At 40.2% G+C, this 288,358-nt stretch overlaps 3 protein-coding genes across 8 annotated transcripts; 2 read left to right on the forward strand and 1 right to left on the reverse strand.

Moving 5' to 3' along the window:
• The first annotated feature begins 12,024 nt into the window (after nt 1-12,024).
• Nucleotides 12,025-40,983, forward strand: LOC104264353 (glutamate carboxypeptidase 2). 3 transcript variants are annotated; one of them, XM_059826345.1, is made up of 18 exons: nt 12,025-12,095; nt 15,262-15,448; nt 16,234-16,335; nt 21,042-21,167; nt 23,098-23,284; nt 24,735-24,828; nt 27,796-27,894; nt 28,983-29,068; nt 30,066-30,185; nt 31,585-31,667; nt 31,936-31,999; nt 32,569-32,636; nt 34,591-34,682; nt 35,499-35,589; nt 36,394-36,658; nt 37,884-37,965; nt 39,660-39,752; nt 40,624-40,983. In XM_059826345.1, the coding sequence occupies exons 1-18, from the start codon at nt 12,040-12,042 to the stop codon at nt 40,811-40,813; spliced, it is 2,085 nt and encodes a 694-aa protein (XP_059682328.1). In that variant the 5' UTR covers nt 12,025-12,039; the 3' UTR covers nt 40,814-40,983. The 3 variants fall into 3 exon arrangements, with proteins under 3 accessions (XP_059682328.1, XP_059682337.1, XP_059682346.1); XM_059826354.1 differs by lacking the exon at nt 39,660-39,752; XM_059826363.1 differs by lacking the exon at nt 27,796-27,894.
• Nucleotides 40,984-53,076: 12,093 nt separating this feature from the next.
• Nucleotides 53,077-87,283, forward strand: LOC104264363 (N-acetylated-alpha-linked acidic dipeptidase 2). 3 transcript variants are annotated; one of them, XM_009821401.2, is made up of 19 exons: nt 53,077-53,158; nt 54,684-54,795; nt 57,783-57,969; nt 59,345-59,446; nt 60,266-60,391; nt 61,045-61,231; nt 62,355-62,448; nt 62,727-62,825; nt 65,019-65,104; nt 65,703-65,822; nt 66,257-66,339; nt 69,127-69,190; nt 72,133-72,200; nt 77,996-78,087; nt 79,531-79,621; nt 80,284-80,548; nt 83,821-83,902; nt 84,829-84,921; nt 86,691-87,283. In XM_009821401.2, the coding sequence occupies exons 1-19, from the start codon at nt 53,077-53,079 to the stop codon at nt 86,878-86,880; spliced, it is 2,223 nt and encodes a 740-aa protein (XP_009819703.2). In that variant the 3' UTR covers nt 86,881-87,283. The 3 variants fall into 3 exon arrangements, with proteins under 3 accessions (XP_009819703.2, XP_059681977.1, XP_059681984.1); XM_059825994.1 differs by lacking the exon at nt 53,077-53,158 and having other exon boundaries at nt 54,726-54,795; nt 79,531-79,625; nt 80,288-80,548; XM_059826001.1 differs by lacking the exons at nt 53,077-53,158; nt 84,829-84,921 and having other exon boundaries at nt 54,726-54,795; nt 79,531-79,625; nt 80,288-80,548.
• Nucleotides 87,284-99,448: 12,165 nt separating this feature from the next.
• On the reverse strand, nt 99,449-115,851 carry CHORDC1 (cysteine and histidine rich domain containing 1). 2 transcript variants are annotated; one of them, XM_059835614.1, is made up of 11 exons: nt 115,749-115,851; nt 110,117-110,166; nt 108,015-108,071; nt 107,377-107,537; nt 106,667-106,767; nt 105,640-105,698; nt 104,524-104,594; nt 104,191-104,296; nt 102,341-102,460; nt 101,623-101,685; nt 99,449-101,077 (listed from the first exon to the last, which is right to left on the reverse strand). In XM_059835614.1, exons 1-11 carry the CDS (start codon nt 115,810-115,812, stop codon nt 100,934-100,936), a joined length of 996 nt encoding a protein of 331 aa, XP_059691597.1. In that variant the 5' UTR covers nt 115,813-115,851; the 3' UTR covers nt 99,449-100,933. The 2 variants fall into 2 exon arrangements, with proteins under 2 accessions (XP_059691597.1, XP_059691604.1); XM_059835621.1 differs by lacking the exon at nt 108,015-108,071.
• Between the last annotated feature and the right edge of the window lie 172,507 nt (nt 115,852-288,358).

Raw genomic sequence — 288,358 nt, forward strand, 5'->3', positions numbered from 1 at the left:
ATTTCTTCTGGAAATAAACAAATGTCATTTAGTCACTAGGCCTCATTTTGTTTCATGCACATCTCTGTTATTTATGGCCCCTCCCAGGCTGCCTACCCAAATTATCCACTGGAGCAGCAAGGGTATTAAAATGCTGGGTTTTTCTATGTTCCCCAAATCCTGCCAGCTCAGAAAAACTCACAGCACACAGGCAAAATAAAAGCCAAACACAAAGCACACATCTGGCAGCTCACAGGAAAACTCAGCTTCTTGTGTTGCTATTCTTGTGTCCTCCTTGGACAGTAATTTCTAAATTACGTAGCCACTACACCAAAATTAAAACCAGTTCTAAGAGTTCAGGAAAACAAAAGGCTTAAGTGATATTTTTTGTTCAGTGAATGCTACAGGGCTAGCAACCTGGAATACCTGGGATCTCTCTTGGTTCTTTCTTAATAAACTCTGTGATCTTGGACGTGTCCCTACTCATCCTGGTGATAACTTCCCCACACTATTTAGACTGTAAGTCCTCTTCTGAGAAGGTCCCATCCCATGACAAATTTGCACAGGGTCCAGTCCAGTAGAACTCCATCTCCGCAAAAAGCTGACAATCATCTCTGTGATTGAAGAATTTAAGAATCTGCTTTCAAGGTACATAAGTCAGACTTCACCTTTCATGCTACTGATGATGTCAGAGTGGAAGAACAGAGGTTTTTTTTAAACATTAGTGTACAAGACTGGACGGCTGGGCTGAAACAAGAATATGGGATCTTAGGAGGCTCCCCAGAGAAGGCAAACTCCAAGTAAGTTATAGTACTGCTGTTATCTCCCACTCAGCAGGCGTGATGGACAATGAAAGAAGGCATGAAAAGGAAGGGAAGAATGAATGGGGGTAAAGAAAGTTGAACAGTTTCTCACATTGAATGTATGAGACTTAACAAGTGTCAGTGTGGTTGGTAGGCTGCATGACACCAGATGCTGTAGAATTTTTAAAACTAGGACTATTGTTTTCAGTAGCTTAAGCGAATATAACTTGATTGAATGTGTATCACAAGATGAGGACCTGACCTGACCTTACCTAACGGGACCAGAAAAAGAGCTATGAGAATAATGTAACTCTCAAAGAATGAATTTACTGTACAGATTTAAATGCATGACACAGGCACATCTTTGCACACACACAAATTCAGTGGGCCTGATTCCTCACCTTCCTAAATCGTAAATGCTGTAGCTGCATTTATATAAGGCAAGTATAAGTGGAAATCAGAAGAACCAAACACGTGATGTTCATTTTACGGTTGTATTTCTTTTTGCTGACTTCCTTGAAAGTAAAGCTGCTCTGTCGGACTTCATAGTTGGAGTCTATTACGTGGGTCATAGAAGTTAAACAAATAGCAGGCGAATAGATTCAGCTTGGTGGGCAGTCTGTGGTTGCCATCTGGTGGCTAAATGCAAATAGTACAGGAAAATAAGGAAATACTCCCATCTCTCCATCATGCTTTCTTAACAGCATTTTTAAAGAACGTGTGTGTATTATGGCTATTTTCTTTTGTTTCAGGGTTAGTAACATGCATAAGATATTCCAAGATTCATTACATATATATGCAAGTTCTCAGAAATATAATTCTTCTCTTTTACCTTTTGCTTCCAGAAATCTTCAATTATTGAGTTCTCCTTCACTCTCACTCATGTAACTTACTCTCTGCAGACTAGGTTTAAAAAGACTTAAAAGCAGTTGCATGTAGAAGAGCAAGAAATTCTGATGTGGTTCTCATCCTTTGTCCAGTAGAACATCAACCCTACAGACGTTGCCACCCACACCACACCTGTACCAGAAGAGGGACTGATGATACGGACATTGTGAGGAAGGCTAGTCACAGAGGTGTGATGATAGTCAGGCTGCAATTCTATAGAAATTATGTAGGAGAGATTGTTCACTTTCATTTTCTTATCAAAACCCTTGTAATTTAAGACTGTTTCATTTATATTTTCAAAATACCAATATACAAGCTTTCTATTAATTCTCCCAGGTTCCCTATTTCTATGCTGTCTTTTCAAATAACTTTGGCTTGTTCCACCAGAACAAGTTTCTATGGACAACATTTCTTTTTTTAAACCTCCTCTGAAGGACTGTCTAAGGGATTCACCCTGTGGGTTCACAATGTAGAACACAATTTCTCCAAGGACTAAATGAAATGCTATAGCGAATCAGACTGCCTTTATTTAAGCTCTTCAGGTGAGGAAGAAATGATTACACCTTTTGGTATAATACTCATATAAAAACTTCAGTCAGGTATGTACGGTTAAAGTGCCATATTTCACAGGCATCCTTACATATGCATAGCACCAGTCCCCTCTGAGGCTGTAAGTGCTCCTATAACACAAGTTAATAATACAGCATATGAAATGTCACATACATTCTACAGAAAACTAATGTAATTTTATTCAGATGATCACATTTACAGGTTTGGATGCAGAATACAGCCAACCTTTGCAGCTCCTTCTTAGCATCCATGAAAGATCCTGTAAGTTCTCATCAAAAGGTTTGTTTTAGTAGTCTTTTAGCAACAAAACCTAAAGTCTACATCAATTTCACTGACCATCAGCAGCTGCTGAAGGCCAAAAACCTACGAGTTAAATGCTGTAACACTTAAAATACTTTGACAGAGCTGAATTCTGTGTCACCAGTAAGATTCAGGCAGGACATACTCAACTGATCCCCATATGTACCTACTGCCATGCATCCTTTCACTTCAGTCTTCCACTATGGAGGTGCAGGAAATGTGTTTGGTTTGCACTTTTTGCATAGCACTTGAAGCACGTGTGAGGAGATCTTTTTTTGTGATAATGATATTCAGCAATGAAAATAGACTAAGACATGAACGGGACCTGCCCTCTCGTGCCTGCCATTCACATACAAAGAGAAAAAAAGTAGGCATGGCAGGTCTCCTCAGAGTCACTAATTTCATTGACCTCATACTTGAAGGCTGAGAGGCAGATGGTAATTTTAACTGAACCACAGCAGTGTTGGAATTATCTCTTAACAAGAGAAGAAGGAAAGGTATTTACAACTGAAGTAATTAATCTCGTAGTGACTGAGGGAAGAAATGAACCCCACAGATGCAATTTCATTCACCCTATAATCTACCAGACTCTGATTTCAATCAATTTAGTTTAGTGCTTGTTTCAAGCTCCACTAGAATGATACATTTTCAACATAAACAGGCTCAGCAGAAGAGGGCTTTCTTTACACTGCTGGGTAGAACAGCCAATGTGATTGAATTCTTGAAGTGAATTTCTTTCTTCCAACAATGTCAAATTCACTGACTGAACATGGGGAAACAGATGTTAGCACTTCCTTTTCACATAGAGAACTGATGACTTCTCTTTAGAGGTCAGGGCAAGAGAATGCATTTTTCCCCTTACACTGCAGGACTTTCACAAGAGTTATTTTAAAGAGTTGTTTATTTCTTGCTTTGCCTTTCTTCAGCTTCTGCCTTTAATCTGAACTCTGTACTTTGCTCATATTTTTTTCTACAGCTGCATATCCTTTTATTGCTCTCTCAATTACATTTTTTATCAGGAGGTTGAGTGTACTTCAATTTGTCCTTCGCATGGTGATCACACAAAGTTCAGGAGTCTGATTTACTTGTGTATCATTCCAATTTCACACCAGTGCAGTTTCTTTTTAAAAAGACTAGAGAGTAAGACTGCTGTGATTCAGGCCAACACTACAGATTTGTATGCAGGACTGAAACTCAGTGAAGTATTTAGGTGTTTGGGCAACAGTTCACTTGAGCCACTGCGATATTTTTCAAGGAAAGACAATGCTTGAAATATGCAGACAAATGGGTAGGAAAAAAAACCTCCACACTTTTTACTGACAGAAATGCTGATACAGTAAGTGGAACTTTCCCTGGTAGCATTTTTTTCTACATGCACATAGTGCATAACTCCCTTTGTCAAAACAACTTGCCTTTGCAGTAACAGCAGCTGCAAAGACCAAGAACTAGTTAGCTCATCATTTGAAAGTCAAGTGTAGACTTCAGGAATACTACAGGCTTTGGATTCAGGGAAGTTATTGTAATCTTGTGGTCAGGTCGCAAGGCGGAGAAATCGGAGACCTTCCTGTCTACTACAGTGACCTCAGACAAGTCAGAAAGATTCTGTACTTCAGACTCAGTAAGGATTAAAAGAAGTACCCTGCTTAAAGTGCTTCAAACTACCCAGGAGAAATGGTACTACCCAAAGACAAGTATTCTAATTTCTCCGTATAATAAAAGAAATAAAAAGAAATAAAAGAGTATGAAATATCCAACCACAGAATTATCTTGAATAGGACAAAAATTGCAACAGACATTGTAAACTTCTGAAGCAAATATCTGCTTCTTACATCTGACCACAAAAAAAAATCCCACTGAGAATTATTAGCCTCTCATTTCTGAGAAAATGAAATTCACAACAGGAAACTATTAAAAAAATAAGCTTCATACTTTGCATTACGATGCAATCACACAACAAACACAAGTGTCCATAACAGTGGTGCCTATTTTTAACTTGTTTTTAAAATTTAAAGCCGCTATGTCTTGTTCACCAACAGAATTGAAATGGATCCCTGCTTCTGACTACACATACTAAACCTCTTCCAGCTGCAGTAGAAGATCTTAAAGAATTAACAGCTAGGAGCAGACAAAATTGCCAAAAAACATATAAAGGGATAACCACAGCAACACCACTATTCTGTAAAATTCAAAGAATACATATTGGCTGAGACTCACCATTAGTAAAAAGGGGTATGTAACAGGCAATACAATTTAAATCTGTGTAGGTAAGCAAAACCCTCTTATCATTTGCTCCTGTAGCACGCAAAAACTAGGATATTAGCAGGCTTCAGAGCACTCCAGTGCAGCTATGAGGAGAGCAAAAATAGTCAGGATGCTCATCTTAAGGCAGTTGTAACGACTAAATTGCAGTTTATTGATTCCTCAGAGCAGAAGGGCATATATTTTGAGATCAGCTATGCCCTAACACCTGAGAGGATTTCCATGTGTACATCATTAACTCTGCTCCGTTCTCATTGTTTTCCAAATTGGCATCACAGTCTTTGCTACAAGAACCACGTGAAGAATTGTGCTTGCTATGTGTGGAAGATCAGTGCCCTGGGAAGGAAAAAGCTGAAAACAGCCACAGAAGAAATTGCTTTTCTGTAAAAACTTGTTATCAATCCATAGAAAGATTCAAGGCAGTTCAGCCATGGTGGAGTTAATTCTGCAGTAATAACAAGCCATTTATGTTCTCATGGTAGCTTGAGCTGATTTAACATTCCACTGCCACAAAAGGGGCAGATACTCCCTGGATCCCCTTTTGCCATGTCTGCAGCTTGTCTGACTCCTTCACAGGCCAATTCAACACGATAATCCAGCAGCAAACTGAAGTTGAGAGAAGTAAATACTCTTCTGTGCCATACTGATGAAACCTAATGAATCAGTTCATGAGCAGTCAGTCCAGTGAGCATCACAATTGGGAGAGAACTGACTTGTGAAGCCAACAGTAGGAGTAAGCAGCAAAAGCTCCCTCATTCAGTGTGGCAAGCTGTTAAATCAGTGCAGGCATCTTTACTTAGCTTTATCCATCTGCATATTGCAACATTGGGGCTGAGATAATCTGTGTTACAACACAGAATTACCTCAGGTATTTCCATGTGTAGCACAGATACTTAGAGGCCTTTATACTAGTTCACAGTACCTTCTTCCTCCTTCTTTTACAATGGACCACCCCAAAATGCTGTACTATTTGAATAACCAGACTCCCTTCTGCAAATAGATAGATATTCACCTCTATGAATTCTGTAGAAGTTAGTGTTCCAACATTTCATTAGCAAGCCCCAGAAGGCAGGAGCATAATTATTTCTGACAGAGTAACTAATGTCACCCTTCAAGACAGAAGGGAGTTAACAGAATAGCACACCTGAGCAGGTAGTTACAACAGCCAATTCATTCCATTTTCAACAGGGCATAAGAATGGATTCCCTTGCAGAATTTTAAGAGCTGGGAAAGGAGAAAAGAAGGCAAAAGGAACTTGGAAGAGAGAAAGAGACAAAATGAGTGAGCCGTTACAGTAGGAAAGCAGCCCTGCCACTGCTGCATTTTTTGATAGTCACCAGAGTCTCAGCAGAAGGAATATTATCACAGCAATGTAAATACTCCACAGATCTCTAAGTGCACAGCATAGGGACAAGGCACAAATCCAACACGGAAAGCTAATAAACTTGAGTACCAAAAATTAAAATGGGGGAGGTAATGTTTACACTTACTTTTATCATTGCTCAGTGCTTCATGTAGGCACAGAGGCAGCATTCTGAATTCTTTATACAGAGACCTATAGGGAGAAAGATATTAAGAAAGCTCAAGTTTTGTTTCCAGTACATAGACATATGTGGCACCTTGCAGAATGGGATGTTTCAGAAGCACTGCAGTGACCTGAAAATCAAAAGCAGCATGATTTCTAGGCCCCTGAGAAAGTTTTATCTATGCAATTTCTATTGCAAATACAATGAGAAGAGTATATAGAACGGGAAAGGAAAACACGAGTTATAAACCTACTTATTGTTTGTCTGCCTTACATTATATGAGTAAAAAGCGTGAAGTTGGTATTTTGAATAGTTTGAACATATGAAGCTAGAATGAAGTGTAAGAAAAGTTTTCTAGGTGAAAAGTCTTGTAGGTTTCATTTCCTGCTCTTCTATTGACTCTTGACAACAATGCAGCTAATTTAATTCACTCATGAAGCATGTATCAATAACTTCTATCAGAAACACTTCAAATTTAATTAGTGAGTGGTTCTATAGCAAAATAGAGACTTGGAACTCATGAATTTCTTTACTTTTTTCCAAAATAAATGATTTAATCCTACAGAACCCTTGGGAGCTAGGCGAGTCTTTTCATTTCACTATCTGTATTGCAAATTTGTAACAGAGAAACACAAAGCAGACCGCATATTAATCCACAAGTAGCTCTCCATTAAAATCATAGAATCATAGACAAATGTTAGAAGGGACCCCAGGATGTCAATTCAGACCATCTCCTGCTCAAAACAGAGCTAACATCCAAGTTAGACCATGCTGCACAGGGCTTTGTTCAGGTGTTTTGAAAAGCTGCAAGAATTTATATGCCACATCTTTGGGCAGCCTGTTCTAGTGCTTACCCTCTCCCATGCTGAAGGACCTGTAATCATGAGAATTCTAGTTGTTTAAAGAAGACTTCAACCATTTTCTCATCTTGAGAGAGCAGTCAGTAGCAGATGAACCACATGATGTCCCCTTGTTGGCCTCCCCTCAAACCCTGGCACATGAGCTCTCAGCCAGCCTGTCGCCAATTCCACAGCAGAACTCCGTGCATTTGAGCATCCACTCTTTCACAGTTAAAACTGCCAACAAAGACTGGCAGTTATAAGCAAACACACCTTTATTTGACAAGCTAGAAAAGCTGTCCTCAGATGCTGCAGTAGTGTTACCTCCACACTAAACTGGCTGTTCCTCCAGTGGGTTTTAAGTGACATAACTGGTTTCACCTTCTTCACCTTAAGCTCTAACTGAAAGTTTGGAAGCTCCTATCCCAATCACCCATCAAACTAGCTTTGTGACTCAGAGGAATGAAAGGCTACTGCAAAAACTGCCACTGAGACAACTTTTCCCCACCCTTCCCCAAATCCCAAACCTGAGTAAACTGACAGCATTCATTTAATAGGTACATCAAGAACCCTCCCCACAAATATTTGTAAGCCTTATTTGCAGTAAATTAATGTGACAACATTTTCACATGCTGAAGGGCTAGCAAAGAATAAAGTAGTAATCCTGCAGGTATATCAAAAGAAAGTAGCAAAGAAGTTGATATTATTGTATCGTGTTTGAACAGCACCTTAACATACAACTAGGTTCCTTAACACCTTGCAAGTACAGATCCTACCTGGCTTCAGTTGGACCTAAGGAAAACTGTGTCATGCTAAATGATATGTAAAAGGATAATCCTAACCAAAACATCGCCTAAGATTTGCATCTCAAAAAACAGTGAGTTTGTTTCTTCAGGTGGGTGAATTGAAAAAAAAAATAATCATACATTCCTCACAGCTCAGAGATAAGAAAAATAACTTGTAGCACTTTGATTAGTAGAAGATTTTCCACTAAAGTATAGAGAGAGGAGAAGCATTCATTTTTCCTAATTTTGGTTTATTGAACATTTTTGGTTTAGTGACCTATACGATTCTGTATAGGAACAAGCATAACATTTTATGCATTTATCATAACTGCACTTTGTTCTTGAATAAAGCTTTCTATGCCCCTTGGCTGTTGCTATTGTGTATTTAAGGGTCATAATGTCCTGTCCAAGCTGCAGGCACACTGGAAGACTACATATAAAATGTCTCAAAGCAGTAATTCAGAGCTTCTAAGTGGTGTGGGCAGGTCAATTAGTTTCAGAGTACTGAACAGCACCAAACTTTTGACAATATTCCCATCTCAGTTTCCCCACTGTTCCTTTCCATCTTACTTTACTCGAATAAGTGTGGCCATAAGCCACTGGGATTGATTAAATCCCTCTGGAATATTAATTGGGAGGTAAGATATGCTTTTGCTCAGTGCCTAGTCCCATGGTGCTTCATTAACTTAATTTCCAAGCGCTTCAAACAGAAATTAGCTGATCCAGGAGCTCTTCCAAGTTCCTATGCCCAAAGGTGCCCTGGCCATATTAATCTTTTTAGGAATACCAAAAGACATGACATTTCTTTCAGCCCACCACATTGATTTCAGTTTCCATCAATGAGTAGCAGTGGAGTAGCGAACATGGGCACATTATGCCCCTCCAGGTACAGAATGGGGAAAAAAAGCAGACGGCTGGGTACGGGTACAACCTTCCACTGTGCTCATTACCAAACTTAGGTTCCCTATACATTATAGGGGAGAGCTGGGCATTCCAGAATAGTATCTACAACAGCCAGCACGCTGAGGGCAACTTGGCAGGCATCTGGGTTTGACTTGACAACGTGGCAGAGTACCCTGCTCAGAGTATCATTAAAAGCAGGGCTTTTGCACAAAAGGGCCAGACTACGTAGGATAGTATAAAGCAGGAGACAGGACTAATATCACAAATACTGGCATTTTTTTTAGTATCTATCTGGTCATTTGGAGGTTTTTTATATCTTACTAAATTTCAAAGCATGCTATTGCTGTAGCATTTGTGTATTGCTCTTTGCAACCAACACTTATGCTTTCCACAGGGCCCATCTAGTGGTCTTGTCCTAAGATTTCCTAGTCCAATGGACTCTGCAGATGAGGTCAGTCAACATCCAGTGTTTGGAATTCATCCTAGAGTTAGGTTTTGCCTGCATCAGCAAGTAGTGTGGTGCAACAGGAGCAGTCCTGTAGAGTGCTTGCACTTGCTCTTGAGTACATGCTACCCATGCTATATGTGGACATGGACACAACATAACTACAGACTTTATGTCTTAAACATCAGCTGTTTCCCTAGCTGACACCTAAGCAAGGGTTCTGAGAACGAAAATCCATGCAGAGCCTAGGAGGTCACCTCTGCATGCAAAGTTCCTCTCTGTTTATGGACCTAAAGGTACAGCCTCATCCCAAATGTGATGACCGAACTGAATGGAGAGGTTTTTCCAAAACCATATGGTAGAGTTTTTAAGAGGTGGACAAAAGACTCCAGTAAAGTCAAGTGTGTACAAAGTTTCAGGCTTGTCCTCAAACCAGCAGCTGGGGTTAACCCGCACTCTTTGGGGTTGTACCTCCATAAACCGGAAAGAAACACAGAGCAGAGACGTCTGGCAGTCAACCCACCGCCGCAGGGGCACGTGTTTCTCTGAAGAGTCTTCACAGCTTTTCAGAAAGTGCTGGGTATTGGGGTACAATATTTCTTAAAATAAATCTCTTAAAATAACGGCTTTTACCCCTTTTTCCCCCTCACGTTTGCCCTGCTGGTGTGGCCCACTCCGGCGTGTGCCCTGGGGAGGACGGCATGGCGCAGCTCTGTGTGAAACAGCCATGGCGGACCAGGTCTGGAAATCATCACTTCACCTCCCCACCGCACTTTGTAGCACGTTAAAAGAAATATGGCGTAGCAGGATATCTAGGACATGCAGCGAAAGAGAGGGAAGGCAGAGGGGAGGTGGGCACGTCTGGACCGACTGACAGACCTGAGCGGGAAAGTGGCAAGCGCCCGGGGAAGCGGCTCCGGCACCCGGGCGGGCTCCGACATCTCCAGCCTCGCGCGGGCGTGACGGCGGGAAGGTCTTATCCCCGGGCGGTGAGGGAGCGCGGAGCCCTCACGGGCGGCCTCGGCGGTGCGTGTCAGGCGGCCGGGCTGAGGCGGGATCCGCTGAAAGGGCCGCGACCAACGGCCGGCGCCCGCCCCCTGCCGCCTCCGGGGCGGGCCGGGCCGCGGCGGGACTTGGGCCGGCGAGGCGGGTGCTGCCGGGAGCAGCGCGGAGCGGCTGGGAGCGGCCGGCAGCCATGTGGAGGTCGCTTGGCGCCGTCACGGAGCCGCGCGGCCCCAGGGCAGCCAGCGGCCGCTTCTGGGCTGTCGTCCTGGGAGCAGCGGCGGGGCTCTTCCTCCTCGGTTTCCTCATCGGTACAGTGCAGACTAACCCCTCTTCGGATCGGGGGGCCCTTCCAGCCGGGGGGAGGTGGCTCGGACCCGGGTCGAGGAAGGGCCGGCTGAGGGGAATGGGCGGGCGGGTTTCCCGCGCCCGGGGCTTTGTGCCGGGGGTGCCTGAGGTGAGTCCATGCTCGGCCCGGCCGACACCTCCCTCCCTTCCTACCCCTCAGGCCAGGCCAGTGCAGTCACTGACCCCTCTGGGATTACTAGCTCCTCCGCAGGAGAAAAGGTCTCTTGCTGAGAGAGTCTTTTTGACTTGTTTTTCCTTTTCCTGTTAAAGTAGTTATGCTATGGGCAAGAGAAGAGGCACTGGGTTTGTGAGGAGGAAGACAGGCCTCTCGACCCTGCTGTGCTGAAACTGCACCAGCCCAAACCAGAAAGATGCAAAGATAAATTCAGGGCTGGAGGAGTGCTGACAGGAAGGGTGAAGTAGTCTGTAATTTAATGTCCCAACTCCCCCTCGTCCCAAGGCAGGCCTGTGGGTTGCTGCCCCAAGAGATTTCCCCTCCCTACCTCCCCTTTGGTTCACAGATGGATCAGGATCAGTTTGGGGGAGGAAGGAAAGCAAAAGAGCCACTTGTATTTTGAAATGCCTGTTCGTATGTACTTGGGGTTTGTGCCATTGGGAAGCCTTGACTGAATTACTCTCTCATGTGGAAAGAGCCTTTCACTGTGCCAGGGTCCAGTGCCTCGCCAGTGCCAGCATCTTACCCGCTCTCTGCTCCCCACCAGTTCTGTGATTTGCACAACCCATGTAACTGCTGCGGCATTTGCACTGAACATGTCCAGTCTCTGGCTTAAAAATAAAAACAGATGTCAGAAACACTTTCTTTCTAGCCAGGTGTTCCTCTCATCACTTACTCTGGTAATGCCTGCAGAGTAAGGGAAGGCTTCCAGAATAAGAGCCAGACAGACCAGAGAGTGAAAAAGGAGTTACAAGACATCTGTTCCTTACAAAGGGTGTCTGTATTTCTGTGCATTTTTGTAAAGCTGCTGCCTTATTACTGAGGTGACTGATATGACTGACATGATTGACAGCGTGACGTTCTGGTGCTAAAGGAGGATAGATAAGTCTTCTTAGCATCTACAGTAAAATAACTGTAATGAATAAATATGATACAGTATTTTGTTCCCCTCAATATCTACCTAGGTAAATAAGTTCTCTGTGGGGGACTGCCAGTGCCATCGCTGTGCAGCATTCATTAAGTTGTGGCTGCTTGTCTGTGCTGAGATAAAAACAGTTGTAAAAAACACAGTGAAAATCTTGTGGTGATACCAAAGAGAAATGGTGTGTGTCATGGGAATATTGCTCTGGTGCTTTTACTATTGTATTTTGCTGTGTTGTACAGGCTGGTTTGCAAAACCTACAGAAAAGAAGACATCTGTGAGTCCTCATGAGGACATGAAGATGGCATTTATGGCTGAAATGAAAGCTGAAAACATCAAGCAGTTTCTTTAGTAAGCAATGTTAATAAGCAATTTCTGACTAATCAGTCAGGGAAAAAAAAAAAAAAAAAGTCAAGCAGGAACCAGCCCAAGGATGCCACCATATAGAGGATGGTGTGCAGGTTCTCGGCCATAGGCTTTATCAAATGTGTCCCAGTGAGCTGTGATTGTTGCAACAGTCCATCTCGGCTCCTCTCATTTGTGTTTGTGTTGGAAACAGTTGACGAGTTGTCAGTAATCTCAGTTCTTAAAGTAATTAAAAATTGGCCAAAGTCTTGCTCAGCCTTTGGTGAATTCCTGTAAAATGATGTAGAGGTTCAGCCTTTCTCTTACGTGTCCTTTTTCAGTCTACAACAATGTTTATCTTACATTGGTTTTTATGGAAAAATCATTCACTTCAAATTAGACTCTATGAATGATCTTAAATCATGACCGATTAAATGGAAAATAGTGGAGTACATCAGTGTAAAAGAGAAGAAAATCACACCGGTGTTCAAGCCTTTAGTTCTTCCTAAAGCTATTCTCCCTTCACGCTTTGTCATGCTATAACCAAATTTACGTGTCAATCTGTCACCATTCTGACCTCGTATTCACTTTCATGAAGAAATACATGTTTCCAAGCTCTCTTTCTCTGCACAGTGAATAACTGGAATAGACATAGTAGACACCAGCTGGTCAGCTGATGGTACATTACACTGCTCATAAATCTAATAGTCTTAAAGCTTTAGAGTCTTTTTTAAGACCATGTTTTTTTCCCAATAATTTTTTCATCTCGTCTACCCTTTAGTACTTAAGTTGATTTTAAATGTACTCTTAATTCTTTCATTAAATCCTAAAAGCAAAGCTGCTAACATTTGTTCCTGAAAATTCAAACAATGAAAGATGACAATATAGACTTTTTTTTAATCTATTACAGTTCAATTACTGTAATTAATTTATTAATTTCTGTAATTTAGACTTTTTAACTACAAGGAAGCTGATGCACTATTATTTGTTTATTTTAGGGATCTTTTAAACAGATTGTTTTTCTCTTAGGAGAGTGTAGTATTTGTTAAAACCTGTATTTATTCCAGTCAGTAATAGACCAGAAGTCATAGTTTATTGGTAGAAATTTACTTTCTGTGTAAAGAAAGTGTTAGAATATGTTATTTTAGGAGTGATCAACAAATTCAGGTTGGCCTTAAATTCCCAGCCTGATTAAATAGCACGAAGTTGTATCTTGCTACACAACTAAATTACTAAAAAAACATTTTCAGTTTTTAAGATGTGGCAATCCCACTCATTTAATTTTAAGTGCACTTGCCACAAACTATTGCAAATAAATCAGCTGGAAATTATGTTCTCTTTAGTACATAACAGCCATGTCCTGGACTATGTAAACATTGAAAACTGAAGACTTCTTAAGATTTTTTTACAGTCTTAGCCTGTGTTTTGGTGCCTACAAAGTCAACTGTTGTTAAACAGCTCTGTAAAAGGACTGCTTTCTGCCCTCTAAACTCCCTGTTTCTATGCCAACAGGAAACATTGTACCTCATTTACTGTCATGCAGCCAGTTCTGTGGTGAAATATGGCAGATATTTAGTCACTACTCAGAACTACCAGTACAGGCCTTCAGCAGATTAGAAGAAGAAATGAAGGAAAACACAATACTCAGTTAAATGGGAATGTAATACAGGAGAATGTTGTTGCATAAGTTTTAATGGAAACATGAGACTTAAACATTCCTAACTCTTATAGAAAATAGCCGTTGGCTCTAACAATAACATGTAACTGTGCTCTTGGTTCAGTATGTCATACAGAGAATGGAACTGTCACTGTAACAGGGACTTTTAGTACAGCGTCGGTACTAGACGTTGACATTGTCAGAGGAACATGGTTTCATCTAGCACATTCGGCTGCTAAGGGTTTGTCTAGTTTGGAGAAAAGGAGGCTGAGGGGCGACCTCATTGCTCTCTACAGCTTCATGAGGATGGGAAGTGGGGACGGAGGTGCTGAGCTCTTCTCCCTGGTATCCAGTGATGGGATGCGTGGGAATGGTTCAAAACTGCGCCGGGGTGGATTAGACTGGACATTAGGAAGCATTTCTTTACCGAGAGGGTAGTCAAACACTGGAACAGGCTTCCTAGAGAGGTGGTCGATGCCCCAAGCTTGTCAGTGTTTAAAAGGCATTTGGAAAATAACATGCTTTAACTTGGTCACCCCTAAATTGGTCAGGCAGTTGGACTAGACGATCATTGTAGGTCCCTTCCAACTGGAATTATTCTATTCCATTCTATTCTATTGTGTATAGTTCTTTCAAAGTGCTTTGTTTGTTGGCTTTGTTGTCACTCGAACTCAAGAATTAGACTTTTTCCCAATTTTATACCCCTTCCTTATCAAAGATCCAATTTCCTTCATTAACACCAGCTGGTGCAACACATGCTTCTGTGGCATGGTCATATGACAGGATGAGGACATCATGATGACAGCCTCATTCAGCTGGGAGTTTCTTCAGCTCTCTTTACCACTGGGCTTTCTCAATTGTCTGGATTTTTTTTTTTTTTCCAGACAATGGATTTCTCACTATTTACGGTGTCTTTCACTGTTTGTTATTCACACTGCATGACTTCTAAGTTACAAGCTGTTGAGTTTTTCTGCTCCTTGCTTGTAAGTCACTGTGAACTCACTCTGTCTTATTTGCCAACAAGACACACTCAGAGTGAACTTTCAGATAAATCAGTATTTGTACCAAAATCAATTAAAATAGTGGGATCCAAGGAGAATATCCAGTTCCTTAAAAGTAGGGATCAGAGTAATTATGCACATTTCTAAATCAAATACACAAAGATAATTATACTAAATTCTTTTATCACTTCACAAGGAAGGTCAGTCTTATTATGCAGAGGAGCGATTGGCCTAAGGTCACCCAGAAGACAAGGAGTAAAGCAAGGACAAGACCCCACCGCTGATGTCATCATGCCATTCTTGCTAAGCCACACTGCAAGGAAGATACAAACACCTGTGATAGCTCAGGACAAACTGAAACCCTTTACCTCAACTTATGCATAAGACAGGCAAAAACATAGGCGCAGAGGGTACATCTGGTCACCTCTAGGGAGTTTATTTCCAGCTAGGCTAAGAGGAGTTCTGATTATGAGCTGCAATGCCTGATCCTGACTCATTGCTTCTTTTTCTCTAGCAATTTTACACAGCTTCCTCACCTGGCAGGAACAAAGGAGAATCTGCATCTGGCACAGCAAGTCCAAGCTGAGTGGAAGGAGTTTGGTTTGGATTCTGTTCAGTTGGTTCATTATGATGTCTTGCTCTCTTACCCAGATGAAACTAAGCCCAACTACATCTCAATAATTGATGAGCATGGAAATGAGGTACAGAAAACACCAGTTTTTGCAGCCAGGGAACAAAATCACCTTCATACGCCTGGGAAGAGCAGGAGGGAAAGCTATCCTCTGTGCTGTTAATGGTGTTGGGCCTGATCCAAAGCTCACAGAAATGAGGGATTCCAGTTTGCTTTTATATTTTATATCTTTGTTTATTAATGTATGTGTTACGAATACTAATAATTACCCTGATTCATATAGCATACTGACATATATGGATTAAAGGACAATTACATAAGAGAATTACTTTATGTAATTCAATTGTTTTAAAACTGTTCTGTTATTCAGAAAGAGGAAAGCAACCATGGCCAGCATCATTATTTGCATTGATTCATTATACAGTATTAGTAATTGTGCTAAATTCTGTTTCTTGAAGATTAGAGTTTAGGCCTCAAGATGTACTATCACAAGTAACATCTGTTCATTATGGAGCAGCTCTAGTGCTTGTAGAAGCTCCAGGGATGAGCAGAATGCAAGCATTTTTTACTATTATGATCTAACCTGCTCTTACCTGCTGTACTGAGACCACCTTAAGGGACCCTGTGTTCATTTAAGCAGGATTCTGTGAGTGGAGGTGGGATTTGCAAGATCACACGTTGAACATGCATACTGAAAAGGATGCCCAGTGCTTGCTAAAGTTTTGGCCACTTCTCATTTAGAGTTCTAAAACTAGAGTCCTTTAAACTGCAAATGCATGTGAAATGTGCCTGAATAGACTACTTCTTTTCCATATTGCCTGGTTTACTGTTTTTTCTTTTCTTCTTTCCCACTAGATTTTCAACACATCATTATCTGAGCCTCCTCCTCCAGGATATGAGGCTGTTAGAGATGTGGTGCCACCCTACAGTGCGTTTTCAGCCCAAGGAATGCCTGAGGTAACATAGTAGAAGAGTAAAAGATGTAGAAATGGGAAGAGAAGTAGAAGTACTTGATGATCTTACAGGTCTTTTCCAACCTTAGTGATTCTGTGATTCTGTGAAGTAGGAACAGAAATAGAGACAGGAATAGAAATAATAGAAAAGATGAAATACCATAGTGTAGTGTAGCGTAGCATAGCACAAAATAGCATAGAGCGATATAGAATAATGTGAAATTTCTGGATCTTAGGCTTTAGTTCAAAACCTGACATGTCACCAGTAGGAAAGATGTCCTAGCTCTGATGTTCTTGGGAGTTTTGTGATGGAGCAATGTTCAACTTGAGCAATCATACATATATGTTTAATTTTTTTCTCTAGTTTGAGTCAGAACTGAATTTTATTTTTAACTTTTCCTTAAAAAATATGGTAATAAATCTTTAATGTTTTCGGCTGCTATAAGCTTCTCCAGATATTTCTGTGACTATGCACCGTTGTTTCCCATCTTGGTGAGCAAATAAGACTGTTATATTTACATAGCCAAATGAACAACCTAATTTTCAAAATGCTGCTTGCCCAAGGCTCACACTGACAGGTGTAACTGCACAGTGTACCGTATGCTTGAAAATGGCTTTTGCTAGCATTTCTAGCTGGCGATAAAAATGTTACTGTGATCTCAGCTTAACACTAATCCTTTCTATCTTGTTGTACAGATGGCATCACCTGATGGGCTTTCTTTTATAAAGCTGACCTGTGTAACAGGAGTTTTCTATCCTATGATCGTTAGTGGTTTCAATTAATATTTTGTAAGATGAGAAACTTTTTTTGTTGTTCTCAGTATCTTTCCTGTCTATACATAGAATACTGTAGTTTGGCAGGGCCCCTCTGGAGGTCATCTGGTCCCATCTCTGCTTTAGAGTTGGATCTGACTTTGATACCTGCTAAGAATGCTTTTACTCACACAGCCTGGTATTAGAGTCATGTCCTTTCTGAATTTTGTTAATAAGCTGTGCAATTCCAGAAAACGAAAGGTATCCCGTATTCATTTGCCTCCCACACTCAAAGAAAGCTGGAGAACCAGGAAGATAGTCTGTACCATAGGATATGACAGCTTTGAGTGTTTCAAGAATTGCAGTGGGAATTTTGGAACATAATGTAAAGTAAAACTCATGAATTCTGACTTTGTATCATAACATAATATCCCCAAAGAAAGACAGAATAACTTTGCTGCTTTATTTGGTTTCTGGAGAACTACAGTAAGTGATGGGATGTGGGAAATAATAAAAACAAGTTTTAAAAGCTGCAGCTTCCTTCTTTAGAAATTTTTTTTACTTTAATTAAATATAAGAACATTGTTTCTGAAAAAAACAATAAATAAAAACCAGATTGTCTTTTCAAAATATGATGCTTATGTTCATCTTATTACATAATACTTTGACAAAAGCTCCAGGTGCCTAGCTACAGCTGTTAGCAATAATGTTCCTCAGTGAGCAGTTGTCTGCACCTGTACTGTAAACAGGGAGCATGTGTATAGCTCTGCATTGGGAATACTCAGTGGGTTCAAGGTTCTTCTGAGTTCTCCCAGGCCTGTTTATGTATCTAGTATTAAAAGCCATTCTATTCAAAACTAGAACTAAGCTGTGGAGAGAGATATTTGGAACTTGCCAAATGCAGTCATCAGTCGTAGGTTGTCTTTCTGCTCATTAATTTTACGAATGATTCTTGCATAAAGCTCCAAGTTCCATGAAGGGAGAAGGCTGTAACATACCTGCATCCCAGGCTAACTGTAGTCTCACGGTTAGGCCACCTTCCTGGAAAGTGGGAGGAATGGATCAAAGTTCTTCATACAGAGAGAGGCCAAGAACACAGTTCTCATGTTTTCTGGGTGAGTGCTCTAATCAGGGAGTTGTGGAAATACATTTCAGTGCTGTTAGCACTGTTACTTTTTCCTGCAGCTGCTTTTTAAAAATAAGTGGCAGTGACTGTGTTCTGAAGGTTAAATAGAATCATAGAATCATAGAATGGTTTAGGTTGGAAGGGACCTTAAAGATTATCTAGTTCCAACCCCCCTACCATGGGCAGGGACCCTTCCACTAGACCAAGTTGCTCAAAGCCCCGTCCAACCTGGCCTTGAACATTTCCAGGGTTGGCGTGTCCACAACTTCTCTGGGCAACCTGTTCTAGTGCCTCACCACCTTCATGGTGAAGAATTTCTTCCTTATACCTAATCTAAATCTACCCTCTTTCCGTATAAAGCCATTACCCTTTGTCCTATCGCTACATGCCTTTGTAAAAAGTCCCTCTCCAGCTTTCAGAGTGGGAAAGTAGCTACTCGCTTGCTAGAGTGAGACCCTGCAGAGATTTAGAAGTAGTTCCCACTCATTTCTGGTTCTCAGTAGATGGAAGATGGCATATATTCTGGTCTCTCATACGGATTGTTAGAAAATGTATGTTTCTTCTGTGTCGTGTATTTTAACTAAATCCGAATAAAGAGTCAGATGAAAAATGTTAAGTTTTGAGCAGAAACTTCTTTTAACAGGAATATTTAGCAGAAAGCAGACAAAGTAGCAAAGTCACATTCTGTCAGACAGTAGTAGTAATTTGGAACATTAGCATCATAAATAATGGTAAAATTTTGCTCTTCCCTTCCTTTTTAACTGACTGCAAAAGTACTCCCGTCTATTTAATGATGGTCAAAAGTAAGAGGTGTGCTGAGATCTCTAACTACACTAAAAGAACCCAGACAAGAAATTTTATGAGTCCACACTACATTCTCAAAGCTTGTATTTTGTAACAGTTCTATAAACATGAGGGATTTCATCATATCACTAGAAAATCATGTACAAAACTGTCACAATGCTCTGATGAGAAATTTATTGCATCGATGTAGTTCTTAGTTCTATTAATAAAAGTTAAAGATGAACAATTTTCAGAGATGCTAAAAGACTTTAATTAAGGAAGCCCAATTTACTATGCAATGTATCGAATATTGCCAGAATCTTCAAATAAGTACCTTTTAATGTAGCTTCAGGAATCTAGATACTGAATAAATATGAATTATTCTGCAACACCAGGAAAAATGCTATGAATACTGATTATATACTTTATATCAGATGAGAGCTTATTCTGAAGATAGAACTGTTCTTGTCTTTATATGATGGCATCTGCTTAATCAAAGACATTATTTAAAAAAACCCTGTAAAGTGTGAACAGGTTTTCACCATAAAATGTTACTTGTTTTTGTTTTGGACAACATTGTAGAACAAGGGCCCTGAATGTGAGAACCCAGCAGGTTGCTATTAATTGTTATAATTATGGCTCTGCAATTACGTAAGCCAAACTATTGAAATCAACATTTTTATATTTGTCATAAAAAGTACAATAGGCTACAAATGTAGGTATTCTGTACAAGATATTCTAAAGAAATTATGTTAAAATGGAGGACCAAATTCCCCTTTTGCTTAATCTAAATAGACTGGAAGAACTGTCCTGACTTCAGCAGCATTACGTTTGATTTTACTGAGAGGGAAAACTACTCCATAAATTCAGAAAAACCTCCCCAAGGATAATCCTTATGTTTATGAATTATTCTCTGAACAGAGGACTAGAATCTTATGAGGTATGGAACTGCCTTATTTAAATACAGTCCCCTTTATTTCATTAACTTATCCTAACTGAGTTCATTTTTCTTAATTTAAGAAGAAATTGCAACTTGAGCAGATTACTGATGAAATCAGTACATTCAAAATGACTGTACCACAGTCTCACCAGGACATGCTGTATGCTGTTATATGAGACCACCTGAATGTCTAGTCAGCGATTTTTGTCAGTGTGAGACATTTAAGCTTATACCTTTTTGAAATTACATTGAAGATCTCTCTGAGGGTGTCTGGTAATATGGAGAAGTGCACTAAGGAAGAGTTGCCTGTCGCCTAATTTTAATTGTCTGAAATTTTAGGCATCTTCCCTAAACCAGTCTTTGAGGCTTTTTGTAGGTATTTACTCTAAAACAGTCTTTGAGGGCAATTTATTCCTTCCTAAAATAGGTGTTTAAAACAGGTTGGGGTGAATTCTCCTGGAAATGGTCAGTTCTCAGAGAACTTCCCAGGTCTTCACTGGCTATGAGTGCGCTACAGGTCCTTCTTAGACAATGCACGCAACTTTTAGGTAGCTGACATTAAGGAAGATGAATCACGCACCAAGTATTGAATAACATGGTTGAAACACAATCATGAAGAATACTTTGTTCATGTGCAAGGTGTATTTATTCTGACAGTCAACCACCTGTAGCTTCTGCTGTATTGAATAAGAATCAAGTCCTGAGAATTGCATAGGATAATGGCATCATTCAGTCTACTGCATAAAATACAATTAATATTTACTGTGGTGTCTGGGTCGAAAATACCTCCAGCTGTCCAAGACTGACTACAGCTTAAACAGACTACGAAGAGAAGTAAATGCCATACTCTGAGCACTTACTCTAAGTTTCTGATTCACAAGTCATATCTTAACATTCTCCATTGAGGACAAAATCTGGCAGCTTTGGATGGTAGGAGGCTAAATTCATTAGAAGTCACTTGCCTACCTAATTGTCTCATGATCAAAGAAGAATTCATACCAGAGCCAGTCCCGGAGTTCATTGTTCCCAGCTTATTCTCTTGCTAGGTTGCATCCTCCTTTTGACATGCTCCTTTGACATTGTTTCAAATTCTCCCTCTTTCTATCAGGGTGAGTTAGTGTATGTGAATTATGGCCGCACTGAAGACTTCTTTAAGCTAGAACGTGAAATGGGAATTAACTGTACAGGAAAGATTGTTATTGCCAGATATGGGAAGATCTTCAGAGGAAATAAGGTAATGCCTCTATATAAGAATGTTACTTGTGCTGTCCTTCAGTTGATTTCAAGAGTCTGAAACACTTACCTGAAGTGTTTTGGAGATACTAGCATAACTGAGTTTTTCATAGAGCTGTGTTCAAAGGTGATTCTTTAGTAGAAGATATAAAATGTATATTTAATATATATAAAATACATCTATAGGATAAAAGTAAATAAGTTGGAAAACATTACATATTTTTATATTCATTTGCATGCTATAAATTGTTCCAAAATATTACTAGCATTCTTGGGTAATACACTCTAACTCTGAACTAGACTGTTCTTTCCTATTGGTTCAGCTGTGCTTTAAGACAACTATATTGTTTCCTTATAATGGTTTCTGTACACCAGGCAGAGACTATAATTATATACAGGTTCTTTTAAATTCTGTATTTGTTTATTCAATGTCCCTATCATATAAATATTTTTAAACTAGAGATTTCTGCAGATTTCCGTGGCCTGACAGGAAAGTACATAATCATGTGCATACTTCAGGCATATACTCAAGTTATTTCCTCAACGGGGATATAAGAACACAGTCTATAAAATAGTGTGTTTGGCTCTTGTACAAAAATTAGTTTGACCTTAATTTGGACAGGACTATAATTTGTATTTTTCAGTTACCTAAGGGTATCAAACACTGAATCTCCTCACTGGAATGCCAACTTTAATATGCAATTAACTAATCTTCTGTGAGCTTTTAAGTGGGTAGCTCACTGGTTTACATACATACCATTTTCACCAGTGAAAAGTGACATGTAATTCATATTCTGGGTCAGATAATATTTTAACTGAATTGTTTACCACTCTTAAAGGTACCATCTGAACGGAAAAGACTTAAAAATTTAAGAAGGTATTGCTGTCTATGAATCTTTTATTAAAATTAAATACAAATACCTCAGAGTTACTAATATCCAGAGAGGCAGTTGTCCTGTGGTTTGGAAATTACATGCCCTCATTGACACAAAGAGATAATATGTTCATTCTTACAGTAGTATTTCTAATGACTGTTTATATACTGAAGAATTCGGTAGCCTGTATAAAATCTGGAGAACTGTACTGTGATTTTCCAGCTTCCTAATGGTGTGAAAGAATAGGATAGAGGATGAAGGCAAGTACTGTATTTCCTAAAAAAAGCTATGGTATTTCTGAATTAAAATACCCAAATTTAAAACTGTTGAGGATAGTTGTCACTCAGTCACTATACATCACCATCTTATCTAGTGGCAAAACAGATCGGGATGTCAGAATGACATATATTTTCTCTCTCACACTCTCCACCAAACACGATTATACAATAATAAAGTCACATGAGAACACTTTTTAAAATCAAAACAGCATGCAGGTCAGTCCTTCTGCCGTAATAAGCCTAAGATACACACTCTTTGCAGTTAGTCTTGTTCACAGCCAAAGACAGTTTCAAGCCCTCTAATAATAATCTTTCTGTGTAGTCTGAACCCTGACATACATTGGCAGATCATTTAGGTAAGTAAAGTAAATACATGGCTAACTGAAAGATAAGGCTGCATCAATGTGATACAGTTTTTTCCATCCATGATGTGTACTTTTCAATAGTCAGTGGACTGTATTGATCTGGATGACAGAATACAAACTCAGGTTATGTAGTAATACCGTGAAGGATGTTTTTCATGTTACTTCGGTTATCTCCTAACTAAAATTCAAAGCAACAGCAAACGTCTTACTTTCATATGAAACCTCATATATGCATATATATTTTCAGAAAATTTTATGTTATGAGACAGTTATGGGCCCTTTACTTAGCCCAAGCACTGTAAAAGGCCCTGAGGAATAATAACTGTAATTTATAATACTTGCTTTTTTTTGCCCCTTGAACTCTGGTGTCAGGCTATAAAGGACTGGGTAGGGACTGGAGATGTGCTTTGCAGGTGAAGAATGCTGAATTGGCAGGTGCCAAAGGAGTTATTCTGTATTCTGACCCTGCTGACTACTGTGCCCCAGGAGTAGATGCTTATCCAAATGGCTGGAACCTTCCAGGTGGAGGAGCCCAGCGTGGAAATGTATTAAACCTGAATGGGGCAGGAGATCCTCTGACACCAGGTTATCCTGCAAAAGGTAGGTGACACTAGAGAAGTCATGCTCTGAGGGTCTGGTTGCAGGAGGCAGGGGGAAGGTCATGGGGATGTTCTTTTCCTTGGAACAAACCACATTTTTTCTTGGTCTTTCTGTTGCTCAAAAGAGGCAGCTTTGGGCTTCATGACAGTAGGCCAGTTCTGCAAATGCTGCATGAGAGAAAGTGAGGGGATGTTAAGGGAGCCACACAGTGCAATGTTGGGCTGCTTGACTTCACAGGCATACCCAAGTTAGCCCAGAGATCATGACACAAGTATTCAACAGCTGAAGTCCTAGTCTTTGCTTTCTGCTTCTCATCACTAAGTCCGCAAGGAGCCAGTCTGCACAGCTCACAGGTTTCTTTGCAGGATCTTGGGCTGCTTTCTCTCCAGAAGAGCCCCTACTGGCAATGCTGAGATCTTTCATGCAGGGACTTATGTCACCTGTCTGCAGCTGAGGCTCCTGAGAAAATGACCATTCCCCACTGGTTCCTCACCTTCACTTCATGCTTCCTCAGCTGCTTATTTGAGCTCTGCCTAAGCTGTTTCATTTAGCACCTAACCCAGATAATTTTCACTGAAATGCATTAAGAACCATTCATGCCAGCACTTCAGCCAGCATATCTGAGGGAGGCAGTCACCTCGAGAAGAGTATTCCCTAAGCGATGGGGAAAGTTGCCTCTAGCCAGCACAGCTTGAGCTGGAAGAGGATACACATTCACAGCAGCAGCATGGCAGGAGCAGACCATGAGGAAGGTTCCTGGTTCCTCGTGCTAGAGTCAGTGATCTCATAGATGCATCCCTGTCTGCTTCCCTCAACAAGGGTCCCTGTGAATGTTGTATTAAAAAGGAAACGATTCTTTTCCATACCTGGTGGCTTACAAACATCAAATTTTATCCATATTGTGAAAATTAGGATTCTCATTTGTTAAAAAACCATGATTTGTATTTGAGCTTTGTCAGAACAAAACCTACACTTCATTTTGTTCACAAAAACAGCAAACCAGAATATTCAGTAGCCCAGTGTATAAGATTTTATCTGCATCTCTTATCAACTGGCAAAATTTTTTTGGTTCCCAGTTGCATGTTCCAAGCATCAGACTACGGGCTCCCTCTTTGCTCTTGTTCTTTATCTGTGGCTTAGTCTGAAATTCTTTCCTATGGAGAGAAATATTTCTACCTAAAAGCATTTCAACACAAAAATTAAGAAAGAATTTTAAAATTTCCAGCCAGCTCTAAGTGCATGACTGCAGACACTGTGGGAGAACCTTTGTTAGTGTCTCTCTGAAAACATTTTGATAAGGCATAAAGAATGAAATCACTGAAGAAATGTCAGCCCGACTTCAAGGAAAGTGAAATGATTATCCCTGACTCCAGTGCTAGGACTGTGCTATGAACGGTACAGATTCCTTCTGAGAGTTGTAAATATGAAAGTATCTGTCTTTTGCTTTCAGAATACACCTACCGATTAGACAAATCCAGTGGTGTAGGTCTCCCAAAAATTCCAGTTCATCCCATTGGCTATCATGATGCTGAGTCATTGCTGCGGTAAGTGTATGGGAGACATGAGGACTTTTAAGCAGACTGTTTTTTGAAAGTTATGAGAGTATTTGAAAAGAAAGGGAAAAGACTTTCGCACTGTGCTTCTACTTTAGCTGTGTTTGTCATTAGGTTCTCTGTAGGAGGTAAACATGTTATCTGTTATTACATATCAGATATGTGCAGAGTGATCTGGAAAGGATCATTTGTCATATCATGATCAGTCAAGTATACTGAAGTTATAAAGTGCCTCTAAGTTTGAATAAAGGCAAAAAATTTTTGAGGATGGCATGATACCTGTCTTGTGAAAAAGACCACAAATGAAGTCATCCGTTTGTCCCAGAAAATACTTTGCATGCGTGTTTGATGGGACAGTATCTGTATTGTCCTCTGTTAAATGAAGGCATGTGCATTCTCTCATCAGGTGTATTATGTTGCATAAATATGAAGTGATGCTAGCAAACTAATATAAGAACACTGGGGAAACTCTGGAGTATTACAGGGGATTTAATAGACATCTGTGTGTAAGTAAGTGTGCTCACTAAACATGCAAGTGACATGAAGACAGGCTGCCAGCTTGCCAAAGGGCAGCATTAAAATTCATAATTATCTTAACAAACCAAATAAGTTCTCTGAAAAAATTAAGATGTGATTGAGTTGGCAAGTGTATCATTCCCCTAAAAATGTAGCAGTAATCATCTGTATCAACTGTAGAGATACGGAGCAGGAAATACCAGGACTGGCAACAGTACCATGGATAAGTGTTTAGGGCAATAAGTGAACATAATCTTGGGTGTGTATTTGTATAGGAATTTTACATCTAAATCACATGAGCAATCATTCTGCTGTGTCTGATGCCTCTGTTTGAACATTGAGTAAAAAAAAAAAAAACTATCTTCATTCTGTATGTTCCTCTGTATGTTCATTATGTATGTTCTCTGAAGTATTGAAGCTATTTAGTTTTATATGAGGCAGAATTTTGTTACCTTTGGTGTCTTTGCATACCTGATCTTCATTAACACTGTTCTAGTGTTTTTCCTATTGCAAATAATTCTAGAACTTGGTTTTAATAATTATGAATGAAATCTAAATCCTCTAAAAATAGTGTCCTTGTTTTCACTTTTGTCTTGAGAAGTCATAACTTCTAGTTATTCCTGCTATCATATTTTTATATAAAAAATATACCGAGGACTTGAAGACATGCTAAACTGCTGAAGTGCTCTGAAGAATAAAGCTTGACTGGAGTATGCATTTACAGTAAAGGACATGCTTCATTTACAATAAATATATTTTGCCTAATAAGTACAAGAACATCCAGGATACTTTTTAATGTTTCTCACAAGTTCATGTCAAAAATATAATTCCTTTAGAATAGGTGAATAAGTATGGATGATTGCGATCCACTGAATTACTGCATTTCCAGTTGTGTTAACTGAGAAAAAGCATCTTGCCTTTGACAATGGAACAAGAAAAGGTGACCTGCACTGATCATGTTTCTCCAATTTTAGACATCTTTGAAACAGAATCACAGAATCATTAAGATTGGAAAAGACCTATAAGATCATCAAGTCCAACCATCAACCCAACACCACCATGCCCATTAAACCATGTCGCAAAGTCCCACCTCGCACATTCCTTGAACACTTCCAGTGATGGTGACTCCACCACCTCCCTGGGCAGCCTGTTCCAATGCTTCACCACTCTCTCAATAAAGATATTTTTCCTAATATCCAGTCTAAACCTCCCCTGGCGCAACTTCAGGCCATTTCCTCTTGTCCTATTACTTGTCACCTGTGAGAAGAGACCAACACCCACCTCACCACAACCTCCTTTCAGGTAGTTGTAGAGAGCGATAAGGTCTCCTCTCAGCCTCCTCTTCTCCAACCCCAGTTGCCTCAGCCGCTCCTCATAAGACTTGTGCTCCAGACCCCTCACCAGCTTTGCCGCCCTTCTCTGGACACGCTCCAGCACCTCAATGTCTTTCTTGTAGTGAGGGGCCCAAAACTGAACACAGTATTTGAGGTGCAGCCTCACCAGTGCTGAGTACAGGGGGACAATCACCTTCCTGGTCCTGCTGGCCACACTGTTTCTGATACAGGCCAGGATGCTGTTGGCCTTCTTAGCCACCTGGGCACACTGCTGGCTGTCAACCAGCACCCCCAGGTCCTTTTCTGCGGAGCAGCTTTCCAGCCACTCATCCCCAAGCCTGTAGCGTTGCATGGGGTTGTTGTGACCCAAGTGCAGGACCCGGCACTTGGCCTTGTTGAACCTCATCCAATTGGCCTCAGCCCATCGATCCAGCCTGTCCAGATCCCTCTGCAGAGCCTTCCTACTGTCCAGCAGATGAACACTCCTGCCCAACTTGGTGTCGTCTGTAAACTTGCTGAGGGAGCACTCAGCAAGTGTCCAGATCATCGATAAAGACCAGCCCCAAAACTGAGCCCTGGGGAACACCACTTGTGACTGGCTGCCAATTGGATTTAACTCCATTCACCACAACTCTGGTTGTAACATATCAACTCTGTCTATGCTACCAGATTAAACAGTGTCCAGTGACAGGCACTGGTAGACAATTGCCTATGCTGTTAAACTGTTAGAGTGGTCCAAGTTACTCTCTGCTAATTCAAATGCAAATGCAATTCAAGGCAGTAGAAAGTTCCAGGGACCATTTACAAGAGGCAGTTTGTATGCAAAACCTTTGGAGACCAAAACTGTTTTCCAGGATAGCTGTAGACCATTCCACGCTGATCTCAATGCCCAGAAACATTCTTCTATGTTAATTTGCTAGTATTAATGTAGCTAAAAAGATTATTTTCCTGTGGAAGCTTGTAGTATTAATTATCTGTGACAAAGACCATCACCGTGGTCTGTGTGTGCATGGGACCTAACAAAGTGTGGTTCCTGGTTCCTCATTTGTGTTTGGTGCTATTGTAAGTTGTCTGTAACTAATAATGATAATTTTTTCTTTCATAATAGTAATATGGGAGGATATGCACCACCGCATAGTAGCTGGAAAGGAAATTTGAATGTATCTTACAACGTTGGTCCTGGTTTCACAACAAATTACTCTACAAGGTCAGTTTTGTTTCATAAGGAAAGCGTGCTTGGGTTCAGAGAAGAACGGGTAGAACAATAGAATTTGACCAGAAGTCGAGTAATTGGGTTATTTGCATCATTCCCTTGATTACGACCATTTCCTGGGCTGAAATGCGCTCAGTGCAAAGTTTCAGTAGATTTACATCTTGATTGGATGGATATGACTGAATTGCTTTAGTTTCCAGCTAGTCTTGAACCAGTTTCATTTGAAAAGCATCTAGCCTTTGACAAACTATTTGATGAGACTCATTATTTTTTTTAGTTTGAATTTGTTTGTTGTCTTTTTTAAATTCACGTGGGTCCAGCTTCTGGTCTTACCTATTGCCTTATATAAAACATTATTAACCTATGAGTCAAGTTTTCCAGAAAAAAAGCTTTGACTACAATGTCATTTTTATTGCTTCAGACTGTTTTTAAACTGATTTAGTAATTGCAGTTTACGACTAAAGTCTAGGTGTTTCAATATTGGCTGAGCTATTATACTGACTTCATATGAACCCTTTGACCTTTTCCCTATGTCTTAGTCAGGCCACATGAAAAATTCTTCCTGAAAAATATACAGACAACCCTTGAGGATGAGTTGTTGCACCTCCACCTGTGCTGTAGATAAACAAAGTTTCTTGATTCAGCTCAGGTTGTCTGATTTTCTGCTGCCTGAGGTGCCACATCACTATTGACTGTGCTGGAGTCAGTTCTGTTTTGCACTAACCTCTAGATGATTAGAACTATTTACCTTTTTAACATTAGATGCCTTTCATTTTTCTTTCGCTCTTCCAAATTTAAAAACTAGCTGCTAGCAAAAAATCTTTGAATTTGGAGTTCTGAGCCTGTTAACCGTATAAATCTTACTGACATTAATAACTGTACATAGCTTTCAAGGGCTAAATGCTGTTCCAGTTGCACAAGCATAAATCCAGAAAAAATTACATTGAAATCTTTTTTGGCATATACAAATTTGGCCAAAATGCTTTTCTTACAATTTATATTGTACGCTTTTGAAAGGTGTCAAGAGTTTTGTTATCTAATCTAGTGCATTTTCTCTTTGGGTTTTCTTCTCAATACACTAGACAGGTGAAAATGCACATTCATAGTCACAATGAAGTAACAAGGATTTACAATGTGATTGGCACCATCACAGGCACAGTGGAACCAGGTAAAGTCATTTGTCTGCAGTGTAATGTGAGCATGGAGTGACCTCTACATGCTCTTCATAGTTACAAGGGAGAAATGAGGAATATAGTTTTCTCTGAAATACTGCACTACATGATCATTGGTGTTGAGATATTTATTGCACCAGCTTTCATATGGTTCAGGGTGTGTCAGCACTTTCACTGTAAATGCTGTTTTTGAAGGGGGAGTCATAACCAAGACAGAAATATTTGTCTTCGGGCAAGTAACTTTGCAATTGAAAGAATATTCTTAAGTGGATATTCTTCCCTACTAACGCAGGAATGGATTTTGCATTCCATCTGAAGACATCATATCCACCACTATTGACTATTTGTTTGTCTTAAAGTCTCTTGTAACCAGTGTGATTTTACACTCTAAAAACCCAAATATATAGACATCCCTAGGATGTCATTTAACTTGTAACTGCAGCACTTCCCTGTTGCCTGAAACAGAACTGTTAACCATAATATAGTAGCACAGAGATCTAGTCTGACTTCGATCTTGTTAATCACATCTCTGTCATGATTTGGACAACCCTTTTTATGATTGAATATATGTATTTTCAGAGAAATACTGCATTCAGCACACCTTAATGTTGTGAGTTGGCGTGCTGTACAAATACAATTAGTGGATCAGCTTTACCATGAAACACACTATTGTAAAATACGGAAAGATGCTTCTGTCTTCAGAGGAAAATTGCAGTATTTCTAATAATAGAAATAACATTATGGAATTTCACAAGTTTTAAGTCTTATGGGATCAAGTTATTGTGGTTGACAAATTCTTTAGCACTGGCTGAAAATGCAGAAAAATGTCTTGGAAGATTTAAAAAGTCTTTTGCCTTTCTATTATGTGTATTATAAACTACTAAGCTTTGTTGCCTGAACACCTAAATGGAAAATTAGATGTTACTTCCAATTAACAGCTCTGTGGCAGGAAAAAAGTTTTTCTAAGTAAACCTCCGTAATTAATTTCTCTAGACAGATATGTCATCCTGGGAGGCCACCGCGACTCTTGGGTATTTGGTGGCATTGATCCTCAGAGTGGGGCAGCTGTGGTTCACGAGATTGTGAGGAGCTTTGGAAAACTGAAAAGGAAAGGTAATGTAATGAAAGAATAAAGCACACCAAAATCACTGCTCTCAGCAGTGCCCCGTGATTTTTCTGGCATTTAAGCATACGCTTAAAATTAAACGTGTGTCTCACTGATCTCTCGGATAAGCATGCTGCTTTGCAGCTGTTAATTAGTTCCAGTCACAACCTTGGTATATGTGAGGTACTTCTACTCAAGAGAAAGTACACCTAAAGGAAAACAAAACACAAAATGGAGTTACTGGAATAAATATGATGTTTAAGTACAAATGATCACTGTGTATTAGAGGCTGGTCAGACTGGGTGTTTCAGTGGTCCTATAAAATTGATACAGTGGTGGACTGATCAAGGCTTCATCAGAGCAACATTGGGAGCCTTCTCAGCACTTGATGTAGTTTGGAGACAGACCCAAGAATAAAAAAAACATATCTGTGTAATGCAGAGAGAATGCAGAGCGGTGCAAACATAGTAGGAGGTAATGGTTAAAAATACCTCATGCCTGGTTACATTAGAATAGGAAATGCCAACTGTACCAAATTTCTTCTGCTGTCAGAGCAAATGCTACCTCCCTATCTGACATCCTATGGAAAGAAGCTCTGACATAACTCAAATACCGTGCTTAGACGAGCCTTCTTTGCCTACCTATTACACTTCAAACCTATTGACATTTAGTTTTCTTTTCATTCCCTCCCAGTTATTGGATATCAGGGGAAACTGTCTTTGGAATGCAAGCTGGGAAAAAAAAAAAAAAAGGTAAAAAAGAAAGGGAGCAAAAGAAGAAAAGGTTTCCGTAGGTTCAAAGAAAACTTTGGGCAGAGATACAGAGGCAGAGCAACAGACCCTGTTCCGTTTGGCCTGGGTTTAAAATGAATGCAGAACTTCAAGTGAAAGATCTTTGGTTTGAAGATAATCTGTCAAAGTTAGAGGAAATTCCTTAGGTTTTGAAAGCCGACATTTGGGAGACAGGTCAAAGAAATTCAGTAATACATATGAAAACATGCCAAACACCTTTCTGTCAAAGTAGACACTGGTATACAATGTGTACTGAATTGAACAGAGCAAAGAGTAGAAAAGCTTTCTTTCAAGAATTTGTGCACAAGCACATTATTTTTCCTTGTTCAGACTTTTAAATTTCAGAAAATTTTCTTGCAGTTAAAGCTGAGAGAAAAAAAATAATGCATTATTTGGCACAATATTGAAGCAGAAGTGAGATTGCTACAAAATTTGCCAACCATTATTAGATTAGGTCAGTGAAGAAGCTGGTGTTAAAGTTCCTTAAACACACCTGTCCCCACAGATCAGGATAACAGATGAGCCCAAAAAAACCTGATGTTTGTTTTCACATGAGTTACCATGTAACAAGCAGTCTTTATTTATATAAAACAATTTTCCTGGTCTTTTATGGCAGGATGGAGGCCAAGGAGAACAGTGATATTCGCAAGCTGGGATGCAGAGGAATTTGGCTTGTTAGGATCGACAGAGTGGGCTGAGGTAAACCGATAGTGTTCAAAGAGAAACTTTCACATTGGCAGATGTTTCAGCAATCTGTACCAGAAAGCAACACTTCTTCCCTCCCTCCCTCTCTCTTCCTTACACACACACACACTCTCTTAAGTTCCCTTTTGAACTACCAAGAATATATGGCTCCTTGCAGTATATGATGTCTTTCCCTGAAACAGCTGTTACTTTTGTGGATGGGAAAATAGTTCTGAGGAAAAAAAAGTTCATCAGCATTTTCTTCTTCTTTTCCTTCTCATAGGAAAATGCCAAAGTACTGCAAGCACGAGGAGTGGCTTATATCAATGCAGATTCCTCCGTTGAAGGTACATAGTTCTGGCTTGTGTTTTACAGGAATAGTGATGGTATATACAGATGACTGGGAGGCATTTTGGCTTGGAGAGCCATGAAAGCTTCAGTGTCGTAATGTTTTTGCAGTAGTTCGTGAGTAGATACGGGGGAAAGCCATGACCTAAAATCATTAAGTATCCTTCAGATATTCCTGTTGCTTCCCCGCTTCCTGCGGGGAAGAAGCCCGCTATGGTAGCTACACTATTTGGGGAGTCATGGGAAGGGACAAGAAGTGTTGTGCCCCTGTCAGCAGTTCTATGGCAACTCTTTAGAGTCAGCTTCTCCTCTTATAATGTGCGTAATAAACACAGGGACATAAGAAAAGCTCTTAAGGGTTGCTTCAAAAGCTGGGCTGTAATTCATCCTAACCAATACAAATGCACTGACATGATCACAGGAGGAGAACTCTTCTACAGGGAGAATCAGCTTGTTCCTTGTAGAGAATGTAGCTCTCTAGTCCCTTTCTTGTTAACAAATAATGGCACAAGATTTCAGCTGAGTAGGAACTTGGTTCTTCAAATAAATCGGTTTTCCTGTTTTTCAGGAAACTACACGCTACGAGTGGATTGCACACCACTGATGTACAGACTGGTGTACAGTCTGACTAAAGAGGTAATATCGCTTGAAATTTTTAGCCAGCATGTTCCGTGCTCACTTACTGGATGGGGCTCTGTGTATAAAATATGGTGTCAGATGTTTGTTTCTTTTCTAACTGCAGTACCTCTTTTAAGTCAATAGCTAAGTAACTGGAACTTTTTCCCAGGACTGGCAAAGGGATTTCAACCTTATACCTTTAAATTATTAGCTATTCAGGACCAGGGGATTTTTCCACTCCTCCTGTGAAAGTATTCCTTCTAAGAACAAAAGAATAAAAAAATGCCATGAGCCAGAGGACAGAAACAAGCGCAAACTTGTCTGCCCAGGCTGACTACTAGGGTGCCCATGGTAGTGGGACACTCAGACTCACTTTAGGCAGGGGAATAAATTTGGCTTGCTACAGTGTTTTTTTTAGCATGATGTGACAGGTGTGGTCAATGTGCTCAGCTTCAGTGTGTCCCATTAGATATTCATTGGCACTGACAATGATGCTCTCACACATACTTGTGTGGCACACAAAATTAAAAGGTAGGGACCTTTCTCAGGAAGTAGCCCCCCCATCTTAGATGTAAGATGTTCCTTGCTTTGAGAGTGTGTCTTAGAGGCTGGCCCTAAGGGCTTTTTATTGCTGTGTTTTTTTCTGTTCATTTGTATTAAAGCATGAACATTTAATTAGTCTTCTGTGTGTGCGTTTTATATACATATATATAATGTACATTCATCTACTGTACATATTCTATGAATCTACTATATCTGTTTTATCTGCTGTATATTTTCAGTCGTCTGTCTTTTCCAGGGTTGATCATTTGTTATCTCTTGGAAGCTGGCATTAGATTGGTACAAAAGTAAAGGAAATGTAGTAATTCAGTATAATAATTTTCTGGGAATCGAAAGACAACAAATAAAGTTTAACTCTATTAAAATTAGGTGCCCAGATAATGATATTTCTGTCCTGAACTGCAGAAGAGATGATCACCTGCAGTTCCCGTGGTAACCTGTGCTAAGTGCAGCTGTTCAGAACAGTCAGAAAATCAGGTCAGCAGAGTCTCAGCTTGGACACCAAGAGCCATCGTTAAAATGTTGACCTAAATACCAGTAAACATGGTTGTGTAACCCCTTCTTGAGCTGGGAAGCAGCAACAGAGGCTGATGAATGCATGTAACCACAGCTCGTTGGTAGCTGATGTTTGAAGAGAATGCTGATCTGCAATAGGTCCCGTGTGACCCCATCCAAAGTTAATCTGTGGCAAAAAGTGTTAACACTGTTCTATGAACAATTAGCTTCATGACCAAAAAAGCAAATTTATTAGTTTTATTTTGATCACTATGGTAGAGTAATTCTTAGATAGCATGTATATATAAAAAGATGAAAAAATACCCACAGTGTTTAACCTGCTCAGTAATCTGGAAGGTAGTCTGAAAAGAGTGATAGAAATGAACTTTAGAATGGTCATGATTTGCATACCTCTGTAGCAGCTATGATGACATAAACACCAAGTACTGTACACTTTGCCCTTCTAAGGTTACTGCTGCATCCATGAAAATAATTTTTGTGAACTAAAACAAGGTAGAAACGGTTTTGAATTAAACTGAGACAAAGCTGAAGTTTCCTGCCAAAGTGAAACAAAAAGTTTTGGTTTTGTGAGGGATTTTTGAGTTGAATATTTAAATTAAATGGCTGAAAATCTCATAAAGAAATATCAGAAGGTAAATACTGACTTGAAAAGTTTTGCTTTCCCTGTGTTTTCTTCCACCTAAAATTACCTACTTTTAGCAAATAAACTATTCCTCTGGAAAATGCTGTGTTTGAAATGTTAAAATGGAAATGCAGAAAGGTTGAGGGACTTAAGACTGTGACTTATTCATTGCCCTAAGCCATAGGCTTTATGTGATGACAGGTTGTAGATTTGTTGCTTGGTAACATTTAAAACTTTACCCTTTTTCTTTTTTTACAATATACGTTTTTCTAGATACCAAGTCCTGATGAGGGGTTTGAAGGAAAATCTCTTTATGAGAGCTGGTATAAAAAAAATCCATCAAGAGAATATAAAGAGGTCCCCAGGTCAGTGACAAAAGGAAATAAACGCTATACCAAAAGTTATTATAACTCATAGAGTGTGGGTTTTAAAGAAATATCCACTTGAAAAATTGAGTGCCTAAAAGGAATGGTGTGATTCTCAGCTGGTATAAATTTCAGAGTTTTATTGATTGCAGCTGATACACTATTGTACAACAGTTTTGTGAACTTGCTTTTGTAGCATGAACAGGAGGCTTTATATATGAAAAGTAACGCATCTGTGTAGTTTGTAGAGATTTAGACAAAGGGTAGTATGCACAAGCCAGCGGCAGGCACACAAGATGCTAACACAGCAGCTTTCCCTTGCACTTGCTTCCAGTCTCCTGGAAGGCCTCTGAGTTTAGGTGGCTGGAGAGCACACCAGACAGAATTTTACAACACTGTCCTTCAAATTTACCAGGGTTTCTCTATAGAATCTCAAAGACTGATTCTATCCCATGGAACCATGCTGGTACTGTTGTGATTCCTCTGAGTTCAGAGCTTGGGATAGTGGAAGTTCAGCAGGAGGAAGGTCATTGGGTCTTCTCAGTGATTAAAGACAGTGAATTAAATTCTCCTCTTGAGAGTTTGATTTCTCTGCCTCTGAGAATGACTCTGCTCCTCTAAGAATGCAATTGATGAGGTGCATATAATGTAGGGGTCACAGGCAATTCATGGTATATTGACAGAAAGAGCATACTAGGGAAGGAATGTGTAGTGACTGCGACTGCAGAATAAATATTTGCCACAGTACTTGGAAGCAAACTCAAATTATACTTTAAGTACTGTCACTCAAGGCATTTTCCTCTTTCTTGTTAAAAGAATAAATAAACTGGGTTCTGGCAATGACTTTGAAGTCTTTTTTCAACGTCTTGGCATCGCTTCAGGCAGAGCACGTTACAGTAAAAATTGGGTAAGTTTGTGTCTTTGTAATTTTGTCTCCCCTGTAACTGCCTGAATAATATCACCTGTAAGTGAGCCATTTAGACTGACAGCTTTTTGCAGTAGTTCAGTTTAGTGTGTCACAGTGGAGTCCCAGTTCATTGCTAGAACTCTGTGTGCTACTACAACACAAATATTTTATAAATAGGAATGGTCAACTTGGTGTCAGTCAGACAAAAGGACCTTTGCTCAGGGTAAATGGATGTGCTCGAAATTACCTATGGTTGATGAAGGCTTATGAGGGGCTTATGATAACTTTTGAATGATTTGTAATAACTTATGAAGCTTTGCATGCAGAACAGTTCATGTTTTATGGAAAACATGGGTTTGACTCTGGAGCATACTGTGAGATGAGACTAACTGAGAAATGTTGAAGGAGCAATCTATTCAATGTGGTCTTTTCCTCTGAAAAGGGATATCCAAAGACACAAACAGAAATGACTGTTGAGATCCAAGCAAAGAGAGGAAGGGCAGTTTCACCTTAATTTAGCCACCTAAAAGTTATGTGTCTGTTCTTAACTACCTTATTTAGGCTGTGTACAGGGTCAGTGGAGAGAGACATCTCCAAATGACCGTTCATCTCATCATAGGTTGATGTCTAAGAGAGCCAGCACTGAGCAGTTCTTCTCATTTGACTGTCTGTAGTGGCTACATAGGAGTAGTGTGACCTGAACACTTAACTTTACAGTGCCTTGAATCCCACAGCAAAGGTTTTCAAGCAAAGCTGAAGTATCCACAGCTGAATAATGGTTTTGTTTGGGTTTATTTGTTTCAGAATGTAGAAAAATTTAGCAGCTATCCAGTTTACCACAGTGTCTATGAAACCTATGAAATTGTGGAGAGGTTTTATGATCCCACTTTCAAGAATCATCTGACAGTAGCTCAGGTACGGGGAGGGCTGGTGTTTGAATTGGCCAACTCCGTTGTGCTTCCTTTCGACTGTAGAGATTATGCATCAGCTGTGAGCAACTATGCTCACATCATCTACAATTTGTCAAGGAATCATGAAGAGGAACTGGCAACATACAATGTATCCTTTGGTACGTACAGTCTTTCATTGCACTCCTTCTTTGTTAATGCTAGCAGTGCCTTATCTTAATGTATGTTTTAGTCATGACCTGGTATTTACCTTGTGCTGTATGAACAGTAAATAAAACACATCCTCTAATAATTTGAAATTTGAATATTTTGTCACTGGCATGCCTGTGTAGAGACTATGCCACTGCCAAGTTGAGCTAACACTTACAGTTGGATGTTCTTTGACCTGTGCATGGTTCACCAATGTTGGCTACAAGAGACCTTTGTCTTGTTCCCTAAAAAAAAAAAATCACACTGCTTTGCAGCTTATGGTGTTGGATAATTCTCTGTCCAACACTGCTTATAGGGTCATAGGATAATTCAGGTTAGAAGGAACCTCAGGAAGTCTCTAGATCAACCTGCCTTGGGCAGGGTCAGCTCTGAGATCAGACCAGGTTGCTCAGAGCCTTAACCCATCTGGTCTTGAAAACCTTCAAGGACAGAGACTACAGAACCTCTCTGGACCATGGTGCTTGACTGTCCTCGGGGTAAAAAGATTCTCCATATATCCAGTCAGAACTTCTCTTTTTTCAGTTTATGGGCACATGATGGCAAGTGCAAGCACCATGAGAATTTTGCCTCAGGGCTTGGTCAGGCAGGAATGGTTCATCCCTATGCCACAAGAGGGATCTTGTGCTCGCATGTGAAATTTTATTTCATGTTATAGGGATTCACAATATGTCTCCTGCCTGAGAAGCCTTTATTTTACTGGAAACATTATATTGTATTCAGTATAGGACTTGGCTGCCAATGACCAATATTGAGTATGTGTGCGCGCACACACACACACACACACACACATATACTCTTAGTCTTTCTCAAAAGCCTGTATGTGTGGAGGGACATGCCAGTAAAAGACAGGTTGTTGGGATTTATAAAATCCAGACCTACCTGAACAGTCCGGTTCTGGCAATCCATGCTCTAGTTTTTGGTATTTCTGTACATTCTTCAAGTAGAAAATAATAAACAATATTCACAAAAATACTGGTTTCTATTGTCTCCAAGGCAAGTTTTGACAAAGAATTACATAGTTTTTAATGTAGGAATATGGGGTCATCTGATTTTCATTCAGTGCGAATTGACAGATCATGATCACAGTGAAAGATACAGCTTTAATTGGAAGAATTTGCTTTGTTAAATGATGCCTTCAGAATGTGAAGTTAAAAACTTCCTTCCTGCTCCCTACAGATGCTCTCTTTTCAGCTGCGAAGAATTTTACAGAAGTTGCTGCTAGCTTTCATGAAAGACTGCAACAAATAGATATCAATAAGTAAGTTTAACTCTTTTTTTCTTCCAGTCAAGTACTCCATGTAGTCCTCTGGGTTCAGGGGGCGTAGTCTTCACTTGCATTTAGTCCCCTGAATAACCTTGGTGACAAATGACTGTCAGGCATTTGTTTCATTATAAGTCCTTATGGACTCTTGTCTTTAAGGGTCTGGTTACTCTAGGAAACAAAGTATAGAAATGTTGAATTAGTGGACATTAGAGACACTGCGGAGCCTGGGAATCTAGCCATGTTAGCTTCGAAAAGTGTCCAGGCTAATTAGTGTCAATTCTTGACAGGTTTTAGTTGATGAGCAGTGCCAGGATGATACATGGATGTGACTAGAATGCTGGTTAGCATGAGCAGAGCCAGCTCAGGTGTGTAACTCCCTCTAAGTACAGACACGTCCTGAGATTTTGTTACTGGATTATCATTAAAGAACAAATGTTCACTTGTGGTCTTTGTTTGCCAGCACTCTAGTTTTCAAGATACTGGTACCGCTTAATGAAAGAAAGTAAATATCTGTACCATGATTGTAGTTGTGGCAAGCTTTTTGATGAGCTTTCAAAAAATTCTATGCACCACCTATGCCAAAAGGTCTAATTTGCACTTGACTTAATTCTTAATTTATTCTTTGTAGGCAATGCCCAGAATGAGAAACGAAACTTCCTTTTATATATTCATATGTGTATGTTACATTTCTTGGGAAGAATCTTATTTAGCCATATGCTTACCCTTATGGAAGACTTAAGTGAGAATAAAAGCCATCTTTTTAATGGCAGCAACTTTCAAGATAAATGATTTAACAATAATTTTTTATGTAAAATATGACATTTATGACATATGACATGTATGTGACATTTTCAAAATGGTTTCATTGATGGATGGCCTAAATTTAAGCATTAATTCAACCAAACAGTTTTCATTTCCATTTACACCAATATAAACTTGAAACAATTTCATTGATGGTAGTAGTGTTACTCCAGGCTTACTGTAATATAAATTTTACCATTTTTTTTATTGGTGAATGCCTATGAAGCTCTACAGTAAGTTACTTTGGATTTAAACTACCAAACCCACATATATTCAGTAAAATCTTCACAATTCTTTTATTTGTTAAGCATCAGTAGTATGCTCAGAGTTATTCAAAGCACACAGACACAGATGGTCTCTGCTCTAGGGAATTTACAATCTGCTGTCAGAAAAACACAATTCTTGGATGATTCAAAAGATGATTCTAACATCACAAGGTTCCTGTTTCTCAGATGTTGTGGTTTTACATAAAAATAAATGTGATTTTATTGAATTAATTTGCAGCTGCCTGCCTTTGTGGAAAATAGGGTCTTTAGAAAACTGTCGTACAAAAGAAGAGAATGGTGTGCCTAAGCGTCCTAATGAAAAGGTGATAAAGGAATAAGATGCAACATGAGAGAAAATAACTGAAAGTCTGTCTTCTTTGACACTATTCCTTGGCCTTTAAAAATATCTTTGAGAGACTTTGAGGTTATTAATGAGCTGTCTCACAGTACAGATCAGCATAATTCTGTTGTGCTGGTTAGCTGACATGGGTTGTCTTGTGGGCTACACTTTAACATCTTGCATCTGCTGTCCTTCATAAATCCAGAGCTGTGTACTTGGGGCACGGGGTGAGAATGGGCAAAACACTCCGTAGCTAACATATTCCTCTGTTTTCTTTTTAGCCTACTTGCTGTCAGATCACTAAATGATCAGCTCATTTTTCTAGAAAGGGCTTTCATCGATCCTCTTGGATTACCTGGCAGGCCATTCTATAGGTAAGAAAGGCTTATTTTTCACTTTCTGCCTGGAGTACCCTATGAGAATTCCTCTAAGATTTACAGGTCTCTAAATGGAATTGGAATGATGTTATTAAGCATGGTAAAAATTAAACAGGACAAATAAGATTGAAAACAGAAAACAACATGAGGGAAAACTTCAGTGAGATACACTATATAGAATGAGGAAGAGATTATTCAGGTCAGTAAACTCATTTCCATTGATTTCAGTGGGCTTCTAAATAGATTTAAAAGTTTGGCCCTGGACTCTGTTCAAGTCATTTCAGTGGTAAAAGATCTTTAGGAAGTTATTATTATTTGAAAGTGAAATAGGGTGTAGCTTTTTGGTCCTTCTACCAGTCTGCATAGTTCAGAACAGTAGTCTTTCCACTAAAAAGTTCCACTAAAAAGTAGCTGTAGAAAGAGAACTTAAGATCTACAGTTCTTGTACCCCTCATAGCTTCTGATTAAAAAAATGTTGAGAATAGTCTCTTGTTAAAGCATCAGCTTTCCTACCTCGAAGAATGTCTGTATCTGTTGGAGATTGTGTATATCTGTGAGAAAAGAAGCTGGCTTTTTTTTATCTTTCCATTTCATCTAAAATGAGGGAAGGGAAATTCTTTAGTCAACTTTTTATCTCAAGTCTTCTTAGCTATAAAGTTCTGGAATTCACGTGGAATAATTTAGCTTATATTATTTTCTTGCTTCATAGACTATAGGTACTGTTGTTGCAATAATCTTATTTCTTTACATCTGCAGTGTCAAGAATTTAACAGATGATATAGAAACAGATTAGTTTTATTCAGAAAATAATGTGTTTTATTTTCCTAATGCAGAATATTGTTATTTTTTTCTCTCAACTTCCCTACAGACATGTTATCTTTGCTCCAAGCAGCCATAACAAGTATGCAGGAGAATCATTCCCAGGGATCTATGATGCCATGTTTGACATTAAAAACAAAGCTGATCAACACGAAGCCTGGGAAGAAGTTAAGAGGCAGATTTCCATTGCAGCCTTCACTGTACAGGCAGCAGCAGAAACACTGAAAGAAGTAGCATAAATATCAACAACATAATCGTCAATGAAGACTACATATGAGAGTTTGCAGAAGCCTTAAAAATGGAGCATTTAAAAATGCTAGGAGGATTATGACAAAGAACACAAAATCCAAAAAATCTCTTTTTTTGCAAATAATATACCCAAGTGGAATGCATTTAGCAATGTTAACAAGGTAATGTACTCCATTTGGAGAGCTCAGGCTTTAGATAACTTCTGAAGTGAAAGTGAAAAAGTTTCATGTTTTCCCTCAGCTTCATATGTTAAGAATTGCTAACTACTGGATTTATTTTCAGAGCTTTGAATTTTGCTAGCTTGATTATTATAGCACTACTCATAGTGCATTAGGAGACCAGAAGTCATTTCATGTTTCTATCCGTTTCTAATTTTGTTGTTGACTTTTTATTATTTACCTTGGAGTTGCATAATTATACTCCAAGACAGCCCTTTCAGCTCTTCTTTTACACAAAGAATCACATATGAAGATGGGAAAACTGTCACATACTGTGTGAGGGATATATAATGATCATAACAAGTTTTGGGCAGCCAGCCCAGAATACTCATCCATGACGTTCTTCTCTTCACATGCTGAGTCTTGCAGCTGTTTGCAAATAAAATTAAGCAAGAAGCCTTCTAGTTACCAGAGTGAAAACAGGTCAATATATCTTGCCAGACATATAATCATCTCACAAAATATGTCTTTCAAGATGAAGACCTACTTTTATTCTTTTATCCAAAACCTTTTCTAATCTCTGGCCTAACCATAGCATTGTTTCATTTAAGTTTAATTAGGGCCCTTTTTGGCAATAGCTGGCAGATACTATACAATGTCAGGGCTATACAATATACAAAATACAGAGACAGTTACACTCTTAAACTACAGCAACATTAATTTAAAAAAAAATCTGTGGGCTGTCTGCTAACCACTTCAGTGAATAGGATAGAGGGACTGAAGTTCTCTCTCTCCTATTGAGTCTGTTCCCATGCACATGAAAAATTCAAGGCTAAGTGGTCCAGAGACAAGAAGCATCCATAAGGCTGGTTGTAACACAATGGTTTACATGATGTTTTCGTAAGATGAGATTCAAACTGTCCAGTGACTTCTCCCAGATTTGGGTCTGCTTTTGGACCCATCTTTGTTCAGTGCAAACCACAACCTGTAGCAGTTGAATTTTAAAAGCAAATGGAGTTTTGCTTAATTTTTTGAGAGAAGATCCTCAGATGGACTCAGTCCAGCTCTTTACCCAAGCCATAACCCAGTCATATATCAAAGGGATTTGAGTCAAAGACATTATGCTTCATGCTGTCTGTGGGGGCTTTTCCCCACTTACTTGTCAGCGTGAAGCTTTTCTGGTCTCCATCCTGAGAAGCCTAATACTTGGTGCTGACTTCTCTTGAGACAGCCACTGTGGTTCTAATCCTTAGCTTATCCAGCATCATCTTGGATCTTACTGGCCCCACTTCAGAAAACCACCACAATTTACAAAATTGTTATGACAAACCAGCACTTGTTCTGTTTTTCCTCAATATACTGGGCTGCAACTTGTGCCTGTTCAACAGATTCTTCAAGAGCTGCAAAGACATCTTTTTGTCTTTATCTGGTACTTGCTGAGAGAGGGAAAGACAGACAGCAGGTGGCAATAATGACAGCACGATAGGTATTCCATGGTAAGCTGTCCGCACTTGTACGTGTATACCTCAAACTCCTTCATTTCTGTGAGGAAGGAAGCACAGCTGTCTAGTTCTGCAAGCCCTAAGTTAGACATGGCGGCATCTAATATTTAGACACGTTATGGTCCATTCTGAAGTTATTGATCAGTTTTTAAATTTTAAATAAAGATGCTTTTTAATCTTCAAGAACTTCAATGAAAATTCTGATAAGAACATTCTTCTCCCTAATTCGTTTCTTATTGTCAGTCTTCTATGGAGTCTAGATATAGGTACTGCAGCCTTCAGTTCCTCAAAGACTATTCCAGGCAGAAGTGGCTGGTGTCATTACTGGACAACAAAAGACAAAGCTATGTAGCTAATTACTGAAGCTACATGATTTGTAGTCAGCTGTCCAAGCCATAAGTCAAAATATATGCATGGATGCATATGCAACTGTCCATTTTTTATATGTGTCACTAGGATTATGAATTCTAAACAAAAAGCAAAAAATGAAAGAATAGTTGTGTATGCACTGAAAAATGTCATTTCACATGACTCATTTACTAGGATGATACCAAGGAGCAAGTCTCACATTTCACATTTGTGAACAAAATCAGGCCAACTGACATGTGCTGGCAAATGAAGACATCTAGTTCCTACTAGACAAGTGAGGAACAATGGTTAAATGTAACATACATTAAAAGCACTGTCTGTTAATAATGTTCTTGCAAACTTTATAGCTGCACTGAGAAACATTTCCAGTCCATTGATTCTTAGAGCTCAAAAAACTGTCTGAACCAGCCACATGAGCAGGGAGGTGTATGCTATGAAGCAGTCTACTAAGGAAAGGCAGACAATGAGAAGCCAGGTACAGGTATAACTACTTTTTAAGCATCTGTGTTTTTTGTTAGTTCTGCCAGGGTATCTCAGGGATGTAGCTATTAGCTAGCTCAAGCCCTGAGTGTGAAATCCTTTCTATACAAGAAGTCAAGATAAGGTTTGTGTGCTAATTCTCCTTCAGCGAAGCAGAACTTTAAACAACATAAAGTCTTTTTTTTTCCCCTAGACTTCTACAGGGAGTTTAAATTCACTCTTAACACTGCCAAGTGCTGTTGACTAGATTAGGCTGTTTTGGCTCTCAAGCTTTGATATTATCCTATAGGAATTGGCCAACAAAGACTGTTGAATTAAGTAAAAAAAATAAAATTCAGTTGTTAACAGGAACAAAACCCCAAATCAACTAAGTATGTTGAATTTAGTTTATTGATCATCTAACATGAGACAGTTGTTCATGTAACTGCAGATGTTTTCATCTAGAGATGGCCATTAGCAGAGTTGTTTGCTATAATCAACTTTCAGTTCTTTTATTTTCTAAATATGCTGTAATTAATACTTGGAAGAACTAAGATCCTAATTCCAGACAGCTCCTTGCAAACACTCATTTGGCTTTTACAGTTACTACAGACAAATTCACCATTTATGTACAGCAGCAGATGACTTAATTACAAGACAAGACCTTTAGAAGTATTTAGTAAGCAAAGGGAGGAACCTAGCTGGCACAGTGGCATTGTTGAGAGCATCCTTTCCAACTTGAGCAATTACATTAAAGAATCTGGAGGTGAAATGAAAAAGGAAGAGTATTTTTTGAAGAAAGTACTTCCTATCATAAGATCACAAATTGGATGCTGTCAAAATTTTCCAAAGAACTCCATACAATGACCATCCTATGCACTAAGAGTCTAAATCAAATTAAATGAAGGCATACCCTTGTATTAAAATGAATCCTTACTATCATGAAACCAGCAATGTCAATGTTACTTTGGCTGGAGAGTCTGTTGACCTGACAGCGTAATTTCTAAATTAAGATGCTGTCAACACAGATCTAGTTTAGCTGAGACAGAGCAATCACTGGTAGTCAAGATCTTTGAGATGGGACCTGTGCTAATCTCTGCTTGTATGAGCAGTTTGAAATGTGCAGTGGCCTAAACCACTCATTCGCGACAACAATAACTGTGGTGGAGCAGAGCAGCCAACTCTCACAGCTGGAGTCAGAGTAAATTGTATTCTTTCACTTGATGGACAGCAGCTCCCCAGGGCAGGGGATTGTAATGAATGGAAGAATATCACACAATCATAGGATCATAGGGTTGGAGGAGAACTCGGGAGAACTCTAGTCCAACTCCTACTCAAAGCAGGGTGAGCTCCAAGGTCAGAGCAGGTTGCGCAGAGTTTTATTGAGTTCAGTCTTGAAAGTCTCCAAGGATAGAGACCGCATAACTTCTCTGTGCAACATATTCCAGTGCTTCACTGCCTTCATGATGGAAAAGCTTTTCCTTATATCCAGACAGAACCTTCTGTTGTTTCAGTTTATGACTGTTGTTTCTCATCCTCCTGTCCTGCACCACTGAAGAGACTGGCTCTGTCTTCTTGAGAAACTTCTTGTACATGCTGGAAGATATAATTTGGTTTATGTTCAGTGCACAGACCTTTACTCTCTCAGCCTCACTGGGTACATTCCTCTTGTAGAAGAAAGGGTCAAAGTTTGCAAGCTGAACTTGTCAGCTGCCAGCAATGTAAACTTTATTTTAGCTGGAATCTGATAATGGACTCCTGAAGTTCAAGATAACAGAGACTCCGACTCAAAGCATCAAAATCTACTACCCTTTTAATCTGGTAGTCAGATAGACTGCAGAGGCCATGGGAGAGTTCTGGGGGACTGTGCAACTGGCAGAGTCAGAAGGAAACTACTGATTTGAAATTGCAGTTGAGCATTCCCCTGTTGCCATTTTTCCTGTAAGAGATGCCTTTCCCACAAACCAGGGCCCTTTGATCTCTCAAGCCACAAGTTCAATCTTTAATCAAACAATGGGTCAAGAAGCACAACAGTAGCATATCCTTCTTGCTGCAGATACTAACCTTTGGGCCCAGTTGCTGAGCAGCTACAACCAACAATTTACAAGCCCCGGCATTCATTCTGTATATTATGTATTTTTGTGTACTGTTGCTGGTTTTGCTAATAGGCTACATAGCATAATTATGCATTCAACAAACAAATGCATGCTAGTTTTGCAGTTGGCATGTGTATCTTTGCCATTTGTGGAGCTTTTCTAGTTTACCAGGGATTTTTTTGTTTTCAACTGAGTAGAATATATGTAGCTAACTGCAAGTTCTGCTAGCTTCAGCTAGCACTCTTGTTTTCACTCTCAACACGTGCAATTCTCGCCAGTCCTGAGCTCAATATGAGGCCTATGCAGTAACTGATAGTTTTCTTGCTATTTTTAAAAGTGATACTAGTTTAAAGAAGTACTGCGTGTTCAGGAGTTTGTCTATGTTTGGACCTTTTTTCAGTTTTGTCACCTGGTCTGAGAAAAGAAATCTCTTTTCCTAGTAATCTTTCCACATTGCTTGTCTTGCATAATTTTTGTGACTACTTAGGACTGGTTTTATCTCCCATCAGCCTCAAGTCTTAACTTTGATTAAACTTAGCTAAGGTTGGTATTTTCAGCATTGAAGAAAATACCCAATTATTATCAGAGAAGCAGTCTTAGCAGTATCTCGCACTGATAATACCTTAGTTCTAGCAGGAAAAGCCCCATGTAAAAGAATAGGGTGGCTGATAGATGTGGTTTCGATTTGGTCAGGAAGTGACTCAAGGAGAGATGAGTCTTATGGGATACTGATCATCTTAACAGCTCTCTCCTTGGCTGTTAAGTGAGATGATCCGTAACAGCTAAGAGTGAGATGAGGTTTGGTTTGGAGCAGCTTCTTCCACCTCCTCACAGATTTGACTTTGCCTTCCAGGCATGCTGTACTTCAGATCTCACCACATCAGGCTCGTTTTTCTCTGGCTCCAGTTATTCTGAGGAGCATTTGTAAGACATCATACTACAACTTTGGCTTTGTGATTTATAAGTGTGTATAGTGGGTTTTTTAGACCATGTCCCAAGACTGAGGAAACAGTGAACATACAGGATAGATACTGCATTCCTTATGCTGCATATCTTGGAACCAGTAGTACCAGCAAAGGGGAGAAAGTAAAGGAGGTACAGAAACAAAAAGAGGGGGACAAGAAAGGAGCAGCAAAACAATGCTAAAGAGAACCCCCACTTCCAGCCCGGGTACTGAGGAAAATGGAAGCTGGTATAGGAGGAGGTAGCTTTTATAGGTGTGATCCAAGAGGGACAACAAAAATTCTTGTGTGGCAATGTCACTCCTTACACTGGCCTCCACAGCATAACAAGCTGAAGAATAGAACAGAATAGAACAGAATAGAACAGAATAGAACAGAATAGAACAGAATAGAACAGAATAGAACAGAATAGAACAGAATAGAACAGAATAGAACAGAATAGAACAGAATAGAACAGAATAGAACAGAATAGAACAGAATAGAACAGAATAGAACAGAATAGAACAGAATAGAACAGAATAGAACAGAATAGAACAGAACAGTTTGGGTTGGAAGGGACCTCCAAAGATTATCAGGTCCAATTCTCCTGCAGTGAGCAGGGACATCTTCAACTAGATCAGGTTGCTTAGAGTCCTGTTCAACCTGACCTTGAAAGTTTCCAGGAACAGGGCATCTACCACCTCTCTGGGCAACCCATGCCAGTGTTTCACCACTGCCATCATAAAAAATTTCTTCCTTATGTCTAGTCTGAATCTACCATCTTTTCATTTAAAACCATTACCGCTTGTCCTGTTGCTACAGGCCCTATTAAAAAGTCTGTCCCCATCTTTCTTATAAGTCCCCTTAAGTACTGAAAGGCCACAATAAGATCTCCCTGGAGCCTTCCCTTCTCCAGGCTGAACAACCCCAAATCTCGCAGCTTTTCGTCATAGGAGAGCTGTACCATCCCTATGATCATCTTTGTGGCCCTCCTCTGGACCTGCTCCAACAGGTCCATGCAAGAAGCAGTAAATAATCCCTTATTCAGCTGGGAGAGAAGAATAAATGTTTCAAGAATTTAGGGCTGGAAAGAACCCCAAATTTCCAATTTACAAAAATACGAGGTTTCAGAATGTGGCTTTATTCAACACTGGATTAGGACTAGCATAATTTGTGAGAAAGAGACCAACTTGCTTTAAAACAGTTGATTGCACAGTTGTTTAGTAATCTGTTCAAGCAATACATACATGAAGTTCATAACTTTTCTATGCCTGATGAAGAGCATGGATTTAAACATGACTGGATAAGTATGCAGGACTGGTTTATGAAGACTATCACTTTCTTTTGTAAGGAATATTTCACTCCCTTACATGACCTGAAGTAGTTTAGGAGAGAAAAGATCAGCCCAGATAAGCCAATAACTAGAGCATCTCAACCTAGTCAGAATGAGGATTTTTTACAGGGGACTTCACTTTCTGAGGGAAATGTTGTAACTCAAGGGCTCTTGTGAGCAACAAACTTCCCTGCCATTTATATCAGACTCCTACTCTTGCCCTGGTATGTCTGAGCCATCAGACAGCCAAGGAAACACAAAGAAACTTCTAAAACATTTCCATCAATGCATGGATCAGTCGAGGGCACTCAAATTCTCTGTTCTTTTCCACCCACTCAACATTACCGACTCCAAACTTTAAAAAAATGGTAGTCACTGTCATCAGCATAAGGCAGGATTCAAAAGCACAAAATTAAGAATAGGTCTGCAAGACAGATAGTAGGATTTCTGCCTGCTCCTTTTAATCCCTGCTTAGCCACTTTATTTTACAGATTCTTACTCTATTGAGCACACCCTGCAAGCTGCTTTTCCCTCCTGTACTGCAATTTTGCCTGGTCACAGGAGGATGGCATCTCCAGTTCTTTTATTCAGGCCACAACATAACAATAAAATGATTCCTCAGTCAGCCCATGCTCAGGATCCCTTTATGGACTTACCTGACCCCACAGCAACTTGTTTTTCCCACCTCACAGCACATCCTTTTCCTCTTGCCAGTCCTACAGCTTTTTAGCTTTTTTTATCTGGTCCAAGAAGAGGTACAAGTTATAGCAGAGTTTGCTTCTGGATACTGTCTCTCCTCCTTCTTGGGCTCCCAGGGTAGAGAAGGGCATAGAAGACCACGGAGCAAAGCAGCAATGTTAATCAGAGAGGAGATGAGAAAGAAACTTGCAGCTGGCATGATATTGCCCTGAAGAGGCCTGAGAGGCCTTATGAGGAGCAGCTGAGGGAACTGGGGTTGTTTAGCCTGGAGAAGAGGAGGCTGAGGGGAGACCTTATTGCTCTCTACAACTACCTGAAAGAGGGTTGCAGAGAGGTGTGTGTTGGTCCCTTCTCCCAAGTGACAAGTGACAGGACAAGAGGAAATGGCCACAAGTTGCATCAGGGGAAGTTTAGACTGGATATTAGGAAAAACTTCACTGAAAGGGTTGTCAGACATTGGAACAGGCTGCCCAGGGAGGTGGTGGAGTCACCATCTCTGGAGGTTTTAAAAAGACCTGTGGATGAGGTGCTTAGGGACAAGGTTTAGTGGTGGACTTAGCAGGGTTAGGTTTACGGGTGGACTTGATGATCTTAAAGGTCTTCTCCAACCTAAATGATTCTGTGATTCTATGATTCTCTGATACTATGATTCTATGAATTGCAGCCTGTGGACAGCCCACACAGGAGCAGGGGAACAGTGCGTGGAGGAAGGAGCAGCAGAGAGGGGCAGTTAGGTACTGACCATAACCCCCATTCCTGATCCCCCTGTGCCACGGTGGGGTGGGGGTGTTGGAGGCATCAGAAGAGAAAGAATGAAGTTCAGCCTGGGAAAAAAGGGTGGGGAAGCTGTTGTTTTAATTTTTATCTTTGTTTCCTACTACCCAAATCTATTTTAATTGGCAATACCTTAAATTAATTTTCCCCAGGTCAAGTCTGTTTTCCCCATGACAGTAACTGGTTGGCAATCTCCCTGTCTTTCTCTTGACCCATGAGCGTTTTCATCCTCTGTTGTCCCCCATCCCATTTAGGAGGGTGAGGAGTGAGTGAGCAGCGGGGTGGGACTGTGGCCCTTAGCTAAGTTTAACCCACCACAACTGTGAATATAGCTTATTTTTTCTAACCCTTGTTCATGAGTATCATAGAAATCTTGTACAGCAGCACAACATTTTTTATCTGCATTGCTTTTTGAAAACTGTGTACGCAGAGAGATCATGGCAAATTCTGAGCAGCCGCTTCTTTTAATGGAGTTAAGCGTTTTGCATTGGTCAGCCGCATTCATGAAGATCAGCTCTAGTTCAGCATGAAACAAAGTGTTACTCTGAATTATAATAGAAACATGGATAGAATAAGTTAAGCACTTAAGACTCAAACAATTAAGACTTTAAGTTAAGACTTAAACATCTGCAATGTAGGGCCCCTTATATTGCTCATAGTCTGCTAGAATGAGGTTCATTTCGTTGAACTTCACCCTTCAATGCTTATATCCAAGTTATGTCTAAGACTCACTAAAAAAAGCAGAGGAAAAGAAAAAAACACTTCTAAGGTATAACTTGCTTCATTCTAAATCAATTTCTGAAGCAAGTCAAATGATTTGTGCCTAAAAAGCGCCTGTTTCTCATCACTGATTTCTGAAATAGGGAGCCTGCTTCAGAAGGTCAGAAATGGGCATTGTACATCTCTAAATGAGATGAGACGAGTCTCACCTCTGATTCCTGCTTGGCCCATCTGTGCTGGTTTACCAATACTTTTAACAGACAACTAATGCAACACATTCAGGTTCTCTAGCACAACCCACAAAAACGTAGTACTCTAGGTCATAAATGATGTGGTCCATGGAAATACACAAAAAACAGTCTTTAGAGTTTATCATTTGAATGACACTCAATGCCTTGTGAAGAAGCCCTGCACATCTACTGAGGTATTTAGTACAGGTAGGATATGAAAATATTGATCAGCAATAGGGGAAAATAGGTTGACAAGTCATACGAGGACTTCAAAACCCCAGCTTGGTACCAGAGAAATATGACACATCAGCTTCACAGACCATGCTGGAATTGAAACAGAATGCCTCATTAGGCATTCTTAGTTTGATTAAGTGACCTGATGTCATGTTTTTTATATAGTAATCAGGTCAAAATATTGTACTCATTTTGCATCATAAGTCAGAAAATAAGGCCAGAGAAGGGCAACGAAGCTGGTGAGGGGTCTGGAGCACAAGTCTTATGAGGAGCAGCTGAGGGAACTGGGGTTGATCAGTCTGGAGAAGAGGAGGCTGAGGGGAGACCTTATCGCTCTTTACAACTACCTGAAAGGGAGTTGCAGAGAGGTGGGTGCTGGTCTCTTCTCTCGAGTGACAAGTAATAGGACAAGAGGAAATGGCCTGAAGTTGTGCCAGGGGAGGTTTAGACTGGATATTGGGAAGAATTTCTTTACTGAGAGAGTGGTGAAGCATTGGAACAGGCTGCCCAGGGAGGTGGTGGAGTCACCATCCCTGGAGGTTTTTAAAAAACGTGTAGACGTGGCATTGTGGGACATGGTTTAGTGGGCATGGTGGTGTTGGGTTGATGGTTGGACTTGATGATCTTACAGGTCTTTTCCAACCTTAATGATTCTGTGATTCTGTGATTAGGTGCCTAGCGCACTTTAGATATACTAGGGTACCTGGACTGATCCTAAGAGGCCTCCTGTGTCGTCTATGGCAGCTCTATGGCATAGAGGAGTCGGGAGTGGAGAAGTAAAGCTAAACTGGAAAAACTGGGTGAGGTGTGGGAGAAGATGTTGTTTTAATTTTTGTCTTTGTTTCTCACTACCCAAGTCTATACTAATTTGCAATAAATTAAATTATTTTTCCCTAAGTCGAGTCTGTTTTGCTTATGATGGTAATTGGCAAGTGTTATCCCTGTCTTCATCTCAGCCCATGAGCTTTTTCATCTTATTTCCTGCCCCTGACCTGTTGTGGAGGGCATGTGATCCAAGGGATCAATTTAGACTGTATGTTATACTTGCATTTAAATGGAACAAAATATATTCCACCAGTGGCCAATCCATGGAATATAAGAACATATCACAACTAATAACTAAGAGTACTAGGACTATGTTGTAAGTGGTAGAAGACACTTGGTTGCTGCTATTGTTCAACCTCAGCATTGCTGATGCCCTTATCACTTTAAACAGATGTGGGCATAGAATTATATACATTTCATTCTGTCTCACTGTTGCTATTCTTTCCTTCTTCCTCCTCCACTGATGTTATCATCATGTGAGGTCTAATTTAGATAGTAATCTCCAAAGCCCTTGTCACTTTACTGTCTATTATGTGCCAGTTCTACATCTGTGGTGCTGTATAAATGCTAATAATACATCAATATGCTCATTCTTTATAAGTTCTGTAGGTGGAATTCCATCTGGTTTGTATATGTCAAGTGAGATGTTGGTGTGAAAAGTCCTTGCTGTTCAGAATTTGTGATGGCTTATGAGCAGTTGGCAAATGACAGGAAAAAAGATGACAAAACTGGACGTGCTTATCATTTGAACAAAGACATCCAGACGTATGCTTAAGACAGTGGCTGAGACTGGTGCAGAATACCCAAGTGGTGTAATTCTTCTCTAATCTCTGAAAAGCCTTAGTGAAGTAAGTAGGACATTAACCAGTCTTTTCAGCTGTTTCTGAATATTTTCAGTTCAACCTAGTCTATTTAAGGAAGTTTTGATACTTGGAGCACTGCCATTTCTTTCACAAGATGTATCTACTTCGGACTCTTTTGGGAGTGAGTGGTAAGAACTCAGAGCATGTCCAGGCTCCCAGAAAAGCTTTCCTTCCTTCAGCCAGATAACTGGTCTCAGATGGGCAGGTCCTCAGTTCCAGAAATATCAGTCTTGGCTTCCATGTAGCCATGCAGGAACTCACCAGCAGGTAATGATGTGCAGGGCCAGGGTATGTTTGTACAAAATATGATAATTCTATGATTCTATGAAAGTATCTTGACTATTCCCCAGGCTGAAGTTGTTTCCTTTCCCGTGAGATTCTGGTGGATTTGGCTGAATTAGACTAGGAAAATATGATCCTAAGAACCTTGTAATACAAAATGTAAAAAGCTAGAGAATATAGGAGATAATTCTGCAACTTTTCCCAGTTGCAAATTGGATGACGTCTGGAAGTGGCCCCATTGGCTAACCTAAAAAGTATTCATCACTTGCCAAGGATTAATGTAACCACGCATTACAAAGGGGAGCAATTCAGTGCTTCCTTGGTAAAGAGAAAAAAAGTTTTTCCTTCCTCCATTTCATCTCTTGGCCACTGGAACAAATACTGATTGTGATTAAGCGTAAAACAGGAACTTTCAAAACCAGAAAGTCCTGATAATTAATAGAAATTAGCTTTTAAAATAGTACTCATGCATTGCTTGGTGCACAGTCTAGATGCATGTTTGTTACATAGATACACATAGAGCTACACACAAGCGGTCTTCTGAGGTGAGACTAAGAAATGGGAAGTATTTTATTGCACTCAGAAAATCATATCATCATCCAGGGATTAAGGCTGGTTAGGTAGGAGGAGGGCTGAGAATCACAGAAGCTGGGGCAGCCCTGGGGCCGAGGGCGGGAGGAGGAGGAGGAGGAGAGGGAGGAGGAGGAGGAAGGCAGCTGTTTGCCTGCCCTCCTCGAAGCCTGCAGAGCTGCCTGCCTCGGTGCCTGCATGGCCAGGAGCAAGGCCACCCTCTGCACATGGCTAGGCTGCCCTGGCCTGCTGGGCTGTTTCTTGCTGGGCTTTCTTGCAGGTGAGTACAGGGCCGCCGGGGCTCAGCCTGCAGCCTTTGCCCTCTACAGATACTTATGTGCGACTCCTGTTGTGATTAACTCCCCGTCAGGGAGCTTTTACTGCTTTTTAGAGACGTTATAAAATACTCATCCCACTGTTTTTCTAAGAGGTTGTTCTCTTCAGCAGTTTTGCTCTTTAGGGAGTGAGGAATAGAACAGCTGCATGCTTCAGCCCAGGATGAGCCCTGGTGAATTGACAGCTTCCCGTAACGGGCAGTCAGATGTTCAAAGAGGAGAGATTAATAGACGTCTGTGATTGCAAAACCTCCAGGATTTTTTTTTTATTTGTATTTCTTGATTTTTACTGAAGATCTATTTAAATGCTCCTATTCAGTTGCTGTTTTAGAAATTAAGGGCAGAATGTAGAGGAGGAGGAGTTTTGATTGACAGCCAAGAGTGGAGTTGCTGAATTTTCCATCATGTACAATGAACTTTACTAGAACAATAGATTCTTTTCTGCAGTCACTTGCAGCATTTGATTTTAAGTCTAAAATCGCGTGTCTGCATCTGTCCTTTTTAAACTTGTGTTGTAGCACACACCTAAGGCTAAAGCATGAAAGAAAAATCCATGAGGGCTATTAAACATAAAAAACATTAATTTGATTTAGGAGATCCCTGAGCTGCAAATTTCTGGTGCTTGTGCTATTCTTATACATTTCCCTGAATATCACCTTTTGACCAAAGCAGGATACTGGGAAAGATGGACCTTTGGTCTGATCCAGTATCAGTGTTGTGTTCAGAGTGTTACTACAATTACATTTAAGTCTAACAGGTCATATGTATTGTGCATGTGACAGCACATATGCTTGGCTTTATTGTTACAATTTTCCCAGTCTGGGATTTTCTAGCTATAATAGTAAAATGATTTGGTTTTTTTAAAGACAAATTCGTATAGTTGATATACCCTCTCCTTTCAGATTTATGGCAACTGAAAAATTTTTAACTTTTTAAAACTGACTAGGGTCACAATTAACTTTATTCTTTTAATTATTAAATAGAATAACCCCACCCTTCTCCAAATCTGTAACCATTATAAAGCTGGCAGGGTGGCTGTTGAGTCCTAGACCTTCACTTTAAATATGCTTTTGCACATCTTTTTAAATATATGTATAAATTAAATAAGGGAAGTTCATCATGAGTATGAGGAGTTCAATCCTCCCACCTCAAACAGTTAATTGAGAATATAAACTGTATTTTAAAATTAATGAAAGATTAATCTGCCTTAAAAAGGGGGCTGTATTTACCAGAGATTTAGGTGTGCTTTTCTCATTATGTCACTTTTTTGGCAATTCAGTCAATTAAGTATATTTTACTTTTCTGTTTCACTTCGATGTTTGAGCTAGCGAACACTGACAGAGGGTGCTCTAAGCCCTGTTCATCCTCACGGTTTTAATCAGACTGTTCAGTACTTTAGGTTGCACATGGGCTCAAATATGTGGGGACTGGGGTTCTTGCTAAGTAGGAAGCTTTTTGAATGTGTTTCAGGATGGTTTACAAAACCGACCGAAAAAAACCCCAACTCTTCAGATATCTACCAAAATGCGAGACAGAAACTTGTGGCTGAAATGAAAGCAGAAAACATCAAGCAATTCCTTCGGTAAGCCCTGTGCATCTTGGTTTTTGAGTATTTTTATCAGTCACAAAAGTCAGAAAGCGATAACATCAGCTCCAAGGAAGAGTCTCTGAAAGCAGAGCTGTTAAGATGCTTTGGAATTATTTGGTTTGTACAGAATGTCTGGAGGAAGGAACCCTACTGTTCCCCTGTCCGCATTTTTGAAGTTACTTTTTTGGAGTGGTGGTACTGTTAAGTGTACTTTCCTCAAGCTGCGTTACTTCCAGTGCTTATCATGCTTTTTTGTTACGGTTTGCCATAGTCTTGATTTAATGCAGTATAAGTGTCTGCTTTTTCCTCACGAGTGTCTGAAGCTCTAACATCAGATAACTTTGCTTTGTCTCAGACTGAGATGATTTTACTGTATTTGGGATACACTGCTATTAATTACATTTGATTGATAATCTGTCCAGTGTCTCCTTAAACTTTCAGTTTGAGCATCTAGTCTAAGTAGAAAATGAATATATTAAAAATGTAGCATTTAAAATGATACAAAGTTTGCATGGCACTGGCTTGCATGTATAGATATAACTGGTACTGGATACTGTGCTGTTAATTGAGTGCTTGAAATCCCGTTACACCCTGTCTTCTGTTTCAGAAGGTGAAGGGTCCTGTCCAAGCACAGTGTGTATGTGTGGTTGGTTGTCTTGCATGGTGTAATTGTTATTAAATATACTTTTTTGCATCCTAGTGCATCCATGCAGTTCTTTCAAAACATCTAAAATGCTAGGGATAGAGAAACACCCTCTTGTTTTGCTGTGTATTTCACTGGAAATGAAAATAAATCATTCTTGTTCATATTCGTATCTTCCACAGAAGAACAAATATATTCACACAAAAAGTAAACAAATATAACCTCTGGTTAGTAACATGTTGGTATTCAGCATGTAAGTCAGCAGCTGCATCATAAACATCAAAGGATTGCTGACAAATTTGATTTCTGTACATTTATTCTTAAACCAAAAAGTTTCATTTCTAACATCAATTAGCTTTTTAAGTCTATAGGCCTTATCTTGTTTTGTATTTGTTGCTCTCAGTAGATTGGAGAGTTCCTGAAGATTATGTCTAAGTGAGAGTCCAGGCAACATTGAGATTGATGACAGCATGAAATAGCTCTGCAATTATGCTAAAGTTTCTTGGCCATAGGGTATTAATGGTGTCTGGTTTGCCTGCTTGCTTTGATAATGGGCCAAATGCTTCATACTCGTTTTTTTTCCTATATTCAGATAAAAAGCAGGAACTGCAGAAAAAGTATGTTAATACCCTATTCAAAAAGTTTGTTAAACACATAAAAAAATGTGAACTTGAGAATTTTCATCCATCTTCTTAGTTTTTTAAACTACTAAATCTGCTTTTATCAAGTGGGGAAAACAAACTGTGAGTCTCAGAAAATGCAGACACCTTGACCTTAGCATTGAATCATAGCTCTGGAAAGGATGAAACTGTTTGGAAGTGTAAAATTGAAAAAAGGCATCATGTGTTGTTCAGTATATTTTTCCTGATGGCATACGTAGTATTTAAACTAGACTACTTAAGGAATCAAAGGGTACTTAAAATACTTAGAGTATTAAAGTGCAAGAAGAAAACGGGCAACAAGCTTTGGCAAAGGTTGCTTCTGGACCTCAGTGCATACGCGCACCGTTTAAAGAGAGGGAAAGGCAACAGCAAAGAGCAGAAGGTTGTGGTCTACATAGAGAATCTAGATGCATTCAAATCCAGGGGGCCAGGTGGGATTCACATGAGACACCTGGATGTTATGATTGCAAGGCTGCTGTCTGTGAGAAGTTCTGGTGATGGAAGGAGGTCCCTGGTGGCTGAAAAAAGCTGATGTTGTGCCCGTCTTTAAGAAAAGTAAGAAGGACAACTTGGGGGGACTGTGGGCTGGTCAGCTTCACTTCAGTCCCTGGGAAGGTGACCAAACATCCTTCTGGAACCTGTTTCCAAACACAGGAAGAGAGTTAGGAACAGTCAGCATTTTTTATACTATTTGTAAGTAAAAAAAAAAAAAATCACTACTGATCGGGGTGATTGTCTTCTCTAAGGAAATGACTGGCTATGTGTGTCAGTGGAGATGTCCTTGACTTTAACAAGGCTTTGGACATCGTATCCCTCAGCATTCTCATTTGGAAGCTGAGGAAGCGCATACTGAAGAACAAGCTGTTACACAGATTGAAAATAGGCTGAACTGACAGGTTGAAGTGGTGCTAATCATGCTATTTTGTACCACTAATTAATGGTAATTAATGGTATCTGACATCCGTGGGGCAGCCATTAACAAGTAGCCTGTTGGGAATCCAAAGCTGGTGCTTAGTACCTGGCTGACTCATCAGTGTTCACCTTACCTCATTTGTTCAGTGGGCCAAACAAATTCTAGCTAGATTTGTGTAGGGTAGCCCAGAGGGGTTTGATATTGTTTGTGACTATTTATTACCATTATGTTATATCTGATCTGGATGTAACTGTTGTTAAGAAGGCTTTTAATATTCAGGCTTTTGATTAAGAAAAAAAGAATAAATCTGTGCAGATAATTTGACATAATGATTTTCAAGTTAAACTTCTTAGTACACCTTAAGCCAACAATATACAAACCCACTATCGGATACCAGAATTATTTGGAGGGCTCCTTTCTGAATGTGTAGCTTTTCTGGATCTATTTCTGCTCCTTGCATACTGTTCATATGCTTTTGCAGAATGTCTTTGACACTGATTTTCACTGCTTGAGTGTAGATGTGGCTATTTCTGTTATGCAAAGAGAAAGGTTCAGCTGACTTATCTTAAGGCCTCAGGAAAGATTCTCTGTTCTGACTACATTTTGTGCTTATGCTGCTGCAGACTGATAAACAATCACGTTATGCAGCTCAGACTTTAACCATGCATGTGTCTTGAAGATATGCTTTATACACATTGATCCGAGTTCACTGTTGTGCTTCTCTACATTTGCTGCTTACTACCGATTTTCTGTTTTATTCTAGGTCGTTTACCAAGTTGCCTCACCTTGCAGGAACTGAACAGAATCTTCTTCTCGCCAAACAAATTCAAGGCCAGTGGAAGGAATCTGGACTGGATTCAGCAGAATGCGTTCATTACGATGTGCTGCTTTCGTACCCAAATGAAAAGCAGCCAAACTACATCTCATTAATTGATGACCAAGGGAATGAGGTGATCTTTTTAATGATTAAACTATATTTATGTAAGACTTCTTTAAAGAAACAGTGTCTTCCTCTGTTTTCCCACCCACTCATCCCAGCATGTGCTTTACAGTATGATAAAAAATCCAGTGCAAAGGGAACTCATATTTAGAAATGGTTTTCCAGGCTGTGCAGCAGAACAGAGCAAAGTGGCTGAAATCTCAGAGCCTCATACAGTAGAGAGAGGATGTGTGGAGAGGCTGCGATTAACACCAATAAACGATAAGGTATAAGAATGGCCATACTGGTTCAAATTAAGGATACATCTAGGCCAAGATCCTGTTTCCATAAACAGCCTGAAGTGGATGCACAGGGAAGTTTAAGACCAAAGAAATGTATTTAAGGCATGCAATTCTTCCAGTGTCTAGCTTCAGCTCAGGGGTTCTCTGAGCGTGATGCAATTAGTCTCTTTAAGAATCCTCATTAGACCTCTTTTCCAAGTATTTATCCAGTTAGTAACCCTTGTTAGAGCTCTCTTCCAAGTACCTATCCAAACTCTGCTTGAACATCTGTACAATTTTTGCTTTCACAACATGCTGAGGTAAGGAATCCCACACAGATTACTATCCGTTGTATGAAGTACTGCCTTGTTTCATTTCCTCTGAACCTGAGCCTGCTGGCTTCCTATGGTGTCTCCTAAGTTAGTGTTGGAAGTAATAATGAACTGTCGGTCTATAGTCACCTTCTGCATTTTGTACACCCAGGGGAATTAAAGAACTAGATGTACAAACTGACAAGGAGCCTGAGCCAGGAGAGGAGATGGGACTGCTAGAGAAGCATCATAGCACATAGGCAGGGGTGAAAAGCCCGGGTAGAAACTGAAGAATATGTGCTTAGAGGTGAAAGAATGGAGAAATTCTTCCAGAAACTCTCTAACACAGTCTCTCAGCTATCTCACAAGGTGACAAAAGAGTGGACGTGAACCTTGAGGCAACATGAGTCTTACAACAGCATAACTAGCTAAAAGGTGAAGAGAGAAGTAATAATACAGGTGGGAGTAATGACAAAAAATACCTGTGATGGCATGGATGAACTAGATGTCTTTTTATTGTCACCAACTCTTGGCAATTTTCAGCTACTTCTTTGCTTAGGTTCAGGCAGTGACTGATGAGCATCTTCTGACAAGTGATCTACCTCTCTGTATTCATATCTGCAATCTGTTATAAAAATTCAGCTATGTACCCCCAGCTGTTTTTTTGTTTGAACTTATACATGGTAGTTAGAATTGTATTTTTTGCTAACAGTTTATGGAAACAAGCATATCATTTGCAATAACCAAGCTTAGTGTACAAACTTGTGCCTGGAGGTAGAGTGTTTGACCAAAGACTTCTGTTATTTATTGATAGATTTTCAATACATCATTGTTTGAACCACGTCCACAGGGGTATGAAAATGTTACTGATATAATACCACCATATAATGCTTTTTCAGCACAAGGAATGCCAGAGGTAAGAAAAAAAAGACTAAGAGTATTATTAGCTGAAGTCATATTTTGCAAAACACTTGATGGGATAGATTGCTCCAACTTCTCAAAATATTTCTTATAGTAGTTTTAATTAACCATTAGTGTAAGAGAACACATAAGGACAGCTAGACCACATGTTGTGCAAAGGTTAAAAGTCTCCTATTAGAAAAAAAGCTTTCTCAAATTGCTAGAAACCTGAATCACATAGTAAGTGAAAAGCTTTTATCTTTATGGAAAATGTTGAATATGTCTCAGATTACTCCACATTACTCGATCATAGTGAGAGGACTTGTTTACGTCTTAAGTAGAAATACCAACTTATAAATCAATTTGGAAGACATTTTGGATTAAGTGAATGTCTTCAAAAGCTACAAAAGTCCCTCACTTAATCTGATAATTCATCACGGGGGAACAAGTCAGGGACAACAGTGCATTGCATACATGAATGAAATTACATAATAGTGAGTGTTTGTGTATGCAAGGAATATCACTATGTTTTCATGGTCATAGAAGTTTGTCAGTTTAGCAAAGTACATTGGTTTAGTTTCCAACCTCAGTTTATAGGCCTGCTAAGTGCAGGATAATACAGAAAGGTCAGCAGTTTGAGCCAAGGCTTCCTATAGAATAGTATGGAAATCTTTTGCTGTTGTTTTTATGGGCACTGGATCTTATTTGTAGAAATGAAAAAAAAAAAAAAAAAGCTGTATCATACATTGTGAATTAAAACTGTGTATTTCTGAAAACAGGTATTTTGTTTGTGGAGTGACCAGTTGCCATGAAACTGCTTTTCTTTTCTGCACAGGCAGATCTCGTCTATGTGAATTATGGCCGCACCGAAGATTATTTTAAGCTGGAGCGTGAAATGGGAATTAACTGTACAGGAAAGATTGTCATTGCCAGATATGGGAAGATCTTCAGAGGAAATAAAGTAAGGGTTGTATTTTATTTTTTCCTCTGTGGGTCAGACACTGTTCATGGTAGAGCTGGCGGGAGTTAATGAGGGCTGTAAGTTGGAACATATGAGGAGAAGGAAGCCTGCAATGTATCCATTGTGACTGTGTTCTAAGAATAACTTCCAAAACAATAAAAACAGATGATTGTATTAATCTTCTGAGATGACTGCAAATTCCATTAGCAGTTCTTGCAAGAGATTAGTTTAGGGAACTGAGCAGTCTGTAGAGTCAAGGGTTTTAATACTTTTCATCCATAGAAACACAGTATTTGAAGAAGTATTTGACAAGGAGTCTGATGCACAGATTGAATAACTAACTCTTCTGACTTCAGACAACAACCCTGACAGAATTGGTGATAGTGGGACAGTGGGGATAGTGGTCAGTTTTTGTGCCTCAATTTTATGTCCTTTGCTTTATTTCATAGCCTTGAGCTATGACTAAAGGTGTGACACAAATAATGAACATACTGTGTGTCACTGTGGTTTGTTCTTCTGCTGAGTCTGTGGTCATTTTCACTCTTCCAAATATACAACTTCTAAAGCTATGTCCCCATGGAAGTAAATTGCAACATTCAGATTTATTACTGCATTAAAAAAAAGGCATTTCTTAAAAGCAAATAATTTCACAGGTTAAAAATGCCATATTAGCAGGAGCCCAAGGGATCATACTTTATTCGGACCCTGCTGACTACTGTGCCCCTGGAGTAGATGCTTATCCAGATGGCTGGAACCTTCCAGGCGGAGGAGCCCAGCGTGGGAATGTGTTAAACCTGAATGGAGCCGGGGACCCTTTGACACCAGGTTATCCTGCAAAAGGTGAGTGAAAGATCTGTACCCTGGGCCATCAAGTACTTTATAAACTGGTGCAGAAAGTTATTATGGCACTAGAAAGTAATCTATTTTCAGCACAGATGCAAAGAAAAAAGCTGCTTAAAATTATTTTAGCAGTAGTTAATTTTCCTATTGCAGACTAAGTTCTACCTGTATGTAATTTCAAGTAGTTGCTTTTGAGTTAGGCAGGGAAAGTAAGTCTTTAGGAAAATCTCTTTGCATGATCCCAGCCTTGTAACTCTTAGAAAAGCAGGACATGTAGGTTTACAGACTGTGAAGCAGTAGAAAATGGCTGAGAATTTACACCCATTTTTAAATATCTGTGTTTCTCAAGAGGCCCAGTTTAAACTAGATCATAGTCTACCATCAAAGAGGAGTAATAGCTTTGCTTGGAGGTATGTTTCCTTGCTGATCCTAAATTCCAAGCAGAAAAACAGTTTAAAATCCTCTTTACAGGGAGTAAAATTTCTGTATTAAAAATAACAGTAGCCTGGACTCTTCTGAAACTTGGCACCATGTACTTGTCTTGTCCTTGTAGGTGTGCTGAACTCAGTTTGAACTAAGTTTTCTACCAGTCCTGTCTGCCAATGGGATGGGAACACAGGGGTGCTTCTGGAAAACTCACTGGTTTGTGTCACCATTGCTGGGGGCATAAGACAACACCATACTGAAAAAACAGGATAGATTGTGTGTGCCTGGCCCACCAGATTCAGAGAGACATTGACTGTCTTCAACATAAGTAAATGCATCTGTGGATGTCTTCTGCAGTTTGTCAACAGGCTGCACAGGGGCCATCTTCACCTCACACACCAGCTTGCTTATCCCACAGTCAGCTTTGAGGAGACGTAGTAACATGGATGGACAGCAAATCTAACCTTGCCTCAAATGTGGGGATTTCTTTTACACAGTTGTGCAGATGCACTATTGGGTTTGTGGTTCTGCCATTACGTTTTGGTTTCCTAGAAGCAACATCTATGAAATGATACAAGAATTAAAAAATTGTTGCATGCTTGTGGCTACTGTGGGGCTGCACTGTTCAAAAGTATTTCCAGTTTGGTGAAAGTTGCTAAGAACACTATAAACTTGACATTTTGTTCTGGTTTCTCAGAGTACACTTTCAGGTATAAAGTTAATGAAGGTGTAGGGATTCCCAAAATCCCAGTTCATCCCATTGGATATCATGATGCAGAAGTATTATTACGGTGAGTATACATCAGTTCTCACCAGAAGTCAGTATTCATAAATGTGCAGCAAAATTTTTTATACTAAGATGGTAAAATCTATGCTGTTACTTGTATTTCTTGCTCTTTTGTAGTAGTGTATACTTCAGAAAAAGTGGAAAATTCAAAGCAATCTGTTTCTGGCATAATTTTTTAAAGAATTTTGTAAACCCACCTTGTTTTAGGTGCAGTAATCATTAAGCATATTTAAGGTTTTAGCCTACTGGTCAACTACATTTTTCTTGGTTTTCCCTTAACAGTGCAATGGGAGGACCCGCAGCTCCAGACAGCAGCTGGAAGGGAAGTCTCAATGTGTCTTATAACATAGGGCCAGGATTTGCAGCCAACTCTTCTACAAGGTCTGTTTTAACACTTGCCTATTTATAAAATATTGCAAAAAAAATACCTCAACAAGAAAAAGACTGTGAAGAAATACATCTAGAGATATTCTGGAGAAATTTACTTCCTTCTGACTGGGAACACTTGGTAATAATTATTAGAATTTGAAAATAAATCATCAAAACTATGGTGTTGCTCAGTGTCCCCAGTGTCAATGCACAGACAGATTCAGAGGGCATAGGTCCAGCCCTGTCATTCCAACTTTAATCCCGACTTTTATCCCTTTCAGACATTGTTTCACTGGTCCTTTTAAAAATGGCTATATAGCAGTAAGTAGGCATTCTTTAACACTGTTGAATTAACCCTAAACTTCCTCCTCACTTCAAGTTTGGTCTTTCTTTTCTGTTTCTGATGACCAAGGGGACGATAGGACAGCCAGCTTGTACCAGTCCAATGGGGAAAGACTGACAATTCAGTAGTTCTCTTCTATGTATGCTTCCCTATTCCACTGGAAGCCTCCCAGGGTTTCTGTGAACTTAGAGGTGTGAAGTGTGGCAATGATTTGAGAGTCCGTCATCTGTTCCCCAAACCTGGTAGGCCCCATGGTTGAAAGCCTTGAACAATAATAACAGGACAGAAGAGCCTAAAGCCCATATAGTTTACTAATTTGTTTGGGAGGAACTGGCCTTTGACCAGTTGGATTAGCAATACTATGTTTGCAGTTTACATTTTTTCAGCTCGTACAGAGAAATACAACTGTCCAGGCCTCCAGCACTAACAGAGTTGCTCTCTAGCAGATGAAGCCACATAACAATTGCATTTGATGATGCAGGAACTGTCATAGCATTCTTCCTTGTTTATAACTGATAAGCTGCAATAGATAAAGCTAAAGATCACTTTTCTGTCACTTTTTCACGTAAAAATACTTTTGGTTTACATGAGATATTATTCTGTGAGGACTGGTAGTGGACCACAATGAATGGTCTGTAAAAATGGTGTATCATTATCACTGCTCCACCTCCTGCAAAACAAGAGTATGTCTGAATATATAATTTTATAAAGACTTCATTGATCATTATTCTTTTCTGCTCTGCTTTAACACTAGCTGAAAATGAATAAAGTAGGAATAAAGAAATAAGAAGACATATTTGACATAATTAAGGTGCTGTTTGGAATGTCTTGAAGAGCAACAGTGAGAAAAGAAAGAATATGATTCATCCACAAAACATATATGTGAGAAATATTTTTGAATGTGCTTTTTAACATCTTCCTACTTGATAGGGTAACAGCTTTTGTAAATATGGGCTAGTCCTACATATACTTTTTTCTCAGAGTAGCTCCATATCAAAATGAACCTTTTGACTCTAGATAGAAAGTCAGTTGCACATGGGAAGTGTGCACGTATATGCATGCTCAAGGCACTGGTGTCATTTATTTTCTGGGCAAAGATCCAGTAGGTGTCCTGAAGCAGGTTTTGATTTTGACAGCTGTGCAGATTTGCTGCTGAAAAGGTAAGTTCAAATGTGAAACTCCTGGAACTTTGCCAGGCACAAAAAAGGCATTGTTTGATGCTTTGTTTCTTCTACAGGTTAAGAGGGGCTGAATACTACAGTATTTTTAGCTCCTCTAATACCTGAATTTCCTTCCTTTTTATAAAATTCACAAGTGGATTTTACTGGGGGGAAGGGATGGAGGATTGACAAATCTTGATCACTTAGATCTGCTGTCCTAAACAGAGATTTCAGTTTATTCCTGGATGAATATTTCTAATGACCCTCTCTCCAAGTTCTATCTTATTACACAGAATTGTGCTACAAAATCAAAGTGTATTCTTTATAAAAAAAATGTATATCCACAATTATCATTTTGGTCAAAATGTAAATGTATTTTTAATTACTGTATATGCTTTTCAGTTTACTCCTCTAATACACAATTATCCAATTGACTCCCATAAATAGCAATTCAATAAATTCTGTAAATGTTTGAAAGTTTTTAGATTGGCCCGCTTCATAGGGTTATTTCTAAGGCATCTTTCTGTCAGCAGGTTAACCTGAAATAAAAAATGGGACACTGATACAGCATGACAAGTTAGATCAGTGCTGAACACACAAAGCAGAACAGAAGCACAAACTTTCTGGCTTACAAACTATTACGTTGACTTTTAATTGCCTTCTCAGTCAGAAATGGTTACTCCATACTGCCTTTCATTTCAGAAATGTCAGAATGCACGTTCATACAAACAATAAAATAACACGAATTTACAACGTTATTGGCATCCTCAGAGGAGCTGTGGAACCAGGTAAGCATCGGGTGCTTGAGGATTTTAATTCCTTGTTTATTTTGTGTTGGGTGAAATTGTTCTCATGTTGCAAGAAACTTCAAGATTTTTAGATAGCCAGATAACATGTAATCTGAGAAACCCTTAATAGTTGTCCTTTCCCTCCCATCACACTGTTTTTCCTTGGCATTCCCAGGAATATATTTGAATGGGAATGCTAGAATAATAGATGTCAGAGAATTTTTTTACAATGCCTGTCATTTTACAGTAGGTTTCCCCTTACATCATTCATATGTTTTGCCTTTGCAAAAATTAACACAATGCAAAGTACAGAAAACTAGTGATTATTTGGGACCTCAACATGCTATTGTTGGTACTTAGTAGCAGGCCATATACATGAAAGACTTTTAAGTGGAAAAATATGTATAAAATTTCTTGTCTTCATTTATATACTTCAGTAGAGTAAGTGAATGATTGCAGATTATCTTAAAAAATAAATTTGTAGCGCTGGTATTAAATTTCGTATTTTTTTTGAGACCATTAGGGATGTAATCAAAGGAAATACAAGTAACCTGAATGCATTTTTATTTAAGGATTGATATTGTATGTTTGTTTCCAGACAGATACATTATTTTAGGAGGTCATAGAGACTCTTGGGTATTTGGTGGTATCGATCCAACTACGGGTGCAGCTGTTCTGCAAGAGGTTGTACGGAGTTTTGGTAAAATGAAGATGGAAGGTAACTTACTTATTACAGACATAAAATTATGGATATGGAAAACAGCAGCTTTGAGGAACTGTGTTGAATGTTCCCCTAAGCAGTTGTGTTGATTTAACTTTCACCTCTACAGAAAGTTGTAGTTCTCATTATGAAAGATGAAAGTTCATTGAAGAGATGCATATGTAGCATTGCGTCTTAGTTGGCTGAATTTATTCCCTCACGTCTCTCATCAGTGTAATAGTACCCTCCTAGTTGTGTGGAATGAAAATACTGCATTAAGAAGAAATGCCTCTGCAATAATATGTACCTCTAAGGACTTTAGAGAGGATTTTTTTTTACTGCTATATCAATTAAGTACTATTTTTTTAAAGTGATTTCAATTAACTGTGGTGATCTTTCACTAGACTTTCTAACTTTAAGTTGAATTTTCAAGTTTAACTATGTGATTGCAGGTTGGAGACCTAAGCGAACTATTATTTTTGCTAGCTGGGATGCAGAAGAATTTGGATTGTTGGGTTCCACAGAATGGGCTGAGGTAAATAAAAAATAGTGTAAAGAAAAGCAAAACTCGAAAGTCTGCTGCAGGTGGCTGCAGTACCCAGTGGCATCTATTCCTAGACTGCAATCAATAGCTTCAAGGTAAAATTGGAGCACAACAGACTCTTTCAGGTGCTGTGAGACCTTCATATATTTATACGAATTACCTACCTAACTTCTCACAATGTAAGTGCACAACTCTTCTAAGATTTAAAAATCTACTTTGATTCAAAGCTAATGTCTCTCAGTGGTCTCTGTGTGGAAATCTATCCCTCCATTTAACAGAATGATAGCGTTTCATGTAACCTAAGTTGGTTTATTTTCTAACTTTCTGTTTGAGAAATTCCTTAGTTTCTATAAACTAAAGTCCAGATCATGTACCCGTGATCCATAAGCACATGAAGCCCTTTGTGAGGAAATTAATCCTCCTGGGCAAACAAAAGTGTAGGTGATCTGTGAGTCAATAGTTCCAAATTCCTGTGAAACTTCCAGTATTATATAATTTCAGGGGCAGGACAATTGATTAATTCTCTAATGGGATCCCTGACTGTATTCCTGTCTGAAAGAAGGACATTGGGAAGTTCAGAAGTGAGGTTCTGAATGTTTTTCTCTTCCTTTCCCTGTTGGGCATGTTCGGTTCTTAACCCTGTAAGTGGATTTGTTCAGCCCTGGTAAGAAATATAGGTCTTACAAGAGTTTTCATTGCTTTGTCTGTAAAACCCAAATTAGAAATAGAGCAGGCAGAACATTGTCTGATGAAACACATTTCTGCCAAAATATGTCAATTTATTAGTACTGAATGGTTTAACAGAAATGTGTTGTTCTTCTGTTAGAATTTAATTTACAAGGTTATATTTAGATATGTGGATAGAGCTTTCAAAATCTATAAAATATATATCTAGAAAATAAAATATCTTAATCTTTTTGTCTTAGTTTATTGGCATGTATTTCAGTAAACTACAAAATCACATAGCAAAATGACACGTGTCAGAAGAGGGAACAAAAGCAGAAATATGCTCCCAAACACCAAAGGGTTTTCATCAGTGTTCTGTTAACAAAGCTGAGATTTCTATTCTTTTGGATTTGCAGTAGTTTTTTTTCCCATAAACCATTTGGCTTCCAGCTGCAATATACTCTCTGCATCTTACTGTTGGTTTACGGGACATGAGATGCAGAAAGCATAATTTAAATTATCTTTAAAGAAGTCATTTACTGAGCGATTTTAAAGAGTTGGCATTAAAGTTTCATCCCACCTGAACTCCACTGGTAGCAAAAGTATACTGTATATAAAACTTCAGTTGTGATCTCTTTGTCTATGTGTCTGTGCACATATTTAGATGCTGTCAAGGAAAAACACACCATTGTTTTAACTATGAGGAATATGAAACAATGATACTTAAAAGATCAATTTCTCTTGAGCAAGTGATGAATAAATTAGCAGTTCTTTTTATGTTTGATTTGTTCACATATTGCTACTGCTGTTCTGTAATGTTTTTTGTTTAATAATTTAATATCTAGTAATCTATCATCCATTATTTCATGAAACAGCAGCTGTACTAGTTTAGAAAACCATGAGTGCAATTCATATTTGAACCTCAATGTTTTTATATTATTGTTTCCTTGCTTTATCTTGGTGGTGTGCGTTCCTCCTCTTTGACACCTAAATTAGATTCAGTTTCTCTAGAGACATTCCTCACAGCTTACACTCATGTTTTCTGCAGCTGCCAGATCTGTCATCTACTAAATCTTGAGGAAAATTAACCCATGATATTCCCCGTCTTCTGTGTAACAAAAAGACTGTACAACTGTGGCAACATCCTTTTGTTACATAGACAATCTCCATTACTCATAGATGAAGGAATTTCTTTATCTTGCAAATATGCTTTTGCATATATGCAAGGCCTCGTGTATGCATATACAGGCTTGCTCCCTCCCTTCAAATTCTTTTGCAGAATCTCCTCTACTGTTTGTTTTAAACATATTAATTTCATTATGAAGTTATCAATTACCAAGTCAATTTTTAGTTCACATGACTTACAAATGATTAGTTGGGTTATAAATTGAATGAATCAAGTAACAATTACTAAGCTAATTAGAATATCTATCACAAAGCCAAGACTTAGTAAAATACCACTTACTGATTAGAATATCAATTTCAAACATAATTAACAGTTTGCAAAAAATTAAACAAGTGTGCGTATATATTTAGCATGAAAGCAATGCTTGGTTGACTCAAAACAGTCAGTCAAATGCATTCTAATAGGAAATGTCAGTGCTTTGACTTATCCCTTTTTGAAATGGAAGAGTATAGAAATGACAGCAATAGTTGGTTTATCAGTGTTAAAACTGAGTTCAGTGCTGGGAGCTCCCGTGAATAACTAGGGATTAAAAGCATGAAGGAATGCTGGCTGACCTCACTGTCACATGTTGCATGTTCAAAAAGCACTGCAAGTGCAGAATTAAAACACGTGTATAACCTTAATTTACCCTGTTACAATGCTGTTCAGTAATTTTCCTGTTCCATCTTGCTCCTGTGTGATGCATCAGGCAGCACCTACATTTTGTGAATGCTTTCCACAACAAATTAAGTCCCAGAAAGCAGGAGTGAATTTCATATGCCCAGATCATTGACCCATCCTCAAACATTAATATAATTAGTAAGGTACATAGTGCTACTTATCCTGACTGGGTTCTTAAAGGTAATGCTGAAAAAAACAGTGCACTTAACATGCTCTTGTCTAAATGTCACTAACTGAAAGTAATAATTACACTTCTACAACACCAGGAAAATGCCAGAGTCCTCCAGGAGCGGGCAGTTGCTTACATCAACACAGATTCTTCTATAGAAGGTGTGTCTTTTATTTTTAAATTCACTTTACTTCACAGATGTCAGTTTTAATAGTTAACTGGGTATTATGTATTGCATCCAGAACTGGCAAGCATAACATAGATAATGGGATGTTCAGAATAAGTGTAGCAAATACAGAATTAAGTGGAGAGAGAAAACAATTTAAATTCTCACATTGCTTTCTTGTTGCAAATAGCGCCATCCATGAGCTGCATGTGTCTGGAGTCCAGAATGTGTTCTCTGGAGGAGTTTAGTATTCTGTGCTAATGAACTGAGCAGTGTGAATGTTAAACTCTCTCTTAACTGCATTAACTTTAATTTACAATTACAGTTTTAATATATGACAGACTGCTCCTTGTTCTGCTTGCAGCTCCAGGTCCTTTCTCTGTGGAATTATAATATTTTGGGGCTTTCTCTGTGCTAATGTCCAAAAATGGGACAAGTGGACCAGGTTTTCTTATATCCTGGACTTACAAGATGTGGTTATCTAACCTGAGTCAGAAATAACTTAGTCATCAAGTTCTTTAAAATTAAATGTAACGTATTCAAAAACTTCATGGGGTCTCTGTCAGAGTAAGACAGAGTTTGAGCTGTAATTGTTTCCAGTTCTCCAGGTTTTCGCATCATTACTCCTCCCTACACGCACACAGACACACACTGAGGTCCTATTAGGTTACCTATTAGGTTATGTAATTTATTAGGATTTTAAGACAATTTGTGTCGAGACCTTAGGCTTACATTTTGTGGGGGTGGGACCCATTTTCATGCTTTAGGCCAGTGTGGTCACCTTTGTTCATTGCTATGAGCAGGGAGAATATGCAGGGAGTTACATATGTGTTATGGCAGGGCTCTTCTAGAAAAATAAGCACTGAAGAGTATTTCACAAAAAAACCCGATCCACCATTATCCAATTTACTATGGCCTTCAAACTATGAGAAGAATCTGTCATACAGGAATGTTGCTTAGAAACTGGACTTTGAATTTTGGGCCCAACACTACGACCTAAATCACAAAATCCTTCTTAAATTATACTGAGCTTTATTACAGGAGGACTTCATTTACTCTTGTCTGTGCTGAAATAATAGTCAGTCTTGTAAAGTTGTCCTGCATCATAACCTCAGTTATTTAGGGCATTGCTCTTCCCATGTTAAACCCAACTTATTTGGGCTTACTGTGTGTGAATAAAATGGATATCAACAGGCATATTTAAGAACTCTTTTTATTCCTGTCAGCTGAAAATTTTGTCTGTCACAAAAGAATTGGAAAGAAAGAAAAGTGAAATCCAGGTTCTAAATGCTCAATTGGAGTTGGGGGATAGGGAGGATTAGATCTGTTCCTTCAATTATGCAGCCTACATGCTGTGTAAAAAGTAGAGCAGAATTTCACGCCTAGAAGATCTCATGAATGAAATAATAGCTTTACAACCGCTTCATATTCTCAGCATGGATTGTAACACATATTTTTTAGTTGGTTAGCAGCCAACATGCTGCTGCCTTAACAATTTTCTTCTAAATCCTGATTATTCAAACACGTCTCTTGCTTTATGCATTAAAGAAAATGTGAAAGTAAATCCACTGGAAAAGAGATATGTAATAAGGAAAAGAACACCATATTCGGTGTACTGTTTCAAGCATCTTGGACATCTTTCACCTGACTGAGCATTAAAGTCCTCTGTACGGCCATAGCATCCATGTACTCTGCTGACTATTTTGTTTATCATCGTACATTCTCCACAGCACTTCTTATGCCACGTTTTGGACAGCAAATTGTTTCTATTCAGTGTCCTTCAGCAATGAAAAGAAGAATAGTGGGTCCTCCTTCTGAGCATTTTTGTGACTTTAATTTCCAGTTCTCAAATATAGACTCTCCTTGGAAACTTTATTAACATTATCTAATATTTTTTCATCATCATGGGGTTTTCTGTAATTGTCAGTCTAGTCCTCTTGTGAGTAGACACTGTGCAAAGGATGACCCAAAGGTCTAAAGCCATGTCAAAACCTAATAACTGTGTTATCTGAGAACTTAGGTTTTATTGTATCAAAGCCTTCTTGCCCCTCTTCCCCTCTTTGTTGTTGTCCATATTTGAGGGCAGAGGTGTTTGCCCAGCTGCTGTCCGGTGGCTGTAATCTATTGAGAAGACTGCTTTACACTCCTGCCTGCCTCAAAAGTGGCGATAGTTTCTTTTTGATGGGGCTTTTGCTGCTGTAACCGACAACTTCAGTATGAGATACTTCCCTAACTCAACTTAGCCCACAGGCGATGTGCAAACCTCATAGGTGTAAAATGTAGAAGCCACAGCGTGGTGGTAAAAGGGGAGGTTTAGGAGGCAGTAGATGAAAACATTACTCTGCATCTTTGTTGCCTCTTACTTGGGTGAGACTTAGTTCTGAAATACAAAATGCCAAATGTCTTGCAAGTCTTTTACTCAGAAGATGACCTGTCTTTCAGATACAGTCTGCAAAAACATTGAAAAAGTACTCTTTATGATAAGAGAAGAAGCAGCTGCATTGAAAGACTTCTTAAAACACCTTGCAGGGAATATGTCTTTCCTCCTGCACAGTTCATGAATGCACTTTGTTTTTAACATACTACAAAAAGTAGGATGTCACCGTTGCCTTCTGTTTAACACAAGCTTCGGGGGGAGTGTGAGTGACAAGGGCTTGTAGCTAATGAGGGATAGTTGGGCATATTTGACAACTATGGGAAGGCTTAAGTAGATTACTGTGTATGTACTATAAGTACTGCATCATTATTGTGTAGTTGCAGTAACTTATACCATGTGACCAAGTAGTCTCTTTCTGTATATATTCTGAGGCAAGATCTAAATTCTTGCCTTGGAGTCAAGAGGTTTGTCTAAGAAAGGACTGCAGGGTTTAATCCATTAAGAAGATAATGCCACTGGTACGTGAAGGGAAAATTTCCATGTCTTTGTTTCATTTTCAGGCAACTACACATTAAGAGTTGACTGCACCCCTCTTCTCTACAAACTGGTGTATAATCTGACAAAGGAGGTACAGAATCAGAGTGTCTATTATTTATGACTTTCTAAGAATGTAAAATTGCAAGTTTATTTGATAAAATTGGATTATTGACTAATATTGGATTTATCTTATCACGGTGCTGGAAGAAACTTGATCCCACCAAAATCAATAGCAAAACATCCCTTCAGTGGTACACAGTCCAGACTCACAGTTCCTCAGTATTCTTAGAAAGGTTGAAATGTGTCACTGACATAAGTGGAATATTATTTGTAATATATAGTAAAATTAATAATAATAAAAACAAGATAATAAAACACTTGAGCAAGATCAATTCTCTAAAGTGACATGCATTTGAGGAAATAAATTGCATTTTAAATTTCCATTTCATGTGCAAAAGAGAATCTATCCATTTTCACATTGACTATCTACCATTTTCTCTCTGTCTGTTCCCCCTGAATCTCCTTCATATCTCACTGAACCCCTGAAATACTGTGATAGTTACCGAAGGATTGGGAAGGTTTTGTAACAGGCTAGATGTATGGATTTGCATGATTACAAGTGATCTAATCATGTCTCCTTTGCTTTCATCTCTCAGGATGAATTATCATAAGGCTGAAAGATTGTGGTCCACTAAAACATGAAACTTCATTGGCCATATGAGGAGTTAACCAGATTGGGCGCCTAGCATGAGCCATTGTCACTCTCCTCAGATCTGGATTCATCTCAATTAACAGAAGACATCTCTGTCTGACTTAAGCAACATAGGCTCCCTTTAAAGACAGTGGGTAGAAATGGGTACCTTTAGGATGAGATTCATTTGACCAAATGTGGTTGTCCACTCTTGTACATACAGAACTCTCAAACTACTTTTTCCCCCTGATGTTAAGGGAGCCCAAGTGACTTGGACCAGTGTAAAAATCTGCACTGTAACTGTACTAGATAGGATGACTCCAGCTGTTAGTCTCCCATCCCATTACATGCATTCATCCTGAGTTATTTTCAAATGCAGTACACTTTCTTTTAACACTGGAAATGCCACGGATTGAATCTGGGGCGGTTTATCTATGCTATTCCCATGTTTTTCTTTTCTTCTCTACATTTTATTTTCTTACCAGCTCTTTCTATCTTACCCTTTCTTCCTTGCGGGGGAAGAAGCTGTGCTTGTTCAAACGTTAGCTGTGACACTTTGCACACTGAAGGGCGTTCTGTTTCGCCTATAAAAATTTCTATGATGTCCCTAGTGCTGCAGGGCCCTGGATAAAATAATTTACTTTCTGTCTGCAGGAAGCCACTTACCAGGGATACGTCGTTCTGCAAAAGATAAACAAAGTGAAAAAATGCTCTGGGCTAAAAATAGTACCTCACTCTTGATCTTAAGTCAACTTTTCCAACTATTGCTGGGTTTGAGTAGAAAACTTCCATTAAAGTACCATGTGAAGTACTTGAGACTGGCTTTTTTTTAAATTTTCCTATTCAGTGTTATTTAATCTTTTTAACAGTAGAAGCATAATGTAAACAATAGAAAGTGTGACAACTATTCCATAATTCCATGCTGTTTCCTTGCTAAAAAGCTCCTAGAAGTATATTATATCCATCCATATTCTTCATAGCTTCATTTGTAAAGGGGATTATTTTATGGTAGAGACTTCTCAGTGAAAAGTCTGACAATTCTCCGAGCTCCTTAAAGCCACTGGTTTTTTTCTTGTTAGCTTGTTACAGACAAAACCACAACTACTTTTACTTTTGTCTTGTTCCACAGAGCAGAATTCTGCAACAACATTCTGATTCTCTGCTGTTCTCTGCTTTCTGTACATAGTCGAGGAGGACTTTCCCCAGTTTTTTTATCGTATTGTCTCTGTCCAAAGAATCTCATCTGCAATCCTTTTTTTCTTTTCACTCTTTTTTTTTCACTATCTTGCTAAATAAATTTGAGTCACTCCTTGCCACATTTCTCTAGCGGAGTGTTTTCCTCTTTTTTTACTGCTAAACCTGGGACTGCCTCTCATCTTTTTGAAAAATAAAATCATGGTTCAATTTTCACAGTGATTCTACATTGTAGTTTTCATTTCCAAACCATCTTTAATTTGCCACTGTTGATGTGCCACCAGTGACCTTCAGTGATCTGTAAATCACAGGCTGTGAAACCTTTCTGTAGAACACTTAACACTCTTTTGAACTTTTCTGTAAGATCATTCATAGAGGTTGTTGGAATTTTCCCAAAGAAAAAGATGTTTTGATGGACCCTTGGAGAGAAGTCAGGGATACCAAAGGGCATTTGCTGAAGGACCACTTCTAACTAGGACACCATTTTTGTTGGCATAGGAACACGTATACAGATGACTAATAGACCCTGTAGAAATGTGGCACATCTTTCACTTGACTCACTGCTTTTAACATCACAGAATAAAATTTATTTAAGGATTCAAACATCTTTATTCTCCAGGTCTCTAAAAATTCCAGTGAATTGGATTACCAGAAGAGGGAGAGAAACTAAAGCAACAGCTAGAACAGGGAAGCTCTGTTTTGCAGAGGGATCTGATTAATTTTCTTTATTCTTTTTTTCTTCACTTGCATTTAGGTAGCCTTTTGTAAAGATAACCAAAGACTACAGTCTGTGCTTTTGCTAATCAGTTGTGTCTTTTTCACTTACCTGGGAGAAAAAAAAAAAAAGATTTCTGTAAGGGCTAGAAGGACTAAGGCAGAGTGATTATATTCTTAATTTTGCTATTTCAGCTGCAATGCATTGCGTTTGGATGACATTGGGAAGCTAGATGTACACATCAAAGCCTCAACCCATTAAGTCTTTGTATATCCTGGTTGCTAATTTCCTGAATAGGAATACTGAGAAGTCCTGTGCACCTCAGGAGTCCTAGTTAATTCTTGGAAACAGCATAAATGGGACCGAAGTGTTCCCTATGCTTTGCGTTAGGCTTTTACATGGGATTGGATTTCATTCAGGAAGCCTAGTATGTGAAACAACATTAGTGGAGATGTGGGTGATTATGCACATCCAAAAGAAAGTTATTTCTGTTCATATTAAAGGCTCCAACATCGAACTATCCAACATCCCAAGATCTCTTTGCTCTTCTTGTTTTTTAGTGAGCTGCTTCTCACCAAAAAAATGTAGTGTACACATGAAGTGTCATCTTTCAAGGAGTTCTGCATTTAAGTGTGGTCCTCAGCATACAGATGGGACATTTAGCTGCTGAAAGCCTTTTTTGACCCTGCTCTACTGCTAGGCTTTTGACAATTGGACACCACCAGCCAGCATCTGCAATAGTTCAACTCCAGTTCCCCTGTTCTGATCATCACTTCTTACTTTGTATTTATACTTAAAGAACTCTGCATCTTCCCTTGAGGTAGCAGTAAGCTTATGCTGATTCCAGATTTGGATCTAAGTCAGGGCAAATAGTCTGATTTACTAGGCTCTCAGTGTTGTACGAAAAAGCTGGCCAATGGGTTTTACATAACCAGAGCTGTCAGAATAACATCTCTGCCAGAGCATGGAGTACTTTTACTCCCATATGTCAGAGTTCAGCTTGCTCTTATTAATGTGCCATTTTCAATTTAGCTGTAGAACTTGAACAAAGTGCCCTGAAAATGACAGCAGCCAAGCAGTTACTTCACAAAGTTGTTATTTTGCTGCTAGCTGCTGACATAATCTCAGAGGTCAGAACTCCTTAGCGTTTCGATTTGGAGTCTGTATATTTTTCAATGCAGAATTTAAGTCTCGACAACACTGCGGGACCATGTATCTAGCCATGAACATTTTTGCTCTGTATTCTGGGAAAAAAAAAATTCCCAATCCTCTGCACATCATAACCAATCTTGTATTTAAAGGACCATGTCGATTAAAGATTGTTTAAGTGTAGGTGGAGACCAGGGCCAGGGTCTTGATTTATTTTTACCTCTGCCACAGATTTTCTAAGAGCTTTGGTCAACTAATTTTATACTTTTTCATAGTTTTCCTGGCTGTATGATAGCTGTGCTAATACTTACCCTTTCCATCCTGGTTACATAGCTTTTTGATTTTTTTTAAGGTAAGGGTGGGACCTACATTTGTACGTACAGCATCTTGCACGACGGTGCAACTGGCTGGATGGCCGAGCCCAGAGGGTTGTGGTGAATGGGGTGAAATCCAGCTGGCGGCCGGTCACAAGCGGAGTCCCCCAGGGCTCGGTTTTGGGACCGGTCTTGTTTAATATCTTCATTGATGATCTGGATGAGGGGATAGAGTGCTCCCTCAGCAAGTTTGCAGATGACACCAAGTTGGGAGGGAGTGTTGATCTGCTTGAGGGTAGGAAGGCTCTGCAGAGGGATCTGGACAGGCTGGATCGATGGGCTGAGGCCAACCAGATGAAGTTCAATAAGGCCAAGTGCCGGGTTCTACACTTCGGCCACAACAACCCCAGGCAACGCTACAGGCTTGGGGATGAGTGGCTGGAAAGTTCCCCTGCAGAAAAGGACCTGGGGGTGTTGATCGACACCCGGCTGAATATGAGCCAGCAGTGTGCCCAGGTGGCCAAGAAGGCCAACGGCATCCTGGCTTGCATCAGAAATGGTGTGGCCAGCAGGAGCAGGGAGGTGATCATGCCTCTGTACTCGGCTCTGGTGAGGCCGCACCTCGAATACTGTGTTCAGTTTTGGGCCCCTCACTACAAGAAGGACATGGAGGTGCTGGAGCGTGTCCAGAGAAGGGCGACGAAGCTGGTGAGGGGTCTGGAACACAAGTCTTATGAGGAGCGGCTGAGCGAGCTGGGGTTGTTTAGCCTGGAGAAGAGGAGGCTGAGGGGAGACCTTATCGCTCTCTACAACTACCTGAAAGGGGGTTGCAGAGAGGTGGGTGTTGGTCTCTTCTCCCAAGTGACTAGTGACAGGACTAGAGGAAATGGCCTCAAGTTGCGCCAGGGGAGGTTCAGGCTAGACATTAGGAAAAAGTTCTTCACTGAGAGAGTGGTGAAACACTGGAATAGGCTGCCCAGGGAGGTGGTAGAGTCACCCTCCCTGGAGGTATTCAAGGAGCGTGTGGATGTGGCATTGTGGGATGTAGCTTGATGGACATGGTGCTGTGTGGTGTTGGGTGGGTTGTGGCTTGTTATTGTTGTTGTGTGGCGTGGGTTTTGTGGTTGTGTTGTGTGGTTTTTTTTTTTTTTTTTTTTTTTTTTTTTTTTTTTTTTTTTTCCCCCCCCCCCCACGTTGGACTCGATGATCTTACAGGTCTTTTCCAACCGTACTGATTCTGGTGCTCCAGTCTTGGTTGAGTCCCCTTGGCACTCATGTAACATAGTTAATGACTGGGTTTGACCCTTTCTTCTAGCACAATTCTTTTGTACCCTTCCTTCCTATAGCAAAAAGCAGTCAAATTTCAGGCTTAGCCTGTTGAGTGGGGCAATCCTCCACAGGATTAGGGTTGTCATCCCCCTTGCCTGCTGAAAGGAAAGCAGCTAGGGCATCCTGGCTGCTGGAAGAGCTCCCTAGTGCTGTATAAACTGTTGTGTGTGTACATATACAGTGCAATAATAGGGTGGTAAGAAGTCCTATAAATCTGCAGGATCCACTTCCCCTAGAAATGGATGAGCTCCAGCTAGTGTCCTTGAGCTTTTAACCTACTCTTCCCCACTGTCTGTGGTTGGTTCCAAGTGCCTGTGAGATTCTCTTCGTGGCTGGGATCCATAAATGTATGTAACAAATGTAAATAATGCAGGTATACTTCCCTACGTGCACCAATGCTGTTGATTAACAATGATGCAGATAGCTGTAAAGGTCATCTTTATACTGAATTGTTAGAGGTACTTCCAATGAGATTATAATTTTTTCCTCTCCAGATTTTAAGCCCTGATGAGGGTTATGAAAATAAGTCTCTTTATGAGAGTTGGCTTGAGAAAGATCCTGCAACTGAAAATAATAGCTATCCCAGGTAAGCTGTTAATCTCTTTTTTTCTTTCCCAATATTTTCATCATATCACAGCATGGCTACTCTCCAGAATTTTTCCAGATGTGCTATTGATGACAGCACTACAAAATCTTTTAGTACAAGGTGACTCTCTAGCAGTATCTTTTAAAGTAAAATACAATAAAATTTTATGACTTTTTTCTAATGATGGTGACATCTATGCCTACTGTAAAATGAAACCTCACACTTTTCAAAGGCCTTTTATTAGTAGAAAAACAATTTGGAAAGCAATCAAAAAAGACCAGGGTGGGGAAAGAGTTCAAAATATAGTTTCGTCACCTTACTAGATGAGATAATACCAAAATTGTTAGGACAAGCAACTGCTTAGTTGAAAGAAACTGCCTAGAGCGGTAATTAAAAAGCTCTTGTGATACTTATTCTTTGTTTATACAATGGTTGTAAATGTGATACATTACAAATCTTTATCTGAAGGTATTAAAGCTTCATATTTGAAGGTATTAAAACTTCAAAACACTCTTTAAGCCTGTGACTCGTAGGGCTAAATCTTATTCAGATTGTGGCATTGCTCTTGTAAGGGAAATAGAACTGCCCCTTCGTGTGATGTGACCAAAATATTCTGCCTGTATTACCCTATCTTTCAGGCCCTGGTAAGGTGAGTTTCCAGATTCATTAGACTCACTGAGATTTCTTCCTTTTGAAAAGCTGCCAGATCTGACCTTTCTCAGTTGATACAAATAGTTCCTTGCAGAAATTTATACTAACAGAAGAACTTTAGCTGGGTTATTTTTCTTTTTTAGCTGAGAAACACCAATTATGCATCAGGCTAGACATATAAACCCAAAACTTAATATAAAACTTAAATAAATATTTGAATATACTTAGAATATTACATCTGTCTTTATTACCGTTATTATTTTATTTTCCTCTGTCTTGCCACACCTACCCAGCAGATGGCAATATTTACTTGTAAGTAACAAATGCTAATTGTGTCTTCTGCAGTGGAAATTATTTATCAGGCTTCGGTTCTACTGTGGAATATGCTAAGTATATAAACACATCTGTCTTTACATATATTGCTGCCCGATTCATATTAGTTTGGAAGAGGATGATTAATGTTTTAAGATTGCAGAGACACGTCTGATACAATTTTATGGCTTTTGTGCACAATGTGTACATTTTTTAAAAAATGTGGTCAGTGTCATAAGCAGGATTGCGACCTTTAAAAGATCTTCCTGCTAATATAGGATACTGAATTAGTGTGGTGGAATAAAATCAGTTAGGGTAATTAAGCTTGCCACTCATCTAGTCTCTGATCTTACTAGTGTCCCTGATGTCCCATCCAGAAGAACTGACCTCCCTTTCTTTGAAAAATCTCCATTTTGCGTAAATTACTACCATACTATAAAGTAAGTGGTCTCACTAAGATGTTGTCTTTTCTACATGTAGAATAAACAAACTGGGATCAGGCAGTGATTTTGAAGCTTACTTTCAGCGACTGGGAATTGCGTCAGGCAGAGTCCGTTATACCAAGAATAGGGTAAGTCTTCCAGATTGCTTGAAGAAGTTTGATAGTGGTAAGCAGTTATCTTTTAAAAGCATTTATTCATAATTAATAAAAAATCTTCAATGTATTTTTGTCTGGTTTGTATATCAGTGCCCTTTTATTAATTTAGCAAGAAACCTAAATGTTTGGAGACTAAAGCATGTTACAGTGATGTGTATACTCCATAGGCTGTCAAGTTCACATAAAGATATTTATAGAATCTGATTGGAGGTGTATATTTCATTCCACCATACTATTAGTAGCCCCCCTTAATATACAAATCTTCCTTGACTGTGTTCAGAAATAACTACACAAGATAAAAAGGGGCCATGATGGAGGATTTCTGCTATCCAAAACCCCAAACTGTTTTCACTTTTAGTGAAGGCAGTCTCTGTACAATGGAACTGAAGGGAGGTCTGTGTAGACAGAGAGAAGGAAGCCTGTGCACTTAATCTTGTGCAACAGTCCAGGGATTCAGTTTGGTTTAGTTTCCTAAAATGAACACACAAAAATGGAAGGATAGTAAATTGGGTTTTGTAGCAAATAGCTTTTTGATTTGGAAACTGTGCAGAGCGTCATAGTTGTTAAGTGATCAATACATCCCTCAACTGCAGTTAGAATACAGGGCACTGACAAATTTGCTTGCTCTTTTTCAGAAAGCGGACAAATTCAGCAATTATCCTGTTTATCACACTGTGTATGAGACCTTTGAGTTAGTGGAAAAGTTTTATGACCCCACCTTCAAGAAACAGCTAACAGTTGCACAGTTACGAGGCAAACTGGTTTATGAACTGGCAGATTCCCAGGTCATTCCATTCGACTGTAGAGATTATGGAGAAGCCTTAAAAGGATATAGCAATAGGATTTATAAATTGGCCAAGAAACATGAAGAACAGCTGAAAACTTACAAAGTATCGTTTGGTGAGTAATAGCCACAAGACTATTTCGTAAGTGCATTAATTAGAATTATGCGAGGACACTATATCTGTTATAGCTCTGACACTGAATTCCTTACTTTCCTGTTTCAATTCTGCCATCATAATAAAGAGCCTCTAATTTTTTTTTCTAAACATAACATAGGTTTATTACAGTATTGTCTAGATGAGAGGGTTATAACAATTTTCATGCATATTATTAATTATGGTCATTGTTACAGTGCTCATGAGCAGTCATTGACCACAATCAAATGCAGAACAAAGAGATATATTAGCCTGCTTCTCACTTTCTTGTTTAAAAAAGAAGACAAGTTAAATGTTTATGGCAACTGCCTGGAACTTGAGAGACACGGGTGCCCATTCCTCCTCAGCCAAAGACTTCATCTGACTCTGGGAAACATGCTTACCATCTGTCTCAGTGCCTGGATACCACTGTCAAGCAACAGAAGCATTTCTCTAACTCTTCTGCATAAATGCATACATTTGCTGAGCACCTGAACACATTGTAATGAAGCAAATAAAACAGGTCGGAAGCAGCAGAGTGCTCTGGATCCCAGGCTAGGATAGCTTCCACAGTAATTTTCTTTCTCTCCCTCTCTCTTCTTTCTTTCTTCTTGCCTCATTCACCCCTTGTGTTTCTGTACCAAGGAGGATTTTGAGTCAGTCCTAATTCACTTGCTATCTGAGGGACTCATGGCTTAGAGACATAAACTAGCTTTTTGGAGGTGCAGTACACTTTTGGGTTTTATGAAACATTAGGAGTAACTCAAATCGAATCCTCATTTGGGGAAAACCAAAAATTATGTTTAAAACTTCATGTAATGGCTTAGGTGAAAAATTCTTGACTAATTTGAAAAATCACCCTTTTTGTAAAAAGGCCACTCAAGACAGGAAGCCTTGCATGATGGATCATCTGGCCTGAGATTTTGCATAACACAAGGATTTATTTCCATACGTTCTTGTGTTTACTGCAACATATCTTGTAAGGAAACACCAAGTCTGGACTTTCTTTTTGCAATAGTAGAATATCTACCAAAATTTCTGTTAAGTAATTTATTTTCATTGTTTGGGTTTCTTTCTCATTTCAGATTAGGAATTGCCCAAACTATCTTCTGACCAATGCATCTATTTTTGTTCCTAGATTCTAGACCCAATCTTTTTTTTAGCTTTTTTCCCCCCAAGTATCACTTAACTCTCTCCTTGATAACTTTATAGATGTGTCACTTTGACCAGTTTTTTACAAGGCATATTTTTTTAGTCTGAATGGACTCTTTTCTGATGCCTGATCAGTTTCAAATTATTTCTTGAAAAAAACTATAATTTTTATTTTTTGTTTATTCTATTACATGAGAATGCATTAAAATGTATGGGTAGTTTTTACAATACTGTGAAAATTTAAATTCATTTCACTCAGAATTTTCATAGAATTGCCTATTGAAAACACTGAATGTCAGAAAATTGTTAATTAAGCCTGAATAAATCACGTAATTGTCCTTCAGAATAATAGAGTAAGGGTTTTATTTGCCTTTGGCTTCACATTTCAGCTGCTCCTCTGCAGCAATGAAGGCTGGGAATCTTTTTTTCATTAAATATGTACTTGTAGTCATATGCTCTCAGGAGCTAAGGTTTGCAGGGAGGAAAAAAAAGAAATGTTGTGATATTTTCTAAAAAAACCAACACTGACAGCACTGACTAGCTAGTGAACATGAGCACAAATTCTCTTACATATTTGCAGATGACCTTTCTTTTTTTTCTCTTAAATGCCCTCCTACTGCTTCTGAAATATAATCTGTTGCCATCATATAAACATGATGTCAGCAGGGCAGAACTCTGTCCTCTGGCAAACTTGTAACTATTGCCATGGCTGTGGACAAGTGTAAATTCTCACCCTCACAAGGTGAAAGGGGTCTGTCTATACTGCAGTCCATAAACAGGTCGCATACATAAAATCTGTGCCTTTAATTATGTAAACTAACCAAAAACATTAATACAAGAACAAGCAAGTGTAGGCTGGTGATGAATAAATAAGTTTGCTAGAAACAGAAGAGCAAATGAGACTGCAGAACAGCTTTCGGTAGGAGTCCTGGGAACAGAAAGCCTATCACACTAAATAGTGTGATAAATCTATCTACAGAAAGCCTATCACACTCAAATAGTGTGATAAATTGATAAACAGTGAAGGGCTATAATTGCCAACAGAGGGCTGGATTTAGGAGATGATGTAATCTTATGCCCCGTATTCCTGTGTGATCAAAGACAGGATGCACTGGTTTATCTAAAGTTTTCTGAAACTTGTTGGCAAAATGTACAAGTTGTAAATCTTCCTTCTTTGTAATTCAGTTGAATTTTGCTAAGGGCAGAAGTTCTTCTCCTCATAACATCCACCTTTTACTTATTCCACAAAAATGAATTGTATAAATTGATAATTTTCCCAGGTCTGTATTAAATAGACCTTTCCACAGGAAAATCATCACAGCTGGTATTGTCATTAAAAGAAAGGCCTGGTGTTTCTTTGGCTAAGTTATTCCACGTGGCTTGGACATACTGCCAGGGACAGAGCAGGAAAAAGCAACTGACCCGCCAGCCTGCCTTCACATGGTCAGGCTTAACAGGCAAAATCCTGGGCTCTGAGTAGCAGAGGTGTGGAATGGCATGCAGGGTCATGGCAGAGACACCTCCTACACTGTAAGTCTAGTGCACGTGTGGAGCAAGCACAGGACTTGGCTACTTCAATCTACCTTGTCTGTCACTGTGTTCCATGACAGTTGTGTCTTTTATGTCTTACCTAATACTATTCAATATACATATCACACTCTTCTGTTATGATATGAATAGGACATAATGTTCCAAGAGGGAAATCCTGCTGTCCTTCCACAGCCTGCTGGGAGAGCTGCTATTTTTTATGTAAGTCAGGCTTTTTATACCTAAATGCTGCAGTGCACCCCTTTGTTAAAAAGGAAACTGCAGAGAAAAACAGCCATTCTTTTCCTTGCCAGGCAGAGGGAAGGTGTATACTTGTGAAAGCTTTATCAAGTGTTCCGCTTTATTGTTGGCCTTGTTGCACAAGGTCTTTGTCTGTTACTGCTAGTAGTGTGACTCTTTAAAGTCTGCACTAGGGAAACTAATGAATTATGGAAAGACAACAGAATTGATGCAATTATAACCGCAAAACAAATGTGGTTTTTCACTGGACAACTGAAAGGTATATTGGGCTCAGCAGATACTCTGAAGTTGCTCACAAAGTCCTTCCTTTTCTAGATCCTCTTTTTTCCGCTGTGGTGAACTTCTCAGAGGCTGCTGCTGAATTTCACAGGAGACTTGAACAAGTTGACAAGAAAGAGTAAGTCTGGAAAAAAAATATTATATAGTTATACATATGCATATCTGCCCTAGGTACCCAGGGTGGCAGTTCTTTCTTTCCAGTGACTACACAAGGAGTCTCTGATTAGTGTAGAACAGAGCCCTTGAACTCTGAGACAGGCAATATCTGCTAAGATGAATTCTGCTTCCTGTGATGAATAGTATCAGCTGTAAAGCTTATTACTAGTATCAGTTTGTCATTAAAATTATTGTAATACATGGAAAGGCAGGTAGCAGTGAAAGTTAAAGTTGGACTGAGCTCTGTATTTAGACACCTACACTTGAGTGTTGTAGGTGATGCCAGAATTTGTACTTTCAGCACACCTCAAGGAGACGGGATGATGCTTCAGAGTATCTAAAAGATATCCATATGATGCGTGCAAACCTAAGGGCCCTACGGGACTCCCATGCCCTCTGAGTGCAGTGGCTGGAGGCCAGGTGCTCCTAGGCACCTCATATGGTACAAGGTAGTTGTGTTAGGCAACTGAATCCCATCCTTACTATGTTACTGTATAGATTAGAGCAGGAGTTCGGACACTTGACTCATGGGTGGACACTAAAATCTAGGTATATCTTCATCTTGACTTACATCTCAGCCTTCCTCTCCCCTCTGTTAAGTGGGATGTTTCCAATGCCATTTAATACTAAGCAAGAATCTGACACTCTCAGAAAGTCTCCCACTCTCTTTTGCATAGTATGAAATCTTGTAGTTGCGTTTTCTAACACAGAAATTCTAATGCATTAATATAACATGTATTAAATATCTCCATTTGCAAAACCTCATCTTTTTGCAAACTGTAGACGATCTTTGTCATGTTTTTTTCTGTCCAAAGAAGAGGAAAAGTTTTTCAATGTAACTGGGAAGTCATGTTTCTTCATTGTGTGAAATGTCTACATTTTCTGCAGTCCAGTTGCAGTGCGAATCATGAACGATCAGCTGATGTTGATAGAAAGAGCTTTCATTGATCCTCTTGGCTTACCAGGAAGGAAGTTTTACAGGTGAGGCAACAAGTTTCTTGACCAGCTGTCTAAGGTGCTGTATTTTTGCATGTGAACCCCACCCTGACTGACTGGTCAGTTGAACTGCTGTATAGGCCTCATATAGGAATTCCAGCTCATCAGATTCTGGGTTAGGTACAATCCAGTGAGTAGCGGAATTTGTTTATAACCCCAAGGAGAACTCCTTGGCTGCACCAGTCTTGTGGTGCCTAATTCCTCTTCTTGGGTCTGGCACTCTGTTTTTATTAGCCATCATACTCTGTGGCTTTTATTTGCAGTGTGTAGTACTACTTCTGTTACCACTTACTCTTTTAAACCTGTACAAAGTCAGGATTTAGTGGAGAATTAACTGCATGGAAAGAAAGGAGAAACGAGGGTAGAGTAAAAGCAAGAAGAGGATGAGAACAGATGTGTAGCTAGCGTCAGGTGAAGAGAGAAGTCCAGAAGAGAGAGCTTGGAGAGAGTGACCTTTGAGCACAGGATAGATAAAGGTCCATGAGCTGTGCTGCAGAGATCCATCTGTCCCAGCTTTGGCTGCTTCTATTAGCTTAAATCATTAACTAGTTACTCTTGAAGTTTTCTCTTTTCAAGCACATGGGCCTGTAGAAAGACAATGTTTGGTGCACCACAATACCCTTTGTAGAAACCAGTGCATTTATCAGTAACACTTGACAAGAAGCTAGCTTCCAGTGTCAGGTGTGTGACTATCTTACTTCACTCTCAGTATCCCCCTTTTCCTAATGACTGAATATATCTGACTCGCTGATTGATGGCTTTCATACCAAGCCAGAAGTCCCTCAGGCAGGTAGAATTGAGAGTCACGCTTCCATCCTCCTAGGATAAACTGTTGTTCATGCTTTTGGAAGAATGAAATGGTTGTTTTCTACAGTTCTTCTTGTTGGGTGTTCGGTATCATTTAGAGCTGTCTGAATTTTTAACTTTTTTTACCTTGCTTATTTTACTGATATTTTACTACTTATTAATCACAGAATCACAGAATCACTAAGGTTGGAAAAGACCTGTAAGATCATCAAGTCCAATCTAAAAAAAAAAAACCCAAAAAACCAAAAAAACCCCACGCAACATGTATTTAATGTAGTTTTACTGTTTATTTTGATTTGGGAGGACTCTTTCACATGCAACAGATGTGCTTTGATACTTCATATGAACAAAATCAATTTAAAAGCAGATCTGCAACTATTCATTATTTAAGGAAAAAAAACCCAACAAATAAAATTGATACTTTTGTGCAGTTCCGTTCCAGTATGATCACTTCTTCTCTGAAGAACTCATGCTCTTCTCAAGAATTCTCCCTGATTTTTTTTTTCACTCTTTTTACATGCCTTTCCCAGATCTGCTGACCATCATTCAACTGCTTCGTTATTTCTGAGGTTTCTGTTCCACTTCTCATCGTACAGCCATAACTAGTTTTATCCCCTGTTCCAGACTGCCACATTAGTTCAACAGGTTTGTTGCCCTCCCATTTTCAAAAAATTTAACATGGTTTCATTCCTAATAAGACAAACGCATCACCTGTTCCCAAGGCGAAGGCTGCCTGTCCTAAATCTGTGCCTTTTCCAATAGATTTTGCCCTTGGGGCTGCTCCCCTCTCCTTTTAAAGGCAGGTACAGGTAGATTTCTTGTGTATTTAGTAAGCTGATCTTCACAGAGCAGCTCTATGTAGCACACAGTTCCCTACAATGAACATGCACACCATTAATGGTTATTTTATTTAGTATACCTACATTTTTTTTCTTCTTTCCCCACAGACATGTCATCTTTGCTCCAAGCAGTCACAACAAGTATGCTGGAGAGTCCTTCCCAGGGATCTATGATGCCATGTTTGATATTGAAAGCAAAGCAGATCAGCATGAAGCCTGGGAGGAAGTGAAGAGGCAGATTTCCATTGCAGCCTTCATTGTGCAGGCAGCAGCGGGGACACTGAAAGAAGTAGCATAGGATGATGGCTTCGAAAAGCTCAGTCAAACAGCAAAGTCTGAAATGCACTGTAGTCAGGCTACTACAGTGACCCAGTCTCTCCTGACTGCCTACCTACCTGAGTTTCCAACCTTCTGAATGCGTGCAAGTGTACTGGTAGGGTGAGCAGGAGCTCTGTGTATCAAAGAACTCCTGAGCTAGAAATTACTGCTTCTCTGATACTGACAAAATTGTAGCTTTAAGAACAACCCTAGATGGAAAGAAATTTGGGGGTGGGGAGAAGGAAGAATCAGTTCCCAATTAGAGTTTTCTGAAAGGTCTGCCCATTTTGAGGACCCATTATTTTAGATGTACAATTACAAAACCAATTATAGCTATCTGTAAATCCTGTCCGTAGCAGTGATCAACAGCACACATTTGAAGAGAAAAAATGTAACACTCCTCAGCATGTGCATTTTTCTTGTTCTGATAATTACTTTTATAATATAAGACACCAAAGGCATCTCTGTATTTTAGAATCCATTCTGCAGGACTGGTGAGTGCTCATTATATTGATTTGCTTTCTTTTCCTGAAAAAATAAAACACTGTCCCTCCTGCCAATTGCCAAAGCAGTACTAGCCATTCTTGATAATCAGAGAAAACAGCTGCTTATATGCAGATATCCCAAAACATTTTCTTGGGGAGTGAGTGTCCATCCCTCTGAAAGACACTGTGCGCCTGCCTCCTTTATTTGCACTTTGGAATGTACAGATTGTGGGGGATAACCGAAAGCTGACCTCCATGCTCCTTTTGGCACTTTCACTAGTCCCAAACCAATGGCAGCTTTTATTCCTATTTTTTCCCAGGAGATCTCTTTCATGCAGATGTCTTCTTCCAGCTGAGGGAGCTGGAGGATATTGTCACTATTGGCACGGGGCTTGAGGTTATTCTGTCTTCAAATAAGACCTGAAGAAAGCTTCTCATCAGGAGCTGCTTTTACATTCACAGAGAAATTGAAATGCATGAGAAGGGTAATTGTACAAAATCGTTTACTTTGTAAAAAAATTGATTCTTGCTTCATTTGTCATTTAAATGTACTTCTCATCTACATGCTTTACAACTAATAAAATTGCTAGAATTTTATGAAATCACATTCCAGTTTGTGGGAGCTCATAAGAACCAATTTCTTCTCTTATGTAAAATATGCTACAGTTTTTCTCACAACCATTAATTGCACCAGGTTGTGGGGATAAAATCCTTTTTGTTTTCTGGGGAATAGAACAGATGTGGTACTAAAAAAAGACAGAATTAGAGAAACAGGACAATTACTAGGCTACAGAAGGAGTTGCTCTCATCTCAAATGCCTTGAATTCAGACAAGTGAACCAGAAATTATTATAGTTCAGTCCTTTGGGAAGAGTTTTGGGGGGGGGTATATGCCACCAAGAAGAGAGGCTTTCATTGGCATCGCTTCCAATAAGCCTCTCTGAAAGACGAAGGACATTGTGCTCATAATTTACTGTTAAATTGCTTTTCACAAATCAAGCCTTAGGCACATGAGGAGGATATTACACTTCCACAGTCCATGCTTTACCTCTTCTGTTGGAAAAAGTAGTGCTTAGCTGACCTTGTCAGCATGCACATAAGAGAGCGTTAGCAGTGAGCAGTCAGTGCTGAGGACACCAGAGCACTGACTACGTTTTTGTTGTTCTCTTTACTTCTGCCTAACCGGGGCCACTCACAGTTATTAAGTTGTTCATCTCCACATCTGTAGCTCAAGGTGTTGCTGAAGGATGTGATACCCTGTGAACGGTGACTGGTACGTAACTGCACGGCTTTTTCTTCCCTTTTCCTGAATCGCCCGCTCTTCCTGCTCCATCATAGCTTTATGTTAACTGCAATGGGCAGTAACTGCATGTGCCCCCAGGGAAGGGTTAGGACATCTGGATGGTGGAAAAAAGCCACTAGTGCCTCTTCCTTGTGAACAGCAGCCAGCTTTGGATCTGTCGGTGGTCGCTGCCGTCGGAACATCAAAGGATAGGGCACACAAGGAATTTCCACATAAAAAGGAAATATCTGACGAAGCGTGCTTCCTCCTACATTTACAGAAATCTCTTTAATAGTATAAACCAGTGAACGAACGTTTCACCAATAAACATACTTTTTCAGTGGTAGTTAGCCTTTGAAGTTCTATGCCATTACCTTGTTGCTGCAAAAGAACACACTATCTCTTCTTGTTCCCATGTGCGGTTTGAAGCTGTAAGAGTAAATTACAGCTCACATCAGGCTGAACGCACAGCTGGCATCAATCTCTTTGTTCCTCTTCCCAACTCAATTGATAACTCTGTATGAATGTACCCGCTACATCCTGAGAAGCACGGAAAATAGCTTAAACCTATTTCCATTCCCCTCTACAAAGTTCTGCTGAGGGAGGGTGATATCCAAACCCTTATAAATAAGGAAACCAAACCACTTATAAATGGCTTATACTAATTGATTTCCATAAAGTCCCATATTCTTGGTATTGAAAGGATCAGTTACTCAGAGCTGAGATTGCCTTTGCTGCTTCAGTCAGTAGTATCTCCTTTTCCATAGATGAGCAACCAAGCAACTGCTGCTGTCCCCCAGTCCAAAGGCTGCTGTGTTTGCATAGCTCTGCCTGCCCATAATTTCAAAGTGTGGGGGGATATTTCAGGCTCTCCTTACAAATGGATAACACTGGATCACCTACTCTGTCCTTCCCTACTTCCATTTGCACAGTTCATTCACTCAGCCTGGCTGAAGCACTGTGAATCACACAGCTGGGTGAAGCAGACCCTTCAGCCGAGGCTGGGGCTGCAAAACAGTTTGGCAAAATTCAACTTGGATGAACCAATACAACTTGGATATACCAAATACAACTTGGATATTTAGAAAATAGATTTTCTCTTTAGAAAACCAGTTGCAAAGGGACAGTGCCAGGAATTTTATTTCAGATTCTCTTGTGGTTGAAATACCTTTGGTTTGCCTTTGGAAAGGAAGCCGTAACACTTGGTCAATTTAGTGGTGGCTGGAAAGTGGGGATAACCTACATGCTCCATTCTCCACTGAGTAAGTGATAAACACAATCCAGTTACAACGCTCATTCATTTGCACCAAAAATGGTAGTCATTTAAAATAGTTATTCCACGGTGGTTTTTAGTCAAGCAATAAATAGAAATAGAAACACCTGAAAAATGCTCTGCAGATCTTAAGCTTAATTAAAACTCAAACTAATTCACAACCTTTGAAGATTACATGTTTGGGATTAAGTGATGCCAGTGCTTCTCTCAACAGTCTGTAATTTAGCAGCCCTTCCCAAAGTTGACTCATGCATCAAGGGACTGCCTTTGTGGAGCAATGAAATTAGAATTTCCCTATCCCAGTATCCTGATGACTGAAGTACAATACACCAGCTGAAGAAGTTTCATAAATCTTCTCAGTAACCATACAGTTCACGTGTTAGAACAGGGCATTTGGACTTGCCCGCTTTGTTGGTTTAGCCAAAGCAATTTCTCATGTCCAGATCAAACTTTTAAATTGCTACTGCTGATCTAAAATTGTGTTCTTTTACAACAATGATAGAAATAACACACACTGTATAACTCAGCGTGTCTATTAAGGAAAAGACATTGCAAGAGAAAGGTCCTAAATAGTCCATCAGGCCATTGAGCAGATGATCACAATCAGTGCCGGTGCTGTAGGCTGACTTTTCCACAGACCCGATTTCTATTATTCCATCCTCTTCTATAGATAACCTATAAAAGAATCTCTGCATGTGCATAAGGGCCAAGAGAATGTGAACTTTATAGACTGCATAGTATTTCGTAACAGAAGAGGGCCCGAACAACCTGGCCAGCAGCCCTCAGTGACCTGAAACCCTTTCCTTGTGTGAAGGAACTATTGCTGTTCCTCTTCATGTTGCCTAATAAAATATCAGGCAGCAGGTTTAAAACAAAGGGATTACTCGCACTACATGTGATGACACAGTGAAGCTCATTGCTACAGGAGCTTGTGAAAGCTGAAGTGGGTTAAAAAAGGATCAGATGCGTGCAAGGAGTGCTTGTGCCTAATGATCCAGATGCAACATTTCATTCAGAAGGCCCTAAAGCACTTGGGAATTAGAGCATATGTATGCATGAAGGGATTAAAACATACCTGCTTCATTCCTTGCTTTAAGCATTTGTCATGGAGAGATTATTGGGAAAGACAGTACTTTGCACTCTCTCATTGTAGTGCTTTCCACTGAAGAGACAGCCCCTTAAATGCTGCTGGTGGTCCTCTATTCCTGTGCACTTGATTGAAACCCATGAAAATTAAGAAGTTTAGCTTTAAAAGGTTGCTTGTTCTCCTCTTTAAACCAAGATAATGATTAAATATGTCAATCATGGATTTTTTTAAAAAAACAAAATTGTTTGAGAGCAGAAATTGTTTATCCGCCAGTGGCGTCATTCAGAAGATAAGAGGCACTGTGCAGCATCTGCAGAGAAGAGCTACTGCAGTGACTCCACATTATTGCTAAGGAAAACAGCAGCAAGATGAGTTTCTGGAAGATCCTGGCTGGGTCTGAAAGGCACTGATGACTTTCTGCACCTCACAGGCAATGCTGTAGAAACCCTCGAGGAGGCAGAGCTGGAATCTCCAGGCGATACAGCATCAAAAGCAGCTGGGGACCTTCTCTCTGCAGCTGGTAGGAATAGGACATACTCAGCATGGCCCATTTTTTCTCCTCTTACTCTAAATTGTTCTATTTTCATTTGTGGGATTTTTAACATACAGTTAAGAGCGCCATTAAGAGAGCTGAATGATGGTGAACATCATGGACTTCCCTATGGCAAAGCAGAGGCAACAACACTAATTAAATGAAATACAAAAATCTTGCTTCTGCTACGCTGTTCTCTTCTGAGCCGAACCAAAGCGCTGTGTTCCTCACTGAGCAACACCTGCTACACAGAAATTGTCCCTAGAGAAACCAGTAGGAGCTGAATTTGGGAAGCAGCCTTTTTTAAGGCAAAAGACTGTTTCCATTACACTATGGAGACCAAAAATAGCTCCAGTAACGCAAGAGTGGCTACTGTTTATCCCTGTAGTCTAGCTGCAAGTCTACGGTGTATTAGAGTTGAGCTTTTAGTCAAGTTCAGCAGTTACTTCTGTTAATCAGTGTCAGCAGGAGGAACTTAGAAAGCCTAAATGGTTTAGGAGCTGTCTGTCCCATGGATTGCTTCTGTACTTGCTTGTGCCAGTTACAATCTATGAAGTCAAGGCAGCTCCTGTCAGTGTCAACACGGTGTTTGTCCTGATGGATCCTACAGATCCAAGAAAATCTACGAGCTATTCTTCAACCCAACCTGTAAGGCACATCCATTTTCTGGATGAGCCTGGGGAGCTCAAAGAACGGAGGAGGAGGAGGACTGGTTTGTTAGGCACCTCATGCAGGAGGGGCTGGACCTGGTTCAAGTAAACTGCAAACACATTACAACCTTCCATAAAGGGAAAGAACAGGAGAAGTGATAATGGGAAAAGCATTTCACAGGAGGGTATCAGATAAGAATAGACTTGTATGTTTACATGGTACCTTCCCCAGATGTGCTTTGCTAGCTTGCTGACAGTAAGCTGCTGACGCATTCCTGATGCTGCCATCCACATTACCTCCAAACTTGGCTGTATTTTTAGAAGGAAACCCAAGCCACAGTTGCTGGACATAGCGACTGTTGTGACAACACACCCTTATGTAACCCATAAGCAGCAGGACATCAGCCTGGGGAAACACAGTCAGCTGCGAACACTGAGCACTGGAAGATTTAGCTCCCTCTGAGATCACCCGTCCCTTCAGATACTCCTGGAAACAGCACCCCCCTCCTGAAGAATTGCTTTTGCTTCCTCAGCTCTCTCTGTCTCCCAAGCTGTTTCCAGATCTTTCCACCCGAGCCCTGGCACCTCCTGCCTGCACTAAAGCACCGTCTTCAGCCCGCAGCTCCGGCAGAATTATCCTGGCACCCAGCCTTGCAGAAGTGTGGGCACTTGTGTAGCATCGCCCATTGCCATGGCGGAGGGGTAAACCACAAGGATCCTGCCTGTCTTATTACGGGCAGAAAGAATTACACTTTATAAGTAAAGATGAGTTCATTGTTCTTATGCTTGAAATCTTAACTGTGTGATCAAAGAATGTTTAGTCTCTCTTTATTACAGAAAAAGAAAAAACAAAGAATACTGTTACAGACAAACCTTTCAATAACAAAGCAGTTAAAATGATTATGAGCTGTTTGTCTTCCTGGGGTCTCCAGTATCATCCTGTGCCCCTTCTCTAATCGTCCCATGCCCATAGTCCTCTACACCGCATCCCATGACCCAGCTCCTAAGGCCCCTGCTATGATACCAGGCTTGTCTTCTGCTGCAACGTGATGCTAGAATCATAAGTTGTTCAACACAGAATAACTGCTTGTTACTAGCATCTATATAAAAATACGGTTATACCATACAACTACAGAAGGAGAAACAAGGGTAAAACAAATAAGGCAACAGCCACCTGGTCATGAGAAAACACGTAGCAGCCAAACAAGCTAAAACAAATCTCCAGGTAGGCGAAGAGAAGTTCAGACAAAGCAAGCCTGGCAAGTCCTGAGACCCTGCAGAGCTTGTGCCCTGCTACTAGCCATGACAATACTGTATTTATTGAGCTGTCAGCAGAGATCGGCACCCAGGGACTACGTGGGGGATACCCCAAGATTTTGAAAGAACAGTCATTAAGGACAGCTACTTACGTACAGTCTTATACATACTTAGTATCTAGTCCTGGCAAACCTGAGAAATGGATGTAACGGATGTAACTACATTTTCAAACCGTCCCAGTTCACATAATTCAGCCTGATTGGACTTTGGTTTCGCAAATAATCATTCTTGTCATCTGCAATCTGATAAATGATAACCTGCCTGAAGACTAGGTATTTATATAGGATTCAGAGTGTAACTGCAAGACTCAGCACTTGTCTCTCGGGAGTATTATATTCTGTTTTGCACTAAAACATAATTACCAGAATATGGAGAAGCTCTGGAAAAATCTATCAGCTCTCTTATGGCTAGTGGTCATTCTGCAGACAACTATATTTACAATTTCAGTGAAGAATACCTACAATGTATGGAGGGAAAATGAGGACATAAACCACTGCAGATTGTAATATACCCTTGAAAAGTTATGTTTACTTAAGTTAAAACATATATGCATTATACAACAAAACTGTGAAATGCAAAAATTCATGCTAATGACACATGCTTTAGCTTAAGAACTGTGCACTCAACATTTTGGTACTGCCACTTCAACCATGTTGAAGTTTTTGGCCACTTTTCATTGTGCAAGTCCCAACCACACTGCAGTCTTCGGGCAGTATGGATCAATATAATGGTTCAATAATAGATGCAATAAACTTAATTGCCTGTGTTCTGAAGTAAAATATTATTGAGGAGAAATAACAGCAAAAGAAGAAATGCTGAACAATGCCAGTGTGTGCACATAAACATAGCAACAAGGTGAACCTTTATAAAGATACGGGAAAAAATTACAAACCATTGTGATTTGAAAAGATTCAGTGCTTTGGCTCATTCCCAGTTGGAGTTGTTGCATTGTATTAACCTTCAGTCTTAGCATGTTTTCTATGAATTATTTCATTTTTCTATAAACGGTGAAAACTTTTTTCTTAAAAATTTATTTTCAACTACATTTTAATAGCCTCCATTCATTTTTCCAGCTTTATCTTCTTTACAGCTGTTTCCAAGAAAACAAGCTGTTTCTCGGAAAGCGTAAGCATCCCATTTAATTTATAAATACATGGAAGTAAAAATTTTGTAACAGAAGTGCTGACAGGCTTCTGATTTGCAGAGCTACAATTAAAGAATAATTCTGAACTGAACGCTTTTGTTGTAGGTTTTGTTCATGAGTAGACAGTCCAAATGTTAACTGCTTTCACAGACGAAGGCAGAACATTTAAAGTTTGGGTTGATGTTTATGTACAGAACAATATAACTTGATTACAAGGCGTTCCCTTAAAAAAAAAGTCCCTTGGGGTCTAGAAGCACACAGTATCAACTCTGCCTCTTATACACGAGTCTGATTTTCAATAAAGGAAGAACAAATTAGATCAAGCATCTTAGGCTAGAAGCACATTAGGTTAGTTTTCTCCCAAACATTGAATTCAGCAATAATGTTGCAGTATCAATATTTATCATAAATTTAGAACACATTTTGGAGAACAAGGTTTTTGGACTAAAGGTATTTCATAGATAGTTGTAAGGTAACAGCCTCCAGCTAGCTTTAAATAACTTGTTGCAATGCAGCTTTTATTAATATTTAACCAGGAATTAATTTCTCAAATACTTGTTTCCAGTAGGTAGGTATCAAAAATATTTTATTCAAGAGGATCATAAAATCATAGAATACCAGGTTGGAAGGGACCTCAAGGACCACCTGGTCCAGCCTTTCTCAGCAAAATCACGGTCTAGACAAGATGCCCCAGCACCCTGTCCAGCCCAGTCTTAAAAGCATCCAATGTTGGGGAACGCACCACTTCCCTGGGGAGATTATTCCAATGGCTGATTGTTCTCATTGTGAAAAAGTTTCCTCTTGTGTCCAGTCGGAATCTCCCCAGGTGTAACTTGTGCCCATTACCCCTCGTCTTTTCCATGTGACTCCTTGTAAAAAGGGAGTCTCCATCTTCTTTGTAGCCACCCTTTAAATACTGGATCGTGGTGATGAGGTGTCCCCTAAGCCTTCTTTTCCCAAGGCTGAACAAACCCCCTTCTCTCAGCCTTTCCTCATACAGCAGGCTTCCCAGTCCTTTGATCATCTTTGTGGCCCTTCTCTGGACCCTCTCCAGCCTGTCCACGTTTTTTGGTAGCAGGGACCAAAACTGAATACACTATTCCAGGTGTGGCCTGACAAGCGCTGAGTAGAGCTTCCTTCTCACACAGAAGCACACTGGCTGCAAAAAAACCTGCACACTATCTGAATAGCCAGAATCAATCATCATATTGGTCAATCAGTTAAGCTAAAGAAAAACACACTGATGCATTTCACATACCTCCAGATTACAGGGACCTGTTCCTACAGCCCCTTTCTTTTAGGCTCACAGGACTGACTACAAATGTGTAACTGACAGCACTCACGTACAATAGTTCTTCATTCTTGTCCGTGCCAACATTGTGTCAGGAAAACAACATGTTCAGGAGTTGAACAGAAAAATGTTGACTTTATGAACACAGGTTGAAATCTGTGCTGCCTACAGAAGTCTTAAGCACTATACTCTTGCCTGCCCACCCTCCTTACTGCTGACGTCCTGCCTCCCTAACACCTACCCTTCATTTTGCAGACAAGCTCAGAGAAATCGAATTTGCTTGACTAACAATCATTTGGCACAGTACCTGTGGATTAGTTTATCATGTATGTGACAGTATCTTGGCTATCTTTGGTTAAAACACCTACCCAAACTTTGAGAGAACACAAAGTTTTTATTACCACAGAAAATTTCATGCCCGAAGAAGTGAATCCTTTTTCTCTCCATTCTGGAAATGCCAGAGGTTTTGACAGGCATCTTCCTCCTTTTTCCAAGAAACCAAGAAAACAGAAAAAAAGTAGCAGAGCTATAGTATCTGCAGCATTCTTGGGAACAGCCCAAACATTGTCTATGGAATTATTCCCATCCCAGTAAGTTTGCGACAGCTCAAAATTCTTGGACAGAACAATTTCCGTGACTGAGACAGGCCCCCATCTGAGTAGCCGCGCTTACTCACATGGCTGCAAAACTCACCTACCTTGGCTGGGCTGTTGTGTTAGAAAAGCATCAGGCCAAGAAAGAAACCAAGGGCTGGGGAAAAAGCCATTTGCCATACAGTTTCCCTCATATACAGATCAACCGGTGGAAAATGCCCACTTCCTTTTTTTTTTTTTTTTTTTTTTGAAAACTGCATTGCAAATCCAAAGGGAAGTTCTCTCCCATAACAAAAGAAATCAAAAAACCCCCATATGCAACCAGCATGTAATAAGAATTTTATTGAATACATTTAGAAAAAAAAAACAGAGCATGAAGACATGACATTAATTTCTGCATATAAGTTTTATGAATGTGCAGAATCAAACAACCATGCAAAAACACACCTCCCTGCTTCAACTGTAATTCAAGACTCTTACGACAGTGAAATTATTACCACCTTAAAACAGTGTTCCAGACACGTAACTCATTACTTTAAAAAGGATTTTGTTCCTGAACTGAGATAAAAAAAAATTAGTAGCAATTGGGAAACACTAATGATTAACAGGTATAGTATTTAACCGATACTCATGCCATGTTTGAAGAATGCAAGCAAAAAATGCATCATTACGTAGAACAAGTAGATTTTTTTTCAAGGCAAAATTCCTAGTAAAACTAATCCCTAAACTACTGAAATGGTGACTTGATAATGTACGTACTCCAGGAGATCATCCAATGGAAGATTTTTTTTTGTCAAGTTACATCAGTGCCATGTAAAACATAGGAGTTAGAGTAGCTGAGCAGCCCAGTGCTTAACAGTATATTAGCATCAAAAATAAATTCCAACTCCTCCAAGAAATGTTGTTACAGATATAATATGTAACGCTAGGTAGGAAAATGGGCTTATACATGAGGGAAAAGACTAAGATTTCTGTCACAAACTTGTATACCCAGCAATTTTTCATATTAAAAAGGGATTGTGAAGGAAAAGTTTTATATGCACCTGGACAGTCAGTTCTCAGACATGTAACATGCTGTCTACATGTGTAACATGTAAACCCATACTGAAACACACTACAGCTTTTAAAGGCTCATTAATTATAAAAATATAGCTAGAGTGTATCAAGTTAACCAACTGCTTTAATACAGCACAACTTCCGAAAACATGAAAAAAAAGGGTAAATTTAACAGTTAATAGTTTCGCTATTATTTGACAGGTGAAAGCCTACGTGATCAAAAATCACTTAGCTTTGTTTTCAAATCTCGGTTTTGAGAAAGTACTGTGATTGGTTTGGTACATGACAGTTGGTTTCACCTTCTCTCCACATTTACTAATAAAAGTTACAGCCAAACCAATACTCCATTGAAGCATCAGCTACCACTATCCACGTCAAGATGTCATTTCATGAAATACCAGGATCAAACACTGGTGTGTTGAAGCCTGTTCTGAGCAACTGCTCAAAACACTCGAATTCAGGAAGTGATACAGCTTTTGCAGCTTGACAATGCATGCAGACATATGGTACAAAAAGCTGCTAACAATTAATGCCGTTAAACAAGAGGCTTACAGCAGTCTATACCATCTGAAAGTTTATCCTTTTATTTTGAAAAACATCACAGGCCATAGAAAACTAGGCTATTATTTGTAAAACCTATAACTTTTTGCCTGATCAAAGCTGGGTTGGTTTTTTTTTGTTTGCTTAAACAGATGAATTTTAAAAGTGGGTTTATTGCCACTGATGGAGAAAGTCATTACAGAACTCCTGAATTATCTTTAATGTTGTGCTGAAAGTATGAACAAGAAAAGAGTAGGAGGAATGAATAAAAAGCAAAAGCAAAACTAAGGACCGTGTTTACAGAAGCTTTCTTCTACTTACGGCCAACATGACTCAGCCACCAGCAAAACGCAGTTTGAAAGAGTGTAACCAATTGTTACGGGGTCCCAAAGCCAGCAGCATTAACAGCAGAAGGTCCATTCATATACATTTCTCTCCATTTAGCATACTAAGCAAGATTTTGATTTGCTTAAAAACAGAAATTCTGTTTTCCCAAGAAATTCCATTTCCCTTGAAGTTCTTTAAAATGGATTTTACATGATGTAAACTTGCTGAATGTGAGGATGCAAATAAATTGAAAATATGTTTCCCACATTGTCTGAACATAAGATATTTAGGGTATTTAGATATCCATATGGATAGGCACACGTTTGAACTTGCTGGTTACATAAGAACTTTATCCTGGCATTTAAACACTGCTCATTTTGCTCTCCAAGTTCAGAGTTCCACATACAAAAACACAGATGGCACACTAGCAGCTGCAGCTATCTAGAATTTTTCATCCACTGAAGTGATTGTTCTCAGTATTACACCAATAAGAGCTCCACTTGCGGGTTCAGAGCATATCAGGGAACATCTATTCAATCTTTAGAGGACCATTCGCAGGCATACATTTTTGTAAGCTTGTACCCTATCACTTCACAGCATTTGACATTTTCAAATTTATAAAAAAAAAAAAAAGAAGGCATTATTAGAGGTTAATAGAATCTTAGAGCTGGAACTTTTAATAGGGGCCCAAGGGAGTAAGCAACCACACTCCCTCCAAATCAGTGAGGAAAGAGGATCTTGAAACAACGGTAAAGAAGCACCAAAACAAATTTCATATATACGGCACCAGTGTCACTTTCTTGGTGTTCGGGGATGGTTTCTTTGGTAATGTATTTCCTACTCCTTTAAGCATGAAGTAGGATTTCAAGTACTGCTAGAGACAGAACTCTGAGCTGAAGTCAAATTACACCTTTTGGAAAACAGATTCTTAGAAATGTGTATTTAACTTCAGAATGCCTTTACTACTGCTTCTCTTGGCGTTATCCTAGGCCTGCCAAGGTAGGTAGATGAGCATCCACACATTTCAACAGTCCACAGGACTGCTTGTTTACATATATAAGTTTTGGCACAATAAATAATGGTGTACATTTTGCATGACTTACATACAAAAACATTGTTCTTCTTTCAGCTGCAAGCCAAAAATTAAACTATTTCAAGCAGAAGAGAAAACAACATTACTGCATAAGTTGCTGCTTGGAGAAAGCAACATTACTGCATGAGTCACTGCTTGGATAAAAGTCTCATCTTTAAAACTATCCTGTTTTCAGCCACAAATCTTTACTGATGAAGAACTGAAAACAAAAACAAGGTTTTGATTTCTAATTACAGTGTTTTACTTATGCTGTTCACAAGAAATAATATTTTTAAAATATTTTAATACAAAGGTACAATTATGATTTGAGACAGACATTTTAAAGCTTGTTTGTTTCTCGTAAGACTTGTCCTGTAGATAAATTTAGTTCTTAGATTACCATCCTCAGAAACAAGAGCTATGCATATCTACATGGAAATAATTTTCCTGAGACACCTACAGTGTCTATTGGCTTCTCCTACTACACATATCCACCTAATTTGCAAAAAGATTCATAGTTTTGAATGTTGTTGACTAGGGAAGAATATACATTCTAAAGACTGTCAAATATACACAGTACCTTGGTAATTTTACAATAGTCTGCTGTTTGTATATTCTCCACAGCCGAGATGCTAAGTTATTCAGCCATTTCACTGTTCTTTCACTTTTATATCTAACAATTCAAATACCAAAGGTACAGGAGTAAAAAAAACCAAAATCCCCTCTGTCAACTTTGTTTTTACTTTCATCTGATCTCCTGCTTTTACACATGAAAGACAGCAAAAGAGTCAGCAAGTACTGAAATCCTTAGCAAAATACCTTTTATTCCATCCCTCCACAGCCAACAGGTATTGAAACAAACCTTAGTTTCAGAAGACAAAAATGCAAGTCTACAAGTGTTCTTTTATGTTTATGTACCTTTTTATTCTAGATGTAGAAATGCATGTTAATCACTTCATAATCTCAGATTTTTGTATCTGTATTACTGTATGCTTCATAATGAACAGTGCTGAATTTATCATGTGCTACCCAGTAGATCCAGTCTAAACTGAACATTTGAAAAATTAACACACACGGTGGACTGAAAACACATCTATTTGGACAGTCAGTGCATGGCAGATAAGGTTGTAAGCGAAGGGCAATAGCTCTTTTACTCTAAATCCCCATGGAGACATTCCAACTAGAATAAATATATTCATGGGCGCAAGAGCAGAAATAGCTATTACCCTTCAAGTTTACACCCCCATTTACTGTGCATCAAATTTTGTTGTAGAATGGAACATATGATCTAGCATAAAAAAAATGAATCTATATAAAAGTTAAATATTTGTTTACAGTAGCAAGTCACCACTTCGTAATGAGAAATAACTTGTCTCTTGGAATCATTATTGATCTGAATTATCTTTTTTTTGTTGTGTGTTGGATACCGGTAATTCAAGACTTGCCCATAATAGGGGCTCTGCTTTTCTCATGGTAAGCTCAATCTTTGTAGCCGTCATATTCACATAGCTTCTCTTTACATCGATTACCTAGAATAGAAAACATATTTCACACTTCAATTTAAGAAACAGACCACTAGATATTTGGGAATTAAGTTAGGAAGCGTACGTTATCACTAAATTTCAGTAGATGTTTATGTAGATGGAATTCTCTCTGTTATCTGGAAAAGGCAACCCTCTCCCATTCCCATGCTATGGACATATGCCTGTGCATATGTAACATATACTTTGGTCTAACACACACATAAGTATGCAATTACATAGTGTCAAGGGTTTTCTGCAACACCACTATCATGGTGTTGGGATCTTAGGACAAACTGGGACAGAAAGGACTTCAGGAGATCACCTTCTGCTCAAAGGAGCATCAACTGTGATGTCATACATGATCACTTGGGATATTAGATTCAGATTTAAACATAGATTACTGAATTACATGCAACTGAATTTCTTTCAATACAGAGAGTAATGAGGAAAAACAAACTGTTTTGAAAGAGAGGAAGCCGAGGGTTTGTGTTTTGTTATTTTTGGGGTTTTTTTTTGTTTTTTTAAAATAGAAAAATTATTCTTATACTTACTCCCCATAATTTCACACTGCGATGAAATTCCTTTTCCCCTTCAAATACAATATGGATATTTAACTTAACAGGAAAAACAACAGAAAATTTTGTCAGGCTAATAAAACATTTGACACCTCAAATATGTTTAAGCAAAATATATCACTCAGATCCTACAATGAGCAAAGTGATCAAATAGTCCCTCAGACATAGAAGAGAAAATCTATTCTAAGAGATTCTGATACAGTATCATAGTCAATAGTGGGCATATATACATCCTGGAAGCTGTATCATTTTCTCCAAATGCATGATTAAGAAATCACAGAAGCATTTTAACATTTGTTTAATATTAGTAGCTGTGAAACTGCATACTGTGAAGAACGATATTAAATTACATTAAGCCAAATACAATTAAATTATGAATCTATAATTATTTACACATATGGTGATGCAAATCCATCACATTTGGGTTTTAATTGCGTAAGTGAAATTAAAGATTTTTTTTTTTTACATATTACATTGCAGCTTTTAAAAAATCCACTAAAGTACAGATGTCCAAACAGAAGGGGGGGGAAATGCTATACATACTTGAACAAACACAAAAGCCAAGAAAAAGCTGTTACTCAAAAAAGATTCTTATGCTACCTCTGCCTTGTGAATAAAGCAGAAACCAGATTTTCCTAACTTCAAGCTGCTGTAAGAATTAAAAAAAGAATTAAATCTTAAGGTAGATACTCACCATTGTGCTATTTGCTTCTACGTAACTCAGATCAGGAACAGAGTTTTTAGCATATACAGAAATAGTCACTTCTCCTCCAGTCTGGTGCCAATCATGCCTGCATGGAACTACTTTCTTTCCCTATATAAGGAAAACGTTATGGAAAAAAGACTTAAAGTTGCATTCAGGAGTGTGGTGGTTTTTTTTGGTGGTTTTTTTTTGTTTGTTTGTTTTGTTTTTGTTTTTTTTTTTACAAGATTAATCAGGATAAAAGTCCAGGACTATTTAATAGCCAATAAGCATAGCTTATAAAGGACTATATTTCATGTTCACAGGAAACTGCAAGACTCCCTTTACATCTTTTTTTACCAAATATTTCAGGTACTGGTCCCTCACAAACATTAGAAGTGAGAAAAATCAATGCTTATGACAGAGACTACAGTAAGAAACTGGGACATTGTGATGGAAAAACAAAACAAAAACCCGCAAACAACCAAAACAAATGTTACTTCTTGGATTGATGTCCTTTCCAAGACTACAGTTATCGAGCCCGTAGTAGAAAGGAACCAAACAAAGAAAAAGAAAGCCAAGACTCCAAGAAACTTTCACATTACTGCAAAAAATGATTGAAAAAAATCACCCTCTGTTCTCTGATGCAGGAAAAATAAACAGTGAAAAACCCAAAAGAGCAGCAAAAAGGTAAAGTCAAAAAACCCCTGTTAGCTAGAAGCCCATTATCTCTACATACACACATTTAATACACACATACTTTCTGAATGTCTGGGTAAATTCTTTACAAGAATACTCTCCTGCTTTAGGCTCAATACTTCAGCTTTTTTTTTCATCCTTCCTATCTGTATTTGAAAATACTTCTTAAACACAAATTGCAAAGCAAGCAGCAATTGCATGACTTAAAGGAAGGACTTCTGAAGTAATTGTTATAGAATGAGGTAACAGAACTACACTTTCTATAATATATCTTGATTTTCTTCTATTAAATGTTATTGATTTTTGCAGTATCAAGCCCATTTTGCCTCAACAATAGACAATATACTCGTAACAAGAATTTTGTGTTCACCTGCATCCAACATGTGACCAGCTAATGTTTTTGAAGTAGGTGTTCAGTTCCATTATTACATTCTATAATATTCTGTAAGAATCTTTTCAAACCTTGAATGGAAATATTTTTCACCTTGTCATTCTGCAGTTTGTTCCCGATATTGCAATGAAATACCTGGAAACTAAACAGATGCTCTCTCTCTATTTGTTATACTGGTAGCCAAGCCAAAACACTGAATTAGATTCAGACCAGAAAAATATTCAGGCATGTAAATGGAATTCAGATTAGACACAAAGAGGCCCTTCCATCCCCACCCATGGAACCTCATCAACCTTATCTACCCTGCCATCCCCACCTAAACAACTACTCTGAATGAAACTGGAATTACAGTTATTTTACTACAGAACATGTATGGCTGCTCTCTTTATGGTCTTTGGGGGAGGAAAGACTTCTAATAATCTTATTTTAAAGGAATATATATGGAATACCACAGACTTTCTTAACTAACAAAGCAGAAAAGACTGCTATTTTGTTTCCTGAATTTGCCAAAAAAAACTTAACTATAAAACAGTGATAGTATTTGCATCACTAAAAAGAAAGGTTGTACTCCATTACAAATACACTTCTACCACAGATAACTTCAACACCATTTCTCTGTTGTCACACTATGCATATTATCCTACATATTATTTCAGTGGTAGTGATCTCTAACAGCTCAACTACAGTAATAACTCAATCAAGCTACTAACTACATTTCAGTATTCAAAATTCAGAATGGGCAGCCACAGAATGCAACGTTAATACTACTTACCGCATCCTTTTTAGTCCATACGTGTGTTCCTGTTGTGCAGCCTTCTTGAGCTAAAAATGTATTGAAGTCAGATGTTTTTCTTTTACAACAGCTCCAATACTTCATCCTTAAAGTTTGCAAAGTAATTAATAAACAATGTTTAGGACACTATTTACGATGAGTACTTAAGAGCTTTCCTTTGTGCAATATTACTGTTAATTCAGTATACACTCTTCAAGCATTGTCATTTTTGGCTGAAGAAGAAATACAGAATGAAAACAAGGCAGTATCTACAAAGAAAGCAGGAACACAAAATAGACTAAATAAAAAAATGAAGGTTAACTGAATACTAACCCTTCATGGAATATAGGTACACCAGAATGGTATATACATACTTCTTCTGTGCTGTGTGGTCCTTCGTATGTCTAGTAAAACAAAGCATTTAAAGTGTATTACTGTTACAAGATGTGGACCAAAGGAAAAAAAAGCAAAACAAAACACAATCCAAAACAGAAACATTGAACAAAGTACTATAAAGCTTTTGAGTAAATAATCTAAATCTAATGGCTTGCCCTAGCTTTTCAAAATAACCATTCAACCTTCACCCACAAAAGGTTCCCTGGCACTCCTTCTACAAACGATATTTTGTAGTAGTTCAATAGAGTAAGTCAATGGTGACACCATGTGTGCTCATAAAGGTCACTTCAGATCCTCTGAGATATCTATCTTTAAAAACACTTTGAATATTCAGAGAAAACAAGTAGTTAACTGGAAAAGAAATTAAATTTATAATTCATAAAACACATGGATTCTCAAAAGGATGTAAATTAAACAATATACAACACTGCCACTGAATACCGTATCAGTTCTTCCTAATACAAACAAGAGACTGCTATAAATTCTTCTCCCACCACAGTTTCAGTAGAAAATGCACAATCTGTCAGATGTCCAGTGAAACCAACTATTAAAATCCAACTGTCCCGTTCTGTATAACACAAGGGTGTCAATGTAAAAAACTTTCAGTGTAAATTACTATGTGATATAAAGACTAATTTTGGTGCTAGAAGCGTTAAAACATTTTCTTTGTGGATTCTTCTGGCAGGAAGAATTAATTGATAAGATCTGCAGATGCTTCTGACCTATACACAGATTATCAGTAAGCACCTCTCACCAACATTTTATTTAACATTTTAAGTCGAAACACGTCAGTATCATGGGTTTGGCAAGGTTACTAAGAGTTCAGGACAGGGTTAAAAAAAGTAATCTTAGACTTACTGGATCCACAGTATAAACCAGCCCACATTTCTCCATACTAAAGTGTGTTACCAAATGTGCATTTGTTAAGCCTGATGGACTTTGTGCCATTTCCAAATCAATTCGTAGCACACAAAAAACCACCCAAGACAGGAAAACAAAACTGTGCACTTATAGTTTAGCAGCTGGATTTAAGAGTGAAACTGAACCACTTACTTTTGAACAGCCTGCATTTTTACATGCCGTCCCAATCTTGATTTCATCACTGTCTTCCTCTGTAAAAAGATTCACATTATAGAAAATAGCAACTGAATTGTACAATGTACTGAATATTTTGGTTTTATTGAGAACTAAAACGAGAGAAGGAGTAGATTAGAAGATAAACAAAACTCTCAAGCGGTCTATTTTCTGCCTGGCACTGAAGTCTGCCAGAAAGGTACAAAGAAACAGAAATTATGCAAACTTTCCAAAAACTGTACTACCTATGTATCAGGTTCTACATTCTATACCTTTACACTGCTTTAAGTGGGGCAAAAAAAAAATTGATGAAGAGGATTATTACAATCAAAGGGGAAGAGAATAATTACTCATCTTCTTCGGTTTTGTAAAATTAAGAATGCAAAAGGCTCCAACTGCTGCCTATAAATACACAAAAGGAAAGAATTTGGGTATCGAGTAGAAAGAGCTAAACGACATTTTGGCACAAGAACAAAAGAGCATAAAATAGCCACAAATGTAGGTTGAAATTAGAACGTGTTTCTTAAGGAGCAGTGTAGTTCTTGAACCAAACTCAATACAAACTGTGGGAAGAAAAAAAGAGGAAAAAACAGATGAGGGAGAACCAACTAGTCTTCAGAGAAATTTCACCAGTTTATGAAAGGCTTTATATGACATCGTGTTTGCAATAACACTGGAGTAGAGTTCATTTCTTGGAAAACTCTTTCAGTCATATATTCAGAAATGGATGTTCCCATCATATCCATTCTACCGGGAAATCTCAGAAAACAGGCAGTTCAAATAATTTTAATGGGAACATACTGCTCCTAACACCCAAGTCTCCACATTATACACATTTAAACTTTGATTATCATGCCCTAGACTGGAAGGTATTTCACAGATTATTAAGAACAAGAACATAATTACATGAAATAATTACTTCAGAAACAGCAACAAATAAATAGCATTTCATTTATTTATGTGACGATTAGCATCTTATACCTATTTAATCTCCCTATATGCTTACCTTTTTTCTCTTCGTTTTCTGATGACAGTTTCAGTTTATCTAGTGCTTGCTTCAAGGAAGCCGACACTTTCAGCTGCAAATTTGTCATTGGCTCGTCCGGGCTAAAAAAAGGTCCATGTATTCATGTCAGCTTCAAGAAAAATAATTCACAAAAGACAACAAAGTAGTAACTTTTAATCTGGCTATAAGGCTCTCCCCTCTCCAACCTCTCTTACAACAACAACCAAACAAACTATATTTGTAAATGCCAATTCTTACTGTTTATGGAAAAACAGACTAGAAATTTAGAAGTTAGTCTTGGCTTTCAACAGGAAATCCTAAATACTCTACAATAACAAAAATAAATCAGAGAGATTAAGGAATCTAAATACAAGCACTCTGAAATTATTTTTTATGACTGTTTAAAACACTAAACACAACTGCTAGTGGCATTCTAAGCTACAAGACTTTAGACTGCAATTTTTGTTTCCTGTGAAGCTAAATGCTGAGAGATCCAGTGAGAGATCCAGTACTACCTTGTCCTAACCAGAATTCTTTTATCTCATTTTGAAGCTTAAGATAAGATCATCACTGCTGCCGAACAGAAGCTCTTTTAAAGTTAATTTGGAAATTTTTACACTATATGAGATGTATAACGCTGAATAACCAAATGAGCTCTAACTTGGCCAACTGACCACAAATTTGGCAAAACTTAGTTTCGTATACTGTACCTTGGCCTTTTAATTGTTTCCAATGGTTTTGGTGCCTGAATTATGTGTTCTTGAAATTTGGGTTTCAGTTCAGCTAGCTCCTTGCGTTCAGAGGTAGTTTTGACTTCTGGTTTAACAGGCTCAGGAGGTTTCTCACTGTTATGGAGACCCTTTGTACAGCCCTATTATGGAAAGCATATGTTTATATATATGCAGTGTAGTTTGTGTGCACAATTAAAAATTATCAAAAACTGCAACAAGTTTTCGTGACTTATTTCTTCAGCCCCATCTTCTCCTTTAGCCAACCCTAAACATTGGCTGCAAAGAAAATCCTACAACTAAAGTGGAAAATACCTTAATTTGGACATACATTAAAGAAAAATGCATACTATTGGTAATCAAGCAAAGTAACAAAAAATATTGACCTTCCTTCATTGTTAACAAGTGTCTAAATAGGTTTCAATAGAACTAATAATAACCATTAAAGCTTGAAAATGAGACTTGACTTCAACATGATATCAAGACAAACAGTGCATGCAAGATTTAAGAGTTTTAAAAAAAGTACACAAATTTTAAACATGTAAGCGGATGTACCATTTAATATTTATCATTGTCATCTGACAAGCATAAAAAAAATGTAAACAATCACAAGTACATACCACAATGCTTAAGAAGTCAGAAAAGTCTGTTGTTCTTCTCTTACAACATGACCAACCCTATAAACATTTTGGAATAAAAACAAAACAAGCATGACTACCTTACTTGGCTACAGCTTATAAAAAGCAAAAGACTAATTAGATTCATATACAAGATGTGGCACATAACAATTAGAGATTATTGTCTTCCCTTCTTTGGACAATATTATCATCATCCATATTTTTAAAAGCCAGAGAAACCTGCTACAGCTGCCATTTCTAGTTCACTTATGTTGCCTTAATCAGAAAGTTCAGTAAACGTGAGGCAGTATTTCCGTAACAAGTTAGGTGCCAACTCTGTACGACAGAAATGTTACTTTATTTCATAAAGTAACATGTAAGCAAAACAAACAAATACTATACCTGAGACTAGGCTCACCTGTGGCAGAATGTACAGGGCCCCTTCCTAAAATGATAAGGATTTTTTCTTTCCTTGAGCACTAGCCAAGCCTTTCAACTGCTTATTTCCCACCAGAAAGCTGGATATCTGCATTGCATAGCCATCGATCCAACTACATCAATCAAGAGCACTTTTTATTATATAAACCAGAAATCCAATTTTAGAGAAAATTATCTTGCCACTGTGAATAATGTATCTTAGAACTCGAAGAACCTTATTAAAGGCAACAGTTTGACTAATAAATGCACCACTTCTTTGAGAGCTTAAGCAGTGCAACACAATGGGGTTTAGGTAGGTGGTTTAAAATATCCTCAAAATATTAACTGCTTCCACTGTCAAGGAGACAAAAGGTTCATCCTACCCACTTACATTATCTAGAATTCATAGCAGGAAGAAAACTGCCCTTACAAAATTATGATAAATTTTTAATTAGGCCAAGATTGGATAAGGAGAGGGGGGGAAAGTAGTATGTTTTAAAAACGGTGCGTATGCAAGAGGGAGTAAACACAAGCTTTTGAGGTGACTGTATAATTTCTGTCTTTATAATTAGGTAGAATTTTTATGTACTGTGTTATGAGTACAACTATAGTTTTGTACAAAACAAATTGCCATAGTCTAAGTAACTGTATCGTATTTGATCTAACAGCATCTGTCCTAATTTGCCAGTGGCACACGGTGGCTGATTCCGGAGTCAGATACTACATACAGTATGAGCCATAGCTCACAGAAAACACACTACCCAGCACATACGCACAAGCTTCCATGAGCCCAAAAGACACCACATTATGGGACAGGAATGAGATGCACTGCCAGTAGAAGCAGTTCCTAAATACCAAGAAAAAATACTTTCCCCAAAGCTCGGTTAAATAGCAGTTTGGTGTCCTAAAAAAGGTCACTTAGGCTACATCTGTATTAATACAGTAAACAGTGCCAGGCTCCATTTCTGGACACCAGATTTCTGGCCACACACTATTAAATTGTTAGAATGATTTCCAGTACTGTTTTGGCAGTTGTGTCTCAGATAATTCCCTGTAGGCACTTCAGATGCATCCAGTAGATCCTGAAGTAGGAAAACAGTTTAATATAATGAATGTGGGCTCTACAGTTGGACTAAGCACTGGAGACCAGTCACAGGTATATTTAATTCACTACTGAAGATGTAGCCCAAGAATCCTGGACAGCTGCATCAGAGGCATGGGTGACCAGTCGCAACTTAATCAACATACTCATTTGTCAGATTAACAGAACACAATTATTTTTTATAGTAGGCAAATGTCACATACACATTAGTTCACTAGCCACATAAGACCACAAGCAGCTGCTCTGAATTCCAAGCAGGTTAATTAACTGAAAGAGTATGACACCTCTCAATGCCTCCAAAGACATATTCAGAGGACCTAATTAAACTGAGACACCTAAAGTCAATCAATAGGAAACACGTGTCACACAGACTTGCATGGCATTTAGACCACATAAGTACAGTTTTTAATTTCTTCTTCAGGTTTGAGTAAGTGTGCTTTTCTAATTTCATGGGGTTGCTCAAACACGATAGGCTGGACATCAGTTTCTTACAACTGAAAGATTTGGAATTAAAAAGGGAAACAAGCATACTGTTTTACACATATGGAAAAAAAGATAAGACTTAAAAAGCTAATTGCATACTTACTTTGAGCGCATCATGAAAGACTGGCACACCTGGATGATACGTGCATGAATCTACAAGAAAACGACTATTATTAATATTCAGGCATACCAAGAATCCTTATTCATCTGATCACAAAGCCAGCAAAAATCTCACACTTGCAATTCATGTACGCCATGAGCTGTCCCGCTTCCCCAAGTGCACATAATTGTGAAGGAAAGTACAGACTCCACAGAATAAGCTTTCTGAGTGCACATATTAAACCTAAATAATCAAGATTTTTTTCTTCTGTGTTACACAACACCAATCAAAAAGCAGGCATCGAAGACAAACTTCTACTTCCATATGGAGTGAGTAAACTTTCTATGGACCAACCCTTGCCTTCATCAGTAATTACTTCTATTGAATTACCAGTAAGGACTAAAAAAAAGGTGGTCCTATGGCCACCCAACAGACAAAAAATACTGGTTTACAGCATCAAATAGATCTATTTGCACCTGGTCAAGGCTTTCTATCTAGAAGCACTCTGTTAAAAAATTCTCTTAACACAAATCTTGAGTTAATTATTTTATCCACGATAATTAGCTTGTTCTTTTTTCACTGTTTGTAGTATCCTAGGTCACTTAAGGACTTGAACCCAACAGCCAGTCTTCCACATACACAATTTAGACACGTCAATATTATTAATTATTAATAGGTTCTGTACAAACAATACACTGAAACACAACTTCCATTAACTGAACTGTTTATATTCACAAATGTTTATCAACACTACAGCTTTTTATGTAGCAACTGTTCCCTTTTTACTTAACATATGCATTTTTTTCAAGTGTAATGTAATTGTTCTGATTACGTAACTTCTCTTTGACATATACTTCATGGATAATATTCTAATGACCTGACTCTAAAAGCGATGGGAAACACTAGCTATCTTTTAGCCTTCAAAGCAAGATTTTTGTTGTTGTTAGAAACAGCTAAAATCAGAAGTAACACAAACAGTAATAATTTTTATAATAAGACTCCATAAAACAGAAGAGTGAAAAATATCACGATTCACATAATAACAAGCAAGAGAAAAGTGGTAACTTTATTAGTAATCTGCCTACAGATATTAAATGGGCTTAAAGACAAATAACTTTGTTGTTTTCATTTTTTATAAATTTGTAGATTTTTAAGAAATCTTGCTTAGTATCACTTTCTTTAGTTTTATGTTCAGTGCCTAAGTCTAAAGCACTAATACAGTCTGACAGACATGTTCCCACCTTAAGTCAAAAGGCACATATTTTGGGACATTAGTCCTTCAGCTGGACTTACATACATATCCATGAACTTCTACCAATTCCTTCAGCTTCAGGATGAAAAGCTAATGCTTTTCTAAATGTAAACCTCACAGAAAAATAAAAAAAACATGGTTATTTTGTATAAAGAGCCCAGGACTTCACTGTTAAATCAAATAAAAGTAACAACAGAGGTTTTTCTTTTCCAAAAGTATGAAAGTATATCATCATAAGCATCATGGTAGTAAAACTAAGCTCCGTTTGCAGCAAAGATTATTTCTGAATCAGAAGACTTAAATTAATATTTCTAACCCCTCACAAGCACGTGGGTTTAAATGAAAGAAGTGCTGTTAATCAGTGCAGCGTTTCTAGAAACCAAAACTATCTTATGATCAATTAACTCAGTGACAGCTATCCCCCAGCTCACAAGTCAGACACAGACAAGCATCCATTTGTCCATCTGGCCAATCCTTTTCCCTTGCTCCCTGAAGCCCTCTCTGCAGGAGGTACATCATGGAGCAAATGACAGCCCACTCTCTGCTGCTATCTCATGAGGGCCATACAGAAGACAATGAAACAAGGAGTTCTGCAGTACCTCAAAAAGAGATAGTGGGACTTACCCACTAAGCAGTCTGACCGTTCTGCATACCAGAGGACAGTAAAATGCCACTCATTTTCACTCATGCTGAGCCCAACAACTCTTATCTGATTAAAGTTTACATCCATAAAAATATCACATCTCAGACTAGGTGGGGAAAACCAGAAATTTAGCACACAGCAATATCACCTGAGCAGTTAGAAGCATGTCTATTTCTGATTTGTCAGAATTCATCTTCCAGCCTTTGGTTGCTATACCACATTTTTCACTGCAAAAAAAAAATCAAGTCACCTCTTCACTGCTTTTAATATCTTTCCTTAACCAGGCCAAACTTAAGTTTTTTCAAAACAAGGCATTTTCTCTTACCCTCAGATAATTTTTGGAGATGCAAGTACCACAAATTTTCGGGTTGTTTGGTGGGTTCTTTTTTTCATGCTGATTTCATACCCAAACCAATCCCATTCTCACAATGCACACACTGCTGTCTACTGTTACTTTAATGCTACATCCTTGCTTATTCATTGAAGGACTTTATTAGTCTTTTTGTTAAATGTCGAAGTAGAACATGGTACAGGTGATCCAAACTTAGAGGTATTTACAATGGAATCGCGTTGAATTCTTGAGGACAAAATGAGACACCTATCTATATACAACTTGCAAACCGACCTGCTATCCTGTGGAAACACTACAATACTTTGCAAGTTATGCTTTACAGCCCCAAAGCAATGGAAGGTCATTAAACCTGATGAACTTCATTGGAAGCTGATGCCTTCACGTAGTTGCTGAAGCTAGGAAGCTAATTCCACTGAACTTCTTCTCACAGTGTTGGAAAAAAAAACCATAGAAAACAGGACAAACATGGCATGGCAAGAGCTTATAAATTTCTCAGCCTGAGAAACAGAAAGCCGTGGGTGCACTTTATAGGAACAGAGTTTGAACTGTGGGGACCAGACAAGGTTAAAAAAAAAAGAAGCTGACTTCGGGCACACAGACTCAAAAAATCTAGGCTACCATTTCTTGCAACTCCATCTCCCACTCCCTCCACCTCAGAAATACATAAAATAAGTTTTCATCAGGTCTATGATCATGTTTATCCTGCAGGTGCAACAACACTGAGTTTGATCTAAGGAAAAGGGGTATAAACAAGCACAAAAAAAGTATGTGCTTCTGTTCTGGCAACGGACCAAATTAAACCGCATTAAGAAAGACCCAAATTATAGCCTAAACCAAAAAATGTTTCAGTACAGTGAAGAAACTGAGACAAACACATATAACATACACACTTTCCATCTGTTTGTGCATACCACAACTGTCATTAAGCAGCACTGCTTTCAAACCTAAACCAAAGTGTGCATGTACTACCTCATACCACTGTTTTAGCAGCAAAATTTGACCTGGCCTTGAAATGGATTAGAAATGGTCATATGGTCATTCACAGGTTAAAAAAAAATAAATTAAAAACCTACTACTGCTTTTGAAATTAAGTTCTACCTTGTATGTCAGATGCTGCACAGGTCTTCAACAGTATGGATTAACTAGTAGTTAACATATCTAAAATGCATGTGAAATGTATACCTTGCCAGACATGCCACAGATGAATTTGTAACTGCACACTCAGTCACAACTCTGTAGACATACCTTTAATGCTTTCCCTCAGGCTGTTTTTTCTGCCTCTCTTTAAGAGGCATACAGTCCTTCATGTTAGCCAGTTGCCACTTGCTCATTTTTTGGAAACAATGAGAGTTTCTACAGAAAATGCATGCATATATTATTTCAGCCATCAGATTCTGGAGAGAAGATTAATGGCCTCTTGTATCAATCATCACTATGAGAATATCTATACTACAGGCTAAATGTAGACCAAAAAGCCCAAAAGATCCAAAACTCCTTTGGGGCCAGAAGGCCTTATTTTCTACCTATGTTCATTTAAGAAAACTTCCTAATAAAAGGTATTTATCCTAAGCTTAACTATTAGATTATGTCAATGCAAAACTTCTTATTAAAGGGATAAGTATTTTGGTGTTTGTTTAACACAGGTACTAGCTTTAATCCCCACAATATTTTACAGGTAAATCCAAACACAGTTCTGAAACACGAATAAACATTTGAACTTGACAGCCGTACACAGCTAAATATGGATTTAGGTGCCTAAGTAGTAATCATCCCATTGACCTTGGTGAAGTTTACGGATGCCAAAAGTTATAATCACTCGACTTCCGCAGATAATATCAAACTTGGTTTTCTGAAGTGGTCTGTGAATAACTAAGTTTACCTTTAGAACTGCTTAGTCTGGGACACAGTAATCCCAGTAAGTGCTCCAGTCATTTACCGAAACAAACTTCATCTGAAGAAAATGTTTTCCCCAGTCCAAGCACCACAGTTAGCATAGGGCCATGCCAAGCAGATCGGGTCTACTACAACTTCGATAACAAACATAGGATTGCATGGTAAAGAACTGTTATTTTAATAGCGAGAACAGGTCATGAAGAACCAATGAGAATTTTTAATATAAACCCCACCTATCTGCTTTACCTTTTGGGGCAAAGGGGGTGGGGTAGGTGGAGAGATCACTAAATGGAAGCATTCCACAACTGTGCCTGCTTTTTCTGTTACTAACATTAGCGAGCCTTTATTCAAAATGCTGCCCACCTCTTTGGAAATACTTAGCTTAGAAAAATAAACACCCTTTACGCCATGGTTCTGAACCACAGAATATGCACATCCTAGAACATGTTAGCCTACTTCTAATCTTGTGGGTCACTTAAAATTAAGCTAACGCAAAGAGGCCATTCTAGAAATTCAGCCAACAGAGCTACTTTACAAACCAGTTGAGGGCAAGCCTGCTGAGAACTCAAGATCACCCTTTTGCAGCCTCTGTGCAACCATAAAAACTAAAATGATAGTGCTTTAAAGATGTTTCACCAGGGTACTGGATTCCCAGTATACCCAGAGGAAACACTACAAGAGCTCGCGGCACTTGGCAAAGCAGACATACATGTATCATAAGATACGTTTAATTACCTGCTGCAAGTCTACATACTATAATTAAAAAAACCCAGTAGTTGATAACTGCTATGTATACAACACCCACGGAGGCCCTCAAAAGAAAAACGTCTGTTGCTCAAGGCCTCCAGCTTCTACCTACAGAATATATGACAGTAACGTACAGAACTGCTTCAAGTTACCTCTTTTCCCTCACACTGCTGTGAACAGTCTTATTATTATGAAAAAAACCCTTAGAGCCAGGCTCACTGCCAGCCCCGCACTTCCGCACTGAAGGGACAACTTCCACCCCGGGCAGGTTTCGCTGTCCAGCTGTCACGAAGCCCGCAACGGAGCAACCTGCGGCATCGTTTTACCACACCGGACCACCCCTCCGCCCCCAAAGCGACAGAGAGCACCACAGGAAAACACGAGTTTCCCGGGGGAGAAGCGAGCCGGGGCCAGCACCGTGCAGTAACGGACAGGCGAAGGCGGGAGGGACAGCCACCCACCCCGCAGGCCAGGGCTCTCCCTGCCCCTCAGCGCTGACCCTCCCCAGCCGCCTGTGTGACAGCTCCGCACCGCAACGCCGCTCCAGCAACCGGGGAGGACTTAAAGCGTGGCCGGCGCCCCGGGCGCCTCAGATCGCCCCTCAGAGCCTCCCTGCAGACCCCTCGTAACCCCCCCGAGAGGCCTTCCCTTACATCCCCCAGAACCGAAAGCTGCAGGGGGGGCGAGCAACGAGGGAGGCACCCCGCACCCCCCTTCCGCCTCCGCCGCCTTTCCCCGCCGCTCTCACCCTCCGTGTTGGTTTCGGGGTCGAAGCGCTGGCCGCAGCCCCGGTTGTAGCAGAGCAACGACATGGCGGCAGAGCGGCCGGCGGCGCTCCCTGCCCCACCGCTCGGGAGAGCGGAGCCCGGCGCAGCGGCAGGCGGCAGCCGGAAGCCGGGCAGCGCCGGGGGGCGGGACAGCTCCCTCGGCGGAAAGAGCCGGCCGGAGCCTTCCGGAATCTTCACGAAGCTTCGGGGGAAGGGGAGAGTGGGCAGCCGCGGCTGCGCAGGCGCTGCCGCCCGGCGCGGGAGCCGTTGCCAGAACGAGAGGTGGCGGAAGAAGGAGAGGAAGGCGCTGGGTGGCAAGACGCCGCGCAGCGCATGCGCACGGCGAGGCGGATGGGAAGCGAGCTCGTCGCAGCGCGCATGCGCAGTGGGGCGGGGCTGTGCGGCGCGGAGGCGGGCCGGCGGGGGGTGCAGGTAGTGCTGCAGTTCTGGGGTGGCCCTGCGGCCTCGCAGCCCACGGCACGGCTGGCACCGGGGTAAGGGATCCCAAGAAGGCCCTTCAGTTGCAGCAGGAGGTGGATTGCCGTCACTCCCAGCGGTGCTCCCTGTCCCCAGGGCCCTGTCGCGGCGGGCCGGCCTCCTGACGGCCCCGTCCGGCCCCGTCCGGCGGCTGGGCCCGGGAGGTGCTGGGGGAGGCTGGCCACGGCCTGCCTCCCCTTGGAAATGCCGTTGAACGGTTGTGCTCCTCAGCGGGCTGGAGTCATCAGGAGCCGGCGAGCACCTTCCGCTGGGACCGGTGCTGTTGCTGGGCTGGTGGGGGGGACGCTCAGCCTCTGGCGAGTTCTTAATTTATTTTTTGTAGTTTGTGTAAGTCACTTCAAAAAATACTTGGCTACATAAAAAGACTGTAATTAGGAAACTATGAATGCTTACTTCCTAAATGTCTATGATACCTGTGAGTTTAATTTAAAAAAATACTTTTGTGTATGTATTAAAGGGTTGTCTCATTTGCACAGAAACAAGGATAATAACATCAGAAATTGCTATGAAAAAGAGGATTTTTTTAATGTTCTCTTAGTTCCTTGAAAGTTACCCTGAATGCTCCTGCCAGCTGACCAAGTTATGTGTCCTCTATAGTGTGCCAACTTCTTTGATGTATTATACTAGGTTGTATATAGTAAATATAGCTATCTACATTTCTGCAGGCAAATACAAATTGATTTCTTCTAATTAAACATCTACTGCACAGTTCTTAAAATAGAAATGCTTACGTGTTCCTACAGCATATGACAAATCCTGAGGCACTTGTGCATAGAATGAGCAGATTAAGTGATCCCTACAAGTGCTTCTTTAAAGGGAGTTTAAGGATGCAAAAAGGATAATCAGGAGACTGCTTCCAATGTAGCCCTAAACCTCTGCAAACTTGTAAGTTTATGCGAGATGTGCTCCACTTGCTTCATTATCTGTATATCTTACACAAAGGTACACATATTATTGGTCAAGAAACACATTTGCTTGAGCCATCAAATAGTGAGTACTTGTTTCTGATCTGAAGCTCCCACTGAGGCCTGTCATAAGACTGGGAGGATGAGCTGCTTAGTTTCAAGCAGAAAAAACATTCTTTTGCTATTTGCCAGGAGCATTTTAATGTATAATTACATGTAGTGATAGCAGTCTGGAAAGAAAGGGGAGAAATAATCAAGTTTTATGCTTCCCTTTTTATATAGAAAGCATTTAAGTTGGTTGGTTGTTGGATACCTTATTTTATAAGGAGAAGATTGATGGAAATGTTGCATAATTAAAGTAGGTGTATTTGCATTGTTATTGTAGGGCCAAGAATTGTTCTTAAAACATGAAATTCACCTTATTTGCTGTCAGTGAAAGTACCACGTAAGAATAAAAGTCTGATTTATATCCATAGAGTAAGTTCCGTGCTATTCCTGTGACTGTGGTTGCATTTCATCCGTAGTGAGCAAGCATACTTCTGTTTTAGAAGGAGTCAACATTTTTTGGCTTTGTGCAATGCAAAAAAGTCACGCTTCTGCAGAGGCAGCATCAATTTCTATTCTGAGAATATTTGTATAAAAAATTCAAAAAGTGTTATTTTACCAGCACGATGTTTACTGGGTTAAACAGTAGCATTCCTATGACCTTAGTAATGGAGTTTGGTTCGAACACTCCCAGAGAAAACTTGTTGGGAGAAAACCAAAATTTAAAATCCATATAGTTCCCAAAAAGTATGTGGTGCTATTCCACACCTAATTACTATCTCACTGGTAGGGAGACATGCCTTTAGATCATCGAGAAACAAATCCATCAATAATGTATTTGTTTCATAGTTCAAAATTGTGTACTGTACCACATTAAAGAAAATTAAATACGAATCTGAAAACTCAGTTTGTTGTTAATTTTAACACACACTTAATTGGTTCTCTGAAGGTTTCTGACCTATATCGTGTCTTCTTTGTGCGTGATGGTAAATAGAATGAGTGTTTTGTTTCACAGAAGAGTGTACAGGCAAATAGGGGTTTGTAATTAAGTGGGTCTTTTGAAATCACGTATGTTCTGCCCGCACAAAACACTACAGATACGCAGTACGCAATAATTATCTCACACAAGTCTGTATAGCTTCAAAAAGGCAGTTTCCATGCTTGATAGGAAGAAATAAGAGCTTTTCAATGCAGTTTTGAAAATGTAGGGGGTAACTTTTTCAAATAAGATTGAGATCATCATCTTGTGTGCATAATAATAAAGTCTTATTTATTCTTGTATATTTTGTGTAGAAACCTTTGTTTTTAACTGCAATTGAGAATGATATGGAATAACTTTCTAATGGTTGGTCACTGGATTTTGGGTCCCTAGAACTTAAAACATTAAAAGTACATATATAATTTTTGATGAGTTTTGTCCTTTATTTTCAGTTGCAAAGTCTTCCAGACTTTTATGATATCTTTAAGAACTGTATTTGGTGTTCTGAGATACTGTATCTGAGAAGTAGTGAGAGATTTGTGTTCATCCAATTTTATTTATTTATTTTATTGACACATGCTCTATTTTTCTCACATCAGAAATTCTAAACTTAAATATGGAAGCAGTGTTCTACAATGAACAGACAGACACAGGAGGATGTACATACTCTGGACTTTTATGTATGTACGCATTTGGATAGACTTAAAATGGGAAATAGTCGGTCAGTGCCAGTCATACTGATGGTAAGAACACAGGTTTTTTGCTGTTCATAGATGATTACAAAATGTCAGAAGTGTTCTGATCAAGGGGGATTTTGAAGTGATTCTAGAGAAGGTTAAGACTTGATCATAGTTTGTATAATTCCATGGAAAACTGCAGTTTTTGATACAGGGTCACCGAGGCTCACAGAAAGGGATAGGAAAAATCAGTGGCTGGAAAGGGAAGCTACACATCTGCAATCCAGAAATCAGATGCGCAGTCTTAAGAGTAGTGATGATTGATGGGATTATTATTATTATTCCATCACTGGAAGCTTTAAAAGGATGATTGTTTTTGTATGGTATATATTGGTTTTACTTGTGTGTGTATATATATACACATGCGTGTATGTATGTATATATAAAACAGAGTGTCTTTCAAGCACAGATTGTATATCTGAAGCAGGAAGTGCTCCAGGAAATTCCCATGTCTTGTTATTCAGGGCGTCAAATCAGATGGTCAGACAGTGAAAATGAGTTTCTCTTGTGAAGGAGTTCAATCTCTTTTTCTCAGAGAAAATCCTTTTTAATTTGGGATTCATTATCTGCAGTCTGGACCGGAAGATTGAAGTGTCACAGCAACACATTCACTGTGACAATATTTTCTGCTCCTTCTAAATCCTCTCTGCTTCCCCCAAAGTGATAGTTGTCCAGATTACGCAAGTACAACCAGGAATGTGTGTTGCCTTTCAGTGCGGAGCTACTGCCAGTCTGGTGGTCTTGAGAACTCATGAAACATGTTTGCTTATTACACCCTGGAAATGACCACTGTCCTGTGAAGCTTTCTCATCCTTGACACCTGCCTGCCATGAAATACTATGCATTTTGTTATTCTTAACATGTTCCTAAAAACAATGGTTGAATATTTTAAGGACTTGTTATGGAAGTTTTCAGTTCAAGGCACTCTGTACCAAGTAGGAGGCCTCCACCAAGAACTGTATTTGCTGCTTTGGACCAAACAGGTAGGTGAAAAGAGCAGAATGTGATGTTGAATTCTGTCAAAAGAGAGATTGCAGGGCAATTATTTGTCAAAGACAGCTTTAGGCAGGCAGAAGTGGTATCTTTTAATTGTGCTCTAAGCTTGAAAATACCAGATCCGGTGTGTTTTAGTAATGTTATCCTCTGTCGGCTCTCACAGCTAGGTAGCATGTCACTACACGCTTCCCTTGGACACTGAATGCTTTCTGTGTGTCCTGACATGCTGGGTGTGTTTTCTGGCTGATAGCAGAGGGATTTATATCCCCTTTTTTGTATAGAGCTAGATTCTGTGCAAAGATTTCCTCTGCCAAAAGCCACCCTGAGTTTATAGCAGTTAAAAGTCATCCCATTTTGCCCATGCTTAATGGAATTTATGCATGAGATGGTCACAAATTTTCAAGCATTTGAAACGGCAGGGTTTCCCTGTAAAACCCAAATCTGTAAAGAAACAGCATGTTTCACTTCACTTCTTGAAATGCAGAATCTGCTGATTTTCTTGCTAGTTTGTTTGGTGAGAGGCCTTGGATCCAACTGTCTGCAAGCCAGGACATTGTTCGTGCAGAATTGCTAATCCTAGGATTGCAAAAGACTCTAGGTCCAGACTAGGGCTGCTGTGTGGGTGGCACCTGAATGTTTTGGCTTCTCATCAGTGGCAAAGGGCATTTGGAGCTCCCTTAAGTTCCTTGGAACAGACAGGGAGTCCTTGAAATTTAAAGGGATTCTGGGAGCGTATTGAGAGTCAAGGCAGGTCGCTGGGTTTTAGATCTGGAAATAACCAAATGTGAAATAATTAAAGAAATCCTTTCTTTAGGAAGCTTAGCAGAGGTTTAAATACAAATGTAAAACCCTGAAAAGCTAAGAGTCAAAAGCCTGCAGAGTTTGCAAGAAACTGTCCAGTTCAACTGAATATCCTCCAATTTGATGGGCAGAACATCTTAAAATGTCACATCTCATAGAGAAGAAACAGAACGACTGGCTTTTTGGGAGAGAATACTTTTCTCCCCCTTCTGTGATTGCTGTTGCTAATATTTTTTAAATGCCAGTTTTTCCCAGGAGGTAAGAGAGATTAAACAGCACCCACTTCTAATAATCCACCTGAGTGCTTGCTGCTAAAATATGGCCTGAATTTGAGTAGATGCTTCATTAAGGCTCACAACCTGCCTTTGTTATCTGGCTTTAGCATAGGCTTGCTGTGTGATCGTAAGAATTCATTTAAGGCAGAATTTTCAAAAGTGTCATCTATGTAACCTAGGTGCCTGCATTTCATTTTGAGAGAAGCTTAGTCACTTATGGCTGGATTTTCAAGGGGCCTTTGAAACCTAGAAAACTTCATAATTTTTGATCAGTTTTCAGAAGTCTGCTTTCAGGTCCTGATAAGACTGGAAATTTTGTTACTGAGTTCAATAGGATATGGTTTAAGTCCAAGTAATACATTGATGCCTTCCCATTTAAATTTTTCTGTGCCTTTGACCTAGCTGCAAAGAGTAAAACCTCTTCGATGCAATCTGTACAGCCATTCTGTAGAGTGGTGCTTTGTAATAACTTGCAGTGATGTGTGTATCATAATGATCTTTTTCGTCCTTCCTGCAGCTGAAACAAGGATGAAATACAACAGAATCTGTGAATAATTAAACATAAATGCTATGATGAAGTTTTAAAAACTCGTCTCCCTGCATGAGAGAAAATACTCAGATAATTCGTGTAGGTACACATAGTGCACTAATGCTATGACTCAAAGCCATTTAAAAATAAAGTTGATGGGTTACATGAATACTAGTGGGAGAAGAGCAAAAACTAAATATAGATCGGACACTTAGAAGTTACAGTGTAGTTACATGTTCACTTTAATTTGGTGGATATTTTCATGGAGTGTTTGAGCTTCCATTTGCCCCATCTCCAGCTTTTTGTCCTTTTTCCTTCTTTCATCCTGGAGGGAACTAACACAACTAAATCTGGTTTTGTGCATGGTGAGGGGGAGTTCGGACCACCTGTTTCAGACCAACAGGAAGGACTTACAGTGGAAGAAGTGACCTGATCTTAGTTATGGAAAATAATTATGACCTTTACTTTACTCCTGTACTCTTTGTTCATATGATTACTCCCACTTGGTCAGTATTGCCAAACTCATTCCAGGTGCTGTCTTGGACAGTCCTCCACATAAGACATTGTTTTAAAAATAAGTGTATTTAAAATGTTTAAATATAAAGTTCTTTTCATTTATCATCATGTTTCTGAACCTTTAATCTTACACCTTCAGGCTTTTCTTAGCTGAAGGCTGGATAGTTACTTTCAAAAAGTACAAAAGAAAGAAGTGCTGATTTTATTATGTAACTCCAGAAGTTTTAAGAATAAATTGTGGCAATAGTAGAAAAGGTCATAACACAGCTAACAAGACTGATCTGGATTATGCTCTTTTTTCATTCAATTTACTGCAAGCAATTGTATTCATGTAAAAGCATCCATGCAGCATACCGATTGTCTGTCTTTCTGGTACAGTGAAGTTAGTGGGACAAAATCACATGCAGAATGGGAGAAGTGTGCAAAAGACTTTAGAAGACAGCACTTTTTGTGAATTATTGTTTTAGCAGTGCAACCAATTGATTGCTTCATTCATTGATAACTTGGATTGAACCATGACACTTTTTTGGGAGGGATAAAAAGTGGAAAAAAACCACTTAGTTTTATGTCAAGAAGTTTAATTTCAGTTATGATCAATTAAAATCTTCTTAATTACGAAACAATGATTTTCAAATCCTTAAATAAGTTTAAATATTTAGGCTTCTTTGCAATTTGTTTTTTTTTTCTTTTTACCAGAAGGGTTTGTGAAATGAAGGTGTAACTTTTTTGTGTGTATTTCCTATTTCTGTATTAAAGAAAATGGGACAGTAATGTGTGAAGAGTGCAGGCTGAAGAAACGGCAAACACATTACAAACTCGGTGTACACTGGTTAAAGAAGTGCTAAGTATTTCTGTCAGCCAGAAGGTGGTAGCAGAATTCTTCTGTAACAGCTCTGAATTGTGTTCCAGCAGGCGTTCTCAATACAAAGTGATTTTGAAATGCAGTTCAGAAAACATACTTTTTTTAGTAGCAGGAACAAATAGCATTGACATTTTTTTTCATTTGGCAGCATCTTTGAGTAGAAAAGTGTCTGCACTTATGCCTGAGATGTCATGCGTTGGGAATGCATGTGGGATCTGTTACTTCGGTTTTGTCTCTGTTTTTTTGCAATTGTAATTATGGTTTTTACAGACTTTTTAATACCAAAGGGAGCCATTTATGGGCTGAAATGACAAGAAATTTGTTTTGCTCATAGTGTCGCAAGACTGGAAGATGTCAGTACCAGGAGAAGACCAGATAACATGTTATTTCCATCCAGAGGAATTCTGTCATTCTTTCACAGATACAAACACAAATGTGGGGAGCATTCTCCCATCAGCTGGGACTGATGCAGCACCTCAGTCATACTCTTAACAAGTGTAATGACTTAAGGATGCAAAGGGATAAGTTTTATTACTCTGTTTTATTATTTTGTGATGGACTTGTGTAACCTACTGATCAGTTAACTGCAAATAGCCATTCCTATTTTCAGCAGAGACACTTCATCACTGTGAGAAACAGGAGAAATTCAGGCTCTGGGGCACAGCCAGTCCCTAATTTCCTTCTGAACCATTGTATCACGGCTCTGATGATACTCAGTACTCGTCTGCAGACCTCTTTTAGAAATTGTTCTGTATCTTAGAGATAGTTTCTATGGTAACTATGGTTGTGGGGTTTTTTTTTAACTTAGTGGACAGTTTGGAAATGGAGGGAGCAAAGTTTTAATGTGACATTAGGAAGAGTCACCGCAATAAAATGAGATAGAAAAATAAAGCGTTCTGTGCTTGATCTGTTTATCAGTAAACTGAAACAGCAGTTCAAGAGAGCATCAGTCTCACTGCCTGGCTTATAAGGCAAGCAGGCTGGAGCTGCTGGAACTACGCAGGAAAACAAAGAAAAAGGAAGAGCCCCAGAGCAAGCCCTGCCACTCTTATAATTTTGCAACTGACGGTCTTTTTAAAATTCACAGCTTTTTAGAGTGACTGCAGCTTTCATAGTCTCCTCTTGCCAAAGATCAGACAGAGACAAACATTCACCCAGTATTACAACAACAGAACATTATTTCATGAGTGCTCCTCTCCCCTTTTCTTGTTTTTCACAGTATAAATATAAAATTGTTTGGGGCCATATGTATAGGGCATTATGTATGGAATCGGTGGTGGAGCCAAAACAATTACAGTGATGAAGATACTGAATGAGCTGATTTAGAATGCGGCAAAAGATGGCAGGAAATACACATAATGGGTAGATATAGATATCAATATAGATATAGAATATAGATATTGGAATACAGATATAGAAAGCATGGTTAAAAAGACTTAATATGTATGTACTGTATGGAAAACATGCCAAGATATTGAGATAATCACAAAGTTCAGACAACTGTTTTGCACATATGCAGGGAAAGCACATTCACAGGTAAGGTGTCTTTTAGACAAAAATGTAGGCGTTGCAAAGATGCTAGAGGTAAAACTGACTGTGGATTACATCATAACACCTGAGCATTTGAAAAACCCCAGAGTAGTTTTGCCAACAGTCCTGTTTTCTGTTGAGGCAGAAGCTAGGAGAGGGTTAACCCAAAATGAACTTATTCAATGAAAATACAAATGTTTGTGTAATAAATAATAAATTTCCTAGGATTATATTTAGAGATCATTACCATAATGCTTACCAGTTCTCTGTCTGTATTTAACTGTTTTGTCTCAAAAGAAGGAGAAAAAATGTTTATTTTGGGGAACTGAAACAATTACATGAAATTGAAGACAGTTGATAAAGGATGATGCAAAGGAAAAGATGCTATTAGTGGAGTGCTCTGGTGCTTTGTCAGTACTGTTACAAACAATACATTATCCTTCTGTTTCTTTACAATATAGGGGAAGAAAAGACCACGTTACTCAAAAATGCTTTGCAAATATGGAGTTCAGTTCAGCATAGTACTGAAGTGCACAGTGACTGCACTTTCAAATGGGCAGGGTACAAAAGCATAATTTCCAGATAGACGCAATAGTATATAATTCCTTTATCTCCTCTGTGAGAAGTCCTAATGAAACCCAAAGATGTTCCTGTTTGCTTTAAATTGGTACTTGGCATCTCCTTTGAGATTACTGGGTGTTATTTGATCTTCATATAATGCTGAATGACTATTTGCTGAAAAATTGAGTTTCTTTTAAGATGCCTTATATTAGACACCAAATTAATTGGGGTATCTGAACTCTATTAGTCATCTGAAACATCTTGGTCTATATTTCCTGCTCTTACTGACTTATTAACATGGTTGTGGCAGGAGAGTAAGAGGGCAAAGAAGAAAATGTCAGTGCAGTTACTTGGGAGTAATGCTTCCATATGGAGAGCAATGAACGCCACTATTCTTGCAAAGAGGTTAGAGCGTACACACCTTCTGTAGAGGCCCTTTCCTAGAAATGAAATGAAAACCCTATTGCAGTAAAAAGTGGAAAAGACCACATTCTGTAGAGTGTCCTTTGCTGACCCCTTTGAAGTGTTCCTCCATTGCTGGCAGTGAGAGACCAAGCAAGGAATGAGGAGACCCAACTTCTGCTTGTCCTCCACATTGCTCGTGTTTCCCTTTGTCCTGTAGCACTGATGGAAGTGAAATCTGTGGCCTGTGTCTATTTAACTGTAAATACATGGATGTGTCAGTCAATGAAGAATTTTAAAAAGGAGGAAAGCTGTGCAATTGATCATACGTAACTAGCATGAGAAACTAAGCACTGAAACTGCTGACACTGATCATGCTGTTGGGCATGAGTAATTAGAAGTAGGACTGGCAAAACCAGGGTACAATTTAAGCTGCCTGGCTGGACTCGCAGTTCTCCAAAGCAGGATGAAAATAATCGCGTGACCAGCTGTTTAAGCCTAAATCCATAATAAAAATAATGAGTTATTGCATAAAGTATAGGAGCAGGCAATCAGTTACTAGAGGTCTAAACCAAAGTATCAATATTTTTGTTTAAGAGAAGCCAGAGATCCTTGTCTTCAGACACTTGTGGTTGGAGAATAGACCCCGGTGGGTGCAAGTGCATTGCACACTGAACTTGTGCTGGCAACAGAAGATCACAGAGCTCTTCTGAGTGGATGCTCAGCTGGAGGACAAGTGATACGGTGGCTAGGTCTGCCTTAGGATGGTCTCAGCACCATAGGTCAAGCCCTAAACAAGAACAGTGCCCTGCAGTAATACATAGTGGTGGATACGCTTCTGAGCAATGGGCACGTGTGAACTACATGGCATAGTCCAAGCACAACAGCGCCTGCCTGAGGATGTGTTCTTGGTCTAGAAAGGCTGACAGACTCAATGTAAAAGGCAAAGACATTACATGAGATTATATTGACAATAGATTTTCTTAATTTTGAGTTTATTTGGTGAAATTGTCTGTTTGTTTGTTTTCCCAGATTGTTGCTCAGATCTCAACAGTTGATGGCAGTTTCCTTTCCATGTCATTTGCCTTTATTATGGTGTGCCATAATCCCTGCTTAACATGCCCACAGAAACCTATAGCAGTGAGCAAAATATCTGCTCACTACAGCCTGTTTCTGAGTTTAAGGTGATGAGATGTGTATTTTCCTTACAATCTTCTAGTAATTTGAGTTACTATTCCACATTGGAAAAACAATCTCATCAGTAAGAGCTGTGAGATTTCCCTGTTTTCACAGTTACGTGAATGCCACCCATCCTGAAGTAATAATCACTCGTTAACCTTACATTTGCTGCTCTTTCAGATTTCACAGCCAGAACTGACACTGCTGACAGCTTGATAAACTGTTTGCCGCTTATTATGGCTTTGCCTCTTCCAGGAACACTCTTTTCTGCATATACTCACTTTGAAGAACCACCCTGATTTTAATCTGAAGCTTTTGTGCAAATTAGGCAGCCTTTGCTGCTGCAAAATTACTGAGGGTAAAAAATGTGAAATTCTGGCTTAAGAAAATGTTGCCTGTAATAAAAGAATGGTTCGTGTGGAAGAAGATTTCTGCAGCACTAATAACACGGGTGCCCCTTGATGTGGGCTCTAGTTTCATATATGGGTCTTGGCAGTAAGACAATAGAGGTGAAGATATCGTTTGCAGGTTGTATCTTAACATTTCGTTTCATGGTCTGCTTCGATAATATTCTATTTGCTTTTTGGATAACTTGGTGACAAACTTACCGAGAGGTGGTGCTGCCGCACTAAACCCTGTGGGTTCAGTCTTGATTTGGGAAAGGAATGTTGGCACTTGTATTTCAACATCCCAGTGATTTCTCAGGCTCTAAAGAAAAACATTATGAAATATTACTCGGGTATAATCTTTTCCATGTATTCCTGGGAAGATAATTACAATAATGAATCAGGATCTTTTATTATAACAATGTTATTGTGCTTGTATATAGCATCTCTCCAAACAATTAGAGTCATCCCACACGGGAAAGATCTTGGACTGTCTGACTCTTCTTGCCTCTTGCAATATACAATGTACATTTTCTTAATACTTGCTGAAGTAAGTAACTATTTCCACACATAATGCTTGGGAACAGAAAGACAGAAAAACTACTCTGAGTCACGCGGGAAGCCCTCGTCAAGGCAAGGAATTAAATCCAGGTAACCCATGTCATATCTAATTTACTTGCCATTGGTCAGGTGCTCCTTCCTTAAGAAGTAATTTGGGAAAGGATGTCTGTCCTGTCTGGCAGTGACAGAAACATCAGTGTAACATCAGAATGAGCAGGAATGTGGTTGTGCTACTCTGTCCTCTTTTCCAGAAGCAATGAGACATAGCTATTTTATTACGTTTGTTGTCATTAGTCAGGGCTACTGCTTGTTTGTCTGAGGCTACCAATAAACACAATGTGATTCATGCAAAACTGCTCGAGGGACAGCTGGACTCCAAAAGCACAGTTTAGCCTTTATTTGGCAGTTGTTTGCTTAATGCAGAAAAATGTCTATGAAAGCTATGAAAAATGAATCTGTGCTGTAACACACAGCTTGTAAAATCCACTTGATTTATCCTGCAGAAGATATTACAGTATAAAGGAATAATGAGGACAATGCCTACCTTCATTTTCTTTTATTTTTCGGTTACGCTGTCATCTTCCATATTATTGCAACAGATTCTGGCCTACATGGAGTCATTGTAACTAGTAAAATGTCTTTATAATCAAAGATGATCTGTGATGCTGAGCTTTGAAAAGGACATTTTTTTCATCCAATTGTAATATATGTGGAGTTTTCTTTCCCTTGTATGATTACTTTGATTTAATTCTGAACCGTATGGGAGACATGCAGTGGCACGGAGTAGTAGAGCATTTGAAGAGGCATAGTTACCTCACCAGAAGTAGGGCATTGTCCATGAGTACTGTGTTACTGTCATAGGCTGATTAATGGCTCTGTCTTTTGTTCTGTGGGTAATCTAAAGCAATGATTTCCTTCTTGGGGCCTCTGAATCTGTGGGGATCTTTGGGCCACTTCCTTGGGGTCCTTGGCCCTGGAGAAGGTATCAGGGAAAGGCAATCTTATTGTTTAAATGCGATATGTACGGACTGCTGTTTCCAATGAAAAAATAAATATATTAGGTTTCTACAAAGTAGGAAACTTTGAACATCAGTGATCTAAATGATGCTTCCTGCAGGAACTGGAAGTGTGAGGGTGAGTAACACAAGTGCTAAAATGCAGAAACAAAAGAGCTTCATGCTGGGAAGGAAGCACAGATTTTTCTGACCTAGCTGAAGACAACTAAGAAGATAATTGCCCAGAAACTCTGAAATGGCAATTCTGACAATTGGATTCATCTCCATTAGCATTTTAATTTGGATTGAGAGTGCACTTTTGAAGTGAATCTCCCAACCATTCCTGGTTTGTGTGCTTTAGTTCAGAGTGGTCTCAGAGCACTTAAACGAGAACCATCTCAGATGAAACCAGGCTGGAGAGGTACTCCAGGAGCACACGTAGCCCCTTTTAGTTGGTAGTGAGCGTGCAGGAGATGGGACCGGACTAGAAGTAGTCTGAAGGAAACCCCCTGAAATGCATGTGGTGCGGGCATCATGTCCTCAGTGCCAGGGCTTTTGGTCTGCTGATCCACTCCCGGTGGTCACTGCTACTTGCTAACGCAGGCAGAGCTTAGCAGGTAGTGTGCAATGGGGTTCCACCACGGACCACCGTGAGGCTATGGGCCAGTCTTCACATGGAGAGGTGTGACAGCCTTCATACTTTCAAAGTAGCCTTCTCTGAAGCACATTGGCTCTCACAGATGTTTCTGTTACAGGTGAGACCTAGGTGGGTACTAATGAAGCCTGTCATTGCCGGGGAGAGAACAGCACTGTGCTGAACTGAGCTCCAGCCGACCAAGGTGATCAACATGGGGACTGTAGTGGGTGGACCCTGCCATGGAGAAAGGGGACGGCTGAAGGGCCAGCGTCCAACTGGCTGACCAGCAAGAGAGCAAAGGTCTCGAGAAACTTGAGGAGTGTGGCATTCTCCCTGCTGGAGTCCCAGTTATGCATTACTGTTCTCCTAAAATGGTCATATTGTATTGCCCAAATATTTTATTTTTTTAAATTTGCAGGTCTTGGTAAACACAAGTTGGTTTGGTTCTCCTACATAGTGTGAAAAATTCTCTTCATTCCTTGATATTGCTTTCTTCAGGGTATTTAAACTGTTTTATCATCTCCCTTCAGGCTCCTTTTATCTGACAGTGTGTATTAGACTCCTGTTTTCTCTATTTTTATGTCACAGTCTCCAATCTTGCTTTCATTTATTTGCCTATCTCTGTCTTTAAATATGTGGGATAAGCTGGCATACTGATATGGCATTTTGCTAAGGTAATAGAAAATTTCATATAATTCTAGGTAGATCATTACTGCATCTTATAAAGTCCCTCAAGATTCAACTTGCACTGTTTTAAAGACACCTGCTGTTCCAGTTTCTTTTACATACCCAGCTTTGTTAAATTATATATCTAATGGAGGGGGTTTTTGTGGGGTTTTTCGTTTTTTTTTCAGCAAGTGAGATCCACAGAAAATGTGTTTATTTAAGTGACAAGTTGAAATTGTCTGAAATATTTTTTTTTCCACTTTGATATTTGTTCTCCTTTACTTACAGAGAAAGTTTGCAAAGTCTGCAGTCCTGCAACAGGACTAGTATGGATGCCTTTGCACTTGGGCATAATCTCATTAGTATCACCAGGACTTTTTACAGGCGTTAATGTGCACCAATATAAATCCAATTTAGGGATTAAGACATAGCTATGACAACACACACCAAAAGAAATGCCTTCACTAAGGAAGTGATGCATGGTTGGAGGGTGAGAGACAGCAGGCATATGTGGAAACAAGAGAGATTCACAGGTTATCCAGAAAGGTTATGCAGCCTCTGTGTCTGGAGGTTTCCAAGCCCAGACTGGATAAAGTCCTGCACAACCCGGTGTGACCTCAAAGCTGACCCTGCTTTGGGCAGAAGGTTGGACTAGAGACCTCCTGAGATCCCTTCCAACCTCAATTTCCCTATGATCCTATGAAAAAGAATGGCTACAGATCTACATGGAGATGTATGGGAAAATATTATTAGCCCACATGAGTAAATCAGTGTTTACTGAGCCACCTTCTATAGTTGTTATTATATGAGATTTGTACAAGTTCATGAAAGAAAAGTGAAGAGGTTTTCATATATCTAGCGGTTGGGTTCAACCAGTTGCTCCCATAATACATACTATGAAATATTTTGCTGGTCATATCTTCAAGATGGCAGAACCAAATTTACAAACATCTGTAGATGTTTATGGTTGAAAATAGAGCCTGATTTTGGAACCATAGCCCATTTTATAGGTAGCTTGCTGAAGCAAATAACCTTTTATATGACCAGTTGAATCAGTCAGGATTTATCACTGGGAAGGAGCCAAGGCCATAAAATATAACAGGGCATAGACTCCTATGGTGGGTTGACCCTGGCTGGATGCCAGGTGCCCACCAAAGCTGCTCTATCACTCCCCTTCCTCAGCTGGACAGGGGAGAGAAAATATAATGAAAGGCTCATGGGTCAAGATGAGGACAGGGAGATCACTCACCATTACTGTCACGGGCAAAACAGACTCGACTTGGGGAAATTACTTTAATTTATTACCAATAAAATCAGAGTAGGGTCATGAGAAATAAAACCAAATCCTAAAAACACCTTCCTCCCACCCCTCCCTTCTTCTCAGGCTCAACTTCACTCCCAATTTCCTCTACCTCCTCCCCCTGAGCAGCGGAGGGGGACGGGGAATGGGGGTTGTGGTCAGTTCATCACACATTGTCTCTGCCGCTCCTTCCTCCTCGGGGAAAGGACTCCTCACACTCTTCCCCTGCTCCAGCGTGGGGTCCCTCCCACGGGACACAGTCCTCCACGAACTTCTCCAATGTGGGTCCTTTCCATGGGCTGCAGTTCTTCATGAACTGCTCCAGTGTGGGCCCTTTCCACAGGGTGCAGTCCTTCAGGAACAGACTGCTCCAGCGTGGGTCCCCCACAGGGACACAAGTCCTGCCAGCAAACCTGCTCCAGCGTGGGCCCCTCTCTCCACAGGTCCACAGGTCCTGCCAGGAGCCTGCTCCAGCATGGGCTTCCCACAGGGTCACAGCCTCCTTTGGGCACATCCACCTGCTCCAGCATGGGGTCCTCCATGGGCTGCAGGTGGATATCTGCTCCATTGTGGACCTCCATGGGTGCAGGGGCACAGCCTGCCTCACCATGGTCTTCACCAGGGGCTGCAGGGGAATCTCTGCTCCGGCGCCTGGTGCACCTCCTCCCCTCCTTCTTCACTGACCTTGGGGTCTGCAGAGTTGTTCCTCTCACATATTCTCACTCCTCTCTTCTCCCACTGCTGCTGCGCTGTTGTTTTTCCCCTTTCTTAAATATGTTATCCCAGAGGCGCTACCACCGTTGCTGATGGGCTCAGCCTTGGCCAGTGGTGGGTCCGTCTTGCAGCCGGCTGGCATTGGCTCTGTCGGACATAGGGGAAGCTTCTAGCAGCTTCTCACAGAAGCTATCCTTGTAGCCCCCCTACTACCAAAACATTGCCATGCAAACCCAGTCCAACCCCCTGCTAAAGAATTTTCTAGTCTGCTTTGAAATACAGCATTTTATAATCCTATAGCAAATTCTATAGCACCTTTTTGTAAAGGTGCAGATTGTCTACTCGCAGAGAATAACCTTATGTACTGAACTACCCAAAATACTGGCTTTTTTGTATAGATGTATTTTGCAGAAGATCTTCCATCTAAGTGTAAATTTAGGCCAAGACTGCTCGGCATATGAAGTTGGAAAAGATCATGACACTAGACAGCACAGAAAAGACTCACGTGAGATAAATCTAAATGTGCTTTAAATGAGGAAGGAGGGGGTCAGGTATATTACACCATGGCAGAATGAGATGAATGTTGTTGATGTATTCAGGATGAAGCCACTGAAAAAAACCCTGTTAAATAAACAGAAATAAGGCACAGATTTATCAGAGAGAAAAATTTTAGATGTAAACATGCTTGTTATCCACATGGGTTTCCATAGAGGAGAACTGACTGAAGAAACCACCTCTTGACTTGTGCTTTGATCTACAATTCACTCAGCTCCATTTCACAGTGCTGTCAGATGTGTTGATTCCTCTAGCCACAGGGCAGCTGCCCATTTTCCTTCCTCCCTTCCTCTCCCTCTCATTTTTCTTTTTCTTCTTTCCTGACTTTCTGTCTTTTTCTCTCTCCCTTCCTCTTTCCCTTTCCTCTTTCCTTTCCTTTCCTTTCCTTTCCTTTCCTTTCCTTTCCTTTCCTTTCCTTTCCTTTCCTTTCCTTTCCTTTCCTTTCCTTTCCTTTCCTTTCCTTTCCTTTCCTTTCCTTTCCTTTCCTTTCCTTTCCTTTCCTTTCCTTTCCTTTCCTTTCCTTTCCTTCCCTTCCCTTCCCTTCCTTCCCTTCCCTTCCTTCCCTTCCCTTCCCTTCCCTTCCCTTCCCTTCCTTCCCTTCCCTTCCCTTCCCTTCCCTTCCCTTCCCTTCCCTTCCCTTCCCTTCCCTTCCCTTCCCTTCCCTTCCCTTCCCTTCCCTTTCACCTTCCCTTTCCTCTTCCCCTTCCCCTTCCCCTTCCCCTTCCTCTTCCCCTTCCCCTTCCCCTTCCCCTTCCCCTTCCCCTTCCCCTTCCCCTTCCCCTTCCCCTTCCCCTTCCCCTTTCCCCTTCCCCTTCCCCTTCCCCTTTCCCCTTCCCCTCACATATCTGTAGAATAACAACGTACAAACATGACTTCCCCCAAAATCCAGTATGTTACTACTATATTAATACAGAAGGAAAGGTATTAACCATAAAATCATGGACAGATCAAGAAAAAAATTGGCATGTATCAGCCGGGACCACAGTACTCACAATAAGGTGGGGTTTTTTATGATACGAAAATTAAAGGCAGGAGTAACAGAAGAATGGAGGCCCAGATTGCTGCATGAATAATACTTCTGTAGTTCTGAACAATGAATTTAAGAGTTTTTCAGATGGCTCATACAGCCACCTCTATACCGGTTTTATATTAAACCTTATCCTGTTCTGCCCAGATATTTAAAGTACCCATCTAGGGCTTTCTGTTCGGGAAACATTCCTGACAACCTAACATACCAGTGAAAGGAACATCAGAAAATTGAACAGAGGCACGATTGTTGAGTCTATCTGAATGAGTGCAGGAGATGTAGTTGCCCACCTTTCATAGACAAATCAACCGAGAACATCAAGTCTAATGTTCTTTAAATTATGAAAAGAATTATTAATTTTCTTATGGCTGAAGAGTGGTATATTCAGAGGCAGGACTTCTTTTCTTTTCATGTATGGTGCTGAAAATAATTGAGTCATGAAAAATCCTGTTTAGGACTGTAATAACAATTAATCAAAACCGGGCATGTTATAAAATATGGCTTGGATGTTCACCCAATGCAAATCAGCTCTTGTTTGAAATCAATAGAGCTGTGGCAATTGATGCCAGCAAAGGGCTTGGCTCTTTTTCTTTTGAATTAATAATATACCCAAACTCTTCATTTTTCTTTCCTATAATAAGTAAGTGCCAGATTTCAACCTGTTCATTCATAAAGCTGTGGGACATAACCAGTTGTAAACTACGCTGTCTCATATAATTCAGTGCTTCCTAGGGTAGGGTTTGTCATTGTTCATTTTTCTCTTCACTGTCACCCAGCTGAAATAATGTAATTGTGAGTTTAGTCATGCTGCTAGTCTGAAACTAAAAGTTAAACAGGACTGGAATCTTTTCTTATCTACACCTCCAAAAATCTGGTGTAATGCTCATGAAGTCTTGAGTGTTACAGTAGTGTGAAATAATTCCTGCCCTTGGATATTTATGGACATGAAAGAAAACAATGGATCTAGGCTGATGAGCTGTTTTTTGACAGAGATGGAGAAGTACTTTGTTGGAAATAATGCTGCAGCATTATAGCAACAGCATAGCAGATCTCAGTGGGAGACCTTAGAGAGTGGAAGGTGATTATACTTTAAAACAAAGCTGATTTCATTCATTCATGCACACATTCCCATAAGCATACACAAGCACCAAGATATGTGTGTCCAAATAGTCTGTCTACCTTTGAAGCACCAAGGTGCTGGTGTGCAGGCAGTGAGACCGAGATTCCCTGTGGTGACACAGAGGACAAGAGAAACAGGCCAGTTCCTCTTCACATCTTCTGGGTTCATCTCAGGTTGGTGATTTTGCATACGCCTTTTTTGTTCCCCTTACAAACTGACAGGGATTAGTCTCTGTGTCCTGCCCCACCTGTGAGCCCTCAGGATTTACTCACTATCTTTTGTTTCCCAGTCTGGAACACCGAGATGTGCTGGGATCTTGACAACCTCCTATCTAAAGTGACAACAACATGTGTCATTCTTCTAGCCCTTCTCCTGCTCCCACACCCATACATTTTTATTCATACCAATCTAAACATCTTTACTGCAATTCTCTACAACATGAGACAGATGCTGTTCTAATATTTAGTGTAGACATTTATGATGCACTGTGATCCTGAAAAATGTGTTAATAGGGGCATTACAGAGCCAATATCCAACTCTTGTCATAAATTTTCATATTAAATACCGGTATATCATCACTCGTGTATTACTTCCCACTAGAAGGAATGTTGCAATAGCAAGACTATTATGGGCTTGAAGACAAACGTACATTGAGCTTGTTTCTCGCTTAATCCACATCTGAGTATACCTCATAACATGGGTAATTGCTGTTAAGAAGCATTAACATAATCTACATCTCTTCTTATTCTTGGGACTGAATTAACCTCATCTAACTATAGACATCTGCAGTGCTGACATTTGCTTTTGAGCTACCCACCCAAAGTTCTGTGTTAGTGATGAAGAGAAATGGGTACTTCTAAGGTGCCGGTCTTTTGACCTATTTTAGGTGCCTACATTAGCATAAAAAACCCCAAACAACTAAAAATGCTTATTTGTCCCCACTGATTGTAAAGGAAGCCTACAGAGAGTAGTTCAAATATAGAAATCTACATTTAGTTAGCAAATATCACCCAGATGTTTGCTTTGGGTAATAATGGCCCCACAACTATTATTGTGACCAGATGTGGACAAAATAAAGTTTGCCTGCTGCCCCCAGAAGACTCACATCAGTGATGGAAATATTTATGGAATATAAAGAATTGGAATTAAAGTTTCTTTTCCGTATGTATAGGATGGAAGGGTTGACTTCCTTTTGGGTGTAACTAAACGTATTTCCATTTAGTGTGGGGGGACAAAATCCATTTATCCAAGGGGAGGATTTCATCCAGAATCTCAATTTTTGTCTGGCACATGATAAAGTCAAACAAATGTCTCCTGCATATGAAAGCATTTTGTATTCAATTTCCTTCTGAATGATAACTAAATTGATAACCCGTGTAGCTCCTCTAGCAGGTGATCAGCACCCATCATAATTATCAATGGCAATTACATTGTAGCTGCTCTGTTTTTTGTATTTCAGTTTTCAGTGGTGACTACCATAGTTTTGAAGTACTGCTGCTCTTGCTGGTTTAAATCCTCAGATTTTAACTTTTCTTTTCCAAATGACTGACACCTGTCTTTGTCATCACTACTGGTAGGTTGTAATGGCTGTGCCGCTCCTGTTCAGGCATTATGGTCAAGAATTGCACATGTGGCTACTGATTTTCAGTGCTCACTCTGAAATACTTGGGTCCAGCCATATTAGGAAAAAGTTCTTTACTGAGAGAGTAGTGAAACATTGGAATAGGCTGCCCAGGGAGGTGGTAGAGTCACCCTCCCTGGAGATATTCAAGGAGCGTGTGGATGTGGCATTGTGGCATGTAGCTTGATGGACATGGTGCTGTGTGGTGTTGGGTGCGTTGTGGCTTGTTGTTGTTGTGTGGTGGGTTTTGGTTTTTGGTTTTTTTTGTTTTTTTTTTTTTTTTCCCCCAGGTTGGACTTGATGATCTTACAGGTCTTTTCCAACCGTAGTGATTCTGTGATTCTGTGATTCTGTGATTTCAGCCAGACTGGCAAGGGTCTTCCTGATGACATGGCTGGCAGCTCCATACTGATGTTTGAATATCCTAGTCGGTCCAAAATAGTGCTATATACCTAAGTTCAGGCAATTGAATCCTGCTCCAGGTGCTTTTGAAATTCTTGGACAAAAATACCAGACACGTTTTTTTGAGCCCTGTTTCGGTAAGGTAAAGGAGAAAGTATATAATTTGTCATGAATGGGATTCCCTTGGAATGACTCAAGGCTCATTCCTCTACTGAAGACCACCTTTCCTGCCCTCTCAAAACCCCAAATCCCAAGCTCTTTTCAGCATGTATAATTACTACTAAGTCTGATCCAGATGTTAAGAAATAACAAACTGGTATTAAAAGCTTAGTGGAAACACTTCAGCAAAATGCAGTGAAGATGGTCACAAATATATATTGTCCGATGCTGCACTGCAAGTGCTGAAGCATTATTCAATTTTTGACTGCAGCACACATGTTAACAAACCAAGCCTGATTCTTTCTTTTTTCTTTCTTCGATTTTTTTAATGTTAATTTCTTTGTACAAAAGACCTTAGCAAGTTATCCACTTGTGATGTTCAAAGAGCTTCCCTACAGTAAAGACTGTGTTCTTTGAAAAAGCATGTAAGATCACGAACACCAGTTAATATTTACTGGGTTACAACAGCAGATGCTAAATAATAATTGGTTGCACGGCAACACGAAAGTCAGAATATTGCACAAAACTACAATTAGTCCTTGAGACTTCCCTCTGTTCGTAACAGTTGCTGGTGAAGCAGGTAAAGAAGAGAGGGGATCAGAAACAAGTGCTCTTTCAGAATAAGAGTTGATGGCAAAAGGAGTGGTTGTACATTGTGGCATTTGAAATGGAGAGAAATTGTGTAAGAAGAGTTAAACTTATCCGTAGGACAAGTTTGTGGCTGGAAAGCTGCCCCACAAAAAGGACCTGGGGGTGTTGGTTGACAGCCAGCTGAAGATGAGCCAGCAGTGTGCCCAGGTGGCCAAGAAGGCCAACGGCATCCTGGCCTGTATCAGAAATGGTGTGGCCAGCAGGAGTAGGGAGGGGATCGTGCCCCTGTACTCGGCTCTGGTGAGGCCGCAGCTCGAATCCTGTGTTCAGTTTTGGGCCCCTCCCTACAAGAAGGACACTGAGGTGCTGGAGCGTGTCCAGAGAAGGGCGACGAAGCTGGTGAGGGGTCTGGAGCACAAGTCTGATGAGGAGTGGCTGAGGGAACTGGGGTTGTTCAGTCTGGAGAAGAGGAGGCTGAGGGGAGACCTCATTGCTCTCTACGACTACATGAAAGGGGGTTGCAGAGAGGTGGGTGTTGGTCTCTTCTCCCAAGTGATGAGTGACAGGACAAGAGGAAAAGGCCTCAAGTCGCACCAGGGGAGGTTCAGGCTGGATATTAGGAAAAATGTCTTTACTGGGAGAGTGGTGAGACACTGGAATAAGCTGCTCAGGGAGGTGGTGGAGTCACCATCCCTGGAGGTGTTCAAGTAACGTGTGGATGAGGCATTGTGGGACATGGTTTAATGGGCATGGTGGTGTTAGTTGATGGTTGGGCCTGATGATCTTACAGGTCTTTTCCAACCTTAGTGATTCTGTGATTCTGTGACAAAGCTCCTGGAAGCATGCACAGTCACAGAGCTCTGCTGCAGAACAAACTCCTACAAAGTAAGTGAGAATGGGCAACAACATAGGTGTTCAAGGGCAATGCCCTGTGTCGGTGGCAGTGCAAACAGTGTATTTGAGAGGCAAGCCTAGCAAAGACTACTCAGTTTCTGGGGGAAGCTCTTTTTGTAAGAAGAGCTACTAATATCACTGCGTGAAATAGGTTTGATGGCTGCTTATTCAGCCTTTCTGTAAAAGGAAGAGAATATGTCATGTCTTTGCTCCTCGTATACCCCATCATCCCAAGTCAGTATCATGTAAGGATGCTGTATGTAGATGAAAACACATGGTTTAACTTCCTTTTCAGGAAGGTCTATTGTTTTTTTTCATTCCTCTCTCTTTAGAGAAGAACTTGCTATATCTGCTGAGTGGGAGCCTTGACAAAAATTGAGAAGCAAAAATTGGGAAGGAGGAAATCCTTGAACATTTTCAATGATGCTTCCCATCATGTTGACTCTATTGTTCTAATTTGCATCAAAATTGACAACACACTTTTTTGATGCTGACTTAGGCCTCTGTTCAGCATTATTACTAAGCCGAAAACAATGGTTTTAGCTGTACTGGAGAATGCTGCTGATTGCAGGTTCTGTTACATTATGACATATTCTTGTGTCATTAGCACTACACGTTCATATTGTTTATCATAATGATTTCCCTCCTACTGTAGTCCATGCTGAAACTTTGCACACCAGTGATCAGGTCTTGATTTCCTTGTGTATACAATGCATTAGAGCCAATGGCTCAATAGCAACTGGTTGCAAGATGAAGCCCTAAAATTTGAAATAACCTTTGCCAAATCTGTAGTCAATGAAATGAACATTATTAATCCTATAGTTTCTCCCATCTATAACCAGAGCTCTGAACAGCACATTTGGAATAGTGCAATACCTAATGAAATCTGGATTTTGAATGCGATTGTTACTGCCCCAGAATGAATAAGGCAAAACATACTCAGTATTTGCAGGCAGAATGTGTAATTGGTGCTAAGGACAAACCTTCCTGGACTTCAAGACATTTATTTTAGAAGCTCCTTTCCAAACCTCTATCATTCTTGATTAGATTACAGTGAATATTGGTAGAGAACAGAATAAATATCCACATGGTGGTGGTTTATCAGGACCTCTCTGGATTTGTATCTTCATTCCATTCTTATGTTTTCATGGTCCAATGTGCAGAAAGAAAATGCCTAGATGCTGTTGTGCTGCATATTTCATGTCAGAAATGCTGGGAAAATATGCAGGGGTGGAGAGGGAATTCTTTCTGCAAATGGCCAATATAAGCCACGTACATCATGTAGACTCTATCCCATGCCACCAGCACGACTTAAATAGCTGAAGGTCCTCTGCTGACTGTCTTCACAGAATAACAAATTTTACCAGCATCGTTAAAATGAGAGTTTAAACGTGTGGACAGAATGTAAAAGATGGCAGTGGAGTTCTTACTCTGAACTGTTTCACACAACCCTGAATCTGTGGAACTAATGGAATGGCAGGGTGGGAAATGGCAAAATTCACCTGCCCTCACTCAAGCAGCTATAAATTTGAAGACCAAATCTGAATGAATCATCACATCATAGTCAGTGTGTGATTCATCTCATGCTAGCACAGAAACTTTTAAACTAGTTCCCAGGACTTCGAAGTTTCAGAAGTCACCTGTTTACAGCCTTCTGCACTGCATATTTCCAGAACCCTCTTATTTCACCCATTAAGAGTTTTTTAACGATTTCTTTCAAGTGCTCGAAGATAGTTATTCCATAATATTAATGAGCAGACTTTCACTGCTGACAGATGTAGTAGTGATTCGATTGCCAAGACTTCTGAATGCTCAAGAAGGTGGAGACTCCAAAGGTAAGTTATTTCCATATATAAACTGACACTAAAGTAGAGCGATTTACACAAAGGCCTTAGATTATAGAAGGAGGCAGTCTAAGTCTAATGCATGAATGTGATTCTCATTCACTGAATTCAGCAATTTTGCAACTGTTAAAACTTGCAGTCAATAGCAAAAGCCAGGCCCCGTGTTTACCACACACCTCACCTTTCACAGGGATTTTCACAGTAATGATGACAACACTTCCTTATTGCCAAATATCAGCAAAGTGTCTTGAGGCCGTATTTTGACTGTTCCCAAGTTGCCTAATCCGTCCGTTGCAAGGTAACTCTTGCATTGGGTGATTTGCCTCAAAGGCACTGGGAGTATTTGTTCTGTCTTCATTGTATGTGGAGCCAAGACCTGGAAGTTGGGGACAATAACGTAGGTTAGCCACCTGCTAGTTTGCCTCCTGATTTTTGAGCTTCGGTGCCACAGTAGCTATGATGACGAAGTTCAGCAGCTCTGTTACGTATTTGAATGTGGCCTGGAGTGCTTTTTCACTTGAAAATCAATTGACAATAACAAAATCCCTAGGTGGACTTTTCTTCCTCTGAGTATTAAACTCTCTTACTTTAGAAAACTGTTTTCGTGGTTTAGTTAGTAATTATTACTCTTTTTCGTCATAATGTGGTTTAGATCAACATTTCATTTCTCAGTACCAAAGTGAGCAAATGCTGTTGTGCAACTAAGCCTTCCCATATGATAACAGTACCACCAACTGCCTTTTTGGGGATCAAGTAACTGAGAAATATTTACACAACAAATGAACATCAGAGCTATATATTATTTCCTAGTAAACAGAGACATAGCAACCTCACAACACCATAAATTGGTTTCTTAATAGTAAATAAACCAATCTCTCACTTTGTCAGTCAGCAGTGCAATCTGATATTCCCCGCACTCAGACTCTGATAATATTATTTACTATATACCCCCAGAGGCTGTTTCCACACTGATCCAACAGGCATTAGCATCAGCTGATCTACTTGGTAAATAGCTGTGAGATGCTTTATTGCTCAGCTCCCTGGTATTCTTCTTTACTTACGTACTAACACCAGCCACAGAAGGAATAAGTCATGGAAAGTCTCTTTCCTAAAACAGGGAAGTATTGTTTTCATTTTGTTTCTTTTGGAGAGTAGCTTGATGCCCAGAAGCAGTGGTGTGTTGGAGCGAAGGGCTGGTGCTTGAATAGGTCTAAATTGTGACATGTCTAATAAATGCAAAGGAGCTATACTGACTTATACTGGGCAATGTGAAAGCCCAGAGCTCAGGGAACAGCTTTCTCTGGTCTTCTCATTTCAAGCTCTCCCTGCTAAGATCACACACAAAAAAAGAGATTTGGCAGGCCTTAGTTTGAATAGTAGGTTTTGCAGTGTGAATCTTTGTTCCAGAATGCATTTCCTCAGGCATTAGGGGACTGCAGCCCTCCAGCTCCCGCACATTAGCAGTGATGGGTGGAAAAATGCTCTACATCATGGGAAGAAGGGGATATTATGCCAAGGTGCCATGTCTGTTTAAGAGGAGGACAGAAACCTAATCTAAATGCAGATGGAGGCTTATGGATAGAAGGAGGATAGATAATTTCAGTATAGGGCTTGATGACTACACCGATACAGACACATCCTTTTTATGAGTGAGAAAAAGAAACAATGTAAGACCTCTTTGAGCTATTATTAAATGAATGTTTGGAACAAGAAAAAAGGGGAACCGTGGCGTCACTGAAACCTGAACTAAAACTCCAATCTGTGCTAAGAAACATTTCTGTGCGGGCACAGATGGAAAGAGCCTTTGCCGTTAATGCCAAAGCACATGTCCTGCTCAGGACCCAGCTGTGATGGGAGAAGAGATTACCACCACCATTGTTCCCCTTGCTGGTGACTGTTGTTCCTGTAGTTCTGCTTTTGTGAAATAATTGCCTTTAAGCAAAAGCAGCTGGGTTAGAATAAACAGTGTTAAATCCATAATCAGTGCTACCATGAAGGAAATAATTGAAAAATGCTGTGTCAACTGCTCAAGTGGTGGATGGAGAGAGTAACATCCAGCTGGTGTGTGGCAACATGCAACCGAGGTAGCATTATCCTTGGGACAGCTTGTCTGCTCTTGGCTTTGAGAGACAATGAAATTGGAAGATTAGCTAGGAAATACTGATTCCATGGCAGAAAGGCTGCTGGAGGGGACAGCTGTCTAAAAACATGGAATATCCATGTTGATTGGTCTCTTCACCTCCTCTCCCATCTTCTCTTTGTGCTTCTTCCCTGCCCCTCTCTCTGATACAACCTCTCCTCTTCCTGCTTACCAAGAAATGTTTCTACACCTTGAAATCCCTAAATTAATTTTCTTTCTCCACTCCTTCCTCTCTCCAAGTGTTTCTGCAAAGAAGGTGTGGTGGGTTGACCCTGGCTGGATGCCAGGTGCCCACCAAAGCTGCTCTATCACTCCCCTTCCTCAGCTGGACAGGGGAGAGAAAATATAATGAAAGGCTCATGGGTCAAGATGAGGACAGGGAGATCACTCACCATTACCGTCACGGGCAAAACAGACTCGACTTGGGGAAGAAATTAGTTTATTACCAAACAAATCAGAGTAGGGTAATGAGAAATAAAACCCAAACCCTTCTTCCCAGGCTCAACTTCACTCCCAATTTTCTCTACCTCCTCTCCCCGAGCGGTGCAGGGGGACGGGGAATGGGGGTTGTGGTCAGTTCATCACACGTTGTCTCTGCTGCTCCTTCCTCCTCACACTCGTCCCCTGCTCCAGTGTGGGGTCCCTCCCACGGGAGACAGTTCTCCATGAACTTCTCCAACGTGGGTCCTTCCCACAGGCTGCAGTTCTTCACGAACTGCTCCAGTGTGGGTCCTTTCCACAGGGTGCAGTCCTTCAGGAACAGACTGCTCCAGTGTGGGTCCCCCACAGGGTCACAAGTCCTGCCAGCAAACCTGCTCCAGCGTGGGCTCCTCTCTCCACGGGTCCACAGGTCCTGCCAGGAGCCTGCTCCAGCGTGGGATTCCCACAGGGTCACAGCCTTCTTCAGGCATCCACCTGCTCCAGTGTGGGGTCCTCCATGGGCTGCAGGTGGATATCTGCTCCACCGTGGACCTCCATGGGCTGCAGGGGCACAGCCTGCCTCACCATGGTCTTCACCAGGGGCTGCAGGGGAATCTCTGCTCCGGCGCCTGGAGCACCTCCTCCCCCTCCTTCTTCACTGACCTTGGGGTCTGCAGAGATGTTCCTTTCACATGTTCTCACTCCTCTCTTCTCTGGCTGCCGCTGCGCTGTTCCTTTTCCCACTTCTTAAATATGTCATCCCAGAGGCGCTGCCACCGTCGCTGATGGGCTCAGCCTTGGCCAGTGGTGGGTCCGTCTTGGAGCCGGCTGGCATTGGCTCCATCAGACATGGGAGAAGCTTCTAGCAGCTTCTCACAGAAGCCACCCCTGTAGTCCCCAGCTACCAAAACCTTGCCATGCAAACCCAATACAGAAGGTAATCTCCCAAGATACCTAAATTTCCTCTGCTAAAAGGAGCTGTTACAGGCAAGATCTTTGTTTTTTAATTATTTCTAATTTGTTTTGCAAAGGCAGGATGCAGCTTGAAAGGCCTTTGTAAATAAGAGCAGAGTACAAAACAATCTCTGATACCTATTAACTGCATTCAAAACCAACCTGACTGAAGAATCCAGGTATTTTGCTTGGGAAAAAGAAGGAGAAAAAGAGAGAAATCTGGTTTTGTCTAAATATGTCCTTTAATTAAATTAGGTTGTAGATGTATCTTAGACAGCATCTAATGTGCTTAAGCAAATGCTACATAAGGGGACTTAGTACCTCTAGATTTTTGGAAATCAGGTACTCGAGTTGCATTTGACTGGGAAATTTTCATTCATGGTATTTCTGGGTCACACCAATAGATGGCAATCCATCTTCATGTCCCTTCGCTTCTTGAAAGCAAACTAAAAGGTGTGGAGGAAAGGGAGAAAACAATTTTTCTCAAATGCTTTTCCCCTTTTATGTGTCAGAGTTTCAAAGCTAAATGTTCAAATGCCCTGGAAATAAGAAATTATCTGAAAACTAGTACACTGCATGCTACCACAGCACAAATTACCCCATGCTGTCCTGTCAGATTTAATCTGCCTGAATCATTTTTGGAAGGGATGATATGGGATTTAGTTACCATGTGAGATAGTAAACCGAGATTAGCACTGTTCTTGATACTATTGCGTATTTTAATCTATGATTCAGTTTATTGCCTGAGTGAGTTCTACATTGTGAAATCTTCAATAGATATCAAAATGATTAGAAAAAAAGAAAAGAAAAAGAAATCTCAAGCCGTATAAAAGATCCCTGATCTTTCCATCTGATTCTGCTCTATGCTACAGTATCGTAATTCAGGAATAACAGCAAAGAAAATATCTCAGTGATAGCTCATGGATGTGATGGCAGAACTAAACCCTGGCTGTTTTGCTTGTTCGCTCTGCTGCGGTTGTGGGAGCACTTGTAGAGTTTGGCGCTAGTTTTTCGGTTTGATGGCCTCAGTTTTGCTTGGAGCATCAGCTTGCTGAATTAATTTAACCTTTTTACTGCCTTTGTTTACTCATATACTGCCACTACATGCACAGACCCCATGGGCATATGAGATTTTTTTAGGAGACGCTTCCTACAAAAACTGATTTCATTGCTGCTGATTTGGTTAAGAAGTGAAAAATAAAGCAAAAGGGATGCCTTTGCCCTGACTGTGTGGTTCTCTCCACTCGGGAGTAAGCTGGGGCCAGCAAGTTCAGTTCATTTGGAAAATAGTATTCATTTCAGCCACACTGTCTTGTTGATCCAGGGTGTTCCTCTTGCTGCCCCACACAAAGGGTAAGACTTTACGTGGAAAGCCACTAAATAGGGATTGCATTTGCTCTCTCTGACCTGATAGCTGTTGCTGGGACAGAGCTGCATGGATGCCAGGAGGCAGGATCCTTGCTTGAAAAGAGGAGGCATACTGCAGGGAGCCACCCAGCCCTGCCACAGCTGGCCACGAAGACCTGGGGCTGCAGCAGCGCTCAACACCCGCTCTACGCTGCTGCATGGAAGGCTGCCACGCCGGGCATCTGCCACCAGCTTTTCACCTGCCACCCCTCTGTTCATCCACATCCCTTCTTCTGTCCTTCCCTCGGAGCACAGGTCTTCACGTGAAGTGCTTCCCTCCTGCAGTGTTTGCACCGGACTCTGGCTTTCTGAAGATGCGTGGGAGTCTCTCAGTCGGTCTGGCACCATCCGGAAGCCCCAGGCTAATTGGAAAGAAATTGTGCTCTTCAACACTACATACTTCTTTCTGTTGAATTCTTGGCATCCTGTAATTTATTCTGCCCTTCCTTTCACCAGCAACCAGAATATTGCAAGTCAGTAAACAGGCTTTAATCTACAGCCATTGTTAACTAGAGAATGCAGGTAGTGCTGAAAATAAATTGCATCCACTAGCAGTGCGCAGCATGAAACCAGAGGTTTCTTACGTGACCCTCCTCTTTACCAAAAATAGTGCCTTATATATAAAGAATAGCTATCTTATTTAAGTTGCAAGTATTTGTTTTTGTGGGGTGCTCATAGCTGATGAATAGAGCTGAGGCTGGAGAGGGTGTTGCGGCTGCTAACAGCAGCAATAGGGCAGGTAGAACAGCAAGCTGAAAGAAAATGAAGTTTCATTCACAATTTACCCATTTTTCAGGTTTCCAGGTGTAAACACATTGTGCTTCCTGGGAATAAGATGGCCATGGGCCTTCAGCTACAGAAAATAGCAGAAAGCGCTTTGCACCGCTCTTTACCTTTCACAGCATTTCTGCTCTGAACGTATGCTGCCATTTTATGTAGACATTTTATGTATTGCGTGTGTGTCAGAGGTTAGGTGATTCTTTTGTAATGGGACGTGCCGTTTACCTCCAGAAGGAATACTATTCTGCCTTTTTGCATTTTATGAAGCTTTTCCCTTTAAGAAAAGAAAGAAACAAACCCCCCAAAAAAGTGCAACCACAGTCAAGGATTATGTGAAGTGGGGAGAGAACACACAAAACCTGGCCTTCAGCTCCAGAGACGAATCGCCATAATCTGAAGCCAATACCAGATGAACTGCTGAAGGGTTGCTATTTAAGCCTTAATACCATTACCTCCCATCTTTGACCTGAAGGGATTGATTACCTACTTCTGGAGTATTAATGAATTTGCTGAGCTTCTCTGCAGCAAAACTGTGGACATGAACTTTCGCTTGCCTGAAAGAATGGAGGAGAAATCTCTGGGCTTGTTTTCATGGCTCCAGTTTAAATGCTGATGCAGGGGATTTTGTCATCTCTGCAATGAACGGCAGCAGAATCTATGAGTGTTACATTTCCTCCACAAAAAATGCAGGGGGGGAAATATAAGGAGGACATGGGAAAAAAGGGAAAACACACTAGCATTATTTTCCTGCTCTCAGAAACACATTTGCTAACATAGTTAATAAATACTAACCAGGCACGAGTCTCCATGTGGTCCCCAGCCAGTTCCCCAGTAGATCCATAGCACTCTGATCCGAGTGAAAGGGTGTCACAGAATCACTAAGGTTGGAAAAGACCTGTAAGATCATCAAGTCCAACCATAAAAAAAAAAAAAACCAAACCAAAAAAACCAAAACAACCACCCACAAACCACAAAATACACCACAACCCACACCAAAACAACCCACCCACACCACACAGCACCATGCCCATCAAGCCACAGCGTCAGCATCATTAATGGCAGCATTCTCCAGATACATACAAATTAATCAAGAATGTTATCAGAAGGTAATGGGTGTAAAATTAACAGGGTATTTTTGCTACCTTTTGTAGATATTTCTGAATAAACTGAGATGCTTATTGCTGGAGCTATAGAACAAAGTCCAAAGACCGCTAAGTCAATAGTTGTCTTTTTATTCATTATTTTCAGTGAACTTTTGAGCAGGGTCTGGTGGTAAAAGCATAGCAGGGAAATGTGGCCCTGGGTACAGCACCAGGCTTAAAGTTGCAAGACTCAGCTTTAAAGTCGGTCTGCTCATCTTTACAGGTTACTTCACCCGCCGTGCCTCAGTTTCCCCCAGAAGCTCATTCTGTCTTTCTTCAGGATGGGATTGACTCTTCCTAGTAGGGATTTGCTGAAGGCCAGTTGTGAGGGGGATGTGGACTTTCTAGGAGATCATCAGGGTACCGTAACACAGAATGTCAGGCTCTGAGTTGTAAAGACAGGTTAGGAAGTTCCTGGGCGGCAGTCAAAGCCCAGTGCGCATTGCTGACATCCGCATGCTCTGTTCTGTCTCGCTGCGGACCTTTGGTATGTCCCCTGTTTCGGTTCTGGATCCTTTCTGAGCACAGATTGTCAATCCTGCCAAACAAGGGCAAAAGGACTAAATACATGCAGTTTTTCAAAACAAATGCAGAAAACATCAGTTCATGCAACATTAAGTTTACTGTATGAATGCTCTCTCGGTGTTGCTAGCTCAGCCACGCTGCGTGTCCTGTTTATTTCATAGCATGCTTGCACATGTAATATATGAGTTTGGAAAGGAAAAACTAGCTTAAGGAATGTAACTTCACCTGTCATCTGGGGAAAGTTACCTAGTTAATTTTCTATTGTTCAGCATTCTGAGGTCTTGAGGAAAAGCATCAGGAGATTTATCCCTGCCAAAGGATATGGCCTTTGGTGAACTGCGAAACACAGCATGCGGTTTCTGTCTTAAACTGACTGTTGCATGGCTTGTTATATTTATGCAAATGTCCTCTGGCATAGCACGAGAAACCAGGAAGGTTCACATGCAAGCTCATGGATATTACGTCTGTTCATTCCCTGAAGAAATAGTCACACAGAAGCACAGCTTTTCCCATAATAGAGGAATAGGAAGAATCCTTGTATCATATTGGAATGACTTTCTACCAAATGGAAGCTACGTCTTACAGTGACAGGGGCCATGGGGCCATGATTGGTCCCACAAGTGGAAACTGGAATTATTCTGTGTCATCACTCCTATCAAAACATCTCTGTTTAGCCAAGGATCTGTATATGGGCACAGGAATGACAGAGTCATATTAATTCTATCCTTAGTCTAAGCTGAGATCAGCAACATTAAAATGTCACAGCATTTCTTCTCTAGCATCTCTCTAGGCAGAGCAAGGTTTCTGTGCGTCCCCTTAGTGTAGGTTTCCATAATTCAGCATACAGTGATGTCTTTAACATGTTGCCTTGGCTCTGATTTTTCTGGGTTTATAGTATTGCTGGGCTTGGGGAAAAAGTCCCTTTAAGGAAGAAAGCTCTGTAAAGAAGAAATAAAATAATGATCCTTTAAGAACCAGGAGGGAGATACAGGGTCCATTACAACCCGTAAGAAGAGATTATGCAAGCCAACCTTTTTTTTTTCTGGGAAGGAGAGAGGGAACATTGCAAGGGAGCTGGTAAAACAGCTTCTGAGACAGAAAGAATCCTTCTGTCATGCTAAGGGCAAGCACCTTTTCTTTCATACTATCCCCTCAATGCTTTTCCCAACTTCCTTCCTGATATCTCTTGTGTCAGCAATAGATTAAAATTTATTGAGGGTTTGAATACACTGAGTGTTCCTTCATTTTCCCCAGTTGTTTTCATGGCTCAGTATAGTACATTCTTCCTCTTCAGCCTTTAAATCCACTTCTGCTCCCCTTCAGGAAAACCTCTGGTGCTTTCAGAGAATCTCTGGTGGATTTTCCTAATCTACTTTGGCTGTTTTTCTTGGAAGGACTGCCTCTTGCATTAGTAGCTCTCTCCCCAAGCTCCAGTGAGTAAATGTAAGATGGCAGTTTACGTCCAGATAATTTTGCAAAAGGGTCTTATTTACATGAACCTCTTCTGCCTAAGCAGCAGGACTCTAAAACGTTCCAGCAAGGGGGGAAATAGGTCATTGATAGAGATGGGATACACAATTTATTGTTGCTTCATATTTTTATTTTACTAAGAATATTTGATACTTCCTGTAATAAGACTTCGTAAGACTCGCCAGTAAGTGTAGCACTTGGGGACAGAGTGTGTAACCAGACATGAAAACAGTGAATGTGTCTTTCTTGTACGCTCCCTAACGTGCCTTAGCAGCCCTCAGGGCAGCAGCTTCCGACAAACCTGGACTGTGATACGGAGAGTGGGCACAGAGGGAGCAGAATTACTGGGTCTGGGCAAGGAAATGATGGATAATGAGTGAAAACACGACCTGAAGGATATGGCTTGGAATTAGAGGGCAAGGAGTAGGTCTCTGGTGCACTGGAGGTGTGATGGGGATGTCTTGGACAAGGATCCAAGTTGGGAGGGACCTGGGACGGACTGGGCGAGGAGCCTGGAGCGGGAGAAGGAGCAGGGAGTTGAAGAACTGAACGTGGCTGATGACTGATGGCTGGGTTTGGGGTGACGAGCCTGAATAGAAACTGGCGTGGCAAGGGTGAGGAGAAGGAATGAGGATGAACCTTGTGCAGTGGGATGGAGAGCAAAAGGAGAGCAGGGTAACGTTAGAGTGAGTCAGGCTGTGGCGGGCGAAGGGAAGGGCAGACACTTCTGCATTCATTCCCTGCTCGCCATCCTGCACAGGGCAGGAGCACAGGCTGGGGCTTCCAACCCATGTCTCCTTGTTCTCTGCACGTGTGAAGGCTTCCAGCAAAGCATCTTCTCCCCTGTCCATGCTGATGCACATCAAAGATGACAATCAGCTGTCGCTCTCAATTACTCCGTTAGTCTGAATTGGTTGAAAGCTATTTGGTATACCTACGGGATTCAGCCTGGCTTGAGCTCTGTAACTGACACCAACTGATAGAAAAGCTTTTCTGCTTGTGCTGTTTGCCTGCATGTTGCAGCAAGAAGTACTTTCCCCAGACCCCATTCCTTCATTTGAACATTTCAAATTAATCTCTTGGCCATTTTTACAAGCTGAACCTAGTCCGTTTATTTAGCTGGATAAATGTCTGATATAAAATCTCATTAGCCCAACAATTACCTTTGACACCATAGATGTGCAAAGTCTCTTTGCCATGTAAATTAGCAAATCACACCAAGTCCCTTCCAGTTCTGAGAGGGCAGTTTTGAATGACATTCAAAATGGAGAACATCAGTTAAAGTCATTAATATTTCTGCAGTGGGTATGGTTCATATTGGACAGCCTGGATACCACCAGCCATAGGATTTTATTATAATTCCTCATGATAAAGCTGTCCCTGTGCATCCTGTGCAGACCAAAAGCCCAGTCGTGACATTAATCATTCCACTTGATGATTCTTTCAGCTCTCCTTGTATGATATTTCTTTGGAAAATAGCAAAAAGAATGAGAAGAACACGGACTGATCTTCAGAGGAATGGAAAATAGGAAGGCGAGTCCATTCTTTGCAGCACTCTCATCAGAGTACCTTTTATTATCAATCCCCATTATTAACCAGTATTAAGCACTATTGATGCAAAAAATTATTTACAGTGCCAGAAATTTAAATTCGGGTTTTGATTCCCTCCTCCACTTCTCCTGTATTCTCTCTGATGTGGTGAAAAGACTCTCTGTTTAGTGAGCATGCATGAAGCTCAAGATTTCAAAGGAGCTCAAGTCCCATTCATAGTCAGTGCCGTTCGGGTGGCTCTGACACTTTGCTGTTTTGAAAATTCAGCCAGAACCTTTCTGAAGTGACAGGCATTGGCATCTTCAGCATTTGGTTTCCCAGTCCCTCAGGTCCTTTTACAAATATTATCCAAACGGAGTATTGCTTGGAAGTGTGAGCTTTTCTAATGGGCTGTGTTTGTTCAGAGAACCTGTGTAAGCTAACGTGAAAGTGTGTGTGCATAGAAGAAAAAGAGCTTCGTGTGAAGTTTTCCATTCATGTAGCTGAGTTGTGGCATTCTTTCTTAATAAATGGAGCTATGTAGTTTTTCCCACACAGTAGAAAAATAATTGGATTTCAAACAGACATGCCAGAGCCTTTTTTACCCAGATGTTGTTCCTTTATGGTACAACATCTCCTCTCATTCAGCAGGGCTCTTCTGGCCATCCGGGTCACCAGCAGCCTCGTTAAAGTGTACAGGTACAGTATGCCCAGAGTGAAAACTACGACTGGTAAAAAGAACACATTGTAATTAACTGTAGCAATCTAGGTAGATGTTTTTTAATATTTAAATTACTTTTAACCGCTCCAGTAGAGATGAGCAGAAAGCAGAAGTAGAAAGAAGCAAAATAATGATGTGATGAATATTCACACTATAAAGAATTCACGCTTCCCATCTGTCAGAGATCGCTGTGTGTTCCATACCTATCTGTCCATAGATCAGATGCAGACTGACAACTTGCAAAAAAAATAGTCATTTATTCAGAGAACTGCACCTCTCTTCGTGTTTTAGCTTGTTGTCTGTTATCTTGATTTTACAAATGTAGTTATTGTCTATAACTCTTCCCTGACTTTTTTGTGCAAATGTTTTTTCAGCCTTGGCCGGAAAGTGTTTGTGCAAGGTTGTCCTGTTAAGTATAGTGGATCTTGACTGTTAAGTGCACCTCTAATTTCTGCTGAAAGCGGTGGGATTTACAGCAACGAGCTTTAAAGGTGGTTCTCCTGCTAGGCCTGGATCACTTGCTTAATCTCTACAAACTATATGGCTTTCGCTAGAGTAATTTCTTTGATCACTACACAAATCTTTTTGATTAAATAAATGTGTTCTGAGCCCAGAAGTCCTTTATTGCAAACATCTATACCGCTGTCCCCCTGACCCGAGCAGTTAGCGTTTGGGGCCCAGCCAGGTTGTTTCCATTAAGAGAAGACATTGATGACAAGAATCAGACAGGTTTTTTTGGTGCTGTCCTGCTTATTTACAACGAATATCTGCAAAGTTATGCTTCCCTGAACCTGGCAGAAACACTAGAGGCAGCTTTTGAACACAGTTTAAAAATGCAGTAGCTCAAGTGCCTTTAACTTTGGCCCTTTCTCATGGCCACCTGCACAAAAGCGTTTCATTTGTTCACCATTGGCTTTTATCTAGCTCCAGACCTCTGTCACCAAGACCTGTGTCCTCGCAAACACTGTCCTGCTGCCTTTGGGGCTGGACTCTCAGCCTACACACCTCAGTCGTGCAGAGGTTCACTCTTGCTTGTCTTGGCCATCAGCTACTGCTGACACCCGGTACCTTCTTCCATAAAGGAATGTAGTTTCCTCCCGTGCAGGTGAAAGAACCGTATTTAACTAATGCCGTGGTAAATGGCAGCTGCTGATACCTTTTAACGACATAATATAAATTCACTATTCCTCACACGTTATTGCATGCATAAAAATTGGTGGCAAAAGAAAACAAAAGCTGTGAATCAAGACTGATGTTTTTTGTTTCTGTTAGAATTTGCAGGTGAAGGTGATTGCGGTTATTTTTAGATGAAAAAAGTTGTTTATACAAAAAATAAAGTCAAGATGTTACTCTTTTTTTAAAAAAAAATCCTGTTTTAGAAAACAAGCTCTCTTTCCCCAGCTAGGGCCTAGTAGGATTATTTTAGTTTGGATTTGTTCAGCCCAGGTAAAAGTGTTTTATTCTGTTGAGCTGCCTCGGAAGATTTAGCTTGCTCTGTTTAGCAAATAGTTATACTGCGTTCCCACTTTGTGCATTGGTCCATGAGACGGCAGTTTGAGATGCTATCAGCCCTGATGATCTAGAGGTCTCCAAAGGATGGTTTCCTTCTTTCACAAAACAAAATGGATTTCTTTCTGAGTATGCTCTGTGTTTCAAGGTAGAAATCATCTGACTCTGGTGCATCATAAAAGATGATAAAACAATCCAACTTGTGAAAGGGAACATGGGCATCACTCTCTGAGATATAATGACTGTGTTATAATGAAAAAGTCCTACGGGTGTATTAATCTAATTCCAAACAATGTGAGATCATATCAGCAATCAACAGTGAAGCTCTTCAACTAAACTTCAGTCAAAATATTTTATTGCAGATGACCATGTCAAAAGAAAAAATTGATTTTTGTATAAATATGTTCTTAATTCAAATTTTTTGTCAGCATGCAGCACAAAAAGATGCTGGCGTGCCTGTTTTTCCTTCCAGATGAATACCAAATTTTGTTCACCTCTGAGTGTAATCCCTTATTTGCAGATATAGGCCCCTTGACTGTCTATACTGTAGCTTATTTTTATATTAAGTGTGGACATAAAGTGCCAGTAAAATACAGGTTTCAGATGAATCTATGACTTGTTACCCCAATTTTTTCTTAGCCTGTGAGTTCTCAAATTGGAAGCCATCTTTCAGGAAGCATATATGGACACTAGTTTCTCTTTAAGACTTCTGGATATTAACAATTTTATAACTTACATTATCATGCATTCCATCTCTCTCTTGCATGTGTTTCTCCACTCTTGTGGCTTTCAACTTCTTTCAGTTTTGAACTCCTAAGATTTTTTCTGTGGTAGTGTAAACCTCTGTATACCATATTCTAGCCTACTGACAAAAGTCTTCTATTTCTTAGTTCCCCTTAAAAATTTTCCATGGGCTGCCAGACTGACAAACCACGGATCTGCTGTCATGCCCACATCCATTGGACTGTCCTTTTCTCTTTCTGTACTGCATACACATGCTTTTACTTATAGTATATATTCTTGACAAATGCAAAGTTTGTCTCTGGCCAAGGGATTCCAAAAGAAAAGCCTTTGCCACGATTACCCTTTTCAGCTTTTATTCGCTTTGAGTCTTGAGAGATTTCCTGCTAAAGACTACTGAGGTCTTGTGCTAGTTAGAAAAAGAAAAAACATGCTCTTTTTTTTTTTAATCAAAAGAAAAAGCAAACTTTAAACAGTCAAACGTCAAAGTTTCCAAGGCAGTCTGAGCACCAGGAGACTAGACATTGCTCAGAACCAGTAGGCTCAGTTTTCAATTCTCCTTTACACTATTGTCTTCAGTCCAAACACTCTTCCAGTACCACGATTGTTTTCTACGTAGCTACAAGATCTTTTATACCTTCCGTAATACTAACAGAGATTCTTGAGCTCTTAAACCTGATGTCATACTGCGAGGACTCTGCCTAACACTTGTCTGAATCAAGACCACACTGAAGAAATATTGACCTGTCTTTTGTGTCCGTGTCAAGTATCTCAGCAGTAGAACTTCAAAGTGCTTGCGAGACCTCTAAGGGTGCATGGTGCCATGTATTATAGAAATAAGCAGGAATCAGGCAGGAGAGATTGAAAATATATAGTTAGGAATGGTACGTTTGTGTATTTGTTGTAAAAAGTTACATGAGCTATGACTGTGCCCTTGTGTCTCCTTTGCCTTGATTTTTTACTGTGTGAACAGCAAAAGACCCAAAAGACCACAAATAACCTGCCTTTTGTGCACCTGTTTTATGGAGAATCCTTTGAAATGGTGCAGTATATGATGTGCAGGCTGTTTTTGTGGGGTTGTAAGGACTTCTGTTATCTCCTTTGGGTCTCTCCTCACAGAAGGTTACTACCATACTGACTGACAAGGAAAGCGCTTGAAACAAACTCCATATACCTGTTCCACCTATTTGAGTATAGGAGAGGCTATACTCCTAGCTGCAGTTCCAGGCTCTGCCTGAACCCTCTGTATCCCTCATTCAGTCTATTGATGCCCTCCGTAGCATGAGCTTATTGGTGATCTCAATGCTCGCCCTTTCTGAATATAAGAAAATTAACTCTGAACTGGCTTCCCAAACAATAGCAAGAAGCTTCAAAGCAATGGGTGCAATTCGTTGCAGCCATTGGAGCAGCCAAGGTAGCTGAAAGAGGACTTTAGAACGCTATGCAGCTTCCCAGGTGCAGAGAGGCACTGCATGAGCTCTGCTGATTACTCACCTTGTCCAAGTTTAGAGGGGCAATTTGAGACAAGATGGTGTTTGGAGCTTTTTAACAAGCAGGAGGAATCATGGGTCAGACATATATGATTATGGCAGTTGTGACTCCTTGACAGAGGTCTTTGAATCAGGGATGTTGCGTGGACTAGTCATCAGACCCCACGGACTGTGGCTACAAGGCAAATTCTGACCAAGGAGAGTACAGATTCTTTCTTTGCATTAGCTCAGGAATCTTCAGTTTTGCAGAATGGAAATATGAAAAATTGAATGGGAAGAAATCCAGTTTTGAAGCTCTCAGAAGGGAATTGCAAAAGAACTGATCTGTTTTTAAAAGCCTTAAATCGCCTGAAGCTTCTGATTAATTTATTGAAAAAATGTTCATAAAAGATGTAACCAAACCCAAATCTGTTGCTTCGGTAAAGAACGTATTGAGGATGAAAAGCCCAGGGCACTGCCCTGCCAGCACGGAGAGAGCATTTCAGCTGTCATCCGCGTAGGCACCTGTCAGTCCCATCAGGGCAGGAACAGCATGATTTCTGGCCTAATTTCTAGAACATCGGTGATATCGAATGGAGATCAGGGTGCTCAGAAACTATGCAAACCAGGACCCAAAACTACAAACGCTGCTTCTTTTTCTTTTTCTCTGCCTCTATGAAAGCCTCAGGGAATATGAAGTCATCCCTAAGTCTATTTCTGTTCCCCAGGCTTTTCTCTCCACGGTGATGGACTGATCCTCATGTATTTGCATGCTGGCCTGACCCACTTTGAACAAAGTTATATGCTGATCAGTGAAAAACAGAATACTCTTTTCTGGCTTTTGAATTATCATTCAAAAAGAAAGAAGACCCAGAGCAGCATGCTATGTTCACCGCTGCATGACAACAGTTTCGAGTAGCCAAGTTGTAGTAAAGCAGACACATGGAGAAACAGGAGTCTGCCTTATGGTACAAAAACTTTCTCCAGGCATCCAGCTTAGTAGCATCCAGCACACTGTTGTGGCAAGAGCTGTGGGACGTGAGTTCTATGTATGAAAATGAAGTTTGCTCTTTAGTTATAATTGTGGTTTAGCTGGATGTCAGGGCTGTGCAAACCCAATGCACTTAAGACATTAATTCCTTGGGTGGTCCAGCAGCTCCTCTTGGCTTGTCACCTGCAGGGACGAGACAATGGACTGATTTGAGATAATGGACAATTTGAGGTAACAGGTTCAAACTTGGTGATTGACTGAAACTTTACAATTAGGTATTTGGCTGTCACAGGAGCTCTCCAGGACAATTCTAGACAGACCCCAGCTCAGGTCCTGCTGTGTCTAGTCTGCTTTGTATACTTCAAGATGTTGATTAACATCCTGAGTGGAGTGTCCCAAAGACTTCCCTAGATGTTCCTGCTTTAGAAGTGATGAAATTTTACATAGATAAGACATTTATAACCACTCAATAGAAACAGTTCCTGCAGAAATTGTCACAGAGGACAGTCTTTATTATGTAGTCAAGATGGATTATGGAAGTACTGGACTGGTCACATAGGACTGTGGCCAGCTGGGTTGTAAGGACTGATCAGAACAGAGGTTTGGGGTGTCTCTCCTGGTCCAACTGAAGACACTGCTGCAGATACCAGGTACCCTTGCAATGGACACTACTGTCACCACTGGTTAGAAACCTGCTGTCACACTGGGAGATTTTATTTCCTATGCAAGCATTGTTCTGTTCCAAGATCCCCCCAAATTATTGTTTTCTGTTAACAAAGACTCTGTCCTGAGTGTCTGTGTGACACCTTGCTCCTTGCACTGTGGTGCATGGGAGGAGAGGGATCCCAGCACGAGACTGCAAGCAGAGACAAGGGGCTTCTCTGAAGACAAGACCTGCCCAGCCAAACCTCTGACCGCCACTGCAGCCCGCGGGATCTCCATCTTATAAGCTGTCTACTCAGGGGTCATTTACCTCATGGGCACCTTTTCTGCATAGTAACTTCTTTCCCCACTTTGGTTACGTGTAGGGTCTGACCCAAGTCTGAGAACCTAAAATTGCACCAGGTAAATTGTTGAGACAAAGCAATTTCCCTGCTGGGAAATCAGTGCCGGGAAATCAGTTTACTTCAGCACCAAGCTTAGGGTTTGGGGCAGCAGTGATGTGCATGGAGGTGAGAGCCTGTGGGACACCCCTCTCCTCCCCTGTCATGCCACCATGATGCCGTGGTTGGCATAAGGCTGTACTGTTGGAAGGGACTCGGACTCCTTCTTCTCATGGTAGTCAGTAAATTCAGCCTGGTTATCTAAATAACAGAGTCAGAGGAAAATGTTTTTTACTTTCCATACAAAACAGAGATCAAATATTTGTGGGAAGCTTTAGGCATCTTATAGTAAGTATAACTGAATACTAAGAACCTGAATATATTGATGATTTGGGAGTTTTGATTTTTTTACTCCCACATAAAAATCATTATTTTCTTATTAGGGAAAGCAGATGCATTCCACAAAACTGTTCATTCAATTAAACCCCTAGTTTCCTACTGAAAAAGAATGTATTTTGATGGGGATATTTTTGCCATCCCTTCTAAGTATGCATTTGGGGGTTTAATGTTAGGTGAGCAAATGAAATAGTAACAAAAAAAAAGGTAAGGTTTTTATCTTTCTTATTCCCACTCTCTCAAATTCCAGTTCCATTTAATCAAAGGTCATTCCACATTCCTTATTACCCTGCTGATGAAAGGAACAGCTGTATCAAGAAATCACATAACATGATTAGCGGTATTGCTGTGAACTACTAGACACAGTGTTCAGGTAACCTCTGCCACCAGTTACAGCATTGTTCTGCACCAAAAATCTCTTTCTAGCAATCTAGTCCAAACCTGCTGCTTGCATTGTTGAGTCTTGCTGTCATGTACTGTTCTTCGTGCATACTTGGAATTCTGTTTTGGGATTTAGTATCTATTTTCTCTATCAAGTCTGTAAAGATTAAAGTAAAATTTAATTGATAAGAAGCATTTTATCCTACCCTAAAATTGATTTAACTGCAAAGCGAATAGGGCTCAGTAAATGTTTTTTCCCTGGCCAGTGCTTAATATGGATTTAAAAGCAATATTTGTAAATTACTGGGCTTTTCTATGTTTCATGCAGATGATTTTGTGTTAGGTTTACGTCACTGCTCTTGTGGCTGTATTAATTGCAGGGACTACACAGCATCTAACGCTGAACTAATACACGTCATGGATCTGCAGTTCACCAGATCCAGTGCAAAGGCTGAAAGCCTTCCTTTTGATTGCTCTTTTTTTAAAGCAAAAGTAGAGGTACTGCATATAATGTGTATAAAAAGAAGACCAGCTCCATCTGGAAGTCCTTCAAGAATTTGCCTCACCTTGCCTCCCAAGGGCTTTCTGTGTCAAAGGCTCCCACAAGCAAATTTCCTGACTTTCAGAGATCTTTGGAGAACAGGTACTTATGTCTTGCCTTTATGGGAGCCAGTCATAAAAATAATAATAGAAGCATGGTTTTGTGACAATTATAATGTGCCGAACATCTGTCAAATCTCTGGGAAAGGTATCTCTATTTGTGCCTTAACTAAACCAGCACTCCTTGCTGACAGCAGAAAATGCCAGCAAAGACAATAGTAAATAAAATTTAGTTTGAGATTGTCCCAAATTAGTCTGACTTGCTAAAGGTACTTTATTACTTTTGAAACAACCCTTTCTGTGTAGGTTACAGCTTCTGTAAATGAAGAATATCATGAAGGGTTACCAGGACCAGACCAAATATTTCTATCAGTCAAGCAAAATGGATGTATGAGGGCCAGTCCCACAGGCCCTAATTTAACAAAACATGAGCATACACTTAGCTCTGGGTATATTTTTGCATTTGCTATTGGGTACAGAGTAGAATAATTGAAAAATTATTCACAAATAAAGCATGTACTTTGCCAAATTAAAGTTGGAAATGCATAAGCAAGCTACTAGATTTCTTTTTTGGGTCATGCTGCTGGCGTTCAGTATCCCCAAACAAATCGTTTTAAGCTGCTCCATATCAGCTACATACTTTGGATAATAAGGATGGTTAAGAAAAAGCCCCATTTTATATTTACATTTGTCCTGCACTGTAAATGCTGCAGTCAGTGCTATTTATGAGAAATGGACTTGTGGAAGCCGTGACACCATCCTGAATGAACACAAATGCTTGGAGCCAGACAGTAAAGCAGGGAAGAGAGGCACAAGTAACCTCCTTGTTCCTTTCTCTTTCTGATAAGTACAGTCTTGGCCTTTACCAGTTCTAAATCTTGCTGGGTGTTCACGTTGCGCCTAAAATCCAGTTGGCAGCCGGTCACAAGCGGAGTCCCCCAGGGCTCAGTTTTGGTGCCGGTCTTGTTTAATATATTTATTGATGATCGGGATGAGGGGATTGAGTGCTCCCTCAGTAAGTTTGCAGATGACACCAAGTTGGGCGGGAGTGTTGATCTGCTGGAGGGTCGGAAGGCTCTGCAGAGGGATCTGGACAGGCTGGATCGATGGGCCCAGGCCAATTGGATGAGGTTCAACAAGGCCAAGTGCCGGGTCCTGCACTTGGGTCTCAACAACCCCATGCAACGCTACAGGCTTGGGGACGAGTGGCTGGAAAGCTGCCCCACAGAAAAGGACCTGGGGGTGTTGGTTGACAGCTGGCTGAAGATGAGCCAGCAGTGTGCCCAGGTGGCCAAGAAGGCCAACGGCATCCTGGCCTGTATCAGAAACAGTGTGGCCAGCAGGAGCAGGGAGGTGATCGTGCCCCTGTACTCGGCGCTGGTGAGGCCGCACCTCGAATGCTGTGTTCAGTTTTGGGCCCCTCCCTACAAGAAGGACATTGAGGTGCTGGAGCGTGTCCAGAGAAGGGCGACGAAGCTGGTGAGGGGTCTGGAGCACAAGTCTGATGAGGAGCGGCTGAGGGAACTGGGGTTGTTCAGTCTGGAGAAGAGGAGGCTGAGGGGAGACCTCAACGCTCTCTACAACTACCTGAAAGGGGGTTGTGGTGAGGTGGGTGTTGGTCTCTTCTCCCAAGTGATGAGTGACAGGACAAGAGGAAATGGCCTCAAGTTGCACCAGGGGAGATTCAGGCTAGATATTAGGAAAAATGTCTTTACTGGGAGAGTGGTGAAACACTGGAATAAGCTGCCCAGGGAGGTGGTGGAGTCACCATCCCTGGAGGTGTTCAAGGAACGTGTGGACGAGGCATTGTGGGACATGGTTTAATGGGCATGGTGGTGTTAGTTGATGGTTGGACTTGATGATCTTACAGGTCTTTTCCAACCGTAGTGATTCTGTGATTTAATTTTGGCAGGTCTTTAAGGTGCCAAGCACTAAATAGGTTGTAATGGCACTTCCTCTTCTTGCTGTGTTTTTGAGCTAAAGACAGTGGCTACCATGCTTCAAACTGATGACAGCGCCGACAGCATGTGTATGTGTGATCTGAGCACACCCCCCAGAGCAGATCTCTCAGGTTACTTTACACAAAAAGACACCAAGATTTTGAATCCCAAACGGCCCTAAGCAAGAGAAGTGCTTGAACCTGAGCTGGGATGCAGGAGTCCAAGATGTGCAGCATCGCAGCTTTAAGCAGCTGACTGTAGGTGGGCAAAGCAGGGCTGGGGGCTGCTCAGCTGAAATAACATGTCAACAGACCAACTGTTTCTTTGGCTCTTGTTCCATGTGCCCAGAAATGAGGAGTTCTCAATACGTTTGGCAAGAGGGTGGGATTTAGCCCGGAGTCTGGCCTCCTCTGGCAATGCTTCCTGGCCAAGCTGGGGTTACTGGCAAACATCAGTGACAACAGCTTCTTGTCATCGACATACAGGTGTTGTGTTTTCAGGATGTCGCAGCTGTGCACATCCTTTATGTTTTATACTTAAACATATCAGAATTAACCATTTCTCCATGAAAGTTCACTTAAAAGAATCACTAAGATTAGAAGTGAAAATGACTAAGCAATGTTTTTAATAGGCATTAATTCATATGAATATCACCAATAAATAACATGGCAAAAATAAATATGGTGACAATAAATTGATTTTTGTTGCAGTTTGTGCAAAGAGTAAGTACTTATTTGTTCTCAGTACTACTGCTGTGACATAGGCAAATATTCATAGCCTCATTTATAATGTGCAATATGTAGTGCCAAGATGGTATGTTCTTTACCAAGGTCAAGGAATCAGTAGGGAAGGAGGAAGTTGCATATTGGACCAGACATCCTAACACCCATATGTGAGCACTTGTGTGTTGCCTATGATTTGGTCTATGCCTCTGTTAAGCGATTTAAGAATGTGATTTTCAAGCCTCTTTGAGACATTAGTTGTAATTAGAGCTATGCCTTCCAGCTTCTTTTGTCCACTTAGGAAACCTAAGGCATTTTATTTTTATTGGCATTGCAGTATCTCCAGTTATAGTCTGGGGGCAAATATGTCAAAAAACCATGCCAAAACAAATCACTAAAAAACCAAAAAAGACAATTTCTGCTTCCAGCAGCAGCCCAGAGCTAATCCCTGCAGCGTGCATTTGTCCTGGCTAGCTTTAAATAGACAAAACAGTGAGGGCTTCCACATCTTTTAAAGCTATTTCACCACCTTTGCTGATTTCTAATGAGACTGAATTAGCACCTTCTTTATTTTCTAGGGGCTGCATCTTAGCATCGGGGTTGTTGGAGAGTCGGTGAGAATGAAGTCACGTAGCTGTGCGAGGAGAGAGTAGCAGCTTTGGAGCTGCGCATGCCTGGCTGGAGTTCACAGAGCATAAGCCAATTTTTGCGCCCACAGAGCAGTTCATTTCTTGGCAACTGAATCAGAATAAAGCTCCAAGGCTACAGCAGCCCACAGCCTGCTGTGACTCGGTGACCACAGAACCTAATTTGTGCTGGATAAAGCCCTAAAGAGATTAACTGACTCATAACATATGCTACTTTACCATCTACAAATGAACCTCAGATACAGTGCCATGTTTCTGATCCCTCTCTAAATTTTGCAAATACTCTACCACTTAGTCACAGATATGGGGAAACCTGAATAAGAAAAAAAAAAACCCAAACCCTATAGTTTATCATTCATACATTTTTTGCAAGCACTTCAAAAGACTATATGCTTTTTCTGCCAGGAATGTGACATGTCACATTAAGGAATCTACAAAAAATGCATACTTTCATTCTAGGGAATCTGAGAAACAACAGTGCAGGTGCGTTACCTGCGGCACAGCCACGTAGGAGAGGCACGTACATCCAGTGTGGAGTTTAGAAAGGGACGGGCCTTATATAAGGCTGTAAAAGTCGCTGAATGTCTTCAGTCTCCCCAGGACCGTAAAGAGCTGATCGGAGGTGGTTAGCAGCTTAAAAGAGGGACTATCAGGAGCAGGAGTATCAGCCAACAGGGACAGGGTGTTTCTAAAACAGCCTGATGACAGTCTGAGCTGTGAAGCAGATACACTCTGTGGTTCAGTGGTTCCTGACTCCATACTGTGGAGCTGACCAGGATGAGTTATTCTTCCCTCGTAGCCCACACACAACAGTATTACATAGGGGAGGAGGTACTGGTATTTGCCCAGATCTCATTCCAAAGTGGAATTTGAATGTGGGTCCAGGGAAATGTAGTATATATAGCATATAAGACAGCGAGGCTCAATTAATTTCCATGTCGTGAAACCCTACCTTCCCAAAGGATTCAGAGAAAGGCAGCCAGGATGGTCTCAGGTACAGGTCATCTTCCAGAAAAGCAATGACCTGACATCGTTGGTCTTATGTTTCATAAATCCTTTTGAAAACCCAACCCTGTTCTACACTGTTGAAGTGAAAGGCATTTATTGTCAGTGATTTCAAACACAGCTAACTTGATTAAATTCAAGGCATTACATCCTAACAAAATAAAAACAAATATCAGCACAAACAGCCGTTAGAAATGAGCTAATAAATACTGAATCAGATGAATGATGTTGCTGATTAACACCTTTACATTTTCAGCCTACTTTACTGTCATAACTTACTGTCATAAGCCAAACATATCTGCAGACTTTAGGAGCAGCATCCAGATGAGGCTTAAATAGGAATGATTCTGTATTAAACGACATATTAGAAAGGAATTTGGCTCTTCTAAGATAATAGAGACCTCATACACTAAAAGCTCTATATGTCTACTCAGAATTGGAAACTTCATGGATTTAAATTTACCGGTTAGGATCCTTCCTGGTGTCCTTTTTTCCTGAGATTTTCCAAAGGCCCTTAAAAATCAGGGCATCCAAATCCAAGTGAGACCTGAAAACCTAACTCCTTTAGTATCTTTTGAAAAGCATAGTCTTATACTGCTGCTCCTAGCAGATACATGTCAAGAAATTGAATTATTGCACTTTACCTTCTAGGCATATGCTCCAAAGACCGAGCGAAATGTGTCAGCTGCCATGATGCAATTGCACTCTGCTGTTGAGATCATGGTCAGTGGCTGTGGGTGAGCTGCTGAGCAGGACCTTGTGCTGCGGCAGATCAATTGCCAGCCATTGTGTGAAGACAGTCTAAAGTCCAGCTTAGTGAAGTTCCCGATATCGATGCATGCAAGGGGCCGAATTCTACACCATATCCTACCAGTATGCCTTCAGACTGATCCAAACCCGCAATTAGTGTTGTCTCATATATCAAACTTGTTTTTTAGCTCAGAGAGGCAAACAGCCTGCACAGCCTGCACATTTTTATGCCTACAAAACTGATTGATTTTTGTGTCTGGAATCCTCTTAACTTATATATTCATTGGTCTCCTAAAATACATAGTGGGCTGGGCAGATCAAGTGCTTACTGGAGCTGATTAACTGGGGATCTTCTTCCTCTCCCTTTTTTTTCCAGACTTCTAGCAATGAAGCTAGGTCTTAGAGCCACCAGAATAACAAAGCTCAGAAGGTGGCAAGCTGGTAAGATGTGAAAAACAGAGTTATTTCTGCAAGTGAAACAATCTCAGAAGTTTCACCACCTGAGCATAGACGCTGTGGTCCCCAGCCTCTTAAATGCATGTATTGAGTCTAGGCCTAGGTGAAGAAGTCAATTCCTTAAAGGCCATAAAATTGGCATAGGCCCATTGGACTCTGTGGAACTGTGCAGCCCAGGATGCTTATTTAGCTCAAGGGGACTGGTATGAATTTAATCTAGGAGGATTTGAGTATTACAGCCTCTCTGGCAAAAACCTGGGGGAAAGAAAAAAGGAAAAAAAAAAAAGAAAAAGAAAAAGAAAGAAAGAAAATGGGAGAAATGCAGAAAGGGAGAGAGATTGTAAATATCATTGGCAGCAAGCAGACTAGAAGCAGCTGTCTCTGGCAGACGTGTTTCATTCAGATCAAGCAGAGAACTGTGGATGTTTGGAAATAACCCACATTTACTATATATTTAACTACAAGCTTTCCATTTGTTTGGAGGCAATCGGGGATCTATGCTCAGACAAGAAATTTTCTCATCCAGGTTTTGTTCAGAAGCACTGTTTTCCCGTGACACCGGCGTGTGAGTGGCAGGATGCCACATGGAGCACAGGCAATCCACTGTGGGAGGAGGGCTCCTGATGTCACAGCTCTTGGTCACACGGTCCTGGAGGTAAATGGAGCTGTTTTCAGAATGTGCCTTCCTCCAGGAACCTAAATGCTTTCATTGGGGGGGGGGTGGGGGGGGTGGGGGGGGGAAGGTGAAGATGACCTTGTGCTTTGGATGTGATAGTTGTTAAACCCTGGCATCTGACAGCCATTACCACTGCTCACTCCTCAGGAGTCCTGTTTCCCACGAGGGACTCTGCCATCTGCCGTATACTCGCAGGGATGGCAATCAGTCTGGGGACTCAGAGCCCGTCCTATGTCATCTGCAGAGATCCTCTGTCCTCTTTAATAAGAACACTGAAAGGCTGTAATTTTTGCCTTACCAGCTCTGTCACACTTCCTCTCTATTTGATTTTTTTATTTCTTTTCTTTTCAGTTCTTCCCTATGTAAACACTTTTTTTTTTTTTTGCACATGTGCACTCTAGCATTTTAATTCTAGTGTTCAAAGCTTTAAATAATATAGTAGTGCTGCTGTCTACTTGCAGGACTGTGTATGGACTCTTGTTGCATCACAGCTATTAAGATCAATTTCAAGGAGAATATAAGATGATAGAATGCAATTACCTGTGTTGGAGGCTTGCCCAGACTGCCAGCACCTGCATTCCCTTAAAAAAAAAAAAAAAAAGTCTTTGGAAAGTGGCACCAAGCAAGCTACCTTGGTGTGGACAGTGCTCTTTGCTAATGCTCTTGAGGCAGGTCTTGACCCTGCCTTTGGGACTTCACCTTGCAAGCCATGAGGCTGCTTCCAAGATGTGCGTGCTAGTCCCAAGTCTTGCTGGAAGGAGGTTGTGTGCACCTTGCAGAACTGCTCTGCACCACAGGTACAGTTGTCTGTGGGATCTCACAGTGACACTAAGAGAAAATTGTGAATCCCTGTGATGGTTAAGTGGGGAAAAAGGTCCTGATGATTAGGAAAAAGAGAGTGCTACTAAAGATTGTACAAATCTCTGTTTCGGGGACAGACTTTTTAGTGGGGCTTGTAGCAATAGGACAAGGGGTAATGGTTTTAAACTGAAAGAGGGTAGATTTAGACTAGGTATAAGATAAGGGTGGTGAAACACTGGCACAGGTTGCCCAGAGAGGTGGTAGATGTATCATCCCTGGAAACACTCAAGGTCAGGTTGGATGAGGGTCTGAGCAACCTGATCTAGTTGAAGATGTCCCTGCTCATTGCAGGGGGGTTGGACTAGATGACCTCTAAAGGTACCTTCCAACCCAAACTATTTGATGATTCTATGATTCTAAAAGTAGTGGAAGGTGTTTCCTTTCCAAAACAGATCACTTCACTGATCTGTATTAGGGTATAGCTCCACCAAAGACCACAGGGAACAGGCAACAAGGCACAGGGAGAGGCGAACATCAAGGTAACAGGAGACAGATTTTTGAAAAGAACTGAAAACATTCCCTCAGCAAAAATCACTCTCGTTTTTAAATTACACAACAGAACAACTGCTTCCCCAAATGATTACACACACCAGAAAAGTGTGTTCCCATTAAAAAAGGACACAACTTTGTGTTCTTATTCAAAGAAATAGACGCAGATGGGCCTGCTATTTATGCGTGTAGGCACCATGATAAATCCCCAGATGAAAGTAACAGTTCAGAATTTGCTAAAACACTGTGGTATTATGGAACACTTTCAAAAGTGTAGATTTGTTTTCCACCTTTTTCTCCAATAATAAATATTGGACTCAGCAGTAAGGGCTTATAACGGAGTCACAGTAGTACCGTAAAGTGTAGGATTTATGAGCCAGATCTGTAGAACATAAATTTTCCAACAAGGGTTGTAATTATATAAAATGCTACACAAATCTAACAATGTGAAGAAATCTATTTTTAGGGCAAAAGTTTTCCAGTTATCAGGGTTTCAGTCTTCGGCTGGTAATTAAAAACCCTGCAGGACTGAGGTGTTCAACAGCTTGTTGGAACTGGCACATGTCTCTCACTAACTAGACACAAATCCCTCTCAAACCCCAGGAAGGGCCACCATTACCAAGCTGTCCTGGTCAGTTCTGGGGTGTCTCTGGTACCAGCACGAGTGTTAGCACAACAGATAGTCCAGGTCGGAGTGAGTAAGAAGATAAGAGCTGGTGGAGAGAAGCAGGGGTTCATAGGAAGAAGGGACCTGACTGAAGTATTTTCATATCCTTAATGGTTCTGAAGTGCTATCAAGTCTAGCACAAGTCTCCACAACATCTAAATAGCTGCAGGTTGTCTCCCTTGAGCAGGTAGCTATTTAGCCTAAAACCATGTCATACTTTTAGGTCAGCTCCAAGGAAATGCCAAGTCTCAGTTCCTCATGTCTCATTTCTTCTCAGTGGATGAAACTCTTCACGAAGTATTGTTCTTCCCTTTCCATGCACTGGGTCTGTGCCAACTTCACAGGAAACAAACAGGTTTTACTGTTTTTCTCTCACCCCCAGATCACTAGTGCCAGTTTTTGTGAATATGAATGCTGTGCTAGTGAAATCAGCTGGAAATAACCTCAGAACTGTATTATAGATTCTCATTTAGGCCATGTTCTCTATAAAAGCAACAGTCTACTTTCTCAGACTGTCCTGTCCCTATGTCCATATGTAAGCCAATCAATTCCTGCAATGAATTGCTCTCAGTGCTCTTCCTTTCTCCCTTTGCTGCCTTTTGCTTTCACTACATCACATCACATAACTTTCAAACTTAGACCCACATCCTGCAAGCAGGTCCACACGAGTGGAGCCCTAGGCTAGTCAATGGTTTCCCCAGCTTCTTTAATTGTAGAAATCATAGAAATCATAGAATCATTTAGGTTGGAAAAGACCTTTAAGATCATCAAGTCCAACTGCAAACCCAACACTGCCAAGTCCACTACTAAACCATGTCCCTAAGCGCCTCATCCACACATCTTTTAAATACCTCCAGGGACAGTGACTCAACCACCTCCCTGGGCAGCCCATTCCAATGTCTGACAACCCTTTCGGTGAAGAATTTTTTTCTAATATCCAGCCTAAGCCTCCCCTGGCGCAACTTGAGGCCATTTCCTCTTGTCCTGTCACTTGTCACTTGGGAGAAGAGACCAACACCCACCTCACTGCAACCCCCTTTCAGGTAATTGTAGAGAGCAATGAGGTCTCCCCTCAGCCTCCTCTTCTCCAGACTGAACAACCCCAGTTCCCTCAGCCACTCCTCATCAGACTTGTGCTCCAGACCCCTCACCAGCTTTATTGCTAAGTTGCACGGGAGCCAAATGCCTGAAGAAGGTTGCTATCATGCCTAACAATATATAAAAAATTTAAAAGAAAAAATAGTGTAAATCTTATGAAAAAGTGGATGTAAGCCATAAATTTAGCTTCTATAAGGTTCCTTCAGCTCTTTGTTTTTGCTTCCTCAAACCAGAGAGTACAGGATTGTCCTAACTCACAGAAAGGTGTGTTATGCAAGAAATGCGTTAAAGTGTAAGATGTGGATAAAGTAGCACAACAGAAACCACTTCACACTCACATACATGAAATAATAACTCCAAAATGTTTATTCTTAAAAATAACTCCTTGCTTTTTTTATACTGATTTCATAGTTTTCTGAAGCCTAGTTCATGAGATTTGGAAGTGACTGCTCTGTGGTTTGAAACAGTCTCCAGCTATCTGCCACCGATTCTTTACACTAGACAAACCTCTAGTGGAATCTCGCCACTGAACTTTCAAAGGGTATTAAAATCTGCCTTTGTGTTCATTTTTATAAATTTAATCTACCATTTGCCATTTGCACATTTGTGATACTAAAAATGACTATTTGGTGCTTTCCCCTTAGAAGCTATGCATTTTTTCTTTCATAGATACCGTTTCCAAAGCTCATATTTGTCACTCTAGCAAAAGAGAGCTGAATGAGCTATTTAGCCATATAATAAGGTAACAATGAATGAAGCAAGAGGACCAATTGAATTGGTGCTATTATTTCAACAAAATCCTTTCAGCAATTGCCTCTCTCTTCATAGAGACCTTCACGGCATTATTTCACTAAATGACACCATGAATGTAATTACTTTGATTCAGAGTGTTGGAATCACACAGGTAACAAATTACACTGCCCCCTGATGAGTAATAATTCATTTATTCAGTGGCCTTATAACAGTTTGAAATAGCCTATTCTCATTTCACAAACATCGTATTTACTGTTGGAAATAAACCATTTCTACAAAGTGAAATATTAGAACTATATATCTTAGCACATGTAAGCTCCCAAATGGATCCCCACATAACAGCATACCTTTGGTGTTTTTAATATTAAAGGGACTGCAGAGATGCTGAGCTTCTTGGGTTACTCCATGTCAGTAGATGTGTACATATATTTTGCCTATTTATTACCTGGTGAATCAAGACTTCATTACAAATATCAAGCAGCAATTGTGCACAGAGTGAGGTTTGATGTCAGTGGCACCAGCTCTACTGGACTTCATCCTGAACTGGAAGCAGAATCTAAATGTATGTCCAAAAAGACATTCCTCAGACATGACTCTTCTTTTCTCTGCTCCAGCATAAATGAAGCATACAACACTGCTAAAGCCAAGACAGTATAAAACAGGGGTGAAAAGGGGAAGAAACAACCCTGATTGCTGAAAGGTCAATTCAAAGTTAGACTTTTGGGGTAAAATGTGTAAAGTCCAGTGAGATTTTCAAATGCATTAAGTGCCAAGCTCCTAATTATGCAATCTCCAAATTATATTTAGACATCTAGAAATCTGTGAAAATCCCACAGATGGATGTCTATCTTCACCTTCAAGTGCCTAAACATTTTTAAAAACTTTGGGTGTCTTAATCTACTGTGGTGTGATCTATACAAGCTGTATTCAGCTCAGAAGTGCAGCATTCCTCCAGGCTGACTGCAGGAGGCATCAGTGAGGAATTTCCAGGCCATAATTGCTGGGTTTGGTCCTAAATAAAAGTAGCAGCAGATCCTGCAACCCCTTTTTTATCTAATACTTGGCAGCTTGGGGTTTTTCTCCAGGATGTGGCAGATAGATTCCATTTCTGAATTTGCCTGAAGATGTCCAAACTTCTACATCCTTGGGGACTGCCCTAGCACCCGGCTTATCAGCGATTTGATTGAATAGCTTTCAGTCTTTCCCATGGAAGCTGTGCCATTATACATGAAGTGTTTAAAGATGTGTTAATCTCGTAAAAGCAAGACGTGCTCCACAAGTTCTCAGCTGAGAGACAGCATACACCACTGAGAGTGGAGAGGGCAGAGGCAGAGGGCTGTCTACCAGTCACTTCTATTAAATTATCATTACAACAAGGAGGTGATTTTCCTTGCAGGTGAGGACTCAGTCCCTCGACAATGGAATCATTCTGTCTCTGTCGAAGAATTTTCTCAACCAGAACTGAAGTCTGGTATTGTAGTATATTTTCCCCAGCTTTGTTTAAAAGCAATGGTCATTTAGATGGTTTTGTAAAAGTCAGTGTCACAAGGTGGATGTAAAAATATCACTTTACAACTTGCAATAACTGAATTCCACTAAGGAAATGTACCAAAACTTTGCAGTAAATGGCCACGAAGTTATAATAAGATGAGGGATTCATCCCTCAAGAGAAAATGAGAAAAATGAAAACAGATGAAGAAGAAAATTAAGCTGATTATCTACCAAGATGCAGTGCTGCTCACCAGTATTCAGACACACATCTCTGTAAGTCTAAAAAAATGTGCAAGATCGTGAGCGTGCATAAGCACTATGGATTACTGTGCACATATAGAAATGCAAACCCACAAGCAAGGAAAGGTAGTCAAAGACCAAAAATTTTTCATGTGTGTTTCAGAGGAAGAAAGTTTCTGGTGACCTCAAGTTTCCTATCATCTCTAAAAATCTGGCCATGTACTTTAATACTTACAAGACGGACAACCCTTTATTATATGATAATATCCAGGCAAAGATCTCAGTACAAGTTTAGCCTCAAAAAAATTTATTTACCCTGATAATACAGCTATGAAGTTCACAAATTCTGTTCATACTTTAAAATGAGCAAACTGAATAATGAAGACTTCAAGAGACCACCTCATTGCAATTAGCAGCATGGAAGAGAATGGACAACTCAGTCCGAACTGAGCAGCACTTCTGTAACGCTTCACATCCTTAAAGCTAAGCATGTTGTATGTCTTTATAGGATTAGGAACTAAACTTTTACTATGATCCACCATGCTGAGATCTCTGTTTAGCACAGAGATTTTTATGTAGCACTCCTCTTCTTAGAGAGGAAGAAATTCAGTCATTCCCGTAAAAGGAAGTTCAAGTTTTAATCACTCCATTAAAACCAATAGCAAAACTCTGAGTTTGTGAGGTTGTACCCACCTATGCCATGATCCAAAACAGTGTTGACTTTTCCCTACCACCTAACATCTACAACAGTTATTTCAGCTCTCAAAAGCATAAAATGACTCCTATGGATAAAGATGGAAAATTGATTGTGAAGCAGAAAAGACAAGATTATCTTGTCTGCTGTTGTCCATCCTGTCCTGATTGCAGCGTAGGGATCTTGGTGTCCAGTCATGAATTGGGTTTGAAATAGATTTCAATCCCCAAATCTCCTGCTATGTTGCCACACAATTCTGAAGGTGAGTAACCACACCCGCTGTTTCATTTTTTTGACTTTGATGTACCCCAGACAGTTACAGAGCAGCTTGGCCTCTCTGTCATACTTAAGCTTGACTGTGATCCTGAGAGCACTCTTGTGCCTGCCTCCCTTGAGGGATTTTCTCAGGAACAGGACAAGTCTGGCACACTTCTGTAAGACCACTCTCAGTTCAAAGAGGAATGATGTTTGCTGCTGTCCTCTAAAACTCAGTTGAGAAAGATTTTTTGCTTCCTCTTAAACAATAGTTTTTGGAAGCAGAAGACGTTTATCCTTTTGACAGACATTGGCTCCCCACTTGCCAATACTCAGGGAAATTCTTTGCCTACCCAAGCGCACATAGGAGTTGGGGGGAAATCGGAAGGAGAAACTCAATCCCTCCTCTGAGTGGTTTTCAGAGACAATTCAAGATTCATTGCCTTAGCGAAGCCAAGGAGCATGAACGTGGCTGCATAGTTTGTTGAGTAGGGCAGTTGTTCAGGGTAGGAGAGGTCAGGGATCTCTCCCATAATTATTCTAATGCTTTCTCAAATGATTGTTTAATATTAAATGCCACTCCAGAGCCAAGCGCATAAAATTAAGAGATTAGAACAGTCATTGACTGAGTTTATTTTTGGAGATAGTGCTAAATATAGCGTGTTTGCAACTTTGTTTTGGCTAGATGGAGACTTTTATGGACAATAATACACTTGAAAATACAGAGTTTTGTTGGAAGGAATTGACACACTGAATACCTTGGTTTATGCTAGGTGAGAATGCCTGCTACAAATTCTGCAAGGCTTGCCAGGATGCATTTGACAGTCATCCTTATCAGCTTTTCATCCTGATCAAATAAAACCACCCTCTGACTGGTATGATGCTGATGACCTAAATTCCAGTTTTAGTGAGAGCTTTGAAACTGAGGGAAATGGATTGAGGACTGAGAACTAGGTGTTTACAAAGAGACATTGCCTGGCAGGACGCTGTACATCTTAATTATTTCTTTTTACTGTGAAAACTGGGTATTCAATAGGGGTGCCCAGACAGCTTTCTGTTCTACAGGAAATCAGTTGAGGGTTGCTCATCCATATTCCACGCAAAAACTAAAATGCCAATAAACAAGAGTGTTATATAACAAAATGAAAATAAATTCTGCTAGACCTTTTCAAAACAGAAATCTCAGCTTTTCTCATCCATTATGCCGGTTTAGTATGTTTCAGATCAATATTTTATATGTGGTGTAATAGCCCTCCTTTTTCTTTAAACAGGGTTGATTTGAGGAAGGGAAGGCAAAAAGATTTTATTGCTGTCTAACTGGTAGTGATTTCATAATTGCTGAATTTACAGCAAAAGAGGCTCCAGTGAAGGAACACATTTTTATTTCCCGTGACATATTCCCTAAGGAGAACACATCAAAAAGAGGGCAAAGAAGGATTTAGGGAAGCTCATTAGCACAGATCATAAAAATCAAAGAAATCATAGGGAGAGAATTCAGGAAGGCTGACATGGCCACTCCAGAGGAAGGATCAGCCATGTCTATGCCTTTCCTGACAGATGATTTTCTGAGGGAGACTAAAATCTTCCTAGATGATCTGTTCCTATGCTTAAATAGCCCTATAGTCAGAAAGCTTTCACTGATGCCTAACTTAAATTTCTGTGGCTTTCATTCTACAGCTGTCTTTTTTTCCCCTTTGACTTGTTTCCCACAAAGAGTTAGGAATTCTCTTGAGTTTGCTATTTTCTTGACGTCTATTGTCTTTATTCTCCTTCTTTGCTTTCTTTAGACAAGAATGCCATTGTTCAGTGCTCAGTGCCACTTTACCCTCCCTCTGCTTTCACATCGTCAGTTCCCTGTTGCTGCAATAAACTGTAGAAGATGGTTCCCTCAGCTTGCTGTCTCCAGTTTATTTCAAGAACTGGATAGTCTATGTTCTGCTGTATTCTTCTTTCAGCAGGTATCTGAATAGCCGGCACCTCCATTACTCCCAGCTTCTGGTTGCTCAGACTACGTCTTTCTTCTCGATCTTTCTGGCTTGGTAGTCTAAGGTAGAGTGAAAGAGAAACTGTGGGGTACGTTCATATCGTTAAATTTCTCTTGTCATAATGATTCAGATACTTTTAGTCAGTCTACTCTCTTCATCTGCTGAACCTGGAACAAGTGTATATATCTTTTATAAAGGAAAAGTCTTCAGATTTTCCTGGTCTGTTCCTCTTGAGCTGTAATTTTCCATATTGGTATTGTAGCTATGCCTGTTATCCCATTATTTATAGCAGTTTTTATTATGCGTTATGCTTTTAGCCCATGCTGTTTATTCCCAGTATCTCTTGCATTGGAATATAGACATGAAAATACAGACATCAAAGACGTAATTTTGAGCCATTATACTGCTGTTGACAATGGGCTTGGAGCTTAACTCTGTTCTCTGATCAAATATCCAGGTGCCCACCAAAGGCACTCTATCACACCCCTCCTCAGCTGGACAGGGGAGAGAGAATATAATGAAAGGCTCATGGGTCGACATAAGGACAGGGAGATCACTCACCATTACCGTCACGGGCAAAACAGACTCGACTTGGGGAAATTACTTTAATTTATTACCAATCAAATCACAGTAGGGTAATGAGAAATAAAACCAAATCCTAAAAACACCTTCCTCCCACCCCTCCCTTCTTCCCAGGCTCAACTTCACTCCTGATTTTCTCTACCTCCTCCCCCCAAGTGGCAGAGGGGGACGGGAATGGGCGTTGCGGCCAGTTCATCACATGTTGGCTCTGCCGCTCCTTCCTCCTTGAGGGGTGCACTCCTCACACTGTTCCCCTGCTCCAGCGTGGGGTCCCTCCCACGGGACACAGTCCTCCATGAACTTCTCCAACATGGGTCCTTCCCACGGGCTGCAGTTCTTCATGAACTGCTCCAGCGTGGGTCCTTTCCACGGGGTGCAGTCCTTCAGGAACAGACTGCTCCAGCGTGGGTCCCCCACAGGGACACAAGTCCTGCCAGCAAACCTGCTCCAGCGTGGGCTCCTCTCTCCACGGGTCCACAGGTCCTGCCAGGAGCCTGCTCCAGCACAGGCTTCCTACAGGGTCACAGCCTCCTTTGGGCACATCCGCCTGCTCCAGCGTGGGGTCCTCCGTGGGCTGCAGGTGGATATCTGCTCCACTGTGGACCTCCATGGGTGCAGGGGCACAGCCTGCCTCACCATGGTCTTCACCAGGGGCTGCCGGGGAATCTCTGCTTGGGCGCCTGGAGCACCTCCTCCTCCTCCTTCTTCCCTGACCTTGGGGTCTGCAGAGTTGCTCCTCTCACATATTCTCACTCCTCTCTCTGGCTGCAGTTGCTGTTGCGCAGCAGATTTTTTCCCCTCTTCTTAAACATGTTTTCCCAGAGACACTACCACCGTTGCTGATGGGCTCAGCCTTGGCCAGTGGTGGGTCCGTCTTGCAGCCGTCTGGCATTGGCTCTGTCGGACATAGGGGAAGTTTCTAGCAGCTTCTCACAGAAGCCATCCCTGTAGCCCCCCCGCTACCAAAACCTTGCCATGCAAACCCAATACATTGTCTCTTTGTACCATGCGGGAACTCAGGAGGGTAGTGAAAGGTAGGTCGGTAGGTGCGTATCACCTCTTTCAGTGCCTATGAAAAAAAGGCCTGTTTGAAACACAAATAATGCTGTTAGACCATACTCAAATATTATAATGGAAATAGTAACTATAATAATTTATAATTTAATAAAGCTTGTGATTTAAAAGTATCAATCAAAATGTAGTTTTACTTGCTTATAGCTTAAGCTTGCTTACGAATTTTTGATTTGAAAGTATGGATATTGAGCTCTAAACCAATTTCCCATAAAGCTGTAAGGGATCTAAGCTCTTATATAAGTGATTCTTAAGCACCTAAGTTAGAAGGCCTACTGATGCATCTGATCCATTGACTATATCAAATACAAGAAATGTAACTACTTGTGGAATAGATGAGGTTAGATGGACTGGATTTCTCCCTAATGTGCATAGAAGTATATGAAAATGCATACTAGGAATCTACAGGCCCTTTGGATTTCAGTGGGATTTGGGCAGGTAAGTTACCTTGAATAACCCATTCTTAGGATATAAATAGCACCATTGCTAATTTTCAGTACAAGATACTTTATAAAAAGCTGACAACATGGTCACAGTATGTGCAAGATCCAGAACACCTTCTTCCCCTCAGCACTCAGCGTAATAAAAAGAGTTTTTCTTGTTTGAAGATCAACCTTTTAATGTTAAATTTTTGTATAAATATTATTTCCTTTTGTTTTCAAATGCTCAGCTTTGGGCAAGGAGGAGATATCGTCAGACAAGGCTGTGTCCCACGGAATATCTGACGCTACAGTACTTCCATGGCCACCAATACAACTGTCAAGAAAGAAAAGGGGAGCCTTATGCAAAAAAAGTTGCCCTTCTCAAGCAAGGGAGATATTTTGGGGTAGTTCACTGCTTCCATAGTTGTGCATTATTATATAATTTCAGAGTCTGATACAGTGCTTGCTAAACCAGTGTCCTGTGGACCACAGGTCACTTTGGATCAAACTAAAACCAAGGTTCCAGCTTCTCAAACTATGCCAGCCTCATCCTATGGAATACTCTACCATGATTTCTTTCATTTTAAGATTCTTTGTAGATCCCTGATCCAAAGCCCACTGACCTCAAATCCAGAAAAAAAATATCTGGAGGAATTTTCCCATTCCTTAGATTCACCTCGTGGACTAGAATTTCACTATAAACTTAGCCAAGATAATGAACAAAGCTAATGGACACTTTCCTCCCATATCTAAAATAGAAAGTTCCACATCTTCTCTTCTTGAGAGAGTTTGTGTTTATTGTTGTCGGGTTTAGTCAGTCTCTGAAACTCACTGTCAATCTGTCACTTTTTAATTAACGTTAGTTGCCAAAAACTGAAGTACCTTGAATGTTCCATGTTAGCAACTGGAGAAGGAATTTTAACAGCTATGAAAGCAGGAGGATTATTCTTCCAAGCAAATTAGGTATCTGGGGAAAGTGGTCTTTTTTGTGACCAATACTAATACTATTATGAGGACATTTGCGTTCACTTTTGCTATTGTAACTCTCTTAGATACAAACATTATATGACAAACTAATACAATAATTAGTACTGGCTTGAAAATCAAAATTCTGTCCCACAGTAATTTCTGTGATTTGCAATTTTATTTCATCTCAAATGAAAAGTTTTTGGGTTTTTTTTCACAGATCACATTGTAAAATATTTCATTTATACTCATTTACATTGTTCTAACTTTCATAATATGTTCTATAATAAATTTTCAGTTTCAGAATGACACAACAATGATAAACTCAAAACATGTTAATTATATCAAAGTGTGAAAATTAAGAAAATTTGTATATGATTACTAAATGTTTATAGTACGTGGAATCATCATTTTCAGATGGAAAATTGTGCCTTTGCGAGATATTTTGATCATGTATTATCATTTTGACATGTTATTATGGGGAAACTTTTTCTCTTATACTGTTAAAAAAACATTTCCGTAATTGGAATGCTTAGTTATGGAGCCTGGTATACACACTGATATTCTGAAACTTCCTATTCTTGTTCTGAAGAAATATACCTTGTCTTTTCTTTAAGCAACTTTCACAGGGAATAGGAATCTGTAAATCAAAAAATAATGATCTGTTTCATTTATTTTTTTCATGGGATTTTTTAAAGATCAGTATTGGTCTTAAAATTTAGGGTTCTTCCAGTGTGGAGGCAATCACAAAGGACAAAATCTATCCATGAGCATATTAATAAGTTTTATATTGCTTTTTATCAGTTGATCTCAGAGCATGCTGCTATCACTTCTCCAGTTTTAGGAAAAGGGAAACTAAAGCACATCTGAAGACGGTGAGTGAGTTGGCTGTGTCATCTCTTCTTGAGCCTTTCATTCCACCTGCATGTTGAAAGATACCAGTTTGTGTTTAATAGTGTATTGTTCCTCTCTTTCACCAGTATATACATACATAAAAAAGAAAAATGTTCTTTTCTCCTCTGTAGTAAAGGTGGAATTAAGTCAAGAGATGTAATACCACTGAACTTTGTAGAGTTGTAGGTCCTAATGCAGACAGGTACTATTGCTATCATTCACTCTGACATAACCACACCATTAAATTTTGCACTGTCACAAGAGGATATTTTTATCTTCCTGCTGTATCTATTGAAAAGCCATCCAATCTTAATGAAAAAACACCTGAAGATGGAGATCTTTACCTCTCGTTATTCTACTGCAAGAATATTTGGATCAAGAGAGATTTAGGCCAAAGACCAGGCAGATGCAGTGTGTTATTTCTCAAAGTGCATAATGTCACTGTAGCATAATCTGTATAGAAAGTACAAGTGGGAATGGATTATTTTTTAGGATTGTATTTCAAACCTGTATGTAAGTATGATATTTAGAGGTATCAAAGCTGAAATGTCAGATGCCTCCATTACTAGCACCTGGGGCAAGATAAAGAGGAACTTGCCCTAGCATGTTGTCCAAAGAGGACCTGCTGCAGCTCTGAACATGATGTGCTTTCACCTTGGAAGCACAGACATACCCTCCAAAGTGTACCTGTGTAGCTCTGTAATATGCCATTGCTAGTCACAGCCACAGGGTTTCTACAGAGTTAGCAAATTCTCGGGAGGGAGGCTTGTCAGGCTTCCCCTGCATGAACTTCGTTCAACCTGCCTGCAGCTTTGTTTCACTTCATTTAGCTCTGACATCAATTTCGCTTATTGACCAGACGTCAATAGCTAAATTGCATCACTTCTTTATCTTTCTGTGGTACCACTGTAGTTTTATGTAGGTAGCAGTAATGAAATGTAAATAAATATTTATTGTAAAATGAAATATTTGTGACTCTAGCACAACAATGTTTTGTAAAGAAATACAGGCCTAGTACCAGAGCAAAGGCCTTGAGAAGTGGAGACAATGTATGTGGTGCGGAGAAGTACAGGCATGGGATGATGAGAGATGGGGCACAGGCTGAAACTATAAACAACCCAATAATGGTCGGTTAAAGAAATGGAGACACACAGCTGGACAAAGCAGACCTTAGGGGTAACATAAAGTACAAAGAAATAGTATCTAACATATGTAAAAGGCTCCAAATACTGTAAATTCAGATGTAACATGGAGCTGGAAACCAATGAAGAAAAAACAAGGTGCAAAATCATGTTAGAAAACAGATAAAAAAGACTCTAAGTAGATCCTAGAGGGAGGGAGAAGAAACCACCTACATGAACATCATGTTCCCCCTGGCAACAGACTCCAGAGGCTGATGACTCTCTGTCTACACTCTCTGGCAGTCTGAGTCTACTGATTTTAAGATCAGAGGATCAGCAAAGGGTGAGCATAACCTCAGGAAAAAAGGGATAAAAACTGAGTGTGTTTGTTACAATTTAAATAGTAATATTGCCATTATTGAGATTTCTAACTGTATTACTATGTGTTCTTTCTTTTTCTGTGTTAATTATACCTAGACTAATAATGACTCTTGAATTAAACTGTTAAGATTTCATGTATACTAAGAATAAAATTTTGGCTTTAAGGTGTGTTTCTTTTTGCCCATAAACAAGATTTTGAGCGTAACAGAAGGAAACCTCTCTGGGGTCAGCATGTGTGCTAGAGTATTATTTGTGCCATAGATTTCCAGGCTGTTTGCTTCTGATAGTACATAAATCTCAGTTTACTGACACCCTGCAGCTCTGACTTGGTTTTTAGCTGTGATTTATCCCACTAATATACTGGCAGAAATATTCCTTTATTTTAGCTTGTTTTTATAGACATTTTTATAACCAATCCCTTTAATAATTCAGATCAATTGCTTATCCTCTTTCTAGGATGTTGCCAAAATAAGAAAAAACATTTTGACTGTGAGCATGATTGAAGACTGGAACAGGTTGCTCACAGATGTTGTGGAGCCCCCGTCCTTGGAGATATTCAAAACTCAGCTGGACATGGCCCGGAGCAACCTGCTCTACTTGACCTTACTCTAGACAGGGGATGTTGGACAAGGTGATCTCCAGAGGTGTTTTCTTACCTCAGCTGTTCTGTGATTTTGACTGGTGCTACAAGAAATGCCATAGTAATCTGTCATGATTCTGCTTCCTTGCTGGCTGTTTCTAGACAGTGTAAACACAGTCCTGAGTTGAGACATGTCAAATGATTTTATTTTATTTCTCTGGGAGACAAGTTTTGCAAAGAACAAGGCTCCTTCTAACATCCTCTGGCTTCAGTCAAAGTACAGATTACTCAGCACCTTGATGGTTACTTGCAGGATCAAATTAACTGGCAGATGACTGCATTCTTATTCCATCTGGCCTGTGACCCTAGTCATGCGAGAAATCTTTGTTCCTTTATATAGATCTGTTAAGACTGATGGCATGTATTTTGTAGATAAGATCTTGTAAGAGTGGCACAGGGGACATATTATTTAGGGAAGCTGGAATTTTTATCAACAGAAGTCATTAGGTACAGGTTAGACAGATGTAAATAGTTCTGATGGAACTTAGGACTAGACTAGATAAACTCTTCAGACCCTTTCCTCCCTTTTTGGTAATTTGTCCACACAGGAAAGCTGAAGTATAGCACCTGGGGGCAAAACATGTCACTCTTGTTCAAGTGGAATTTTATTTTCCTGCAGGACTAGCCTCAGCTGGAGTCACTAGCATAAGTAACAGGTGCTTGATAACTTCTGTTCAGTTATGCCATCAGTGATTACAGACCCAGTCCTAGCCTCACTGGTGGTGATATAAATGAGTAGCAGATCCATTGTGCAAGCAGTGTAATATTTTATGTGACTTCTGTTATATAGGAGAACACTGTACAAATTTCTTTTGACCAGTTTTGCACTTGTGCAGCTTCAGAAGGTGTTGGCTGTAGATTTCTGGTGGCAGGGTTTCTTCCTGCATACTTACAAGATGAGATCTTGGGAAGTCTGAATTAGAAAGAGGCCAGTCTATACTTGCTAATAGTGGAAGAGCGGCCTGATCTCAAAGGGGCTGAGTATTGTCAGTCTCACACACAGCCAGTAGAAGGAAGCCTGGATGGCCCCTTCCACACTGAACTGCCAGCAATAGATATCAGCAGAAAAGGTGGTGATGAACTTCTGTTGATGTGCATTGGACTTGGAGGGTGGAAAGAAAACTTAGCAGCCTTCATTTCTGTTTTACTCCGTATAACAGGTACAAGGAATCATGACAGCAATGATGATAAGGTAAGCACTGTGGGATATTGGTGACCAGGAGCTTGGGTGCAGCCTAAACCTTGATTTCTTATAACCAATGGCCATGTCTTTTCGCTGGATAGTATGAAGACATGTGCTAACATGTGGCTTGTCAAAATGTTAGAGAGCTGTTTGGTCTTCAATAAATATATGGATTGCCAACTGTTAGAAGGAAAGCAGTAAAAGCACATAATCTGCCTGTGGAATACTCTATGCCAGGAGCTCAGTGAGCTAAAACCTAGAGCTGGCTATTGGGAGGAGGGGAATGAATTTATGGCTGGTTGTAGTATTTGTATCCATGCTAAATACCCAGGGGCAGGCCTATATAAAGGAGGAGTATCAAAAACCGACTTGCCTGGGTCTTAAAAACTTACTAAGGGAGGCCATACAAGGATGAGTTATGAAGGCTGTTCTTGCCCATTACCTTCAGGAGCTGTGCCAACTTCTCCAAGGCAAAGTTCACACCATCTTGAATCGCCATCTAACTTTCATGTGGTCTGTGAAGAGAAAGAAATCCATTTGAAGGGTTAGTTCATAGAGTGTTTTGTATTAGTATTCTCTCTGGACAGGGCAAGAATACTTTTTACAGCAGGGGGATAGAAAACTCAGCAAGACTGAACTGTTAAGTTAGAAGCCCTAAAGATATACAGTGTGAAACCCCCACATTCTAGCTTCTGGAAATACATCTTTACCTTTTGATTATCATTTCTATTGACTGCCATTGTGATATACAAACCTTCTACAATGCTAGCAATAAAAGAGCAGTGGCAGAAACAAATTGTATACTTCACAAAGACACATCTGTGGCTCCTGGAATCTGTCATCCCCTGCTGTGTTAGGGCTTGACCCAAACCCTTTTGGAACCAGTGGACACACACTATCTTCAACAGGCTTCAGTCAGTCTTGTGAAATCCAGCACACCTTAATATCTGTAAAAATAAGTACCTATTAAAAAGGGAGGTAAAAAAGAAGCAGTTCTGGGAGAATCAGAGCTCATGAGGCTTGATTGCCCTTGAATTTGCTGTTTGTGAGTTCTGTCTGAAGCAACCCATGACTGGGGTATTTGGTAGTGTTCTCCCCTGTGTGCATCTTCTTGGGGTTTGCTAAGATGTGAAACTCACCAGCCTTTCCCTTCATCCGAGCACTTAAAAGGCAAAAATGTACACAAGTTTAGTTATTTTAGGGAGTTCTAACCCTTTGCCACATTTGAACAACACATTGAAATGTGACTAGAGAAGGACACAGACAAAGGAAGAAAATAATGTGATCACATGAGCCTCTTTTCTTAAAGAAACTGAGCTAAAAAAATTTCTCTCTCTTCCCTTGCCATGACACATGCAATGGACTGGGTAAGGGCTGGGATAATAGAAGCTATCCAAATCAGCACGGATGTTTTTAATAGCATGCAAGTGTGAGAAGAATCATGCTGTTTGAAATCCCACAAGGCAGGTTTGATGAATACTTTTTTCTTACCCAGCCATGCCAGTGTTCTGATAAATGATATTTAAAACCAGCAACTATTTTGAAAGTATATTCCGTGGTTGCTGTTTTGATTGCCCTTTTAGGTATACCAATCTTAATATTGCCCAGTCTTTGTGTTGCCAGTGTTTTTTCTAGATGAAGATTCTTCTCTCATGGTTGTTGCAGACTTTAAGTACATTAGGCTGGTGTCGTTCAAAACCTTCCCAGGTGTCATCTAGCAATGAGTGTTTAGATTTAAACAATAGAAGCACCTCTGCAAAAAGCTCCAAGGTTCAATTCAATTTGCAATAAGATGAAAATGACAATCCATAGCAATAAATATTCATTTACAGGTAATGTCTTAACTCAGCTATCCAGCAATATGCAGTAATCACATAAAGGTAACACATTAACTTAACCAGTCATTAATTTCAACCTGTTTTCAATTCATAGTCTCCCCTCAGACCAAGTCAAATGAGTGGTTGTGGCAACCCAGCAGAGTGGTCATGGAATGCTATTTTATCCCAAGGGGAAAAAGGAGTTTGAGTAACTAGAACTACTCTATCCCCATTCCCCTTTTTTTCTAAGAAGATTCAACTTAAGTGCATCCTAGAAAATCTTCTTGGCCTAAAATTGCATGAATGTAAAGGGTATTAAAAGACACCCTCTTACAGAAGTAACTGATCCAAATAACTGGGAATTTCCAAGGCATAAAAAAAGGCAAACACGAAACAGGAAAAAAACATTCATATTCTGGAGGTCAATTTCTGAGTCATTACCCTGGCATGATCCAGGTGTTACCTAAAGGTATAATTCTTCTGATATTTTCATGGTAGTTCATCTCCCCAGCCAGGGGTATACCCAACAGGAATGACCCAGCAGGATCACAAAGGACTGTCCAAGATTTCCCAGGGAAAAAACCTGACTTAGATAAAATTTGATCAGGTTCTGAAGACTTATGCTCACCAAGCATAAGTCTTGTCTAAGCAGCACTAAATGCAAAATTTATGTGGTTCTAAGTCTTCTTCCTAGCAGCTCATCCCCAGAGCAAAAAGTCCCTTCGCCTGCTCTGGCATCATGAAAAGGACAAACCTCCAGCCAGCTTTCTCCTCTCAAAGGATATTATGTCGGTTGAGGGAGGTCTCATTGCTGAAAATCACTGCAAATTCAGAGACGTGGAAGCTGGTCCAATGGCTATTATCAGTAAATTTGCCTTTTTCTGTTTCCTAGCCATTTAGATTATATTACCTTACACAAACTTGCTTGGGAAACGTTCCGTTTGGAGCTGAGCCTCTGAAGCAGGTAGATTCCTACTTTTTATGACAGCAAACCAGCTGTATTCTCCTAGTTGCTTCACGTACTATATAAGGAAAAGTTGGGAATGTTTTTGATATCCTGGAAAAACTCTTCAGGCAGAAACTTTCTTCCATATTGACTTGTCTCTTCCCTTAAATGATTCTACACCTACACCTGCTCCTAGCAAGAAACATTCTTAAGTCCTCTGCTTCTTCCTATGTAGTATCTATAGGTACATTTGCATATCTTTTACAGGCTTTTCTCTCTTATGTACATGGAGATCACCTCATAATAGCAATTCTGTGTGCAGCTGTCATGAGTTTGGCTTACTTGTGGAACTTACCACAATAGTACTTGATAATCTTTGATTGATATGAGAATATAAATAAATGTATTTTTATTAAGGCAAAGGTAGCTTCTACTGGCATTGCCTTGTGTGGTGCATACATCTATGGAGCAGCCAGATCCAGCCGCTGGATAAAATTATATGTGGGAAAATAACGCCTCATTATTCTTTTCCAGTAATAAAAAATATGAATGCTTAAAATCAAAAAGGACCTCTGATGGTGTGTTTCTAGAAGGTGGTGATGCAGAACCATAACTCATATGTCCTAGTGACAAAGATGCCCTTAAGGTTTACAATGAGTATTTCAAAGAGGCAGCGGTTTACACCATGATTAAAACAGTCTATTTGCCTGGAACATCCATTCAAGCAGTGCAATATCCATTTCTGTCTCCGAAAGTGATTTCTAGCATGAGTCTTTTGTAATTTCTATTAATATTGCAGAATGGAGAAGATTGATACTGATTTACTCACCAGCTCAGTTAATTTTTCTTCAAGTATGGATTCCTATTAGGAATGTGCCCATGTAATGTAATAAAACTTGTTCACACCATTTGCAATCAGGTCTCAGTGCATATATTTTCCCCAGCATCTCCCCCTTAATAATAATTGTCAGAAGTGGAGGACATAAACAAATACTGGATGATTCACTGTCCTGATAATTCTGTCCATTGTGGTACAGGAAAGCCTGAAAGCTCAAGAAGAGCAATAGTTACCAGTAAGAGGAGTGAATTCATCAGTATTGTAGGCTCAGTTTTGCTTTCTAATATGTAGAAAAGGAGAAGTAAGAAAGAAGACACTAAAAAGTCTCTTTTATTGCCTTGTAGATTTGCTTCTGTCAGCCCTGGCCACATGTCTCTTGCTTGCTACACTGATCTCCATCTGTGTCCTCCAGTTGTTTAGATACTTTAATTTGACTTTTTCTATGATAAATAATACGTATAAGAATTCAACATAACCCCCTCCAAAATGCAATGCTTTTCTATTATCTTGTCCCCTCTCCTGTGAAAATAATTTTTCCTGTGCTCTTCTCTGATATTTATGGCAAAGATCATTATAAAGTCAGTGTCTACTGGTCAACTCCATGGAGCAAAAAGAGAAAACAGAGGGTCATAGCTGCTCCTGTGTGACTAGCAAACATTGAGCTTTTGCCATTGTATCATTTCGCCCCTTTGGATTTATTTTAATAACCACCTTATCTCTACTGAAAGATTCATTCCAACATGTTTACAGCTACAGAAGCCAAATTTTCTGGTCTATTACTCTCATCTCTTCATTCTTTAGCATTGGCAACATACTTAGATTTCCTCTGGTCTTCTGGTGACATCTCTGATTTTAATGACTTTTTGATCTATGCCAGAGAATATGCTGACTCCCAGTTTTGCATCCCTTAGTGAATCCCACCAGGTCCTGCAGATGCTGATTTGATGTTTGCTTGTTCCACTAATAAGCCTTGTAGTTTGGATGTGATCCTGGCCTTCTATTCCCAGAGCAGTAGTTGCCTTCTGCTCTGTCTGATCTGTTATGTTAATGTAGCTTGTGACTAGTGCAAACCAAAAGAATGGTGATTTCCCCTTCAGGGGACATAATAGATTCATCAAGGCACTGTTCTGTGCTCAGTAGTGTCTGATACAGATACATCTGTTCAATAAATCATATATCCAGAACTATCAGTAGGGCAGAGGCATTTTTCCTGGAAGCATGAGATTTAATTACCTTCACATGTGTAATTCTAGCTTTTATTACCAGCAATAAAAAATGCATCACCTTAAAAATTGAACCTCAGTGCTTGACTCTGTGACTACCGACAAGAGCAGACTCTTTGCCTTGCATGTCTTTTACTGTGATTTTCTTGAATACAGGAAAAGTGCAAGAGCATCATCAGATTAACAGAACAATAGTTTGAAAGGACACCCCTCCTCAGCTGAGATGTGATAATAGGTCATGAGTGTGCAGCTGACCCACCACAAAATGCATCAGAGAGAGATTAACTTAAATCAGTAAATGTGGAAAGGCTGATTTGCTGCTGTTATAGGCATGTGTGAGAGCCCCAGGAGGTTTTTTCTTTAGCACTCTGCATCCTGTGGCCTTTCCAGGTCAATAGAAAGCCCTTGTGGATATTCTGTCCACAAATGAATTCACCCGTAATGGTATCTGCAGAGCCATGATGGCATCCAGAAGCCTTCCTATCCTTGTCCAATAAATTAAACAAGTTTTGTTTTCCTGCTGGGAAGAGCAGAGATTCTCTTCCTGTGGCCTTGCAAGTAATGCTGTTGTCTCCATTGTAATCTTTGGCTGCCACTGCCCTCAAGGATGAGGGCAAGGATGAAACAACTGATGGGAAAAGCACCTCATTTAGGAAAACTTTCCAGTCATAGGAAATGCATGGTGTATGGCTATCACTGATAGAGAGAGTGATAGAGAGTGCACTTCACTTGTAAGAGAGAAGCAACAATACACTTTATTGGTATAAAACAGTGAGTTAAAGTTTGATAGAAAATGTGACAGTGATTTAACAAGATTCAATGGCAAGATACACTTGATTATTTACTGCATTAAGGACAGGGTCAGACAAAACTGTCAGGTAGCCCCTCTCATTGAGTCATGAGATTCAGAAAGGACCCCCTTGCATTCTAAACTCCTTCTCAGAGAGGAGTCTAGGTGAAGCTAGATCCAGACTTGGTCAACATTTTATGTCTAAAGCATAAAATGTCAACTTTAGTCGACCTTTGCCTCTTAACAATAGCTACCCAGCACCTAAAGTGCTGAACACTTCTAACACTTACAGATCTGTTTGTTTGGTTTCCAAGACTACAAACCTGTGGTACTCCATTTCTGGTTCAGAAACTTCATGGCTAAGGTACATTTCTTCTGGGGCCTTAAGAGTAATTTTTTTTTTTAAGTTCAGTTTAACACAGGTGGAACTCCAAAGGCAATAGAAGATTGCCTTAGTCAACATTTTATGTCTAAACATATATATGCACAATTAATCCTTTATATCACTTAGCTAAGGTTTCAAAGTTTCAGCATGCTATTAGTCACTTACCAAGATTCTGTTGCAGCAAGGACTCTCTCAACCTCAAAGAGTAACCTTGAGAGTTATCCCTCCTCAAGGAGAAATCCTGTCACACAGCCCACTGCCATGCAGGAAAGCTCAAAGGGCTCTTGGGCTGCTCACTATTTATAGGGAGTAAGATGATTGACTCATAGTCATATTTGGGTACTGACCACAGATTTTTACATTGACCAGCACTGTGGTTAGGTGGGTGGATTGCCCAAATTAGCACGTGGCTACTGTGTTGTTATCTGTCTCACCTGAATCCACTTTAGGTCGGGTGCAGGGATGATGACCATCACTGGTAGTTATCACTTGATAAAGGTCAGGTTGGGGTGTCACAATGGTACTTACTGGGAATTAGCCATTCCCCTGTGTGGTGTAAGTACAGTCCATGAAATGTGGGTAGTGAGACCTGGGGGCAGCTGTCCTTGTGCAAAACAGCAGTTCCTCTCCCTAAGGAACATGGTAGGAATCAAAAGCTGTGAGACTCTTCTTCCCAGAGACCGTGGCCCATGGAAGCAGTCGACTAAACAGCCTACTGGTGTATTGCTTCTGTAGGAGGCAGTGGTATTCCTGAGTTCCTCCAGATGCTCCAAATTCAAATCTTCCACCTTATGGTGTATCACTGTTGAAAGTAAAAGTGGTGGTTTGGCATCCTTTTGTGCCTACACCTTGGGTTTCACATGTTTGTGCCATGCTCACCAACACAGCCTTTTATCATTGACTTCTCTCTAGCACTTCTTCTCTGGGCTAAATCATTCAATTGGTTTAATCTTTCAGTTTATGGCCTTCCAGAAAGCATAAAAATTCTTGTCTCTCCTTGTGATGTAGCAGTCTCAAATAAAAAATGAATAGTAAAATAAGATGATAGATATCTATTCTTCACAGGTCATTCCTCATTGTAGGCTGGATTGAAAACAGGATTGCAGGTTTATGCAAGAAATCAGGAGAACTAATAATCTCCCTTCTGTTCTGCATGATCTATCTAGTCTTCAGTTTCTCAACCTCTGGGACACAATGAGTGTATGTCTCATTCTGCCTGTTGTAGTCACTGGCCAGCATAGTTTAGCTTGTGGTACAGTGCAGCGTCAGCTATTCCTGCTCACATGGAGCAAAAAAGCATAACTTGGTTGTATTTGCAACATGACTGAATGTGTCAGTTTGAAACTACCATGGTAATACACAGGACTCAGTATAAGGTATCTGCTTCTATAGTTTTCCACATTTAGTGATACCTTTTTCTCCTCCTAGAAGCTTTTAAGCATATTTCTAAGAAAAGATCTTGTTGAGAACCCAGTTCTCACAGATTTTCTGCAAAGAATTGACCTGCTTTCAGAATGGCCTATTGAGATGCTGCCTTACAATGACCAAAGAATTTATGCTTAAATATTCTTCAGATAAATGCTTTAATTCCTCATAATTGCAGCAGGAAACTGATATCAAGGCTCAGATACAAATCTGGAGTTCTGAAGCTGTCAATACTAGAATTTTGTCACTATTACCTATATCTTAATTGGTTTTAGTATACAAATATATAATTGATATATTTATATTAAGTTTATATTTTAATAGTATATAAATACATTCGTATTAGTTTAAGAGAAAAAGTGTTCTGAGTTGGTGGTGAGGACGATCGCTTGTCAGAAAGAGATATTAGTGTAATCCATGGGTTTTTTGCTTCTGAACTGCAATATGTTCGCCATCATGACCTTGATCAACAGCTTTGACATACTGCTGGAAAGGGATTGCAGCACAGAGGTGGTGGTCTGAGAGATGAAGGACGTGGAATCTCCCTTACAGCTCCAAAGGGACTCAGCAGCAATATTTCTAAATACAAAATTCAAGGTGACCACATGTGTTTTTTCATTAAAAATCAATGCTTGCCATGGAAAGCAAATACAAATATTTTGTTTTCCTAAATATTAAAGGTTCTGTCAAAAAGAATTTGTTTAGGAGGAAAATTTCTTACACAATTGCAGGGCTCCTGTGGTAATCTGAAATCTCCAACAGGTGTGAGTTGTTCCTACCAGATGTAATATTAATTGAGTTAGTTTGAATAGAGGATTTGGTGTTGGGGAATTGTTTGTGGGGCAGGGTTCATTATACCCTGATTCTGCACTTGGATTGCTGTTGTAAATGTGAGTGGACTCAGTCTAATTTAGTTCTGTTGCTTCTAACACTTTATCAGTTGGCAATATGTCTGCCCGTTCATTGCAGGCTTTGGTAATTAGGTTGCAAGACATGATAGGTCAGGTTCATGCCAGAGTGGATCTATAACTTTTGAACTAGAGCTGAATATATCTGATTGGTTCAGAAAGTGAACCAAGGGATGATGGAGTTCATTATTGTTGCCTGGAATGAATCAGACAGACATGGTGTGAATGTCTTGTGTAAAATGGAAGAACAATTGTAAAAATATGAGAATGAGCATAGGCTTGTGTAAGCAAATTTAAGAGCTCTTCCTCTGATTACCTCAAATATTTGAACGAGAGGGCATCCAGTGAAATGAAAATGAGGAACAGTCAAAGCTGATAAAATACAAAATTATCTACAATTATAATTATCTACAAAATGTATAATTAGCCTGAAGAACTCATTGCCACAGGAAATTACACATCTCCACTATAGAAGAAGGGGTGTACTAGGGTTGCAATAATATACAGAGTTATTCTAATTAATGCTAACAGTACAGCTAACATAATTAATGTCCCAGGCTACAAGACTAAAGACAGTCACTAATACAAGGGGAATATGTTATCTAATGAGAAGGATACTTTATTCTACAACTGCCTTAAAAATTTAGTTTTTTCCAATGTATCTGCTCCTGATATAGGAGGCAAGATATTAGGAGAATCTTACACCTGATTAATAGGGCAGAAATCACATTCATGTAAGGAAATCTCTGAAAACTAAGAAAAAACCCACCCAAGCTAATTTAGTACTTGATGCTCCTTTCTCCACTTTCAGTTAAATACCAAGAACTAAAAGATATATTTTTTTTAAGATCAGTCTTCAAAGTTGCAGAACCTTGTTTGCCTTTTGAACGTTTACTTTGAGCCTTTTGGTCTTTTCCTGTCTTTTTGTATTTATTTCTAAAGAACACAAATACAGCTTTAGAAAACCACCTTTTACTCTTCTTGATACTGTTATCAAAGGAGTTACTGAATAGCAGGGTTTTTTTTAATTGGTATTTGTAAGATATTTAATGTATAAAATGGCAGAGCTACTTATTTCTCTACTTTTCAAAAAAGTTATTGAAATATGTTTTGAATATAGACCTGGAGTAGTACAGTTTTCATTTCTACCAGTGTTAATTCCTGTTAAAGTGTACTTGTCTCCTCTCTGCTATCTTTGTCTTCAGAAAATCTACATGATATGTGTCATCAGTCCTAAATTTAAGTATGAAATCAGTATTCAGGCAAAGCAGGTAGCTGTTCATAACAAGAGATTTTTATCATAGAAGCACCAAATATTTTAGCTTGGAAGGGAAGCTCTAGATGTAATCCAGTCCAACCTCCTGTCCAAAGCAGGTCTAATTAGATGAGGTTGCCAGGGACCATGTCCTGTTGAGCTGGAATACCTCCAAGGATTGAGATTTCATGACATCTTTGTGCAATCTCTTCTAGTATTTGACCATCCTTATGGAAAAGATTTTTCCTAGTATCTAACTGGAATTCCTCATGTTTTGCTGAGCCTTCTCCTCTCCAGGCTGATCAAGCACAGCTCTCTCAGCCTCTCCTTGTATGTTCTGTGCTCCAGCCTACTGTCCAGCTTGGTGGTGGGGAGTGGAGGCTGCACGTGCTCCAGTATACCAATGTCTTTCTTGTACTGGGAAGTCCCAAACTGAGCACACTGCTCCAGATGCCCAGGTAATGAATAGAGGATCACTCGCCTGGATCTGTTACATACATTCTTTCTTACTAATGCAGCCCTGGAGGCTGTTGGCTTTTTTTTTGCTGCCAGGGTGCATTGCTGGCTCATGTTCAACTTGGTATCCACCAGGACCTCTCTCTATGTGGATAAGCTCTGTGGATCTCCATCCTAGAAGGCTGGGTCCCAGCCTATACTGTTGCATGGGGATATTCCATTCTAGATGCAAGACCTTGCACTTCACCCTTTTTGAACATCATGAGGTTCTTGCTAGTCCATGTCTTCAGGCTGTCCAGGTCCCTCTGAGTAGCAGCCCTGTCCTCTAGTATGCTGATTGCTCTCCACAGTTTCATGTCATGCCCAAATTTGCTGAGAGTGTACTCTGTCCCATCATCCAGGTCATTAATGAAGGCATTAAACTGTGACGATTCCAGTACTGATCCCTGAAGGACTCCGCTGGTTGCTCACTGACAGGTGGAGTTTGCACTACAAATCATGACTCTTTAAGCTTGGCAGTCTAGCCAATTTTCCTCCTACGTTATTGTTCACTCATCCAGCCTCCACTCACCAATTTGGTGATGAGAGCGTGGGGAACTGTTTCAAAGGCCCTGATAAAATCAAGGCATAGAAAATCCAGTGCTCTCTCCTTGTTCATAGCACCAGTAGCCTCATCATAGAAAGGAATGAAGCTGGTCAGGTGTGATTTGCTGTTGGTAAACCTGTACTGGCTGCTCCCAATCACCTTTCTGTCTTTCATGAGCTTAGAAATAACTTCTAAAAGTGGATTTGTTCCATCACCTTCCTAGGGACTGAGGTGAGGCTGATCAGCCTGTAGTGCCCTGCTATTTTTGAAGACGTGTGTTATTTTCCTTTTCTGCAGCCCTCAGAAACCTCCCATGATTGCCATGACCTTTAAAAGATAATGCAGAATGGCCCTGCAATGACATCTGCTAGTTCCTTCAACACCCTTGGATACATCCTATCTGATTACATTGACTTGTGTATGTCTAATTGGCTTTTCATTTTCCCTATTCACTCTCTAGTTCAACTAATTATTATTATTATTATTATTATTATTATTATTATTATTATTATTTGATGACATTGCCCAATATTTTAACAATGACATATTAGTCACTAGACTTAGGAAAATATTTCTGTGTGTCTCTTTTTTAGGCCAGGAACTGTCTTTAGAAAGGACTCCAAGGCATCATTCAAAATTTATGTGATCAAAACAGTAAGTAAACCAACAGTATTTACCAACTTGGATATAATAGCTTCTATCGTCTTCCATCATGAGTTGTCTTGATTGATTTACTAATTGGTATATTCTCATTAGTACCTACTTTTACTGAAAGCGAATAAGGTCATGAAACTATAGGTAAAAATGCTGAGGCTTTCAAAACAAGATACATATTGTATCACTTTGTAGAGTAACATCCTTAATCACCTCTATCATTCATGGCAGTAAGCCAACAGAGTTCTTCAAGAATAGTGTTGTAATTTCAAAGACCTTGTGTAAGACTTTTACTATCAGTGCTCAGAGCTGCCAACTTATCTGGAACTTACCTATGTAGCATATTTGTTGGAGTTCATAGAATAGGCCACTTAGCATTAAGTGAAGCATGAAGACAATTGGAATTAGCAAACTATATTGATTGTGAAGCAACAACACTTGTAGTTTGACCTCTCTATACATAACCAGCAATGACTGGGAGAAATAAAGTGGACATTATAAAAGAACTAAAAGGTGGCAAAAAAAGGCTCTGAATTAAGCCAGTTGGAGGAAAGGTGCAACAACAAAAAGCAGGTACATTGATCTGAGTTGATGTATCTTGTTGTCTATCCTTTGTCATCTTGCTAGTCTTGGGAGGTCTTCAGTCCATTTAAAGATAAATAACTGAAGCTTGAAGCAAAGTGGGATGTTTATGCTCAAGACGATGGCTCTGCTCTGATTTCATGTGAGTGGAGAATCTAGCTACTTTATATCTAGAGTCTGGTATATCTAAATTGTTAATTGAAAATCTGGGTTTTTTCAGCAGAATTGAACCAAGCTTGGAGAACATGTCTGGAAACCGACTCTGTCACTAGCTTTAAAAATCCTAACATGAGAAGACACAAGATCTGTGGTAAGATAAAGAATCAGGTGCTGGATTTCCAGGGAGTGATGTAACTAAGATAAAATTCAGTCAGAGCAGTCAAAACAAGACAATGTTCCTCTTTCTCGCAGTTCTTTCACCAGGAACGACTACCTTGTTTCACAGCCTTATGTAATCAACAGCCAGCCTAGAACCCAATGTAACTTCCTTTTCCTAGGTTATAGTGTTTCTTTGCATGCATGAAAAAATGCAATTAGGTGACGCCTGATGCAACAGACAGATCTAGTGACATTGTCATCTGTGGAGGCCTTTACATACAAGTTGGGCAATAATTCAGGTAATCAGGTGTCTGGAACAGCTTAGGAACTGCATCCATCTTGAGGGAGGGAGACGGACTTCACAAATTTTGAGGGTACTTTATGTATTTTCTTTGTTGCGCTCAGCATTTTTTTTTTTTTAATTAATGTCTCTAGGATGTTGCACAGACATTCACTAATTATCTTTAGACAGTTCTTGATGAAATTGATAAATAGTTCCATGAAAAACTTGTGTTTGGATTTTGGGATTTCTTATGGATGTATTATTTTCTACAGACCAGCATGACTCTTGAGTGGCAGTATGGTTTTACTATAATTTACTATAATAATGTAGTGCTTCAGCTTCTCTTCTTACTGATGTTAATATTAGCATTAATAACGATATTGACATAGGTAGAATTTATTTGTGATAAAAATAGCGTTGTGTACTTTCTTCAAACAATCCATGCCTTTTGGGGGTGTTGGGATTACTTTGGCCGATTGAAAAGCTCAAGTTTGTCGACTGGTTGCATTCAGAACACATTATTTGCTAAATTAATGATAAATCAGCTTTACTGGCAGATAAAAAATTTCAGAGCGAGTAAAAGTACTCACAGAAACATGAATAAAAAATTGAGAAGATTGTCTAATAGGGTGATTTTTTAATTCTTTGTTGGCCTCCAACAGACAAAGACAAGGTTCCTAAATACTGTATTGTTGGTTAAATTGGTTTTGAGTATAGTCAATAGCTGTTCATCTAAAAGTAGGAATGGAAAAAAGAAAGGCTGAAATAAAGCAAGTGATCTTCTCTTTGTCATCTGATTGAAGTGTGTGGAAAGGGAGAAGCTGTCTTTTCTTCTAGAGTTGTGAGAAAACCCAATAGAAGCAGAATTTAAATGAAACCATTTAGGGGCAAAGTTGGTTTATGCCCCTGGAATGCCTCAGGAGTAACAAAAAAAAGGACAAATTTAGAGCTGGAAAACATACTGAATTTAGTTGAGCCACAATTCCAGCCTTGGATTTGTCCAGCAGAGCATTTATTAATTATGACAGATAATTTTACACGTATGGAAGTAGCATCAAAGCACAATTGTGTGTAAGTAAATGATCTATTAATTCAATATCCAACTTTCTCTAAGTATTTACAGATAATTACCAAAATTATTTATCCTACTGAATGAGAAGGAAAATATAAATAATTTGATTAATTTATATATGATTTTATTTGGCATGTTAATTTCTGTAAATGCTCTGTCTGTGGAAAGTCAGAGAAAATAAAGGCAAAATAATATGCTCTTAAATTTTGTATCAAAATTGTTAGTTTTGTGGTGATTTTTCTTCTGTGGCAATAATTTTAATGGTGTAGGGCTAACTGCTGTGAAAGGAATGTTACTAGCCTCCTGAACAGAGCAAGTTAGTCTGATCTCTTACATGTAGATCTGATCTCTCAAATGTGGAGCTGGAAATTTTGTTAACAAATTTGATTATGTTAAAAACCTCATATGTATGAAATTCAAATTTTTTGGTTTTATGGCTCAATTTGTCTTTTTAGTTTGTAAAACTATTTAAAATGCAGTATAAATTACAAAATACCGCAAACACAACTTCATTAGACTCTTATCAGAAAATGTCCAAATGCAATGTTTTGACTTGGTTGAGATGCTCCATTTAAATTTTCTTCAAAAATAAGGGAGCACTATTTTCTAGTAAAGAAGCACTCCATGACAAAATGGTTTTCTTCTAAGTAAGTCTTTTGCTGCTGGTAGTCATTTGCAATGTTTCATTGGAACATGGGTATTATGGGTGATTGTGGGTGTGGAGTAGAGAAACTAAGTCACAAGTCACATCCAGATCTCTGAAACTTGAGATTGAATTTGAACTTAGAAATTGATGCAGAAGGGTGAACTAGCAATGTACTTTATTCCAGATTGATTGCTATTGCTGAGGGAAAGAAGTGTGTTTTGAACCAATAGGAAATTTTTATGATACGTGGTTTTATTTTGTGATACCGTGAACTGAAATAATGCAGACTGCAGGTCATAGTTGTGTCCAGCATGTGTAATAGGATGGGCCTAATATCTGATTAACTGGGATAAGAGTGAGCATATTCAACCACTACAGCACGATTGCTTTTCTGTTGGCCTGCTTTAGGAAAGTGGAATAGAGATCAATTGTGTACTCTTTAATTTTCTTTGAAGTGATTTGGAATGCTTAGTTACAAGATACAAAAAAATGTATTTACAGTACTTTTTAAATTATTTTAAACAACAAAAGAAAAAAATAGTGTATGTAAACCTAGGAATCTATTTGGGATGTTAAAGCTGAATTCTGTTTTTAATTGTCAAAGAAAGGTGATACTAAAAGCCTGGTAGGGTTTTTTTTTAATTCTTTCCACACATACTCAAATAGCATCCTGAGAGCAATTCACATGTCATACCGAGAGCCATGGAATGGACAAAACAGAATCAAAAAACAATAATGCTTCCTGGCATAGCTATATATTACCTAAAACAACACAAAATGAGGATTTCAGGCATGGGTGCACAATACGCATTCCCCCTCAGAGGTTTGTCTGCTCCAGTCTAGCTTAAACCAGCACATGTCACCGCTGAAGGAAAATAACCTCCCCTTTTCATACCTCGTTCTCCTCTTTCCCACTCAGTATACAGCCTGTCCTTTTATATCTTCACAATACTCCTGTGAACAGTGATACTGATCATAGATGTGCTCAAGACCTGATTCAGCAAAACACTTAAGTTTATGTATGAAGACATGATTTATCTCGTTGAGTTTAGCACGATGCTTGAACCATATACCTTTCTTGTTTTCCTGAATCAAAGTCTTCCCCATGTGAGAGAAGCAGAGCTCCTCAGTAAATTGTTACAACTCTAATGGGGTAACAACCACATTTACCATAAACTGTGGTTTACTGTAACATAGGCTTTTAAAAATAAACACAATGAAAAGTGCTGAAAATTCCAGAGCTCTCCTCTCAAAGGCTTGATCCTGCAACGCTTGCTCTGTTTTAACTAGAGCTGGTGGTGAAGATGTTTAAATGGTGTTCGCCTAGCTGAGGGCCCCTAAGTTAAGTGTCTTGGAGACCTAACCTAACCCAGCGGTCTCATCTTTGTAGCTGCTAGAGAGAGACAAGTATTGCACACCTCCACGGGAGTGGGGACCGGCCAAGGCGAGGCCGGGAGATCAGCCCGCAGTGGGGGTCAGCATCAGGCCCGGTGAGGGAAACCAGGGTCGGACATCGCCCTGTGACTGCCAGGCCTGGCCGTGGGGGTGGCGGCGGGGACGGGCCAAGGATGGGCTGGGACATCAGCCTACTCTCAAAATACTTTATACCAGAATTAATCTTGTGATTTATACTACTGCTGAGTTTCTATTGCACGAAATTCAGTTAAAAGTTCTATTCACGACAACAAAAATTAAGCAATCTCATTTTAGTTTTTCTAGTAACAGTTGCATCCAAAGCTGTGGCACACGGCAGTGAGGACAGTTACTGTCAAGGCCTCGAGGCACTGAGAGATTTCCCGGCTTGACCTTGGACCTGTCCCATGACCACAAATTTGCCTGATGCTGTGGGCTGGGGCTGTCCCCGGCTGCTCCCCTGGCCTGCCCTGATCCCTCTCTGGGGCAGTGGGGTAGGTCCTGGCTGCAAGGCTCTGCCCTGCCAGCCTTCATGGGAAGCCCACATTGCTCCTGCCCCAGGGAGGTGCCAGCCCACATGGTGCCCCGGAACATCCCCTTCCACTTAGTGTGAACTGCCTCCGTCAGCCTGGGGTGAAGCGGGAGTTTCCCCGCTCCGTGCCTAAGCTCTTGGGCCTTTGTGAGTGTCCTATTGCAATTCAGCAGAATATAACTAAAAAGTTTGCTACGGTGGCACCCCGACCAACTTCTTGTACTTGGATTTTGTATCTGAATACAAGAATTTGTTGGGGGAGACACTCTTTGTGACTGCTTTGAATGGTAAGTTTTATTATTTATAAAATGGGTGACTTTTTGAGGGTCCTTGCTTCTCCTTGGCTTGCTTTTCTCCTCGACTACACTGACAAAACAGCTAACCATTGAAATATTCTTGGCTATGAACTATGCTCTTAGAAAACACATTTGATGTTCATACATGGTCTCTTGGCTGTCTCTTCTTATGCCCATCTGCTAGGATGGCATGATGCCGGCACACACAGTGGCACGCCAGTGTTTTTGGGCAAGGAGCACCAACCGCGAATGGTTTCACACAGGCAAGCTGCCGAATGCTTCAAGCACCATCTCTTTTGGAAGAATCCTTTCTTTTGTTATAGGATTGCCACACTGTCGCCATAGGGCTCTTTAAGCCGTTGGTAGCTTTGTGTCCTAATACAATTCTTGACTGTCGAGGAGGGACATAAGAAGCTAAAGAGCACTTGAGACTAGCAAGTATCTTTTGATATGTTGTCTGACTTAGATGCATATGAAACACTGATTATTTGAAATAAAATCTATGGATATGTTAAACAGGAGCACTGAGTGGTTCTGGTTTTATGTATCATCATTTTAAGTGATGAAAACAGAAATCCCAGCCCTGTGTGGCACAGAAATGCTTGCCAGCATGGGGTACACAGTGTGATCAATTAATCACAAAGCTTCACTGTTCCCACAAGAGTCAATAACCAAATTAAGTAATTCTGAGCACAAAGTTGTCTCAATAAAAGTGGAGGACATATGGGGACAGGAATGAAAGGTCAGATCATAAAGAGAGAGGAAATTTAACACAGGATTTGAATTTGAAAAGAAATCAGTGAACTGGAGAAAAATATCAAGACTTTTCAGAGAGTGCAACTTGGGACAAAACGAGAGGCTTTCTGTAATGATGATCAGTTACTGATGGATGAGAATGTGATGCTGAGGGTATAAAGAGAGGAAAACAGAAAGGAATTCAGAGTCAAATAATTTTATCACTTTAAATGCAAAAAAAGCTTACTGTAAGTTGAAAAGGGGTTCATTTTACATATGTTTTCCATGATTTCTAACTGGAGAAGAATTGGTGTTTCCCTTCTGCTTCCGGAATGTTTTGCAATCTCAAGGTATATCTTGTTCTGCATTGGATGAGTACCCCAAGCCCTAGGCTAGCTGCTCTTCAGGAGTGGTAGAGCTGTCTTTCTCATTCTCACCAGAAATTTCATCCATGTTAGTATTAGATTTATTCCTGAGGAAAAGTTCGTGTTTTTGGAACAGGAAGCTCTTGTTCACAATCTCTCTTGACAGAGAAAAAATATAATTGATAAATTCTCCAAAGACGGTTAGATTCAGAGGAGTGACACAGCTAGAATCAGAGGAGTGACTGAGTCTTAGCAAGGCAAAGGCTACCTAAGGGTAGTAATGATGTCAATAGGGCTGCCTTTAAAATGCACTGAGGAATTCACCCATTAGGGCTGGGGACATACTCCTTCCCAGCCTTCCCTGTGGCCCTAGACTGTCCTAAAGAAAACACTTTTGATGATTATTTTCTTTTCATTTGACTCATCTCTAAGTTCCGTTTTTCCCTTTTCAAAATGATGATCTAGTTTTTTTCCTCACCAAATCACTCGCCTCTTTAGGGGTTTCTGATACATTGGAAACTTTTTGCTGAACTTGGGCTCTCAAACCAAATTATATCTTTCCCTCAGAACCCCCTCAAAGCCTGGAGGCTTAGTGGTTTGCTCACTCTGCCGCGGTGTGAAAGACTTAGCTTCACTTCCTCTGCTTTGCTTACCTAGACAATTCACAGTACCTTTAGCAAGAAACATCAAAGAACAGCCACTATAGAATGCATTATTTCTTGACAAAGACAGAACTGATAGGAGACATCTGGTTTCAAATTCTTCCTTCTACCTGGGCACTCACTAAACTTACAGGAATGTAGAGACCTCAAGGATTACATGGGACTTCAGATGTTCTAAATTTTGTATTCAAGTACACATGATTCAAAATATTTTAGCCATCTAATTCCCAGCAACTACATTGAGGGATGGGTACTACATTACCTTTGTGGATTTGGGACATAAAGTGGTAGTTAGGTCCCCTTCCTCTTCCTAAATCTCCTTGCTTACAGGATGTAACAATATCTAACTCCTACTGCCCACAACAAAGCCAGTTAGGATGCAGCTGTAGAGGGAATAATGATGCCTATTATAGCTGAGATTGTGTAATAGTTTCTATTCCACAACTTTCTGAAGCTGAAATTGTCTAGACTTTGTCCAAGAGTGGCCTTATTGCTGAAAATATACTCAATAATGCTTCAGCAATCTTACAATATGAGGAGAAAAACTACTTTGCTATTATAAAAATTAGACCTCATAACTTTTTGAACAGCTATGCAGCCAAACTATCCCATAATAAAAGTTGGAGGTTGGCATGGAAACCACCCTCTGAGGAGAAGGGCATTTGGATTAATTTTTCTGGTCTTGTAACTTATGTAGCAATTTACACTTCTGCAACGCTAAAAAAACCCCACAGGTATTCAAATAATTTTGAGCCTCAATTTGAAGTAAGAGTTAAACACATTCACTCATTACTTTTATAAGTATTTTCATTATATTTATTTAATTGACATAACCACAAAATGAGAAGCTGCTTCTATGCATCGAGATTAAGCATCAAACAAAATCTTCCCAGATAAAATTATCTTATTCAAGGGAACTGAGAACTCAATGACTTAACATGGTGAGGGGGAAATGAGAAATTAAGTTATTAGTACTCCGGCAAGAATTACTATAAAAATGCATTTTCAGTACTGATTGTTGATTTAGTTGGTCACAGTCATCCTTTTAACGGGCTCAGTTGCACTTTCAAACTCCAAGACATATAAAAGATGGTGTTGCTTTTATACTGAGATGAAACATGTTAGCTTTCTGCTGATAGACTTGGTATAAATTTACATAATTCCATCAAAGGCGATGGAACTACATTGACTTAAAGTGGGAAAGTGGTTCTATGCGAACAGCTATGCCTTCAACATATGCTCACACCTATCACTGTTCTCCCAAAAGCTTACCTGTGGCACGCTTCTTGTCTACATTTACAGTGTCATTCATAGGAAAATCCCATGAATTAGACTAGGCTCTTTGAGAGTCACTCAAAGGTATTTCTGAAATGTGGAGAGATTGTTGAGTGGACAGAATGAGAACAAAGCATTCACAGTAGATTGACATAGATGCCTACAGTGCAACTCCTGGAACAAAATAAATAGGAAGTGTAGGGAAGTTGCATTGTTGGGAAGATTGAGGATGATCCCAAGAAGCTTCCAAAACTTTCCATGCAGAGATTGTCTAAAAACTTTAGCACTAGACCACCTGAATAGGGAAACTCCTATAGATGTGAAAACAGACTACTCTAAAAGCTGATTTTTATTGTCTCAGATCAGCAACTCATCAGCTAGATGTTGGCAAGCCTGCTGCGCAGTTATTGTCGTGAGGCATTTGCAATGTAACCCTTCAAGCTGATTGCAGGTGGTTTGCAAAAGAGGTTTTGAAATAATGAACTGGCTTCTGCTGAGGCCCTAGTTCCACAATCACCTTTCTGAGTAAGAGAGGAAATACAATAATTGCAAGGAATGATCTTTGCTTCCTTTGCAAGGTACTGCAGAGATGAGTTTACGAACACAACTATATGTAGTATGGGAAAAGTGGATCCTGGTATTTCTCCTACAAAACTGTTTGTATGTTAATGTTTAAAATGTCTTCAGCGTTACTGTGGATTGCTATTCCTTGACCAGCTGCCTGTTTGCCAAGTATTAGTGCACAGGGAGGACAAAAGGAAGTGATAGTTTCTGAAGGAAGTGCAATCAGGGACAAGTGGGGTCAAAGCTGCCCCCGCCTCTGACTCATTTTAAAGACGGATAGGAGAGGCCCTATTTCTTCAAAAAGGAGGCCCTATTCCTCTTGTCCCTCACTACAAGAAGGACACTGAGGTGCTGGAGCGTGTCCAGAGAAGGGCGACGAAGCTGGTGAGGGGTCTGGAGCACAGGTCTGATGAGGAGCGGCTGAGGGAACTGGGGTTGTTCAGTCTGGAGAAGAGGAGGCTGAGGGGAGACCTCATCGCTCTCTACAACTACCTGAAAGGGGGTTGCAGAGAGGTGGGTGTTGGTCTCTTCTCCCAAGTGACAAGTGACAGGACAAGAGGAAATGGCCTTAAGTTGTGCCAGGGGAGGTTTAGGCTGGATATTAGGAAAAATGTCTTTACTGAGAGAGTGGTGAAGCATTGGAACAGGCTGCCCAGGGAGGTGGTGGATGGAGTCACCATCCCTGGAGGTGTTCAAGGAACGTGTGGACGAGGCATTGTGGGACATGGTTTAATGGGCATGGTGGTGTTGGGTTGATGGTTGGACTTGATGATCTTACAGGTCTTTTCCAACCTTAGTGATTCTGTGATTCTGTGATTCAAAAAGCCATTCCACCTGATGATGAAAGAATGATTTGGACCATCACCCAGGGAGCCTTTGGCTGTTTATATTTATATTTATTTTTATTCATTCTTCAACTTTATTCTCCTTTTAAGGATGGATATATCCACTGTACTGTGCTAAGCAATCCTGGCAATGCATTCCAGGAGGCAGGGTTTTTTTGAGTGGTAAATTTCCTTTTAAACACACTAAAACCCAAATTTTGCATTCCCTCTTTGACTTGAAAATGCATGAAAAAGCTTTGAAATTTATTTCGTAAAGCACTCACTGACTTTACATTCCTAACTTGGTGAAAGGTTTGGGGTCCAAGAATTGCGCAATGGCACAGAGCAAGCCAGAAAGAGAAACAAGAGAGAGATGATAAAAATCCGTGGGAGAAATAGATAATCTGTAAGTGAGCATTTTTACAATGCAAACATAATAAACTTTTCTAGATATTTAGGTAATAATTACCTCATTATCTTTCAACAATGTATTCTTTATTCCTGCTCCTTTTGGTACCTGACACTAATTTTTGTAACTACAATAACGTAGAAATTACTGTACACACATTGTTACAGCTTGAGCCTGTTTAATTAGTTGCCTGGAAAAGAAAGATAATGTCTTATTATTTGTCTGGGGATAGTCAACCTCTCCTATGTTTGGAGATAATCACCTTCACTCTGGAGTGGGAAGACATCCTGCAGTTAAGACAGAGCTAAAAGCAGTCCTTTCTTCCAGGGAAGGTGGTGAGTCCTGAAGGCAATGAGACCTTCCAAGCCTCGGCTATTGCTAAAATCGCTAAAGACACTGTAAGACTCCATTTTTATGGACGTTATTCTTTAACATATTTTCAGAACAGTAACAACTGTCTTCTCCATTAATTTGTTTCATAACGCAGTCTTAAAATTCCACTTGTCTGCAGGATTCATTAGCGATGTCTTTTTTATGTACGCTTGTGTGCAGGCTTTGTGTGCGGTCTCCTGGAATGTATAAACCTCCTTCCTATCTGACTGAGAATCTGGCATGCTCAGCCCATTAACCTGACTCCTATATTCCTCTGCTAAAATCTTGTGCAATGTTGAAGACCCACGCACTGAGAAATACTGAGCCCATTTCTTATCTTCTTATCTTTGAGGATGAACAATAGGTTAAAAAATTGCCATTCAGCTTCCTTAACCTGTTCCCATAATTATAGGACAGTCCTGCAGAACTGGCTCTTGACGGCAAGAAATCTTTTCTGCTATAAGTTTGGACAATTCATTCAATGTGCTACTTACTATATATTTCACTCCAACCTCGTTGAGGCTGTACAGCACTGTCTGTATATTAGTAATGCTATAGTAGCATCTACCTACTGTAGTGGAGCTCCAATTACTGTTAATAAAAATGCATATGAATAAACATTTTTTTCTTGGGATGCTTAGGCCTGATTTTTCAGTCACTTTTACGTCTGTACATTTTTGTGCTTTGGAGAGATGAATTGCTTTAAATAAGCTGCCCCAGCTTCTTCAGACTTGCAGTTGGAATACAGTAGCAAGTTGCAACACAACAAGCAAGGTTTTGTGGAGGCACTGAGGCAAGGCTTCCGAGGTGGCACCACTACATAGAGCAAAATATCCATCCTGGATGTTTCCTGATGAATCTCCTCACCAACATCTGGCAGTCATTATTGGTACAAAATGGCTATTAATATATAAATGGGAATCCTGTTTTTGTCAGGAGAGGAGAATGTTAAGGCCATGGTTTGTCAAGGGAATCTCAAAAAAGACATTCAGGGAATAGTTGGAAGTCCATTACCATCAGTAATGTAGATGAAGGTCCCTCTCAGCCATTTGATTCTGTGGTTCTGTGAAACAGAAAAAAACCCTTCTTTCTTTCCTGCTGGAATTTGTTCATTCATTGGAATTGAATTGCTTTGTGGAAACCATTTGGTTTTGAGCAGACAGGTCTTGTGAAACCCTGCCTGCTAGGCATTTGTTGAAGCCTGTTTGGTTTTCTTTCTCATCTGGCCCTACACCAGCTGCATAATGAGCTGCTGGAAAATCTGTTTCCAGGCTTCAAGCTTCCCAGTAAATTAAGCTCCTGTTTACTATAACCTCTGGGGAATTCCACCAGGCAGACCATTCCAGAGTTGGTGCACCATTCCCTTTCACAATAAATTTCAAAATGCTATTTTTCTTCTGCCTTAGAAAGCAAGCTAATAATGAAGTCCTGAGATTCTCTGTGAAGCAGAACTCTGTCCAATTCAGTCTTTACAAGTCATTGTCTATACTCTGTTTACAGTGAACATCTGAGGGCATGCTTTACCTCATATTGTGCCCTGGCTCTGTCCAAACAACGCCCTTTACAGTGCACCAGTTTCATCCATAATACAGGTACCATGTGCAACAGTTCACAGTCCTCTTGACCTAGACCAGATTTCTTTGGTAACTGTGGGAAGTTAAAACTAAAATGTTTGCAGGTAGAGTGGATGAGGTGTAACAGACACAAATTATAATAAGGGATATTCTCACTGGACATTAAAAAACCCCAGAAACACTTGGAACAGTTTGGCTAGAACACTCTTGGACTCTCCATCCTTAGAGATTTTTAAAGCTCGACTGGACAAGGGTCTGATCAACCTGATCAATGAGGGCCCTGTTTTGAGCAGGGGTCAGAGTGGATGATCTTCACAGAACCTTTCTGGTCTAAATTATTCCATGATTCAATGAATTAAGAACTATGGGTGGAATACAATTTTCACATGAAATCCTGAGTGCTCCATTCAGAAGGTTTAGATGCACCCAGGTGGACCTTAGTCCACCTTAGGAAGAATGTATCACGTTAGCATGGCATTTTCTCATCAACACTCACCAGTTTTTGTCTTTAGCCCTCATTATGGGCTAAAAGTGCTGCAAGATCTGCTTTCAAATTCTGGGGCTGACCTTGCATGTACCTCTTAGAAAGATATTTAATTTCTCCATAAATCAGGACAAAGTGTCACTGGAGGGATGGAGGAACCTATGGATGAATCATTGTTTGTAAAACATTCTGCGCAACTAAAGAAGTATTTCAAAGCAAAATAAAGTGAAAAGTTATTCTGCCAAGCTCTGTTCCACTCCATGAAAACAGACAGGAGATTTTTTGTCTGTAAGTGGAAAGTATTACCTTTTTGCTTTGGTATGTGTATATGCAGTTCTAGATAGGTAAATAGATTATAGTTAGGGATATATTTACTCCATTTTCCAGAGTTGATAACGCTTATAACTTGGATAGATCTGGCAGATTGCCACATGTTCTTTTCCTGTATGTACAAGCCTTGATAATGATAAAGGCATACGAAATTCAAAGTATTTGTTGTTTCTAAATAGAGATCTTAATAATTGCAGTCCAGCTTTACTGCAAGAACATTAGCAGTGAATGAAACTCATCTGAGATCTTGACCAAGGCACAGCAGGAGCTCATTCCACTGATTTTATTTAAGTAGTCTCCACGTAGGAGAGGTTGAACACATTAACTGGAAAATTAATGATATTTTTGAATTTTAAATTTTAATATATGCCTGAAAACTGTACTGAAAACCTAGTAGGAAAAATGTTTATTGCTGCTGGAAATGGGCCATAGTGGGATACACTGCTACTTTCCAGTTAAAGATAAGCAATCATATTTTAGTTAATAATCCTGGGGAGTCAGCCAACCTAATCCTTTTTTACTCGTAAACTTGACTCTCAGTAAGCCATATATGTTGTTATCCCAGCACTGTTGGAGGGTTTTTGGTTGTATATACAGAAAAAATTATTCAGTCTTGGGAGCAAAGGCTTCTACCTTCTAAGAATATATATAAAGTTTTGGGGCTCTGCCCAAAAGAAAAGATATCTTAGTGTTAAAATCAGCTCAAGGAATTGTGGTATAGTTCTTCACTTTAACAATTGGGACAAACTATAAAGTGGAAGAGTTTAACACCTTAAGAAGTCATGGGAGAATTCTGGGTGCTACTATGAAAAGTGATTCTACATGAAGTGCCTTTATGTGGCTCTGTCTTTGTTGAAAAGGCTTCTAGCATGTGCCTACTTGATTTATGATATTTATACATGCCAGGATTGCAAGGAGCTGACTGACCTGCCTCTGGTATTGGAATCATCCTGAATATGTTTGTGCAGTAGTCCTCCTGATCTGATTGCCCTGAGGGGATATCTGGAGTAATTAATCATAATGACTGTACTTTGATATGTGCATCTTTGATACATGTTAATGTGGCTGTTTAAAACTCTGGAGAGCCAGCATGTTCCAAATGTCCACAGGAGGCACGAGTATGCTGCATGGCAAATTCCCAAGTATAATGAAGCTAGCTGTTGGGCCGGAGGCTTAGAAAGCAGGGGAAGCTCCCAAAGACACAGTGAAAGCCTACATTAAAAAGGAAGATTCTTTGGATGTGAGAAGGGAAGAAATGGACAAGCTTCTGTTGCAGTAGTGGGCTAGCTGGACTTCAGAAGACAAATTAAGAAAGGTAGGAGAAAGAAAATCTAGGTGATCTTGTCCTGAGCCCAAAAGTTAGATTTGATAGTGGTTATAGGTTTGACTGGTTTTGGCTGGTTCTATGGATTTATTCTAATAAATAAAAATAAAATAATGTTTAAAAATACTGTGTGGAGTCATTTCATGTTTGTCTTAAAGTATGGACAGAAGTGTTCTCACAAATTGTACTAATACAGTTTAATATGTTGCTGCCCCAGGTTGCCTATTTTGCCTCTTTGCTGCTGCTTATCATCCTTGCAGCAAAGGTCGGCAGATTGCAACATGTCCCTATGTCCTCGCTGATCCAACTTACCACCCTCAAGAACTGTCCCAGGTCTCAAGTGAACAACAGAAAAGACTGTGCCTACAGATTTTGAAACAGGGCTCTGTTAAGAAATCAGGATCTTTGGTACATGGGCCTGAGGAGCAGCACTCTCAGCAGTGCACACATAGAGGAGGAAGAACGCTGATGATGCCAGAGCTGTGTGTACCACAAACTGGCTCACTATCCACATCTGCTTTTTGGTGGGTTATTTTCCCCTTCCTCCAAGCATCCTGCACTGGCCAGTGTCAGAGTCAGGATATTGGATGAGAAGGATCCAGAACAGTGGAACTAGATCAGATCCAGCCTGAATATGACTATACTCAAATATGCTCTGAGCAAATCAGTCAGATGAGCTCAAGATCTTACTAGTTAAGGTTAATAATAGCCTCTATATAAACTGATAATTCCTCCATGCAGCTGTTACTTAAAATCAACATAAAGCTTCTTGGTGGTTTGCCTGAGGAATCAGCCATCTAAAAGCTATTTGCCAGTTAGTCTTAATTATTTGCTGAATATACACTTTTCTGTGTGCTTCACTCAGCTTCCAGCTCAACACTTTGAGGAACTGTGAAACTGTTGACACCAAATCCAATTCACTTGGTTGAGGTCAATCATTCCAGTGGTGAAAAAGGGGTGTTTAGGTGAGCAGGATTTGGCTCTCTGTATAATATCTGCTTCCTTCAAATAAATGCACGTTTGTCTCAGAGCCATAGTTTTTTCTCAGTATGAGAATATCCATCTGTCTGTCTGCCTACCTAGTTCCTCTGACCTTTTACATGGTGCATCACCACTGCATTATGCAGGTTTGAACAGTTCCTTGAGAAACTTCATCTGCAGAGTGAAGACTTAACAATTAAAAATACCTATATATTGTTCATTTACTATAAACTGTTTGTAAGAAATATTAGAAGAAAATGGGTATTTTTCAAAGATATGGAAACATGTTTAATGGTGTGCACTTAAGTGACAGTAGGCAAAGCATAGCACATGTTTTGATGTATCTTCCTTTCTGTTAAAGTTTCTGCTTCTTGAATATTATGGACCTAAGAACACTACTAACTTCTTTAGAGATGGTTTGTACTCAGATTTTTTGCATCCTAGGAAAGCTTGGGTAACAGTTTGAAAATGGTTGGCCTGAGGAGTCTATTGTGTCAGGCAGTCAAAGAAGGAATCATGCTCCAATGTAATACTCCATCGTATATAAGGGTCATCACAGCTACACTGAAACTGGGGGAGCTGGGGAATGGCTTCCATATTATTCAGCAGTCACCCACTCCTTACAGAGGAATTGGCACCTATCTGCCACCTTTATAATATTAAATTCCAGTAAAGCAAACTTTGCATGTATATATATAAGTTTATGGCATGAAGGGCAGTACAACTCTATAAGGAAATAGATATCTTAAGAGACACACAAACAACACTGACCATGACTTATCAGTCATGGCTGCTCTCACTCTGCTGAATCCAGTCATGGTTAAGCCCCTGCCCTAATTTTAGTGGGGCAGCTTAGACACCCAGTAGTAGTACATGGTGAATGTGCCATGCTGGACAGCACTGATGGCCTCTCTCTTTCCTTCTCAGCCCACTAGCTCCACGTCTGATGAAACCAGACTATTTACCATTTCCACCCGTTAGATTCTCTGTTTCAATATTATTTTTTAATTCTTGGTTTTATTTAAGTGAAAGCAAATTTTGTCCACAAGGGGTGGCGACAAGTTTGCTATTATTTTGAGGGAACATTGTTCTCTGCCCGATTTGACTGAAGGCAAAACTGCGTTGAAAAAAATAAATTGTGTGCAGATACGTGTGAGACAGTCCTGAGGTTCCATACTCTAATGTGAAGGACTCATGAAATGCATAAAAGAGGTCAGTTTTATGGGAGTCCCTGAAGGTATAATTGGAGTACCTTCTCTGGTACCTCAGGCCATCTGCTGTGGCATCTAATAACCCCCTGAGAACAATGAACAGCTCAGACTGTGATTTAGGGCTGTGGTCTGACTGCTATATGAAATGAAACTCCAATTACAGTGTCTAAATTCAGAAGAGAAATGAGCAATTGAAACCTCTGGCTATTAAGGGCTGGTGCCCCATACCGCCCGTGGAGCAAGGTGGAGGCAATATTTAGACCACCAGCAAGAGCTGCCTAAGTTAACCATTGTGACTGTTTCTTTCCGGTGATGCTACAGGGAATTAGGGCCCAACAGTCCCAGCACAGCACAAGATCTGAATTGCTTGTTTTGAACTGTGACTGTCTCTTGGTCCATCTTAAGTGTCGTAACAGGCAGGCTGAATACAGCCCTCCTCCTCCTCCTACTACTCTGCTGGGATTGTGGAAGGAGGGAGGGGGCGAGAGCAAAAGCCATCTGTGCATCCCATCAAGTGATGAAACAGGGGGAAAAGATCCTGCTGCCTTCAGCTCTGTTTCCATGAGTGCAGAAGTGCTGACGGGGATAAGACTGAGAAAGAGTGATGGAGAGTGAAACTGCAAAGAAGAGAGGGAGATCCAAGGAAGTCAGTGGGAGTTTTGCCACTGACCGTAATGGGATTACGATTTAGGCCAATCTGTGGAGATTTTAATGAGTCAAATGAAGACAGCTAAATAGTTTAAGCAAGCTGTGTGCAGACTCCTTTTTCAGTATCCACTACGCTAAGTAAACATACCAAATTGAACCCAGTGTCCATTATCCAAACGGTATCATTATCCCCCAAAGAGCACTTCTTTCCTGGCAGGGCTATGTGACAGGCTGCTGCCTAAAGCTCTCTGCAGCTTATGCCGAGGGGGTATTATGATTAGGCTGAAGTACAGGAACTCTTACATTTCACTCAAAAATTGGTCTTAATACATATGCAAATGCATTTAGACGATGTGAAAATCAGACTGTACATTTCCAGTTTTACCACATGATACTAGATTTACTTTTCCTTCCTCGGTGACTCAGGTATTTGAGAGTTGTGCAAGCTGGGAGCGCAGGCTCTTCAGTATGTCATTGCACAGCCTCACCGTGCTCAGTCTTGAGCACATTTTATAATTGGTGTAAACACGTTGCCCAAACTGATAAGTAAGTTTGTCCATGTGGACCAATGCAATACTTTGTTGGAACACTGACCGGGGCCTTCAAACAGTATAGCCAAGTGCTGTATTCCAGCAGAGATCCTTTCAGGGGGATCCCAAGATCTCAGGGATCCCAAGATCCCACTGCAGCAACCTCCCTGTTCTAGCCACAGGTACAAGTACTTCATCAGTTTGGCTCAATCATTCTGGTCCCTTAATTATCCATATTATGTAACATGCTGTCGGGTTCCCAGGGAATCCAGAAAGATCAAGGAAAAATAGGCATTATTAAGGCAGCCTTATTAAGAGCACAAAGGTCCCAGTAGTCTGAATAAGCATTATTGACCCCTAACAGGGGCCATTACCCTAACTTACTCTAATAGTTAGACTTTTATGTCTGAGCTTGTCACTCTAGCTTTATAGTCAATGGAGAGAAGTAGACAATTTCAGAGAATGATTGCTTTCTTCCTAAACTCAGTTTCTAATATAAGATAGATGAATTACCCTCTGGAACTGCCTATTTCTCTGCCTTGATTATAAAGAGCACCTGGGATACTGATCTTATCAGCAAATGTCTAACTTCTAAGTGCCTTAATTAGGTGAGACAAGATGGGAGATGTTCAGAAGGTCTCTGACCTTGGCAGTCTCCATTTAGGAGGGCTGCCCAAACTGGAAGCATCATCCCACAAAACTGATTTTTTTTTGAAAATAGGAGCCACATGGGATTTTATCCGTGAGAAATAATAGCAAACAGAAATAAAAGAACAAAAATGAATCAACTCATACATGTTATAAAACTTATTTCTTCTGTACTTCCCAGGGAAGTCTAAGATTCAGAATTCTATATTTATTCTGCAAAAGCAGATGTCACAGACCCAGGATTGACAGACCATTCCTTACCTTGCTGTAGACAATTAGGAAATCATCCAACTGTGTAGTGGGAAAAATAAAGATGTGCTATCAGACAGCTCCTACAGGCAAGGGGACAGAAAGCTTTCTGCCTTCTCTACCACAATGGCACTCCACAGTCCTCAATACACCTGGCACGCGGTGCTACACAGCCACTGTATGGCTATTTTCCTCACTTAAAATCTGTTTAAATCTATGAAATAGAGACTGTGCGGGCCATAAAGCCTATGCTTAAAACCTGCCTTGGTGGAAGTCCTTCTCCCATTGCTTTATTACCTTTTCTTTCCTTTATGCTAGGAGATCCAGGGAGCTGGTACACAGTATCCCACAATAAGATTTGTCCCTGTGATAAATTGTTTTTTAATAACATATTTTGAAATGGCAACATCAGACCAATACTAGGTCCATGAATACAACTGATATACCTGATGCATCACCCTGACAGGGAGAACATAAGAGCCAGGAGGGTGGGCTGCTCCCTGATACTTTTGGGAAAGAGGAGTGCCTCTTGCCAGTGCAACAGGAAAAAAAAGTAGCACCTGAATAGCAGTTGGCATCAAAACATACACACATAGACAGTGCTGAACTTGGATGTTGTCAACAACAGCGGATGGGAAGGGGGCTGCTAACAGCTCCATTTGTACTCTGGCTCTTCGAGGAGGTTATATCTTTTTAAGTATGTACTTAGCCCTCTGATGACCCTAAAAGAAAATGCAGGTGATAATTGGATAATCTGTATCTGTCAGAAACTGAGATTTTAAACAAAAGTTTGTTTGGCATTCTTTCTCCCTCCCCTCACTTGATACATGTTGTGTGCATATTTATTAGGTAGCCTTTAAAATCTCTTTTCCTCTCCCAACAAATACACACGTGATAAAAACTATAATCACAGTGGGTGGAGATTGAATTTCCTTTCCTTTTAACAGAAAGGACAGCCTGGTAAAAAAATAAATGGAGTTAATTAGTTGAATATAATTGCAAATTCCTTGGAGTTAAAATGTGCTGCATACCAGCAGAAAATGCTATTTGCCATATGGTATTGGAACACTCTGGAATGATGTCTTTTCCTCTACTGTTTTCTGCAGACTGAGCATGGACTTGGATTATTTGTGGCTTCCCAAGTATTTGAGTTATGCAAGCCAGCTCACTGAGTGCCCCAAAGCAGCAGAGAACCATGCTTGTTCAGCTCATAATACATACTAAAAAATAAACAAACAAAAAGTTTTGGTTTTGCAAAGCTTTTAATGAAAGCCTAAAGTTTCACTTTTCAGTGGTTTTTGGAAACTTTCAGAAACTTTTTTATTCTAAGAGTCCAGTCAAGATCCCCTAACTCACTACTGAACAGTGTTATTAAGAGCAGTGGAGGAGTCTTTGAGGGAAGTTATCAAATACTAGTAGGAAATGGTTGTGTACTTAACATGGAAATAATTTAGAATAAGAAAGAGGTTAAAAAAAGAGGACAAGATAGATAGTTGAGTCTTTATTTAGCATGGGTTTTAGTTTGAAAAAAAAAAAAAAGAGAGTTTGCTATGCAACTGTGCACATTTATTTGTCTAACCTTTCCAATCTAAAATGTCAAGTTTGCCAGCTTTGACACAGTGAAAAGAGAAATGATGGACAACAAAGGCAGTTACTGTACTTAAAAAACGTTGTCAGATAAAGAACCCAAGGCAAGTTATCATGTTGCCTTTTTAAAAAATAGTTCCTTTCTGGATTTCTGTCCTCATCAGTGGTTTTCCACTGCTCGTTTTTAAGATACACATCAACACGCACCCCCCAGAAAGAAAATGCCAAACCTGCTAAGAAATAGCCATTCTAATCTCTTAGATTTATACCTCTCTGGGAAATTGCTCTCCAAGCTCCTAAGCTTCTTTTCTTGTCGTGAAAGAGATATACAGGGACTCACACTAGTGCTTACAAACTCTGACTTGGAAGTGAAATAAAAGTTCATTTTCAAGCTATAAAAGTATATTCAGATCTTATAACAGCAGCATTGCCTTAATTACACTTGTAGCTCAGTTTTTTGGTCTTTTCTTCAGTTTTATGGCCCTGTTAATGCTATCAGGCCAATAAAGTTAACAGCTTTAACTGAAAAGTTGGCAGTGAATGTTTTCAAGCTTCATTGCTCAGATAGGATAATTATTGTGATGTGTAGATTTTCCTCTCTTGAAAGTAAACACATATCACATGAACAAGTAGGCCATTGTTTTAGTTGTTAAATCTGTCAGATGGGCAAGTTAATTTTTTTTCTCCATACAGTGTGTGAATTGAAGGTGAATTATACATGCAAGCAAAGCCAGGATCAGGAATCCTAAATTGCCCCAAAAAAACCCCCAGACATGGGATAACACATGGAAGTACTGCTAGTAGCTTCAGGGGCTTTGTGATTCAAAACAGCAGGAATTTACAATATGTAGTACGATAAAATATATAATTTACAAATTAGGGCTGGTCATGCAGATTGACTTAAGCTGCTCAAAAATTTTGAAGTTTTAGCACCTTTTTACTGAGGTCTTCAAGGATGTTCACGAAATGCTGTACATTTTCCCCCACAGTTCTAATATGTACCACTAGCAACTTCAAGGTAAAATTGAACTGAATGTGAATAAAACTACTTATGAACATTGAAAGCATTTAATATATATTTCTCCTCCTGTTTTCTTTTGTGGGGCTTATCAGTGGCAGGTTTCCTTTAAAACAGGTAGTCAATGTGATTAAAAATTAAGGAGAAAATCTGTTCCCGTGCCTCTGCCATTTTGATTTCATTAAACTCAGATTTTTGCTTATTTTAGAATGGTCAGTTCTGTCTCAGTGAACAAGTGGCATTATTCTTAGGAGTCCTCTGAAGTCTTAGGGAATTGAGAAATGATTGGAAGACAGAACCTGTCAGAGGGACTTTCCTAGCAATAGCAGTCTTTATAAATATTATCTTAGTTTTCCATTTTCCATTAAGAAAATCACAGATGATTTCTCTCTGGCTGCCCCTTGAAGTCAGCAACCTGAATATTAAGCTGTCGATTCTTGCTAAAGCAGACTTTCTCAGGAATTGTCAAAAACGTTGGCATTTATTCCAAAGAGGATCAAATTAAAAACCAGACAACTCTCAACACTGTCCACAGGATAGAAATTTCCTGCTTGATTCATAGCTTACCTAGCCTCTTGGTCCGTTCATTACAAAATGTAAAATGCCATCTTTTGACATCTCCATGCTACTTGATGTGGCACTGCAAAAAAGGGGTGTGCACCATATCACAAAAATCTCAGTTTCTGGAAGTGTTAGCTAGGCACTGGGCTTAATGCAATTACGTCTGCTTCTTAACCTTGCTAACTAGCCAATACGCAGCAAAAATGCATTTGCTGTAGGAGCTAGTGTCTGGGGTAGTTCCTTGGGGATCTTTTCATCTCTCCCTATTGCAAAGTACAGACATGCTCTTTGAGTCTTTCCTGTCTCCAGTCATGCTCTGCTCACAACTCAGCCACACCTGGGACCGGCCTGCTGAAATATTTTGATACCATCAGCCTCATTCTCTGTTGCTTTGCACACAAGTTGCCATTGCCTTGTCAGGTGTTCTGGCCTGTGCAAAATAGGTGTAATTCACTATAAAGCAGAGCGGTTAGTTGTCATTTCCAGTAAACTTTTGTATGAGGATCCTAGAGTGGATGTAAATGTGTTTTAAACTTGTCTTAAGACCCTTAACACATCACGGTACTGTGTTGAGGTGCATGCCATCCTGTTCTTTGTACTATTTCAGCTGAGGATATTTTCTTTTTTCTTTTAACTTATATAATGACACTCCAGTTCTATCTATGTGAGAGAATTCTATATCACACATTCTCACAAGAAGGAAAATTTTCCTTTTATGTCTCCTTAAGAAAATGAAAATCCTGTGACCTGGAGCACGGGGTCTGCTGAAAGACCCAGTCCAACCCTGCAAATTCAGAAATGCACCCATGCGACTTACTCTGCTCGAATCTGTCGACCTGGAATATGTTTGGCTGCTATTACTATTATTATCGATTATTGCCTGACACTAAGCAATTATAGAGTTTCCCATCCCTGCCCAGAGGATACTCATGAATTAATTAAACCCCAGTAATTCTATTATTAATTTACAGTTTCCTGAGGCCCCAATTCAGACTGCTGAATTGTCACTGAAAAAAGATACAGTAAAAGACGAGTTTCTGAAAAACACTAACATAGTTTAAGGTGAAGACAGGTAAAGGGAGAAGATCAGCATCAGTTTGCATCATGCAGAATTTACCCGCTTGTCTCAGTTCAACCTTGTATACCAAACAGAGTAGTTCACTTGCTTATAGCCTTATCAACTAAAAAAGATGGGAGAAAAGTGTTCATCATCATTTAACAGATGGTGAAGAGAGACACAATACATTAAGATCAGATTTTAAAAGCCATTTAGAAGCCTAAGGAGGCAGATGAAGATGAAATGTTATTTCTGAGGTTAAAGTTAGTGCCTACGTGAGTCATGAAATGTCTACACTCTTTTAGAAATATGTCTTTAACAAATTTACCAAGGTCACTGAGAAAGTCTGTCACAGAGTATGTGGCAGGACCAGTTGGCACACATGACCTGTGAGCACAAGAATATCTTTGCTGTCTTGAAAACAAAATACCTATACATTCTGCAGAAGTCCAGTAGTGGTTCTCCATCCTCACTTCAGCATTGCAGACAGGCCTGACTTGGTGCTGTCTCTCTGCCTGGGGGAGAGTTTCCCTCATTATGCTCATATGGCAAGGAGACGGGTTGCCACAGATGCTTTAAAAAATCGTTTATTTGATTACCATATCTGTTCACCAGCAGTGGCAATGAAATGTCTCCTTAAGTTTTGTTTTGGCAATGAATAGAGCTGTTACAGTGATAAAATAGGTAAAATCCATAAGAATGTAAAGTTTTTGGGGAAAAAAGCCCAATATTTGTTAAGCACTTTCAACATCTACAAATCCTGCTGTAGTGGGATCATAAAAGAAGATGAGCCAGACAATAATTTCACTGTTCCCATGACTAGGTGTGCATTCCTGCTGATAAAGACACCAGAAATGCTTTGGAAGAGGCCTAAATATTTCAGAGAGAGTACAGCATCATCCATGCCATTGAGCTGGATAACCCACCTGTCAGTAGCAATGGGGGTTGTTTGCCTCAGGTTTTTGCAGTGAAAGCACATCTGGAGTCAGATAAAAGAAAACTAGAGAAGATTTTAAGGTGGGGGCTGGTGTTCCAACTTGAAGAGTTTTGCACAGGTAGAGCAGCTCTTCCAGCTTTACTCCAAAGATTAAAAAAGATGGCTGAAGAATGGCGTCTTATTCATGCATAAATGAATTCCTCTGTTGCTGTGTCAGACGAGTGCATCGGAACAGACACATCGGGCCCTGTTGCTCCCACAAAAGAATAACCCTTTAAGCAGCCCCAAGGTTATGCAGTTAGGGTCACCAAAATAAACCAGCTCTGCAGAGCACTGTCACACTCCTGACAGCTGGATAGACCACGGAGGCAGTCCCTCTCTGGCGGGTTGACCTTGGCCGGCTGCCATACCCCCCCAGCCACTTTTTCACTTCTCCACAACAGGTCAGGGGCAGGAAATAAGATGAAAAAGCTCATGGGTTGAGATAAAGACAGGGACATCACTTGCCAATTACCATCATAGGCAAAACAGACTCGACTTAGGGAAAAACAGTTTAATTTATTGCAAATTAAAATAGACTTGGGTAGTGAGAAACAAAGACAAAAATTAAAACAACATCTCCCACACCTCACCCAGTTTTTCCAGCTTAGCTTTACTTCTCCACTCCTGACTCCTCTATGCCATAGAGCTGCCATAGACAACACAGGAGGCCTCTTAGGATCAGGCCAGGTACCCTGGGCTAGGCACCTAACTTCAAGCACTTGAATTATTCCGTACAGAGAGTGCTCAGTTCCTAACAGAAAAACACCCAGTGCCATTTGGGAGCTTGTGGAATGTCTGAGACCTCTAGACAGAGCAGAGCAGTTGAGGGCAGCATTTATACCAGGCCTGCCCTGTTCTGGTGCAGTGGCTACAGGTCAGGGGAGACTTCTCACAACACCTAAAGGGATACTGCAGAGCCTATTTTCAGACAACTGAATCCTGCTCCGTGCAGCCAGGTGTGAGCTAACTCTCCATAGATGGAGCCAGTGGAGTTCCAGGCACTACAACTGGAATTAAAATAAGTATTTAGTGCAATTTCAGATGCCTTAGTGTACCCCACCTGGGTATGCATTCTCCCAGGTCCCGTATTCTGCCAATTTCGTGCATATTCATAGGATATTAGGCTTTCAGACAGCCAAAGAGGCACTAGGTCGGTATGTTAAACACCTGAATTGCTCCCCAGTGTTTAGACACCACATTTATTTGTCTGCACCTTCACGCTGGGCTCCACCTGCCCCTGCCCCAGCCCTGAGAGCAAGGAGGAGGCCAGGGGGAGGTGGGGTGGGCTGGGGGCGATGAGGGGCTGTGATGTGACCGCAGCCCCAGGCCAGAGGCTGTCCCCACACAGACAGGAGGAATGGTGGGCTCTCCGTGTCGGCCATCTTCCCCATAGGCCTGACTTCTCATCTGTCCCACTGCTTTTGAGTAAATCTGAAGAGCAACAGCCCTTTTTCCCTGGCCGGTGGAGGGCTGGGCCTTCCATCAGCCCCGGGCACCCCCCTCCACCCGGTTCTAGAGCGGCTCTGTCACAGCAGGCAGAACGTGGGCAGGGGCCGTGTCCCAGCGGGCTGGTGACACAGCCGGCCCAGGGAGGGTATAAAAAGGGCTGCAGGGTGAGCCAGCCTAGGCTGGAGGCGAGCTGGGGGGCGAGCAAAGGCTGAGGTGAGAGGACAGGGAAGAGGGCAGGGAAGGGGATGGCTGGGCCACAGGCAGGGAGGCAGGGGTTGCCCGTGGTGCAACAGTTAGTGGCTGCTCTTCCTTTGCCTTCTGGGGCCAGAGGTCCCAAAGAGGATGTGACCGGACCATGGCGCACCCCTGTCCTCAGCCACTCAGCCGGAGAGATTTGCGACTTTCTGCAAGGACATCGACATAAAGATAAGGAACCAAAATAACACCTGGCCAGTGCCACTTTTGAGCTATCTGCTCCTGGCACCAGCCCCAACAATGTAGTGGCCATGACACAGTGGGCAGCAGCTTGGCGGTGGGGTTGGTGACGTGGCCACCCCAGGACGGGTGTCTGCGGGCTGCTGGGGAGATGTGGGACTGACGGCCTTGGCCTGAGGCTGGGAGAAGGCTGGGCAGGGGTTGCCCATGGTGACCGAGGGTGGCTGCTGCTCCCCTTGTTTGTACATACTGTCCTATTTTTCACAGCCTCAGGCCCAGCCAGGGACACAACTAGACCCTGGTGCACTCCTGCCTCCTCCCTCCTCAGCCACTCAGCCGGAGATTTCTGCAGCTTTCTGCAAAGCCCTTGAGCTGAGGACAAGGAAGCACACATAGCCCCAGTCTGCACCGCACCATGGTCTCACAGGCAGCTGGAAGCTCCTCCCCACAGCCATGGACAAGGGGAGCTCTGTGACACCCGTCTTCTCTGTCTGGAACTGATCTCCAAATAAAGTTTTTGATTTATGAACCCATTGGCTGGCTCTTCTGGTTTGTGTGGGGGTTTTGGGAAACCTTTTGGGCCTTTCCTTATGATCCTTATTTCCTTACTATATTTATATATGTGTGTGTATATATATAATGTATAATGTGCAATATATACACATATATAAATACACGTGTTTATACATGTAAGTTTATCTATGTATAAATAAATATCTATATATACACATTTGTACACTCACCTATATATACACAGAAATGTTTTTATATACATCTGCATATTGTTCTAGATGAGCACTTCCTGATCTAAAGGAAGCGGGGAGCCGATCAGAGGGTGCTCTGCGATCATGTGGGTATGGCGGTTTCAAAACACACCGACTGGTCAATCACAGCGCAGCATGGAAACACGCGGGGCGTGAGCGAAGAGTCATGTCCTTAAGTCAGTCCAACGAGGAAGGATGTCGAGGGCATTCTGTGTGATACGGGCTCCACGCAGAGCTCACTACAAGGTCATCTGCTCTCAAGCGAACAACTAGGATGTTTTGCGCTCCATCTCTGGTAATTTTCATCTGAGGCCATCAAAGGAAAACTTTTCACTATCTATCTTACCTGTTCAGTCTCAGAAAGCATCCGTTATCCATGGAATCCCTTATAGATTCACACACAGATGCATATGGCTGCTATTCTGAATTTCTTGATTGAAATACTATCACACGTTGCATCAAATCCGGGGCAGATTTTACTGAAGATTTTTTCCAATCCTTCATTACATAGATTCAAAAAAACCCCCTCAAATTCTCAGAAAATTATAAATCTAAGTCAACGTCAATAATACAATACTGGTATCCTAGTAATATCTTAGTAACTTCTCAAAATCACAGCAGAATCTAAGTTTTACCAAAGTATATAAGCCAATTTTTGCGATTCAAACGTCTCTGGGTAGACTATGTTGTGAGAGCTGGCATAGCATGCTTGTAATTCCTATGTAAGGACTACGTAAGGGAATCTCATTTGCTGCCTTTCCGTGATTCTTTTTATTATTATTTGAAGCAATGAGATTGCTATTTACATAATACGATGCAACTAAGGTACACAATTAGAATACTGTCTATATGAGACTCTGAGCCTTAAACTCATTAGCAATTTAATATCCATGCTGTTGTTTCCTCTCCTCCTGCTCTGATTTTTTGGGCCAGACCTGTCCCAGAAATGTCATAGGATATAAAGGAGGTGCATGAAACTCATGTTTTGCAAAGTTGAGTGAGACAGTCTCAGGTTAATCAGAAAGTGTTGAGAAAAGACATTGGTTTACAATAGGAAGAGTGTTATAAACAGATCTGTCATGATAAATGTTAGTCCTGGTGCAACACAGATCACTTTGGAGGAGTTGAAGCAGCACACCAGGACAGGTGCGGTGTAGGGCTCACTGCGTTCATCTGGACTGGGCTAAATGGAAAGCTGCCTTTTCCCAGTCTGTCATCCAAGGATACCAAGAGCGCAGAGGAGACAGTTTTGAATTTGGTTTGAAGCAAAGTCCTTCCTCAGAGCTGAAGCCTGATTCAAATCCATCCAGTTCAAGGTTAACGTACCTCTCATGAGTGATTATTTTCTTACCTATGATGCAAAACCACTACAATAATATTTTGACCTGATTAATTTATAAAAAACATGAAATAAGGTCACTTAATCACACTAGGAATGCCTGATTATTCTGTTTCAATTCCAGCATAGTCTGTGAAGCTGATGTCTCATATTTCTCTGGTACCAAGCTGGGGTTTCACAGTCCTCGTATGACTTGTGAACCTATTTTCCCCTATTGCTGATCAATATTTTCATATTTTACTACCCTACCTGTACTAAATACCTCAGTAGATATGCAGGGCTTCTTCACAGGGCATTGAGTATCTTTCAAATTATAAGCTCTAAAGGGTGTTTTTTGTGCAAAACATTTCAGTGGACCAAATCTTTTATGACCTAGAGTACTACATTTTGTGGGTTGTGCTAGAGACCTTGACTATATTGCATTATGTGCCTGCAAAAGTATTGGTAAATCAGCACAGAATGGGCCAAGTAGGCATTAGAGGTGAGACTCGCCTCATCACATTTAGAGACGTACAATGCCCATTTCTCACCTTCTGAAGCAGGCTTCCTATTTCAGAAATCAGTGATGAGAAACAGGTGATTTTTAGGCGTGATTCATTTGATCTGCTTCAGACGCTGATTTAGGATGAAATAAGTCATACCCTAGAAGTGTTGTTTCTTTTCCTCTGCTCTCTATAGAGTGGTTCTTGGGCATAACTTGGATGTAAGCATTGAAGGGTGAAGTTCATGAAATTAATCCCATCCTAGTGGACTGTGAACAGTATAAGGGGCCCTATGTGGCACACACTTAAGTAATCTTAACTTATTCCATCCATGTTTCTATTACAGTTCAGATTAACACTTTTTTTTTTTATGCTGAACTACAGTTGATCTAATTGAATCATAGATTCATAGAATCATAGAATCATAGAATGGTTTGGGTTGGAAGGGACCTTAAAGATCATCTAGTTCCAACCTCCCTGCCATGGGCAGGGACACCTTCCAGTAGACCAGGTTCCTCAAAGCCCTGTCCAACCTGGCCTTGAACACTTCCAGGGATGGGGCATCCTTACTTCGATTCTATGATTATTCTCGTCACATGCATAAACCAACTTAGACTAACAATGATCTGAGGTTCAAGGACACTATCTTTTTGGGTTTTTAATTTTTTTTTTTTTGCTTTTTGTTCACTTCTAATTTATCTTCATATAAAAATTAACAATAAACCAAGTCTGCATCCCCCCAAAAATACGTTCCATATGTACAGAGAGTCTTAAATAGTGTCTGCACAAATTAAAACACTTTCTAAATAAAAACTTACAGTTTGGAAGATCATAAAAAACCATCCATGTTATCCTGTGGTTGGTGGCAGACACTGAGTCATTTAAATAGGTACAATTATGTTCAGTTGGTAGCTCAGGAAAATAATGAGGTAGATTAGAAAAGAAATAACAACTGTATTTTTGAAGCTATTTATTTCAGAAAGTTAGCTAAATAATGTAGGAAACACAGTCCTTGCATCAGAATCAGATAGTGCCTGCTTCTTGAGAGATGGCTGAAGAGGGAAGACCTTAATTGTCCAAGAGAGAAAATACCACTGAGTTAAGTTCTTCCAACAGCTGACGATTCTTACTTTGAGTTTAATGCTTGTTAAATGATGAGCTTTTGACTAGGAATTCAAGGAATGTTCTCCCCTTCGAGCTCTTTGAATTGCACTCACTCACACACTGACCCCCTGTTGTACTTTTCCGGTAGGGTCACAGCAGAAAGTTCTTTGTATATCTTCTAACTTTGAAAAAGATAGGCTCAGGGGCAAGTCTGAGAGCCTTACGACTTTTTTTTTGCTCAGGTTAGCAAAGTGTGAAAATCTGAGACAGTAATTACAATCTGCTTTAAAATATTCCAACTCATCTGTAACCTCCCTCCCCCTTTTCCTTTCTTTTTTTTGGTATTTTGTTTTTCCCTCTCCTCTAGCGTTAGTCGATACAACATGGTGAAAATATTTGGATGATTGTGAGGAGCAAAACAAAGTGATTTATATGTTAAAAACTGAAGAAACTACCATGTGGTGCTAGTCTGCCATCAGCTCTGCTGGGTTTGAATTAAGGTATTGACAGAAAAGAAGTGAGAGAAGCCCAGACTCTCCCGTGTTTCTGTGTACAGGAAATGGCTTCGATTTAACTTGATCTTTCCAAGCTTCTAATTTCACAGGCATCCAATCACAGATTTGTTTGGTAACTTCTGAACTTTACTTGCACATATTGACTTTTGGTTTCTAAAGCTCAGTTTCAGTTGGGTCCTAAAGGATAAGAATCAAAGCATGAAAGTTGAATGAAATTACCAAAAAATCCATTTGTGGTTTAAATGTGCAAGAGAATAACAAGTTCTGCTTAAATTGGAATAAACTTTAGATCAAGTGGAGACGTGCTACTTGCCAGAGATGGATGCACTGTACCAAAAGCTGTTTTGACCAACTTCAGTAATAGTAGATATACCAAAGTTCCAGTAGATTTAGTGAGCTCAATGACACATAGACATGAGAGATTATAAATAAGAAGGAGGAAGTGGCAGTAATCTTCTCTTCTTCTATTTAAGGACTTAATGATCAAATCCAGACTGAGGTAGAGCACATGCAGAGAGTGACAATGGGGAAAGTTCAAGGCATTCTCCTTTGCAAGGTTACTTAAGAAAAAGACAAGTATATTGAACAATATCCACTGTGACAAGGGATACAAAATGGTGGCTTGGTTATGCATCATTTTCAGGAATCTAAAATCAGAAATTACATGTACTTGATTCACTTGAAAACACCACACCAGGTTTATATCTGATGGAAGTTATTGGAATAATACTGGGGGATAATGAATTTGGCTCACACCCTGGATGAGACACTGTTCAAAATGACTGTGTCACCCACATTTCTTTAGCTTTTATGGTTCTAAATGAAAATTAAAATCATGCTATGATGAACTACATCCCAAGGTATTTAAACTCTGTTGTTCAAGTTAAGTTCAATTTCAGAGTGTAATACCAGAAAAATCCCGCTGGGAGTTATTTAATTTTTTATACAGGTTCAACACGTATGAGAACACTTATACAGCCATTTAAAATCAATCAAGTGAATACAGTGCTCATCAGAGGTGAGCAATTTGCATTCCACATGTCTGAGTTTTCACTTACTTTCATGGATTTTACACAACTAACTCTGTGGCGATGTTTCTGGTTTACAGTAGGATACATGACTGGTAGAGCTGAGTGAATTGTTCATCGTTTCCATCAGCTGCATTCAAACCTGATGTGAAAAGTTACATATCCCATTTGAGAGTTTAATATAATTTCTGGTAGGGGACATCCTAAATCTCAGTCATTCTTAGTCCCTTTTCAGGTGAGACCCAAACATCACATTTATTTCTGCAACTTGCATGTTCCATTGGATGGCTTGTGGGATAAAGATCATGGCAAGAAATCTGGCATGATATGAAAACTAGCAAGAGAGAGACATCTGCCTCCATGGGTCAGATACTGAGCAAAGTGCATATTTGCTGGAGGAGTGGGAAAGTGAGAATTAGGCTTTGCTTCAGCATTACTTGTAAGTAAATGGGCTGTAGAGTTGCTAAGCAAGTAGTGTTTGTCATTTTGTGTACTGCAAGTACCATCAGCTCAACTCTGCTGTCAGTTCCAACAACAGACTCCGGGGAAGTTATGCTGATGGTAAGGCAGTGCAATGTTATTTCCCAGTCACAGAAGGATTTCAGCTCCCCCCCAAACAAAAATATTTGCTTTATTCCTCTCCAGACTATGAAAATACAGAATAAATCATAATGTGAAAATTGAGCTTCTGAAATCTCTGTTCCCAGTATTTAGGCTATGACTTTGAAATTAAAAAAATAAATGACAGCTGTTTTCACTCTGCACATGCATTTACATATACATTAGTTTAAACATATGAATAATTACAGTAGTTAGGGGTATTATATGCATACTGTTAAATGTGTTATATCTTGCAGGAGAGGACCGATTGACCTGTAATGCTAGATACCATGTGAGTGTTGAAATTAGTACAAAGGTTGTATTAACAGCAAAAGATGATAATTTTTCTTAGGTTAGTGCGTTCTGATACATATTTAGAGTGTCTGACATACCCACGTGGGTAAAAACCAAATGTTGTTTTGAGTTCTGTAGAAAATCTCTTCTCTCACTCCTACCCATACAATACCGTGGAAACTTCATATGTGGAAATGTGAACAGAACAGATGATTCCTAATGCAGGATGCAGTAATTGAGAAATCATTACTCATTCAAACAGCTGAAATGATTTTCTGACCAGAAATGTATCATGCGGGTGGCTTTCATTGTTTCTTTTCTTGCAAAACATGTCTATGTATACGACTAGTCCCTTGGACTACTTTTAGCTTAGTGCTAATGGACTGTAGGTGCCTTTGAGATTTTATTGCTCTTCATCTTGTGAAGAATGTTCAAGCAATTTTAATGTTGAACTGTAAACTCACAACCCCGGTGAGTTTTTCCCCTTCATCTTCACACACTTTTTGTCGACTTGCACTTCATTTTGATAACAGCAATTGCATCCATTTTATTTCCATATGTAAAATCCAAGGCATTTTCAGTGTGCTTTTTTCTGTAACATGGTAGGTAGTTCCCAAGGTTTTGAGGTCATAACTGCTGCAGTTCGCACATCTGGGCATTCAACTCAACTTCCATTTACACCTCAGGGCTTGTCCTTGCCATCCTTTGAGGTCTGTGACTGCTTGTTTGGCCACTTTGGCCATGGTGAAAAATAAAAGGTAGGAAAGAGCAATAAAATTGAGACAAGGAAAAAAGTTTCCGTGTGAGATCATCTATCTCTTCCATTGCAGGTCACAAAGACTGAACAAGAATGGTAGCTGTTGATAGAAATAGCTCAGTTATGTTTTGCAAACCCTTGGAGCATTGTGTGTGGTGCTTTCCCCCTCATCCTAAAAAGGGGAATAGGAAAGAGTGGAGAGAAAGGCAACAAGGATTAAAAGATATAGAAGGTTTTTCTAGAGGTAGCAGCTGAGTAGGTGAGGATTTCTTAGTCCTCAAAGCAGAAGACTTCAGAGGAGATATGATAAGGTTCTATAAAATTATGAGTGTCATGGAGAAGGTAGATATGACTCCATTATTTACTACTCTCTTGAAAGACAAGAACTATGGATCACCAAATAATGATATTAAAAGTTATTTTCAAACAAACAAAAAAGCAGTGGTTTTACACAGAATATGTGCTAGTACTGTGGACCTCCCTGTGAAAGAACGCTGTGTACCGCCAAAATTTACATTGGTTTAAGAGCCGACTAGACAAGCACATGGAAATGAAATTCTTGAAAGATTATAAAATACATAGAACGACATCCAGTTCAGAAAATCCCCTGAGCTTAAAATAGTTGGAAGATGACACAGTACTAGAGGAGCAATCAGATACACATGCTGTTTTCTTACAGATCTCTAGAAACTCATTTAGGGTCATTGCTCCTTCTGGATAGCCTTCTCCCTAACAAAATCAAAAGAAGGGGCTACAGAAAAGAATCTGAGCAGACCAAAATAATTCTGAGGAGCAGTGAATGATGGTGGTGAAGGTCATAGGGTCAAAAGTGCAAAATAAAAAACTGCGGGGGGGGGGGGGTGGGGTGTGGTGTGTGTGCAGAATTGGGATGCCCTGACACCATCTCCTTCTCTCTGAAGGCACCCAAGGAGCCGGTAGAAGCTCCCTGGCCATGTTCTGCCTGGCAACATGCCAAGACACTAATGGCTCAAAATACTTCATGGCAATTCCAAATGCAACTTTCAAACAGAGGAACATTTGCCTGTTGGTGATAAGGCTTTACCACCATGCCAATTTCCTCACTCATCACATAACTACAAATTAAAACTTCAGTGAAGCAACATCTCTGGCATTAGACCATTTCAAAATCTGCTGGACCTCAACATGTTAGATTCCTGATCTATTACATAACGGAGCTGTCTCTATGCGGCAACACAGTGAAAGATATTAACCTGTCATATACTCAGGGGACAGAGTTAGTGTGACAAATCACATGGAAGTGAGGCTGTACTCGATGTAAAGAACATACCAACAAATAAGACCTCTTAGACCAAAGGATACAAATAAGACTTCTCAGGTCAAAGGATACTTCTCTGCATCTTGCATGGTAGATAGATCTTTTGACACTATCCCCCACAGTACTCTCCTGGAGAAGCTGGTGACTCGTGGCTTAGACAGGTGTACTCTTCGCTGGGTAAAAAACTGTCTGGATGGCCGATCCTAGAGAGTTGTGGTGAATGGAGTGTAATCCAGTTGGCGGCCGGTCACAGGCGGAGTCCCCCAGGGCTCAGTTTTGGGGCCGGTCTTGTTTAATGTATTTATCAATGATCTGGATGAGGGGATCGAGTGCACCCTCAGCAAGTTTGCAGATGACATCAAGTTGGGCGGGAGTGTTGATCTGCTGGAGGGTAGGAAGGCTCTGCAGAGGGATATGGACAGGCTGGATCCATGGGACGAGGCCAATTGTATGAGGTTCAACAAGGCCAAATGCTGGGTCCTGAACTTTGGTCACAACAACCCCATGCAACGCTACAGGCTTGGGGACGAGTGGCTGGAAAGCTGCCCCACATAAAAGGACCTGGGGGTGCTGGTTGACAGCCGGCTGAAGATGAGCCAGCAGTGTGCCCAGGTGGCCAAGAAGGCCAACGGCATCCTGGCCTGTGTCAGAAACAGTGTGGCCAGCAGGAGCAGGGAGGGGATCGTGCCCCTGTACTCGGCGCTGGTGAGGCCGCACCTCGAATGCTGTGTTCAGTTTTGGGCCCCTCCCTACAAGAAGGACATTGAGGTGCTGGAGCGTGTCCAGAGAAGGGCGACGAAGCTGGTGAGGGGTCTGGAGCACAAGTCTGATGAGGAGCGGCTGAGGGAACTGGGGTTGTTCAGTCTGGAGAAGAGGAGGCTGAGGGGAGACCTCATCGCTCTCTACAATTACCTGAAAGGGGGTTGTGGTGAGGTGGGTGTTGGTCTCTTCTCCCAAGTGATGAGTGACAGGACAAGAGGAAATGGCCTCAAGTTGCACCAGGGGAGCTTCAGACTGGATATTAGGAAAAATTTCTTTACTGAGAGAGTGGTGAAGCATTGGAACAGGCTGCCCAGGGAGGTGGTTGAGTCACCCTCCCTGGAAGTATTCAAGGAATGTGTAGACGTGGCATTGTGGGATGTGGCTAGATGGGCATGGTGGTGTGTGGTGTGTTTTTTTGTTTGTGTTTTTGTTTGTTTGTTTGTTTTTGTTAATGGTCGGACTTGATGATCTTACAGGTCTTTTCTAGCGTTAGTGATTCTATGGTTCTGTGATCTGGTGAATAACTACATTACCAGACTGTTTATATATGTGACCTCTCATCCCAGATGTAGAAAGACACAAGGGGATTGGTTGCATGGGTCAGCAACCAGTGTTGGCACTTGGTGTATAGGAAGAGACATTCTTTGCCCATGAGTTTTAAGTAACTTAATTAGACTGAGAGACATTATTTGTTTTGGAGAATAATAATGGGAAAAAATAAAGCATTCAGCATTTTTGTTGTAATTGTGCCTTGACCAAGAAAAAAGCTCATCTCCTTCCCCCTGAATTCCAAAAGAGTAAGAAAAAGTGACTTTAGTCAAACATACATAAAGTGCACAGATGTCCTTCTTGAAATGCATATCCAGATTCTCTAGTATAGGGGCACTATTTTAAGTTAATAAAGAAAATAGTGGTGAGGGTTGGAAGAGGCTTTCCAAAATAGCAGAAAAACTAAGGTCTATTGGGTTTGCGTGGCAGCGCTTTGGTAGCTGGGGGGGGCTACAGGGGTGGCTTCTGTGAGAAGCTGCTAGAAGCTTCTCCTATGTCTGATAGAGCCAATGCCAGCAGACTTCAAGACGGATCTGCCACTGGCTAAGGCTGAGCTAATCAGCAACAGTGGTAGCGCCTCTGGGATAACATATTTAAGAAGGGGGGAAAAACCGGGAAGAGGCAGCCGGAGAAGAGAGGAGTGAGAATATGTGAGAGAAACAATTCTGCAGACCCCAAGGTCAGTGAAGAAGGAGGGGAGGAGGTGCTCCAGGCGCCAGAGCAGAGATTCCCCTGCAGCCCCTGGTGAAGACCATGGTGAGGCAGGCTGTGCCCCTGCACCCATGGAGGTCCACGGTGGAGCAGATATCCACCTGCAGCCCATGGAGGACCCCACGCTGAAGCAGGTGGATGCCCGAAGGAGGCTGTGATCCTGTGGGAAGCCCACGCTGGAGCAGGCTCCTGGCAGGACCTGTGGAGCCATGGAGAGAGGAGCCCATGCTGGAGCAGGTTTGCTGGCAGGACTTGCGATCCCGCGGGGGACCCATGCTGGAGCAGTCTGTTCCTGAAGGACTGCACCCCGTGGAACGGACCCATGCTGGAGCAGTTCGTGAAGAACTGCAGCCCGTGGGAAGAACCCACGTTGGAGAAGTTCGTGGAGAACTGTCTCCTGTGGGAGGGACCCCACGCTGGAGCAGGGGAAGAGTGTGAGGAGGAAGGAGCGGCAGAAACAATGTGTGATGAACTGACTGCAACCCCCATTCCCCGTCCCCCTGCGCCGCTCGGGGGGGAGGAAGTAGGAAAAATCAGGAGTGAAGTTGAGCCCGGGAAGAAGGGAGGGGTGGGGGGAAGGTGTTGGTTTTTTAAGATTTGGTTTTACTTCTCATTATCCAACTCTGATTTTGATTGGTAATAAATTAAACTAATTTCCCCAAGTCAAGTCTATTTTGCCCATGATGGTAGTTGGTGAGTGATCTCCCTATGTCATTATCTCGACCTACGAGCCTTTTCCTCATATTTTCTCTCTCCTGTCCAGCTGAGGAAGGGGAGTGAGTGAGCAGCTGTTTGGTGATTAGTCCGGCTGGGCTTAAACCACGACATAAGGGTGTGAGAAGGAATGTGTTCCAGAGAGCAGCCTTCAACTGAAGGAACTCTAGGCCATGCAGGATGTGTTAATTTAATTCCTAAGATTTCTTTTTTGCAACAATTTATCCCTTTCTAGCCCTAGTGCATATCTGTACTGTAGTTCAATAAGTCCTTAAAGCTGACACAGCAGCTTGCTGCCGTGGCTGAGGAGAAGGAGGCCTGTTCCTCTCTCAAGTACCTTCTCCACTGTTGCTCCTGCTCATGATTATATTGTGCTGGCTCTGTCAGTTCTCAGATCTTCAGAAAGTCAACACAATACAAACACAGGCCCAGATGGATGACTGTTCTTTCTGGATGAAGTAGTTAAACTGGCTTACAGAAGAGTACCAGGGTCACTGTAGGGAAAGGGAAAGACTGTATGAGCAGTAGAATGGGAAAGAGATCAGAGAGAGGAACAGAAGCGAAGGGGGAGAAGCAAGACCTAGCATATTTGATGGCAGGGCTCTGGACTGTATCTCGAGGAATCCATAATTTCACACTAAATGCAATTCTTATTACATGCAATTTAAAAGCAAGGATTCAGATATATCAACAAACTTCAGCCGAGACCTATAATCTCTCTAGCACTGTCCATGATCAGTGGAGTCTTACTTTAAAATCCTGCTCTTAATGTGGCTCTGGATACAGGAAAATCTTTACTGTAGCACCGCACTTGCAGAAAGACTACAGATAAGCCAGTGATGTGAGCAGAGATTAACCTCTGTTTGTACCAATGTTCAACAGAGAATCCAGAAATAGTTTAGTATCCTCGTCTGTTTCTAAACCTTTTAACTATAACCCTACAGAAAGGACTGTAACAAAGTAAGAACAGCCAGGTGACTAATACCTGCAGAATAAATCCAGTTGAAATGAGACGCCTCAGCTAAAACAAGTAATCAAGGCCTGTGAAATTAGTTTCAACTACGCAAATACACTCATCTTCAATCTTTGTTTACAAACCTTAAGAAAAAGTTGTTAATTTTAAGTGAGACTAGCCCTTATTCCATGTTTATTTTTTGGTTGGATACAGCTATTTTTAACCTGTATCCTAAATGCAATAGATCCAACCCTTCAATGTTTCTTCTTCAAAGTCTTACTCAAATACTGGCCTTTAAAAGTTCTAACTATAACTACTCTTGCAAGACCTGCACTTTCAGGAAACAAAGCTCACTCTGTTCTCTGCTGGAAATATTGGATCCAGGCCTAAAATCAGCAACCCAATTCCTTTTCTTATAAGCTTTAACTCTACCATTAACCACAGACAGGTGTCCAATACCTATTGAAAAACCTCATCTAAATTATGGACCTCAGCAGAAATCAATCTGCAGTCTCATCTGATGGGCTGCACAGTATCCCAGAAAAACAAAATAAACGCAGAATACATTGGCAGGTAAGCTCTTCTTTATGTTTTATACCACTTACAGGTGACTATAAAATCAATACAAAATATTTTTAGTTGCTATGAGCTGGACTTATGCTGACGCTTCAGAAATGACCCATAAGAGATAAACGTTCTTATTTTCCCATCTCTAACTCTATTCTTAATCTCAAAATCGTCAAGGCAAGGATTAGATATAAGATGCGCTAAAATAAAAATTTTCTTTTTTAAACTTAGGTGATGCATCCGATAAATTTAATTCTTCACACTGCTTTGCCAGTCGCCCCAAACTATCCATAAACTTAGCCATGATTAACCATAGTCATCAAGCCAGTAACATCATTAATTATCCAGTTGTGATGTCTCTGCACCATGACATCTGCAAGTAACTGCCTGCAATCTAGATAATCCTACAAGAGCTAACTGACAACTAATTGTGTGTTGTGTCTTTCACCCTCTACTACAGCTCTGACTGTGAAGGAATCACAGAGGCACTGCAGGATCAAAATAAGTAGGTTTACAAAAGATATATGATCCTCATTCCAGAATTATCCTTTAAATTACATAGGTTTTTTCCTTTCCCAGTGCTTATTCCGCTCACAATACTGCAACATTATGCCCCAGACTGCCTAGTATATGTAAAGACACTAATTTTTTAAGTATATTTATGTTTTGTTTCTATTTGCTTTTATGAAAGTCTTAAGAGTTATTATGTTACTATTAAAAAAAAAAAAGAGGATTTAGAATAGTTTACCACAGCGAGAGGCTGAAATCAATATTGTTTATATGGGCATGAATGTTATTGACTGTATATTTACAATAACCTCTAGAATGTAACTCTTAAACCATTAAACCTCCTGGCAAAGTACACACTTCCATAAATCTGACAAAATATTTTACAATAATAATTAAAATAATTACTAGGAGAAAACAACACATTTAATGGATTTTTTCCTTAGGAAAAAATGAGACATCTCACTATTGATTTAATTCAAAGTGCCTGTTTTCTCCAGTCTGGTATCTGCAACTGGAGAAATACCTTTTCTTTGGAAGAAAAGACTTCACAATGAAACATAATCCAAACAGGATTAATCTGAAGAGAACTGGTTTAATTTGCACTGAATATTGTTTACAATGTTGTTGATAGAAGGCAGCTCAGAAAAATGCACCCAGATGTCATTGTTTGGATGTAGAATATTTACACGTGACTAAGTAATTAATTACTACATCCCCTTTAAACCAAGGTTCACAGGGATATTGGGGATGAAAACAAGTACTCAAGAGCTCCCAGAAACAAGATAGCTGTGGAGCACTTTTCATTAGTTCATTTTGTTACACATAAATGCCCACTAGAGATCATTGTCTACATACATAAGGCATTTTCAGTAGATCACTGCTGAAGACAGTTTTCAGTTATACAAAGAAGACAGACTAATAAAAATGAAAAAGAGGTTCAGAGACATGAAGTGATGATACTGAAGATTCACAGTGTGTCAGTGGCAGAACTGGGGACCAGGACTCCGATCTGCTGAGTTCTTAGTCCCATGTCTTAAAGAGGAGAATACATGACTTTTAGTCTTACGTTTTGTGTGAGAGTTGTTTCAGCAGGAAATTGTCATTAGGAGACATCTAAATCTGTGAGATGTGTCTATTGAGTTCTTTTGAGTTTAGATTATTTATGAAATAGTAAAGACTTCAATGATTTCATGGCCACCTAATAATCGAGAAGATTGTTAGGTGCCACTTTGCAACTGAAATCCATTTCCCTTACACCACAGGGTTCCCATGATCTTCCTGGATTTGACTCTGGCCAGATCCCATCTACTGTAATTCAAAGGACCTATGGATATTCATGATGCAAGATGGCTGGAAAAGAAAAGCGATCATGGTTGTTCATGGTAACCTGACTTTGTTGATGAATAGATTCCTTCCCCTTCTTTTTATTTTTTCCCCAAACAACTCTACAACCAACAAAGTGATGAGAAAGATTAATTTAGCAGCAATATTTTGGAATTGAGAGCAGTAAAGTTACAGGTCATAAGCTAAAATAAGGCACAAGTAGAATTCTGGTATTATCAGCAGAGAAAAATCAAGGGTTTGGAAAGTATTACACAGACAATTGCAGACAGCTTTAGGTTAGGTTAGCAGGGCAAAAGAGAGAGCCAAATTAAAGATTATCCTAAAAGTGAGGCTGTGGCTGAACCCTGATCTCATTTTAGTACTTAATCCACGGAAACTTGCTTTCCTTGTTTCTTACCCAGTCTTTCTCATTTTATCTTTTCTGATCTGTTACACTGGGTAGGTTACTCTGATTTCCCTCCAGACCCATCACCTGCAGCTGTAGCTTCACCTTTCCTCCTTCAGCCCTTTAACTTTTTGTACTCGGCCCTAAACGAGGAAAAGACTGTAATTCAGATTCATAAGGAAAACTGATAGGAAGGGCAGAGCCTAATGTAAGGCAATGAGAAGTTCCTGGCATTCACGCTCTCTAAAGACACACAGACATCTAGACATCTTGTCTGGTGTCACATGAGAGGGAACAAAAGTAGTCCACAGTGTTAAGTTTTAAGTGGGGAGTGAGTCAATTGCAGGATTCCTGGAATTCAGGCTGGGTGAATCCTGACCAAGCAAAATACAAACACGACAGAGCAACAGTATCTTGAAAACAATGTAATTTTACTAAATGGCAAAGAGGAGGAGTATGTCATTTTCCAGTAATGTCAGAGACAAAGTTTTTCATTAGCAAGACTGTGGATAAATGTGGAATATATAACTTATCCAGAGGTTGATCTGATGGACAGTTTTGATTCCAAGAGCTTATATTGTTAAAAATCCTTGTCTTGTATTGTTGGAAAGCTGTGCATCCTCTGTGCTTTCAATTTGCAATTTTATTGTCCTGCTGAATCACCCAATGTTCACCTTCACATTCTTGGCAGGCTTTAATGTGTTTGCTTACAGTATAATTAAATGCTCTTTGTTCATTACTTCCCAGCTCTGACTTACATTTACTCTCTTCAATGTAATTACTCCACCGTGTACATTCAGTCAAATGTGCCATTCTGTGCCTGTCCAAATTTTATTAAACAAGGGTAAATGTGTGGTCAATTACAGTATTACACATACAATTGTATCTGTCCTTAAGAGAAGCTCTTGAGCCTCTAGTGTGCTTTCAGTGACATGAATTACAGGCATATAAATCCCCTCTCACACTCTTTTCTATCAGTTCTTGTGTTCTGCCTGCTATTAGTGGCAAATTAATTGACTACGGGAAAAAACAAACAAGCTCTTGGTTAAATCAATGATTTCAGATGGTGATAAAAGTAATAGAGAGAGAATTCGTAGTCTTCCTGAATCTAGTATATTGCCAGGATTAATTATCCAACACAATCTCATTTTCTAATAATAGTTCTGTGCTATAATATTTCAGCAAAACATAAGAGTAAGACTGGGTGAATCCCCCAACATCTAACTACTAGAAATATTGTGGTTGGAAGCTGTTATCCTGTCAATCCCACATGTTAATCCTATTGAAAATCCTCTTTTGAAAATCAAGCTCCAGAGAGCAAAACCCAATTAACTCTAAGACTAACTTAGAAATCTTGAGGCTTTTAAAAGATATTCTCATTTGCTTTCTAAAATAAATTAACTGTAAGAATACCATTGAAATCTTGAGAGTCTTTTTAAAGATCTTTTAATTTGAATTCTAGTGTCTGATGTTTGCAATCACATGCATGTCAATTACAGTAGAGATAATTTTTTTTGTCTTCCACATGAATTTTGTGTTTCTGATATATTTTCCAACTGCTGCAGACTGAAAGTTCAGGGAAAAAACTATTAACAATTGGATTAATTTAGTCAGGTGTGTGGTCTAAACTAGTTGTCTAGGCACACAGTGGAGAGAAACAGACACCTGTAGCAGGCAGTACAGACCCTCCTAAGAAAAACATTTAAGGCAGGGTCAACCAGCATCTCTAAGAGGTACCCGCCCCTCTCTCTCTGTTAAAAGAAGGGAGTCTTAAAAGCTTAGCTGTGTGGAAGTTCCAGTCCTAGTCTACAACTAGATACAATGCATCCAACCTCCAAACAAGTCTATTCAAAGATAATTTGACTTAATACAAGAGTTTATGCTGAACTGAACAAAGAATAGCTTGGAATAACTTTGCATTTGATACTATATTCTCAGAGAATCAATGAGCATTTATGCCATTTCTTGCTGTTTCTTAAACTTGCTTCACAGAGTATCCTTTGCCAGACTGTGACAGAAGACAGACATGATTTTCTTGTCTTGCTCTAAATGAATAGCTTTTAGAGTAGCTATCCATATTAAAGTGAAAATTTCTAAAATAAGCAATAAAACACAAAGAGATAAAACCTAACTCATAAATAGTTCGTATCAGGTTGAAATAGCATCTAATGAGTTTCATCCTGAAGTAAATTCATATTGTCAGGTTTAACAGCCTTTCATAAACTGAATTTACACTCAGCGGGCTAAATTCTCCTTTCAATTAATTTTCATGAATGGAGTTTTCTGTGGTGTAAATGAGAAAAGAATCTGTCTCCAAATGCCTAGAGGCCATTATTGGGAGTTTGCTGATGATGCATACAAGGATACTAAAACAATGTTATCTTCATCTAAGCATAGCCTTAAAATTAGATAGCAGTTACAATATGTCCTCTTTTATTCTGCTGATTTGGAAAATGGAATACATTTATTGGAAGAAAGGGTGCAGATTAAAAGTCAATGAGATTTTATTGCATCATGGATAATTATTTCCCATTGTTTTACCATTATTTCTTCATTTAGGAAAGAAGGTGATTCAAATAATTTTATCAGCTCAGTGGCTTTATGTTCCACGTATAATGCAAGAAATTGGAATAAATACAGGGTTTTCAGTAATGGACCTTTCATTTCTAATTTAATTTTCTTAAAAAAAATGATGCTGTATACATACATAGGAAGTATAGTATATACTTATATCTATAGTAATGGTAAGTATATATTTCAACATAAATATGCCATTAATAGACCTCACCATTGATATCATGGCAGTAGATGAAAGCTGTTTGAAAGTTTGTTAGTTTGAAAGTTGTTGTAGAGTTAGAAAACTATAATTTTTTTTTTCACCATCCAAGAAGGAGTACATGCAATATAGAATATAAAGGAAATAAAGTTATAGCTAAGAGAAGATTAGTTAAAAAATCTAATGAAATTTAATAGGTCATGTAACTCCATAAGGTTTCTCTGGTAATTGCAGGATAAATGTGTAAAGCGATATGATTTTAAAATTATAGATACAAATAATAACTTTGGGGTTAGGAAGAAATTTCTCTTCTATAGGTCTGATTTATCTTCATATTCAAGGTACCTGAACTAGACTTTGGCTCAGGATAAGACATGGGAGATAAGTATTAATGTTATCCACTATGTCATTTCCTATGTAGTAACACCCCAAACTTCATTCCACCCAGAGGATTTAAGTCATCTGTAAGTGATTATAAAAAGCCTCAATGATAGTAATAAATATTTTCTTCTACCTTGCTGAGCTCCCTTAAACTTCTCACTAGAAAAAAAATACTATCTGCATTTCCCTAATTAAGCTACATCCATTGCAAATCATATTATAATTGTTCTTCTCTAGAGGTGCTAGTAATATTTCCTAATATATAAATCAATGCACATCAATCAAAAAAAGAAATCCATGATTTGTGACTGCCCCAGTTTTCTGCACTCATTTCTTTCAAAAGCTTTTTCTCATTATAATCTTTCTTGCCCTCTCTAGCTTGGTATTCATGTCTATAGCAAGTGACCATCCATGCCTATATACATTTCTTTTTCTGGTGCCAGAAGGAAGTCTTTAAATAAAATGAAACTGTTAGACAAGATCTATTTTGCAGTATTTAACTCTTCTGTAGAATAAAAAAGGCTTGCAAGAACTTAAGAAGACAGTTAACCATTATTCATTTTGAAACAAAGAATGTAGAAAAAAATATAATTAACTTTTCATTTTCGCAGTGTTATTTAACTTCTAATTTTCTTTAGCTATAGCTCAGAATAATAATACTTTTGCAGTAGGAGAGCACATGATTTTTTTTGCTCCCTAAAATCAATGCCACAGCTACAATGAGAGTGAGAACAATATAAGAATTAAAGAGGGGAGTGTCTTCAATATTTATCTTTTTTTCATGGATTCTGTTAAACGCATCAGTTTCTTAAAGTTTTGTTAAAGCTAAGTTGTAGACCACTTACATGATTTTTTTTTCAAATAGCCTGGCAAATGAGGCTACTTTTCTTAAGCAACAATTTGCAGATAAAAGATCAAAAGATGCACAGTCCAATTCAGCTTAGCAACACAACCACAATAGCATGGCATTTCATACCACTTGATTTCCTTGCTTTATGACTTGAGTGTTTCCTTCTTGGCAATCTCTTTTTAGTATTACAATTTTTGGCACAAAAAACTCAAGAGATGGAAAATTTTTTCTCCGGTGACGAATAACATACAGGGTCAGGACCTGCACTGTATCTACCAGATCCTATTCTAGAATGTCCAGTTAGAATTTCCTTCCACCTTTCCTGTTTTCCAACATGTGCATCTGGAAAACTGGTAAAGAAAACAGTGAAATACATAAAAAAACCATGATTCTGCTTGCTTTGGACCAATATCCATGCATGCACTAGTATGCATGATTACTACTGTTACGTCCTAATGAAGTACTAGAGGAATAGGCTAACCTTGATGTAGCTTTCTTAGTGTTAGCATATGACCCAGCATAGGTTGCATCCAGAGCCCGTGGAGAGTGGTGGGTCCTTCCAGTGGGTAATTCACCCTGTCTGAGATAAGTGCTTAAAGACTTGGTTTCACAGGGAGTGGAACCTGTCTAACAGCTCTCTCATCTTATTTCCTCCCCAACCGAAAGGTCTCAGTACCAGATCCAGTACTGGTCATTCATTTCAATGTAATGAAAAAAATAAAGATCCATTTAAGTACAAGACAAGTGCAGAGAAAAAGGCACAAACACATGACTGGGATGGTGATGAAAAGCGATGGGAACATGTGTTTTCTGCAGCAATGCTCATCACATCTCATACAATCATGCCCTTAAATGAAAGACACTAAAATATCAAAATGTCTTTCTCATTTCTCTGTCAATGAAGTTTAGGTGTCAAGCTCAGAACACCAGATCTGAAGGGCTGGAATTAGCTGAGAAGATTCCTATCTCAGATGTTTATTGCACAGTATACTACACATCAGGTGTGCTGCTGAATAGAGCTAGCTGGTAACATGGTGCCAGGCCAGTTAAGTGCCCATTCAGTAGAGCAGTAACAGGAGCTTCTCAGAAGCCTCTGGGTTTATCTCCAGGCACGTCTGCAGGTTTTGTTTAGTAGGAGTTTTCAGGACCCTGACATCCATGTAGATGAGAGTTATAAAGAATTCAGGTTTTCCCATTTCAGAATTTCACTGCAGGTAAAAGGGGTCTGCTGGAGAAGGAAGCACCTACCTTTTTGTGGTTGTTCCTGGTCACAAGGGTCTGTCTCAAAAAAGAAACCTGAAAGAGCTGCTTCTGAATATTTTGAGGTGTCCATACAGGAATTCAGCATTAAAGTCATGAGTTAGGACTGTTACTTCTGATGTGGTCATTCCATGGCTGTGCAAAAGGACTGGAATGACACCAAGGACCCCTACAGATTTGTCTCTATGTAAGGTATGTGTGGGTCTGAGTAGGTTCTGAAGTCTGCTTTTGAAAACCATCCATGCTATTTATGAGCAAAGACATAATCAGGACTAGACTTTGAGCTGTGAAACTCTTGGCAGGGAAAAGCCTGAACACACAGGACAAGTTCTTGTTCATAGAGTTTGGGTGGATCTTGGATGGAAAGGCCTGAATGCCCTACAACTTTGCTCACAAGCAGGAAACCAAAATTCAGCTTTCCTTAACTAAAGCGCTGGCAATAGAAAACTCATCAGGAACTGGGTCAGCCACATCTACAGTAGGATCTCACCTCTTATCTCAAGTGTTGCTGCTGCTGAAAGTTCTAGGCCTGGCAGGGAAGGACTCCTCCAATGCACGCAGCTCTAACACTGCCTTTAAAATATGTTTTGATGTGGAGGGTGCTGCAGGACAACCTTAAATTATACTACTCTGCAACTTAGAAATGATATTCTGAAAGATGGCCTGGAGCCATGAACGCCTTCTCAGCTGTGAGATTTGAGCTATACTTCTAAGACATCTCAACTGTGATATTTAAGGAAAAGCTAATAGAAAAGGACAGAACTTTTCTTTTTTTTTTTTAGACCTTTTCTGCAATAAACTGGGAGACAATTCAAAACCAATGTGTCATCACTCATCAGCCTCAGTTTGGTCCATAGATCATTCAAACACCTCGTGTCATATGCCAGGGATGCCCTGGCTCCGATATACATTATGTTATCTGAAAAAGTAATCATTTTTTCCCCCCCAACACTGCATATAATACTGAGTTGCTTTGCATCGTAGCACCTAGACTATTTTTATCACACCATTATTTATCTATGACAAACCTGTGAAATAAATAACTACTACTATTCCCTGTTTCACAGAGCTGGAGTGTTGTGCTTGACTGTGATTTCATCTCGGATAATTTGAATCAGAGACAAGTATTGTGAAGGCCATGGTGGTTTAAAGCTACATTTACCCAAGCGGAGGTTACAAACCTAGATATAATTCTATTATGTCAGGGGATTGTAAGCTAGCGTCAAGTAGAAACTTCCCTACAAAGCTATGTCCTTGTTAGGCCTTATGTCTCATCTGTTTGCCTACACGCTTTCTTCATTTTCCCCTCTCCCTCTTTGGAGCTTTATGCACTGCTGAGGTCTACTGTGCAAAGGGACCCAACTACGAATAGTCTGTCCATAGTACTGCAAAAAAAAGTGGAAGTGAAATGCAAATCCAGGTCAGTAAGAGGGCAAGGGGATTTATGCATATAAACACAGTAGTCCTGTTTCTGACATCATGCATACCAGGACAAAACTGGGGTAACTTCATTGCCTTAGAGGAGTTATTCTAGATTTGCATTTGAATGAGTAGATAGATAACTGGGCCTGGTAAATCAGTCTGACTCATTCTAAACCAGGAGATACTGGCTTTTAGCCATGTATTGAAGCCCACCAGTACATACGAATTCACTGGCCAGCTTTTTAAAAAAATAAAAACATGAAATGAGACAGTATTAAGATTTAAAAACCTCTTATCTGGATACTGCTATTTGTTTTTAGAATATAAAGAGTCTGTAGTTCACACTTTTGTACAAAAAATGTCTCAGGAGTTAAGCTACTTTTAAGTAAACTACATGAATAAATGAGACACAAATTTCAGCAGACATTTGCACTACAGTGTCTCTGAAGGAAAGCTTCAGATGGTTTAACAGTTGAGCTGTATTTATCAACTACTACTTTGCTGAGCAAGTCTGCATTTCAAGCCCCAGTGATCAGGGGTATTATCATATGAAAACAATTTATGCCTCTCTCTACTTACTATCATAAGACTAACTGTGGATAGCTAATAGAGATTACACAGTGTATTTTACCATCAGCATTTATGCTTTCCAGGGTCAGCCTTTTCCTTCTAAAGAGATACCACAATGGAAGATGCAGCACTATATCAACTGGAAAGAATACAAATCTCAGCTGATCAGTGGGTCACATTTGCTGTTTGGAGATGGATGGCAGCTCTAGCAATTCAGAAGCTTTAAAAATATATCCATAAGGTCAAAATATAATTTAGTAGTTGTTTTCTTGTAGGGGTGCTGGTGGGAAATACCATTTCTACCCCTCTGATTTGCTTCTTTAGGGGGCATGTCTTAATGCAGAAAATTTGTTGCTGTTGTTGCTGAAGCTTCTGCTGAAGCTTGCCTATAAAAATGCACTTAATCTAAAAGCTGCAGTATTTCATCTGCTTTCAGCCTTTAATAGAGTGGAGGAATTCATTAAGTCATCTGAAAGCAATTTTCAATTATGAAAATACAATTTAAATAAGGGGAAGAGGAGTCTTTGAAGATGACAAAAGTGGGAAGTGATTGACACACTCTGTTGTCAGCTGGAATCGATTTCACACTTGGGGAAAAATACCTTCGCTAGGGAAAGATCATCCGTCAGCAGGAGGCAAACTGCAGGGAACCAGGAAGGGAGAGAGAAAGTAAATCTTGTCTTAAGCAAAGTATTCAGCAGCCTGAACACCCTTCACCTTGGCAAAATGAAACCTCTTTAATGTAAGTACTGAACCTCATAGCATGGGCACTCAGGGCAAACAGTAAAGAATTATAGGAATATAACTATCTGTCCAAATTTAGGTCTTATTCAGGCACAATGCCATTTGGCTTCAAAACCATCTTTGTCTCAGCAAGCACTGCAAGATATCCCTAAAGGTTTTTATAGCTGCTGAATAACACAGTATTCTATATAATAATGTAAGTAGTGTTAATACTTAAACGTGCAGTCTCAAGCTATGCTTTGCAATCTGTTGTGGGTCTGAGAATCACCTTTTACTTCCCCACAGAGCCTGTGGTTCATATGGTGCCAGTTGTTTCTATCTCCAAGTTAAGATAAAAACAAGATTAGAAATACTCTATTTGATTCCCTGATATGCCATGCATGTTTTGCACAGCTGCCAAAGTGCTATTGGAGTATTAGTCAATAGGAAATATCTCCGTAATAAACTACTTAAGAAAAGCTGCAATGACAAGTTTGTGCTACATCAAATGAGGGGCCAATTCCTAGTAAAAATCAGCATAGGCCTGAAATCTCAAAAAAGCCCTGAAGTCAGTTGGCAGAGGCAGTGACTGACAATAAGAGGTTCTAAAAGCATGATTTCGTTCCAAGTAAATACTATGGAGTGGTGCATAGGAAAAATGACTGATAGCTAGAGCAAGCACATTACACACATGGGTAGATGGGGGACATTCCCCTGACAGTACTGCTAACGTATCGCACCCTCCTCTGTGTTACTTTGGCTTATCCATCTCTTTCAAGCAGAGGCTGTTGTAAGTGGCAAACCTGCTCACATGTGTGTTCATGCACCAAGGCAGGATAATATTTTTGAAGAATCCTTTCAGTGATTTTTAGTAAGTTAAGGTGGAGAAACCAGAACTGTTAAAAACACAATTGTACTGATTATGGCCACTATTTAAGAGCACTGAGACATGCATGACTACTTGGGAGACCCAGACACTAGGAAAAATTAATACATTAAAATCCAGGTAGCTTTGAAAGTATATAAATGCAATAGAGAGAACTTAACAGTGGACTTAATAGTAATGGGATAAGTTGGAACAGTTCCTCTCTCTCCCTCTGCTGTCTCTCATCAAAATAGTGAAGGCCACATCTCTGGTGCTTGGCTTTATATGTGTTGTGTGACTATGCTTGTTTTCATCATAGGCTTGAAATGCGGGCTGGTTGTTATTTATTTATATCAGTCTTCTTATCTATTTATCTCAGTCAGCACCACTCAAAGTTGTGCTTAAACCCTATGACATGAAGTTGCCCTGCCAGTTAAGGATTTAACTTGAGGGAAACCGTCACAAGGACTAGGCTCTCCTCTGGTACACAGAGGTCCTCTTTGGGCCAGAGGCAATTCTGCAATCGTTTAAGTTTTTTTTGAAGACTGTTTTTTTTTTATATATATTTGCCCAGATAATGAGAATACTACCTAACAAACCACTTACCTGAGTTTCTTTATGTGATGGCATTGAGAATATGTGCTGCATGCAGAAGGGCCTGAGATAAGGCTATGTGAAGCCGCAAACTCTGCTAGGATAATACTGGAAGAGTGGATCCGTCAGGGGACATGAGTTACAGCCTGTCCCATTTCTGTTGCCCACTGGTGTGGTTTCCAACCAACCAGAAGACCCCTGGTTTTGCTGGGAAGATCCCTCATTGTCCCACTCCAGAAAGGAGAGACCCTGGACTACAACAGGAAGCTCTTGGTTCCCATGAAATCAGTGGCATTTAGGTCCTCAAATGACTTTGAAAAATCTCACCTAAATAGTTCTTAACAAGAGAATTTGGATGTTTTTGAAAACTGTTATCATGGGCTTAAAATCTCATTTCTGTTTCTCTTAGGAGTTCAGTTAAGAGTGATTTATACAAGAAATGTCACTGCTTTAGGGAGCATTTTTAAGTAAAGAGGCTGCCTACTGTAATAGACTTTTGCAAAGATGAACTTCAAATATAAATCCTTACAATAGAGGGGTTAACAATATATATAAATTCTTTCTTAGATGTCTAGGTGGTTAATAAATCTAACCCTGTGGTATTAACATCAGAGTGTATTTATCTATCCTACTTTTTGGAGGCTATACATTTGCACTGATTTTCCTTTTTGCCCTTTCTGTTCACTTGTGTCTCTAGCTAGGTGGGTCTGTTTGATTAATGCATATAACAGTTTTCAAATAAAAATTTGAATCTAGAGTCTGTCCAAGCCACATAATGTTTTAATTTTAAAATATTAATAAGATCCTACAAATTGTTCTTTCTTGCAGTGAAGAGAATTACCTGGCATAAATATATTAGTGAATTGTATTTGTTTCTTACTTGGCTGTTGTAAGTAACTGAAAAATTGCAGTAGAAACATCTTGTCTACTAAAAGGTAGGCAAAATGATGACCCCATGGGTACACCATACCTTTCAGTCCATTTTTCCACCTAACCATGTGCTTTTCCACATAACCATGTGCTACATGATAGTAAGTCTTTCTGGGAAATAATGGATCAATTAGAATTTTTTTTTCCTGTTGAAACAGGTTTATATGTATGATATAGGCTCTGGGAATGATTATCACAGCAGTGAAAGTTATGCCACTTACGCAGATGATGTACTGCTACAATCCTAAGCATTGCCATTGTGTCATGTAGCTCCAGGCTAATATAAATGACTTTGAAATGATAAAATCACTGTTCTGGTTTGTTACAGGAACTAAAATGAGACCCCTGTGGTTTCCATGCAAATCATTTCTTGTGAGACATTTGTCAGTGTCAAAGTTAAGTCTGTTGAATTCAATGTCCTCCAAATGAAAGTTTCATTAAATGCTTTTTATTACACATAATGGCCTATTTTACAAGTGTCTAATCTAAAGATATAAGGAGCACTAAGTTATAAGAAAATATTTCTGGTCATAAATGGCCTGCTGATAACCACATTTTCTAATATATTCATTTTTAAGGAAATCTAGAATAAAATTTCTTTTCCCATGTCACGCAATGGATTGAATTTCTAATATTCTGTCATTTTTACAAGAAGAAATCTGCCATTGCCTCAAGAGACATTCTTTTCACCCCATACAAGTAAAAAGGATTTAGAAGATTCAATAGACAGACAATGACAACATTTTACCCTGATCTTGTGTTAAGAAATGTGGTTAAGAGTGCTCCAGGATAGGAAGGGGAGATTTATGGGATAAGATTATATATCTGTTTCCCCTCACCTCCCACGGCAATCAGATGTACCCTACTCTGAAGTATATTTAACAGGAAACTATACAAACTGGCTAATTTATGTTGGGTTCATGCAGCTGGATTACAGTTAACTACAGGTAACATGAAGTGTGACTGACATTTATGGTATATAATTAGGGAACACAGTGAAGAATTACCTTGTGTTGCTAAGGAGCTCTGTGCTGTCTCACTCGACCTTCCCTCTCACATTAAACAATGAATACAAGCATTGTTTCTCGACGCTATTCCCCTTCAGAGCATGATTAACTTCCATAGGATAAGATGTTACTCAAAATCTTCTGACTAGTCGTCACCTTCAGACAGCCCTTTTGGCTATAATTAGTTACAGGGTCCACATACATTTTCATCTGGTCTCAAAGACTTTCCAGACTTTGTAAGAGCTCCTCCACACAATTAGCTGTCACCTAGATTCAGTATACCTTAACTGTTACCACATCTGAAGTTTCTCATCTTTTTTCTCTTCCAGATCCTTCAGTTCAGGGAAGCCCCCAGCACACCTCTTTTCTTCTTGTCTCCCAGACTCCATTCAGAGTGGCTGTTCCCAAGAAGGTCCTTTGCAAATGCCTTTCAGGATGATTTCTGATTGTCCCTATCACCAGGATGACCCTCCCGTATCATGGCATCCAGTATTGTTTCATTTGTTTGGTTTAGAGGAAGCTATCCCTGGCATCTATCAGATGATCCCCCAGATGTCTTACAGGACTGATTGACTCAGTAGGAGGAAATCACTGATCTTGTGACAGAGAATGTAGAAGAGAAGATCAATAAGAATACATGAACACAAATTTTAAAACCACTGCTAAGATTTGCACATGCTATTGATATCGGCTTTTGACTGGTATGCAAAAATAACTTCTTGGATTCAGTAAAGGGTAATAGATTGAAATGATGTGTCCTTTGATATCCTGAAGGCCAAATGGATGATCTAATGATTCAGGCAGGTCTTAAAATATATATAGGGGGAGATCTGACTTGATAAAACAGTCTGTAGTCTCTAAATGATGTTTTATATATCTTTTATATATATAAACCAATCATTGTTATTTGTTTATATATATTATATACCCCAAGTTTCACCTCAAAGAACAAGCTGAAAATAACGTGCCTACTGACTTGTTCTCCTGGTTGCTGTAGCTTATAATCCAGCTCTTCACCTGTGTCCACATCAGTAACTGATGATAAAAGACATCTCAGTTCAGTGAGACACAGAGGGCTCATTAGCCAAGGCACCATTTATATGTCTGGTGACATCCATTTATTTTAGCAGCCTTACCACTTGCTCACTGAAATGAAGGAAAAGACCGTAAAAAAAAAAATCAGTGGCACTTATTCTTTAAAAAATCCTGCCTGAGACAGCAAGATGTACAGTAGGAATCAACTATGTAGTACATCCTCTGGTCCCAACACAACTCAAAACCAAGTACCTCTCTCTGATTTCCAAGGGTGTACAGAGCAGCTATTCCTTCATTCAGTAAATTCAAGAGGAGTACTAATGAAAAACTTTACTGTGATTGTCATTAATGGCCCTTCTTATTTCACCATCTCATTCAATCAATCATATTATTCAAGTAATGGGAGCATTATCTTTTATGAGCAGTATTTTTTAAATACAAATAAAAATGGCACAGTAAATATTATCCATTCACCTTTCCTATGCTTATGTTTACACTGATGTGTGAAAATGTTGAAAGCTGTTTTGTATCAACATTCTGTGTTTTTGAAACTTTAAGGAGAAAATAACTATTTCTTGACGCCATATTCTTAAGAGGAAACACATGCACAAAACCAGATTGTTGTACAGAAATCAGAGACTATGGACAAACCCACCTGGCAAGCAGAAAGAAGCTGGCTGAACAAGCGTATCATATCATATGTGTTTGTTGAGTAGTTCACATGCACTGAGTGCTTTTTGGAAACCGTACATATACACAGTGTCATCCTGCCACTGGCTGCTGCACAGCTGAGCCTTAAGCCCATTATCTCTTCTAAATTCCCTCTTCTGATTCACCCTTTGAACCCTTACACCTACTAGCAAGCTATCAATAGGTCTGCATGACTCTTGATTTGGGGGGAGTGTGTACCATCCTCACACTTTACCTTAAGTCAACACATGAGGATGGCAATATTTCAAATGGCACCTTTTTATTCAGCTTGGCATTAAATGCTGTTCAGCTCTTAAAATGTAACTGCAAAAATGGTGCTATGGGATTCCATGTTTTTCATCTCTTGATGGCTTCCATATCTAATGAGATCAGATGGTTGTTGTAAATGCCAATTCTGTGAACTCCACCTGGGAACCAAAAGTCAAGCTGTGTTCTGCATTTTTTACTGGCTCATGCATTATGATCTAAGCTACAGATTATTACAGAGTTTTCCTAGTAATTCTCTCAAAGGTAAGAACAAAGAACTTGAAGGGGTGCCCACAACTGCTGAGCCTGTCTTCTGGTGTTGGCTGGAAGGGGTATCATGCAACCCCTTCCATAAATGGATTTTCCAGAATCCTACTGTTATGATCATGAGAAGTATTTCAGAAAGAATTCCTGCCAAAATGTATTTACGGCCAGGTTAAAACAATTTGTCCTTGTGCTAACCTTGTCCTCTGCTTCATATAAGCATTTCGTTTTCCAGGTGCTAAGCAGAGCAAGCATGACTTCCCTGTATCGTGGGCCTAGATCCAAACCAAGGCTTTGGCTCTTTGACCCTTCTTACCAATGCTTGTTGGGTCCAATTAGCACACAGTCAAGCACAGGCCCAGTTGGGAGGCAACAGCTAACAGCTGAGAGACAATAAGGAACAGATTTTTAACTTACCACATGGAACTCATTTACCTCCTCCCAACTGAGATCAGCATGTGATTCGATGAGCTCTTCTCTCTTACTGTGATAGTTTAAATTAACTCTTGTGACTTTGTCCTGAAACAGAGGAGAAATACTCATGTTATCAGTTAAAGGTATTAGCTGGAAGGAGGCAAAGCACAGCTCCACCCATTATACAGAATCCAGCTGTAACAGCAGGCATAGTAAGCAAATGAGGGATAAGGACATGGCCATGCATGTAGTGAAGCCACCAAAAAAATATTCCCCCAAAAGAAAGGATTTGCAGTGCTCATAGTGTCATCTGCAGCATTCTGTACACACCTTTCTTGTCCTTGGGAATGTAACTGCGCATAGTATACAACATAGTCTTATTTGAGCATTCCACAACAATATAGCTGTGTTTGAAATTAAAAGGCCGTTTTCCTTGCTGTATTACATTTGTGGATCACTTTCATCCTGGAATTGGATAACGCACCTAGGTTTTTCTATTTCATATTTCCTACTAATAACGATCAACTTCTAGCAAAAAGTTATTTTTCTAGACCTCAGGTTCCTTATGCTCTGTGTCTCTTACTCTAATCTACAGGTCTTCCTCCTCTTTCTGTCCTGCATCCTGATTATTCTTTTGTGGTATAACTATGTAACCCTTTGTGGACTTGGTCTAACCACAGTCTAACCCAATCAAATGTGAGGCAGATCCTTTACAAATGTTTTGTTGTTCTGTTCATGGGTAAAAGTCTCTCACTCCCTCATTTAGTATATCAGACTTGCAATTATTTGGTTATATAGCTTTGGATCAGATGTGGCTTACACCCTATCAGCCTGGATTGAGGGCAGAGCAAGCTCTCGTTTTGCTGTAAAAGGTGACGCAGACAGACCCTGTGCTGCTCAGGTTTGTTGCATCAGAAAAACTCACCTGTACAACAGCTTCCAAAAGTGATGTCTGTGGGAGTCCACAGGTAGCCTCTCTGCAGGCTGGTAATTCCCTCTTGAAACAACCTGTTAGGTTGTCTCCTTTATTCTATCTGTTTCCCAACTTCTAGTTCTTGCACTAATTCCCATTTTATCTAGCCTAACTAATAATGTCCCATGTGGGACTATATTAAATGCTTTACTGAACTCCAGGTAGATTAGATCTACTGCATTTCTTTTGTCTGGAAGATCATTTAGCTTATCAAGGAAAGCTATCATGTTAGTCTGGCACAGCCTGTGTTTGCTGAACTCTCATATTTATCTCGTTTATCATTTTCCTTCGTTTAACTGCTCTTTTGTTTGCTAGTATTTAAAAGCCTTGCAGCCCTGCAAGGCCCCTTCAGGCCAGGCTAACAGCCAGCAATGGGCAGTGCCACATTCACCCACGTGCTGCGTGAACTACACCTGTTTTGCTCCAGTCACAAAATTGTTCCTCAGACTCAACAAATCTAGTTACAACTCCCTGCTGCTAGACTTGTAACACTGGGCCAGGTGTGGCTTATCCGGTCTTTCAAGATGTGACAGTATTGGGTTTTTTAAGTGTTGCTTCTACTTCTGGCATGGTTATGTATTATTTTCACAACCTTACTGGCCATCCTGCCTTTGTCCTCTGCGTTATCTTTACTGAAAATTGAAGTGATTCAGTTTTAATGCCATCACAAGTTTGTCTGAATCTCTACCAATCTACACTGCAGATGGATGCAACCTTTTAGGACTGCTGTCCTTTTATGCAGGCGGCTAAAGACATTTTTTCCCATTTGTTCCTGTTTCATTACAGGTAAGTGAATCCACATCTGCAAAGCAAGCAGGAGTTCGCAGGGCTGAGGATGACACTCTTCCGAGTAAAAAAAAGCTGAAATCTTGATACCTGCAGGGAGAAGATTCTTCACAGAAAATGTGCGATTTTTGCAGTCACATCTCATTATTGCATTTAAGCTGACGTCTTTGAGCTGTGAGCAGGTACAGAGTCAGCTGTATATCAGAGGCAGATATGGAATCAGCAGCAGAATGAAGTTGATTAGAACCATCAGGGCAAAGGCATTAGAAAGAAAAAGCAGCAAGCGAAGTTTGGATAAGAAACCATTCATATAATTCTATATACAATCTTAAAGTGAGCCCATGGCAGAATCAGCAATAGAGCAATAGAGGCAATAGAGGCAGCCAAAACAAGTTCATGTTCCCCACTTCACAGTACTGCTTCTTTTGACCTTGTTATGTTAGTCTCGGTTAAAACTTATAACGGACACATGCATGAGAGCGAAGTACGTTATAAAGGCCTGGCTGTCAGAGCAGCTGTCCTGGTTTGTACACCTTGCAATGGTATGTCCTGAGGGCTTCGGATGAGCCTGTGACAGTAGTCACAGTGGTGAGAGGGGGTGATACTTTCCTGAAGAGAGCAGGACAGGATAAAAAGCTTCATACTCATTGCCACTCACCCTACTGCCCTGCTCCTCTTCTCCATTGATGCACAGATCGCAAAGCCATGATCACTTGGTTTATGGATAGCTTATGCTCAGACGTTCCCAGTTTCTTTGGACCCTTACCAAACCTAACGGAAAGCACCTCTTTACGTTTCAGGCTTTTGCTGTGGCCCTTGGATATAATTCGCAGATGTGCTTTTTTTGATTTGTTTGTTCACTATAAAGCTAATTCTGCCAGTACTGTTGCCGCTGACCCTACCCCTCCGTACTGCGGGAATCCCTCGGTGGCTTCAGCTCAGCACAACACTCTCTGATCTTTCTCAGAGGGCTTGTATTTCTCTTATGAAACGATGCACTTACTAATAAACATGAGACTTAATTTGAACTTCAAATACTAGGAAAAGAAACCGTTCCCAGACTGTAAAAACAAGAGGGGATTAAACAGGGCAGTATCTTAATGGAGCAGAGGCAGGCCTCAATAATTAGAGAGACGCGAAGCCTCGGGGGTCACAGCACAACAGAACAGCGTCTCCAGAGGTTGTTCCCCCATACAAAATAGGATGCAGTGTTAATAATAAATGTGAGGCTTAATTAGGATCACAAATACTGGGAGAAGAAATCAACTCCCAGGCTGTGTAATCATAAAAATATTAGAATCTCAAATACTTAAAAAGTAACAGAAATCGAGGGGTTTTTCCCTGACTTACATAGACACAACATACTCTGTCAATGAGACTAGGAGTCCTAATGATTTTTGGCTTATCTGACACTCTCTTGGCTGGGGTTAAATGAAGAGCTTTCAATTACAATCATATGCCTCTTCAGCTCAAATGACAGAACCAGGCTCCTGTCACAGAGGCTGTAACCCACTAGTCAGTGTGTGCATGTCACTGGTGAGCAATAACCTTCCTAGTAAGGTCAGCCTTTCCAAAAAGTGGAAAAAAAGGTGTCTAAAAAGCCAACCTGCCTAAGCCTCAGGGTTTTATTGTAAAATATCTTCTCATATTTTCACCAATTTCTGACAGTCTGGGAGAAAATAAAAACAAATTTGCAGAGAGTTTTGGTAGCCTGGAAAACTTTGAAGAAAAGAGTACATAAGAAATTTAGAAGGGAAGAATTTATGAGGCAAATTTCAAGGCTGATACTTGTAATGAGCAAATGCACATTTTAAATAATGCAGGCGTTGATCTACATGTCACTAACAGTTATGCTTGTTTCTGAGAAAGGACTTGTATTTCTACCTCACAAGGATTTTCAAACCAGTTTTAAAACAATTCTGCTGTTTTTCTCCATCTGCATCTGAACAGCCACGGGATCATAAGGAAGGCCTTTGTAAGCAGAGATAACAAAAGCTTCATGTGTCGTAAGCATACAAAGCAGTCACACTGGGTCAGACCAAAGTTTCATCTAGCTTGTATCTTTTTAGAGTCACAGAATCACAGAATCACTAAGGTTGGAAAAGACCTGTAAGATCATCAAGTCCAACCATAAACTAACACCACCATGCCCATTAAACCATGTCCCACAATGCCACGTCCACACGTTCCTTGAACACCTCCAGTGATGGTGACTCAACCACCTCCCTGGGCAGCCTGTTCCAATGCTTCACCACTCTCTCAGGAAAGAAATTTTTCCTAATATCCAGCCTAAACCTCCCCTGGCACAACTTGAGGCCATTTCCTCTTGTCCTGTCACTCATCACTTGGGAGAAGACGCCAACACCCACCTCTCTGCAACCCCCTTTCAGGTAGTTGTAGAGAGCGATGAGGTCTCCCCTCAGCCTCCTCTTCTCCAGACTGAACAACCCCAGCTCCCTCAGCCGCTCCTCATCAGACTTGTGCTCCAGACCCCTCACCAGCTTCATCGCCCTTCTCTGGACACACACCAGCACCTCAATGTCCTTCTTGTAGGGAGGGGCCCAAAACTGAACACAGGATTCGAGGTGCGGCCTCACCAGTGCCGAGTACAGGGGCACGATCCCCTCCCTGCTCCTGCTGCCCACACTGTTTCTGATACAGGCCAGGATGGCGTTGGCCTTCTTGGCCACCTGGGCACACTGCTGGCTCATCTTCAGCCGGCTGTCCACCAGCACCCCCAGGTCCTTTTCTGCGGGGCAGCTTTCCAGCCACTCGTCCCCAAGCCTGTAGCGTTGCATGGGGTTGTTGTGACCCAAGTGCAGGACCCGGCACTTGGCCTTGTTGAAGCTCATACAACTGGCCTGGGGCCATCCATCCAGCCTGTCCACATCCCTCTGCAGAGCCTTCCTACCGTCCAGCAGATCAACACTCCTGCCCAACTTGGTGTCATCTGCAAACTTGCTGAGAGAGCACTCTATCCCCTCATCCAGATCATCAATAAAGACATTAAAGAAGACCAGCCCCAAAACTGAGCCCTGGGGGACTCCGCCTGTGACCGGCCCCCAAATGGATTTTGCTTCATTCACCGCAAATCTCACTCCATTCACCATGATTTTCTAATTATAGATCTATCAAGATCATCTCATTGTGTATACAAAAAGAAAAAATACAAAAAAATAGTAGGTAGAGGATGATCCTGCCCTGGTAAAGTACCAATCTTGATAATCATTAAACTAAGGACATTCTGAGCTGGCAGTTCTATCTGACTCATCATTTGTTTTAAAAAAACCCCATGCTTGGACCTCTCCTAGGAGAAATTGTCTATTCATTTTTTCACTTATTTTATTTTGGCTTTCGCAATATCCCATGGCAGTGAGTTTGACATTTTAGCTGTGCCTTATGAAGAAAAAAACCCACATTTGGTTGAAAACTGTTTTCTCATCACTTCTGTGGATGGCCCTCTTCTTGTACTCAAGGAAATAAACAATAATAATTCCCTAGTTACCTTCACAATTCTGTTCTATTTAGAGACTTTATAATTTCATCATACCTTTTTTTTTTTTAAAGTTGTAATGTACTTATTCTGTCCGAACATGGGATAACCAGATCTGTGTGCCACGATGCCAACATACCAAACTCCCTTTAAAGTGATCAGATAAAGAGCGACTTCTGCTTAGGTGCTGACAATAAGCAAGGTTGGAAACTGAGTACTGGGCAAGAGCTGGGGCTTTAAAAAGCACGTAGTATGGCCTTTTCCATTTGAGATCAGTAATGATTCCTTCCTCCCTTTTGCATCAGCAAAGGGGAGAAATTGAGCCCTAAGGCTTTTATGGGAAGCCAATGAGCTAAATGAATCATTGTAAAGGTAGCCATAATTTTAATTTCCTACATGAGGCAGTTATTGAGTCTGAATATACAGTTCATTGCTCATTCTAGGACTAACCCCACAGGATATTGAGCAAACTTTCACAAAGGGGGTGAATTTATTGCATGGAGAGTTCAAAAAGTTCTTGGACTGGACCTGTTACCAAACAAGAGGAATATGCTGAGAACTTGGGAGAACTCTGTGAAAAATCTCTGCAGGACACCTAATGCAATGTTGTCACACTGATATTTTCCAGAGATGCTCAGAAGGCTGCCATCAAAAAGGGCCACAAATACTTGTTGTTGCCTCCTGTAGGGCTTTAGCAACCCACGGCACATCCGCGTGCTTCCTCAGTGTAATTTTAGGGCAATCTGCGACCGTGGATGCTTCAAAAGTGATCAAAGTTTTTGGCCAGGGCTACACATAATTTCATTTTGTCTCCTTGGTTGTTCCACTGGGATGAATTCATGGTGACTTCATACCCTAGGCAGTCCAAAAACATGGCAAGGAATTGGCTACGTGTTGCAAGTCAGCAGCCCACTGTTTCAAACACGAATGTTGTTCTGCAGCCCGTCCCTGGTTTTGTAGCTGTAATTGCAAAGATATCTGAGTTGATGCAACCAAAATCACAAGCCAGTGTTTTCTTGAAGCACTGTTGTTGTAGAATCTTCCCAGAGAAAAGCAAGTAAAAGCGAGGGGAGTCTGTCATATTTAGAAGCAGCAAATATCTTTTTTTTTTTCCCTGTGGTGAAAATTTTTCCTCAGATTACCCTTAATTGAAGCAAAATTAATGGAAGTGAGATCCTCAAGTGAATATATTTGCAGTAAAGGTAGTAAGACAGAAAATATTACAAAAGATATGGGAAGTGCCATATAGAGGCATAAGCTGAAACCAAAGGTTGGCCAGAATTCAGTTTTAGATTAGCAATAGAATTGTCCTTATATTTCAAATTTGTCTTGAGGTAAAAGTTCCAAAAGTGCCACATTTCAAAATTGTTGGGACATGCAAATGTGCAGGCAGGAGCATGCTGGAAGTGAACTGGGCATTTTTAAAGGTTAATTATGGAATAACTATGCTTAAAAATATGGACCTAAATTATTTTGGTTCTTACATCCCTCCACACCCTGTTGTCTCTGTGGAAATGGGGGGGAGCCATACCTTATCATAGCTCCTTTTGTTGATTCATGCAAAATATGGCCTCAGTGAGAGCAAGGCAATTGTGGAGTTTTAAAATAGTTTATTAGGTGAGGTAACCCCCCATAGGGTTTACTTGACTATTTAACACATGTGAAAACTATAGTCTGGTTTGTGTTCCCTGGAACTTTATCTCAGATTAGTGCTAAGTTGTCTGCTGATATAAGTTATTAAAAATTTTCCCCTTAATGAAAATACACTGAGACTCTGCTCTGAAAGACAAAGATCCAAAAAGGATTTGATGCTTGATGACCCTGATAAGACCCTAAATCCTTTAAAAACTAATCTTGAAAGTGCTGAAACCTAGAAAATGTCAAGAGATGTGCCTGCCTGCCTGGCTTGCCTCCAGGTGCGGTATCTTGTATGTGTCCTTCGCAGGGCCTCCCACTTATCAAAGGCCCTTACAAAGAGCTTTGTGTTTTAGAGGATATGTGTGTGATGCTCAGGTCTCTCTTCTGCTTGCAAGGACTTGGAAAGCTTGTGGTATTGCAGAGAGTGACCCAAGAAATGGCTGAAGCTCCCCAGCGGAAGCTGTGCCTACATCCTTAGACAAGTAAAAACTCTTCAGAAACTCTTCAGAGAAGGCAGTTCTGCATACTCCAAACTGCTACTGGAGGCTTGTGGCTATGAATTCAGACAGTAATGGATACGTTCCTACACAGAACAGAGCTAAAAATGCCTTTAAAATACTAACATTAGCCTCAGGATGTTTGGGCTCTCTGTAGTCACAAGGCTGGGCTTCCCTAGGAAGATGATTTGAAACATCTAAATTTAAACTTTTGGAGTGAATTGTCCCCTGCACAGCTCTCCGTGGCTGCAAAGGCAGTCCAGAGCAATGATTCTCCTTAAGTTCAATTCAATTTCTCTTTACTTCTATTAATAGTTCTACGTTTCAAACACAGAGAAATGTGAAGAAATGTAAGCAATTGATTCCTTTTCACTTGAAATTAATATAAATCTGGAATGCATTGAACTGTTAAAAGAGCTCTTCATAACTGATGGGAATTATATAAAGGGCAGTACATTGTATTTACTTTTTATTGCCCAGCAATCACATGCACAGGTAAAGATTAGCAGTGGGAGCTAAACATTTATAGATGTAAATACTATAACGAATGGAGTCACAGGTGATTCCTTTTCACCTTTTCAACTGCTATCCATAAATACACTGGCATTGATATTGATGCTCTAAATGAAAAACAGTTTACTCTGTCACACTATGTGTACCCACTCTGGGGACAAAACCTATGAAATTTAGTTTCTTTATCCAGAAAGTTTGGCTAAGTAGATGAAGAAGTGAAGATAGGATCATCTTAACCAGGTGCTTTACAGTGTGAAAAGCTGTGTGCAGAGTACCTTGGCAGAAGCACTGGAATGGCAACAGAGAGAAACAGTTTAAGAAGAACGCCTGCTAGAGACGTATTATTACAATAATGCAGACACTTTTGGAAAACAAGGAGTCCAAAACCTGAGCTCTACAGTCATATCATGAAGCAGTTAAAAATAACAGCATGATCACCTCTAAATATAGAAAGCAAAATTCTCTTTCTTTGGGACGTAGCCATGCGTTTGGCTTTTGGCTTTTGTATAGCAAAAACGACTCTGGAAAAGCTATGAACTTGGGAGACCACATGTACCGTGGATTAGCTGTAACTCTATCGTATTACAAAGAAAGCCAAAGGTGGTGTTTTTAAAACCGTGCATTGTTGAAGTCAACAGGAGCTTTACCAGTCATTTCTGTAGGAACTGAGAATGTTTAGGCCAACACTGAGCACTTTCAAAATCCTCCACTTGCTGTCTATGTTTTGAACAAAATGAACAACATTAATAACATTTCAGATATCTTTCTTTCGTATACTCTCCTCCACACCCCCTCCCTCAGCTGGGGGAGAGCAAGAAGGGTAAAAACTGACATTATTTTAGTGTAGCCTCCAAACCGTCACAGAATCACTCACACAGAATCACAGAATCACAGAATCACTAAGGTTCGAAAAGACCTGTAAGATCATCAAGTCCAACCACAACCCCCCCCCAAAAAAAAAAAAAACAACAAAAACCAAAACCACCCACAAAGCACAAAACACACCACAACCCACACCAAAACAACCCACCCACACCACACAGCACCATGCCCATCAAGCCACATCCCACAATGCCACATCCACACGCTCCTTGAACACCTCCAGGGAGGGTGACTCTACCACCCCCCTGGGCAGCCTATTCCAATGTTTCACTACTCTCTCAGTAAAGAACTTTTTCCTAATATCCAGCCTGAACCTCCCCTGGTGCAACTTGAGGCCATTTCCTCTTGTCCTGTCACTCATCACTTGGGAGAAGAGACCAACACCCACCTCTCTGCAACCCCCTTTCAGGTAGTTGTAGAGAGCGATGAGGTCTCCCCTCAGCCTCCTCTTCTCCAGACTGAACAACCCCAGTTCCCTCAGCCGCTCCTCATCAGACTTGTGCTCCAGACCCCTCACCAGCTTCGTCGCCCTTCTCTGGACACGCTCCAGCACCTCAATGTCCTTCTTGTAGGGAGGGGCCCAAAACTGAACACAGCATTCGAGGTGCGGCCTCACCAGCACCGAGTACAGGGGCACGATCCCCTCCCTGCTCCTGCTGCCACACTGTTTCTGATACAGGCCAGGATGCCGTTGGCCTTCTTGGCCACCTGGGCACACTGCTGGCTCATATTCAGCCAGCTGTCAATCAACACCCCCAAAGTTTCCCCATGGAGTTACCCAGTATTTTATGGCGATAAAATTCAAGACCCATCAAGGACATATGATTTCTTTTATGCACTGCAGGGTTGTGAATTGAGCATTTAGGAAGCAGAGTTGATTAAGATGAGTAAAATAAAATTAAAACCTTCAGATTTTTCCTTAGCAATCAATAAATGAAATTCAATTGACATGTTAATGAATAGAAAAACTACACAGACAGTAGTCATCAGCCACACCAGATTAAAAAAAAAAAAAGACACATTTAAATCTCACTTCTATCTCTTCTCTAGCAATGTTGTACTAGTGCTTTAGACTGCTTTTCAAATGCTGACATGAAGAAAAAGATTAAATACCTGAAGTAGAGACTGTCCTTTTCAATTTGTAAATAGCAAATAAAGTAAAATATTATTATACATAAGAAATCGTATAGATTTACAGAAATTCCTGTATGCACTAAATACAGTGGGGATTTATTGTATTATACACTATTACACACGTACTCTAAATGCTCCAAATGGTTTGCAGTAGAAGAGCTGTCCTACTAAAACACATAACCCCATGGCTAGCTCAACAGGGTTGCCTCATTTAAGACAATGATTTTCAGCTTGTGGTACCTGACACCTTTGGAATTCTGTGACTTCTAAAGAGCCTTCAGACAATAGCAAAGAAATGTGAGACCATAAATACTGTTCAGTATTTATCACAGAGGTGGTATTTCTGAAGACACTACAAATGACAGAGGCTGGGAATCACTGATTTAAGAACTTGTATAAATGCTTTTCTGGGCTGGAATCAACTTTCTTAGAATCTTGCTGAATTAAGCCTCATCTACCAAAAACTGCTACAGTGAGACTTGTTATTTACATTGTTTCCATAAACTGATGTATGCTAGCATGTGGCTGGTATAGCAGACACGGACTAGACATGTTCATTTCCACATCAAATACCCAAGGCGTGGTACTAGCAGGCTATTACACAAGCTTTGTGTTTATTGGGAGTACAAGATGAAATGACCATTTATAGGGCTAGGAAGAATATTCACATACGTTGTAAGATATTTTACAACTGATTAAAAACCTTCTGAACCTGGGAGAAGCCTCAAACTTCAAGGTGAAATTAAGTCAAATTGTGATTAGGAAATTCTTTGTTCATCTTTTACAGTTGTCAGCTTCTTGATTTTTTTGCTTGTTTCCCAAAAGCACCTGGGCCTGGCTACTTCTGGAGCCAGAGAGCTGGCCTAATTCTCAAGTAGTCTAGTTTTCACATAGAATTGCTGTGTTTCAGTGAACAACTTTAAGTGGCTGGGCAGACAGATCAGAGCCACCATTCACCCGTTTTTATGTACTGGCATTTATGCAATTATTTTGATACAGTAGAAAAAGTTCATTGTCAAAAGAAATGGGATTCATCTGAGCAAATGTAGATATATGCAGTGTAAGGGACTACACCTGCACGTGTCATCTAAAGTAATTTTAATCAATGGGAAAAAAGGCAATTCTGTAGAACAATTTGCCATACCCGGTTCTACATGCTTGAAGTGGGGCAGAGGCATTGTACACTAATGAGCCTATTACTCACTATCAGATTAAGAGTGTGCGAGGGTGACTCTCTCAAACGCATGCCACCCACACTGGAATATGGCTTGCAGAGAAAGCAAAGAGGGAATGGAAATTTATATGCAAGTATATAAATAATTCTAATTGTAGTTATTAATATCCAACAATAAAGAGAACTAGAAGTGCAGATCTCAGTGCCTCAGTCAGTCTTTGTCAATGACTGGGAGACTGTTATATGTACCAAATTCTTCCTCACCTCCTTTTGGCATGATTTTGTGCATTTTTAAAAAACCTCAATTACAGTCTCTGCAGGAAGCAGGTATCGGAAGCAAACAGTCTTGGGGTCTGATCTACTATAGTCATTTCCACACCAGGGGTGTGAAGACAAAGAAATCTCTGACTTGTCATTACCTTACTTCCAACAAGGAAAGTTCAAAGTGTGACTTCCTTAAGTAAGCACAAAACAGGAAACATACTTTCATATTCATTGCGATACACAGAAATCAAACCCACTGTAACCTCCTTCTTCACACATACACCTGCAAACAGACAATCTGCAGCAGCTTGCAAATTCAGCCATCTGTTTAGGGGTTAGAGTATGCCTGTAGGCACTAGCAGCACAGGAGGCTGCATTGCATGAAGTCTAGTTCCAGAAGGCAGCTGATCACAGAAGCAATTCATCTCTGTTTTCCTTTTGCCTCTGGAGTGGTTGTTTGCTGCTGACCTACAGCTGTAGTGAATTACCACCAAACGTCATGCTGGCTCAGCAGTCCTGATGGGCACGGGGGGAATACAGAGTCAATGCTTGGCAGTTATGCTCTTCCATCGCCATAGGGAAAGAAAGAAGGAAAGAAAGTAGGGAAGAGCAGCCAGAAGGCCTGTTTGGCAGAAGACACGGACAAGATATGGCAGAAGTTCCCACTGGTTATTTTTTTGGCTGAATTTTGGTTTGCTAAGACATTACACGTGGGACATTTATCTGTATGGGAACCACAAGGCCAATATGAGCGTATGCACACACTTTCAATACAAGTCTTGGCAGCTTGAATTGAATTCTGTTAAAGTTCGGGTCCCAAAGCTTTTCTTATTCATATCTGAACTCTAGACAAAATCTAGTCTTTTCTGGTCTGAGTAGCCATCTAAATTCCTAGCATTCAATAAATTCTATAAGCAGTGAGAAAAGTCAAGCTGATGTGTCTTTGGAGCACTGGGGGCTTAAGGTGAAGAAGTTCTTATTTTTAGAGTCATTCTCCCCAGCCAGTGCCCTGGTGTATCTGGGTTGAAATGGGAGTGAGGGGGAAGCATATAAATTTAATACTCATTAATATCCTAAGGAAAACAGTCCCTTTGTCATATGTTCTGTTAAGAAATATTTTCAGATTATGACACTTCCCCACTGTTGTAATCAGTCTAAAGTATTCCCATTCAGCTGTGAATGGTATTTCACTCAAACCCTCTCTGTTTACTATGCCAGTTAATTTTTCCCAGCACAGTTGCCTGCAGAGATGACCTTTGATTTCAAACTTTGCTCCCAAACACAAACACAGCTGGATGTCAAAAGAAATCAGCCCAAAATAATATCTAACACATATTTGAAACCCTGACATATTTTGACTTGCATTTTGATGCCAGTCTCCACATCAGACCCAACAACATTTTAAGAAAACAGCAGTACTGAATGATGGAATCATATTTCACTCACAGTGGGACATGCTGGGCTTTTTTTTTTCCCTTTAAATATATTCTCTAACCCTCTGTATGTAGGATTTGCTAAACCACTAAAAGTATTTTCCAAGGGATAAGACTATTGTTTAATTCAAGGGCTAAACAATGCAGCTTCTCTCAATTTACTTCTTCGGGTAACTTCAGAAAAGTAATTGAGTTAACTTGTTTCAATTTCTTTTCAGTTTTAATAGGATGATTTCTACTGATTTTTCTGTCTTTTGAATCAGTAGCCAAACTCTAACCTAAGCCCTTTCAAGGCAGATAGATACTAAAAGATAAGGTTGCATAGTGAGTTAGTCTGAATAGGTATCTCTCCAGAGAGAGATCTTACACATCTTAAAGGCCACGGAAGCATTGGTTGGACCCAGAAAAAGCCCATATTTAATCTTGGAATGGTACTCAGAACAGAGAATGAAATAGGGGAATATAATAAGCAAGTTTGGATTCCACCTTCCATGCTTGTGTTCAACTCCCCTCACCTTATTCCCAAGAGTAAACTAGGAAAACCCAAAAGTCTCTTTTTTTGTTTTACTGTGGGAATACGTTAATCTCTTCCAATTTGCCACCTATCACTGGAATTACTTGATGGCTGCTATTGTAGCCTCACGAGTCTTTCTTTAATTTTTTCTATAGTGAAGAACGTACAAAGAGGTCTTCTGAATCATCAGCGCCACCTCCATGGTGTGGTGAGCAGAAACCTGCTTGCCTTAGTGGAGTCTCATGTCCCCATTGCTCTACGGAAAAGCTCTTCCAGAACATAATGCTTAACATCCTTCTGTTTTCAGGCGTAAGTGTATTCATGGCCTGCTTATTCCTGCTTTCTCTTGAAGTGGTAGTTCTGTCCCTTCACTGATATTTACATCCCTGGCCAGCTTTTTGCCTGCTGAGGTGAACAAAATGAGGTCTTTACTCTCCTGTCATAAGAAGGGAGTCTCCCTACTTTCAATGAATGTATTAGCCCTAATCCCACATGGTCAAAAGTAATTGCATTTTCTTGGATGCTGGATGAGTTCTCAGCAAGTGCTTTTACAATGGTATAAACATACTTTCTCTCCAGGCAATTCCTCAGGTGATGCACCCTTGGATGCCCTCTGTCTGTCCGCATGGTAACATCACACCAGCAATTCACAGTCCTTGCTGTGTCCTTTGCCTTTTCTGATGACCCCTCAGCTCACAGCAAAAGTTCTGATTAGTCCAGTTCTTTGTAGCATCCAGGTAGGTTTTCTTTCTGTGAGATACTATGCCTTTTCTCTGAACAAAAGATGCTTTCCAACTCTGAGCTATTATCACATTCACACTTTTGTATTATGCTCAATAATGATCATTTTAAGGAGGGCTCAAGTCTAAAGTGTAACGAACTCTACAGGTAACCTTCCTCCAGATGAACAGTTCCCCTTTCATGGACAACTAATTGCCATTTACACAACTAATTGTTATTTGCACTTTCACCTGTACTGTAACCTCTTTACTATTTCTACCTTCTCCAGCTAAAATAATTTTCCTTGCTGTACTGAATCAAAGGATTCACCAAAGTCCAAATCTTCAGAGGCACTCCTTTTTGTTTAGAAAAGCAAAAGAATCTAACAGGGTAATCTGACACAATCTTCTTTTAGCAATGTTTAATCTTCCATATTACCTCCACGTCTTATTTTTGTTCTTCATCCAAGATTTGGTCAACACCCTCTGTATATTATAGTCAAGAGATCATCTGGCCAAACTGCTGCTTTATTTGCAGTTCTGCCATAGTAACATGGAAAGGAGTCAGTAAGTCTGTGAAGCTTTGATCCCTTTCATGTGTCCTTCATTTGTATCTATTTCAGGATCACAGGAGTGGTAATAAGAGGCAGACTATGGCATCATGATATCTTCTAGATTTTCCCTCCTTCTAGAGCATCTTTTTTTTCAGTTGGTAAGCCATAAGCAAATGCTGAAATGCAGTCTGAAATAGAGAAAGCTTCAAGCAAGTGTTTAAGCTTCGTACTTTCAAAATAAATTCTTGCATAGCAAAAAATAAGGATGACTCTCTTGGAAACAAATGGACTTCTCAGCTTTTGTCATGAATTATTAACAACTTTTGCCAGATCCACATTCAGGTAAATGTGAAAGAAGTTCATGCTACATCTGAATTCTGCATTATAATTTTTGGAGTTATCTTGGAAAGTTCTTATTACATATTTTATTGTTATTTTTATTTTGCTCTTAATCCTTATTTTTATGGTATGAAAAAATCTGGGAAAAGCATTTTATTGAGGCAGGAGTAGACTATGATTTAGGGACACAGATAATAAAATATTAATAGATCACAAATTTACTCCATGCCTGAGTGAACATCTTTATTGATCACAAGCATTACAATAAGACTTTGTGTATAAAATACATGCATCAAAGAGTGCTATTGTGCCTGGCAAGCCTTAATTTATAGTAGACCTTGTCAGGAACCATGTGGCTTTGTATTAAAAGGTAATACAATATGATAAAGCATCAAAATGAACAGTTTAGCTTTGTATAGCTTTTAGTGTGCATAAAATGTATGCATCAAACAAAGAAAAGACTTTGTAAAAATACACATAGAAAATAAGACTAGAAAACCAGGGATGATATTTCATCTGTGATACACCATGCTGATGAGACACTTCTGTTTCAATAACCACATGTCAGTGTAAAAAACAGCTTTAATTTATTTTTCCACTACCCTAAGAAGGCCTCACTGAATTTCTGGCCTTCATCTGTATTCCAGACACATACTTTCAGAATTTTTGAGATGTCTGAATGTTGTTTGATTTGCATCCAACTTGCTGACACAGCCCCAGTTTTTTTGCAGATCAAATAATCTAGCTTTTTGGAGGCAAGTGATTAGGAATTCTCATTGATGATTTATACAGTCCTGAATAAACTCATTTTATTTGGCTTGTCATAACCAGCTTTAATTTTCTGTTCTGCTAGTAAAAAGCTTAGCGGTTTGTTTATTGTACTGCTGTAATGTCAACAACCTAATCTACTTTAAAGAGCAAAGTCAATATTGTATTTTATTAAAGCAAATGTGAAGTTTAATTATATGTTTCAGGTAACCTTGGCTTTGTGTTAGCTTTTATTATTTTCCATAAGTAAATCTTTATTCAAAGCTCTTATATCCTTCTTCTGCCCAGTTCTAAGAGCTAGCAAGTAGTGTCTCCTGCATGGTTTGTTTGTGAGGAGTAGATATATTTTTCCACTATGGCACTGTGGGCTTTGTGGATGTAGTAGCTGTCCTAGGACTAATAACCGTTTTAGTTGATAAAAAGATGTATATGACATTGAGCCATTACCCTTGCTGAAGCCTGGGGTGTGAGCTAGTTCTTGCTCTCTCTCTAAAACACTTTGTGTTGAGTCTCTGGTGTGATTTGGGAATCCACAAGCTATCCAGGACACCCACATGGGGTTGACAGGGATGACACAGGACCTACAGGGCGACCCATATGGTAGCTGAAGGCTGAGCTGGATGTGGTACATGTAGGCAAACAAACCAAATCCTCCTTGCAAAATGCAGCATACCTCTCTAAGCTGGAAGCCACATTAAATACACAAATAATTATTTGAATATTCATCACAAGATTAAATAATCACAAACCAAATGTGTCCTACCAAGTCTTGGCCTCCAGGCTACTGAGCCTGGCTGTAATGTAAGGAGGGATGAGATCTGTATGTTTCAGGTTCTGCTCTCTTATCATATGAACGTGGAGTTGAATTTAATCCTCCCACAGATGCATAACAGGAATGTCAGAAGCAAGACCTCTGCAGTGAGTTTTTATTGCTGCAGCTATAGAATATTCAGTGGGGCAGGGAAATGAACACTTTACTTTCTGTTGAAGGCAAACCTGAATATCTCTAGTTAGGCTTTTTTTTTCTCTTTTAATTATTAATTTAAATTCATTTCTATCATCTTGAATAAACACATTTAAAAAGGGAATGGTAAAATAGCCTTTTGCTCTTGTAGATTCACCTTAATCTGTACTTTAGATCTAAGCTCTTCAGAAATTTGAATTTTTGGAAACCAGTTCCTTCCATCTCAAATTATCAAACTTCAAAAATAAATAGACTGCCAGCTACAAGTCCAGAAAACTTACAGAAAATTTCAAAAAATTTTACAAGTTTCACATTATTCTACTATCATGGAGTTCTACTAACCACAGATTACACTGTTTACAGCAGTAATAAAGCAAGGATTTGATATAAAACTTAATGTATTATAAAGTATGAGAAGTTCAAAAAGGGGTAGTGAAGTTTTTAACAACATGTCTTCCTCTACTTCCATGTTTTTACTTCTTCACAGTTCTTGAGGTACTGTTATCAAATATGTTATCAAAATAATGCCTTAAGCTTTTGTCAGTTCAAATTATCTTTCCACCATCAAACTCCTATTGATAGTAAGATATTTATTGATCTAAGACAAATTTCTCCTGCCCAATTAAGATGATTCTCCTGGAGGAACACAAACTGATCAATATTGTCTACGTATAGTCCTCCAGCTCCATTCAGACCCTGAGACCCATTTAATCTATTAAATGAATGCATACAGACAAGGTATTAGCTACTCTGCTAAATCAATTGTGGTGACACCCCTTTATTCATTCTCTGATTTATGGTAAAAGAACCTCCCTCCCCCCCAGAAGGAGGGGTTACACTCTAGCAGGATAAGAATCACATAAACAAGCATCACCCCTGCACAGCCTAATAAAGTCTCTTTGAAGCAGCAAGAATTGACCTATGTGGGTTGGAGGATACTTCACTAAACTGACTAACAAAAACGAACGAGAAAAATCATAATGGACACCTAATAGCTAGGAAAAAAAATTCCCTGATCCCCACAGGTGATAACTTTATGCTCTAAAGCATGAGAGTTGATTATCCTTATCATAATGGCAACACACATAATGACAAATGTTATTAGTAGTCATAAAATTATCCAACCCTTTAGAATTTCTGCCACACTATTTAAATCAAATACCTCCTTCAACGATAAAACCCAAATTGCTGAATATGGATTGCATACAGATGTATATCTCTTTTTATTCTAAACTTACTTCCAATTTAATTTAACTGTGGTATTCCCTACATACCATGTCCTTCATAATTTTCACAGTAAGCCCCCTAATTTCTTCTTCTTATCCAGCTAAGCAATTCCAACCTTTGCGACACCTCTATTTATGCTCTGTCTATTGCCATTTATTTTGCCCCATGGTGAGTTTTGCAGTTTCACATGTTTTTTCTAATGTTGGGTGACCACATTTGGATTAAGGACGACAGAAGTATACTATTCATTAATGCCTTTTAGCGTAGCTGAATTTTTTTGACTTTACAGATTTTAATCTGTTTTAGCACACTTGCCAAGTTATTCACAGTAATCTCAGGTTATTTTCCTCAGAGAATCCCATATGAATAAAAGCCACATATGAAAAGGTTTGACTATTTTGTCCATTATTACTGGCCACACTCCTTCAGTGTTTCTATACTAAAAACATTAACACTTACTCAGCTGTCAGGAGGTTGGATTTGTTTCAAATAATTTACAGTACTTTTTTCCCCCCTCTGTTGATATAAAAGAGTGAAGTGATCCCAGATTCCTTTTTTTTTTTTTAACATTTGCAGAAGGGGACTTTTGATTTTTCTTTTGTGGTTAATGCTGCTGATAATAAGAATATAGCCCAAAACGCTGCTCTTTCCGTGCTATGAAATGAAGATCATTACTTCATGTGTAATTTGTTCACAAGTGGAAAAATAATTTTCCTTCTTTTCAGGTAATAAAATTCAGTGCAAACAGTGAGCCAGAATTTTGATTACGTGACTCAGTGCAGGTCTGCCAAGGTCAGCGTTGCTTTACTCTAAGTCCAATAAGGAATAAGTCCCAGTAGGTCCTCTGATGGTTGTGGAGAAAAAGGTGATCAGAATTCAAAGCATTGCATTTCATCAATAAGACATCACAGGCCAATATGCTTGTACATCTGTCCTCTCACAGGTCTATCATGGTCATATATTTTCTGGAAAACCATTAGGTCTTTCACAAAGGTTTGCAGACCAGGCCTCTGTTGAGAAATCACAAATAATGGAGGAAATCACACAATGGAGTGAGTCTGCAGGTGGAAAGCAGATAAGCTGTGACATTATGCCTAGACAAAAGTATGTCTCATTTAATTCCCAGTTTTGAGTGTTCCTCCCCATCTTCTGGAAGAGTTTAGAAGTTTTTCCAGTTCCTCAGGTCAAGTGTTAGCTGTTGAAACCAGCTCCTTTGGAATGACGTCCCCAGAGATTGGGCAGTTATTCAGGTATCAGTAATGACTTTCTTTTTGAATTGTAAGATAAGTGGTGACATGCAATGCAATGAAATCAAATCAAGTCTTTTCAGCTTTTCATCACTGTGATTCTGTTTTCCTGCATTCATTGGGAAAATACTTACAAGGCACTGCTTGTAGTTTGAGGTGCCACAGCTGATTGGTATGGACCTGAAAACAAAGCATTTCTAAAATGCGTGTGCTGAAAAGTGAGTCTGCAGAGAAAAGAATAGCACTGCAGGGTGCCCTGCTTACTTTGTCTTATTGACGTTATGTCAGATCTGGTCAAAAGACAAGCAAAATGATCATTTTTTCTAACCACTGCTGCTGTAGACTCACTGTGGAAGCTAACAGCCAAAATATGATCTTCCTGGCTCATGAATCAATAACAGCAATAAAGCATTTACAGGTCATACTCTTCTCTCAATTGCACCTGTATAATTCAATTGTGAGAAAAACTCAGCCTTCATTTACATCTGAGGAACACTGCTGGACTGCTGCCACTGTTTCACTGAAATAACTGGAATCCAAGGGCATTATACTAATTTACCTTGCGGAGTATGAATCCCTTGTCTTTCACTGGCAGGCTCAAAGGCTGAGTTAAGCTCATTCTCCCAGTAGACTTGCACAGGATTCAACCAGATAACCTATTCTTTTTAAACCTTGTTGCAAGCTGTTGTGTGACGTTGCGCTGCTCTTTCATGTTCATTGCTTTTCCCAGTGTATGCTCACGTCTTGTGAAGGGTCTCCTGTATAAATCCCTCACTGATCTCACAGGCCTGGTGAGAGCCAGCTGGTGCTTTGAAGCTGCCAAAGAAAAGGTGCTGGAGATGTGCGTGGTATTAATAGGTGCTACCACGAGGCTACATCAAACCCTACGGAGAAGAAGTCTGTTGGTATTTTACTGTCATCTGAGACATTTGCAGCAGCAGTAGCTAAATGGTTTTATCCACACAAGTCTGGCATGAAAATTAATGGATAACAAGTCAGTCGCCCCGAAAGAACCCGTTTTATTTTAATGTCCACACTTTAGAAGAAAATTAGTGTAAAAGAAACTTCAGGAAATCCTCAAATCAATACATATAGCAGCTACCCTCCATTTCTGAGCAACAAGGGAAAAGGGATTTGCTGAAAATATGTTCCTCTCTCATTGGCTCTGTAAGGCTTCTCTTCTCTGATAATGGGATGAAGCAAATTTCAGAGTTATAATTCGATTTTCATTCTGTAGAAGTGAACTTTAGCATATGGATTGCAATTAACTCCTCCTGACAGTTAGAACAAAGCGCAGAGAGATGAACAATGTCATACCTGCTAAACAAAAGGTCAGGTTCAAACCACAATTTACGTATGAAAAATAAGGCTTCCAAGCAATATTCAGCTGCATATGCTCCAAATTTCAATTCTGGAAAGCCCATTCATCTGCCTCCTGACACTGGCAGCTGAACTCTGGAGGGCCCCACTTCTAATGTCCCCCTGGGTACACTGAGTCATGCCAAGGGAGCTCAGATGGGTGCATGACTCACTGACCCCCTGGATAAGGCACTCTTGGGAGAGAGACTGGGCTTTCGTCTCGGTCTGTCACTGTGCTGACATTAACTGTTACTGACTGAATCTCAGAGAGAGTCTCTAGAGCAAGGACCTGGCCTGTAGCTCCGGATTTCTGCTACTCTCCTGGATGATGATTTCAACAGTCTCAGGCAGAAGCTGACATTAAACCCCAATCTTCTATTTCCAGGGGAAGTTCTCTAACTGCTGTCTGCTTTATTAGAGAGGGATGCCATGGTCATCTCTAACTCCTGTGTTTTGAAATGAAAGTGAGCCATGCTCTGCATTTGGAAAGACAGGAGAAAAGCTTCTGCCTTAGGAGTGACCCTTACATCTGTTGTGAGAAGCGCATCCTTGCCTACCTCAGAGAAGGATGCTACAGTAAATCCCTGCCCTCCACAATTCACTTTGGGCTTGTACGGACAGCCCTTGTCCCTATTTGGGGAACACTATAACACAACAGGACCCTGGGGGCTTAAATTCTAACCATTCAACAAGTTTGATAAATCACTTTTTCGACCCTGTCTTCTGTTTCGCTATTTGGGGAATGGGTACAATACAATGATGCTACTCCACTACTTAAGTGCAATGAGGACGATTACTGGAGAGCTTTGTCTAAGAGCTAGGTGATATTATATATATGTACATTATTGTATGTATGGTACTATATATATGTAATGTTTTTACAAAACACTTCACAGTGAAGTACTGTTCTAGGGGGGATTCTAGTGTTCTTATACATACTGCTTTCTTTTAGTAGTATATGTGTGGCTGGAAAAAGGGCATTTGCATTTATTATCTTATTGCTTTTCATGTAAAATGCAGTCATTTTACATAAGAAAAATAAAAGACGTGTAATTGATTGTCAGATTGTCAGAGAGGCAATTCCTCCCAAGTTATGTTTTTCTTCCCCTCCTCTGCAGTTTTGATTGTAATTCAAATTGTCACTCTACAAAGAGAAATTCCACTTTTCTCAATATTTGGTCCTGACCACACTGAGAGCAGGAAATATTAAAAATTTCATGAGAAAGCATATTACGATGCTCCAAGCTGGCTTGTCTGGACAAAAGAATTCCAAAGAGAGTGGTTATGTGTTAAATAAAATTTAAACATTTTCTTTGTTAATTAAAACCAAACCATGGGATGATTCCTTGACTGATATAAACTGGAATTTTTGTGCACAGCAACTTATACCAGGTGAAGATTGCGCTCTGGGACTCTTCTATTGATTTGTACATGCAAGAGACATTTCAAACAAATGTGTTCCCTCATAGCAAAAATGCATTTAAAAGTAAAAAATAGGTGTTATGTTTTTTAAAATTATTTTTAACTGTCCTCAACTTATCTCAAAGGAATTTCATTCAAAAATATATAGGTTTTTCTAGTTCTTTAGGTTTATAAAATGGTGTTTAATTACATGTGTTTGTAGAGAGCAATAAGGTCTCCCCTCAGCCTCCTCTTCTCCAGACTGAACAACCCCAGTTCCCTCAGCCGCTCCTCATCAGACTTGTGCTCCAGACCCCTCACCAGCTTCGTCGCCCTTCTCTGGACACACTCCAGCACCTCAATGTCCTTCTTGTAGTGGGGGGCCCAAAACTGAACACAGTATTTGAGGTGCGGCCTCACCAGTGCCGAGTACAGGGGCACGATCCCCTCCCTGCTCCTGCTGGCCACACTGTTTCTGATACAGGCCAGGATGCCGTTGGCCTTCTTGGCCACCTGGGCACACTGCTGGCTCATCTTCAGCCGGCTGTCCACCAGCACCCCCAGGTCCTTTTCTGCGGGGCAGCTTTCCAGCCACTCATCCCCAAGCCTGTAGCGTTGCCTGGGGTTGTTGTGGCCAAAGTGTAGAACCCGGCACTTGGCCTTATTGAACTTCATCCGGTTGGCCTCGGCCCATCGATCCAGCCTGTCCATGGGCATGGTGGTGTTAGTTGATGGTTGGACTTGATGATCTTACAGGTCTTTTCCAACCTTAGTGATTCTGTGATTCTGCGATTCTGTGATTCTCTATTTGTTTGTACTCTTGTTTCTTGTCTGCTTAACTAGAATACACAATATAGTACAGTCTGACTGCAGCCCCTTACTTAGATCTTTTAAATACAGCTTTCTTTACAGAACTGAGAAGAGAGATTTAATGAAACTTCTACATCTTTCCTGAATCTGGAGTATTGCACTGGTGTAACACCACTCCTTGAGTCTCTGACAGCAAGAACTTTTTTGGTTTCCATAGACAATGAGCTAATAATTTAATCACTTCACTTTTTTTCTGTATTTCTATGCATACTCTTGTTTGTTTAAAAATGTTGATGAATTCTTGTGGAATTTTTTGTGAACTGATGACAATTTTGCAGTGAAGAATAAGCCTAAGTATGCATATCAAAGTGATGTGAGATTCATCTCATATCACTTTTAACATATAAACATTAGTCCATTTAGACAAAACTAGGCTCTAGGCTCCTTCCGTAGTTGATGTAAAGATATAGGCACTTCCATAAAGTGTCATTCTTTTGCCTTACTGGACCTTCCTTTTCATGACTATTGGTCTCTAGGATCATGGCTGCACATGTACTCAGGGCATGGATGTTGTGTTCACCACTCTCTGGTCATCCTATAAAACTAAGTTAATGGGAAATCTATTAATACCATACAAGAACAAAGATAACCTGAGAAGCTTTGATTTTTGTAGGTGCTATAGCTCCAGGATCACCTAATTTGTTTTATCCATTCAAAGCAAGAGAACCCACGTGTCTGTAACAGCAGTGCATTAGCCTTGGTGGCTACGTGTGTCCTAGCAGCCAGAGACCAAACCATGCTCTGACCCTCCAGTTAGCTCCCTTGGCCTGATTTGTTTCCATATAGCTGAATCTCTTCCTCTCCAAAACAGGCTGGTCTTCACCAAACTGCCAGTTGGGAATGGTCCTTTGGCTAGTCCCTGACCACCCCTCTGTGTGGTCTGGAGGAGTGTTAGGTAGCTTGAGTCAAAAAAATGCTAGAAGTACCCTGACATTTAAGCTTTAGGGATGATCCCATGTCAACGTTTGAGCTGTGTCCTAATTCTGTCTTATTTGCTACTCTTTATTTATCTTTTAGAACTATGCAGAAGCTATTTATTTCATGTTCTTTCACCATGCGGTCTTTCCTTATGTATGAATTAGGATTTTCAAAGACACAGGATAGGGAAAGAAGAAAACATGCAAATAACTGGAAACATGCGTTTACTGTGACCAGAATTCAATCAGAACCAGAAGAAAATTTGACACACAGAGAAGGCTGAGATATGTTGCGTATGTGGGCAGGAAATAAGGTTTCCTCAAGATTAATAAGATTTGCATACAACTCTTCCAAATCCTGAAACAGAATGCTAGAAGTAGAACTGCTCTTAGGTGTGTGTTTTCCCTGATGGCAAACACCAGGCTGTAAAAGTCTTTCAACCGTGTACCCAAAGCATTTGTACCAATAAATGGAAACTCTCTTGCTGCTATTAGAGCTATTTTTATCAACCGTTTAACCTCTCTGGGGTTCATTCTGGTCCTTTCTATTGTGTAGCTGAGATATATCTGTTAACATTCCTGATGCCTGAATTTTGCTGAATTTTTGAACTTAGCTGAATTTTGACCATCCTTTCCACTTTTTTATTTGCAGTTTTGTAAATTAAGAGTTTCCTGAAACTTTTCTGAAATTTGGTTATGCAGGTCTAATAAATATCCTCCTCATCCAAGCAGCTCTCTTTCCTCCTTCTTTCCTACCTGGTCTGTGACACAATGTGATGAGGGGAAAAAACCTCTCATCAGCTGTAGCCATATGGACAACAAGGAGGAAGCAATTTGCAGTCCACATCATAATGCGAGACAGGTGATAATGGGCAGTAGCTTATATTTAGAGACTTGTGTGGGTTTCTGGGGTTCTGTGGTCCAGCACTTCTCTTGTCCATTTATCTTCTTACACCATGTTACTTGATCATTGCACACCTTACGGACAGTTACCCGCAAAACCATCCTGTGAAGGAGGGAAGCTCTATCACTGTTTCGCAGATGGCAAACCACAAAACCATAAGAACCTCCCTCTCTGCAGCATGCCATGCTTTGTCCTTAGCTACAAAATTTGGAAGGTGTATCATCATATTAATAAAGCAGTCCACTTGGGCTACACAGCTTCGCCGAGAGATCAGATTAATGAGTTGAAGTGTACTGTCACCACTGTTCTGCTTTCACCGCTCATGCCTTTGCATGGCATTGGTCTGGACACACAAGCTTGTTCAGAGCTGTCTCAGCTGCACGTGGCATGACAGTGTGTTGTGAATCTTAACTATTCCTGGAGTCATTTGCTCATGTAAAAATCCTCAGGCTGGGAACTGAGCTCACAGTCTGTGGCTCCCACTACGGTACCACAAGCATGAATCTATCCATTCTAGATTTTTAGGTGCTGAGTGTGACAATGCAAATGTATTTGGAGGTTTTATATAATTGATATTTTATATTCTGCTTTCTGCCTCAACGTATCTAAGTTCTACCAAACACCAACAAATGAATTTCCTGCCATTAAAACCTGGGAGTGGGTCTGATGTTCTGGCTAATGACCTTTAAACAAGACAGAGATGTGATCAATAAAAGGTTTCTTCTCTCTAAGTGAGGCTAGGATAAAGTGTCACTACAGTGCACAAATCTTCACAGCCCTTTCAGCTCAGACATGTCCCATTAGTAAAAAACCAGAAGCAAATGGAACAGAAGCATCGACTTTCTTGAGAGATCACCAAGATGCTTACTTAGTCATTTAGACATTTCACCTGAAAAGACCTGAAAGATCTCTGTACTCTTTTTCACACATCTGTCAGTAAATTAGAGGTAGAAGTTTTGGTAATGACAAATTTACCCCAGTATAAATCCTGGATGTCCCTGAAGAGGATCCATGTTGTATTCTGATCTTGTTTAGTTTTTCAACCTATTTTTTATTTAGCTATTTCTGAAATTTCAACTTCTAGGCTTTAGAACAAAACAATTAAAGTTCCTTCCCTGTGGAGGAGTGACAGGCACATTTTTATATTTACTGTTATTGAGAAGAAACTATTCCCTTTTTCATTATGCAAATAGATCCAGAAATAATTAGGAAGTATGGTAATGATATATGCAAATCCCAGCACTAACAATTTGTGAGATGTTCCCATTTTATGTCATAGCAAAGAGCCTTTGACTTTCAAAGCACTTAAATACAGTATGCTTTGTAGAGTTAGGAGGAAACAACCCCGAATGATATACTCTGTTACCTTCCTACACAAAATAAAAGCAAGAAAGGTGCCTTACAGCTCTCTCAATTTTATTTTTGACGATAACAGTAACAGACGAGAATAGATCTTCTGGGTCACCTTCTCTCATTTCCTGATATCACAGACTGCCATGTCAAATATTCCTTTTCCACAAACTGAGCTTTTGTTTTCACATCTTCCTTTGAAAGGTTCCTCATAAATTCTTCATACCGCACATCTTCACAATTTTTGGCAAAAGTTGGTTCCAGTCAGGTGGACAACTTCCATTTGGCATAAAAAAATCTTTGCTTCTTTCCTGATTTATTTATGGAAGGAAAGCAATCAAAACTCTCTAAGCTTCTATTTTTCTGTGCTGAACAAGGTAACCTGTTTTTATCTTGCAGTTAGGTTCTTTCTGAATGTCTTGACTTCTCTTCCAGTCCTTCTTGAATATGGAGGGATGAAAATTTTGTCCAGAATCCCAGCAGGAGTCTTTTTAGTGCCTTGTTGATAGGCTGTGGCAGCTTCTGGAAATACCAATCTAACGTAACTTGCAGTCATTACGTTCTGTTTCTAATGACACTAGTGTTGTTGAACCTCACCTTTAACTGCACAAAGGTCATTTTATAACTCATAAGAGTCTTAAAACAGAGTGGTAAACCTTGGGTAGATCTCTGGGTGAAGAAGGTCTCTGTCATGCATATCTCATGAGAGATGTTCAGAGGATGCGATTCCAGCGTGGGGGGCTGACTGGGACCATGGGCCTGTGAGGTCCCTCTATAACTAACCTTGGTGGAATGCATAGTCAAGTAAGTGCCCAAAGATCAGAGATTCAGGAAGAGGCAGTGAAAAATCAGAAAAGACATTACGGAAATGATAGCTGGAAAGATGCTGCTTTCATGTGAATATCTCATATGTAGGCCTGAAATGTAGGGAGCAAAAAGGTGGTTTAAGTCACCCTCTCCAGTTTTCCCTCCATCCCTGGGTGAAGTGGAGTGAGAGAATAAATAAAAATCAGGCTCACAATGTTCACACACTCGATACTTATCAGGATTGGGTTCCTTATCAACGTTGCTTTTTCTGAGCATACATCATTCATGTAATTTTTTTGTCAAATCCAGAGTGCCTGAAGGAGTAGTGTTCACTTTTAAAAAACTTACATGAACTCAAATTTGCATTTCCCGTTTCACTCTGCCTCTCTAAGTACAATGTAATTCAGACCCATTTGAGTGATATGTTACATTTCAGAACTAGCTAGTTAATTATGCTAGAGACAGACATCTCAAGAAAGAAAAAAGGATGGAGGAAAAAGTAACTTAGATTTAACTCACTAGCTTGTAGTCCCTACATTACAAAGGAGGTGTAATTTTTAAACAGTCTTTAATAATAAAGTCAGCCTTACTGAAATAGCTCAGTTTAATGTCAAATAAAGCATAGTGAAATAACATTTTTCAGGTTTCATGAAATGAAAAATTGGCATGGGGAAATACTATGTACAGCTGAGTCCAAAAATGTTTTTCAGATTGCTCAGCAACAATGCTAAACACAAACAAATGAAAAATACATTTTGTTGTTAGGTGAACTTGACATGCTTTTCTTTGTGTCGAATTTTTAACCTATTTGTCTAACCTCAATTTTCTTTTTATTTCAGTCACTGTTTGTACGAGACATCCTTTTCTGAAATAAGGTCTAGAAATTTTACATGGCCACCAACCAGTGCCTCCCCTTCATCTTCTTCTGAGGAGAGAAGCAGTTCAGAGCTTCCAGGTAAGGTTCATCTTAGCCTTGGCAAATACCTTTCCTCCCTCTATTAATGGGAATAAGATCACCTGCTCAAGCAGCACATGTAACCTGGCTCTCATGCTTACAGCTAGAGAGAAGCCTTTCAAGCTCAACTTCTAACTGTGGCGCTTACTGAGTCTGTGATCTTGGGGCATTTACTTAACTGTGTATTATTTCAAGCAGTTTGGATCTAAAAGGGCGAGTGCTAGTTACCATCACTGAGGCCTTGTTACGATTGCAAATGATATTTCCTCATTCCCACAAGGAGTTGAACTGCTTACTCCAGTTGATTTCAAGGGGAGCCCGGGATTTAATTGCTTTAGACATTTTTGAAAATTCTGTCCTTCTTAATTAATATCTGTTCAGTGCTTTGAACAAGTTAAAAATGTGTATAAATGTGATGTATTCTTGCTGTTCACGAAATATCCATGCAGCAGGTTGAAAGGTATTTGTGTGAATCATATGGCAAAGACTTATGAAGTGATCAGACAGTTGAAAGTAAGACATTTTTTAGAAACAATTCTGAATACTGAATTAAAAGTAGAAATCACAATAGATACAGACTGAGATAAATAGTTCAAGCAGCTACAGTTGTATTAGTACTCAAAAGCAGTGAGGGTTTAGCTGATACGGGAAAAGTTGTCATTGGGAATTAATGAAATTCAGTTTTAAGATTATGTAAGAAATCAGAGAAGAAAAATTTGAGTTCCTAAATTCCTCTACAGTGACTAAACAGTGGTTTTAGTTTTTCTCAAAAGTGCTGCATCGCCCTTATTTCCCAAGTGTAACAGTAGAAGGTGTTGAGTGCTCAGCACTGCTGAAAAATCAGGTCACCTTTTTGGAAGATTATGGGATGGAATTTCAAAAGCGCTCAACACGAAGTTGTGGAAGCGTATAGAGGGTAGAAGCATACAGAGGGTGGAAGCAAGGACAGATAACCTGGAAGGTATACAGAAATATTGTCTGAGCATCCAGGGACAAACTTAGGAAAGCTAAAGCCTACCTGGAATTGAATCTAGCCAGGGATGTCAAAGACAACAAGAAGAGCTTCTATAAGTACGTAGCTGATGCAAGGAAGACTAGGGAAAATGTGGGTCCATTGCTCAATGAAAGGGGACCTAGTTACACTGAACATGGAAAAGGCTGAATATCTTCTCTGCCTCAGTCTTTATGAGCAAGACTGGACTTCAGGAATCCCAGGTCCCAAAGACCAGAGGGAAAGGCTGGAGCAAGGAAAATGCTCAGTGGAAAAGAAACAGGTCAGGGAATACTTAAGCGACTTGGACATACACAAGTTCATGGGCCCTGACAAGATGCACCCAAGAGTGCTGAGGGAGCTGGCAGATGTCATTGCAAGACCACTCTCAATAGTCTTTGATCAATCACGATGATGATCTTTGGTCAATCCTCCATCCTGAAGACAGGAGGAAAGCAAATAGTACTCGTATCTTCAAGAAGGGCAAGAAGGAAGACCCAGGGAACTATAGGCTGGTCAGTATCACCTCAGCCTCTGGGAAGGTGATGGCTGTAAAACCATTTCCAAGCACATGAAGTACAAGAAAATCATCAGGAATAATCAGCCTGGATTCACAAAGACCAAGTCATGCTTGACCAACTTGATAAACCTGTACGATAAAATGACTCGCCTGGTAGATGAGGGTAGGGCAGTGGATATTTCCTGCCTGCACTTCAGTAAGGCCTTTGATACTGTCTCCCATAAGATCCGCATAGACAAGGTTATATTATCCTCAGGGTATCCATCTCCCTGAGCTGGATGACAGGGATGGAGAGCAAAATAGGCTCCCCATGATCCAGGAGGAAGCAGTTAACAATCTGCTATGCCACCTGGACACTCATAAGTCTATGGGGCCTGACGGCATCCACCCAAGGGTGCTGAGGGAGCTGGCGGAGGAGCTTGCCAAGCCGCTCTCCATCATTTATCAACAGTCCTGGTCAACGGGGGAGGTCCCGGACGACTGGAGGCTTGCCAACGTGACGCCCATCTACAAGAAGGGTCAGAAGGAGGATCCGGGGAACTACAGGCCTGTCAGCCTGACCTCGGTGCTGGGGAAGATTATGGAGAGGCTCATCTTGAGGGAGCGCACGGGACACGTGCAGGATAACCAAGGGATCAGGCCCAGCCAGCACGGATTCATGAAAGGCAGGTCCTGCTTGACCAACCTGATCTCCTTCTATGACCAGGTGACCCGCCGAGTGGATGAGGGGAAGGCTGTTGATGTTGTCTACCTGGACTTCAGCAAAGCCTTTGACACTGTTCCCCACAGTATTCTCCTGGAGAAGCTGGCGGCCCGTGGTTTAGACAGGTACACTCTTCGCTGGATAAAAAACTGGCTGGATGGCCGAGCCCAGAGAGTCGTGGTGAATGGAGTTAAATCCAGCTGGCGGCCGGTCACAAGCGGAGTCCCCCAGGGCTCAGTTTTGGGACCGGTCTTGTTTAATGTCTTCATTGATGATCTGGATGAGGGGATAGAGTGCACCCTCAGCAAGTTTGCAGACGACACCAAGTTGGGAGGGAGTGTTGATCTGCTGGAGGGTAGGAAGGCTCTGCAGAGGGATCTGGACAGGCTGGATCGATGGGCTGAGGCCAACCGGATGAAGTTCAACAAGGCCAAGTGCCGGGTTCTACACTTCGGCCACAACAACCCCAGGCAATGCTACAGGCTTGGGGACGAGTGGCTGGAAAGCTGCCCCGCAGAAAAGGACCTGGGGGTGTTGGTCGACAGCCGGCTGAAGATGAGCCAGCAGTGTGCCCAGGTGGCCAAGAAGGCCAACGGCATCCTGGCCTGTGTCAGAAACAGTGTGGCCAGCAGGAGCAGGGAGGTGATCATGCCTCTGTACTCGGCTCTGGTGAGGCCGCACCTCGAATCCTGTGTTCAGTTTTGGGCCCCTCCCTACAAGAAGGACATTGAGGTGCTGGAGCGTGTCCAGAGAAGGGCGACGAAGCTGGTGAGGGTCTGGAGCACAAGTCTGATGAGGAGCGGCTGAGGGAACTGGGGTTGTTTAGTCTGGAGAAGAGGAGGCTGAGGGGAGACCTTATCGCTCTCTACAATTACCTGAAAGGAGGTTGCAGAGAGGTGGGTGTTGGTCTCTTCTCCCAAGTGACAAGTGACAGGACTAGAGGAAATGGCCTCAAGTTGTGCCAGGGGAGGTTCAGGCTAGATATTAGGAAAAAGTTCTTTACTGAGAGAGTAGTGAAACATTGGAATGGGCTGCCCAGGGAGGTGGTAGAGTCACCCTCCCTGGAGGTATTCAAGGAGCGTGTGGATGTGGCATTGTGGGATGTAGCTTGATGGGCATGGTGCTGTGTGGTATGGGTGGGTTGGTTTTTGGTGTGTTGTGGTTTTGGTTTTTTTTTTTTTTTTAAGGTTGGACTTGATGATCTTACAGGTCTTTTCCAACCTTAGTGATTCTGTGAAGGTGTTCATGTATGGGCTGGTTGAGCAGACAGTGAGGTGGATTGAAAACTGGCTAAATGGCTGGGCCCAGAGGGTGGTGATCAGCAGCAGAAAGCCTAGTTGGAGGCCAATAACTAGCAGTGTACCCCACGGGTCAATACTGCATCCAGTCCCATTTAACATCTTCATGAATGATCTGGATGATTAGTCAGACTGTATCCTCAGCAAGTTTGCTGCTGACAAAAAACTGAGAGGGGTGGCAGATGCACCAGAAGGTCGTGCTGCCATCCAGAGGGACTTTGACAGGCTGGAGAAATGGTCTGACAGGAACCTCATGAAGTTCAACAAGGAGAAGTTCAAAGTCCTGCATCTGGGAAGGAACAACTCCAGGCACCAGTATATGTTGGTGGCCACTCAGCTGAAAAACAGCTTGGCCGAAAATGACCTTGGTCTTGGTGGACATCAAATTAAACAGGAGCCAGAAATGTGCCCTTGCTGCAAAGAAGACTAATGGTATCTGAGGTTGTATTACACGAAGTATTGCCAGCAAATCAAGGGAGGTGAGCCTTCCTCTCTACTCAGCAATGGTGAGGCTGCCACACCTGGAGTGCTGTGTCCTATTCCGGATTCCCCAGTACAAGACAGACATGGACATACTGGATAGAGTCCAAGAAAGGGCCACCAAGATGACTGAGGGACTGGAACACCTCTCCTATGAGGAAAGGCTGAAAGAGCTGGGACTGTTCACCCTGGAGAAGAGAAGGCTCTGGGGATCTCATCAAAGCCTATAAACATCTGAAGAGAGGGTGTAAAGAGAACAGAGCTGGGTTCTTTTCAGTGCTGCCCAGTGACAGGACGAGAGGCAACGGGCGCAAACTGAAACATAGGAGGTTCCCTCTGAATATCAGGAAACATTTCTTTACTGTGGGGGTGACCAAGCACTGGCACAAGTAGCCCAGGGAGGTTGTGGAGTCTCCATCCTTGGAGGTATTCAGAAGCTGTCTGGACATGGTCCTGGGCAACCTGGCTCTAGGTGGCCCTGCTTGAGCAGGGGGTTGGGATGAGATGAATGCCAGAGGTCTCTTCCAACTTCAACCATTCAGTGATTCTGTGAGTTTGTGGCTCTGTCAAGCCATGGCTCTGTATATAGGGAGGAGGAGATTTCTTTAAAAAAATTTGCCTTATCATTAGAGTTCAGCAAGCAACTGGTTTAATGTTTAATGGAGAACCTAAATCTAAACATATAAATGTAGTATTTTGGGTACAGCACAACACCTCCTTCGAGATAATATTTTACCCACTACAGAAATAAATATACCCATGTCTAATATTGAAATGTTTCAAAATGAGCAATTCCAATATTTGCAGCATTTGTTATTTATTTCTTTCAATTCAAAAGAGCTGCAGCGTCATTTGTTTTAATAGCATAATGGATTTAACAATTGTTTCTTTCACCTGTTTGCCTATCAGTGTCTTTTTTAGCCTTCTTTTGAAAATCTGAGTCCAGGTGAGAAGGCAACAGCTGCTCTTAATTTTGGAATACATAACTCTCACTGAGAACCTTAAGAAAGAAACATCAACTAATAGAACCCTTTTGAAATGATAGAGTAATATTCAATTAGGATTATTCTAGCAGCTGTTAGATGTCAGTATTGTTCCACGGAAGTCCAATTAGAAGTAGATTTCTCCGGCTGTAAGCAAGACAGTTCTTCAGCTGTGAAGTTTGGAAGAGCTAGCTGTTGGTGTTCAGCACCTCATCTATTAACAAGAGACTTTAAATTACATACTCAGTGGAGCAGTAATCATTAGAGCAGACTCAAGATGCACAATAGAGATTTAATTTCACTGGAACTGTTCCTAATGAAATTCTGCACGGTGCAGAGTATTTGAATTACAAGTTTGGGTGGGCCAAAAAAAAGGTATAAGGAAAAAAGTGGTGCTGTCAAAAAATGTTCATTAGGATCCCTTTCAAAAATTCAAATCAGGTATGATATGAATGTTGAGCAGCCTGATTTTTTTCAACAGCATAATGTATTTAACCTTTATGTTTCTTTCATGTATTTGATTTTCTACTGTCTGTACATAATGAAATGTCTTCTTTTTCTAAGCTTCGAACACTGCTGCATAATACCCTGGGGAGTTCTCCAAGATTATTAAATCCATTGCTTTGTCACAAGTTACTAGAGGCTACACTAACTCTCTCCTCTGTTTGGAAAGCTGCTATAATATTTCTGGTCCTCAGCAATGAATAATGTGATTAGTACCTTAGGGAATACAAACAAAAACATCAGCAAAGTACATTTTCCAATACTGAAGAGGGTAAGCCAATCCTCAAAACAAAAGTTGCATGTTCTTGAACACTGTCTAATATCATTAACCTGAAATCACTTGATTTGATTGCCCTGTTAAGCAGTTTATTGCGTTACTTATGGGATAATAGAATGAGTTCAAAGTGGGTTCATTGCATTATCTTATAAACAATGTAGCACATCATTAAACAGGATGATAGAAATCAACGTATTTTATAAGAAACAATTATGAAGGCTCATGTAAAGCTGCTAATGTGAATAGTAGAAAGACCTCAGTGTGACAACGGAAAAAAGGCCTTTATGAGGATAAAAAGACAAAACAATGTCAAACTATTATTCCCCAGAATCAGATTAGAAGCACAATTCTCCGAAATTGTTAGTTTCCCTCTAGTCTGATATTCTGCCCTTAAGTCTTCACCCAGAAGTATACTGAAATATATTGCTTGGTTTACGGATAGTAATTTCAAACAGGTATCTTGTCAGTCCTGTTCTTAGTGCATTTAACACAGGTGTGTGACAATCTTCCTACCATCTGACGTACGAACATGTAATTATCTATTTTGACTTGTGTGTCCATGGGGAATGCAAATAGAAATGTTCAGGAGAGGCCGAAGAGATAGGACAGCTGATCCAATCTACTCTGGAAGAAGTAATTTCATGTTGTCTGAGGGAACTGATGGTGCAGAGAGAAATACTGGCTCAGTATCACCTTAGTGCCCCTCAGCCTGGTGTATCTGCCCTTGCTTGCCATGACATCTTCACACTCCTTCTCCTGCAGTCCTGGGAATTTATAGGTATGCGTACATGTACTGGGTTTGTGTGGTAGCGCTTTGGTAGCAGGGGGGCTACAGGGGTTGCTTCTGTGAGAAGCTGCTAGAAGCTTCCCCTATGTCCAATAAAGCCAATGCCAGCCGGCTGCAAGATGGACCTGCCACTGGCCAAGGCTGAGCCCATTAGCGATGGTGGTAGCACCTCTGGGATAACATATTTAAGAAGTGGGAAAAACAACTGTGCAGCAGTAGTGGGAGAAGAGAGGAGTGATAATACGTGAGAGGAACAGCTCTGCAGACCCCAAGGTCAGTGAAGAAGGAGCGGGAGGAGGTGCTCCAGCCGCCGGAGCAGAGATTCCCCTGCAGCCCCTGGTGAAGACCATGGTGAGGCAGGCTGTGCCCCTGCACCCATGGAGGTCCACGGTGGAGCAGATATCCACCTGCAGCCCATGGAGGACCCCATGCTGGAGGAGGTGGATGTGCCCAAAGGAGGCTGTGACCCCATGGAGAGCCCACGCTGGAGCAGGCTCCTGGCAGGACCTGTGGCCCCGTGGAGAGAGGAGCCCACGCTGGAGCAGGTTTGCTGGCAGGACTTGTGACCCTGTGGGGGACCCACGCTGGAGCAGTCTGTTCCTGAAGGACTGCACCCTGTGGAAAGGGCCCACGTTGGAGCAGTTCATGAAGAACTGTCTCCCATGGGAAGGACCCCACGTTGGAGCAGGGGACAAGTGTGAGGAGGAAGGAGCGGCAGAGACGACGTGTGATGAACTGACTGCAACCCCCATTCCCCATCCTCCTGTGCCAGTCAAGGGGAGGAGGTAGAGAAAATCGGGAGTGAAGCTGAGCCTGGGAAGAAGGGAGGGGTGGGGGCAAGTTGTTTTTAAAATTTGGTTTTATTTCTCATTATCCTACTCTGATTTGATTGGTAATAAACTAATTTCTTCCCCAAGTTGAGTCTGTTTTGCCCGTGATGGTAATTGGTGAGTGATCTCCCTGTCCTTATCTCAACCCACCAGCCTTTCCTTATATTTTTCTCTCCCCTGTTCAGCTGAGGAAGGGAGGTGATAGAGTGGCTTTGGTGGGCACTTGGCACCCAGCCAGGGTCAACCTAGGACAGTATGAATGAGGGGTCCAATCTTATTCTCTGTCCCCTAGAAATGAGAATAGATCAAAATTCTGGAATATCCTTCCAGAGATCAGGCATGACATGAGAGTGGTTCAGTGATCCTAACAGATCTGCAAAGTATTTGCCTGCTGAGATCCAGAGGCTGAAGGTGATGGGAACAGTGAGGCCAGGAGATGTCAGACCCCCCTGGCTGAATGCCGGTCCCGCATTAGGAACATTTCATGCTCCACCTTTCAATAACTGCTGCAGTGCTGCCCGTCTCACTCACACTGTGTGCACTGGCATTTCCATGTACACTTGAGAAGGTTTTATTTAATCAAAGCAATTTTCAGAGTGAGGAACTAGCGGAAAAATTATTAGCTCCATGTATCTGCGTCTTTCCTGGTTTACAATTCAACTAAGCAATGCAGAGAGTTCAGTGTCTAACCTGGGTAAAGAGCCTTTATTTCTGGCAAAAGTGAGGTCTCGACTGTAAAAAATGGTAGCAGGGACTTTCTGTCTCATGGCTTGCAGTGAAAACATAGACTGGATTCCTCCCAGTAAACTATAAATTCATCCCGTCAGACCTCTTAGGCAAATTTGAAGAAATTGTAATAAAATTTCCCTCTAATACAAGGGTTTTTTTGTGGAAAATTCTTAGGTGGGAAGAACAAGCTCCAATCAAAAAGATTTGGCCAGGAATAATTAAGATCCAACTCTAAGAAAACTGTTCTTTGAACTATCATTATCTGCAGTGGGAGGACACAGGAGCAAGACATCCTTCCTGTAGTTACAAAGGTGTGTAAATGCCTTTTGCATACTCTCTGGGAATAAGGTGGCCAAAGATTTTTATTATCTGGACATTAGTCTCCAATACACTCATTTAAACATTTTTCAGTTAGCTATTGTCATTTGTTACAGCTTCTCTAAATACCTTGAATTATAATCTTGTCTTAGCAGTACCATATTCTTGCCTGAGAGAGAATAAAAACTTCAGGACAAGTATTCACTCACACATTGGCTTTAATTTTCAGTTTTAGTGGAAGCACTTTGATTTACACTGTCTAAAACTAAAGGAAGACCAGACTCTGCTAGAGAACAGGAACATGTTTATCCCTTGACCATGCCATTCACGGATAAAAGGGCTTATCATATTTCCTAGCCAGCAATGGTCAGGAAGCTTTGCTGTTTTCCAGCTCAGCAAAGAAAAGCCATTCAATTACTCCTGGGAGCCTCTCAGCAAAAGTTTTTGACTGATGAAGCCTGAGTGAAGATAATAGGATGGAACCTCTTCTACTTGTCATTTCAGCAGCAATTTTTGAGGCTACTATGTGTTGTTTACATGCCAGGGAACTCTCGACCTTGATGGCAAGGATTGTAACCCAAATGTCTGGGTGCTATACAGTCAGTTCACATAGAAGATAAAGGTAGGTTATACAAAGGTTCAATCTTGATGTGAAACAATTGAGATCAAAAATGTGACTGACAAATGGTGAAAGTGGTAGGGAAAGCAATCATAACGATTCAGTATGGAAGCTGAAAGGTTTTAGGGAGCTGAGAATCCTCTGTCCATGCCCTGCATATACACAACCCTCCGGCCTCATGTCTGCTCTTTAGCAGAATGACAACGTTTAAGCACCAGCAACAAGAGAGAAATGAAGGTGGGAGATCTCCGTGCCATGGAGCTGGCACTGGCAAATAATCTGAACATAGAGCCTAAAACTGATTTTGGTCACAGCAGTGAGTTCTTCATGGCTAAATGATGCCACTTTATAGAAATCCTTCTATGGACTTGAATTTGCTAATAAGAAGATATTGTGATTTAACGTCATTGCATTTGTACAGTTCTATAGCTCCTCATCAACATGTGGGCAGCCCTGCTTTAAATACAAAAGTATCTTTCAAAAGGCCAGATAATATGCCCCTCAATATAAGAAAAGAATTTTATTTTGTAGTGTCCAAATACTCCTTGCTTAGAAGTGTTTCATCACAGTTTCTGTAGGCTGCCATGTCAGATGCCCTAAGTCTTATTGCTCTCACCTACTCTTTCTAACCTAGCTCTGGAGCTTGACACGCCAAGCTAAGGGAAATCAATTTTAGCACCCAGAGAGAAGAAAAAGTGATATGGAAGGTCATTATATCTACCCACTGCTCTGCTGCCCTCCAGTCTTGAAAGGAAATTTGATAAAAATGACAGATCTTTGGTGCAGAACATTTCTCTGTTCTCCATCAATATCACAGGATACTGAGAGGCACAGAGAGGTGATGTGATAGACTATTTTTCTGTTTTGCATTTTTGTTCATAATAACAAACATTTAAAATAAAAAATAGCGCAAAAATGGGCATTTAACTCATGCAAAACAAAAAGACATCATATTACCTTTTATGTCTACTGGCAAATCAACTTTAACAGCTACCTGAAAATTACCTTTGTGATCTCGCTGAATGACCTCCCTGAATCGTCTCCCTTCCACCCCTCAGCATGGGAAGCTATGTGCAATTTCTCTGCACTTTTGCTTTCATTGCAACACTCCTGTGGGAACTAATTTGCAACTCAGACATATTCTTGAATATCTAGTTTTTGCCTAGTACTGGACCAAACTTTAGCTTAGGATGACTGAGACACCTTAAAGCCACCAGCCTAAATCTAAGTCAAGCTGAGCACAGGCAGAGTGGAATGTTTGTCTCTGAGGGAGGCATTAATTTCACCCATCTTTAGGAACCTGACAGTCCTTAAGTCTGAACAAGTCTTTTCCTCTAGAGTCAGTGAAGAGAGCAGCATCTCCAAATAGTGATTCATCTATTCTAAGGCAACTATTGAATACCTGATAAAAGTTTCCACCTGAAGTGCCTATTTTTCTTCAGTTGCTGCAGAAGAATCCTGGTTAAGCCTCAGTGATTACACTTAGGGCAGCTGAAGGTAGGGGGGAGGAAGACCCCATTTATTTCTGGCATGTTGAAGGCATTTAGGCTGCAATTCTTTTCAGATTTCCATCTCAAAGGAGGTTTTGTGTATACCCTAAGGGAGTCTACTATATGAACAGCAAGAATAACAGATCCGAAAGTTGCTGTTGTTCCTGTAACTTTGTCACGGACTAGAACAACTCAGGAATTAGCAACTAGTTTGCTTGTTGATGAACAGTGTTAATATTTGTTGTATTAGGTTAATATCCAATTTATTTAGTGTATTTGTGTGTTTGTGTATTTGATTTTCTTTCAAAACAAACTGTTATCTGAACCAGTATCTCTGTATTCTCAGATTTGTTATAAATATGCATATAACAAACATAAAAAAGCATTATTAATATATAGAAATATCTAACCAAGGCTCAGGGAACTTTTTACTATAAATGACTGCAATAAATTTTCATCAATATCAATTTAATTGATACACAGTTAAATACCTAGAAAAACTTGGTGTTTCATTGTCATTAAGGGAAGTTTCACAAAGCTTCCTGCCAGAATATGTTCCTTCCCACACTTCACAGCCTGCCCAGAATATGTTCTACTTTGGATGAAAGTGCAAGATCCTCAGAAGAGGCACTCTGCTGCTGTCTCTCAGAATACAAAGGACCCAATGAAAAAATATGTGGCAGTGTGATGTGGGGAAAATGGCAGGCTAGTTTCATGCCCTGTATGGCTTTATAGCTGATATCACATTAAAGCTAAATAATGCACATGGCAGATCCCAGAATAATGTTTTTACAAACTCTTTTGGATTATAGTATTTATGGAAATCCATGCAGAGCCAGGTTGGACAGCCCACACTCACGTGCCTGGCAGTTTCAAACTCCTGGGTTAGGAGGGCCCATGTTAATGGCATAACACAGGGTTTATGTGTGAAGGATGCAGTCAAGAGTAGCTAGGAGCAGCCTCCCAAAGGGCTGAGGGGTTTTAGTTCTCTGTAATGCTTTTGTATTACTATTACTTTGTAATACTGTAGGAATTAGAATGGTGGTAACTCATTGTCAGACTCCTCTAACAATTTTTAAACATTTTGGCTAATTTCCATCACAGTTCTCAGAGAGGTGAAGGTCTCAAGGTTATTAAGCTCCTGTAAGGTTTATGACTATAGGTAACTGTGTAGAGGAGAGAGGCTGTATTTAGAGTTCAGGTACCTTCCATGCTGCTTGACAGCAGAAGCTGGCCAGTCATCCCATGTAACGTGTGTGCCTGCCAGTCAGCCTGTGCACTGCTCTGATCGGGTGGGAAAACAGGCTGTGGCTTGCTCAGCTGGCAGGCTGAGAGAAGAGTGTCTGGACATGGGCAAATTTGGGATTGCTGTGGTGGAGGAAACGTGAAGATGAGGAAGAGAGCTGGAGCTACTGCAAGGGTAGAGGAGCTGACGAGACCCCATCGCTTTTTCATCTTATGAAAGACCTTTAGAGAAGTGTTTGATGAATGGAGGGTTCATTGTGCAGAATGAAGCATCTGCCAATGGTATTTGTCTGAAGGTTGGGCATGGTATGAGCAACAAAATCTCTCTACATCATAGATGTTTTCCAGAAAAGATCATCTCTCATGGTGAAAGCTGCTCAGTCTTGTTCACCAAAGCCATGTTTTGTTGGCTATAAATTTTTATGAGAGTGTTCAGCGTGAGGAAGCTGATTAGTTTCACATATACTACTCATAGGACCATCAGATAACAGCTTTTATTTACTACTTCAATAAAGTAACCTTAAGCAAAGTGTCCTGATCTCCTGTGACTAATCTACCCTGCTTTGTATGTACCTCTGAGATTTATGCTCTGAACAGATTTATAGTTTTAGTTAGCCTCATTTTCAAGAGTCATCTATCCTGAGTGGACGTAAATGGGATCTCCTCCATTCTCTTGCAAAGGGTGCTGGAAGCAGCCCCTGACTTATCTATGATGTGATCCTGTTAGGGTTCAAACAGAGCCATGCCACTATTTAGAAAGCATCAGGAAAAAAGGGTACTATGCACATATGTATACATATAGATGATCTACATATGCATGGCAAGTCCAAAAATTCTAGGATCGATCAGATTCTCTGTGCCTGTGACACATGGAGGATTTGGGCATAGCAGGAAGCCTGATACAGGACATTCCAAGTTTTTTCAGATTTACCCGTATTGGAAATCCTGACATTATGTTACCAAAATAACAAATTCTCGGTTGGAGTATAAGCTCAGAACAGATGCTATCCTGATTGTTAAAAATACTGTCATTTTAAGAGAGTAGATGTTAATGTGGTCACTGAACAGGCAAATATGCCTTGCTTACTCCCATTCCTATGGGCATCCAGTTTGGAAATAATCTTTTTATGGAAAGACCTTGTGAGCCAGGAGGCTTTCCCTCCTTGCCTTTACTCTTCCCCCCTTGTGTTTATCCTCCCCTCCCTCAAAAAAAAAAAACCAATATTCAGAAGAAAGGCACTGAAACAAGGAGCCCATGACATACTTGCTTTTGAAAGAGTTTGCTGTTTTAACTTCAATTGCAAACCTCCCTTAGAGAGTTCTTCTGTGAAAGTTATATCAAATTGATAGGAAAGCCTGGCCGCAAAGAAGCTAATAGCAAAGTGCCCTTTACTAGAGTGGGGCAAAGTTTTTACCGTCTAGCAATAGTCAAAATCTCTGTAGTGACACTTTTACAGCTCAAAAAGATATAGACTATTACTGTACTATATTTTACCACTTATTTAGAATGAACTAGTAGTTGCTAGAAAAAAAGTAGCACTAGTCTTAGTTTGCTTGTTTGAAGTCAGTGATTTGACTTCAGCTTTGCCAATGGGGAATACTCTGGAAAGGTCTGACATGCTCCAAGAGAAAGAAAATTCTAGTAGCAGCAGGTTAATAAATAACAGCATCATGGAGCCTGGGCAACCCACATTTGCTTTGAAATTGCTCTTCTTCTCTGCTGTTGTCTGGAAGGAAATCATCAGACAAATGCAATACTTTTCCTTTTTATTGATTTATTTCTTTATTTTTATTTTTAGAACTCAATTTCATTACTTGAATCAGGCTTCCATTGTCTGGTTTTAGCCTCCATTTTGGGCAGGACATATTAAATAAAGTTTTCAAAGCATTTCAGCATTAAAAGGCTAACACAATAGTATGGTTGTTAGAGCATCCAAAAATTAAACAATTGTAAATAGACAAAATTGGCATCAGATTCTACAGTTCCATTTTCATGCAAATCTGCTGGAGGATTTCAGAGCAACTTTTCATGAGCTCAAAGTGTAAAAGCTGCCATAGTGGGTCAGACAATTTTTCTAGCTGTATCTCGTCTCAGACAGTGGTCAGCAATGGACACTTAGGAGAATAATACAAGGATATTAACTTATTAAACTGAAATGTCTGAAGCTGTCTTATCTGTGTGTCATATAATAAGGCCATGAAGCTGGTCCTGAGCTGCCATTGTGTACAGCTTGGAATAGTAATATAAAGCGATACTTATTTCAGCTTGCCATAACTGAGTTGCAGTTCCCAAGAGGAGCTCAGTGCAAACACCTTTCAAGTATACTCAAGCACTGGGGCAGCTCAAACGGTGGGAGGCAATAAACACCTCAGTCCTTCAAACCTACCTTTTCAATACACTAAAATCTGGGCAAACTTATAGTGATCCTTCATGACAGATGCCCTGCCAGCTCCTGGGAGTCACAGCCACCCTGGGCTGGAGACTATAGATGGAGCTGCGATCTGTCAGTTCAAGCTTTTATCAACACAAAAGCCCTGCTTATTCATCATATAATAATTCAAAGGGAATATTGGCTTACGGTCCACCTGAATACATTGAGGACTGAATGACACAGTTTATCTTTAGAACAGATAGAGCTGTATTAGCCCCAGGGAGGCCAAGGGAAAGGGAAAAACTAATTGGAGTAAGATAGTGCCAGTAGTTTTCTCATTATTCTTTGTGAGCAGGAATGGAATTATGCAACATGTCCATGCGCTAAAACCCAATAAATATTTTTTCTGAAGAGCATCTGTCATCCAAACTCCACCTTTCCATATTTTACAGGAGATAAACATGCTACATTTCTATAATTTGTGCCAGCCAGCACAATTAAAGCCCCTTACAAGCCTTAATGAATAAAGCTTTTTGCATTTCAGCATGAAGCAGAAGATGACAGAGGAAAATTAGTATAGTTTCATAAATGAAGCACCTCTGTGAATGTTGCGCTGGGCATTTTAACAGGCAGCGGAGGTGAAAAATGACATTTTTCAGCATTTATAGTACTGATAGTCTGGAACCTGTGGAAAAAAAAATATATAAAATGGGAGATTATCTCAAGGGCACCAAATAGAGAAATCTCTCTTGTCCTGTGTATGTTAGATGGTATGTTGGAAAAACTGTGCTTAAAGCCCAAACAGCAAATTGGAAAATTACTTGATAGCTGAAAAAAAAATAATCAT

Source organism: Gavia stellata, chromosome 1 (assembly GCF_030936135.1).
Source record: "Gavia stellata isolate bGavSte3 chromosome 1, bGavSte3.hap2, whole genome shotgun sequence".
NCBI classification, from domain to species: Eukaryota; Metazoa; Chordata; class Aves; order Gaviiformes; family Gaviidae; genus Gavia; species Gavia stellata.

What these genes read in the sequence shown, in the direction of transcription:
- LOC104264353 (XM_059826345.1), top strand. Translation starts at nt 12,040, where the DNA reads ATGAAGATGGCATTTATGGCTGAAATGAAAGCTGAAAACATCAAGCAG. An exon ending in TGTACAGTCTGACTAAAGAG is followed by an intron (nt 32,637 to 34,590) that starts GTAATATCGCTT and finishes ACGTTTTTCTAG; the next exon opens with ATACCAAGTCCTGATGAGGG. An exon ending in CACGTTACAGTAAAAATTGG is followed by an intron (nt 35,590 to 36,393) that starts GTAAGTTTGTGT and finishes TATTTGTTTCAG; the next exon opens with AATGTAGAAAAATTTAGCAG.
- CHORDC1 (XM_059835614.1), bottom strand. Translation starts at nt 115,812, where the DNA reads ATGTCGTTGCTCTGCTACAACCGGGGCTGCGGCCAGCGCTTCGACCCC. An exon ending in CTGACTTCTTAAGCATTGTG is followed by an intron (nt 107,538 to 108,014) that starts GTATGTACTTGT and finishes TTTCCATAATAG; the next exon opens with GGCTGTACAAAGGGTCTCCA. An exon ending in TATGGACTAAAAAGGATGCG is followed by an intron (nt 102,461 to 104,190) that starts GTAAGTAGTATT and finishes TTCCTTATATAG; the next exon opens with GGAAAGAAAGTAGTTCCATG.
- LOC104264363 (XM_009821401.2), top strand. Translation starts at nt 53,077, where the DNA reads ATGGCCAGGAGCAAGGCCACCCTCTGCACATGGCTAGGCTGCCCTGGC. An exon ending in ACCAGGTTATCCTGCAAAAG is followed by an intron (nt 61,232 to 62,354) that starts GTGAGTGAAAGA and finishes CTGGTTTCTCAG; the next exon opens with AGTACACTTTCAGGTATAAA. An exon ending in GTTCCACAGAATGGGCTGAG is followed by an intron (nt 66,340 to 69,126) that starts GTAAATAAAAAA and finishes CTACAACACCAG; the next exon opens with GAAAATGCCAGAGTCCTCCA.